Source organism: Ambystoma mexicanum, chromosome 4q (assembly GCF_040938575.1).
Source record: "Ambystoma mexicanum isolate Mex_15411 chromosome 4q, UKY_AmexF1_1, whole genome shotgun sequence".
NCBI classification, from domain to species: Eukaryota; Metazoa; Chordata; class Amphibia; order Caudata; family Ambystomatidae; genus Ambystoma; species Ambystoma mexicanum.
Window position 1 is genome coordinate 695,713,527 of NC_090928.1, and position 288,358 is coordinate 696,001,884.

Genomic DNA, 288,358 nt, shown 5'->3' on the forward strand with positions numbered 1-288,358 from the left:
GATTTTAACGCCTGCTTTTAGCAGGCGTTAAAATCCATGGCGCTAACCTGCCATGGTGCTAATTACGCCGCCGTAATTTACGGCGGCGTAATTAGCGTCTTCCCCACTCCCATTATGCCCTATGGGGCAAAAATGGGAATGGGGAAGGGAAAATGGGAAATGGGGATTTACCGCCCCACTCACCTTGGAATGGGGCGGTAAATCCGCCATCCACCATGGTGTAAACGGAGTTTACAACATGGTGGTAAAGTTGGTGCACTTAGCACCAAGGTTGTAATGAGGCCCAATGTCTAGGACTCTTATTTTGCAGGCAGACAGGGCAAGACTTGACGTATGTCAAAATGTCATTTTGCATTAAAGGCCACCAAAAATATCGGGAGGCCAATTTACGGGTATTGACATTACCTCTATGTCCTGCAGATTTAGAGTCGTGGCACATATTTAGAACTTCCTTCTGTAAGGATTTAGTGGGTACAAAAACCTGTTTACCACGGAAATAACACCCTTCCTTTTTGGACAAGAGGCTCAACTCTTTCCTAGTTAACCTCTTCAAAATGGAGGGCACAGAGCTTTGTTCCAGACGTTTGAGAAAATCTGTAGATTTGTAATTCCTTTTGATGTTCAGAACACAACGGGGAAAAATTGGTTCTGGTTTGACCGATAATTGATGAGTGATCTCTTTACGCGATAAGGCATCAGCTTGTAAATTACATCTCCCAGGTATGAATGAAAATATGATCCTGAAAGGGGAGAAAGAATGAGCCCATCTAGCCTGTCGGCTGTTGCATGTCTGAACATATTGAAGGATTCTTAAGTTTTGATGGTCAGTACGGACCTCCACTGGAAACTGAGCTCCCAATAGCAAGTGTCTCCACTCCTCAAAAGCCCTCTTGATCGCCAATAGCTCTTTCTCAGGAACGGTGTAGTTTAATTCTGCCGGAGAGAGAGTCTTGGATAAATATGCGATGGGGCGTTCCAAACCTTGATCATCCTCTTGAAGGAGAACAGCACCCAAGGCATATTGGGAGGCATCTGTTTCGAGAATGAAACGGCGAGATTGATCTGGAGTCATGAGAATGGGCGCTGAAGTGAACCTCTTCTTCAAAGTATTGAAAGCTTTTTGCGTCTCCTCATTCCAGACATATGGAACTCCTTTTTTTAAAAGGTTGGTTAAAGGCTGAGTAAGAGCCGAGTAGTTGGGGATAAACCGACGATAAAAATTAGAGAATCCAACAAAATGTTGAATTTCTTTGATTGATCGAGGGTTAGCCCAGTTCTGAACCGCCATAACCTTATCTGGATCCATTGCGATACCTTGTGCCGAAAGAATATAACCCAGATAGGTCACCTGGGGCTGATGAAAGAAACATTTCTCCAGATTGCAAAATAAATGATTGTTCTGGAGTCTATGTAATACCTCTCGACCTGGGATTGATGTTCAGAAATGTCCTTTGAAAAGATCAGAATATCATCTAGATAAACAATAACAGAATGTAATAGTAAATTCGAAAATAGATGATCCATGAATCGCTGGAAAATGGCCGGGGCATTGGACAACCCAAATGGCATGACTTGGTATTGAAAATGGCCAAAAGGTGTGTGGAAGGCCGTTTTCCATTCATCTCCCTTTCTGATCCTGATAAGGTGGTAAGCACCCTTTAAGTCCAGCTTTGTATAAATGAGGGCTCCCTTGACGGCCTCTAAAATATCTGGAATCAAAGGCATCGGGTATCGGTCTGGAATGGTGATCTTGTTCAACCCTCTGAAGTCTATGCAGGGTCGAAGTTCCGAAGAATTCTTCTTGGGCATGAAGAATAGTGAGGCTGCCGCTGGAGATGTAGATTCGGTAATAAGTCCATTCCTTAGATTGAGATCTAGGTATTCCCTTAGGGCAACCTTCTCAGATGAAGAGAGGATGTACATCCTTCCGAAGGGCAACGGCTGGTCTGGAATAAGATCGATAACACAATCATCTCTGCGATGAGGGGGAAGCAGTGAGTATTCCGAGGAGGAAAAAACCTCAGAAAACTCACGGTACTCAGAAGGAAGGCCGATGACAGACCCAACAATAGTGACTTGTCTGTTCTCCTCTTTTCTTGGATGAAAAACCCTGCTAGTTTTCCCCAAACAATTATTGAGGCAAAACTCTGATCCCAGGAAGAGTGAACCTGCCGCCCAATTTATGTAGGGATTATGCATTCGTAGCCAAGGTAGTCCTAAAATTACAGGGTAATGAGCAGTTCGTATAACATCCAAGGTAATGACTTCCTCGTGTGTAAGAATTGACATGATTAATGGACAGGTTTGATTAATAATTGGCCCTGATGTTAAAGGGCTACCATCTACACTCTCAACAGGGATGGCTTCACCTTTAGAAAACAAAGGTAGATGATGTTGTTTAGCCCAAATTTCATCAATGAAATTTCTGGCGGCGCCACTGTCCACTAGTGCCGGAATCTCGGTCATCTTCTGATTATCAGATGTGAGGGTGATATGTAATACAAACATTAGAGTGTGAGAATGCTGGTTTCCTTGTGAGGCCGGCATATTTAGAGAGGAACCTAAAGACACTTTAGAATCCCGGAACGCGGTTCCTCCTACGACTGGGAGCTGGCGTTTCCCGATCGTCTCGGGGGAGTGATGGGGCACTCCTGGACAGTGTGAGTATTTGAGCCACAATACATGCACAATCCCTGAGTCCTTCTGCGTGATCTCTCCACAGGGGATAAAGGCCCTCGACTAGCTGATCCTAACTGCATAGGTTCCTCATTTGAGTTACCTCTGTGTGTTACAGGAGTAGTGGAATATGTACGAGTAGTGAGTTTCCCTTTGCGCCTTTCACTGCTCCTTTCTTTTATCCTATAGTCAACTTGCATGACTAAAGCGATGAATTCTGTCAATGACGTGGGACGTGGGACCCTAGATACTTCATCTTTAAGATCCTCAGACAGGCCTCTCCGGAATAGAGTAACCTGTGCATCATCTGACCAAGTAGATTCACTGGCAATCTGTTTGAATCTAGTAATATAGGTCAGGATGTCTTGATTGCCATGTCTAAAGTCTAGTAGTTGTTCCTGGGCCGCTATCCGAATCTCCTGTCTACCGAACATTGATCTAATGCTATTGCAGAAGACAGAATGGGAATCTAATATAGCATTATTGGTTGTGACCAAGGGAGTAGCCCAAGCTAGGGCAGGTCCCACCATCTGTGAAATCATATACCCTACTTTGTCACGATCATTGTGGAAGAAGGCTGCCTTAAAGGCAAATTGTACTGCGCAAGCATCAAGGAATTCCTTTATCTTATGTAGATTGCCATTGTACTGACCCCCTGGTAAGGGACCAGGAGGAACTTCTGAGCAATGTGGAACCCTGCTAGCTGCTGCCTGTTGGGAAGCCAACTGGGAAGTTTGTTGCTGAGACTGATGCTGAGCCTGTCGAAGATTAGCATTTTCTTGTTTCAGACTTTGCACCTCTGAAGTCAGAGATTGTACCGCAGCTATGAGCTGCTGAATCTGTTGATCCATCACAAAAGTCGTCCTTCACAAATGCCGAAGATAAGAGAATTCTCTAGGTCAACCGGGCGTTGCTTACTGTTATAACTTTATACTAACAAAGCACTTGAAGCAAATTATCTCTCGGCAAATGAGAATGACACCTACCTCCTTGATGGTCAGCTCTCTTTGAAATAGAAGCAGGAGGGAATTACCTGAAAACCCCTCTCAAACCCAGCCAAAGGCTAGATTGAAGTTTAGTCTCCAGGGGAAACCCCGAAGGGAAAAAACCCTGTGAGGTGCTGCTGGGGAGCGTAGATTCCTGCAGCGGCTGGTGGAGGGTCACACTGGTTGGGCTGTGAACCGGAATCTTGTCAGGGAGGATTCTGATAGAAACAGAATAGAATTTCAGATAAGTAAAGATACCGAATCTCTAATAGTAGAGTGGTAGGGATAAGAAAGGCAGCTTACCCTGACAAGCCTATTCCCTGCTAAGCTTTTCTTTTTCAATCGGATGTGAAAAGTTGGCAATGTGCCTAGATGATGTTAAAGAGGTTAGGATATGTCAAAAAGTAAAGACACAAAGATGCAAAGAATGGTGTAGGAATTGGAGTCTTACCAACAGGTGATAGCCCAAGGGAGGAATTGTAATGAGCAGGATGGAGGGTTTGAGCTCGAGGGGACTGAAGACTGAATAGGAGGTCTGAAGTTGAAATCAGAGAGAACATTCGGGAACACAGGGAGGTGACTTCCTGTTGATCCGCTGGGCTCGGAAGGAAATCGAGATCTGATGCGCAGCGTGACTCTGAATAGAGAAGCAACGCGTAGTGCTGAAGTTCCTGTTGCCGGAAATACCATTCTGGAAGTTGGGGGCGGAGCTAATCCCGCGGTCCGGGGAGCGGGAACAACTAGAGCGCGGCTTACAGTCTCTGGATCCTCCACATTGAGAGTCCCGATTCCGGGTTGAACCGTGGGTGTCACGGGTATCGATTCCTGGAAGTGTGCAGCAGTGCGATTCCACAGGACAGTTGTAACACCAGGGTGCGTTTAGCATACACTTCTTTTCAATGTGTCCCTGTGGGGATTTGCATTTCTTTGCCTCTGTATTGATTACAGCAGTGCTACAATATCATTTGGTATGTTTTTTTGCTACTTTCAGGTTATATTATGTTTATTATAAACTACACATGAGGTGAGTTGAATACAGGTGTTTCCCTCTGCTGGCCATTTATTAGCAAATGTTTATCAAGTATGCATTTTTCAATTGTATTTTGTGCTGTACATACTTAGTGTGTAATGTAGAACTTTGAAACTCAAATTCGGCACGTTTCTAATAAACTGAAAAATAAAACTTTAATTTTTTTATGGTGTTATTTTTGGACGGGTGAGTGGGTTTACGTTATGCTGCTAATATAAACGGGCTCAGCCACATTCTAGTCTAACAAACAGCTCTTTTCTTTTTCTTCTAACAGTTGTGGGAATTCAAATGGGTTAATCTAGGTGGTCAGGGAACTGAGGCCATGGATCAACTCTTCCAATGGATGCATTAAGGGAGGTAAAACACTCTAGTACCAGCTTGTATTCAGCGCGCTGACTTGCAGTATTCATTTTCAGTCGGTCTTACATGGCTGTGAAGCAGAATACCTACGACCTGGATATCCTAGAACGTTGTCTGGAATACACAGATATGTAGCCCTTGCAATGGAAAACCATGCCGGGCTGTACCTTGACAGTTCATAATTCTTTTTGATTTCAACAGTTGGTGTCAAACCAAATCAGCTAAAACATCAACATCTCGTGCTGCTTCAAAGTCATTTAAAGTCAAGTTGTCACCACTACGTACTTTTTAAATAGGCCAGGCAGTGACTGCGTTTGCGATACTTTACTGTGGACTGCAAAGGTAAAGACCTCATTTACACTAGTAAAAGACTATTTGGACGCCCAGCAACTTGGCAGGTGCTTCTAACCACATATGCCAGTCAACTGAATTGAAACCGCACCTAACCGAACTTTTAAAAACATCATGTTTAGTTGGTTATCTCGGCCGTATACATACAGGTGTTGCCTTTTTTGCTTGCTTCTTCTACCCTTCTCCCCTCTCACTCCTACTTCTGTAGGAGTCTGTCCTGATAAATTCTGGTTTCACCATCACCGTCTTGTGGCCAATGCTGGATTTGAATTTTATGGACTTCATTCATTCACGGTGCCTCACCCTTTCTGAACTCTCATGCTGGACTTCCTTTGCATCTTGTACTCATGGTGGCCTTAAATCATGCTGTTCTCATCTTCATCTTGTATCCTGGCTTGCAACATTATGTGTTACTACTGACTTCTGCAATTGTATTCACTCTCCCCTCTTGCTTCTCCACTCTTTTGACTGCTAACTCTCTGTTCTCTCCTCCTTTCCCTTCTCCCTTTTCCTATCAGAATTTTCCCAGGCCCTAGTATGATAGCAACCTCGTCTGTCTCGTTTTTCCTCCCCACGCCCCCTCCAGCACTATCTGAAATGTCGTCAGGGCTAGTATGATAGTCGCTTGTTTTGTTCCTCCCCTACCTTTCTGCACCCCTCTCCCTCACCTTTTGTTTTCTCCGGCTCTACCAGAAATGTTGTCAGGCCTAGTACGGTAGCCGCCTGTCTGTTTCCATTTCCTTCCAACTCTTCCCCTACCTTCCTTATCTATGTCTTAGCTTTTGCACTATCTGAAATGTCGTCAGGCCGAGTACGATAGTTCTTACTGTTCATGGCCTGTAAGAATGTCATTATATTTTCCCTTGCTCCCTCCCTTGCCTTGAAGCGCTTTGAACGCACATTGTGTATAGGCGCTATATAAATAAACGTTCATATTGTATCATTGGCTACTGTTAAATATTCACACAGGCATCCACCAATCACAACCAAGACCTTTGCATCTAACACTGTCATTTCTGTACAACACTCCATATGTACCATTAAACATTCATAGTGCAAGTCTCATGTGATTCGAAAGCACCTCCAGTAGAAAGTGCTGTGAAACTATCCAAGATTTCTGCATCCAGATTCCTCCACATTGGCACCCATCACCACAAAGTACAGGTATGAATATTTTTTGGGCAGTATTTTGCAACTCTGTTATAAGTGCCTATGAGCAGGGTATCTGCCACTGAACCTCCATAACATACTCAAAAAGCATACTGTCATTTCTCCCAACACCTACCATCAAATGCCACTTCCAATGGTATGTGCTTTGAAACTTTTCATTTACCCATATCAGCCATTGTAATATCCAGTCACTCTGTTTTTTACTTCCATGAATTGTTCAATTTTTCTTCCGCACTAATGCATCTCCTTTAAAATTCTGAAAATTGTCGCAGAAAATGAGCACTGAATGTATCCTACCAACATAAACCAAGTACATACACTTCACAGAATGTAACATTTCTTAGAAAGGCAAAAAAATATATGTGTGCATTGACAACAGTGCCAATCGTAAATGTGGATACATAAATCCAACAAGTGAAATGATTGCCGTACTCATGTAGGAAGCATATATGTGAAGAAAATTTAATGGAATTTCACACACGAAACCATTTTCATTTCCAAGCTGTACACCTTTCCCAAACCTTTTCCCACCCTTCTACAACTAGGACTAATCAATTTGCAAAGTAAGAACTCTTACACCAATGCACACACTTGCTGAACGGCATGTAATACAGTACACTAACAAATGAACCACGTACCCCTTTACCAACAATGCTGATGCTCCCAAACCCCCATTCATATACAAAGCCATCCAATTACACACACACACACTAAGTCTTGCTACCAACACATCACCCTACCCTTTCATGTAATGTATTCTCTAAATGCAGTCAGTATGCCATTAACAAACATATTGCCTTACTGTCTTCTTTGACAGTTGCAGTAACCACCTCTGTCCTGAAAGCCAGTGCCGTGTCAAGAATGCAACCCAGAGGAAGCCTACTCTCGACAGCCAAGAAAGTAAGTGCAATGTTATCGTGTAGGTGCACCTCTTACTAAGACAGTGCTGTGTTCTTGTATATTAAGGTACACAATTGCATCAACCCACTGGTATTTGCTTCATGCTTACTCATTGCACCTCAGCAGGTGCTCAATTTGCGGCATCATGTCACCGGCATTATATTAACTCCCAAATAGCAATATAGCATTCCCACCATACACTAACACACCATTACACAATCACACACCTCTATCTGTATTCCTACCTCATACTCATCCATTCGTGCACATATGCACACATACACATCACAAAATATGCAGACATACACTTTCCTTTTTTCTCCAACAGCTGATACAGAATGCCTAGCAAACAGGAACTCCATAGAATACAAAACAGAAATAGACCAGCTCTACCTAAAAGCATAGAAAGTAGCCATCCACCCCTAGCAGATTTTCTACAGAAAGTTGAAAGAGAGCAGCTATTACAGCCACTAAGGAAAAACGAAAGCACCTACCAGTAAGGAGAATGTAATGCCTCTGTCAAAATGTAGAAATGAAAACAAAGGTAGTGAAAGGTACCGAAAAGACTGCAACTGTCACTACTGGTAATAGAGTATGTAAAGAATGCTAATGTCACCACAAGGAAGCATTCCAAAAAAGTACTTTTACAAAACTGTTCCACCACAGAGTACTTCAGAACCTTATAAGTAGAGGGGAAAAATCATGCTCTACACTTAAACCTTATAGCAGAAAAGTAATCCTAGAAGCTGTTGAAGACAGTGCAATGCTCTTGAAATGAAAATTCTTTCTATTAAATTTAATGTGAATGAAACCACTAACAAAATTAATCTGTAAACTACCACCACTACTTTGAAACAAACGCAATATCAGCATATATACCTTTGGCAACATCAGTACAGGTGAGTGGAGGGACACCACCAGCACAGAGGCATACTTCAATGAGGAATCATACAAACAAGAGCAAAGAAACCAAATTGCCATTCATGGCACTGTACGATGGTATGAAAAGGTAGACAATAGCATAATGGACGAAGAAACACTGCTTTCAGAAATATCCCCAGCAAACTTAGATTCCACTGTCCATGGTAGCGAACCAATGTGGCACATCTACAAATGGCCTTGCACATCAATTTGTAACGGTCTCTACAACTCTATCAAGTCATTGCAGCAGTACCTCAAGCACCACGTGAATGGCAACGACAAAGGAAAAAGTAAAATACTACAAACTATTAACTCCTGTCCAGTGGGCAAATGCACTGGAGTACGAGGACGTTTATTAGCCTCCATTTCTGGACTTGCTTGCAAAAGCACCTTCCATCATGTCAAAATGTTAGCAACACACCATTAAAGTGTAAGAAATCTTGTTTACAAAGTGTAGTAAGCAAAAAGTACTCAGACACAAAACTGCCTGGTCCATTCAAATTTCCCAATACAAGTGGTGTACATTACTATGCAAATGTAACAAGCAATGGTGTATTGCAAATGGCAGCAATTGTTGAAAACATCTATTGAAACGGCTCAGCACAGTTGTGTATAGAAATAATAGGCCTGCACAGAAATACTGCACACAATCCTGGAAACAATTGCAGTGTCTCAGGAATAAGGCAGGAATTGGACTACTGTGCTTGAATGGTAAATGCATGTTAAATGACAAGGAGATCCACAGGAAGTTGTAATATACTTTCTACAAGTATTGGGAAGCAAAAACATACCCATGAATAACATACATGCATGCTCTGCAATCATGTCATTCAGGAAGAAGTCCTAGCGAACGCTTTCTCTATGTATCAATACCTAACTGTGATTCCATTCCATTTCAGCAAGTGGTACAAAATGCAAACCATAGCATATTGTGTAGGCTTTGCAATTCCGATAATCGTTCCACCTTACATATACGTAATATGAATGCTTTCAACGTACAATGAAGATGGAAAAAAAAGTAACTACAAGCTTACTACCTTCACACATGGAGAGGTATCACTTGGCAACAAAACTTTCACACCAATCGCCGTAATCTACCACACAGGTGACACAACCATGTCAGGTCACTATACTGAATACATTAGAAAGCACCTACAATCTTCGAAGAAGTTGTAAAGGAATTTGTTTCCTTTCATGAAGGAGAGGCCCAAGAATCTCCTTCCCCAAAGGCACTAAAGTGTGTAAAATGGCCCTGCCGCCCACGTATGCGCAGCCATTGAACACACAGTATGCCAACATACACCGTTGATTTGTAAGACACTGCACATATAAATAGTAGATATGGGCCATAAATGTACATTTATATATTGTGTCAGCTGTACATTCATTGTACCAGGTATAAGGTACCAGCATGTCTCCATGTACGTAAAAGTAAGCTCTACATAATTGGAGTACTTAGCATCGGAAATGCACGATGAAAGGGTAACACGTTGCCGCCTCATTTTGTTTTTGTAGCCGCATGGTGGGCAGAAATCTGTCAACAGGGGAAACGCTCATTGCAAAATAAGCTTCAGTGGTATGCATGAATTGCTCCAAATGTAGAAGTTGTATGCAATTTAAAAAGAAAATAAAAGTCAACTTTGTGTAATAGCAGCACACATTTTCCGTAAAGGTAGTCTGCAAGTGTTTATTACGCCGTACAGTGCGATTTCCTGGAGAAACAGTGTAACCATGGAATTTGCAGAAATTATGTAAGTACAACTGTACATAACATGTGAGTAGGGATTAAAATGTAGTAGGATGCAGTTCTGTATGCATAACTATTAATGTACTGTGCCGTACACTTTGTCCGTTTGCAATGTAGTGGGTTTTTTAAGAGTATTCGTTTAAGAGTAGTTGTGCACGCTGCATTACAGTACCATTTCTGCAGCATTCAGTCTAAATGAGCACTGTGATTGGTGTTTGTTTTGTTCACATGGTTCTCCAGGCCATTCAAACCTATGTATGGAGTGCAACAGTGAAAATGAATGCAAATCCTGCACTTAAACAGTACACTGTATGTCCAAGTGTGTGCTAAAAGGTTTGCGGTATGGTCCTTACAATGACCTTTCAAACACAGTTTTACGTGCCTTCATTGTATTAAAAATAATAACGGTCCGAGGCGCATTTAGCACTCGGCTGGCACAAAGACGTGGACAGCTAATATTTTACTGTTCAATGGTTTGGAAAAACACCTCCTGCATTGTCCTGCAGTCAGAGTGGTCCTGTAGGAGAATTATTTTGTTTTGTATGTTTGTTTGGGCACATACAAAGAGAATGTGCCATAGGTCTGACGACACTCGCTGCCAGTGACATCTGTCGTGAAAAGCAAACACATGAAAGAAGGGACTGTTGGAAATATTTGAAAGATGAAGGGCATGTGTGTAGCCGTGGAAGGAGAGTGCCACCTACAAAAAAAGAGAGCAAGCCTGTGGGTGAACATCCAACAGTACTCATTAGCACACAGTACCTCACCCTAAGGTGCATTAATTGGCCATCTAGTGCCCTGTGTGACATCCTTCCCTCAGAGCTGCAATTTGGACCATTAAAATACATTATTTTTAATCTGTGAATATTGGCCAGTAGAATCATAAATTCAAACCTATCAGAATCTTGACTAATGTTAACAGCTAATAATTCAAGAATTACTACACACGTGTGTTAGTCCAAAAAATACATATGAATTGCATCAATGCATACAAATAATAGGCGCATACAGGGAAACTCTAATAAGGCAGAAAGAAACACCATGACCTGAAAATGACAATAACCCTCATTACGACCCTGGCGGAAAGGGGTTTACGCCAGCGTAAACTTCGCCGACCCTTTCCGCCTGAGTACGAGGTCCCTTAGCGCCATGGTGAGTTTAACGCCTGCTTTTTGCAGGCGTTAAAATCCATGGCGCTAAGGGACCTTGATGTTAATTACGCCACTGTAATTTACGGTGGCGTAATTAACGCCTTCCCCACTCCCATTATGCCCTATGGGGCAAGAATGGGAATGGGGAAGGGCAAAATGGGGATTGGGGACTTACCGCCCCGCCAAGGTCAGAATGGGGCGGTAAGTCCGCCAACCACCATGGCGGAATTGCACCCTTAGCGCCATGGACCATGGTGCTAATTGCACCATGGTCCTCCGCCAAGGTCTTAATGAGGGCCAATGGGCCTCATTACACGGAAGGCGGTAATCCAGGGTGCTATTAGCACCCTGGACCATGCCAGTAAATTACCGGCACCGCCTTGGCGGAAAGGGGATTTACCGCCCCATTCCAAGGTTGGAGGGGCGGTAAATCCCCCTTCCGCCATTGCCCTTCCCCATTCCCATTTCTGCCCCATAGGGCTCTATGGGTATGGGGAAGGCGCTAATTACGGCACCGCAATTTTGCGGTGCCGTAATTAGCTCTTTGGTCCCTTAGCGGGTTGGTTTTTAACGCCTGCAAGAAGCAGGCGTTAATTCCTCCAACCCGCAAAGGGACCTCGTAGTACGGCGGTAAGGGTTAACGGTCACCGTTGACATTAACGGTGACCGTTAACCCTTACCGCCGTCCGTGTAATGAGGCCCAATATGTTTAGAGTTCATCATTATGTATAAAAATGAATTGTCTGTTTGGGGCCTCCTTATTGTCCCATGTATGTGCAGTATGATCTCAGGCCAAACCCTAAGGAAAGTACCTTAAGAGCATGCAACAAGGTTAATGTCTAGATATACAGCACCTTTAACATTTTTAAATTCTCACTGTCACTGAACAAAAACAACCGGCTCGGTTATGTGATGTCATCAGTGATACCATTTGTGATGTTATCTTTGATGTCCTGGGTGTTAGTCTTAGCAGTTCATGGCCGTGGCACGAGTTATGGTACATAGCTTACCATAACTGGCGAATTTCATGGGTGTTTTGATTTTAAGTGTAACCATAATGTCCCTTTTTAACCATATCGTCCCTACCTTACCTACAACAAAGTTTTTTTGCTGAATTAAATAGGTTTCTATTAGTGTATATTAAACACAACATCCCTTTAACAAAGTTGTATCACTGAATTTCAGTGGTTTTGTAATTACAAATATTTCATAATGTCAGAGCAGCGTATCAAAGTTATTAATAATTCCTATTTGAACATATATGAAAGTAATACGAACATCATTTACATAAAAAATCATTCCACTCACCATGCAGCAGGTTAAAAGTCTGCAGACTAAGAGGCTGATTCATGGAACAATTGTGTGCCGAAATCGGTGGCGCAAGAGTGAAAAATCCAGCATACGCGTGCGATTCGCACCCAAGCGATTCATGGAAGTCTGTGCGCGTGTTTTCCCAGGGAGCTCCACTGAAATAACATGTTGCACACACGGGTCCACACGTCATTGCGACATCCAAAACGCTGTGCGCAAGACGCACAGCGAAAGTGCACAACGTGTAGCGCACACACCAAAAAGGGGGCGGAACACTCGGAATGGGGAACATCGTGTGAAAATGAGGGCGTAACTGGGGAAATACTGCTGGGAAATACACAGAACACCCACATGCTCGCGAACAACACGTATTCATGGAATCGAATAGGGTAAACCCCCGTATGCCAAAAGACACACACAGGTGTAAACACGTCCGCCACATGAAGGCAAGAGGGAGCGTCCCTGCGCAGTATAAAAGTGCATGCAAACAACAAACACTATATACAGTTACGATGAATGTCCCATTTCTTGCAGCACTGATCGTGGAACACTGCAGGAGGAGGAGAATAGCCAGGTCCCGCATTTTTTTGCCCAGGACCAGCCTTTTTGGGATGCTTGATGACCAGGTCTATGGCAGGTATAGTTTTCCATCTTGTATCATCCTAGACCTGGTCACTGAGTTGGACTGAGTGGGAGGATGACCTCACATCACCCACCTTGTGCTCCCAAGCACTGAGACCCTTGGAAAAGGGGCTCAATGTCCTGCATTTTTTGGCCACTGGGTCATTTCAGCAGACAACTGCCATAGTTGGGGGTGTTGGCGGTGTCTCACAGCCCACGCAGTCACGCTGCCTACACCAGGTGTTGGCAATCATGACTGCACGCCCCTCAGTCCATAGGCACATATACATGCCCAGAACACCCGCAGAAAGGCAGGCCATGGTCCAGGACTTTTACAGGGTGGCACACTCCCCAAAGTACTTGGTGCCATAGATTGCACCCATGTGGCCCTACCTCCACCTAGGGCCACTGAGAACATCTACCGCAACCGCAAGCACTGGCATTCCATCAACGTACAGGTTGTATGCAATGCCAATTGAATCATCACAAACTATCCTAGGTCTACCCATGACAGTTTCATATACAGAATGTCCGCCCTGAGCGGGGACCTGGATCCTGGGAAGCATGGTGACACATGGCTCATTGGTGAGTACAAATGTCTGTGCACATGCATGCATGTCACACACAGACAAATACACAAACCCTCCTCACCTCCCCAGGGGACAGTGCCTACCCTCTGAGCAACCACATGATGACGCCAATACGGAACCCCACCACACCACCCCATGTAAGATACAAAGCAGCCAATATTGCAACCAGGGGCATAGTGGAGCGCACATTCGGAGTGCTAAAGTCACTCTTCCGCTCCCTTGACCGCTCTGGCGGGCAGCTACTATATGCACCCTCATTAGTGTGCAGGATCATTGTGGCAGCATGTGTCCTGCACAATGTTGCAACACGGCGGGGAGTACCAGTGGACCTGGTGGTGCCCCCACATCCCCAACCACAGGCACAGGCACTGCTCATGCGAGGGGAAAGGGCACGTGGTGAGGCAGCCCGGACCCAGCTTGTGGCCACATTTTTCACCTAAACTCCCACCCCTGCGGAGTGCACACAGGCCTGGCACATACCAGGTGACAATCGATGATGACAAAGAGACAGTCAACTGTCTTAACCTTACCACCGTGAGAATATTTCCACAAAAGTGCCACATTGTGTGCATCCCTAGCTACTTAAACATAACTAATCATGGGAGACCAAAAGGAACACATGCAAGGTGCATATCACACCACCCCCCTGCAAAACAGGCCATGACAATCACTGGTATGTCACCCAAACCCTCCCAACCCCCATCACTTTCGTCGGCCATACCATGACATGGCATGCGACAGTAAAAGAGCAAACCAAAAGCACAACACATGACCAATTAGATACGAAGTGACACGTGATAAATGGAAAGAGGCCTGAGACAATCACACCTGACATGGAATCACAAATGACTGACCGACAAGCTCCCACACATACAAAGTCATACACAAATGCATGCCACCAGCGGTACCATCAACAAAAGACAGAATGCCTGTTGGCATGCACATTGACCAACCCAAATCCGCAAATCCCAAAACCGTGTGCTGTGTGTGTCTCCTGCAACACACCGCTCAGCACACAGCATAGTGAGCAGCCATTGTGTTGGGGATACACCTTGAGCATCATATAAAAAGGACAAGCAACAAAAATAACCCAGTGACGCATGTACACCATCCCCAAATGGTAAGTGATCATGCGCTGCAGGGACACAGCATGCCAGAAAAGGCAATCTGTGTGCACGTGTGGGCATGGAAGGCTGGTTGTATGTATGGTGGTGCATTGTGTAACTGTGTGTGTCAGTAGAGACATGCACTCAATACATATGTGTGAAATGAAGTGACCCTCAGTGTCCATACACATCACATGTGAACATTGCCCATGTGGACACCCCAGTATCTCAACCCACGCCACTCCCCTGACACCTGAAAAGTAAACCCAGCACAGGAACAGCTATTGGCTAGCAGAACACATCATGTACATGGTACCCCACAATGACAATGTCAGAGAGTGCCCAATCACTGTAGCCCAAGTGTACTGTCCGACAACAAAAGCCCCTCCCGCATTTCCTCATCACCATAACCTTCAGAAGAACTGTGTCTGGGGTCCGTCGGCTTCTTCCTTATAGTCTACCTGGCGTCAGGATCCCCTTCCCCTTGGTTTCCTTGTTCTTCATTTAATGCAAATAGGGTCCAGCACCCTCAGAGGCCACCTTGATTGGTAAAAATACCAAATCGCAGAGAACTCCAAGGAGCCAAACCCCCAAACCAGGGAAAAAGCCTCTAGGCACCAAAAAACCCTGGAAGAGTCACCAGTAGATGACTTGAAGTCACAGAATATGGCCAAACACATGTCCAAGCTGAATGATAGAATAACTGCCAAGGTAGCACAGTTGAACAATGGTTCAACAGGATGGGTAGCAATTTGAGTACACAATAATCAATGAGGATTCCACAACTGATGGATAGAGCTGGAACTTGAGTAGAAAATAACCAAGGAGGCTTGCACAACTGGATGGTTGAGCTGAAACCCAATCAATCCTTGATAACGTGAACGAAGAAAGACAGAGACAGCACAAGTCTGGAAAACCACAGGGAATGCGAGATAGCCGGAAACAGCAGGCAGCAAGTTAAGAGCCACAACAGTTGAATAGCATTGGTAAAAGGACAAAGTCAACATAAAGGTATGGATGTAATAGATGAAAGACAGGAGGAGCGACAGAGAGATGCTGTGGAACAGAAGTGTACTGAGGCAAACTGAGGCAGTGTAAGAGTACGTGGAAATAACTGCCCGAGAGATAGGCGGACAGATCTGCAACAAGGACAGTAGCAGGAAGGAAAACAGGGACTAAAGGCACCAGACAAGTAAAAGAGCTGTAGTCCAGTAGGAAAACTGCACCGTGAGGCAGCAGCGAAGTCCAAGAGGGAAGACAGATAGAACGTGCCATCCAAATGGAATGGAGCGGAGTAGTAGTATAGGCAGACATCTCAGGTGAGGAATGGACCGTGCGTTGTGCCTCTTGGTTCACATTCCTAATGCATCCTTCTTTGCCACAATCCCCAGGGGCTGAACTCAACATGTACCAACTTGACATTGACACCACCCGGCCCCCTCCCACCATCATTGTGACTTTGACAGCTAAAGGGTGCAGGCTACCGTCTACAGCATGAAGTGCATCAAGCACGTATACAGGCAAGAAATGAAAATACATCACAATCAACTTCAATAAAAAGACAGTTCAAAAATGTACTCCCCAAAATTGATTGCAGACATGCCGTGGAGAAAACATCCATAATCCCCAATAGGGGTGTAAACACAAGTAGTACAGCAGCAGACAGGCCACAAATATAACGAAAGCCCAATGCCCTTGTGAAAATTGTTGTCACACCGAATCATCCTTGCAAGCCCATGGAAAGGGGAAGCAGGAGTGGCATATGTGTCTGGACCCCAAGCCACAAACACATACACGAGACAAGCTTGAATAGGCCCAGCTGGAACCGACAGTGGATGCTTTCAAAAGCCACAAAGCACCACACCGTCACAATAATGCACAATAGACAAACAATATTATACTAATAAAATAAAAACTGGCACCCAGGAGGGGGGAGGTACAGGGTGCACCGCAACACCCACATGCGATGATGTTGAGATAAAAAAAAACTCCATGGGCAACGCCTGCACGTCCCGACCTGTGTGGGAGATAAGTCATCGTTCTGCTCACCCTCTGTTAGGAAAGATTTCATAATTGTATGTAATTTTCCCTCCATGTGTCAACCCGCAAACTTTTTGCTTTTGTTTAGACACTATTGACTGACTTTGCCAGAGAAGCACAGCCTTCAGATGCACTCCTCTGGGCTTTTGCTCACTTTTTATGGGGAAACTGACATGCCCTTACTTTCCTGGGAGACTTTGGGGGTCATTACGAGTATGGCGGTAGGGGGTTAATGGCACCGGTAACCCCCTACCGTCGCATTCCGAGGTCCTTTAGCAGGTCCCACCAGGTCCAGCTGGTTTTACCAGCTGCCCTAAGCGGGACCCGTTAAGGGACCAGGGAGCTAATAACGGGCCCGCTATTTGCAGGCACGTCATTAGATCATTCCCCATTCCCATTGAGCCCTATGGGGGCTCGAATGGGAATGGGGAATGGTTTTCGGAATGGGGACTTACCGGCTCCGCAAAGGTCGGAATGTCCCAGTAAGTCCCCATTCCGACACCACGGACCCGGACCTGGGTAAGGACCACCATGGTCTGTGATTGGTCCACGTATGGAGTGTGTGTTTGTGAGCAGATCTCCCATTGGGTCCTCTCTGTTTTGGCACGAAGGGAACTTTGGATAAGAGTAGCCTGGAAACAACACTACCATGCCGATCTCCTGAGTTCTCACTGAACAAAGGATAGGATCCAAGTATCCTGCAACTACAAAGGTGAGTCAAGGAACCGCTGGTGATCCGCTGGAAGGTTTGGAACCCTGAGCCCGCCCCGCTGTTGACCCGTGGGACCCCTCTGCATCTGGTCATCCTAGAAGGTCTGCGAAGTTGCTTCAACCAATTGGAATAGTGGGACCAACTATTCTTGGCACCTTCACCAAAACCTGCAAGTTATCTTTCTCAGAAGTGTCCGTGGGCCAACCAGTGGGCTGACCAGTTTACGGAGGACCTTTGCTCTGTCTCTGCTGTCATTTTGAAGAGGCCCTTGAAACTTGGTATACTGCTAGCTCTTGTCCACGGCACCCTCACACCGAATTTCATACACTTAGCATTCCCAGATCTGAAATGAGATGAGTGCGCCGAGGCTGGATAAACGCAGTTACCGTGTTGCCCTGATGTGGCAACCTCCTTTGCAAGTTCACTGCATTTGTGACCTTCTTGCCCCTGAAGCCTGCTGCAGTGAAACTGGGGCGATTCATCCACCCAGAGCGGAGAAATCACCACTGTCCCATTTGGGAATCCTCGCTGGATCTCAGGAACTAAAAGGTGCTGAGACGTTCTTTTTGCCACATTCAAATCTGCAACCGAATTGGACTAACCTGCCGAAGTTTGGGTCTCCTTGCATCAGGGACCGGTGAGTAATCAATACCGCAACCGGTAGCCCCTAGCGCAAGAGCCCATTTTTACACACGAGTGGCCCCTCAGACGCCTCTCCTGTCCACTGCTATTGTGAAATAGCGACTCCATCCCAAACTCTCAAGCTGCCTCTGCCTTCAAGTGGAGGTCCTTCTTGAATAGTGGGAACTTATTCTTCATTGCCTTATCCACCTTCCCGAGCTGCTTGAGACCCCTGAAGAGACCCTGTTTTGCCCATTGGAACAACCGTGTGCGTTTGCACTGCATGTACTATTGAGCACAAGGCTCCTCTCTTCTTAGGGCTTGGACTGCCTCTTAGTTAGGTGAATACCTGATGTTGAACTGGGTCTAAAGATTAACGGCACTGCCTGTTTACGTCCCCTCTAGGCTGTCAACATATTTCGTGCAGTCACCCTTTTAGAACCCCCTGGTCTTGTATATATATTGTATTGAGTGTGATGTATTGGTTTACTTAGTATTGCTGTGATTCTTTGCTATGGTCTATGTTACAAAGGCCTTGTAATAAATGTGTCTATATTTTTAATGTAACACCTGTCTGGAGTAATTTGTAAGTGTCCTTGCTCTGTGTGCTCATTGAGGTCCTTCAGTCACTCTCATCCCTCCTGAGACTTAAAATTGACCGCCTGCCATATAGCCTGCCAATAGCTACCCTGATTGGTCTGGCTTGTCCAGAGGTTACCCTGTTCCAAGAAACTAGGTTGGCCTTCTGAACCTCTGCCCCTCCTGATCAGAATTCAGAAATCCTTCTTAACACTCTCTGGATGGAAATCAGAAGGTGGAGGTGGCACAGTACCCTGACCATGCCTATGCGCAGCTTGCCCCTCGACGGCGATGGCATGTAGGTCAGCATGCAGCTACTCACATGATACGCGCGCTTCCTCTTGCAATGTAGCACGTGTAACACAGAGTTTTGCCTGCATGGCCGCGCATGACATATGGAGCACCTCCCGGCATGCACGTAGCTCAGCCAAGATGGTATTCTCAAGCTGCTCCAACCTCTCCTCTGACTGCTGCCTCTGGGACATGTTGAGCACACCCAGAGTAGATCTGAGGGATTGATGGTCATCCCTCAGGGCCTCCAAGTGTGCCTCTGCGTGAGCAGCAAGTGCTTGATGCAGAGACACCATTTCAGCCCGGCGTGCCCTGTCTGAGGCCGCCATGCCAAGCCTGAGTGAGCGGGCCGTGGACTGTGCTGCCCGCTGATGGAGCTGCACCTGCCTAGCAGGGGCGAGTACGGATTGGGCCACACGTTCCATGCTTGGAGCGATCTCGTCAATAGCTGCCCCTGTTGTTCTGAATGGGCATACATGGATTGCTCCCACTCAGTATACCCCGGTGGTGCATGGCCACCACATTGCCAGACATGACACCAGCGGGGCCCAAGGAGCTATGGTCCTCGCTGGATTGGCACCGCCCGTGGCTGCAGGACTACATCCCTCCGTTGACATGACGCCCCAGGTACATCAGCAACTGGTGTGGAGTGTGACTGTGCCTCCCGATCCACCACAGGTGAAGGTTCCAACACTGTCTGGCCCCTCAGTGCAGGTGTCGCGGACAGAAGATCGTCCACATCAGGATCACTCACCGTCAACGAATGGACATGACGCGCATCCAACTCAACATTGTGCTCATAGTCATCCTCAGAGCTAGATTGATTGTCAGCCCTGGACACGATGGTCTGGAGCACAAGTGGGTTCTCATGATCTACCACCCCATGACCCCCACTTGTGCCGGGTTGCTGATGTAATAGCAACCCCGTGTCTGGAATGACATCACCATCCTCTGGCTCCATTGCGTCATCATCTGTAATGTAAAAAAACAAACATGAGTACAAATGTCAGAAGCACATAACCCACACACACATACACATCACATCGAGAGCCAAAACATGAAGCAGACATGTCACACACAACTGAAATTCCGGCATGTATCCAGTGGCATTGATATGCAAACACATCCCAAAAGCTGAAATGGATGTGAGTGAATAGCGCAGCCTACACATGTACTGAATGTAGTATATCACCTCCATCACACACCACCTCTGTCAGGCACATATCACAGGCAGAAATGACAGATTGCAACAAAGAGATGGCACATACCATAAGCATGTCTGAACAGCCAAATGGCCACATCTGCAAGTAAATCCAAACACACCATGACACACGTAATATGCATGTACACACGCATCACTAAATAATCATCACCAATATAGCTCCATCCATCTGCAGCTCAGCCGTGCCGGGCATCATGGGCCATGTACACATAGTGAATGTCCCAAGCAAAGCGAGGGCCTGCAACCAGGCATGACGGACCATAACGCCCAGTACGGTCCGAGCTGCCGGTCCATGAAGCCTATAGAACACTCCTCATGGCCAAATTGGGCACATTGTGCATTGATTGGGCCCTAAAACATTATTCAGTGTGTCAAATCATCACAGCCAGGCCCCACCAGATTAGCTAAGTGGGCCTGGGCGTCCAAATACTGCACGAAAGTGCACCTTCAGGATTGTGCCAGTTGAACATAACGGGCGCAATGCTGAAATCTCAGCAGCATTAACATTAATCAACTACATATTAGTCATTCAACAAAAAAGCTGCAGAGAACATATGTGTAAATGAACACTTTCACACACACATAAGTGAGTAGCTGCAATGTTGCACTACACAACGTTGAAGCTGCTTGCATATCTACATGTGAAAGTGTTCAAAAACACTGTGTTCATATACACCCATATCGTGATTATGAACACCATCCTATACAACAAAGGAAGCAGCTACAACGCTGCTTGCTTTGATGTATATGAAAGTGTACACATTCACACGTGTAGGCAGCTCCACAGTCATTATAACCCGATTGGCAGGCTATAATGAATCTGCAGCCTATACCAGTTAGTATAGGGCGCAGATTGGCCAATCAACTTTGCTAAACACCCGCTAGCATGTTCCAATACTGAGTACATGTGTCACAGGAAGCACCTGTGCCCATGCCTTTCATGACAGTGAAGGGATGACAATCTGACCATACATTCCAGGTCACTTTCACATTACAGCAGTGAGTAGGCATGTAGAACGGTGTAACATGGCTCAGAAGTGGGTTGGTGCAGTGCAGAACATGTGTACGTTACCGACTATCTACATCAACAAGTACATTATGTCAATCAATAAACATAAAGGGAATGTAAGGACAAGTTCAGGCATCACGAGCAATGTGCATGCAATGGCAACCCTCCCACCTTAGTGAAAATGCAGGGAGGCATTGCATGGCAGTGAAAGGTTAACCAGAGAACTGTGTCTTGGCAGACAGTGTTGAGTAGCGTCAAATGCATCATCTGAGTCAACTGACAACACAGCAGATGAGAATGGGACAGTAAGCAGGACACATGATGAACCCTCTGGAGTACACCCATTTGTGCAGAAGGCACTACACAAGTTGAACAGAGTCAGGGGGCCTGAAACAGGGGGAGGGCTGTGCCACACACAGACTATGGGCCTCATTACACGTTGTGCGGTAAAAATCGCAAATTACCGGCATGGCGCTATTAACATGTCCGCCCTTGCAAGAGGGCGCTAATAGCGTACCATTACGAGTACGCAGACACGAGCATAGCGCCATGCCGGTAATGACCCTACCGCCATGCCGCTAAAGTCCCCAAAAAGTCCCTTACCGGCTTCGACGAAAGTGCAAATAGCACCTCCGCTCTCATGCTACATGCAAATAGCGGTCACCGCTATTAGCGGTCACCGTTAAATTGCGGAACCGGAAATAGCGTCATCGCACAGCAACGGGAAGGAGCATGGCGGCCATCTTTAAAAACATAATCCATTGCCATCCTCTGCCCCCTGGACCTGTTTTGAGTTGCTTGCAATTGGAAATCCACGGGGACACCCTCGACATGCCTAAGGCTGTTAAAAAAACCATGGACCAGCAGCACAAGGAAATGTTTACCACAGAGGAGATAATAATGCTCACACAGACCCTTGCTGCTAATGCCGCTGTGGACTTTGCGAGCGACATGCGTCAGGAGACCCTAGCACGAAAGAAGGCAATCTGGGCAGAGATTGCCTTGAAAGTGAGTGCTGTGGTCACCACACCCGCAATGTGCGTGAGTGCAGAAAGCGGTGGGATGATCTCCACCTCCGGGTCAGAAGCATCCTGTCTGCAAACCACAACATTGCCACAGCAGGTGGATCTGATTCGCCCATTAAATTAAAGGAGTGGGAGGAGACCTGCGCCAACCTCATTAGAGTGAAATCAAAAGAGGGTGTCAGGACAATGGAGCATGGCGTGGCAACCACTTCAGATGGAGGTGAGTGTACACATGAAAGTATGCACTGTGAATCTTCAGGTCCCCCCAAATGTGAGCCCAGAATCACCTCAAGGATGCCCAAACATCCACACATGCATACAACCCTTCCCATGTCAGTGTCAAACCCAAACACACACACACATGCACACATCACCAGAGACAAGTGCCACACACAACCATGCATGGATGAGCCACTGAACTGACACATCACCTGCATCCTTACCAATGAAGTCCAAATGCCCACAGGCAACCCTCCCACCTTAGTGAAAATTCAGGGAGGCATTGAATGGCAGTGAAAGGTTGACCAGAGAACTGTGTCTTGGCAGACAGTGTTGAGTAGCGTCAAATGCATCATCTGAGTCAACTGACAACACAGCAGATGAGAATGGGACAGTAATCAGGACACATGATGAACCCTCTGGAGTACACCCATTTGTGCAGAAGGCACTACACAAGTTGAACAGAGTCAGGGGGCCTGAAACAGGGGGAGGGCTGTGCCACACACAGACTATGGGCCTCATTACACGTTGTGCGGTAAAAATCGCAAATTACAGGGATGGCACTATTAACGTGTCCGCCCTTGCAAGAGGGCGCTAATAGCGTACCATTACGAGTACGCGGACACGAGCATAGCGCCATGCCGGTAATGACCCTACCGCCATGCTGCTAAAGTCCCCAAAAAGTCCCTTACCGGCTTCGACGAAAGTGCAAATAGCACCTCCGCCCTCATGCTACATGCAAATAGTGGTCACCGCTATTAGCGGTCACCGTTAAATTGCGGAACCGGAAATAGCGTCATCGCACAGCAACGGGAAGGAGCACGGCGGCCATCTTTAAAAACATAATCCATTGCCATCCTCTGCCCCCTGGACCTGTTTTGAGTTGCTTGCAATTGGAAATCCACAGGGACACCCTCGACATGCCTAAGGCTGTTAAAAAAAACCATGGACCAGCAGCGCAAGGAAAAGTTTACCACAGAGGAGCTAATAATGCTCACACAGACCCTTGCTGCTAATGCCGCTGTGGACTTTGCGAGCGACATGCGTCGGGAGACCCTCATACGAATGAAGGCAATCTGGGCAGAGATTGCCTTGAAAGTGAGTGCTGTGGGCACCACCACCCGCAATGTGCGTGAGTGCAGAAAGCGGTAGGATGATCTCCACCTCCGGGTCAGAAGCATCCTGTCTGCAAACCACAACATTGCCACAGCAGGTGGATCTGATTTGCCCATTAAATTAAAGGAGTGGGAAGAGACCTGCACCAACCTCATTGGAGTGGAATCAATAGGGGGTGTCAGGACAATGAAGCATGGCGTGGCAACCACTTCAGATGGAGGTGAGTGTACACATGAAAGTATGCACTGTGAATCTTCAGGTCCCCCCAAATGTGAGCCCAGAATCACCTCATGGATGCCCAAACATCCACACATGCATACAACCCTGCCCATGTCAGTGTCAAACCCAAACACACACACATGCACACATCACCAGAGACAAGTGCCACACACAACGATGCATGGATGAGCCACTGAACTGACACATCACCTGCATCCTTACCAATGAAGTCCAAATGCCCATAAGTGCATTATTAACGTATACTGCATTAAGTACATAGAACCATAACCAATACCATCCCCCTCTTTGTCCCCGACAGGCTCACATACAGACACATACAGACAGTGAGGATACTGGCACTGCATCTCAGGTAAAAAAATCGAGTAAAAAATCAAGGGCACAGGACACAGAGGACACCCCCACGACATCAAGGGGCAAAGGTAGAAGAGCCCACCTGCAGAGTGGTAAACATCCGTGGATCGCCACTGCCAAGATGCAACTGTCCACACCACCAACAACTGCCCCACCTCCTGAGGTGAACGCACCACCACAGATCCCAGCCACGGAGGGCCCACCCTCAGCTGCAACTAGTTCCACAGGAGAGGTGGCAGCCACTGCACCACTCTCAGATGTGGAGTATACAACAGATTTCCACATGGAGATGCACACCACAACCCCCCTGGAACCCCTGAGCCATCACCACAGCAGACACCTGGGTCCAGTGTCCCTGGCGAGGACAACATTGGAGGTTTCAGTAGCCCACCGGTGGCTTCACCTTTTGTCCTGGTTGCATCAGAAGGTGCAGCAGCCACACCACCAGAACGCAACAGTGCCCTCGACCTGGCCAACATCAGCCAGCGTCAAGAGGACATAACTGTGCTGGTTGGGCAGCATGTGGAGGAGGCTGCCCATCTCAGAGCGGAGATTACCGAGACAGCCAGGCACTCCAGGGAAGCAATGGAGGCCTGTACAAACAGGCTGTGTGGGGAGATTGTGCAACTTAGGGAGGTCCTCACATGGATAGCGGATGCAATGGACCGCCAGTTCCCACCACCACCACCACCAGGACAGTCAGCCACTTCCTCATCCGCCAGTTCGAGGCAGACAAGCCCCCTCCGCCGCTCCTCACGCACCACCAGGCGCACGTCTAGCCAGCCTCCTAATGATGGTGGTGGCAATGACAAATAGGGAATGCATGGTCAAGCTCCCACGTATATAGCTGGACGACAACATTGTGCCACATAAGGAACTGTTTTGGGGGGTGGGGGGAAGGGTGTTTTTGGGCTGTTGTGGGGGGTCGGGGGAAGGGTGTTTTTGGGCTGTTGTGGGGGGTGGGGGAAGGGTGTTTTGGGGCTGTTGTGGGGGTGGGGGGAAGGGTGTTTTTGGGCTGTTGTGGGGGGTGGGGGGAAGGGTGTTTTTGGGCTGTTGTGGGGGGAGGGGGGAAGGGTGGTGGGATGTTTGGGGACATGCACTCTTACATCTTTACATTTCTTAATACACTGGTGTTTGATCCATACACAGGCTTGGACTTATGTATGTGTACTTTATTGGCGACAGGGTCCATTGTGCGCTTCCAAACAGACACCAGTGCATTACTACCCATATCCATTCCTAGTAAAAGAAAAAATGTAACTCAGAATATTTGGTTGATCAGATGCTGTCTCACAGCACGTCCCTCCTGGCCATCCAATCTTGCATGACCTGCATCCCCGTCAACTCCGTCCTCATCACCTTCATCATCTTCATCAGGTGCTTCCATTTCTACGTCAGGGGGCAGTGGCACATTTCGCCTGATACACATATTGTGGAACATGACACATGTCATGGTGATCTTGGCCACCGTCTCATGGCCATACAGGAGAGCGCCACCAGACCTGCTAATGCACCTAAACCGTGTTTTCAAAAGGCCAAAAGTCTGCTCGATCACGACGCGGTTATGGGTATGTGCATGATTGTAGTCCTGTTCTGTGGGTTCCGTACAGGGGTAAGAAGACACCTCTTCAGGGGATAGCCGGCATCACCTGTATGGGGGGACGAATGGGGTCTGGTTACTGTTCACCTCAAGAGCGGCCTGTTCATATCACACAAATTGACTTTGCATTGTGATTGAAGTCCACAATTAACAGCATGCATGCAGACGATCTGTGTGACTGAATGTGCAAAGTTGAGCTCGACCCTGCAAGTGAACATGCCCCATTGATGCCTCCTAAAGTAATTGACATGTTCTGGGTGAGGCCCGATCTTACGTGTCCCTGGGCCCAGGCAGAATTGGTACCACACTGCTAGTGTACTGCCATTCAAACAATTATGTTGCCATGCTGAGAGGCATCACTTCAGTGGTGCTATAGGTGTGTGGTACAATGCTATGGGTAGGGGTGATCCCTTTGCATGCACTCAAGGGCACATAGCATTATTGTGGTTGTGCAGCGCTGATTCTGTATGACTGTCTCGACAGCATGTAGGAGACTTGTGTATTTTGTGGTGTTGAATGTTGTGCAAAGTGTATGTGGACGGATGTTTGATGTTTGTAGACCTAGATGTTTCGCTATGTTGTGTAACTTATACTTGCATGTCGGTTCATCTCAGGTAGATTGCGGCCTTCCCAGATGGACATTGGCGTACATGGGTATGTGCATTTGTCCTACAGATGACAAGCTACACCCAGTTGGAGTATGTATCTCCCCCCCAATCACACCCAGTTGGAGTATGTATCTGCCCCCCCAATCACAACCAGTGGGAGTATGTATCTCCCCCCCAATCACACCCAGTTGGAGTATGTATCCCCCCAATCACACCCAGTTGGAGTATGTATCTCCCCCCACCCAATCACACTGCCATGTGCTTGCCCTGCTACTCACCAAGTAGCCACGAACGTTGTCCGGCTTGTCGCTCCATGTAGCGTGGGATGGTTGAGTTCCGCAGGACCATGGAATCATGGGTTGATCTGGAAAAATCGGGCACAACAATGTGTGATTATCTTGTTTGCGTCACATACCATTTGGACATTGATGGAGTGGAATTGCTTCCTGTTTCGGTAGACAACTTCATTGTGATGTGGGACCACCAATTCCACATGGGTACAGTCGATGGCCCCAATGCAACTTGGGATGCCTGCCAGTGAATAGAAGCCAACTTTGGTGTTTGCAATCTACTGGGCAGTCCGTTGCATGAATATGTGTTCAGGTGCATGCCTCAGGAGGGCATCGAGTACCTGGTTCAGCGTGCGTGAGAATACTGGTTGTGAGATTCCATGCATGTGCCCCACTGTATGCTGGTAGGTGCCTGTGGCCAGGAAGTGGAGCACGGTCACCACCTTTAGTAGAGGGGGGATGGCAGTTCTGATGTCTATGAGGCTCACAATGTCATCATGTATCATGTCCATGATGCTGGTGATGGTATCCCGGTCCAGATGGTACAGGGTGTGTATCTGCTCAGGGGTTAGGTTAAATGGACTGGCTCTGATCCTGGGGATTGGTGGCTGCCTCTGTGGTATGACTAGGTGCCGTGGTGGTGCTTGCTGTGCCTGTCTTGCCCTCCTCCTCCTCCTCCTCCTGCGTCTTCTCTGTGCTGCCTGTTGTTGTTGCTGCTGCACTGCAATCATGTCCTCAAGCCCATGTAATTCTGCTAGTATTGGGACCATCTTGGTGTGGGAAGGGGTGTGTGAAGGGGTGTGGTGTGCTCCTTTTGTGCTGCCAGTGTCCATTGCCTCCACCTGTGCTGATTGTGTCCACCTGTGGCAGGTGGGAACACTACTCCGTTCTCTTAACGGGTGGTTCGCGATGCCGGCATTAGCGCCATGGCGGTAAGGGATTTGGGGGGCATTACCATGCTGCTATTGGCATGTCCGCTTGGCTTGTGATGGTGTGCTATTAGCGGCAGGGCGTTATTTACGGGATGGAGGGTTGCGCGCATGCGGACTGGCCGCCATTAGTGGCACCGTACTTAGCGGTGCTGCTAATAGCGGTGAGCCGGGTCGTAATTGGCATGGGGATTTAACATTACCGGTATTCCATTACCGGTAACGTTAAATCCCTACCGCCTACCGTGTAATGAGGCCCTATGTCACCCTAAACATGTGCGTGATGCAGGACTGAGCCAGAGTGAGTATGGAATGGATAATCAAATGCCATCAAATGCATGTCATCCTGGACACGTACTATAATGATCATCCTGCCAAGGACACATAGGGGCATGCATGCAATGCACATGGAGCATGAATGGGCACACATGTTCATGCGGAGCATCTGCCATTTGCACAGTCCGAGTGAGACACCCTGCATCAAGGACAAGACAAAGGATGTACCACACAGTATGTGTCTTGTCTGGCAGGTTGGCAGGGGGAAGTGTGCGTGTACACAGGAGCGTTTGAACAGGCAATTGCAGTAGTCCAACATGTTACCCACCAGTGCCATGGTGAAATTGGAGTACAGGGGGGTGGAGGGGCAAGGGAGCATGCCTACATGGAGTACCCGCATGCAGGCAGAACACACATGCACGTCAGTCATGCAATGACATAGTCCAAGTGCTGAGTGTAAAGACACCCCAGGCTACATGCAGAAGGGCCGGGCAGCCGGTGACTAGCATGTGAGTAGGGTGCAAGTGTGGTGATGAGGACAGTCCCCGTCTGCTCTACATGTCTGAAGTGGCGCACCCCTGCCTCTTCTCCCTCTGCAGCCACCCTGGGCACCCTGGACTCCCCCTTCTCCCTGGTCACCCCGGCCATGTCCCTGACCACGCCTACTATGTGGAGGACGTCCAGCTGAGGCGCCACTCACCTTTCGTGGCCTCCCAACCATGGCACAGATGTAGTAGTGCCAATGGGAGGTGTACATGACAATTGTCCTGGGTAATTGGGGTGAAGGGGATGGGGTACTAGATGTAAACAGCACCCCTGTGTGCCTGCAAGGCAGTATGTTACCCCAGTGAGAAAATGACGGGTCACGCAACGCTCAGGCACCCCAAAACTGCAGTAAATCCATGCACGCAACCCCGGTAGCCCACATGTGTGGAATTAACCTCCTGCAGTACCCGGTGGCACCCAGGGACACAAAAAACGCATAGGCGTGGGACACACAGGCTTCTATGACCTTAAAAACGGGTAAGCAATACACAAGGGGACCCGCAGTGGGAAAAATAGCATGCACGACTCACCGTCTGAATAGAATGGTAATCAAAAACACGTGTAGGCAAGACCTCTGCTAAAAAAAGAGAAACGTCCTCGATCCGCTGTGAAGTGATGCCATGTGAAACAACAAGAAGTAGCAACACGCGCGTCTGGTCTCCACAAAACGCACATACAGCGAACTGCTGGGCCCCGCTCACCTTTAACATGTGCTGAGGGAAAAGCCTGCAAGAGTCATGTCACTGTTGTGCTTACGCGCTAAGGGCCTTTCCTTGAATTACATGCTGACATACTGTTTTTCCATGTGCTGTAAGGATATTTAGCAAACAGCACAGAGTACAGCGCTACTGCACAAGTAGCAACATTTTTTTTGCAGCACCACCACCACAAGGGTGCGGTGCATTGCTATATGGGTTAGCAGATTAACAAGGAAAGACAGACTATTCAGTAAAAAACGATTTTAACATATAAGATGCAAATCTATTTTTACAGTTAAAAGCACACGTGTTCATTTAAAAATGCACACTATTTTTTCACCTGAAATGCCTATATTGCTAGAGACACATTTGAAAATTAACAGCTAACCTATTAACCATTAACCTGACTAATAAAACCTTATTTTAATATAACCCACTAATAAAATGTGTTCTCTACTGCAGAATTAGGCATACTCTGAAAACCATTTAAATGAGTGTGCAGATTTTTCTATTCTCTTCTCTGCCTGATTCTCCGTGTTGTTGTGCACAGTAACTGCAGGAAGGAGGAAGTCAGATTTGCAACAATTGCAAATGTATAAGCGAAGCTATTGTTGAAGAGTAGGAGGATGAGAGATGATGGATTTCATTGGGACACGTCATAAAGAGGGCTGAGAGGAAAGTTTTAGTGGGCAGTATCAGGGAAAAAGACAGGCAGACATGTTTCTGCACTACTGGGGAGAAGACCTGGCTGTGGGGTCCTGACTGAATGCAAATTCCGGTGTCCTGCTGCAGTCGAGACTGGGGACAGCTGAAAGAAAAACCTTTCCACTGGCTGAGGCATTCCTATCTGAAAAAGCTGAGAATTCCAGGCAATGACCCCGGCTTGAGAAGGCAAGCGTTCCTTTTTGCTGGAGTTAATCCAAGAGAGCCACATTCACAAAGAGAACAACTGAAGAACACTCAGATAAGGTAATTACCTAAGCGTGGGAGCCGGGTGTGTGCACGAAATTATGCAGTCAGTGTAGGATTCCTGTGCGTGTCTTAATCAAATACCAATGTTGCAATTTGAGTTTTGTTCTCCGCCACGCTCTTTGCAGTGTGACATAGAAAATGCTTTTACTGTACCATTTTATTTATTTCTGTAAAGAATGAGATCATGTTTAAATACAACTTTTATAATACAGAAAAATATTTGAAAACAGACGGATGGTGTACTTACTGTTTATCATTACAGTGCTGTTGATGTGGGGAGATTTTTAAACAGTGCAATGGTCATTTTAAGACAGATGTGTGCATGTCAGAATCAGTATGAATAATTGTGAGTGACTGTAGTATAACTTGTTGGAGGTACATGAGCCAACGGGAAGAGAGACTCTCTGAACATAGCTCCCTACCGTATATAAGGTAGTGGAAATTACCACAAGACTACCACATATAGCTCTCTGTCGTAAATAAGTCAGTGAGTTTGCCCATGGTGGCGCACCAACACTATCACTGGAAAATGTGGTATCCCTAGAATGCTGGTCTGAGGTCTCTCTAGTGATCACACGAAAAATCTAAGCGAAGATAAGGGATTCTGGACATTGGGGCCACAAATAAAACAAGGGAATTATGCTCACCAAAATACCACCAACCACGTATACCAAATAAGCAGGTCTGGGTGCTGAAATAATGCATGTCCATTGTATTATTGTTGCACATGGCCAAATCTGAATACAAAGAGTGATTATTGCTAAGTTATTTTTCGGCGGTAATAAAATACCGTCAGGCCCCAAATCTCCACAAAATACCCTACATATTTATGGTGCGTTGCAGGCCGGGAAAGTGATCACAGAGTACCTACTGGGCGTGGCAAGTGTGTCTCACACTGCCATTTGCACATTAAAGGGAACCCATTTTATAATAGCAGTGTGCCACTAAAAACGAATTTCAGAATGTCACAAAGGGAAACCACATTCTCAGATCTAGTGCAATATTTAGAGGCAAAGTTATTTGCACATGGGAATTGGTCTTCGAATAGCACGTTAGACTGGAGTAACCGCATTCAGGGTGAGGTGCAGAAAGAAAAACTAGACAATATTTTTGCAGAAGGCAGCATAATTCAGGTCTGCCTTACAAGATTATTGAATGCAGCCGATAAAAGTGCAGAGAAAGACTGTTTAATACGGCTATGCGGCAAAATATGGTTTATTTTAAACAAGTCCCTGCGAATGCAAGAGAATGATACTCAGCTAATTAACAGGTTAAAGACTGAATTAGATGGGGCAAGTAAAAATCAGGAAATGTTGAGAGCAGAATTGGATGTATGCCAAAAAGACATGCAATTAAAATGCAGAGACTTTGATACTCAGTTATCCAAAAGCAAGAAACAATTTGAAGATAGTGAGCAAGAATTGACACACTTAAAAGCCTTAGTGGATCACATTAGGCAGGATAAAGATGAGGTTGTTTCAGAAATGCAGATTTTACAAAAAGAACATTGCGAAAAAGAAGGTGATCTCTAGAGTGTAGAACAAGAAATGATTAAAATGATTCAAGAAAGAGACAAGAGAAATAAAGAGTTCAATGAATGCCAAATGCAAATGTGCGATATGCAGGAGGCGATTAATAAAATGAGTGATGAAAATAATTATTTGCATGATGAAGCCAACAGACTCCTTAAAAAGTGTAAGGACTTAGAACAGCAAATGTGCATTCCCAGGTCCCAAGAGAGGCGGCAGGGTACCACATTCAATGGAGTGGAGGTGAATTCTAGCTCTGCCCAAAGAGCTAGTGCCCCAGTGACTGGGCCGGTGACTGAACTTGGTTGCAGCGCCCTTGGGGGATTTGATACTCCCATTGGGGGCAGCCACCAATCTCATACACCTGAAAACAGGATTGAATCACAAAATAGTGCAGTTCCATGCATTGCAACAAGTAGCCCCATAAAAATAATGAAATCCATTAAAGCCCTGATCAAACCATTTAAAAAGGGAGGTGAATGCTGCATTGAGGATCACTTAGAAGCGGTGCATGACATTTTTAAAGCACTCCAGATACCTAAGGAACAGTACAGACAATATTTTCATTTAACTTTAGATGCCCCGACGGCCAGCATCATAAGGGGATTAAATGAACAGCAAAATATGACATGGCTGGTGTTTGAAAAAGAAATTAGGCGTCATTTTTCTCCTTTTCAGTCATTGCAGGAGGCAAAGAAAGTCGCGTACACTATTACTGCTGGACCTAATACATCACCTCGCCAATTTTTACAAGACTTAAAAAGAGCATTCTCTCGCTTTGATGTATCTTTTGACTCAAATTCCAATGAGTTTAAAACCGCATACTTCTATGGGCTACAGAAAGACATCATATCCCAATTGGTCCGTGAATTTGACCGTGACAAGTCCCTTGAATGGATTGTACATCAAAGCACCAAGCTATATGAGGTACTCTATTGTCAGGGTAGAGAAAGTGATAAAATGAAAGATACTAGGCCTAAATCTAAAGAACCCTCAGCCACAGTAATGGAAATCAGGTCAGCCAAAATGTCCCTTGAGTCTGCTCAAAGCCAAGGTAAAAATAATGTGACACCTGAACAAAGGGGTAATCAACAAAGATCGCCATTTCCTGTACCAATGTTCCAATCACATGATCCTAGTAATAGAGAGAGCTACATCAGCCCTAGATATTTAGGAGATAGACCCCGGGTAAGATACCGGTCTGATATGGCAGGTATGAACAATAACCAGAGACAAAATCAAGATCAAAGAAACGATGGTCCCTACCAGTCATTGGGGACACAGAGTAGGTTTGATCCCAACACCATGATATATGGTAATCAGGATAGGCCCCGATATGTGGATCAATTTACTGATAATGGAAATCAACATAGGGGCCAGTACCCACAATCTGAGAGACAGGACATGAGGCAAAACGTGAACTACAGTCCACGCCAGTACAATGATTCCCCACCAGGGGACTATAATCAAAGGATGGGTGCAACCCGCTCCCCTCCACAAATGAATCAAGAGTTCAGAAACCATCCCAACCGGTATCAATCACCTGAGAGGTATCAGAATAGATCCAATCAGGGGGAAAACAACCAATATCGACCTAGGCCACAGAAAGAGGACCCTAGAGAGATGGAAAGGTTCCAGTGCCTTGAGGCCCAAGTGAAAATGTTAGTTGAGCAAATAGGAAAGCTCTATACAGCGCAAAAACAACCTTCCAAAGAGGGGGCTGATGGCCATAGCAATGACCGGGGGGCTTCCGAAAAGTGACTAAGTACTCATGATAACTGCAGTGCCAAAATGACAGATTGCTCTGATATAATTTTGCATGACAACTCTGAGGTGACTAATGGATTAAAAATGAAAGTACCAGTAAATGAAATTGTGATAGAAAGTGTAAATACTTCTAAAAAAGAGGTACGGTTTAACTTAGAGCTAAATAAAACAGTAAAGATTTGCACAAATGAAAAAGAAACATTAGGAATTCCAAAAGAACAAAGGGACAGATTTAAGAAAAATGACTCATGCATGGGGAATACCAGTGAACAGGGAGTAAGTGGGGATGCCATAGCTCCTTCCATGGGCAAGCAAAACAATGACCAAACACAGACAGAAAAAGGAAATACTCACAAGGAGGGTACAAGTCTATCACCTGAAAAATTCTTTGAGCCACATATTTTTGAAGAGGCTGAAAGGGCTGGTATTACACTAAATGATCACAAATGCACAGAATTAAAAAATGACAAATTGCTGAATGATGTTGTTACACATGTTCAGTTGGAAGGTTGTAATGTGGTCTCTGATGTTACCCAGATGGATGGGCGAACGGTGGCCACACTCCAAAAAACCTCTGAACATGGAGAAATGAATAAAATATCTCGCACAGAAATGGGTAAAAAGGAGGGAAAAATGTCTTTTCATTTACCAATGTGCTTAGCCAAAAGTGAAAAAGACCTGAGAAAGGTGAGCCCTGAAATCAGTAAGAATTCACATTTCTTATGTGTATTAGAGGAAGTTGAGGACAGATATTATGCACCCATCACTGTAGAAGAAAAATGCCACACCTTCGCTATGATTGACACTGGCGCACAGGCCACAATTATGTCCAAGGAGCTGGTAAAGAGTATCAATGAAGGGAGGCCTCCACAGAGTCAGATCACAGTGAAGGCAAATCAAGGCCCAGTGCATAACTTTAATGGGGAGGAGGTGCCCATCATAGGTGTAACTGAGGTTGACATAAAAATAGGAAAGCACAGAATGAAACAAGAGGTATTGATCACATCTATTTGTGAAATTCCATTTCTGATGGGGACAGATTGCCTGAAAAGATTGTCTCCTCTCATAGATGGGGTGAATGGAGTGCTGTGGTCCTTAACCAAAAAACCATTGAGGCCTAAGAAACTAAAATCACAAAACAGCAATATAAAAGAATGTCACACCGTTGCCAAAACAAATGATGCTGTGGAGGTATATCTCCAGAATAGCTGCATACCTAGTGTCACTGTTATATTAATGTGTCAAGACAAAGATCAGAGCGACAATGAAAAACTACCTGTACAAATCTACTTGGACCCAAGGAAAGATTGGCAGACTGCTATAGATGAGCACACATTACGTTTTTACTTAAAAGAGAATACATGCAAACAGAATATTGTTCCTAAAACAGATTCAGAGAAACACATTACCACTCTGGCAGAGATACACATAGAAGATGAGCAACCATGGGTTCACGTTGGTATAAATGATTATCTTAAAACAATAAAAGCCACTTTAGCGCTTGAACATGAAAGGAGTTTCATTAATGAGAAATTGTTGCAAAAAATTATGGAGAGGGAAGAAATCCCGAAATTTAGGATTAAAAATCAATATGTTTCTGGGTTGGACAGTCCAGACTTTGAAAACCGAATTACAGGCAGATGCATGCTTAAAATTAGCATTGGGCAGAAAACAATTTACCATAATGTATGGATAGTGAGTGGAGCACAAAATGAATTTTACATGGGCAATGACATCATGCACAGAATGTGTATGGTGTTAGATTTCCTTAATCAAAAAATATGGTCACGCCTAGGTGGGCCGGCACCTGAATTTGAAGACAAAAGAAGGTCTTATCATTATGCACAACTGGTTCCTTATGCCATCGAATTACAAATAAGGAAAGATACTATTATTCCTGCATTTACAAAACAGTTTGCAATAACACTGAAATGCAAAAATGGGCAGCAGATGAAAGGCTCTGATGCATTTGTATGCCTGAATGAATCCATAAAACAGCAAGGCCTGGATTATGAATACATTCCATTGGTAGACATTGGTGAGGGATCTGTAAAAATCATGGTAAATAATAAAGGTTGTCAGGATATTCATTTAGAGGAAAACTCCCCATTAGGAATGGCCATACAAAAATCACATTATACGGCAGATTTAAATAACATGGTGATTGGGAATATTCCTGAAAAATATGTAGATGCCAAGGGCGAGTTGCCAGAACACCTGGACTCTCAGCCCAAAGGAATATTTAAAATTCATTCTGTGTATCCTTATGATTCAAATGAGACAGTGTGCTGCCATCAAGAGAATTGCATAATATTTAATTTAAATGAAAATGAAACAGGAAATCAGCCCATTGAAGTGGAAGCTGATATGCCAAAATATTTGAAAGTGGCAGCTCTACAAAAAGACACAGCCACACAGTTAGAGGAAAGCGCTGAGATTCCTTTACCAGAAGAGTTTCCAGAATTTTCCAGAATGGTAGAAGAGCAGATCTCCTTAGCGGATGCATGCGACAGCGATGAGGATCGACGCAATCTGAGGGAAATATTTATGGAGTTTAAGGATGTATTTGCAAAAGATGCTTATGATTGTGGTTTAACTGATTTACATGTGGCCACACTACCAGAAGGTTGTAGCAGAAATCCAGTGTTTGTACGCCAGTATAGACTACCGCTGGCATGTTTAGAATCATTGGCAGAGATTATTAAAAATTTGGAATCACGGGGAATAATTAGGCCCATTCATAGCACATCCAATACGCCTATTTTAGGTGTGTTAAAGCCAAATGGTCAATGGCGGCTGTGTGCAGACTTAAGAGAGTTAAATAAAAGAGTACCAGTATCTAGATGGCCACTACCATTCATTGATCAGGGCCTAGCTCAGATACATGGTTCAAATGTATTTACCACGTTAGATCTCACATCTGGATATTGGTGTGTGCCATTGGCAGAGGAGATACAACACCTATTTTCCTTTACATTTGACAGGACTCAATATGCCTGGCTTAGAGCTCCGTTCGGGTACATCAATAGTGGGAGTGAATTTGGCATATTTTTGAGAAAGGCCATGCCAGATGCAGCGGAAAGAGGAACAATAGTTTATGTGGATGATGTCTTGATAAAAAATGAAAACCTTAAAAGCCATTTTGATGAAATAAGACATGTGCTTGGCCAATTGCAGAAAGCAGGCGCCAAAGTATCTTTGCAAAAAGCACAATGGTGCAAGAAAAAAGTGAACTTTCTAGGGCATGAAGTGACTGAACATGGGCTAAATCCACAAAGGAAGAAAATAGAGGCCATACAAAGATTAAAAGATCCTAAAAATGTGAAAGGAGTAAAAAGTTTATTAGGGATGACAGGCTATAACAGAAAGTTCATTGAGAATTATGCAGAAATCACTCAACCATTGACTAAACTGCTTAAACTAAATACTCCCTGGAGATGGGAAAGAGAGCAGTCTGATGCAGTGGCTAGATTGAAGGAATGTCTTGTAAAGGCACCATGTTTAGCATACCCCATAAAGGACAGGGATTTCTTTATAGAAATAGGCTTTTCTGAACATTGTATGTCAGCAGTGTTATCACAAAAACACGATTTGAATCACAAAACCATTGCATATGCAAGTAAGGCATTTTCCCAAGTTGAAATGAAATTTAATGAATGCGAAAAGGCCCTATTAACCACTGTGTGGGCGCTACAACATTTCCGCCCCATTGTTCAGGGAGAAAAGGTGATTATTGAAACAAATCATCAACCTTTGCAATTTTTAGAGAGTAAAAGAATTAGATCAGGCAATCTAGCGCAATCCAGAATCACTTCATGGACGCTGGCATTACAAGGTTTTCCCGTAGAAGTAAGATATGGACAAAATAAAAAGAGCCCAATTGCTCAAGGGTTAGCTGACTTACATGACTGTGCAGCTGAACAAATAACAAATTAAATGGATGTGGAAGCTAGTTTACAGGGATTTGAACAATCACCACACAAAGCTTTTGATGAAAAAACATGCAAGGATTTGCCAACTGTATATGTGGATGGTTGTGCTTTTCACATTGAAAATGACAGTAATAAACAATTAGTGGCAGGAATAGGAAATGTCTGGTTGAAATGTGAAGGCGTTCCTAGTATAGGGATGAGGATTGGAGATAGGAGCAGTCAGGTGGCGGAATTGGCAGCCATCTATAAAGCAATTGCTACTGCAGTTGATAAGAAGTTCAGTGAAATTGTCCTGGTGACTGATTCTGACTATGCACGGAATAGCTTTGTGGAGTATTTGCCTGGTTGGAAAGCAAGAGGCATGGTTACATACAACAAAAAGCCACTTAAACATGGAAAAATGATACAAGCCATAGACAAATTGGTGTCAGAAAATAATTTAACAATATACTGGAGAAAAATTCGTGGGCATTTAAAAACACCAGGAGAGGATAAGGAGGGAAATGATAAGGCAGACCATCTGGCTAAGATTGGGGCTGTGATGGGAGAATTGCTACCTATTGATTATTTAATGGGTGAAATACAAATTGATGCAGTCACACGTTCTAAAGCACCAAAGGAGGTAGATCAACCGGTGGTGCAGTGGAGTCATGACACGCCAGACCAAGATTTGATTGAGGCACAAAAGAATGATCAAATTTTGGGAATCTATTATAATCATTTGATAGATCCTGAACAAAATCCTTTAACAGAAAATGATTGTATGGGAAAAGAAGAGTTGAGGGTGTTATTAAAGAACAAAACACGAATTAGATTACAGGATGGGCTCATGATTAGAGAGTCCATAACAGGGCAAATACAGTGGGTAGTACCCCTTTCATTCAGAGGACTAATGCTACACCATGCACATGATGCCATAACTGCAGGCCATAGGGGTTCACAAAAGACATTAGAAATACTAAAAGATTATGCTTACTGGCCACATATGTCCCAAGATGTGGAATTATATACTAGAGGATGTCTAGTATGCGCCCAATTTAAACCTGCTTCACCAATGCATAGAGCACCATTGATGAAAAGAGGCCTAACTCTCCCATGGTCAGATTTGCAAATAGACTATGTAGGTCCTTTAAAAAGGTCGAGCAGGGGACACCGCTATATTTTGAGTGTGGTATGTTTGATGTCAAAGTGGATTGAGTGCATTCCCGCACCAGATTGTAGTGCGCAAACAGCAGCCACATTGCTGGTGAACCATGTGTTCTCAAGGTTTGGGTTGCCACAAAGAATTGAGTCAGACAGAGGAAGTCATTTCACAAGTACTCTAATGAGTAAGGTATGGCAAATACTAGGTGTGAAAAGGAAACTACATATCGCATATCGGGCGGCGTCTTCAGGTACAGTTGAAAGAAGCAATAGGTCTGTTGTGGATATTTTAAAGAAATTTGTGGCAGAAGCAGGTTCCAGCTGGGATTTGCGTTTACCATTGGTTTTGATGGCAATCAGGTCGACTCCTGCCAAAGCAACAGGTGTTAGCCCCCATGAGGTCTTAACAGGTAGGAAAATGGTGTTACCACAACACCTACTATACAGAACACATGAGCAAACTCTAGTGAGTGCATCCACAGTTCATGAATATATTGATGAACTGAGGAGGCATTTGCAACATGCATTTGCTTTTGTGCAGAGAAATCTGGAAAGAGCTGCTGAAAGTGCTAAGTCATATTATGACAAAAAGACATCGGTAAAGGAATACAATGTAGGGGATCAGGTGTACAAGTTTCATTTTGGAAAAAGTAAACAGAAAAATTCTAAATTTCTGGCAGCCTGGCAGGGGCCATTTCGAATTATGGATAAAGTCTCTCCTGTAGTGTATAAAATTTTGAAAAATGAAGGTGAAACAGCAATAGAGCAGTTTGTCCATGTAAATCAAATCAAACCATGCCATCCCAGACATGAGATCAGGCAGCTTGAGCATGTGGAAACGGATAGAGTCCCTTGAGAAAATAAATGGGTGTAATCAGGAGGCAGTGACAAAGAAGTTAAAAAAAAGTTGATTGTTATGATGGCACATAAACACTGTAATATATGTAAAAATATATAATATAAATAAATAAATAAATAAATAAATAAATAAATAAATAAATGCACATATAACGGAAGCTCGTGGTTGGTGTGCAGAGAGAAAGTGTATTAAATATTGAATGCTGTTTTATATATGCTTGTTTTCTTTTAACTTGTGTTTAGTTTCAGAAGAAAGAAAAAAAAAAACGAAGTGTTTTTACCAAGCATGTTTTATTTTTGGCAAAAGGATGAAGTTAGTATTGTGCTATGTACTTAATCTGTTTATTTTCTATTTTGATTTAGACAATTAACATTATTTGGTCGGAGGTTCCGGGATCAGAGGCCACGGGAGACGATGGAGTCCTGGAGTCCCCTGGATGAAGACCAAAAGATGCCTGCCTCCAGGTGGAGGTGAAGACAAAATAACCGGAATGCCAAAAGAGATGACTACTGTGGATTCAAGATTGCCAAGATGAAAGAGTACTCGAATGAACCGAATAACATCGCTGGTCGAGACATACCAAAAGAGACAAAGCAAAAGTTCCGGCATATGAAGTTCCACGTATTTATTATTTTAATTATTTATTTTAACTTGTTATATTACTTATTTGTTTTAGTTAGTTGTTTTATTTCATTGTTTTTAATTGACTTGGAAAATTTAAACTTAAAGTAATGCCACTTCCACTGAGAAGGCAAATGTGGAACATTTTATGAACTGATGGACTCAGATGAAATGTTGATTGCAAATTTTCATTGATGCACATGAATATTCATTTTGTTGGATTGCTATATTGTAAAAAAAAATAGAACAAGTTGTTTTTAGGAATTGGCTTGGATTATAGCCAAGTTCTAAAAACAAAAGGAGGGTATATGTAAGGATATTTAGCAAACAGCACAGAGTACAGCGCTACTGCACAAGTAGCAACATTTTTTTTGCAGCACCACCACCACAAGGGTGCGGTGCATTGCTATTTGGGTTAGCAGATTAACAAGGAAAGACAGACTATTCAGTAAAAAACGATTTTAACATATAAGATGCAAATCTATTTTTACAGTTAAAAGCACACGTGTTCATTTAAAAATGCACACTATTTTTCACCTGAAATGCCTATATTGCTAGAGACACATTTGAAAATTAACAGCTAACCTATTAACCATTAACCTGACTAATAAAACCTTATTTTAATATAACCCACTAATAAAATGTGTTCTCTACTGCAGAATTAGGCATACTCTGAAAACCATTTAAATGAGTGTGCAGATTTTTCTATTCTCTTCTCTGCCTGATTCTCCGTGTTGTTGTGCACAGTAACTGCAGGAAGGAGGAAGTCAGATTTGCAACAATTGCAAATGTATAAGCGAAGCTATTGTTGAAGAGTAGGAGGATGAGAGATGATGGATTTCATTGGGACACGTCATAAAGAGGGCTGAGAGGAAAGTTTTAGTGGGCAGTATCAGGGAAAAAGACAGGCAGACATGTTTCTGCACTACTGGGGAGAAGACCTGGCTGTGGGGTCCTGACTGAATGCAAATTCCGGTGTCCTGCTGCAGTCGAGACTGGGGACAGCTGAAAGAAAAACCTTTCCACTGGCTGAGGCATTCCTATCTGAAAAAGCTGAGAATTCCAGGCAATGACCCCGGCTTGAGAAGGCAAGCGTTCCTTTTTGCTGGAGTTAATCCAAGAGAGCCACATTCACAAAGAGAACAACTGAAGAACACTCAGATAAGGTAATTACCTAAGCGTGGGAGCCGGGTGTGTGCACGAAATTATGCAGTCAGTGTAGGATTCCTGTGCGTGTCTTAATCAAATACCAATGTTGCAATTTGAGTTTTGTTCTCCGCCACGCTCTTTGCAGTGTGACATAGAAAATGCTTTTACTGTACCATTTTATTTATTTCTGTAAAGAATGAGATCATGTTTAAATACAACTTTTATAATACAGAAAAATATTTGAAAACAGACGGATGGTGTACTTACTGTTTATCATTACAGTGCTGTTGATGTGGGGAGATTTTTAAACAGTGCAATGGTCATTTTAAGACAGATGTGTGCATGTCAGAATCAGTATGAATAATTGTGAGTGACTGTAGTATAACTTGTTGGAGGTACATGAGCCAACGGGAAGAGAGACTCTCTGAACATAGCTCCCTACCGTATATAAGGTAGTGGAAATTACCACAAGACTACCACATATAGCTCTCTGTCGTAAATAAGTCAGTGAGTTTGCCCATGGTGGCGCACCAACACTATCACTGGAAAATGTGGTATCCCTAGAATGCAGGTCTGAGGTCTCTCTAGTGATCACACGAAAAATCTAAGCGAAGATAAGGGATTCTGGACATTGGGGCCACAAATAAAACAAGGGAATTATGCTCACCAAAATACCACCAACCACGTATACCAAATAAGCAGGTCTGGGTGCTGAAATAATGCATGTCCATTGTATTATTGTTGCACATGGCCAAATCTGAATACAAAGAGTGATTATTGCTAAGTTATTTTTCGGCGGTAATAAAATACCGTCAGGCCCCAAATCTCCACAAAATACCCTACAGTGCCAAATCACACTGCATCAAGCTGGCCATGCGACAACACACGGAAGACCACGCTCCTGCCTAGAAGGCTATTTTCCTGCCCCCCAGAGCCTTGAGCCACCTCCCACGAGCCATATGCTGCTGCCTGCTGGCCATGTGCCCTGCTATTTGGTGCATGCACGTCAGCCATCTGCAGGGGTCCAGTTGCTGCAACCATCCCTGCTGGAACAGAAAACTCCCGACTGCAGTTCCATCGCTCCACAGCCCAGCACCAGGACCTAGTTGCCCACCCACACCTGCCTCGGGGGTTGCCATGTCGGGCCAAAATCCATCTAGGACAGTGGTGACCCCCCGGCAGAGAGGCAGAGGGCTGCCAGCTTCACTGCAGGAGAAGTTGGCATCCTAGTGGAGCAAGTCCTGGTGAATTATGATGCCCTCTTCGGAAAAACACGCGCCGGCAAGGATGGACGGAAGAGGATCTGGATAGACATCGTGGTTGCCATCAACACGGAAGGGGTGGCAACGCGCGACCTACCACACATCCAGAAGCGCTGGGAGGACTTCAGGTCCAGGACCCTCAGGAAGGCACAGAGCCTCTTGGACGCAGCGGATGCAGTAGGGTGCTGGGTCTGCCTTACCACCGACCCGATGAGGGTCCTGGAACACATTCACCCAGCACTTCACTTCCAGGTCCTCCAGAGGCAGACCCGTCCGGTGTCGAGCGGTAAGTGTCCATGCTTACTCATTGGATGTAGTGCATGTTGTGGTCTGCCAAGAGTGTGCAGTTTGGACATATGTCTGGAAAGGCCCATGTATGGATGTGTATGTGCAGGGACATGACCGTGCTGCATGTGAGTCCAGTCATGTGTGATGCACATCAATGGTGTATGTGTTCCAAACCATGATGCACAACTGCATGTGGAGACACACACATGTTAGCATTTCTGTGTATGTACTATGCCATGGTTGGGGTGTGACGCATGGATGATGGTTCCACCTTCATGTATGTGCACGGCGTACATGTGCATGTGTGTGTTTGACATGTGTGCGACTGTGATACGGCATGGATGCATGTGACACAGACATGTAGGAACCCGATTGGCAGATGTGACATAGTTGCCGATGATTGCACTGTGACAGGTGGTGGAGATGTATAGATGCATGTCTGTCTGGTGGCATGTGTGCATGTGTTCGGCACTCCCCATGTTGCTTGTGACATCATGCCAACCTTTGGATGTTCATGCTGTTGTGTGTGTATGGATGCTGTTGCCTGCTGCACGATTCCTGTTAATTTGTGCATGTGTGTGGGTTCCAATGATATGACTGTTGGGGAGTGTAATGCCATCTGTGAAGTTTGACACTGCCACTCATGTGCAACTGTCACGTGTGTATCAGACCATTGTACAGTGCCCTGATGCCTGTGTTCTGTCTCTCCTGGTCTGCAGCATTGACTGATGAAGAGGGCGTTGACGGTGCTGTGGAAAACAGCGACATTGATCCCACCCCCAGCAGGAGACGCAAGGCCCAGCTCCCCTTCCAGGTAGTGATCTCTTCCGGGAGTGAGGAGTCTGGTGCTGCATCCATGGCCGCAGCTGCCAAGGGAAGGTCCAAGAGGTGGAGTTTGGAGGTGGACTCCTTGGCAGCAGTAGGGGCAGCTGAGCCCCCACAGGGGCCTACGTAGGAAGATGGCACGGAGTCATCCATGTTGGTGGAGGGTTCGGTTGAGGAGGAGGACATGGAAGCCCCACGCATGGGGCCTGGAAGGGGGGATTCCACTGGTGCTAGTGGTGCAGTCCAGGGGTAGGGACAGGAGGCAGAACAGGCTGCTGCGGAGGTGCCTGTGTGTAATCCTGTCCCCATTTCTGTGACTCCATCATCCAGCACCAGTAGGGATGCCTCCGTCCAGACCCGTTTTCAGGGAGGGGATGCGCAAACAACAACTGGACTTCCTCTGGCCTTCCTCTCCCTGCGGATGTTGCAATCCGTGACCGGATTGAGCCTGTCCTAGCTGGGGTGTTGTTGCGCCAATGTGGAATTCGGGGTGACGTGCTGGGTTCTCGTCTGGCCAATGCACGTCATTTCGAATACCTCTTTGGCCATGTCAACCTACTAGGACAGGTCGTCGGCACTGGGTTCAACCGTGTGCTGGGCCTTCTTGCGACCCCCTCCTCAACTGAACCCCATATGCGCCAGTCGTCCTTTGTGCCATCTTCCCACGTAAGTATCACCTGGGCCAAGTCGGAGGTCCAGCAAAAGGAGGACGTGCAGGCATCAACAGGCAGGGCATGTGCACGGCAGCAGCAGGCTCAGGGTGGGAGCGATCATTGCTCGGGCCATCAACATGCCAGGGGCAGGCATCGGCCGGCGGGCAGGAGGACCCAGGATTGGGAGTGTCTTCTGTGTGGCAGTGTTTAGGCCCACGAATAGATGCGGAGCGGCGGCAAGCGGAGAGGGTACAGCTCACAATGGTCAGGGTGGAGAACTCCATGCACCGGGCGTTGAGGTGGGCTGAGTGCCTCAAGGCAACTCGCAGGGAGTTGGAAGAGGCCATGGCTGCATCCCTGCAAGACCTCGAGGCCAGGTAAGAGGCCCGCCTCCGGGACATTGAAGTGGAGTTCGATGATGGCCCAGGACATCAATGAGTGAGCCTTCGGACTAGCCTTCCGCCTTTGCGTACAGTTATTTAGGTTTAGGTTTCATTCGGTTTTTATTATGATTTGGAGTCCACAGACTTTGCTCCACTTTTTGTATATAGTTGTATTTTAGATAGGGTTTTAGGTACGTTAGCTTTTGTTTTGGGATTATGGACCCTTCAGACTTTCATTGTAAATAGTTCTGGACTTTCTTTTTTGTGTCATCTCATGGAGTAATGGTTTTTTATGCATTTTCATTTTTGGATTTATTTCTATGGACTTTGGCAATGGACCACTTTTCATGTCTTGGATTTTCATTTTTCCTTGGAGTTTACTTTCTTTTTCATATTGCATTAATTATTTCTTCATTTGCATGTGTGGTTTTCATTTTGTCATTTTGTTTTATTTTTAATACATTTCATTATTCTACATTATTGGTGTGGTCTACTATGATTTATTTTGCGCATGTCTCCATGAGCATTGGCTCAGTCATGTGTAACCACTGTGTGGCTCTGTAGGACATATGTTGATGGGCATGCTGGTTCTTTTCAGACTATCATGGAATGGATTATTTACTAGGGAGTGGGTGCAGTGGCTGGTTGGGTGTTAGCACTGGGGGGTGGGGGGGGGGTGGGATTTGGGTTGGCATTAGGGCCATGGGTCTGTATAGTTATCACATGGTATTTGCCCATCACCCCAGACCATGACCTGCAGGCAGCCCATCACCCCTGACTATGTCCCGCAGCTAGCCCATCACCCCTGACCATGACCCACAGGCAGCCCATCACCCCTGAGCATGCCCTGCAGGCAGCCCATCACCCCTGATCATGACCCACAGGCAGCCCATCACCCCTGGGCATGCCCCGAAGCAGCCCACCACCCCAGACCATGACCCACAGCCAGCCCATCACCCCTGACCATGACCCACAGGCAGCCCACACCACAGTGGGGACATTTTCCACACAATTTGCCTGGCGTAGGTGGAGTATGCGTATTGAAGGGAGTGCGCAAGTTCATTTCCACATGTTTTGGCTGCTGTGAGCGGGGTATGCGTATTGAAGGAGGTGCGTGAGTACATTTTCACGCATTTTGGCTGCCGCTAGTGGGGTACGTGTAGTTTTTCATGCGATTACAGTGTAGCGGCCCTGTGAGCTGAGCTGGTCCAGGGTTAGCACATCTCGTTGCGCCGTATTGGGGGTTTCGATGGCTTTTCCTTGCGCAAGGGGCATTCTTGGGGGCGTAACTGGCGCTGCGGGATGTTCGCTGCGCCACGGCTCCAAATGGCTTGAGAAATCCAGAATACTGTTTAGCGCACACGGCTGGCGCACACTGGCGCATGCTCCCTCTCTGCACTGCCCGCGTGCGCTACTTCTGCGCTAAATTCTATGAATTATCCCCTATATATTGCGTATGTGGCAGCAAACATTTCCTTTTCACCCAAAAAACATATAAACCGACATTACAAACAGTGAATACAACTCAAATATACATTTACACACACTTGTATGGCTCCAAATGTAAAGAATATTTTTTTACACATTCCTCAATATTACTGATTATAGATAATAGTAAACTTAACTGTACACCCTATGAAGCAATGCACGTCAACACCTTTTTGGAACTGAAGCACAATATTTATTCATTCTTTAATGTAATTTAGTTTGAAAAAAAATCAAGCTTTACACATAATACATTAATATACACTTCAATCAAAGGAAAAGAAAAACAAATAATAATAAAGAAGAAAAGAGATGAATGAGCTAATGATAATGTACCAAAATAATACTATACATAAAATCTTCAGCAGTTAAAAAGTTTCAGCTAATGATAAAATGAACCAAAAAAGCATGCAATAGAATCTTTTTCAAATCTTATGCCAGTTTAGACACTTAGAATAATAGTATTCATGAGTCCAAAACTTCCCACATCAGGTTCAGAAATTAATAGCAATTTGTGGTGTACCAATGATTAGCCCCGTGACAGAATCTGCTTTTCTTAGCATTTAATTCTCATGTTACTCAAATCAAAGGGCCCAACTTTGATTCCAGTTTTAGCCATATGGTATAAAGAGCAATGAACAGATGCATATTACAGGTGTTTGTGCAATATACCCAGAATGACATTTCACTGATGGTTTCAGGGTTATGCACATATTTGCCAAGATGTAATAAAATTATACTAGTCAATGTCTGGCATTCGGTTAATAAATGTTTGGCTGTCTCCAATGATTCAGGTGTGTTGCAGAGGAGACAAACTCGCTCTTGAACAGGAATATTTTCCCTGGTTCCCAGACTCATCCTAGTAGGTAGTTGTTCCAATCTAAATAGGATGATAAAATGTCTGAGTCTTTTGGCAGGACAGAGATTCAGATATGCTTGAGGCTTCGGTGAATAGTCTATATTTGATAAACTGGTAGCTCTTTAAGGTACTCAGGTGGGCAAAGTTCTCAAGCCAGTCCCAAAGGTCCACATGTTTTCCAAGTGCATTTTGGACTTCCTTCGAGTAGGCCACCCCTCTATGTGTCCAACCTATATCTGCTAGGTATTTTGTCATTGATTTAAATAGGGGTGAGGTAGTATGTTTTTGGCCACTTCCTGATATATCTCTGACATTAGTGGGTTAGTACAGCATCTAGTCATTTTAAGGAAGAACCCAGCCCTCTTTATTAGTACAATCACTTTTAGTGATGGAAGTCCCAGTTCTAATCTTATCAGGGCCATCGGCACACCTGGGGCCAACCCCAGTATCCGACGCCAACATTTTCCTTCCATCACCTGAAGCCAAGTTAAATCAAAAGAGAGGAGGGCCTCGAGGCCATAAGTGATCATAGGAATAAACACTTGAACATAGGTGACGTGTCCCCCAAAGTGTAAAGCCACCCTGCCTACTCGAAAATGTGGAAATCAGTGCAGTAACTTGCGCCGCTCTGATTTTCCATCCTTGTCTGCAATAGCGATAGTCACCGTTGGGCTCAGTCTCTACTCCTAGGTAAAGGTAGGAGGGTGCGTAAGGTATATTTATTTTACCCAACATCAAGTTCACTCGCGAGGCTCTTTTCCCAGTGAATCTCAGCACTTTAGTCTTATCTAAGTTGATAGTCAAACCATTAGAGCTAGCATATTCCCATAAAGCGGTAGCGGATCGTCGTAATCCGCTAATGGTGTTATCTAACAATACCAAATCATCGGCGTATGATAGCACTACACACGGTGCCATACAAATTTTGAGCGGGCAATTATCATCTTCTGCTAGTAGTGCTGGTATATCATAGATGTACAGGTTGTATTTGAGGGGTGTGATGACACATCTCTGTTTGACCCCCCTATTTTGAATCACCTTTTTAGTCATGTTGCCTTCTTGATTTAGTCTGAGTCGAACTGTGGTGTTCTGATGCAAGAGTCTCAGATAGTACAGAATTCCTACCGGGCAGCCCATAGCTTCTAGTTTTAACCACAATCTATCTCTTGGGATGGAGTCGAAGGCAGCCTTAAAATTGATGTATAGGGCATAAAGCGGAGGTTGCCCCCTACTAAGTGCCCTCATATGAAATATATCCATCACCTTGTGGTTGTGAGAAGTAGAGTAGTCCCACCGGAACCCACACTGAAATTTACTTAGAATGTTGGCATCATCTACCCATTTCTGTACTACACTTAACAACAGTGAAGCAAAATGTTTTCCTGTTATGTCCAGCATAGAGAGAAGCCTATAATTATTGGGATCAAATTGGTTGCCCTTTTTAAAAATTGGTATGAGAATTGCTGTTTGCCAAGAGTGGGGGATTCTTCCCTGTGCTAGGATCTTTTCAAATAGCACAGAGAATAAATTGGCCCGAAATTCAGGGCAATTCTTAATTACTACATATGGGCCTGGGGCTCTCGAGGACTTAAGGTCTTTTATTTTATTCAAAATTGCCTCAGAGGATACTTCAAAAGGAGGATAGATTGGGGCATTCTGCAGGGATGTATTAAAAGACTCATCGTCCCCTGAGCATTTTACCCAGTCCTCCCCACTGATAGGATTGGCTAGTTGACCTTTGCCATTATCCCTAGTCTCATTTAAGAGTGTCCAAATACTATGCAAGTTCTTAGAGCAGATAGTCTGCACTAGCTTTTGGTAGGCACTATTTCTATCTGCCTTTTTTATATTCTCAATACTGGCTCTATATCTATTTTTCGCTTTTCTTACTCTATTGCAGTATTGAGCTACTGGCAGGTTCATAGTCTTAATTCTACGGATGTCAGTTCTCAACCCTCTCTTAGCATCTCTAATTTCCTTATTGTAAGGAGGTATATTGCCCTCTGTTCTTACCATGTAACCCATTTTAACCGCAGCATGTTTGCCCGAAAATGCCAGAATCCATTCTTCAATAGCATTAATGGTCATGATGTTGAAATCCAGAAAGCTAGCAGGAAAAATGGGTTTGAGGGCTTCCGTAGCCAATCTAATATTCTTCTTTGACCAGATGATTCTAGACCCTGTGCAATTAGTGCTTATTCTGCTGATATTCATTGTCGCAATGGCAGTGCTCGGTAGGAGGAGAGAACATTGGAGTATCGCATGGTCACCCCAGTTGTTATGAATCACTTTCATATCAGCGACTTTCGACTGCATATTGGGACAAATAAATATATAATCTAGGGTACTGGAGGCTGTCCCATTTGTCCAAGTCTGTTTCCCCGGTCATATCACTGGGCGTACGGCCGTTAATCATCTCTAATTCCCACTAAATCTGAAGCACAATATACAAGAAGAACATTAACTCTCTGAACCTAGTAAATAAATATGTCCTTCCTTTTATTGTGCATGTTTTCCATAGGAACTAAAAACAAGTTTAATCATGTTTTAATAACTAAAATTACTCATTCCATATGAAAGACACACTTGACTGGCTTGAGGAGTACTTTCCTAAAGATGCCGTGATGGATGAAGAATGTATTAATGGTAAATACACACAAATAGGTTAAAATGTACTCAAATAATGCATATTAATAATCAGTTATTAAATTAAATCTTTTTGTAAAAAAAAATGTTTCCACTAAATCGAAAAAGAAAACATTTAAAACAGAAATCACGAAGAACCAATTGTAAATAGCAACAATGGACAAACAGAAACTGTTGAAACTAAAATTAATAAATTATGCACTCAGATGTCTCAATTACAAAATCAAGTTGCTGTACTCTCAAATTATGTTACAAATCATTTGATTCCTAATATTGATTGTCATTGACCCAAATGTACTTGTGACTCTTTGCCTCAACAATTACCCCAATCATTGGCAGAACACTCTCATAATAAACATTTTGATGATATTTCTATGCCCAATTCCCCAGTCATGAAAATGTTCAACCCCTAAATTCCTCTATTTATGTTTCCTACTCATCTTCCCCATCCCTTTCTTGAAATAAACAATTAATGTAATCTGTATATATTAATCTCACAAATGATTTTGTTTGTAAATATACAATGTAAATAAAAAAATATAATGTTTCAATGTTTGTAAAAATGTTTTTTTAAACACCATTTTAATGTCTGTGGAATATAATGATGTCCGCGTGCACATATTTACATACCAGTGAGTGATGTGGTACAGATTTTTCAGTGTCTGCAAAAGTACCACCTAGTCCGTGGAGTGAACTATGTACTTTTTAATTTGTCCATGAACGGGATTGCCTGGGTGCGGAGGCCACACCATGCATGCACTATGTCATAGACCACGTGGTAGTTTGTGGAAATCGTGCATCCCCCGCATATGTCCTTGGACGTCATCATGTGATGCGACCGTTTGACTAATGACATGTCCAAGATCGGTGACCACTATCGATGTCCACGCTTCACGGATATCTTTAATTGTCTCAGAAGCCAGAAAAGACACCCATTGGTTGCCGATCAGAGAGCAGATCAACTTCAAGATCCTCTACATCATTCACAAGTGCCTCTCCGAAATGTCACCTACCTACCTTTCTCAGTGCATGGAAAAATACACCCTCTCTTGCCCACTAAGATCCTCACATGAGCACTTGCTCAAAGTACCCAGCTTCAATCGCCAATATGCAGGAGGCTCAAGCTTCCCTGTCGTCACCAGCAAGCTGCGGAACAATCTCCCCTTGTTCTTGAGAATGGAACCCTCCTATTTGTCCTTTAGGAGAAACTTGAAAGCCTGACTTTTCGCCTAAGATCCTCGGAGCCAAGTCATTTTAATACTGCTGAACACCCTGAACATACACTTCCTACTTTCCCTGTTTACCTTTACCTGTACACCCCTTCCCCTTTCCCTAATGTAACTTGCACCTAGATAGCTGAGAGTTCAGTGTGCTGCTACAAATGCAAAAATAATAAATAATTAAATACATTCAATTTTCAGACAAAATAGGGACTTTTCTTTTTGAAACTTTGCCCTTGCACACCTCCTAGAACGATTGGCAGTGCTTCTATAAACCTTTTTCAACTTTTTACGCAATTTTTCCTGTACCGGAAATCTGCGGTCTCATAACATCATCGTGGACATCCCCAGACATCGTCACGTTACCACAACGGTGTGGCATGATGAAGTGTCCGTGTTCGCAGAAATCTTAAAATTCAGTTTGCTGCCACTCTAAGGACTATCAACTGATAACCCTGCCCTTCCACAGCTCCCAGTACCATTCCCACTTCACTCCTAAACGTATTATAACTTTTCAAGGCCTTATTTGGGCAGCAAACTCTGCTGACAGGACGGTAGTCCACAGACAATTCCTCCAAGGGGATCAATCAATTTCTGTTAGTCATTCTCAATCTGGTATACCAGCAGAGAGGAGCTTCTTTATTTGAGAGATGAGAAAAAAAGCACTTTAGAGGCAAAATGGCATCTGCAATGGTCATCCCTCCTCCTCCTCAGGGGCCACCACCAACTGGAGGACCTGGACAGACGAACAGGGCACATGGAGCAGATGGTATGCAGGAGGAAGAGGACGAAGAAGATGTAGTGTAGGGAGTGCCTACTACGTTGGGTGGGCAGGAGTCGTGGGTGTGGAGGTTTTTCACCACCAGAGAAGGAGTACCAAAGGCTCAGGCTGCTGGAGTGTGCCGCAATGTGTGCAAAGTTGTGCTCAGTCACGGCCAAAAGGGGCAGTACTCCTTTGGTACTACCTCCATCCTTCCACCCAACCGCCCTGAGAAAGAAGATTCGCTACTCAGGAAGTAAGATTTCTTCGGTCACTACACCCTCCTTGTCCACTCCTGTCACCACTCAGGACACTGCAGTAGGACAGAGGGTTCCTCCTGCCTTCTCACAGGCAATACACAAGGCTGTTGACCCTTACCTTGTGCGGTCAACAGTACTTTGTATCCACTGTGACTCAAGTATATATGATCCTAAGGACAGACAGGGAAACTACCAGAAGAGGGGGTGTAGCACTTATTGTCAAAAACAACTGGGCATTAGAGATACACCCACCCACCTTTCCCTCTGCTCAGGTAAAAATATCCCTTTCCGCCAAAACCACATTGACCGTTCATATCCTTACCATCCACCTGGTCCATTATCCATACTAGAAGAAGAGATCACACTACTTCTTACAAAAAATGTCAAACCAGGGTCAAAAATCATCCTTGTAGGTGATTTCAAACTGGGCCTGAATGACCCATATGACATCAATGCCTTGGAACTAGCCAATACCACTACAGAACGTGGCTATCTGAAGCACATCACTAGCCCCACGCACAATAAAGGTAGAACGCACGATTGGATTGAGGACCTTAACTGCAACATCAAGGTCCTCTCTCACACACCATGTGCCTGGTCAGACCACCATGTGATTATCTTCACCATTCAGGACCTACCTACGTCAATCTCCAGCCACAGCTTGGCCCCACCTGCACTAACTAGAAATAAAAAGAATATTACAGTGGATAAAATGCTCCTGCTACTCAACCCCATCACTAGCCTGCAGAACTATAACAACCTAAGCCAGAAAAGCTGGTAGTGTTTTACAACCAAACCCGCTCTCTGGCCATAGATAAAATAGCCCCTCTAAAAAACACTTGGTACACCATAAGTCTAAAAAGGCTACATAGTACCAAGAGAGTGGCTGAAGGGACTTGGAAAAAAGAAAAATCTCGGCTCTCAACAAAGAGAAAGTCACATTGGCGTCAACCAACTACAGAAATGCTATCCACCAAACGAAAAGTGATACTTACAATCAGAAAATCAGTAATGAGAAATCTGGGAAGAACTTTTCTCTTTCCTCCGAGAATTGGAGACACCTGTGACACCTGATGAACAATGCATCAAAGACACCAAGGCGTGCTCTGACATCAAAAAAACACTGCTAGACAAAATCACGCTCCTCCAAACTAAAATTGACGCTAAAAAACATAGCCTCTCCGCTAAAGCTAAACTCTTCAACCATACTAAAGTCACTACGAACCTGTCCACTCCTTTTCAGTTCACCCCTATCTCAGTGCCTGAAGTTATTAAAATTATCAAACCCTCAAAATGTCAGGGAGATGCTTGCCCGCCCACCCTCATCAAAGAGGTGATAGCTGATATCGCAACCCTTCATCACAACCCTCCTAAATTCTTAATTTGAAACCTGCTCTGTCCCTACCAACCTCAAAGATGCATGGGCCCTCTCACTTTTAAAGAAACCATCACTAGACCCTAACACACCCTCCAATTATTGACCCATAACCAGGCTACCATTCCTACTTAAACTTTTGGACTGGGCAGCATACCTCCAAATTCAAAAACACCTTGAAAAGAACAACCTCTTTGGCCTTCATCAATCTGGCTTTAGACCAGGTCACGGCACAGAAACGGCTCTCATCGACCTCAAAACTCAAATGGATGAGATAGGGGACAAAAGAAACACAGCCCTACTCCTCCTGCTGAACCTTTCTGTGGCCTTTGACCTGGTCAACCATAAAGTCCCATGCAAGCACCTTATATCAGCTGCAGACTTCTCGGTTAAAGCCACTGCCTGGATTCAATCCTTTCTCTCAAACAGGACTATGCGAGTATTCTCAACCACAGCAACCGCAGACCCGGCCCCAGTACAATGTGGAGTGCCCCAGGGCTTGTGTGTCTCTCCCACTTTGTATAATATCTTTACGAAGCCACTATTCGACCACTTAAACAGTTTGGGTATCACCTACACTAACTATACAGAAGATACTCAAATACTCATCCCCCTTTCAGGCTCCTACACCACAGACTGCAATCTCCTGAACAAAATGTACCTAATCATTCATGGATGACCACTCAGAGCCTCTGTCTGAATGATGACAAAACAGAACTATTATTTATTGGCTCTCAAAACTGACTGAACAAACTGCCCAGCCAATTCCAATCATTAATCATTGACAACAATACCATCCAAGTTGCTAAAGTAGTTGCGTGAGATTTACCTGGACTCTAACCTTAGCCTAACCAAACAAATAAATGTCACAGCCTCCTCAGTGGCCTATAAAGCTAAACGTATAACCACTTGTAGACCATTCCTATCACCCAAAAGTTGTATCATCCTAGTCAGAGCACTTATCTTATCAACACTGGACTATTGTAACACACCAGTCCAGTCTTCGCAAAATTAAAAAACTCCAAGTACTTCAAAATAGTGCTCTAAGATCTGCCCTTAACATACCTAGAGCCAACCACGTCACTGTTTCCAGACAAAAAGTAAAGTGGGTTCCAGTGAAAAACAGAATCATGTACAAAACGCTATCCCTTACCCATAAGTGCCTAACCAACCTAAACCCTAAATACCTTAATTGCAACTTCCATAAAAAAACGATCTGACAGACCCACCAGGTCCGTCCAAATGAATCAACTCATCATACCAAGATATAAACTTGAATAATCAGGAGGAAAGAGCTTCCCGGTCCTAGCCGCAAAGCAGTGGAATGCGCTGCCTTCTAACCTCACAACAGAGACAGTATACTGGACTTAAAAAAAAAAAGAAATCTTGGCTAGTCTCTCAAGAATATTGTAGGCCCATAGAGTCAGATACCAGTTCTTATACTTCTGAGTACTGCTCTATGGGGGTCATTACGAGTTGGGCGGTAAGGGTTAACGGTCACCGGTAAGGAGACCGGTGCCGTTAAACCCTTACTGCCCTACTCCGAGGTCCCTTAGCGGGTCCCACCTGGAATGGCTGGTCTGACCAGCCGTTCTTTACGGGCCCCTTTAAGGGACCTTGAAGCTAATAACGGGCCCGCAATTTGCAGGTCTGTTATTAGCGCCTTCCCCATTCCCATTGAGCCCTATTGGGGCTCAAATGGGAATGGGGAATGGCATTTTGAATGGGGATTTACCGGGTCGGCGTAGGTCAGAATGTTCCGGTAAGTCCCCATTCCACCAGACCGGACCCGGGTTTGGAGGCAGCCATGGCGCTTATAGCACCATGGCTACCTCCAAACTGGTAATGACGCCCTATGTCTATCTTGTTAATTATTGATTAACGTATCTTCATGACTGCCAACCTGTATTGACAAATATGTATTTTGCCACTTTCTCTGCATGCACACTATAACTGTAACTTGAAATGGTTTATCGTACATATTGTAATGTAATTTACCTGTATTTTGACTGCAACCTGTTAAAACATGTGTTTTCAAGGGTTATAGGTTAAAGTTTCGACTCAAAAAGGTCGAATGACAAAAGGGTTGAGTCAATTCGACTGAAAAAAGGATCAAATTTATTTTTTTGCCCCCCTCCCAAAACCCCTGTTTTTGGTGTAAAAACACCTTTTTTTACTTATACTAAATAAAGTAAAAAAAATATACATTTAAAAAAAAATATGATCCTTTTGTTTTCGGTCAAATGCACTCTCACCTTTGGCATTCGATCCTTTTGATTTCGTAACTTTAACTGGACACCGTTTTCAAGTGTAACATGTAAACCTGCGCCAATATACCTTTGGGTGGGGAGCGCTATATAAATAAACAAACAAACAAACAATCATCTGCATGGGAGAGGGAAAGCGAAGCACGTTCAAGGCTGCTATGAAGGCACATAAAAAGAATTTCCCCCTACCTTAGATTTTTTGCAGCCCTGCATCTTCCTTTGTCTAGCTGTCCCTCCTTTATGGTGGTTGGTGCCCCTTGCCTCTCTTCCTTGATCCCTCCATCCCTCTATCTCTGCTTTGCTCTCTTTCCCTCTGCAAAAAAACCTGAACCGCCAAAAAAGGTTTTAGAATCAGAAAAAAAAAATCTTATAGACACCATCTACTTTTTATCTAAACTTAAAGTAGTACGACTCTATTAGAACATTTACATTTTGATTGGCATTACATATTATGCTAATGAACATTTTAGACAATTTGCATAGCAAAGAAAAGGTCATAGTAATACATTTCTCTCCCAGCCCCTTTTCTCTGCCATATAAAATGTTAACATAAAGTGTTATATGCATGGGAAGTGTGTAGCCATTATTTATGGCTTTCACTCTTCCCACTCATATTACACAACCATCAAAAAATGAGTCACCCCCTTTTCCACAGCCTTATCATCCGTGGACAGTAGAAGGGTGGCAGGGGAGGGTTTAAACTCAACATACTTTTTTTTCGTTCAACAATAGTGGCTCTTAAAAAACTTTTTGTTGTTGTTTTTTTTATTTTTTCAAGAGACTCTTTTTTGATTTTTTTGGTGTTATGTATTATACTAACAAATTCTATACTGTACTTATTTGTTTTTTATAACTATCTGAAAGAACAAAAACAGTATGGATGAAACCATTCAAATCTGTGAATTGAGACACCACCTGTGGAGTACCACAAGGATCCTCCCTATTACTCTCCTCTTCAACATCTACATGACTCCACTAATCAACTTCATCAAAAGGTGTAGCCTCACCTGCTACAACTACGCAGATGACACCCAAATCATCTACAAAATTGAAGATGTACAAGAGGAGAAAACAACGCTAATAGACTGTCTCAAAAGAACTCTACCAATGGATGAACACAAACAGCATCAAAGTCAACCCGGGCAAAACGGAAAACATAATTATATCCATAAACCAAGGGAGGAACCAATACATCCCATGGCCCACAGAACTAGGAACAGTGCCCATGCCATCCAAAAGTGTCAAAAGCCTTGGACTCCTAATGGACAACGAGCTAACCCTAGAACCACAAGTAAACGCAATAAACAAGAAATGCTGCTTCAACCTGCATACAATCAAAATGATTCTACCATTCCTCGCCTTCACGCACAAAACATTGGCTATAATATAATCTCCCTCATCATGTCCAGGATAGACTATGCCAACAGCCTATACCTTGGAATGCTGGATTGTCTACTAAAGAAACTGCAACATATACAGAACGCAGTGGCCAGAATTCTCCTCAAACTCTCATGAAGGGACCACATCACTACAGCGCTAAAAATGCTGCATTGGCCACCAGTATAAAAACGAATTACATTCAAAACTATGTGCATAACTTACAGAGTAATCCATAGCCAAAGAGCAGAATTGTTACAAAAGAAATTTACCATTTGCCAGTCGACCAGAACACTCAGATCCAGCAACAACATCCACCTGGAACCTAAACCATAAACAAGGAATAAACACTGTGGATCACCATTCTCTTGTCTAGACGCACACATTTGGAACTCCCTCCCGAGAGAAATACGAAAACATGAAGGACCACCTAAAATTCAGAAAACTCCTAAAAACCTGGCTCTTCAATTGAATTGGACGAAAACGAATAAGTAACACCCAAACAGCATAGAATTAACACACAAATTGTAAGACGGGGGACTAGCCCAGACAATGACAAAGTGCAGGGAAATAGAGAAAGATCCGAATGGGAGGGAGACCAAGGCGCACCCGTTCCCATAGAGGGGCATACTGGCAACTAAGGAGAGAGATAGGAACATCTTAAATTGAACTACAGACAGAGGACATTACAATTGAATGGGAAAGTCTGGCGGCTGAACAGATAAAACAAGGGGCCCAGGTAGCTCAAGGGCACAAAGCGGTATGTAGACATCCATCAGCCTAAACACCGGGCGTGGAGGAGGTATCACCACTAAATAGCGCTGCTAACAACCCACGACCCGGCACAGAATATTAGAGTGGAACCTCTAGCACACCACAAGGCATGACAATGATGGGGATATGTGCCACAGGTGACCAAATCTGAGGGGGTACGATAAAGTATCACCATTAACCAGCCCTACTAAAAAACACATCCCTTGGTTTACACATCTCAAACTAACTCTAAACAAAACACAACCATACCTCTACAGCACAACAAACCGCACACACTTCACTACATTACACCACAGCAACAAAACAAATCACACATAGCCTCGCACAACAGCACATGACAACTACCGACCAAACATTCAAAACCTAAGTTCAGCGAACAGTGTAAACTGAACTGACGCTGCCAACAGCACATCACAACTCTTTTGCACTTTTTTCCTGCTCAGTCCTACTAACTTACCTTACCCTCTTGCCTTTCAGATCCGCCAGAGCACCAGCAGACGATTAAGGTGGTGATAGTGCATGGTATAAATATCCTTTAACATAACATAACATTTTCAAAAACGGCTTCAAACTTTTTTTTCTGTTTTTAGTTTTTCTTTACACTACCTACTAACAGATGCTACACTATATATTTCATGTGTTCCCTTTTCATTTTTTTCACAAAAACTGTTTCAAAAGCATTCTGAACATTTGAAAGACAAATCTAATTTCCAACACCTGTTAAATAAACTCCATCTTTCCAAAAAATGTTCACACATCAAACTTTATGTTCTCATTGTGGAAATATGCCATTCCTACATCTCGTTAAAAAACACATACAGCTTTATTAACATTCCGCCTGGCTTTTTCAATTTGTGGAGAAAACAAGTTTGAACCTTTCTAGTTTTGCCTTTGAGTAATCCAAGAAAAAATAATCTTTGAAGCTGGAAACAGTTCCATTAGTCTTTTAAACGCATCCTTCATGGCAAACTGCAATGATTCTCCAGTCACATACTCCAAACTGTTGCCTCCACAATGTATTATAATAATGTCCCAACGTTTAAACCTAACAATATTCTTGCACAATGATAACAATGCCACCCAGTTTAATCCGCAAACTCCACACCAGGAGTCTTCCACTTCTTCTAATCCAAGATTAGCAGAGATGCCATGGTGCTCAGTCATAACCTTTAACCAGTGTAATCCTAAATCTCCCAAAATCCCTTGTGAAGGCATCATGAAACAGACACAGAAAACAGATTAAAGTTAAGTCTATAAACTTTAATTAACTAAAAAAGCAGGATGGAAAAAGGCCTAACTTGCCCGTTTCCAAGGTGGGATTTTCATACCTTAAGGAAACTAAGGATAGTCTGTGTCAGAAAGTCCAAATCAAATGTCTGTCAGGACCATACAATGACCCTGCCAATAGGCTTTTGTAAGGTCTATGGTAGAGAGATAAACAGCGTTACCCAATCGATCAATGAGATCATGAATACGGTGCATCGGCTATGCATCAAAGGCAGATACAAAATCTCCAACTCCCATCAGATTTGGCCACCAACATGATTGGGGAAGACCAGCGGCTAGAAGCTGGTTCAATAATGTTAGCCTCAAGCATCTGCTTGACTTCCTGGATGATGGACGTTTTCCTTGCCTCAGGTAGTCTATGAGGTTTTAGGTGTACTTCTTTGTTTTCAGGAGTGCAGATATGGTGTTAGATAACCTTGGCTCTCCCTGGTTCCTCTCTGAATACATCAGTAAACTGGAGGAATAGTTCATAAAATTATTGTTTCTGGTTATTACTAAGGTCAGAAGCTATAAGTACCTTTCTATCGGAGTCATCAGGCAATAAACAAGACAGAATCGTGGTAGTAGACTCTGTAGGGTGTTGCTTCCATTCCTTTAAAAGGTTAATAGGGTATACCTAGGTCTTTAGTCGACAATCAGGTTGGGAAATGTTTTAGTTACAGGGTCCTGCCTGTTCTATCACTTCATAAGGCTTGTGCCTCTTGCATATTAGTTTATTCTCAGAGGTTGGCAACAACATTAGTACCTTTTGGTCTACTGAAAAAGATCTTAAGGTGACCTTTCTACCATTTGAGGTTTTCTGCTGTTCTTGTGTCTTGGCCATATGGGTTTGAACTAAAGACCTGACTACCGTCATGTGTTCTTTAAGACGGTTTGCAGTTTGGCAGAGTGAAATTTGGGCTTTCTTCATTTCTTACCAGGTCTCTCTCAACATATCCAAGTTGTCTTGAGGTTCCGGTCCATAGAGAAATTTGAATGCAGAGAATCATGTAGAAGCCTAGGGTATGTTCCTAATAGCAAATAAAGCACAAGGTACCATCTAATCTCATATCCTGCCATCATGTTCGACTAATTTCCGCAACATGGTCTTCAAGATCTTATAAAACATTTCTACAAGGACATCTGTCTGTGGGTGATATACTGAAGTTCTCAAGGTGGCAATATGTAACAGTTGTTTCACTTCCGCCATGAGTTTTCTCATGAATGTGGAGCCCTGATCCGTTAAGATTTCTATGGGAAACCCTTCTCGTGAATAGAAGGGGAGTAGGTGTTTCTGGATATGGTGTTTGGTGTTAGCTCTAATGGTAAAGGCTTCTGGATATTGAGTGGCATAATATACTATTACAAGTATATACTTGTTCCTAACTTTGATGTTTCCAGGTGGTCTACAGTGTCTATGCCAATTCTAGAAAATGCAACTTCAATGATTGGGCATGGCTGGAAGGGTACTGGGGGTGGCATAGGGGTGCTGGTATTTCGGCAGATTCTATAGGACTGTACAAAGGTCTTAATGTCTGCATGAAGTCCCGACCAGTAAAATTTGTTAAAGATTTGAGCCTGAGTTTTTGTCTGCCCTAGGTGACCTCTCGTCAGATGGGAATTAGCTATTTCTAAAACAACTTGATTATGACTTTTAGGGATGACTAACTGAGTTTTTACTAGGCCCTATGAAGATGTGTCTCCCCAGTACAATAATCCATGGCTTAAAAAGTAAAGGGTCCACCGCTCTCACGGTCTTCCCATTCAGGTATAATTTGCAAGAAGGCTTCAGCCAACTGTGGGTCGTTCCTTTGGGCAAAGGCTAGTCTGGGAAGAGTTTCGGTTTCTTCTTCTCTGACCCTTCTGGGGTGGGGTGTCAGGTGTATCACCAGCCTCCCCGAAGGCTTGGGTGCCTCGATCTGTTACTTCTTTCCCAGCCTCTTCCTTTATCCTAAGGAACACTGCTCTCTCGAGTACCCCTTGTACAATTGTATTCCACAGATGAATCTGGAAGGGGTTTTTTCCATGATTCTTTGATGTTACCCGTGAGGTCTGAATCTATAACCCCTGCTAATACATCAATTCCAAACTGCCATGCTAACCCCGATTTTGGACCCAATCTGATATGGGTATTGGGGGTAGAATAAAAATCAGATCAGTAGATATGAATCTTCGTTCAAACCCAATAGAGCCTTCTCTGGCTACTGAGGGGTCTGATGCTTTGGGACGTAGCTTCTCAAACGTTAGGGTTCCCCAACTTGTATCCATTGAGCCACATCCCACTACTCACACCATTTGTGAAGGCATCACAAAGCAGACACAGACAATATATGACAGTTTGGTCAATAAAACTTTATTAACTAAAAAGGCATGTTAGAAAAAGGCTTAACTTGCCCTATGTTAAGGTGGGATTTCCCTACCTAAAGGAAACTAAGGATAGTCTGTGTGAGGAAGTCCAAATCAAATGGCTGTGTGTGCGCAAAACCTGTACTTGCCCTACACCTAAATGTATACAATGTGTAGGGATGTCAAGATCAAAATAAATAGTGCAAAAAAAAACTCTAAGCTTCTTCCAGCTATTGACTTGTAACCAAGTTTCCATTCCCCAGGGTCAGGAAAGTTCACAAGTCACAAGGGTTCCCTTCACCAAGAGTTAAGGTACCTCATCATGAGTTGAGCAGTAAGTGGGTGCTATTTCGGCTGAGTGGAAATAGCGTTACCACCGGGACCCGTGGTGCAAATAGTCCTGTATCACAAGTAGACGAGCACACACATCAGGTCCCGGTGGTAATGCTAATTGCGCCTGGCAGAAACCACGCCAGAAAGCGGTTTACTGCCGAAAAACCCAGCACAATTACTGCAACCGCTGCTGGCGCCGGCGGGAAAGGCATCACTGCCGAAATGGGAAGCACTGGGGTGGCCATTTTGGAAATCAAGATCCAGCAAAGATCAAAGCCCCTAGCAGCCAGCCACACTCGCCGAGTAGCAGAAATGTCTCAGGAGAGGGTCAGGGGCAAGGCAGCACAAGATTGGCTGCGAAAGCCAAAATCCACAGATGGTGAGCTTGTTGAGCTGGTGGATGAGGTTGTGGCCCATCCTGATGAGCTCTATGGTGCAAGGGTGCGCAAAACCTCCTCCCAGCGGTGCACCATAATCTGGCAGTCGGTGAACCGGAAGGCTTCTGCAATTGGCCGCATCCCCGGGATGGGGAAGACTGCAGGAAAAGATGGAATGACCTACGTGTCCGGGTCCGGGGACTGCTGTTCCAGTACAGGCAGGACACCATGACCAAAGAGGGAGGTCCAAAGCTGGAACTACCACTCACGCTGTGGGAGGAAAAGTGTAGCTCAGTGGTGCTCAACATGGAGGGAATCCAGTGTGTCGGAGATACAGAGGTGAGTGCCTTCAGCCAGGAGGCAGAAGCTGAGCCAATCCACCCCAATATGTGCATGCAAGAAAAGCAGCCTAACACAGTATCCCCAAGTGGGACGTTCCATGAGCCGGGAATTGCGACTGTGGGCAGAGTATGGTAGTCTCTGCAGGCACCTACCGCAGCACACATTTTCCTCTGCACCAAGGCCACTCCTGTGAGTCAGAGCAGTGACAAGGGCAGCCAAGGGACACATTCAAGCACCATGCACCACACACCCATTGTGGGAGCATATCAGTGACGCATAGGGACCTGATGGTGACAAGTACCACCCCCCCAATCTTCACGTGTGTTGGGAACGTTGAGGCATCGGGATCAGATGCATGCAAGCAAAGCAACAGCTAGCCCAGCAAGGTACCCTTGCCATACCCCCACAGCCAAATGCAAACCCCCTGCATGCCCAACCCCTTCTTGCACCTTCCCATCGTTGCCAGTCCAATAGCAAATGCAACCAGACTAGGCCCGTGCCTCAGTCTAACTGCCCGGCACCACACACATCACCATGTATTTACTGTTGTGCATACAATACACGTGGGAGAATGTGGACTAACACGTTACCCTATGTCCCCTACAGGCACACACGCTTTGCCAGGGATGTCAGAAGATGAGGATGCAACCAGCCCATCTACAAGTGCACCCTCCAATGCCACCACCACCCCGCAAAGGGGCTGACATCCGACCCATGGGCACAAGACCAACGCACCCCACCACGACAGGGGTACTCCTCCCCCCCAGCCTAGCCCAGGAGGAGCACACCAGTTGCCTCTGACAACACCTCTGCCAAATATGACACCATCAGAGAGTTGACAACACCACCAACCATGTCACTCGAGGAACAAGGGGATAGCACCAGTGACAGTGACCAAGCGACAGTGCCCCCAACACCAGGCCACAGTCTGTGCAGGCAAACCACCTCCACACCAGTGAGCCCACCACATGTCAGACAGTTCAGTCAGAGCCCCCAGGGTGCACCACGCCGCTGGCGCACCCACAACCCGAACTGGACATGGATACCCCCTCATATGGCTCCCCTGTTGGCAGCCCATCCAGGAAATGTACCCCCTTGCAATTGCAGCCAAACGCAACATTGAGCATGGCCATGCAGAGGCTGGATGAGATGGAGGCAAGGCACAGGCAGATGGAGGCCATCGCCAACGTACACTATGACCACATGCTGGCCATCCATGATGCAATCCATGGTGCCACAAGGAGGAGGGTAAGTGACAATGCCAGGGCACAGAGTGTTGTCACTGCATGCACAGCATAACTGACAGGGTTCGGCCAAAGAGTGCGAGAGATGTGCGAGCGTGTCTCAGCCCTTGCTGAGAAAATCTGGGAAAGCAATGCCCTCCAACGGCAACAGCTGCAGGGGACAGCATCAATTCCATCCACCTCAATCATGCCAAATGAGGAGTCACGCCAGAGCATACCTAGGCGGCAGTCCCTCTGCCATCTGCGCACTTAGTCATTGGATGATGGGAGTCAGGAGAAGAGGGCAAGGCCATCGTAGATGGCATGACTTATGTTGGCCTGACTGGCTGTGCAATGGACATGCCGGAGGGTGGTGGGAGGGGGTTTGTGTGCTGGGGTGTTGGTGGAGGGTGGGGGGAGTGGGGATTGTGTGCTGGGGTCTTGGTGAAGGGAGGGCGGAGGGGGGATAGTGTACTGGGGTGTTGCCAGTGTGTAGCAGAGGGGGGAATGTTGATCAATCAAGCTACATAAAAATCTGTTGAACTTGAATCATGCAAGGACATTTGTGTTTGTGTTCTTGTGCACTATATTCACACTGATGGTCGCGGACTGAGTCAGGTCATCGTACTAGAAGTAATTGTCTATTGGTGCATGCCAGGCCTGTCTCCCTTCCCTCACCTCATCCCTTTGAGTGTCTGCTCTGGCTCCTACCACATGCTCATCATATGCATCATCCTCTGGGTGTGGCCTGTCTGCGTCGGGGCGTGGGGTAGTGGCATATTCCTCATCAGGCAAATGTTATGCAGCATTGCACACACAAATATTATTTTCTGAACTTTGTCAGGGGCATATATCAGGGCTCCACCAGTGTGATCAAAGCACCAGAATCGTGCCTTGAGGAGTCCAAAGGTGCGCTCGATGCATATGCGGGTAAAGCTGTGGGCATGGTTGTAGGCAGCCTTGTACGGTATGCGTGGGTCATGCACAGGGGTCATCAGCCATGCCAGCTGTGGATATCCAGAGTCACCTGCATGGTGTGTAATACAGATATTTATTTATTTATTTGTTTATTTGCAATTCTTGTAACATCGTGCCACATGCCCATAAGCCTCAGGGCACATACATAAAATCCACTAGACAAGACATCACTTACAAAGATTCTTTGAACAGTGCGAAAGAGAGAAGCCAGGGTGGAATTTCAAAGATCAGAGTCGGAGGAATTCCTTAAGCAAACGGGAGCCCTAGCTGAGTTGCTGGTGAAAAAGGAATGTTTTTTGTTTACGCTTGAACATGGCTGGCATCTCAGAAGCTCTCGAAGAAAGAGGTAACAGGTACCAGGCAGTTGGTCCTTGGATATTGAAACTGCACCCACCGGCCTTCACCAGTTTAAATCTGGGTTGGACCAGCTTGATAATATGTTGAGATCTCAGAGAACGGGTAGAGGAGTAAGATCGAAGATGCGCCAGGGGTAAATTTACAATGCACTTGTGCGTCTGGGTGAGCACTTTATATATCGGATTCTATGTATGACTGGCAAACCAGTGTAAGCCCCGCCTAGCAGCGGTGATGTGGGTGCATCTAGTCAAGCCCATAACCGCCTGCACTGCCCCATTCTGCGTAACCTGTAGAGCAGACATGGTGGCTTGGGGACAGCCACTAAGAAGGCTGTTGCAATAATCGAGGCGGGTGTTAATAAGAATTGAGGTCAAGGTGGCTAAATTCTCTTGGCACCGAAAAGGTCAAATGTTGCACAAGAGTTTATTGACCAAGCCACAGCAAGATCTAATCTGGGCCACATGGTAAGTCATGGAAAGTTTGGCATCTAAGACTACGTCGAGGGTCTTAACCTTTTTAGCCACTGGGATCAGGGTTCCCAAAATAAGGAAGTTTTTAAACTCCACTGGGAGCGATTTAAATTTTTATCCAGAGGTGACAATCAAACGCTCGGTTTTGCTTGGATTCAGAGCGAGTGAGTTGGCAGCCATCCATAAATGAATAGCCTCATAAATGATGTTGAGGTTAGCTGCATCCACAAGATATATGCCCAAGAGTTTTACAATGACCCGAGTGTCATCCGCATAATTTCCGACTTGGTCACGCGGGCTGACAAGAAGTTGCAAAAACGGTATCATGTTCATGTTAAACAACGTTGGGGAGAAACATGACCTCAGAGGGACGCCACAGATAACAGGAGTTGGGTTGGAGATAACTTTGCCTACACATACCCTCGAATTGCTAGGACCTAAAAATCAGGAAATCCAATTGGCGGCTTTTGGGGAGCAACCCTCAACCAACTGGAGTCACTCCACTAGTAAAGTGTGATCAACAAGATCGATAACTAAGAATAAATCCAACAGCATCAACACAGATAATTGCCCATGATCAATGTTTTGTAACAGAATGGCCTTAAGGTCTAGCATAGCGTTATCAGTACTAAAACCCTTCCTGAAGCCCGACTGCAGGGGTGAGAGAATGTTAATGCCCTCAACGAAATTCTGGAATTGCAAATGCGCAACCTTATCCAGGATTTCTAAAAGAAATGGCACGTTGGTGATGGGATGGTAATTATCTGGTACAGATGGATCAAGAGACTCCTTTTTGAAAAGGGGGTCACCCAGGCCTCCTTGAGAAAGAGTGGCACATTACCCTCTGCAAAAGAAAAATGCATGAGCTTGGTAACCCAGGGGGAGAGAACATCCAGGCATTTTATAAAGGGACTGGATGGGCAAACATCACCCTGACATGAGGTCGGTTTCATACCCGAAATGGACTGCGCTATGAAGGATTCAGAACAAGGAGAAAAAGAAAAAGCTGTATACAAAGATGATGTAGAGTCTACTTCTTTAGCCACTACCTGCCCAGATGGCAATGAGGGGCAGGTGTCTCTTGCCCATTGGGTATTGATTTGGTGTAGGAGAACTTTATTGGCAAAAGAGTCCTGGACAGACTGACACAACTCCTTGTCTTTCACTGGTACTTGCACAGAAGGGGGTTTACTCTTGAAGTCACGCAGACTAGAAAAGAGTTCCTTTGAGCTCGATTTAGTGTTCAGAATCCTATTATTATAAGCATCAGATTTGGCCTTAGTAATGGCCTCCTTATATTGACGTACCAGGTTTCTATAACTGGTTAACGTTATGTTTGAAGGATCTTTATGCGAAAAGCGTTCCGCAGTGCGTTTTTTTTGCCTAATACAAATAATATTGTCATTAAACCATGATTTCTGTATGGCTATGCTTTTAATGTGACAAGATTGTAAAGGGGCCAGCTGGTTGGTAACATCAGAAAGTGATTGTGTAATATGTAACACCAAATCATCTGCATTATCATAGTTCTCTAAATTAGCTAACTTCTCTTGCAAAAGTGGAAAAAAATGATTGGGTGTTAGAGATTTCAAGTTACGCATACACACAACGGTGCTCGCGTTCGTATTGAGTCTAGCAGGAGGTGTTTGGAGAATAATGTGAAATAACAATAACGAATAGTCTGACCAAATACAAGGCAAAACAGACACCTTGGATAAGGCGATCTGGTGAGCCAGTATCCATTTGAGAATATTCTTTGCAGTATGAGTTGGGTAATCAACTAGTTGTACAAAGCAAATAGATTCTATGGCATCCATTAGTGACCTTGTAGAGGCATCAAGGGGGGGTATCAAACCAATGATTAAAGTCGCCCATCACTAAGACTGGTGACAGTGACTTGGTGAGATTGTTGAATAAGTGTATAAACTGCTCAAATAAGGGCAGAGCCCTGGTCAGTCTATAGATACCGATAATAGTTGGTGACATATTGTCCGTGATCTTAAGTTTGACCACCAGGCTTTCACAGTCGGTGGGCGACTCATGTGCCATTGTGTGGAACTGTAGAGAACTTTTCAAGAATAACACAACGCCTCCTCCTCTACCAGCCATATGGTCAGCACGGAGAAGAGAATAGCACGAAGGAGTGGCAAGGAGAGCTTCCGATGGGGTAGCTTGGTCGAACCAGGACTCTGTCAAGGCCATGATATCAAGACTAGTAAATGACTGAAGGTCTCCAATCTCGACATCATGCAGGTGCAAAGAGTGGGTACTAAAAGGTCCAGCATAAAGGTCAGAGATGCTCTTGCTGGAATCTGTGGGTGGCTGTCAGGCAATCGACGAGGGCACAGACGTCTTTGCCTTGCCACTGGTGCAAAGCTCCTGGTCCAAGGAGTTGGCTATGTCAGGTGATTTTAACGCTGTGAGTAACACTGGAAGGGAATATGCCACACAGGAAAGAGAGCTATCTGAGATTGCCGGAAACTCAGTTGTCTCAGGCTGGGGATTAATAGGCTCCACAAGGCATTGTGACCTGGAATTAGAGACAGCAGGAGTTTCGCCACAAGCCTCAGTTGTCTATTACGTTGAATAGACAAGATTAGGTCCATGGGGGACAGGGCTGTAGCAAAGGTTTTCATGAGAGCTGGATCAATGAAAAATACACCTAGCGTAGGTACGACGGATACCAGGAACGGACGCAAGGATCTGTAAGCACCTAACTGCACCAGCAACAAACCGGAACTAATTGGGCAGTCACACTGGCACAGGCACGCCTGGAGACGGACATTAAGTGGCTCGCGAAACTACGCGGCTGCTGGAAGATGTGATCCCTTGAGCGTGCAGCATTCTAGAACACTGATTGAAATCGCTCGGGGGACTGCAAGGGCAGCGATTGAAATCTAGCACACACAAATGAAGGGTAGTGCAGAGAACTAATATAAAGAATAAACAGCACTTTTAAAATACTTCGAATACAATCGGAGCATAGAAAGAACAATGATAAAGTACAGGCGTCACAAGGGAGTAAAACACGGTTAAAGCATCAAAAGACATCAGTCATTTTTCCCATGCATGGGTCTGCTGTATCAATGTCTGTGGGCATTGATAGGCGTGAGCATTCATGTGTGCATTCCGCCCATTCAATGTGTATGTGTAATGGGTGTGCAGCCTTAATGAATGATACCATGCATTACTTCTCCTGTACATACACCCTGTGTGATTGTGGCGGGTGGTCTGTGGCATGTATTAGATGACTGCACATGGGCAGATGGATGTGGCATGCTGTGTGATGCTGGATGGATCTGCGCTGTGCCACATTCAAGATGCATTGTGGTTCATGTAGTCTGATGTGGCATTGGGATGACAGTGGTGTGTGCCCGTCAGCATGTGTGTGTCCAGGTGTGTTCAACGTGTGTATGCTACCTTTGAAGCCATCCCTCATTGGTGCAGGTGCCGCCCAGGTGCTGGCAGTGCATTCTCTCAACATGCAATGCTTCCTTTCAGTTTTGCACCCCTTTTTTGTCTTGTGCTACCCTGTGCATATGTGGCAGGGTTTGTACTAACCCACTATCTAGGTCTGTTGTCCTCTGTGTCTCTCGATGTATCGTGGCAGTGTGCTGTTGCATAGGACTATGGAGTCGTGGGTGGAACCTGGGTATCGGGTGCAGCAGTGGGTAATGATGAGGTCAGGGACACAAGTCACCTTCAAGTTGAGGGAGTGGTAGTGCTTCCGGTTCCTGTATACGGCCTCATGGACCTGGGGCACCACCAAACAAACATTAATGCAGTTGATTGCTGCTATCACATTGAGCCACTGTTTGGTGCCATAAAACTGTGCCTTCGTGTTGTTGACCTGGGCCTGGGTTGTGGACAGTGCAATGTGTTGATTGACATGGCGCAGGAGGGCATCCAGCACCTGGTCCAGGACTGTGCTGAATGTTGACTGTGCAATGTCATGCATCATGGCCATGGAGTGCTGGAAGGTGCCGGTAACCAGGAACTGCAGGACTGCCACCAGCTTCAGCAGTGGGAGCACAGCTGTGTGGATACTGATCCTGCTCCTGATGTCATCCTGGATTGTAGTTCAGTGATGGTCTCCCTGTTCAGGCGGTACTAAGTAATCAACTGTGTGTCACTGAGGGCCCAGGGTGAGGGCCTGGCCTTGGGGTGGGTGTCCACCTTGCTGGTGCCCTTCTGCTCCTCCTCCTGTCCTCCTTTTCCTCCTCTTCCTCGTCCTCATCTTCCTTCTCATCCTCCCACCCTGTACTCACTGTGCCCTGACCTGGTTGGCCTGCATCTCGAGCTTCAAGAACAGCATGAGCAGCTGCCTGTTTCAGTTTACAGCATTGATTTGCTGCATGGTTTTGGAATCAATGTTTGGAGCCTGGGTGTGTTTTATATATCCCTCTGGTGAGCATTGTGTACACCTGTGGATTGATTCCTGGTGCCTGCGTTAATTTACCTTTAATTTCTTGGCTGTATTAGCACCTTTTTTCAGTGCTAATACCGCCATAATGTACATGGCTGTAATTGCGTTTTATGTTGTCGGCACTGTTGGCGCCGGTTGTTTTTGTGTCAGCTGTAATAGTGCAGGTTGTAATAGAGCAGGTTCCTTTTGGTTGCGTCGGCATTTGCGGCAACTTGTAATCTGGCAGATGGTATTGGTGGCACTAATATTGTTACCGCGGATTTAAGGGCTACCGCCCAATGCGTGATGAGACCCAAAGTCTTTCAGTTTTTTCAAAACAACACAATTCCTTGGGACACTTTCCCGCTCTTCTGATTTGGTTACCTTTCATTAATTCATATATATAGTTCAGTTCCTTGATTTCAGATCACACAAGAGTCAATTTCCAACATTCTTGACATCCTTGCCCCTATCATGAGGGTCTGACTGAAGCCTGGCAGAAAAGCCAATCTGGCTGCCCTTAAATGCCAGTGCAGAGCAGCAGAAGAGAAATGGATATCTTCAGGTGCACTGTCTGATAAACTGGCCTGCCTCCTTCTTCAAAGGCAATATAGACTCTGCATCCGCTCCAGGTAAAGAGTCTACATTCAAGCCTGCATCTCCGCGGCATCTAACAACTTGGCTGAACTTTTCAAAGTCTGCAAGGAACTGGCCAACCCTACTGTAGTCGCATCCTGTACTGCACCCACCCAGGCCCTTTGCTCGGCCCTGGCAGCATATGTCATGTGGTAGGGTCCCGTTGCTGGCGAAGTACCCTATAATACCCTATTTTTAGCCCACTATTCTAAGTTGGGTTTGGCATTGACACAATCTCAACAGGCCAGGCAGTCTGTGTTCAGTTGGTTGTGTTGTGTTCATGTCCCCATCATCCCACACGGTTGTAGCATTAAAGAACAATAATTGCTTGTATTATTGGTTTTGCCAATTTTCAGTGTCAATTGGTCGCCCTCACCTTTTGATCTTCCTTTTAATTCCTAGTGATTGCTGGCACCTTGAGTGTGAGACACTGTGCACATCCAGTGTTCTCTTTTGGGAAAGAATACAGGGATTCCGTGCCATTGGTTTAGTACACTCGAACTAATTGGCCTGCCATACATTCAGCGGGGAATAAACAACACCTCTGCGAATTAAGGTAAAATAGGACGTTAACTGTACCTATAAAATATGGGTATGCGACACATGGATTTGCTTTCGGCACAACCACTTGGACTATCACCACACTATCTGCCGTAATTTAGAAAACAATGCCCAGAGGGGATTTATACACACTTGTCATTATAGATATAACAACATTGTACCAAAAAGGAGATACAACTGTGGCTGTGTCCTGTGAACAATACATGAGAAGACCAAATCTGAGGCTTTTACACTTTGGATGAGAGAGATAAAAGTAGCTTCCTTGCTATCAAGATGTTGTGCCTTCCCTGTATCACATGATTGTCAAATTGTTTTTTTTTTAATTCACTTTTCTTGGACTTTTCCAACTTTCCTCTCACTGTTCTCCGTTTTCTTTGCACTTTCTAATTTTTTCTTAATCAGCCTTGTTTTGATTTCAATTAAAGGGTGTTACTGGTGTATTGTCCCTCGTTCGGAGAGGGGAGGGGGATGGGAGGACATCCCATGAGAGTCAATATCTTTTCCCTTCCAGAATTGTCAGGGAGAACTTCTTTTGCCTCGCCTGTTAAAAATATGGGTAAACGAACCTGAGATTGGGACATGCCCAGAGTACATCTGGGTTGTCCCTAGGACGAAGCAGCATGTCTAAATTTACAATAGCTAAGACAAACGTTAAAGAAAGAATGAAGGAAAATTTAGAGAAGGATTGTAAACCTTTTTTCTCTCTCTCTCTTTGTTTCTCTTCTCCCTTTTGCCCTTGGTCATCGGTAGAAGTGGCTTTCTGAAAAAAACGTACTCGGATCATCACTATTGAACACCTTGTGTAGCAAAAGAAACTGGCTCTTTGAAATTGAATGAAATTCGTCAATTCACATCAATTGGAATTCTGTTTTTAGCAATTGTTCTTTGTTTGTAAATGTATACGTCCTGATGAGGTGCACCAGACGGAAGCTATATAGACTGTTCTGGCAGCCCGAAACTCGAGTCGACAACACCACAGAGCCTACTCCTCCCAGAGTTGGCTTTAACTTGGATTTTCATAGACAAAATATGGGGATCAATATGGGTCCATGAATAATCATTTTGGAATACCTACCCAGTGTTCTTACATCTTTTGATGGAAACATATTGTCAAATAGACACTTTTGGAATCATTAAAATATCAAACCCATATGGATGGGATGTTCTGAGTCACAGAACAAAATTACCAGGATTGCGTTTTTTGCACAAGTATGAGTGGTTCTTTGTATGTATGGGGATGAAAGAGTATGGAAGTCAATGATATGTGAGATGTGAGCTATTTTTGTTGATGTGATAAAATGTGTGTTCTTGACAATTGATTTTTTATAGATGTGTTATTAATATATGCTCTTTCGTAAAAGTTTTCTACAATTAAAAAAAGATTAAATAAATCCAAAACAAATGAGTTCTGGCATGCTATCTTATGTCTAAAACACACACCCATCAAAAAGGGTTGTTGTCTTGGAGGGGATTATGCAGCGTCTTTACGCATAAATTTACATTGAATCAAATCAATTATAGGAGGTTGTGCAGTTTATCCGCGGATAACTGCATCTTTTGTTTGACCACCAAAACAAAGGACATCCTGTCCTCTCTCTCTTCTGCTCCCCCTTCTGCACCAACATATCTTGGATCCACCTCGGCCACCGCCACCCCTGCCCCTCTTCTCTCCTCCCTCTCCCCGTCACACCTGATGAGGTCTCTAGACAAATCCGGTCTACGAAAGCCTCTTCCAAACAGGTGGACCCATGCCCCTCCAAAACCATCAAGGCCAATACTGACACTCTCGTCCCAGCGTTGGCCGACATCTGCAACCTCTAGTTCACCACTCGAGTTTCCCCTCCCTCTCAAGCACTCTTTGTGCACCCTCTGCTCAGAAAACCCTCCGCCGACCCGTCTTTTCTGGCAAACTATTGCCCGATCTCCATCACCGCTTTCCTGGGAAATCTCCTGGAGAAGCTGGCTATCACTCAACTACCCACCACACTGAATCTGTTGATTGTCTCCATGACCATCAGCCTGGTTCAGAGTATCCAGAGGCATGGAAACTGCTCTTCTGAAAACCTGTGAAGACCTGCTCTGAAATCTTGACTCTAACTCTCCATCTGTCCACATTTTTCTCAACCTCTCTTCTGCTTTTGTTATGGTAAACCACAACATCCTGATCACCCATCAAAAAGATACCCGGGGCATCACAGATCAGGCCCTGGCGTGGCTCACCTCCTTTCTCTATGACTGGCCCTCGCAGGTGGAACTTGGGTCCTTTCTCTTCTCTATCAGTCCCTCTACTTGTGGTGTCCCAGAGGGATCTAACCTACCCCCCATGTTCTTCAATATCTAAATGGCCCCCCTGGCCCACAGGATCTCTACCTTTATCTCTAACTTCCAGTGATATGAAGAGGAAACACACAGCTCTCTTTCAGGCTACTCTCGGCCTCCTCCGCCTCCTCCCTCATCCCTTACTGTCTATTCGCAATTCAGTCTTGGTGTGCTGCTAACGATATCTGCCTGAATGCCAGTAAGACAGAGATCATACTCATTGAGACCCTTGCTTCTGCTTTCCCACGTTCACACTGGCTGGCCTCCCTTGACCCTGTGCCCTCACGTACCAATGAGGCAAAAAATCTAAGGATCATCTTCAACTCCACTCTCTCCTTCTCTTCTCACATCTCAGACATCTCCAAAAAGTCCTAACACCAAATGCACCTCCTCAGAGGTATTCTACCTTTCCTCACTTCCCCAAAGAGGCTCACCACCTGGAAAGCCCTGGTTCTCTCAAGGCTGGACTATTGCAACAGCCTCTTTCTCAGCCTTCCTACTTCTACTCTCCATGCTCTACAACTCATCCAGAACAGAACCGCAAGACTTATTCTTGGCCTCAAGCCCAGGGACCGCATCTATCTGGTGCTGAAATCCCTCCACTGGCTCCCCATGGCTGCAAGGATCAAGTTCAAGACCCTCTGCAAAATCAACAAGTATTTCTGGGGCTGGGGCCCGCACTATCTACAATGCTCTCTTTCTAAATACTCTCCCTTCACAGTCCTCTGCTCTTCCTCCTCCAACTCTCTTCGGGTGAGAAGCTTTCACAAACTGAGATTTGGGGGTAGATCTTTAAGGTCTGCAGGTGCCTCCTTCTGGCACAGCCTCCCTGCCTCTCTCTGTCTTAAGCCAAAGCACAGTAAGTTTCGGAAACTCCTCAAGACCTTCCTAATTTCTTCCTCTTTCTCTCTCCCTTTCCCCTGCTAACCTCTGTTCGTTTTCTCCCCCTCTCTTCCCTAACTATGTTCAGTTTTTGCTGACTGATTGCCTGGTTCCCCTCCAGAGCCTTACAGGTCCCAGGCTACCCCTCCAGTCTTTTGCACTTGCCTCCAGGCCACTGCACTATGTTCAGCATTACTGCACTTTCAGTTTATGCTCCATGAGCGGGGAAACCTCTCTGCTCTTCAATCAGGGCCCTGCTTGACTAAACTCGTTTGCTCCCCCCACTCCCCTTCCTCGTACCTACATCTGTGCGCATGCATGACCTAAATGTACTAGGACTAGTTTGTCATGATCCATCGATCGCACCCCTTTTGGTCCTCCTGGTCCTTGGTACGTCGGGGGTTACTCGCTGTAGTACACCCAACATGGCCGAACTCACAGAACGCGGTCTATCAACCTTTACGTCCATGCAGCACGTTCCATAAAGGAACCAGGCCCCCGCGGCTCCGTGCTTCTCAACGCTATCGTTAGCTGAGGCTAGATGTGCATCGCAGTTCATGCTCCTGGAATTGAGTTGCTACTCGAATTCCCGGACCCATTCCTTCTCCTTCTCCTTCCTCTCCCTTGTACCTGTATTCCATCCGTGATCCGCGCAGACCGCTCTCGTGTGCGGCCTTCCTCCCTGGTCTTCCTGGAGTTCTGTAGTCCCGGACGAAGAAGCTGAACGAATCCTGGAATCCGATGACAGCCGAGCGGGCTTATACAAGACCCGAACAGCACGGAAGAAAACCCCGGCGAAGGATCCCGCAAGGCAGCAAAAACAGGTGAGAAAAAAGGAAACCTGTGACAGATTGAGACGCCACCTGATTGAATTCGACACAGACATGGAAGCGGCCATCCAGGACCTTATGCGTGGCATGCAAGAGCTGATGACCGAAGTGCAAAATTTAAAGGCACAGAACGCTGCCTTAAAGCAATTGGTATTGTCCCGTGAATCTGCTACGAAAGAGAGTGTCATCCTGGGCGGCGTTGTTGATAAATATGATGGTTCCGTAAAGAGCCTTTGTGGATTCCTTGACTCATGTTTGGTCCATTTTACTTTCAAGCCTTATTATTTATCTACGCCCAGGGCTAAGCTGGGCTTTATTATTTCGCATCTTTCCGGCAATGCCTTGACCTGGGCCACCCCACTGGTTAACTCTGGGGATTCGCTCCTGGATGATTACGATGGCTTCATACAGGCCCTTAAGACAATGTTTGACCACCCAGAGCAGGTCTACAGTGACCAGGAACATCTACTCGACTTACAAGAAGGTTCCCAGGATATGCTCATGTACGTCACACGCTTCAAACAGTTGGCTAAAGAAGCGGATTGGTCCTCTGAAGCTTGTTTTACCCTATTTCGAAGGGGGCTAAACAAAGACATCAAGGATGAACTAGCCAGAGTGGCGCGCCCAAGTTCTTATCAGGCCCTGATGGATCTTGCTCTGCAGATTGACTTTCGCATTCAGGAGAGAAAGGCAGAGAAAAAGAAAAGCAAGATACCACTCCATTAGAGCCCCATTGGAATAACCTCGAGCCCTGAAGGTATTTCCACTTTCAGTAACGAGCCTGAACCTATGCAGCTAGGTGCATTCCATGGACCCATATCCTCCCAAGAAAGAATGCGTAGATCCATACCGGGTTGTATATGTATTGTGCATCAGACAAACATTTAGTAAGAGAGTGCCCAATAGCCCCTCCATGGCGCTCGGGAAACGCCAGCTCCCGATCCTAGATGGAGTACAGGTTCGGGAGAGAGATGTCTGCTCCACATCAATTCCATCCTTGAACTCTCCTGGACAAAATTCTTTGATGATCTTACAGGCCTTTTTATCGCCATCCAAGAAGGAAACGTATCCCATCCTGGCACTGGTGGACTGTGGAACTATGGGGATTTTCAGAGACCAAGAATGGGTTCTTAAACACCATATTCCTTACGAATCCCGGACTATTATGCAACCTGTAGAAGCAATTGATGGAAGGCCCCTTTCTTCAGGACCCATAACCCTTCATACCAAGGACGTTGAACTTGCCATAAGCCACCATCGAGAAAGGATAAAATTTGACATCATCAAGTCGGCCCATTACCCAATGGTATTGGGAATGCCCTGGCTTCAAAAACACAATCCGTACATCAATTGGACAGCGGGTTCCTTGTTCCTGGGATCAGAATTTTGTATGTCCCACTGCATAATGTCAGACCTCGCTCCGACACCATCAGAAGGACCTCCTACGAATCACCAAGGTACAATCTCAGTCTCAAACATTATCCGGATCCCAGAGATATACCAGGAATATTCTGATGTTTTCTCTTCTGCCATTGTCCAGGCGTTTCCTCCCCATAGACCAGAAGACTGTGCTATAGAAACGGACCCTTCCGCTGTGATTCCCTTTGGAAGGATGTTCATCTTGTCCGAACCTGAAAAGAAAGCCCTTTGAGAATATCTGGATACTAATCTTGCCAATGGCACCATACGACCTCTAAATCCCCAGCAGGGGCCTCACTGTTTTTTGTTCCCAAGAAAGATACCAAGCAACTCAGACCGTGTATGGATTATCGAGGTCTAAATCAATGCACCCTTAAGGATCGCTATCCGCTACCCTTGATCTCGGACATTCTGGAGGCAGTAAGGGGCGCAGTTGTTTTCACCAAGTTGGATCTCAGGGGTGCCTACCATCTGATTCGTATTAGGGCAGGAGACGAGTGGAAAACAGCCTTTAGAACACCCTTCGGTCATTATAAATACTTGGTCATGCCCTTTGGACTTGCTAATGCCCCGGCGGTATTCCAACGCTTCATGGATAGGGTGTTCTCAGGCATGCTGTTTCTTTTTGTGATTGTCTATTTGGACGACATCCTAATATTTTCGAAGGACATTTCCAAGCACGAAGAGCATGTAAAGGCAGTGTTACAACAACTACGCGAAAACAAACTTGTGGCAAAGCCTGAGAAATGCATCTTCCATGCTTCTACTATACACTACCTAGAATTTGTCCTTAGTCCAGAAGGCATCGGAATGGATCAATCCAAGATTAAGGCTATATTATCCTGGCCAAGTCCCACCTCTGTGAAACAAATCCAGTCTTTCCTGGGCTTGGCTAATTTCTACAGGAAATTCATACCTTCCTTTTCCGAGATAGTTCAACCAATCATTGCCCTGTTAAAGAAATACATTCCCTTCCTTTGGACCACAGCTCAAGAGGAAGCCTTCCAATGGTTGAAGACTGAGTTTACAAAAGCCCCCATCCTGGCTCAACCTGATGTCAACCAACCATTCATAGTAGAGACAGATGCCTCCAGCTATGCTATTGGAGCCCTTCTCAAACAGCTATTCGGGGACAGGATGGAGCACCCCATCGCTTACCTTTCACGGACATTAACTCCCAGTGAAACCCATTACTCAGTCTTGGAAAAGGAACTGCTAGCCATCCGGCAAGCCTTCACCGAGTGGAGTCATCTTTTCCTCGGAGCAAAACATCCTGTCCAGGTCCGCACGGACCATCGAAACCTACAAGTACTGCAGGCCTTGGAATGTAGGAATAGCCGTCAAGCTCGGTGGGCCTTCTTCGTTGCCCAATATCAGTTCCAAATTCACCACGTTCCCGAAACACAAAATCTAATAGCTGACGCCCTCTCTCGACGTCCAGACTACGAACCTCCGGGAGATCGGGCATATCCCAAGATGTTTCCTCACACAATATTTATAGCTCAAGCAAACAATCTCCTGGAAGACATTTGCATACAAACTCAGACTTTGGAACTCTGGAAGGGTCTTTCAAAAAGAAATCAATGGGATCTGAGAAACAAGGACGGATACTTGTTTAAAAATAATAACCTGGTCATTCCCACACAGAAACTAAAACAAAAGATTATAAACTTCTGCCATGATACCCTTCACTCCGATCATCTTGGCATTTCCAATACCCTCTGTCTAATACAAAGACAATTCTGGTGGCCCAGAATGAAGGCTGACGTTCAACTGTACGTTCAATCTTGTTCCGTCTGTAATCAAAACAAACATGACAACCAGAAACCAGCAGGACTCTTATTTCAGCCTACTCCACCAACAAGACCTTGGGAAGTCATCGCTACAGACTTTATTGTAGAATTACCGCCATCTAGAGGGTACACCACTATCATGGTCACTACTGACTTGTTCACTCATATGGCTCATTTTACCCCTCCGTATAAAGTACCATCCTCGTCAGAACTTGCTGGAATCTTCCTGGAACACATCTTCCGACTGCATGGACTTCCTTCCAAGGTCATATCGGACAGAGGACCACAGTATATCTCTCAATTTTGGAAGCACCTCTGCAGGATACTAGGAATCCAACGAGCCCTCTCCTCAGGATATCATCCCCAAACCAATGGAGTCACAGACCGAGTAAATCAAACCCTTGAACAATACCTTTGTTGTTTCTCTACTAAGGTCCAGGAGGATTGGTCGTTTCTAATACCAGTGGCAGAATTCGCCTACAACAATTCGGACCATTCGGCTGTTAAAACCAGCCCTTTTTTTTGCAGCCATGGATTCCACCCTGCGGTATTACCTTCAGTCCTTCCGCATCCTACTCCAGTTCCAACAGTCGACTCCTGGATCGAAAAACTCATCAATATACAGAGAGAAGCCAAGGAACATCTAGAAAGGGCACAGATCCAAACTAAGCACTATGCAGATTCGAGGAGAAGACCAGGGCCTCTTACACCATTGGGGATAAAGTATGGTTATCTTCGAAGCTACTGCCCCGACATCTCAGACCGAATAAGTTGGCGATATTATGGCCCTTTTCCTATAAAAGAAGTCATTAACCCTGTGGCCTTTGACTTAAACTACCAGACTCCTGGAACAAAATCCATCCAGTTTTTCACAAATCTCTATTGAAGCCTTACATCCAAACCACCCGGACTAACCTTAGACTCAGTCCTGTGATTGTCAATGACCAGTTACAATATGAGGTTTCTCGAATATGTGACTCCAGATATAGGAGAGGACCACTTCAATACCTGGTGGAATGGAAGGGCTATCCACCCAGTGAACGTACCTGGGAACCCGTCTCAAACCTGAACTCCCCCAGATTACTCAGAAGGTTCCAACTAATACATCCAGGCAAACCCGGTGGAACGAGTTTTAGAAGGGGGCATGCTGTCATGATCCATCGATCACGCCCCTTTTGGTCCTCCTGGTCCTTGGTACGTCGGGGGTTACTCGATGTAGTACACCCAACATGGCCGAACTCACAGAACGCGGTCTATCGACCTTTACGTCCATGCTGCACGTTCCATAAAGGAACCAGGCCCCCGCGGCTCTGCGCTTCTCAACACTATTGTTAGTTGAGGCTAGACGTGCTTCGCAGTTCATGCTCCTGGATCTGAGTTGCTACTCGAATTCCCCGACCCATTCCTTCTCCTTCTCCTTCCTCCCTCTTGTACCTGTATTCCATCCGTGATCCGCGCAGACCGCTCTCGTGTGGGGCCTTCCTTCCTGGTCTTCCTGGAGTTCTGTGGTCCCGGACGAAGAAGCTGAACGAATCCTGGAATCCGATGACGGCCGAGCGGGCTTATACAAGACCCGAACAGCACGGAAGAAAACCCCGGCGAAGGATCCCGCAAGGCAGCAAAAACAGGTGAGAAGAAAGGAAACCTGTGACAGATTGAGACGCCACCTGATTGAATTCGACACAGACATGGAAGCGGCCATCCAGGACCTTATGCGTGGCATGCAAGAGCTGACGACCGAAGTGCAAAATTTAAAGGCAGAGAACGCCGTCTTAAAGCAATTGGTATTGTCCCGTGAATCTGCTACGAAAGAGAGTGTCATTCTGGGCGGCGCTGTTGATAAATATGATGGTTCTGCAAAGAGCCTTTGTGGATTCCTTGACTCATGTTTGGTCCACTTTACTTTCAAGCCTTATTATTTATCAACGCCCAGGGCTAAACTGGGCTTTATTATTTCGCATCTTTCCGGCAATGCCTTGACCTGGGCCACCCCACTGGTTAACTCTGGGGATTTGCTCCTGGATGATTACGATGGCTTCATACAGGCCCTTAAGACAATGTTTGACCACCCAGAGCAGGTCTACAGTGCCCAGGAAAGTCTACTCGACTTACAAGAAGGTTCCCAGGATATGCTCATGTACATCACACGCTTCAAACAGTTTGCTAAAGAAGCGGATTGGTCCTCTGAAGCTTGTTTTACCCTATTTCGAAGGGGGCTAAACAAAGACATCAAGGATGAACTAGCCAGAGTGGCGCGCCCAAGTTCTTATCAGGCCCTGATGGATCTTGCTCTGCAGATTGACTTTCGCATTCAGGAGAGAAAGGCAGAGAAAAAGAAAAGCAAGATACCACTCCATTAGAGCCCCATTGGAATAACCTCGAGCCCTGCAGGTATTTCCACTTTGAGTAACGATCCTGAACCTATGCAGCTAGGTGCATTCCATGGACCCATATCCTCCCAAGAAAGAATGCGTAGATCCATACCGGGTTGTGTATGTATTGTGCATCAGACAAACAGTTAGTAAGAGAGTGCCCAATAGCCCCTCCACGGCGCTCGGGAAATGCCAGCTCCTGATCCTAGATGGAGCACAGGTTCGGGAGAGAGATGTCTGCTCCACATCAATTCCATCCTTGAACTCTCCTGGACAAAATTCTTTGATGATCTTACAGGCCTTTTTATCGCCATCCAAGAAGGAAACGTATCCCATCCTGGCACTGGTGGACTGTGGAGCTATGGGGATTTTCATAGACCAAGAATGGGTTCCTAAACACCATATTCCTTACGAATCCCGGACTATTATGCAACCTGTAGAAGCAACTGATGGAAGGCCCCTTTCTTCAGGACCCATAACCCTTCAGACCAAGGACGTCGAACTTGCCATAAACCACCATCGAGAAAGGATAAAATTTGACATCATCAAGTCGGCCCATTACCCAATGGTATTGGGAATGCCCTAGCTTCAAAAACACAATCCGTACATCAATTGGACAGCGGGTTCCTTGTTCCTGGGCTCAGAATTTTGTATGTCCCACTGCATAATGTCAGACCTCGCTCCGACACCATCAGAAGGACCTCCTACGAATCACCAAGGTACAATCTCAGTCTCAAACATTATCCGGATCCCAGAGATATACCAGGAATATTCTGATGTTTTCTCTTCTGCCATTGTCCAGGTGTTTCCTCCCCATAGACCAGAACACTGTGCTATAGAAACGGACCCTTCCGCTGTGATTCCCTTTGGAAGGATGTTCATCTTGTCCGAACCTGAAAAGAAAGCCCTTTGAGAATATCTGGATACTAATCTTGCCAATGGCACCATACGACCTCTAAATCCCCAGCAGGGGCCTGACTGTTTTTTGTTCCCAAGAAAGATACCAAGCAACTCAGACCGTGTATGGATTATCGAGGTCTAAATCAATGCACCCTTAAGGATCGCTAACCATTACCCTTGATCTCGGACATTCTGGAGGCAGCAAGGGGCGCAGTTGTTTTTACCAAGTTGGATCTCAGGGGTGCCTACCATCTGATTCGTATTAGGGCAGGAGACGAGTGGAAAACAGCCTTTAGAACACCCTTCGGTCATTATGAATACTTGGTCATGCCCTTTGGACTTGCTAATGCCCCGGCGGTATTCCAACGCTTCATGGATAGGGTGTTCTCAGACATGCTGTTTGTTTTTGTGATTGTCTATTTGGACGACATCCTAATATTTTCGAAGGACATTTCCAAGCACGAAGAGCATGTAAAGGCAGTGTTACAACGACTACGCGAAAACAAACTCGTGGCAAAGCCTGAGAAATGCATCTTCCATGCTTCTACTATACACTACCTAGGATTTGTCCTTAGTCCAGAAGGCATCGGAATGGATCAATCCAAGATTAAGGCTATATTATCCTGGCCAAGACCCACCTCTGTGAAACAAATCCAGTCTTTCCTGGGCTTGGCTAATTTCTACAGGAAATTCATACCTTCCTTTTCCGAGATAGTTCAACCAATCATTGGGCCTCATTACGACCCAGGCGGTAAGTTACCGCCTGGGCCGTGACTTTACCACCATGGCGTAAACTACGTTTACGCCATGGTGGTTGGCGGACTTACCGCCCCATTCCGACCTTGGCGGGGCGGTAAGTCCCCAATCCCCATTTACCCTTCCCCATTCCCATTTTTGCCCCATAGGGCATAATGGGAGTGGGGAAGGCGTTGATTACGCCACCGTAAATTACGGTGGCGTAATTAACTCCATGGTCCCTTAGCGCCATGGATTTTAACACCTGCTAAAAGCAGGTGTTAAAAGCGCCATGGCGCTAAGGGACCTCGTAATTGGCGGTAAGGGGTCGGCGCAGCTAACGCTGGCGTTATCCCCTTACCGCCAGGGTCGTAATGAGGCCCATTGCCCTGTTAAAGAAAGACATTCCCTTACTTTGGACCACAGCTCAAGAGGAAGCCTTCCAACGGTTGAAGACTGAGTTTACAAAAGCCCCCATCCTGGCTCAACCTGATGTCAACCAACCACTCATAGTGGAGACAGATGCCTCCAGCTATGCTATTGGAGCCGTTCTCAAACAGCTATTCGGGGACAGGATGGAGCATCCCATCGGCTACCTTTCACGGACATTAACTCCCAGTGAAACCCATTACTCAGTCTTGGAAAAGGAACTGCTAGCCATCCGGCAAGCCTTCACCGAGTGGCGTCATCTTTTCCTCGGAGCAAAACATCCTGTCCAGGTCCCCAGGGACCATCGGAACCTACAAGTACTGCAGGCCTTGGAATGTAGGAATAGCCGTCAAGCTCGGTGGGCCTTCTTCTTTGCCCAATATCAGTTCCAGATTCACCACGTTCCCGAAACACAAAATCTAATAGCTGACGCCCTCTCTCGACGTCCAGACTACGAACCTCCGGGAGATCGGGCATATCCCAAGATGTTTCCTCACACAATATTTATAGCTCAAGCAAGCAATCTCCTGGAAGACATTTGCATACAAACTCAGACTTTGGAACTCTGGAAGGGTCTTTCAAAAAGAAATCAATGGGATCTGAGAACCAAGGACAGATACTTGTTTAAAAATAACAACCTGGTCATTCCCACACAGAAACTAAAACAAAAGATTATAAACTTCTGCCATGATACCCTTCACTCCGGTCATCTTGGCATTTCCAATACCCTCCGTCTAATACAAAGACAATTCTGGTGGCCCAGAATGAAGGCTGACGTTCAACTGTACGTTCAATCTTGTTCCGTCTGTAATCAAAACAAACATGACAACCAGAAACCAGCAGGACTCTTATTACAGCCTACTCCACCAACAAGACCTTGGGAAGTCATCGCTACAGACTTTATTGTAGAATTACAGCCATCTAGAGGGTACACCACTATCATGGTCACTATTGACTTGTTCACTCATATGGCTCATTTTACACCTCTGTATAAAGTACCATCCTCGTCAGAACTTGCTGGAATCTTCCTGGAACACATCTTCCGACTGCATGGACTTCCTTCCAAGATCATATCGGACAGAGGACCACAGTATATCTCTCAATTTTGGAACCACCTCTGCAGGATACTAGGAATCCAACGAGCCCTCTCCTCAGGACATCCTCCCCAAACCAATGCAGTCACAGACCGAGTAAATCAAACCCTTGAACAATACCTTCGTTGTTTCTCTACTAAGTGTTAAAGATGGCGTCTCTAGGGCGCTGAGTACCTGAACTTCCGGTAGTTGATCGTGGTGAGGTCGCCAGGCTGTCCGACAGATGACAGCAGAAGATGTAACGCGAGAAACCAGTGCAGCCCTCTCCCTGATGTCAACAGGGCTAGGGGTGGACCAGCTCCCAACGCCACAAGCGTGCACCTCCCTGATTCTTGTGGCGCCGGGGCAGTCTGGAAGGCCGGTGCTTGCGGACAGTATGCCGGAACCCGCTTCTGAGAGGTCCCCGAAAATAGGCTGAAGATTTAAGGCTAATGTCCACAAAAGAAGTAGCAAGATTCCAGGAAACGGCTGGGGACCAATAGTTGAGCAGAGTAGGTAGTCCAAGGCAGTGACTGCAAGGCACAAGGAAGGCAGCAGGCAAGTTGGCTGGTCTGAGGAGAGTAGTCCCAGGCAGGAGCTGCAAGGCTCAGGGAAGGCAGCACGCAAGTTGGCTGATCAGGAAGGATTAGTCCATAGCAGTAAGGCTGGGCAACAGGAAGGCTGCAGCAGGCAAGGCAGAAGAGAAGCAAGGCTGGAAGGGAAGGAGAAGAGCTAGGCAGCCTAAGGGAACCCAGGGAAGGGAGGACCAAAACCAAGGAAACAGGAGGGAACAGGAGGAACAGGAATCCAACAAGGAGGAATTGGGCGCAGCGGAAGGCTGCAGGAGCGAAAAGCACGATCTGGAAACAAACCGCGTTGAGACGTGGTGAGTCTCAAGATTCCATCCCTTAAATAGGGCTGGCAGCACCAGGGAGGCTTGGAACGCAAGCCGTGCTGTCCCCGAGTGCTGCCGTGCCCAGAACGAGGCTTGGGAAGCAAGCTTGTGGCTTCCCAAGCGTCTCGTGGACTGCGCATGCGCGAAGAACAAAACGCGGCCTTCCGCGCATGCGCAAACCCCGAGACACAGAAACCCCGGAAGCGCCGAGTGCCGCAGAAGACCGCGGTGCCCCCAGCCGGTATCGGGGATAGCGGCGCCAGGATGGAGCGCGCCGGGACCCATAGGTGTGCCCCCTACGCCAGGTAAGTGGTGATGTGGTAACACTTTGCCCCCTCCCAGAAAGGCCAGGAGCCAGGGAAAACGGGGATAGAATTCACGGACCCGGCGGGGAGCATGCACATAACTACGGGGTTCCCAAGTACGATCACAGGCGGGGTAGCCTCTCCAGTCCACCAAGTACTGGAGAACCCCTCGCCTTATGCGTGAATCGCAAATCTCCTGTACCTCAAATTCAGGGGACCCCCGGACATCAACAGGTGCAGGACGGGGGAAAGACCGGCCAAAAGTGTCAACCACGTATGGCTTCAAAAGGGAGACATGGAAAACTGGATGCACCCGCCATGTCTGAGGCAACTGCAAACAAAATGCCACAGCAGACAGGCGCCTAGTAATCCTGAATGGGCCAAAATATCGGGGAGCCAATTTGGTGGGCAAATTACGTATGGGAAGATGCTTGGAGGACAACCAAACCAAATCCCCCACCTGGAAAGCGGGTTCCGGGGCCCTCCCCTTATCAGCCTGTTGCTTCATCTGTGCCTGTGCCTCTGCCAAGGTACTGCGAGCCAAGGAGTGTCGATCCTGGATGGAAGAGACGAGCTGATCAGCAGAGGGAACCGCGCTAGAAGGTACGGGACAAAAGGGCACCAGTCTAGGATGCAAACCAGACAAACAGAAAAACGGACTCATGCCAGTAGCAGAATGAACCGTGTTGTTGTAGGAGACTTCAGCAAAAATCAGATGCGACTTCCAGTTAGATTGAGTGGCATTGGCAAAACAGCGAAGGTACTGTTCCAGAGTCTGGTTAGTCCTTTCAGTCTGGCCGTTGGTGTGAGGATGATAACCAGAACTGAGTGCGCGATGAATGCCGAGATGGCTACACAATTGGCGCCAGAAAGACGACAAAAACTGAGACCCTCGGTCGGATATGATCTCTTCCGGTAATCCGTGTAGCCTATATATCTCCTGAAGAAATGCCAACGCCATCTGCGAAGCAGTGGGAATCTTAGAAAATGGAACAAAATGGGCCGCCTTGGAAAAACGGTCTACTACGACCAGGATACAGGTATATCCTTCTGATGGAGGGAGTTCCACGATGAAATCAACCGTAATGGTGTGCCATGGGTAAGGAGGAATCTCAGTGGGATGAAGCAATCCCAGGGGCCTCTTCCTAGGAGTCTTCACCTGAGCACACAGAGGACAGCTCTTGACATAACGGTCAACATCATCGGCCCAGCCAGGCCACCAGAACTGTCTAGATATCAATTCTTGAGTTGCTCTCACTCCACGATGGCCACCTACTTCGGAGTCGTGAAACCCATGAAATACAAGAGTCCGGAGTGCGGTTGTGGGGATATACAGTCTGTTCCAGAAGAAAAGCAGCCCATTATCTTCAGTAACCTGAGAATGTCTCAGGAGGCCTTCCCGAGCAGGATCAGAACATGTGTCCTGTAGAATCTTCTGAAGATGAGGCGAAAGTGTGAACAGAAAATGCCTTGGGGATATTAGTGGCTCATCCCTGTACTGACTTCTCGCGTCTGTATCCAAGGATCGAGACAAGGCATCGGCCTTTAAGTTCTGAGCACTGGGGATGTACGTAATATGGAAGTCATAGTGAGAGAAAAAGAAGGCCCATCGGGCTTGACGAGAGGTTCGGCACTGAAGAGACTTCAAATACTGTAGGTTTCGGTGATCAGTACGTACTTCCACAGAATGCCGGCCCCCAAGGAGATGATGCCTCCACTCTTCAAATGCAGCTTTTATGGCCAACAATTCCTTTTCGATCACTGCGTAATTCCGTTCGCTAGGAGTGAGCTTGCGAGAAAAATATGCCACTGGGTGTTCCAAATCAGTTTCAGATTCCTTCTGCAAGAGAACTGTACCAACAGCAAAATCGGAGGCGTCGGCCTCCACAATGTACGGCATTTCATCATTAGGATGACGCAAAATGGGAGCAGTGCTAAAGGCTTGTTTCAAGATGTTAAAAGCCTTTGTGGCCTGTGAACTCCAAAGAAAGGGCGCTTTACTGCTGGTTGATTGAGTTAAGGGAACCGTGAGTTGAGAAAAGTGGGGTATGAATTGCCAATAAAAGTTGGCAAATCCCAAGAATCGTTGAAGGGACTTCAGATCGGAAGGTTGAGTCCAGTCCTGAATGGCTTGTACCTTGGCTGGATCCATGAAGATTCCTGTGCCACTGATCACGTAACCCAGAAACTCCATTCTTTTCTGATGAAAAGAACATTTCTCAGCCTTAACGTACAGTTGGTTCTTGGACAAACGTCGAAGCACCTCTCGGACATGTTCCACATGTTGCTTCAGGGAGACAGAGAAAATGAGAATATCATCAAGGTACACCCAAACTGATATCCCGATCAAGTCGCCAAAGACGTTGTCCATGAAACGCTGAAAAACAGCCGGGGCATTACATAACCCGAATGGCATGACCCGGTACTCGTAATGCCCGAAATGGGTCTTAAAAGCCGTCTTCCATTCGTCTCCTTCTTTAATTCGAATTAAATGATAACCGCCCCGCAGATCCAACTTGGTGAAAACCTGGGCAGCTCGAAGGGATTCCATGATGCTCCGAATTAAAGGCAATGGATATCTATCCTTTCGTGTGATATCGTTTAACTGACGATAGTCGATACAGGGTCGTAGGGTTCCTTCCTTCTTTTTCACAAAAAATAGCGGGAAACCAGCTGGTGACTTTGAGGGAGCAATGTATCCCTTCCTGATGCAGTCTGACAGGTATTCTTGAAGGACCGTCTTCTCAGTAAGGGACAAGGCATATACCTTCCCATGAGGTATCATAAAACCAGGTACCAGTTCTATAGAACAGTCAAAGATTTGATGAGGAGGCAGTGGTATGTCTTCGGGTTCGGAAAACACGGTTTGAAATTCGGAGTATTCCTGTGGGACAGACAACAGGGAACAAAACCCAGGAGGACCAGTACCCCTCGTGAGGGGTATGGAGGAGATCTCCTTTCCTGACACGCCGGGCGAACAACAATCTTGGAGACAATGAGCAGAGGAGAAATCCAGAGTGCGAGCTCCCCAATCGATGGTTGGATTATGGTGAAGAAGCCAGGGCAAACCTAATACCACAGGATAGGAGGGTGATCTGATGACATCCAAGGCGATTCTCTCCCCATGTTCTCTAATCTGGATATGTAGGCACATGGTTTGTTGACGAATCGGGCCTGAAGATAAAGGGGTCCCATCGATCACCTCGACGGGCAGGACTCTTCTCCGGGCGAACAGGGGTATTCCATGACAGACTGCAAACGTCTCATCTATGTAATTTCCGGAGGCCCCACAATCCAATAAGCCTAGAACCTCTGCCTCCTTGTCTAACCATGACAGCTTGATCTTCACAACCAGTAGAACAGCCGGTTGCATGGGCTGGAACGAGGTATTGTAATTGGAAAGGACTAAGTATGAGTCTGGACCTGTCGTTGCCCTCCCTACTGACGACAGGCCTTCTAGTTTTCCGACTTCCTTTGTGGGCGTAGAGGACAGGTACCCAAGAAATGCCCAGCAGCCCCACAGTATAAACAAAGTCTTAAACTTCTTCTGCGTTTTCGTTCTGCTTCAGAGAGTGGACCCCTAACGGCTCCCAACTGCATGGATTCTGGACCGGGGTCCGAAGACCCGGAATTTCCGGCCTGAGCGTTGGGTGGTCTTGTGAACATCCGTTCAACTCGTCGTCTCTCACCCCTCCGTTCTGCCAATCTGTGGTCTATACGCAACACCTGTTCAATTAATTGCTGTAGGGTGTCTGGCTCTGGAATATGCAGTAATTCGTCCTTATACTCCTCTCTCAAACCTCTTCGAAACAAAGTCTTTTGGGTTATCTCAGGCCACTGGGAGTCGGTTGCCAATTGACGGAAATGACCAATGTAGGCTATTATATCCATAGAACCTTGTTTCAGATCCATCAATTGGTTCTGGGCTGTGGAGGCCAGATTTGGTGATTGAAAAACCTCCAAAAATGCTTTTTCAAAAGCTGCAAATTCATTGAGTATGGGACTATTGGCGGACACCAATGGGGCAGCCCACGCCAGGGCATTCCCCTTCAGATTACCCAGAATATATCCTATCTTGGCTTTGTCAGAATTGAAGTAGGAGGCTCTAAAGAGGAAATGTATTCTGCAGTGGTTGCAAAACTCTACCACACGTCTTGAATCTCCATCAAACTTGCTGGGCGTGGTCTGGGACATAGCTCCTTTTCCCTGAGGTGCTGCCCCAGCGGATTGTGACACCATTTGTCTTAGACCAAAGTTCTCTTGACGGAGTGCTGTCATTTCGGCCCGAAGAACTCGCATCTCCTCCCGGAGTTCTTGAGCCTCATCCATCTCGGAGTCGGAAGGTAGGCGTCTCAATCTGTTAAAGATGGCGTCTCTAGGGCGCTGAGTACCTGAACTTCCGGTAGTTGATCGTGGTGAGGTCGCCAGGCTGTCCGACAGATGACTGCAGAAGATGTAACGCGAGAAACCAGTGCAGCCCTCTCCCTGATGTCAACAGGGCTAGGGGTGGACCAGCTCCCAACGCCACAAGCATGCACCTCCCTGATTCTTGTGGCGCCGGGGCAGTCTGGAGGGCCGGTGCTTGCGGACAGTATGCCGGAACCCGCTTCTGAGAGGTCCCCAAAAATAGGCTGAAGATTTAAGGCTAATGTCCACAAAAGAAGTAGCAAGATTCCAGGAAACGGCTGGGGACCAATAGTTGAGCAGAGTAGGTAGTTCAAGGCAGTGACTGCAAGGCACAAGGAAGGCAGCAGGCAAGTTGGCTGGTCTGAGGAGAGTAGTCCGAGGCAGGAGCTGCAAGGCTCAGGGAAGGCAGCAAGCAAGTTGGCTGATCAGGAAGGATTAGTCCATAGCAGTAAGGCTGGGCAACAGGAAGGCTGCAGCAGGCAAGGCAGAAGAGAAGCAAGGCTGGAAGGGAAGGAGAAGAGCTAGGCAGCCTAAGGGAACCCAGGGAAGGGAGGACCAAAACCAAGGAAACAGGAGGGAACAGGAGGAACAGGAATCCAACAAGGAGGAATTGGGCGCAGGGGAAGGCTGAAGGAGCGAAAAGCATGATCTGGAAACAAACCACGTTGAGACGCGGTGAGTCTCAAGATTCCATCCCTTAAATAGAGCTGGCAGCACCCGGGAGGCTTGGAACGCAAGCCGTGCTGTCCCCGAGTGCTGCCGTGCCCAGAACGAGGCTTGGGAAGCAAGCTTGTGGCTTCCCAAGCGTCTCGTGGACTGCGCATGCGCGAAGAACAAAACGCGGCCTTCCGCGCATGCGCAAATCCCGAGACACAGAAACCCCGCAAGCGCCGAGTGCCGCAGAAGACCACGGTCCCCCCAGCCGGTATCGGGGATAGCAGCGCCAGGATGGGGCACGCCGGGACGCATAGGTGTGCCCCCTACGACAGGTAAGTGGTGATGTGGTAACACTAAGGTCCAGGAGGATTGGTCATTTATAATACCAGTGGCAGAATTCGCCTACAACAATTCGGACCATTCGGCTGTTAAAACCAGCCCTTTTTTTTGCAGCCATGGATTCCACCCTGCAGTATTACCTTCAGTCCTTCCGCATCCTACTCCAGTTCCAACAGTCGACTCCTGGATCGAAAAACTCATCAATATACAGAGAGAAGCCAAGGAACATCTAGAAAGGGCACAGATCCAAACTAAGCACTATGCAGATTCGAGGAGAAGACCAGGGCCTCTTACACCATTGGGGATAAAGTATGGTTATCTTCGAAGCTACTGCCCCGACATCTCAGACCGAATAAGTTGGCGATATTATGGCCCTTTTTCTATAAAAGAAGTCATTAACCCTGTGGCCTTTCGACTTAAACTACCAGACTCCAGGAAGAAAATCCATCCAGTTTTTCACAAATCTCTATTGAAGCCTTACATCCAAACCACCCGGACTAACCTTAGACCCAGTCCTGTGATTGTCAATGACCAGTTAGAATATGAGGTTTCTCGAATATGTGACTCCAGATATAGGCGAGGACAACTTCAATACCTGGTGGAATGGAAGGGCTATCCACCCAGTGAACGTACCTGGGAACCCGTCTCAAACCTGAACTCCCCCAGATTACTCAGAAGGTTCCAACTAATACATCCAGGCAAATCCGGTGGAACAAGTTTTAGAAGGGGGCACGCTGTCATGATCCATCGATCACGCCCCTTTTGGTCCTCCTGGTCCTTGGTACGTCGGGGGTTACTCGCTGTAGTACACCCAACATGGCCAAACTCACAGAACGCGGTCTATCGACCTTTACGTCCATGCAGCACGTTCCATAAAGGAACCAGGCCCCCGCGGCTCCGCGCTTCTCAACGCTATCGTTAGCTGAGGCTAGACGTGCGTCGCAGTTCATGCTCCTGGAACTGAGTTGCTACTCGAATTCCCGGACCCATTCCTTCTCCTTCTCCTTCCTCCCCCTTGTACCTGTATTCCATCCGTGATCCGCGCAGACCGCTCTCGTGTGCGGCCTTCCTTCCTGGTCTTCCTGGAGTTCTGTGGTCCCGGACGAAGAAGCTGAACGAATCCTGGAATCCGATGACGGCCGAGCGGGCTTATACAAGACCCGAACAGCACGCAAGAAAACCCAGGCGAAGGATCCCGCAAGGCAGCAAAAACAGGTGAGAAAAAAGGAAACCTGTGACAGATTGAGACGCCACCTGATTGAATTCGACACAGACATGGAAGCGGCCATCCAGGACCTTATGCGTGGCATGCAAGAGCTGACGACCGAAGTGCAAAATTTAAAGGCAGAGAACGCCGCCTTAAAGCAATTGGTATTGTCCAGTGAAAATGCTACGAAAGAGAGTGTCATCCTGGGCGGCGTTGTTGATAAATATGATGGTTCCGCAAAGAGCCTTTGTGGATTCCTTGACTCATGTTTGGTCCACTTTACTTTCAAGCCTTATTATTTATCTACGCCCAGGGCTAAGCTGGGCTTTATTATTTTGCATCTTTCCGGCAATGCCTTGACCTGGGCCACCCCACTGGTTAACTCTGGGGATTCGCTCCTGGATGATTACGATGGCTTCATACAGGCCCTTAAGACAATGTTTGACCACCCAGAGCAGGTCTACAGTGCCCAGGAACGTCTACTCGACTTACAAGAAGGTTCCCAGGATATGCTCATGTACGTCACACGCTTCAAACAGTTGGCTAAAGAAGCGGATTGGTCCTCTGAAGCTTGTTTTACCCTATTTCGAAGGGGGCTAAACAAAGACATCAAGGATGAACTAGCCAGAGTGGCGCGCCCAAGTTCTTATCAGGCCCTGATGGATCTTGCTCTGCAGATTGACTTTCGCATTCAGGAGAGAAAGGCAGAGAAAAAGAAAAGCAAGATACCACTCCATTAGAGCCCCATTGGAATAACCTCGAGCCCTGAAGGTATTTCCACTTTGAGTAACGAGCCTGAACCTATGCAGCTAGGTGCATTCCATGGACCCATATCCTCCCAAGAAAGAATGCGTAGATCCATAACGGGTTGTGTATGTATTGTGCATCCGACAAACATTTAGTAAGAGAGTGCCCAATAGCCCCTCCACGGCGCTCGGGAAACGCCAGCTCCCGATCCTAGATGGAGCACAGGTTCGGGAGAGAGATGTCTGCTCCGCATCAATTCCATCCTTGAACTCTCCTGGACAAAATTCTTTGATGATCTTACAGGCCTTTTTATCGCCATCCAAGAAGGAAACGTATCCCATCCTCGCACTGGTGGACTGTGGCGCTATGGGGATTTTCATAGACCAAGAATGGGTTCTTAAACACCATATTCCTTACGAATCCCGGACTATTATGCAACCTGTAGAAGCAATTGATGGAAGGCCCCTTTCTTCAGGACCCATAACCCTTCAGACCAAGGACGTCGAACTTGCCATAAACCACCATCGAGAAAGGATAAAATTTGACATCATCAAGTCGGCCCATTACCCAATGGTATTGGGAATGGCCTGGCTTCAAAAACACAATCCGTACATCAATTGGACAGCGGGTTCCTTGTTCCTGGGCTCAGAATTTTGTATGTCCCACTGCATAATGTCAGACCTCGCTCCGACACCATCAGAAGGACCTCCTACGAATCACCAAGGTACAATCTCAGTCTCAAACATTATCCGGATCCCAGAGATATACCAGGAATATTCTGATGTTTTCTCTTCTGCCATTGTCCAGGCGTTTCCTCCGCATAGACCAGAAGACTGTGCTATAGAAACGGACCCTTCCGCTATGATTCCCTTTGGAAGGATGTTCATCTTGTCCGAACCTGAAAAGAAAGCCCTTTGAGAATATCTGGATACTAATCTTGCCAATGGCACCATACAACCTCTAAATCCCCAGCAGGCGCCTCACTGTTTTTTGTTCCCAAGAAAGATACCAAGCAACTCAGACGTGTATGGATTATCGAGGTCTAAATCAATGCATCCTTAAGGATCGCTATCCGTTACCCTTGATCTCGGACATTCTGGAGGCAGTAAGGGGCGCAGTTGTTTTCACCAAGTTGGATCTCAGGGGTGCCTACCATCTGATTCGTATTAGGGCAGGAGACGAGTGGAAAACAGCCTTTAGAACACCCTTCGGTCATTATGAATACTTGGTCATGCCCTTTGGACTTGCTAATGCCCCGGCGGTATTCCAACGCTTCATGGATAGGGTGTTCTCAGACATGCTGTTTCTTTTTGTGATTGTCTATTTGGACGACATCCTAATATTTTCGAAGGACATTTCCAAGCACGAAGAGCATGTAAAGGCAGTGTTACAACGACTACGTGAAAACAAACTCGTGGCAAAGCCTGAGAAATGCATCTTCCATGCTTCTACTATACACTACCTAGGATTTGTCCTTAGTCCAGAAGGCATCGGAATGGATCAATCCAAGATTAAGGCTATATTATCCTGGCCAAGTCCCACCTCTGTGAAACAAATCCAGTCTTTCCTGGGCTTGGCTAATTTCTACAGGAAATTCATACCTTCCTTTTCCGAGATAGTTCAACCAATCATTGCCCTGTTAAAGAAAGACATTCACTTCCTTTGGACCACAGCTCAAGAGGAAGCCTTCCAACGGTTGAAGACTGAGTTTACAAAAGCCCCCATCCTGGCTCAACCTGATGTCAACCAACCATTCATAGTGGAGACAGATGCCTCCAGCTATGCTATTGGAGCCGTTCTCAAACAGCTATTCGGGGACAGGATGGAGCACCCCATCGCTTACCTTTCACAGACATTAACTCCCAGTGAAACCCATTACTCAGTCTTGGAAAAGGAACTGCTAGCCATCCGGCAAGCCTTCACCGAGTGGCGTCATCTTTTCCTCGGAGCAAAACATCCTGTCCAGGTCCGCACGGACCATCGAAACCTACAAGTACTGCAGGCCTTGGAATGAAGGAATAGCCGTCAAGCTCGGTGGGCCTTCTTCTTTGCCCAATATCAGTTCCAGATTCACCACGTTCCCGAAACACAAAATCTAATAGCTGACGCCCTCTCTCGACGTCCAGACTACGAACCTCCGGGAGATCGGGCATATCCCAAGATGTTTCCTCACACAATATTTATAGCTCAAGCAAACAATCTCCTGGAAGACATTTGCATACAAACTCAGACTTTGGAACTCTGGAAGGGTCTTTCAAAAAGAAATCAATGGGATCTGAGAACCAAGGACGGATACTTGTTTAAAAATAACAACCTGGTCATTCCCACACAGAAACTAAAACAAAAGATTATAAACTTCTGCCATGATACCCTTCACTCCGGTCATCTTGGCATTTCCAATACCCTCCGTATAATACAAAGACAATTCTGGTGGCCCAGAATGAAGGCTGACGTTCAACTGTACGTTCAATCTTGTTCCGTCTGTAATCAAAACAAACATGACAACCAGAAACCAGCAGGACTCTTATTACAGCCTACTCCACCAACAAGACCTTGGGAAGTCATCGCTACAGACTTTATTGTAGAATTACCACCATCTAGAGGGTACACCACTATCATGGTCACTATTGACTTGTTCACTCATATGGCTCATTTTACACCTCTGTATAAAGTACCATCCTCGTCAGAACTTGCTGGAATCTTCCTGGAACACATCTTCCGACTGCATGGACTTCCTTCCAAGATCATATCGGACAGAGGACCACAGTATATCTCTCAATTTTGGAAGCACCTCTGCAGGATACTAGGAATCCAGCAAGCCCTCTCCTCAGGATATCATCCCCAAACCAATGGAGTCACAGACCGAGTAAATCAAACCCTTGAACAATACCTTTGTTGTTTCTCTACTAAGGTCCAGGAGGATTGGTCGTTTCTAATACCAGTGGCAGAATTTGCCTACAACAATTCGGACCATTCGGCTATTAAAACCAGCCCTTTTTTTTGCAGCCATGGATTCAATCCTGCGGTATTACCTTCAGTCCTTCCGCATCCTACTCCAGTTCCAACAGTCGACTCCTGGATAGAAAAACTCATCAATATACAGAGAGAAGCTAAGGAACATCTAGAAAGGGCACAGATCCAAACTAAGCACTATGCAGATTCGAGGAGAAGACCAGGGCCTCTTACACCATTGGGGATAAAGTTTGGTTATCTTCGAAGCTACTGCCCCGACATCTCAGACCGAATAAGTTGGCGATATTATGGCCCTTTTCCTATAAAAGAAGTCATTAACCCTGTGGCCTTTCGACTTAAACTACCAGACTCCTGGAAGAAAATCCATCCAGTTTTTCACAAATCTCTATTGAAGCCTTACATCCAAACCACCCGGACTAACCTTAGACCCAGTCCTGTGATTGTCAATGACCATTTAGAATATGAGGTTTCTCGAATATGTGACTCCAGATATAGGCGAGGACAACTTCAATACCTGGTGGAATGGAAGGGCAATCCACCCAGTGAATGTACCTGGGAACCCGTCTCAAACCTGAACTCCCCCAGATTACACAGAAGGTTCCAACTAATACATCCCGGCAAACCCGGTGGAACGAGTTTTAGAAGGGGGCATGCTGTCATGATCCATCGATCACGCCCCTTTTGGTCCTCCTGGTCCTTGGCACGTCGGGGGTTACTCGCTGTAGTACACCCAACATGGCCGAACTCTCAGAACGCGGCCTATCAACCTTTACGTCCATGCAGCACGTTCCATAAAGGAACCAGGCCCCCGTGGCTCCGCACGTCTCAATGCTATCGTTAGCTGAGGCTAGACGTGCGTCGCAGTTCGTGCTCCTGGAACTGAGTTGCTACTCGAATTCCCAGACCCATTCCTTCTCCTTCTCCTTCCTCCCCCTTGTCCCTGTATTCCATCCGCGTTCCGCGCAGACCGCTCTCGTGTGCGGCCTTCCTTCCTGGTCTTCCTGGAGTTCCGTGGTCCCGGACGAAGAAGTTGAACGAATCCTGGAATCCGACGACAGCCGAGCGTGCTTATACAAGACCCGAACAGCACGGAAGAAAACCCCGGCGAAGGATCCCACAAGGCAGCAAAAACAGGTGAGAAAAAAGGAAACCTGTGACATAGTTAGTTTGTCTGTCCTGTCCCCCCCCACCCTTTTTTGTCCCTCCTCCCTAGCCTGGTCGCAACTGTAACACTTCATGCACTTGCACTAGGAGAAACGCCGTCAGGCCTAGTATGCTCGTTTTTTTGTTAGATTATTTGGAAACTTCAAGGCCTGAGAATGATCACTGTATTCCTTGTTCCGCTTTGAAGAACTCCATCTGTGTATAAGTGCTTTATAAATAAACAATTACAATTACAGTCAGTAGGTGGTTAGTGTAAGTTAGCAGAAGGTAGTTGCTGGAAAAGATCAGGTGTTGGTCGAGATCCTCTGGTGGAAGTAGGAAGGTGAGAGGAAGTGCTGGGATAACTGACAAGATCAGAAAAGAGGAAGGCATGCTTAGGCCAAGGCAGTTGTTAGGGTTGAAAACCTGTTGAGGAGAAGACATACCCAAAATAGGAGGAGGAGTAAGCACGTGGAATGGTGTTGAAGAGGATCAGTTTCAGATGAGGACTAGAGAGCGAGTAAAGAGGTAGAAAATGAGGACCCTAAGAGGGGAGCGTATAAAGTCCTCTTAAATGCACCTGTGGAAACTGGGTCAGGCCTGCCCAGGGTACTCTGTCTTACTTGAAGAGAAGCTCCAGTTGTACTTCAGCTCATAGCAGAGATACAGCAACTTTCAACATCCACTGAACCTACAAGGAAGACCAGAGTTAGCATATAACCTCATCAGCAAGAGACAAGTTGAGGAATCTTGGAGAATGAGATAGATGGGCACGGTATCCCAAGACCAGGTGAACTTTTTAAAGAACACTTGAACTACTGTTGGAAAAGAGACTTCCTTTATTTGCTTTTGAGTTTGACCCATGAGACAGAATATTTTTGTGTTAATTAAAATCTTTTTTCACCTGAGGTTGTGTTTGGTCTATGTGTGGAACCCATTCGGCTATAGTGAAATGTACAAACGAAAACTGTCTCCCTAGAAAGGACCTAAGCATGCTGTATTCCAACCTCTAGAAGCTTGAATTTCCTTTCTTTATTGAAGAAGACCTGTCAATATAGTAAGGTATCAACGTTTTGTGTTTATTCTTTGTGCTATCTTTAGATAACTTGAAAGCTTCTAAAGCTCCAAAGAAATCATGATTTTAAGCAGCACCCAAGACAGCAACTAGCCTGTGTGGTGGAATGAAGTAGTGAAAAAAATATTGCCCGATTTTCTTTAAAAAAATATACGCTTTCTGAGTAATTGAACCTAAAGGTAGTTTAGTCTTTATTCACGTTGTATTTTAATTCAAGTAGTTCTTGGGTGAGACACATATCCTGTGTGTTGTGGCTGTGCTTGGTTAGTTTCTTAGTAATAAAGACAAAAATGAATTATGCTGGCACGTAAAGGTGCATGCATCAGTGACATCAGGGTATAAGTATGTAAGATAAAATTCTTCCATTTATCTTTGAGTTGATGTCCTCCCCTCTTCATGACTGGTCGGTCTTTGTTAAAGCATTTACTGTTGAATTTTACATGGTTTATTTCTTCAACCTTCAGGGGTCCAGGATGTCCAATGTATTCGTAATGTCCATGCGGAATATGAAAAATGCTTTATTGAGCTAATTTAATTCATGGGAAGAGAGGTGTGTGGTATTGAAAGTGGTTTTGAAGTACTCTATGTTTATAGTTTTTAGGGGTCGCCAGTCTGCCATGTCTAAAGGGAAATTCCTTTTACGTTTCTGTCCCTGCGTTGGGATAGTGAGGTTGCTGGAGACTGGAGGATTTGGTAAATTGGGCATCAGTGGTTTGTTCATCTCTAAGGGTATCACCTAACGAAAGCTTGAGAACGGTATGGTTGTTCAAATTGGTCAAGAGGTCGTAAACTGGTTTGTTAGCTTCATGTTCTAATGAATCTAATCAAAGATTGTGGTGGTTAGATAGGAGCTGACTCTATTTGTAGAGTGTTAACTTGGTTAGTCCATTCTTTGAGAAATGGGGCTTGATCATAGAGGTGCATAGGTGATTTGCACACGGACAGTACAAATTCTAAAAGACATTTAAAATCCACCTCCGGTTCTTGTATGATATTATGTATTTTGCTTACATTTTTGTTGCTGATTTATCATTTATGAACGCATGGGATTGGTCTTCAGTTTGCTTCTATGTATTTTCATGAGATATGGGACGGTCTGGTGGTAGGAGTTAAGGTAATTGGGAAGGCACTGTATAGTGGATTCCTTCACTGTCATAGTCAGCATCTTTTTTGATGTAGTCACAACGCTTTGCACAATATTAGTGTTGGAATTGTGATGTGCCTCGTTAATGGGGCAGATTGTTCCAACCATTCTTAGAGATGCAGGCCGGGGTAAATGGAATTCTTGAATAGTGAACATTGCCATATGTAGAGGTGCCACTTCCAGAAGGCACAATGGTACTACTGAGAAACTGAGGTATGAATGTACTGCTAATCTCTTAACCGGGTATGGAAAGTGTGTTACTGTTGGTTAGTTCAGTAGGTTTCAGATGCCTAGACTGAGAGTGGACAGTGATGGGCGGGAGAACAGAAAGCAGCAGATGTACAATAAGGACCATATTCTCAAAGCTTTTTTTGGCGCAATTGAAGAGATGTCTTAGCACATCTTCTCCATTGCACCAAAAAAAGGAGCAGCCCACTATACAACGAGCATCTGAATGAGTGCATCTGCCCTCATTCAGATACCCTTTACCCCCTCTTTGAACATTAGTGCAAATAAGGCGGCATTTTTTCACATTTAAAAGTGCATAAAAAATTCACTAACGGGTTGCACTTGTAAAGAAATAGCAGCAATAAGGGTCATCATCCTGCACCTGTTGGGAACAGATGCAGCGGGAGGTGCAAATCATGACAGGATCACCCTTGTCTCACTCCACAAAATAAATCAGCTCGTTTCTTTTGGATACCATTTACTCAGACCATGCTTTAACCGGTTGTATGCAGCAGATGAACTAAGATGCATGAACTGGGCCCACAACAGATACTATTCAACAGACTTCTCATAGCTAAATTTAGCACAAATAGGGATTGATTATTAGCAAATACCATCATAGTTCTAAATTAATAATATATGAAGGTAATTATATATTCTTCTGCTAGGAACTCCCAATTAAACCTGGATGAACTTCCAACCATTAATCTGAAACACTTGAATGCTGGGTGCTTTGTCAGAGAAGAACCTCGCAAGACATTTTGGAAATCTTTGCCTGATGTTCATAGGCAGACACATGTGCTCCCATTCAGCCCCAAGCAGCTTTTAGATCAGGGATGCAGGAGACAGTCGTTGGAGGCAGGCTTATGATGTATAGGTATGCTTTGTGATATTTAGAGTATTCGCAAGAAGAAGCGGAGGGAGTGGTAATGAGTAAATGGGATCCAGTCAGAGAGTGAGGTTTATTGGTCTTTTTAGTTATGCCCATAAGGTAGCGCTTCAGCGTCCCCCTTATGCCCAAACCTTTCATTTGAGTACAGCTTGGAGAGAGATGGCATGTTTGGAAGGGCACGCAGCTTGTAAGTGTTGCTTGTTTATTCAACCACTCAATGACAGGCCATGCACATACTAATTCCTATGACCATTTCAGCCAAGTACCTGTCCCTCGCTTCCCAAAACACGTCCCACTGGGATCTCTTTGAGCTATCTTTATCAAAGTGTCATCAAGCATTGGCCTGCCTGTATTGTTTCTAAATTGTCTGCTGAGAGTTAATGGCTTACTTTCAGCTGTAAAACGTGCTACTGGAATAATACAAATGTTTTAATCAAGTGTGCCTGCAGCCCCTTGATTTGTATCTGTTCTGTGCACTGAAGTCCTATTAAAACAAGCACTGATAAAGCCAACAGTTTCATCTAACTTCGTCATACAATTCCCTCCTGACATGGGTCAGTACGAGAACTGTAAAATAATGTGATTTCATTGACTTTTAAATAAGGTAGACTCCCTACAGGCAGATCCAGAGATGTTTTTGGGCTACAAGAACATATTTTGATTTGGGAATGCTCATGAGTAGTGTTAAACCGGTGGTGTCCATCTCACCCCTGCCAACTACGTCACCCTGGCCAGAGCTCTAATAGTGTCACGACTTGACTACTGTAATGTATTACTACTAGGCACCTCCAAATCTAATCTAAAAAAAACTACAACTCATACAAAATAAAGCCCTAAGAGCAGCCGTTGGTTTAAGGAAATCCGACCACATTTCTAAGACTAGAAGAGAGCATTACTGGCTACCAATTGCAGACAGAATCATCTTCAAAACCCTGTGCATTTCCTACAAATACCAACAGGGCTCAGCTCCCACATACCTTAATACAGTTCTGCACAAAAGAAAATTGTATTAAGAACACTCAGATCACACAACCAGCAACTACTGGAAATCCCTCGCTTCAAGAACACCAAAGCAGGCGGCAGTAGCTTCAAATCCTTAGCCCCCAAACATTGGAACTCCCTTCCCAATAGCATTAAAGAAGTGAGTTCCCTTTCAGGCTTCAAAAAATCACTCAAAACATGGCTTTTCAAATAATATGAAGTCCAATAACCCTGAGTGACTCTAAATATAACTATAACCTTCTCTCGTGCATAATTTGTAAACTATGCTTATTGTGTTCGCCTTATTATATGAAAGAATATCTAGAATGTATCAGCTCAAACCCACTGTGTAACCATGTGTTAATTATGTAAGCAAATGTGAATAATGTTTTATGTAATCTCGCCGTGATACCCGAGGGTCTGGGCATGTAACAAATGTAATAAATAAAATTATAAAAAATAAAGATAAGGGACTGGACCTGAATCCCCTGCATCCTAAAAAGCACACCTTGGCAACACTATTGGTTCTAGCTTGAAGGACCCATAGTGGGTGGTGAGGTGCGGGTGGACCTCAGTGCCACGGCATGCTGGGAATGCTGCTGGTACAGGTTGGAGAGATCTGTCAAAAACTGATAACTGATCAGCCCTGCTTAGCACCGCCTGGCCCTTTCATTGACATATCCTTGTGACCGTCACTACTTGACTTGGTGACCTGGGAGGACTTGCGACACTTTTCCCTTGACACTCAGGGTCTTGCCTCCCCTTGATACCTAATGGGAGTGTCCCAGTGTTCACTGCCCCCACCCCATGCCCTCAAGATGGCGAAAGGTGGAGGAGGATCAATAAAGCAGAGGAATATGTAGGTGTTCACAATGCCAAACTAGCAGGCCCTGGCCCAAGCAGGTAGCTGTGGAAGGCGGAGAGGCCTGCATCCACGTGAACAGGACTCCCCAGACCTCTGCCAAATACTGGCAAGCATGAAGTCCGGTTTCACCTCAATAAACCAGACTTTATTACATATAAAATGAGTACTCTGAATGCCAAGATGGAACACAAGAGTTTGAGGTTGACAGAAGCTGAATACTGAATAGGTACGGCAGAAGATTAGACACTCAGGCTCAAATCTCAGATGGCATTGACAACCAAGGAGCTAAAACGAGCCTTACAAAAACATGATGACCTAGAATCGCCATCAAGGTGCAACGATATCTGAATCATTGGCCATCCAGAAAACCTTGGCCAGTGCCCCATGGAGGAGGCTGTGAAGCCCTGTTCAAGGAAATATTTGGGACTCAAATCTTCTCTTCCTCTTTTGTGGTTGAAGGGGCCCTTAGAACACCCACAATAAAGCCTGGACCTGGCGTCCCCAGGCCAGTTATCACTCAACTGCTCAATTATAGAGACATTGACAAATTCCTGAGTCTAGCAAGAGAGAAAGGGTCACTGTGCTTTGATTTAAACACTATTCATATCCAGCCAGATTTGTATACAGCAGTACAGATGAAACAGAGATCATTTGTTAGAGTAAAAAGACTGCTCAGGGATTGAGCTTTATCATATGCAATGCTCTTCCCAGCCATATTGAGGATCCAACATGGGGGTAAGAACTTTTTCTTCACTTTGCTGGAAGAAGCTGCAGTTTTTATAGAGGCCAACATTCCTCTCCACCGGGGACCCTCTAGGGATGCATCAGGTGTGTAAGAGGATTCAATTCAACACTACAGCTAAGTCAACGCCTAGTCTATAATACTGAATGAAAACCCTTATTGATATATCTTTATGTCCAGTTCATGCGTTCTGGATGACTACCCCTATATAACACCCCTCTCTCAGAATCCCCCTGACCCCACTGAGCCAAGAAGTAGTTCTGTTTTGCAAGTTAAAAGGTTTATTTGAGAAGTAAAGCAATATATATCTATCACACTTTTTAATAATTAATAATTGAATATCACACTTAATCTGATATGATAAAGATTAACAACGGAGAATCTGGCACTAGCACACTTCTTTATAATCAATGATGAGTGGTTATAGGATGGATAAGATAACAAAAATACTTTTATGGTTTCCAATGGATGCAATGTGGAATGAAATGCAGTACAGAAAATAACTTGATAGGATTTCAGCAAAAGACAATGTAATCACTTTCTTGGACAATTCACTCCCCCCCTTTATGCAATGCAAGGAAATGGAAGGAAGGCACACAGTTCTCAGAAATGCAATTAAATGTGATTCAGTTCACCCCAGCAAGCTTAGACTACAGAAGTTGGAAACACAGGCCCAAAATGCTTTTATATGTGCTGGCAATGAAGTGAAAAATATGCTAAAATGCTTTTAATTCCCTCTAGAGGTTCAGGTTGAGGATTAGTTGGTTTAAATTAGTTGCAGGCTTACTTTAGCAATGTCCTAGGAATGATTAGCAGGTTAAACGAATTTCTGCAACGGAAGCAAAAACAAACTGCTGTTTTCACACGTGGAGAAATGTGCAAATCGCAGTAAAATTCGCGGGTGCGTCTTTCGCGATTACAGCAAAACTATAGGGGGTAGGAATGCGGTTCTAGGTCCTTAGGAAAGCCACGATTCTAAGCTTTCTGAGGAAAGTTACTGCAAGTCTCTAGCACAAACGGTCAGGGAGATATGAGCGATTAAATAAGGGTCGTTTTTCAGATTTGAAATTTTAAAGTTCAAAAAGACAAGTGCAGCTTGCAACTAGAAAATGACAAGTGACAGCTTTACAAATGACAGGTGACAGTTAGGAGACAGTTCTACTTAGATTAAAATAGGACTGAATTATATTATTTTAACTAAGAGATTGGTTCTGCACAGTCTGCTAGGTACTCACAATATATTTTTTAAAATATGCCTCGCCACGGATCTGGTCAGGTTCTGGACTGGACTCCGGTCTGGTCTGGGTCTCTTCACAGTGATCTGGGTCAGCTCTGCTCTGCTGGCCTGGTCTGGGTTTCTGGTACTGGATATTGATAGATTTGAAGTCTGGATTTTTCTGCACAGCTTTCTCTAGAGATTGATGGAGGTAAAGTATGGATTTTCCAGCAGAGCGTCCCGCAGCAAATGGATTTGAAGGTCCCTATCTGTCCTGTCTGTCTGCTTTTATGTGTTTTGAAATGGGGGTGTGTGCAGCATCACTAGACCCTACCCCTCTCCACTTATCATTGGCCAAGCTTTCATTTCTCCCCTGATTGGGGGAGCTAAATTGTGTCAGAGTGATGTCATTTTACAGCCTGTAGAAAGTCCACTCCTCCTGTCAACTTGCACACAAATCTAGATTTGAACCAAATACATATTTGCAGAGGTACATATTGTTTTAAAATTACACGCACCCATCACATATCACAGGAGGTATACCCTGTCCAAATCTGCTCTTCCTGAGAGCTTGCATTCAGAAATGGCAATATTTTGCACTTTTTAACTGGTTTGCAATACCGGACATTACCCCAAATTTACACACATGTGCGCAAGGAGTATGGACATTAGTTGATGAAGTGTCAGATTTTTCACATGCACACATTTTGAGTAATATCCTCTTTTCCGCTAAAACCCCCCTGAACATACCACCGGGTCCTAACACGTCTTAAAATGTGGGCAGAAAAATCACAAGAATTATGGTGTCATTTAAATAATTTTCACAAGTCCGTACTATGAGTTATTCATCTTTTTAGAGTTATGTTCTGGCCCCAAAGGGGTGTGGTTTCCCCCCAGCACAAGGTTGAATTTCTGGTTTTTCCAGTTCTGCCAAGCCAGCTTGCTCTCACAGGCAGTGCCCCTCCCCTGTCCTTCCAGGAGGAAGCTCCATTTACGACTCCCGCCAATAAAACATTTGCCTGAGTCAGGACAGGGCTTTGTTCAGAGCTCCTGTATTCTGTGGGGGCTCCCCTTAATTCAATTATCAGAGAGATGGCATATCCTTAGTGTGGCCAGCAAAAGGCAGATAGGCCTGGGAACACAGCTGTGACTCAAGTTTCACTCCTGATGGGGGGTAGTTGCCAGGCAAAATTGGAATCTCTTTAAGCCAGTTTTTAGCTACATGTCATTTCTGTTCCCCAGTTTTCTGCATTCAAATAAAACTAAACATTTTTACATATGCAGCTAGAATGCTGATTCTAAGTTTAAAACTATGACATTTAAACAATTGAAACCTATGTGACACTCAAAAGTAGGTCACTCAGTCAATTTAAACATTTAGATTTTTATTGTCTTTCAGTCCAAATTTACTTAAACTGCTGAAATCCACAGCTCAGCCAGCCTTGTTATAAACCTTCAAGTCACTTCAGAATATAACTTTACATTGGATCCACCTCTCAGTAAGTCTTTCTTTGGCCTGCTTTGGGTTCATTTATTCAGTTTTATACAAAAAGTAAAATCTGGTGTTGTTTTAAAACGCCGGCTTTTGGATAGTGGTGAGTACTGGTACTGCACCCCTTTTTGGGATTTAAGAAAATGAATTCCCAACAGTTATGGGTTTGCTTTTGGCAATCAGCACTGCCACTCCCAATGGTTTCAGACTACTGTGTGGGTAGTCCAATGGTGGTTTTATGCAGTGTCCTTCTGTGCCCATAACATCGGCAAAAATGAGTGGCAGCCTATTCTTCATGCATTTCCCTGTGCATTTTCTGGGAAGCTCTGGCCATCATGATGTTTTCCATGTCAGTACTGCACAGTTTTGAGGTAGGGCTTGGATGCGTGGATAAAAACATCCCACAAGCCCCCCTCTTGCGATGGCCATTCTGTTTCACTGATGGAACTCGCAAGATCTGGGATGTTTCCTCATCTTCTTCCAATAGATGGCACAGTTCAGCATCTTTTTCTCCATCCGGTCGGATCGATCGGTTCTCCTCGCCGGTCCTGATGGGAATATTGGGCGGTACACTGGGCCCCCTTGCGTCATCCTCCCAGTCTCCGGATCGTACTCCTTGTCCCGTCTCCAGGTTTTCTTTCTCCTAGGACGACAAAGGAAGAGCGGCAATACCTATTCATAGACATTTTTCCACCACTGTTGAGATAGTGGGGCAGCATATGCATTTCATCATAACAAAACATTACATTCTTATTTTGAAAAAAAAAACAGTATAACTACGAGACAGTTTCATGCAAATCACAATATTTTAGAGACTAGATGTGGTATGTTTTATGGTTGGAACTGAATTAGTCTGAGACAGTACCCGCTAGGATTCCAGAGGATTCCTCCAGTTGTTGCAGAGTGTGCCTGGGATGGCAACATTTCAACTGGTTTATGTGGACCCACTTGTCTTCCCCCGCTGCCAAAGGACCTTTGGGGATATGGATTTTGTAGGCCACAGGGGAGATCTTGTCGATGATCTCAAAGGGTCCCTTCCATGTAGGCAAGAATTTCCGCTGTTTTCCTGGTTTCTTTGGAAGTTGTATAGATAGACCCGGTCCCCCACCTGATATTCCTTCCTGGAAGTCTTCAGGTCATAGTGGGTCTTCATGCTATCAGCCGATCTTTCTAGATTCCGCTGAGCGTAAGCAAAAGCATGTTGGAGGTGTTTCCTTAAATTCTCCACATACTCATGAGTAGTGGAGGCATTTATCAGTGTCTGCTCTTGGGTCCTGTAGAGCAAATGCTGAGGAAGCACCATCTTGCGCCCAGTCATCAACTCAAATGGTGACATTCTGGTTGCAGATGAAGGGGTAGATCTGATGGCCATTAGGACCAGAGGTAATCGGATATCCCAACTTGGCCCAGAATCTGCCACAAGCTTTTTTAAGATGCTCACAATTGTCCGGTTATATCTCTCTACTGCCCCAGAAGAAGCTGGCCTGTAAGCAATATGCAACTTCCTTTTGACCCCCAGTATCTCCCACATCTTTGTCATTACTTCACTGGTGAAGTGGCTACCCCTGTCTCACTCAATCCTTTGAGGTAGACCAAAACGGGAAAAGATGTGGTTAATCATCAGGGCAGCTGCGGTTTCTGCCTTGCAATTTGGGGCTGGGAGACATTCCACCCACTTGGTAAACAAGCATGTCACAGTCAACATGTACTTATTCCCCCTAGCAGAGCGAATCACGGGGCCTACAAAGTCGATTTGTAAATCTGACCATGGCAGTGTCATCCCCCGCTTTTGGAGAGGCGCACGGTGTGTGAGGGATGATGGCTGAAATTGTGCACACACAAGACACCCCTTCAAGTATTGGTCGAGGTCCTGCCCCATGTGTGGCCAGTATGCAACCTCTCTTAAGATTTCCAATGTTGTGTGAAACCCCCTATGACCGGCGGTGGCCGCATCATGGGCGTGACTTAACATCAAGCTTCGGAATGAGGTAGGAACCACCCACTGATCGTGGCCAGCTTTGGATTTCCTTACCAGCAAACCGTCTTGGATTCGGAACATTTTTGGACATTTCATCAACACTCTTAGGTCCTCTTTCCCAGTGTAATCGGTATCCGTCAGGGGAAAGTTCTCAGGGTCCTCAAGGTGTTGGTAAAACTTACCAATAACTGGATCCCCCTTCTGAGCTGTAATCAAATCAGCATCAGGGGTCTCCTTACTCCATTGTGCAATTGAAAGGTCGTTGTGAGCATTTGTCTGGGACCTAGTGATAGCAGTGACCTGGATTTCCCCCAACAGGGACTCAATCTCAATTAGATCCCCTTGGATGGCCCCGGTTTTGGCCAGCTGATCAGCTAAGTCATTTCCAGTTTGGTCTGGTCCCTCTACTTTGGAATGACCCTTGATCTTTTTCCAATAGATGGTCATCTCATTCGAGGTGACCAGATCATCAATGTTTTGGATCAACTTCCCATGTTTCAAGGGTTTGTTGTTAGCACATAACATGCCTCTGGTTTTCCAATTAACCAGGTGCTCCACGAACCCGTTCCGTACATAATCCGAATCTGTGATTATGACCAGTTCGCGGAGTTGATGCTGGACAGCAGTGAGGATGGCCTGATGCACAGCCATCAATTCTGCCACCTGACTACTTCGGGGACCAATTTTGTATCCAGCGGAGGGTTCTGGGGACTCATTCACCCATGCATTCCCTACGCCAGCCACCAGTTCTTTTTCCCCGTTGTTGTCAACATGGTAAGAGCATCCATCCACATAGACAGTGGGCATTCCCTCACACTTGTCCTCTTCAAAGACTTTGTGTGGGGAATTAAGGTATGCCTCCATGTTGTCCTTGATTTTTAGACTTTCGTCCTCGAGACAGTTTTCTCTGGCACAATCATGCAAGTCAGCCAGACCTTGCGCGAGGGGACTCTTCTTGTTTTGGCCATATATGACCTCCACAGGAAAGCCTTGCATTGACAGAATCCAGGAAGTAATTCGGGAATTACTCACATTTCCGGCCCGGATTCTGTCACTTTGGAGATATTGCAGAGGCTGGTGTGGAGTCTCCACTATGATGTGTTCCCCCTGGATAAACGGGCGGTAATTCTTCAATGCCCACACCGTTGCCAGGAGTGCCTTCTCACAATCGTTGAATTTTTCCTCCACAGAGGATAAAGTTTTGCTCGCATAGGAGATTACTTTATTGACCTTGTCATGCTTTTGGTATAATACTGCCGTCAAGCACGTATTAGAGAACCCTGTCTCCAGGAAGAACTCCTTGTTTCTGACAGGGTAAGCTAGGCAAGGCGCTTGTGAGAGGCTTCTTTTGAGTTGTTTTACCACCTCGGCTTGTTCTGGACCCCATTCCCACTTGACCCCCCCCCTTCAAGAGATGAATCAGGGGTCTGGTGATCTCTGCGTAGCCCTCAATGAACTTTCTGCTGTAATTAGTCAGTCCAAGGAGGCTCCTTAGTTCCCGCAGAGTTGTGGGGTCTTTCAATTTCTGAAGTGCTTCCACTTTCTTTTCCTGGGGACAGAGACCCTGAGGAGTAATCTCATGCCCCAAGAAATTAACACGGGTTCTACACCACTGTGCTTTCTGAAAGGAAAGTTTTGCTCCGGCGGCCCTCAACTGGGTCAGAACATAACTTATCTCCGCTATGTGTTCCTCCACAGATGAACTTTTGATGAGGACATCATCTACATAAGCCAGGTTACCCCTCGCACCCAGGTCGGGCATGGCCTTATGTAGGAAAATGTTGAACTTATTACCGGAGTTAAGGTATCCGAAGTGAGTCCGGGTCCATGTATACTGCTGGCCCCCAAAGGTAAAAGCCAGCTTGTATTGGTCCTCCCTGCTGACAGGCACGGTCCAGTATCCATTGGTCAGGTCTATTGCAGTGAATACCTGTGACCCCTGGATCTGGGCCAGCCCTTGGTCAATGTAGGGCAGAGGCCATCAGGAAGTATGGACCCGTTTGTTGAGCTCCCTAAGGTCAGCGCAGAGTCTCCACTGGCCGTTTGGCTTCAATATTCCCAGCACCGGATTATTGAAGGTGCTGTGGACTGGACGGATTATTCCCCGGGACTCAAGGTTCTTAATTATTTCAGTAAGGGACTCCATTGATGCGAGAGGCAAGCGATATTGCTTCACAAACACAGGAGTCATGCCAGGGTCCGTGGGGATTGTTGTTGTGTGGATGTCAGTGCGACCACAGCGTTATGAGTCTACCGCAAAGAGATCTTGGAAATCCAAGAAAACTTGTTTCAACTTTTGCTTTTGTTTCAGAGTCACACAGGCATCAGCTAGGTTGACTCTCTCTTCCACCATCTGCCTGAAGCCTGGAAAGACTTCTGGTTTGGCTATCTCCGCGGCCTCCTCCAGCTGGGTGGGGAAGTCCCTGGTCAGAGTGCTGATTTGGACCGGAGGCTTCAGGTGGGAAAGGCAGCCCTCATGGACCTGGAAAATCACCTCATCCCTCCGGAAGTCACAAGTCACATCTTCCTTACCATAAGGGCAAGAAGTGTACACCAGGAAGTTCCCCCCATGCCGGGTAAAAATCCTGTCTGGTGTTGTATTGTCATCACTGTCCCTGTCAACGCAGTCCTTGGGGATTGGCCCTAACAGTTCATTACCTAAATATATGGAAAAATGTCGGTCATCAACCGCCATTCCAATAATGGTGCCTGCGGCTAGAGTAATACTCTTTAAGTCGCTGTTATCCACCTCTATTGGAATGGTGTCATATTCTATGTTGACTAATGGAGTGGGGTTTACCCCCAACCCTTGCTGTTGGAGAGAAGCATTTAGATGTATATAAGCATCAGGGTTTTTCAAATGTTGTCCTCTTTTAACTTTCACTTCCAGGGAGAATTGTCGGGTCCTTTCTGGGATGGTGACTTCCTCTTTGATCTGAATCTCAACTGCATAAGGTAGCAATTGAGCTGACCTAAATGCTTTTTCTGGATCATCAAAGCCCATGGGATTATCCGCTAATCGGGACCAAGCTTTGAAGTTTATTAGGTCCAAACTAATGGCAAAGCGATTGAGAATGTCACTGCCTAAGTAAAAGGCGGCAGGGACGTCTCGCACGACCCAACAATTGTGGACTATGCTCTTGTTGCCAATGGAGATTTTGAGCATACACCTGCTTGGCAGGAGATGTTTGGAATTGGGTGCTTCCAGGTCCATTTCCCATTTGTCTATCAGTTTGAAGGTGGGAATGGCTGGATCTTTTGGGAGTTGGCGGAACATGGCTTCGCTGATGAAGCTCTTACCATTGTTCACGCACACTCGAGCGAGAACAGAGTCCTTCCCATCATTTAACTGAACAGGGATGAACAACTGCTCTCCAATTTGCTGAATATCAGCCAGGCTCTGAGCTGATTTCACATCTTTCTGGACTATAGGAGTGGGAGTTTCTGATTGTGGATTAGTATAGAATTTCAGGGTGTTTCCTTCCAGCGTGGAGTACCACTTTAGACTGGAAGGGAGGTTGATTTTCAGAAATAGAGAGGACCCCCCATCACCAGTCTGTTGTCCTACTGCTATTACCGTCACGTCTGGAATCTGGTTGTTCTGGAAGTGGAATTCTACTTGGTCAGATTTTTGTTCAACCATGTGGCATGTGCCGTTTAAACTAACATGGTTGACACTCTGTTTTAATTTTATTGGTCGGCTAGTCTGGGTCCAGAGGACCTTGTTTACGCAATCTATTAGGGGTGACAACCTTCTCAGGAGGTCATTCCCTAGTAAACAAGGGGTGCCCTCTGGGGTCACAACTATGACCGGGTGTTTCAACTTGTGTCGCCCAATTTTAATGTCCAAGTCTGCCGTCTCCTCGACGGGAATTTCCTTCCCGTCAAAGTTCTGGAGTTGTCCAGGAAGAGAGGTGAGAGGAATTTGGTAATTCTCTCCCCTTCCTGCATTCAGTTCGTCAAAGGCCCTTCTGGACAGAAGGGTAGCTTGAGATCCAGTGTCCACCAGTGCCAAAATTGTCCCCTGCCCCTGTACTTGTACCGGGGCATAGTATCTTCCCTCCTTCTCCTCAAGGGGGCACAGATAATGCACATTTTCGGACAACTGGTGGGCTAAGTTTCTGGTTTTGGACATCGCTAGCGAAGAGATTTGGGCAGAATTCGGTGGAGAGCCTTGGGAATCTGAAAGAAAAAGTTGGCAACTGGAGATCAGAGCCATTGTGGGTTCCCCTGGCTCCGGTTCCGGGCCGCCCCCCCCTTTTTGGAGGCAGTCACCAGGATGGGTTTGAACCAGGGGATTTTCTTGCTGTTGGTTCTGGGATGAGATGGTGGGCGGCGGTAGCTCAGTCTCCACATCTCCCCAGTCTGGATTTGCATCCCTAGGGACCCATTTTTCTTTGGGAGGAGTTCCCCCCTCTCTGAAGGAGAAGACCCTTTTCCCAGGATCCTCTGAGGATCCCTCTCCCTCAAATTGGAAGATCTGTACCTCCTCCTCAAACTGAGTCTGTTTGGGTCTTTTGTTTCTCCTAACCCCCCTCTGCTCCTTAGGAGGCAGACTTTCAGGGGCAAGAGATTTTGTTTCCGGTTCCTGGGTTTCCAGGGGCTGTTTACAAGTGAGGAAGGAAGCTTCCTCCATGGGAACCGGTGTGTTATCGGGGTGCTGCCCCCGTCATTGTTCTGGAGCACCAGGTCCAGAGTTGGGTGCGTTCTGCGCCGGCATGCCGATCTGAGGGTTCTGCTGAGCCCTCAGTATGTGACCCAGATCCCGCGCCATGTTTTGAACCTGGCGCTCTAACTGGGAAACCCGCTCAGGCTGATACGGGGCCCTGTTTTCTCCCCTGGGCTGAATCCGGGAAGGGTAGCTATCCCTTCTTTGGTAGTACCCCTGGTTGGGAAGATTTGGGTACCCCTCCACCCTTGGCCTCCCCTCTCCCGGATTAGGTTGTCTGGGCTCAGGGAATTGGGGAAAGAAGGATGGATGATTTTGGGGCTGAAAGTCGGGTGGATATCTGGAAAAAAAGTTCTGCCCAGGGTTTGGTAAATTTCTGCCCTCCTGTGGGAAGTTTGGAGGGAAGTTCCCTGGGTTCGGTGCTCGGTTGGATCCCCCCCCTTGGGCTGGGGGAGTCCACACATAACCCAGGATTGGTCGATTTCCCTTGTAACGGGGACTTACATAATCAGGAGAGCGAGGGACCCCATTTGTGGGGCTGCCTCCTTGGCTCCCTGTCTGTGACTGACCCGAGGACCTCCTGGGCCTAGCATTATTAGGTGCAGGTAGGTTTTTAGGCCCCCCCATCTCCAAATCTAAAACGGGGGTGACCTTTACCTCTGCCACCTTGGCAGCAGTAGGGGTGTTGTTGGCTTTGGGGTTTTTCTGGGCATTACTTTTGCTATCTACCGGTTTCTGCACCTCGTAGATCCGGGTAGCCTGTTGAATGACCCAGTCTAAAGATCTTTTCTCGTGAAAATCCCTCACGAGCTGGGTCATTATATATTTGGGCAAGGCATGGAAAAAAGTATTAACAAATTCTCTGCTGTCTGTGCGCACCCTTCTGGTGGTCTGCGCAAAGGCACGTTTCAGTTCTTGCACAAACTCTTGTGGGGCCTGATCCTCCCCACACTGCAAATTGTAGGCTGCCTTGCAAGCCTCTTGAGGATTTCTATGAGTAGAAAATGTTTCAAGATGGCCGCCTTATAGGTGGACCATCTTAAATGATTTTGGTCCTCCAGCCCCGCAAAGAAACTGGAGTATTCCGGGGAGAAGGTCCACTTTACATATTGAATACAGCTTTGGCTGTCCTTCAAATGGAAAGTCTCCATCATTTGCTCAAACAACTCTAAGTGCTCCCAAACAGAATACTTAGCGTTCTTATGGTAAGGCGTGATGACGCTCCTGATCGCCTTAATCTGCTTTAAGGGTCCTTAAGCAAGGCCCTTTTTGCCTTATTGGCCTTTTTGGTTCGGGTAACCCTTGTCCATTCATCTTCTGACTCAGAGGCACTGCTCCCAGAGGTTCCTGTCTGTTCTTCCAGGTTTTCCCGGATTCTGCGAGCCTGGGAATGGCTGGCAGAATGTGGGGACCTGGTCTCCTGTTTCCTGTGGTGCTCAGAGGAGTCCTCCGATCCCTCCTTGCTGCCAGGATTTGCTGGGTACCCCCCCCCACTGACCTAACTGGGCAGAGGTTTTCAGGATGCCCTTAAGGGGCCTACTCTCCTGGGGTTCCCCACTGAACTGTACTGTACTTGGGTGCCCATACCCGGATGCCCACCCCTCCATTCCTGAGTGGTACTGGCCTATGAGCCCCATACTTTTAGCTGGATAGTAATCTGCCATCCCTGTGGCACTGTGCTCATGTGCGCAAGGGGACATGGGGGTGGTAGAGTCCAGGGACTGGGAGAGATGAAGGACCCTGGTGTTAGGGCTCCTGAGGTTATGGTCGGGAGTCTCTCTTTCCCAGCGGACCTCATCTCTATCCGCCCCTGCTCCCTGTTGCAATGCAAGAGCCTGCATTTGTGCTTTCAGTTCCTCAGTCAAGGCCTTACTAGACTCTATCAGTCTCTCCTGCATCGCTACCTGTTGTTGGAGCCTATCATTGTGTTGACAGAGGGCCTCATTTTCCCTCTGTGCTTCCTGGTTGGTCCTGGAGAACTGGGCCAGTCTTTGCTGCAGGAGGTTTACCTCCTGAGTCCCATCCCTACTGGCCTGCTCCTTTCTTGCCAGAGCATCTTCCACCCTTCTGGTGTGCTCTACCAAGTTCTGGTTTTCTTTTTGGAGGTCACCCAGCCCCTGGAGGGCCAGGTGATTTTCTTCAATTTCCTTTTTTAAGTGGCAGACTTCCTGGCCTAAAGTGTCTCTTTCCTGACTGAGAGCCTGCATCTGTGCTGCCAGGTCGTCCCTCTGTCGTTGAAAGGCACCAGCTTTTTGGCGCTCCTCATCAAACTCTGCCTGGGTATCCGGGTCTTTCAGAATCAGTTTATTGCTCTCATCTTTCTCTCTATCTAGCTGGCTTTGCAGGGTGACTACCTGCTCCGCGCATGCCCTGTTGAAATTGATCTGTTGCTCCAACTTTTTCTGGTTCTGCAGTAAGGAGTCCAAACTGTCTTGGTGCTCCTTCTGCAGGGCCAGAAATCTGGTATCCTGGTCTGTCTTTTCCTGTTGTAGGATGCCCATATCCTCTTTTATTTTAATGATATATTGCCTACTATCATTTTCTGACTCCTGGCTCCTCTGCAGCCTCTGCTCAGAAGAGGCCAGATCAGATCGGGCCTTCTCTACTGCCATCTGTTGCCTATTTGCCAGATCTTGGCTTTCAGTGCATTTATCCTGCATGTCTCCCATATATAGGTACAGGTATGCTGCTATCCTGGCAATCTTATTGTGTTCATCTTTGGCTTTAGGAGCCATATATAGTTCACTCAGGGCCACATGTAATGGACCCTGATCTCTCCATAGGTCTGACCCTGTTTCAGTGACCTGTCGCGTGATGGCCCGCAACCAGGCATCCTGGCCCTGTTCAGTCCATTCACCTCTCACAAATAGTTTATGTAAGAGGTGCTCTCTGGCTATTTTCATGTCTACTAAGGTCGTCATTCTAGAGATTGGTCTCTGTCCTGACTTACAGAAATTAGTATTTTATTTTTGCAAAACAGACCTTTTTCTTAGAGCGTTCCTATGAGGAGTGCTTTACAGCGTAACACAGCGTGGTGATCCGACCGGATATGTGTATCTGGTCAGCTGGCACGCTGTATTAATCTGCACAAATGGTAGATCTAACCCAAACGATCCCGGACGAGCCCCCAATTTGTAAGAGGATTCAATTCAACACTACAGCTAAGTCAACGCCTAGTCTATAATACTGAATGAAAACCCTTATTGATATATCTTTATGTCCAGTTCATGCGTTCTGGATGACTACCCCTATATAACACCCCTCTCTCAGAATCCCCCTGACCCCACTGAGCCAAGAAGTAGTTCTGTTTTGCAAGTTAAAAGGTTTATTTGAGAAGTAAAGCAATATATATCTATCACACTTTTTAATAATTAATAATTGAATATCACACTTAATCTGATATGATAAAGATTAACAACGGAGAATCTGGCACTAGCACACTTCTTTATAATCAATGATGAGTGGTTATAGGATGGATAAGATAACAACAATACTTTTATGGTTTCCAATGGATGCAATGTGGAATGAAATGCAGTACAGAAAATAACTTGATAGGATTTCAGCAAAAGACAATGTAATCACTTTCTTGGACAATTCACTCCCCCCCTTTATGCAATGCAAGGAAATGGAAGGAAGGCACACAGTTCTCAGAAATGCAATTAAATGTGATTCAGTTCACCCCAGCAAGCTTAGACTACAGAAGTTGGAAACACAGGCCCAAAATGCTTTTATATGTGCTGGCAATGAAGTGAAAAATATGCTAAAATGCTTTTAATTCCCTCTAGAGGTTCAGGTTGAGGATTAGTTGGTTTAAATTAGTTGCAGGCTTACTTTAGCAATGTCCTAGGAATGATTAGCAGGTTAAACGAATTTCTGCAACGGAAGCAAAAGCAAACTGCTGTTTTCACACGTGGAGAAATTTGCAAATCGCGGTAAAATTCGCGGGTGCGTCTTTCGCGATTACGGCAAAACTATAGGGGGTAGGAATGCGGTTCTAGGTTCGTAGGAAAGCCACGATTCTAAGCTTTCTGAGGAAAGTTACTGCAGCGATTAAATAAAGGTCGTTTTTCAGATTTGAAATTTTAAAGTTCAAAAAGACAAGTGCAGCTTGCAACTAGAAAATGACAAGTGACAGCTTTACAAATGACAGGTGACAGTTAGGAGACAGTTCTACTTAGATTAAAATAGGATTGAATTATATTATTTTAACTAAGAGATTGGTTCTGCACAGTCTGCTAGGTACTCACAATATATTTTTTAAAATATGCCTTGCCACGGATCTGGTCAGGTTCTGGACTGGACTCCGGTCTGGTCTGGGTCTCTTCACAGTGATCTGGGTCAGCTCTGCTCTGCTGGCCTGGTCTGGGTTTCTGGTTCTGGATATTGATAGATTTGAAGTCTGGATCTTTCTGCACAGCTTTCTCTAGAGATTGATGGAGGTAAAGTATGGATTTTCCAGCAGAGCGTCCCGCAGCAAATGGATTTGAAGGTCCCTATCTGTCCTGTCTGTCTGCTTTTATGTGTTTTGAAATGGGGGTGTGTGCAGCATCACTAGACCCTACCCCTCTCCACTTATCATTGGCCAAGCTTTCATTTCTCCCCTGATTGGGGGAGCTAAATTGTGTCAGAGTGATGTCATTTTACAGCCTGCAGAAAGTCCACTCCTCCTGTCAACTTGCACACAAATCTAGATTTGAACCAAATACATATTTGCAGAGGTACATATTGTTTTAAAATTACACGCACCCATCACATATCACAGGAGGTATACCCTGTCCAAATCTGCTCTTCCTGAGAGCTTGCATTCAGAAATGGCAATATTTTGCACTTTTTTAACTGGTTTGCAATACCGGACATTACCCCAAATTTACACACATGTGCGCAAGGAGTATGGACATTAGTTGATGAAGTGTCAGATTTTTCACATGCACACATTTTGAGTAATATCCTTTTTTCCGCTAAAACCCCCCTGAACATACCACCGGGTCCTAACACGTCTTAAAATGTGGGCAGAAAAATCACAAGAATTATGGTGTCATTTAAATAATTTTCACAAGTCCGTACTATGAGTTATTCATCTTTTTAGAGTTATGTTCTGGCCCCAAAGGGGTGTGGTTTCCCCCCAGCACAAGGTTGAATTTCTGGTTTTTCCAGTTCTGCCAAGCCAGCTTGCTCTCACAGGCAGTGCCCCTCCCCTGTCCTTCCAGGAGGAAGCTCCATTTACGACTCCCGCCAATAAAACATTTGCCTGAGTCAGGACAGGGCTTTGTTCAGAGCTCCTGTATTCTGTGGGGGCTCCCCTTAATTCAATTATCAGAGAGATGGCATATCCTTAGTGTGGCCAGCAAAAGGCAGATAGGCCTGGGAACACAGCTGTGACTCAAGTTTCACGCCTGATGGGGGGGTAGTTGCCAGGCAAAATTGGAATCTCTTTAAGCCAGTTTTTAGCTACATGTCATTTCTGTTCCCCAGTTTTCTGCATTCAAATAAAACTAAACATTTTTACATATGCAGCTAGAATGCTGATTCTAAGTTTAAAACTATGACATTTAAACAATTGAAACCTATGTGACACTCAAAAGTAGGTCACTCAGTCAATTTAAACATTTAGATTTTTAGTGTCTTTCAGTCCAAATTTACTTAAACTGCTGAAATCCACAGCTCAGCCAGTCTTGTTATAAACCTTCAAGTCACTTCAGAATATAACTTTACATTGGATCCACCTCTCAGTAAGTCTTTCTTTGGCCTGCTTTGGGTTCATTTATTCAGTTTTATACAAAAAGTAAAATCTGGTGTTGTTTTAAAACGCCGGCTTTTGGATAGTGGTGAGTACTGGTACTGCACCCCTTTTTGGGATTTAAGAAAATGAATTCCCAACAGTTATGGGTTTGCTTTTGGCAATCAGCACTGCCACTCCCAATGGTTTCAGACTACTGTGTGGGTAGTCCAATGGTGGTTTTAGGCAGTGTCCTTCTGTGCCCATAACATCGGCAAAAATGAGTGGCAGCCTATTCTTCATGCATTTCCCTGTGCATTTTCTGGGAAGCTCTGGCCATCATGATGTTTTCCATGTCAGTACTGCACAGTTTTGAGGTAGGGCTTGGATGCGTGGATAAAAACATCCGACAAGCGGCCCACGAACTGCACGAAAAGATGCAGTAAATCAGAACACATCCTGTGTCTAAATGGAACATGTCACTGCTACACTGGTAGCTGACACTTGTGTCAGGATCATGAGCTCTGTGCTTGCATGCATACGGTACATTGAATTTAGTTTGTCTGAGGCACATAATGTGTATTTGAAAGGTAATCCTGGACATGGTGCTGGTAATATGTATTGGCAGAGGATACAGCGGTGGTGCCCCTATGCTAGGATGCCTGGTTGTTTGGGGTGTTCCCCATTGCCCTTCAGGGAGGGAGAACATCACCACAGTGGGGAGGGGGATGAGGGTGGAGATGGGTGGGGATTTTGAAAGGGTTATGTATTTTTCTAAAATCCTGGTTGACATATGACATAACATACATTGGCGCATTCAATGGGAAACTGGTTATTATAAAATGGGTTCATGAAATGTCTACTACAGTAACTAGATGAAATGCTGGTAATTAGTGTGTTAAGTTGGAATGTTAGGGGACTGGGTACCTGATCCAAGTCTAGGAAAATAATGGCTTTTAACACACATAAGGTAAATATACTTTTCGATCAAGAAACTCACGCCATGTCTGGAGTCAATAATTATTTCGCTGAAACCTGTGGGTCTAACACATTCTTCACAAGGTACTCATCCCAATCTAGAGGATTTCTCACTGTGATACAAAAATCGCTTACATTCATATTTTTGGGCAGTCATATAGATCAAGATGGTCAATATGTGATGACGGACTGTAAACTAGTGGGTATGGAAATATTACTGGTAAATACATATGGCCCCCAACATTGACAACCTGGAATTTTCCGTGAAGGTGGCTGAATTGCTGGAAACATACCCACTAATTCAATTAAATGGGGGGGATATGAACACTATACTGAATCTAGAGTTAGACAGGACGGGCAAAGCACCTAAACCAATGTCCAAAGCGGTGTGCAGTATTATACTTCAGATGGACAGGTTAGAAATCAGTGATGCATGGAGAACGCTACATCCACTGGTGTGCAAATACACATAATATTCTATGGTACAGGACATGGCATCTAGAATAGACCTGTTTGCACAGAGCTGCTCCCGCACACTTACTCTGATCACTGACCCATATGGCTACGGCTAGACATTGGAGACCAGCCTTGTTAGCGTACTACTTGGATATTCAAATTGGAGGCACTGCAGGACTTAGTGTTCAAAACTGACATCACTGATGCCATCAGTACATATTTTCAGCACAACGATAATGGTACAGTAACAAATAGCATAGTTTGGCAAGCCTTCAAAGTACATATAAGGGGAATGGTAATGTCCAAAGAATGTGGTGTCTTTAAGACCATTAGGAGGGACATTAAACAGGGCGAAGATAGGCTGAAGGACCTTGAACACAGCTATGCCACTAAACGGGACACAGAGTTTAGCAGACATATGCATACACCTAGATCAATACAGAGAGCACGCTGCAAAGGATGCAAAAGAATTTTCAAAACCTCTGGCTGCTAGGAAATATGGTGAAGGAGAATGACCGGGAAGAGGCCTGCCCAGATTAATACAGTGTGAAAGAGGTTCGCAAAATGTGGCCATGATCTATGATGACCAGGGCACAATCCATTACACTGACAGCGAAATATAGCTGTCAATCAAAAGTTCTACAAAATGCTGTACATGGCCGATTCAACCAAAGAAGCAACACACATCCATGCACTACTGGATGAGATTCCCATATCAAGACTTTCAGATAGTGCTAGAGACCAGATAAACACCCCATTCACTATTGAAGAAATCATGAGTGATGAATGACCTTGAAGTAAAGGACACCCAGGATCCAGGCATGATGCTCATAAGTATTTATTTCCAATAATGAAAGCTCTCCTGTCTCAGATGAATCTCTCTCTCTCTCTGTACAGGTAAGCAGCTATATATAAACAAAGAATTGGAATCATCATTACACGGTAGGCGGTAGGGATTTACTGGTACCGGTACCTGCCGCCTTACTACGAGGTCCCTTAGCGGGTTGGAGCTTTAACGCCTGCTTTTTGCAGGCGCTAAAAACCAACCCGCTAAGGGACCTCGGAGCTAATTACGGCACCGCAAAATTGCGGTGCCGTAATTAGCGCCTTCCCCATTCCCATAGAGCCCTATGGGGCAGAAATGGGAATGGGGAAGGGCAATGGCGGAAGGGGGATTTACCGCCCCTCCAACCTTGGGATGGGGCGGTAAATCCCCTTTCCGCCAAGGCGGTGCCGGTATTTTACCGGCATGAGCCATGGCGCTAATAGCGCCATGGCTCACCGCCTACCGTGTAATGAGGCCCTATGTAACCCTGGAAACTACACAACAAGTTTATTTTACATTTACCAATAAAGTTGGCAACAGGCTATGTAGAACATGTAGACCCATGGCAACATAAAAAGCATGTTTATGGATATTGTTCCAACTGTCTATCAACATGTTTATTTACCACAGTTGATGTGTTTTTTTTTATTTTTATTACAGTTGTGCAAAGCATGTTTGTTCATTACAGTTGGTTTCCACATGGTTTTATACATGCTTATACAATATATTGACACAATTTGCAATTCATTTTTAAATCTATAAACAGACTAGGTTTGACTATATAACAGACTTCCTGAGGCATACATTCTCAGGGCATGATGGGCTGACAGCTGAGTTTTACACCACTTTTGGGGTAATCCTGGTCTCTACCGTTTCAAGGTTTGGGAAGAGGCTCACTCAAATTCTATGCTTCTTGAGAGCATACGAGAGGCCACGATTACAATACTTTTGAAACCGGGGAAACTCAGAAACGGCTGTCACCAATAAATATTGATGCCAAAATGTATGCAAGAATTATTGCTATCCGGCTGCTACCCTTGCTGCCTCATATGGTACACATTGATCAAGCAGGATTTATACCAGATCGGTCCACCGCCCTGAACATACGCCGGCAGTTCAATGTAGTGCCTCTGTGTTTGATGGGAATATATATTTTTACTACACTGTCTAAATGTGGGTTGGGGAACAGCTGGTAAAATATGTTAGGTTACTGTACAAGAGCGCAGTGGCCAGGATGTTAGTAAATGCCAGGTTATTTTCACCTTTTGATCTGGAAAGGGAGATACAACAAGAGTGCCCGCTATCACCTATCTTATTCACCGTAGCAATAGAGCCTATGGCTGATTTCATGAGAGGGCGTTATGAACATCATGGGATACACATCCTGGGTTCCCTGGAGATCATCTCACTTTACTCGGATGATGTCATGCTATATATTAGAGATCCACAGAGGAACCTAGACCCCGTAATAAAGACATCACATATTTTGGAGAATTGTAAGGCTTCACAGTAAACCGCACCAAACATGATATTTTTCTACTTACCGATGCCACGATTGGACCACAAGGCACCACAAGGCATGTACCCCATGAAATGGACCCCAGATATTTAAATACCTGTGGTAACAATATCCAGAGGAAACGGTGCACTTCTTGCTAATAACTATCAGGCACATGAAGAATACTTATAAGCCAAATTGAACAAGTGGGCAAATGTACCACTTAAAAATGACCGTTCTATATACCTTTCCTAACATCCCCATTTGGCCGGGGAAGATAGTCGTCCCCGAAATACACAGCAAACTGTCACAATTTCTTTGGTATGCAGGCGATGCCCAGAAACAATGGGAGGATATGACACAGCCATATCACAAGCGGGGATTTGCAGGCCCACATTTCAAACTCTACTGGATTGCTGCCCAAGCACAGTATGCTTCATATTGGTTTAGACAAGAAAATACCCCACCTCATGTCAAGTTAGAGCGTGCAGCTGCAGGCAATGCTGACCTAAGGACCTTGTTCCTCAAAAGTAAATGTGAAGATGAATGCCCAAATGATCCACTGCAAACCACACTTCTAACGTGGCAAATCCTCTTTCTAAAAACTGGGGGGTCTCCTCCCTATTATAAATGGCTGCTGCTGTGGCAGTTCCCTAACCTCTTCACTACTTGGAATAAAACTCTCAGGAAACACTGGGAAAACCTGCGTTACCACACGCTGGGGGATTTTTTTCCAGGGAGCTTTTTCCTAATGATGCAAACGTGGTGAGAGGGTTATAGGAGTACCACTATGTGCATTTTACAATTTTATACACTAAGGGCAGCATTCAATAAAAGGTGGGAGGGGTGTCCGATTGAATGGGCCGAGAATGTGTTTCTGGCCCTTATATCTAATTCATATGGTTGTCATAGAATCTGAGCTTCTTGTACAAATTCATCTTGAATAAGTCCCTGGTCACAGGCATTAGGGTCATAGAACAATGGACCATCGAATTGGGCACGTACATACGTATGATATCTGGGGGAAAATGTGTTTGCTCACCAAATCTGTTTCAATGAACACAAGGTTTAAATGGATTCAGTTCAAGATCCTTAACAGGCTGAATTGCATGCTGTGAGGGGTCAGAAATGATAGGCGGACACAGAGTTGTAATGGTTGCAACATCAGACATTTAATTAAAATAAAAGAATATGGATAAAGGTCTTTCCATTCCTATCCTATAGAGACTTTTCCTGTCTAGGAAATCAAAACTAAAGATCAGTCTGTGTCTTGTCATCAAAATTTGGCAAACTGTCATTGTGTCCAAAATGTATCTGACCCTCACACTGAAAATGAAGAACAAAAGATACAAGTTAAGGGGCTGATTCATGGAAGTTGTGCGCCAAAAAACGGGGATTTGTGCGCCATTATGCCCGCAAATCCCTGTTTAACAAATGGGGATTTGCGGGCAGAATTGGCGCACAAATCCCCGCTTTTCGGCGCACAACTTCCATGAATCAGCCTGTAAATGTCTCTACTTTAGATTGTTTTTTTTTTATTTTTTATTTTTTATTGTAACAATTAGTTATTTACACAACTTTAATTACAAAAATAATTAACAGTTTCTTCATCATCTTCTCCAAATACGAAATCTATGTCGATTCATCATTAGATTAGGTTTTGATGTTCTACCAGAGTGGGATTCTTATTAACATGGATCCCCTTCTAAAATGTTATCAAGAAAGTCTACCAAAGCGCAAGTTAATCTGACATTGTTTCCAGCTATTAATGTGTACCACAGATTTTCATTTTGTTGAAATGTCGATGTTAAGTGCTGAAGAAAAAATGAACGCTGGGTGGACACATAGCTGTGTTCAGTGTGTTTAAGAGATTCTAGGGGTCATTACGAGGTTAGAGGTAAACATAGCGCTATTAGTGCCATGGCTGCCTACAAAACCTCACCGACTCCGCCCTGGTGAATGGAGCTATTACCGCCCCATTCCAAGGTTGGCGGGGTGGTAATTCCCCATTCACCAGGGCCTTTCCCCATTCCCATTTGAGCCCCCATAGGGCTCAAATTCACTGTTTTTTTTAGGCCAGATCTAGATTTTTTTGAGGTCAACTTTACTGGTATTACACTACCGGCAGGGAAATTCTTTGCTGCGCCTGTGAATATATCAAAGGATGTTTTTATCCCACTTACAGAAGTAGCCGGTGCAGCTGGTGCCAAACTAGAAGCCTCAGGCACGTGTGTTGGTTTGATTGCAACATTTCTGGCTTGTGTGGTATCCGATGTAACTTGAACTGTGCCAGAGGCCTGAGGCTTGTGTTGGTTCAGTTGCAGGCAAAATGTTCTTTGTGGTAACCCCACCATTTTTTTTTTATTTGGAAAAAGCAACGGAACTGCGGAGACACTCCTTGAGTCTTTTGTCAAATCCGGGACTCCTTGGAGTCCTACCTTTTCCGATGCTCCAATAGAGAATTCAGGTTGGGAAATCTTCAATGGAGATTGTACTGGTTCTGGCTCAGGTTGCGCGATTTTGGAAGGCACACTGGTTTTGCTGCCAGCCGCCTTTCCACTTTGTTGCCCATAAGTCAGTTCCCTATTCGACTGGATATTATGTCTCAACCATTTCATGCATTCTAACGTAGCAGCCACAAGAGTAGCGTTATCCGCATGGGTACTTGTCATTAGATCGCCAAGGCGATATTGCCATTGTGATGAAGTCTCCGACTCTCTCTCCAGTCTTTGTGTGAGGACACCATTCAGGTGCTTCATCGTGTCCACTTTTGTGACAAGATTGCTAATTTGGGCGCCTTGATCTTTAATGGACTCATTTAAACTTTCATACAGTTTCACGAAGGGAATAAGGGCTAAGGAGGTGGCTGCCAAAACATTATTGTGGATTTGAATACCCGCAGCCACTGAAGGTTTGTTTTGTTTAGTTGTTCCTATGCTGACTTTACAGGAACTGAAGGCAGCACTGTTTCATGCAATTGTTCATCCGGGGGCTCATCTTCTAATGCACCCTTATACGTGTGTTTTGGTCTCACAGCTCCAGAGACATATGCAGAATTGTCACTGAAAGAGGAAATGCTCTGATTTTCTAGGATGTGCTGAGATGAATTTAGTGATGCAGCCAACGGCATTGCGTTAAATCCAAACTTGGTTCGGCAAGGCGTTTCAACTGTAATGCGTCCACTCAATGCTGATTTTGACGATTTATCGCTAGGAGTGTCCCCGAAGCTTTGTATGAGCTTTCCTTTGATGGAGTGAAAATCTGCAGTTAGCCTCTCAGTCAAACGTGCCTCACGTTCTGCGAGTTCAAGAACTCCTGGGGAGTTACCAAATGGCATTTTCGTCTTTTTTTCCAATTGTGTCTGTTGTGGCTGGCACGGTACAATAGTTGTCGATTTAAGTGGCGTGCATGCCTCGTGTGCTCTTCCACTACTGCCCACATTTGTATTTAAAAGAGGGCGTAACCGATTGGACTTTTTGAGACTCTCTCTTCGGATTGTAAGACAAACGCTTGTTGTCACTGGAGTAACCTGTGGTTGCACTATTGTCTTGTGCCGTGCACCTAGTTGATGGATGGATGTAAACGCCACATTTGGCTGCAGACCTTTGTTCGCGAGTAGTCTGCATTCAGGCTCGCGAGACTTAGTTGGTTTGTTCGCGTCCTGCACGGTCCCATTTTGATTGATTGGGGGCACGAATATAAAATTAGTCTCATTCCAGGTGTTGGCAGACACTTGAATCTGCAATAGCTCTGTGTCTGTTACATCGAAAGGAGACTGAAATGAGGAGGTATTCACCTCAATCACATTTGTCTCCAGATTCGTCTCCGGGTCCATTGTCAGTGGAGCTGTTGAGAGGGTTAGAGTCAGTGGTTGTGTGTTTTTGGATTTTGTGCAATATACAGGCAATGCCATGGTATCTAAGGCATCAGAGCTTTCGTATGCTCGAACATTTTTGCTATAGGCAGCATAATTTGATATGGCTTCTAGTGGAATCGCCGAACATGATAAACATGGCAATAAGAATTTTGTTCACCGACAAGCGCCCAGTACAGGATTTATTCCAAATCGTGTGAACAGCTTTTTCTTTACAATGAAAGTTTTAGTCAGGGTGAATAAAGTTAACACATTATGTGTTGTCCTCGCTGGGAGCACTTTTTCAGAACGTATAGCCTGAGATAACAGGATTGACAAACCAGATCTTACCTTGGCATTTTCACTGCTCGCCACAACTGTGTCAGGGTCGAAGCTGATCAGCGGCGCTTGAGAGGGGGAGCCTAGCCGTTCGGACTCAAGCCTGATTTTCTGCTTCAGCCGCGTTTGCGGACTCATCATACAGTAGTTGCTGCTTCCACTCGGGTGGTCCCCCACTGATGCACTGCGGTTTGACGATGGACCGGGGGTCTAGCGTGGACTGGGGTAGACTGGGACTCTCCTTGGGACTCAGCGCGACGCTCCGCGCACACATGCACCTTTTTAGGGGAGTCACCCAGAGGGAGAGAGATCAGTTAAAGTAACAGTAACAGTAATCCAAAACCCAATGTGTAGAACTTCGCTGCAGCTCCTCACTCGCACAGGATCTGGGGTAGACTGGGACTCTCCTCGAGACTACTTTAGATTCAGAAAAAAGTATGCAACAACCAAATGAGTAAATCCAACAAAACAATCCTTGTATCCAGCAGATGATTCCCTTCCCCTCAACTATCTCAGGTAGAATATTGAGCGTGTTCTGTTTAAACAATGATTCTTTAAAAATAGTAGAAATTTCTCTTTCACATAACAGTTCCTTAAGGATGACAAAAAACAATGGTGTTTTAAAAACGCCAAAGGCATCTCTTCTACACAGCAACTTAAGTAATGGTGTGTTAACACATTCTTAAGGATGATGAAAAAATATATATTTTCCAAACATTGGGTTCTTAAGAGTAGTAGAAATGTTTCTTTTGTACAACACTCTCCTAAGTATGATGATAGAGTGTCTTTTCCCAACAATGGTGTTTCAAAGGATGGCAAACGTTTCTCTACTACAAAGCAACTTCTTAAAGGTGGTCTCCTGATATGCTCTCCTGCCAGGAACCTTTTCAAAGGCTCCCTGCCTGATCTATTTCTTTCACCATGTCTTCTTATAACATGTTCTTTATCTTTCTGTTCTCTTTCTGTTTAGTATAACACAGTTGTACTTCTTCACTGTTTATACTTTATTGGCTCCAGGTATTACTTGTTGCAACTTCCCCCATATTGACATTTCATACATGGAGACTTGTTCAGGTTTTGTTTGTTAACTTCGTTGTTAGTGTTCATTGGCTTGTGGCAAAACTTGTTCCAATCTTCCCCATATTGACAACTCATATATGAAAACATTTACGGATCTTGCCTTTTAACTTCTTTATTAGTGTTCAACTGCTTATCAAAACAAGTATTCAGTTGTTTGTATTCCTGTTGGTATGCCCCATGGCTGCCAATACTTCTGGGCAGACTACTGGTGCTTGCTGGCATTTCTGACCCATGGCATATGGCTGTGGTGTTGTCCGTGCTTCGGGAAAACATTTCCTGCTATGCAGACCCTTTTCCAGTTCTCCCATCGGCTTCTAATTCAACTGCCGATTGAACTGTTGCTCTTCAATGTGACTGCATCTCCGACAGCCTCTCGGCTGCTGTCGGCTACCCAGCAGTCCTCCTGCGGTACCCATTGTGCTTGTCCTAGTCTCTTGGCTTTCCAGTAAGAAGTGCTTGCCCCCTTCAGCACAGTCTTCTATTGGTTGTCTGCCTTTGGTTCTGCTTCTCACTTCGTCTGCTCTGCATCTCTCGTCTCCATCTTCACTTCTAACTTGAAAAGGCACACCATTTTAAAAACATCCCGCACAGCTGATTCCCATCACAACTAGTCTGCATGTTTTGCTTGGTGTTTCCTTTCAACCACATTAACTCCTTCATCTTGCTCATCCCAGTATTTGAGGTTTTATGTGAGGGGAGTCTGTAGGATTATTGTGCTTTATAATGCTGTATTGCTTGGAATTTTTGTTTAAATCAAAACCATAAGAAACAGGAGGTATTATACATGTGTCACGGACATATGAGGTGTGAATGGCATCCTGCCTAGGGTGTTTGGCAAGAAGGGGGTTTAAGATTTTACAACTGGAAGGATTTGTATAATGACAACATGCCATCAGGAATTTAGGAATTATAGGGTCTTCTTCACATGAAAGGTAAGAGTAGAGCATCTATCTTGATGGGGACACCACATCTCCCTGACAGCCATCTCCTCCTATGTGATACCCCCTCATAATACCACCCCAGGGTCAGGATCAAATAGCGGCTGCCATCTTCTGGCCACAAGAGAGGAGATCTTAGGCTGGCTATCAGTGTTGACTCCACAGGATTCATCACAATGCCCTAAACGGAAGAAAATATATGCCGATAAATATGGTCTATGTCCATGTTGCAGTAACGAAAATGGAGGGGATCACATGCTGTGGAATTGCCCCAGACTCTTATTGTTCAGAGATCAGATCAATGAAACTTTGTCTAAAATAATAGGTTGTCCATTGGATCCATGTCATGATCTCTGCTTCCAAAAGGCCAGGACTTACCCAACTCCCTTGGAAGCAGACTCATAACCCAGGTTCCGAGTGCCAGCCAGTCCCAATTGGGACCTTTTGGACCCTGTCCTGGCGCCAGTGGCGCCAGGCTCATAAATATGCCCAGTCCCAGCGCTGCAAGCGCCGGGCTCATAATGCTTGGGTGGACTTACCTGCAGCAGACCATGCTGCTTACTTACCTGCCAGTTGAACCCCTGATCCTCTTCTGTTTGGGACTACTTTTCCTGTTGGGTGGGGCAGGAGCCACTCCCTAGGTTCAGAACACTGGAACTCTTCTGGAAAGCAGGAACTCTTTTCTCACCTAGGCGTGGCTGTGGAAGGAGACACCTAAGCACTACAGGAGGCTATTTAAACCACACCCGATGGATGAATCTTGCTTTGCGTTATTCTGCATCCTCTGCAGCAGAACGCTCATCGTGTCTTCTGCATCTGATCCTGGGCCTAAAGGAAAAAGGCTTACCATCCTGAATCCAGTCTTCAGCAACATCTATAAAGACAAGAAAGAACAGGTTAGCACTACGGTCTTCAGTGACAGCGCATCTCTTACCTGGTCCATCGGCTGTCATCAACGCCTCGCGCAGCATTCCTGCATCTGAAAGACAAAGGCTTACCTACTCTTCACGCGCTCCGGAGGTCATCGCACTGCATTCCGGCATCTGAAAGACAAAAGCTTACCAACTCTTCGCATGCTCCGGAGGCCTTCGGCGCTGCATCCCGCATCTGTAAGACAAAAGAAGGTGCGTTTAAAGACATTGGGTAACGTTAAATACTCACGTGCCATTACTCCATCCACGCCGAACTCAGTGGGCATTCCGGCATCCTTCAGCAGCTCCGAACTGGTACCTGCAAAATAAAAGGACAGTTAGTGCGCATCGTGAAGCAAGCAACAAGCGCTTACTTACGCGCTTCCAGGCGCTTCTATTCCGCATACAGGTCCATCCTCAACTCACTTCAGCCAGTGAACCGCCATCGCCAGAACCCTGCAAAATAAGAGACAGCATTACAAAAGACTTTTAAAGACATTTGAAATATTCGGAACTCACCGTTCGTGAAGTAAACGACGGAGAGCAGTCCTATGAAGTCAAGAGGCCTGCGCTACCTATCCAGTGAAGAAACTGGTTACAGCACCCTGCCCCGAGACAGATGGAGAGCTCGGCGTTCACTTACCTAAGGTGAGAGCGTTAACCTTTGGGGTTCTACAGGAGAGCAGAAAAGGAATGAGATAGGGACACCCCAATAACCCCAGTTCATTAATCCCATATTTTCTATCTGCAGACATCTTACTCTTCGAGTCAGGCATACAGTGCACAGAGGTCCAGCCCAAAGAGCCAACCGGGTGCTACACATCACTTTTGAAGATACGGTAGTCGCCCAGTCAAGACCGGCGCCTTTGCGAGAATCAGGTGAGCGTTACAGAACGCAAAGCCTATCGCAAAACTCTCGCCCAGGCGCTATGGAAACCTCAGATACCGACCACCTAGCCCGGTTACTTGGGGAACTAAGGGCAGAAGTGCATGCAGCTCATCAGGAAACGAATGCTCTAAGAAGGGAACTAATTATTTCCAAGGAGCGAACAGACGATCGTGCTAGACAATTGCTACAGTCACAAGCCGGACAGACCCCGTTACCCGCATCAGGGGCAAATCTTCCTTCAACATCCCCTATGAATCCAGTGCAGATCAACCTACCTGGGAATGTACCTCTGGCTCCGCCCGAACGATTTTCTGGTGACCCAAAGAGGTTTGCAGTATTTATCAATCAGTGCCGGTTGCATTTTTTATGCCGGCCAGCAGCCTTTCCAACTGATCAAGCTAAAGTAGCTTTTGTGCTTTCGTACCTTAGTGGCAATGCGGCAGACTGGTCAATCCCTCTAGTTAATCAAGATGATCGGTTCTCCATGATTTTCAAGCCTTTCAGGTTAGTATGGAAAAACTGTTCGCAAGACATTCACAGGGGCAGGCCTTGGACAATGAGCTTCTTTCGTTGCGACAGGGTAATCAAGACCTTTTGGCTTATATTGCATCTTTCAACAGACTAATAGTGGAAACTCAATGGCCTGAGGACAAAAGGATTACGCTGTTTTATAGAGGTCTACGTGGAGAGCTCAAAGACGTTTTAGCCCAAGTAGTGAATCCCCCACAAGACTGTTCGGATTATATAGACTTAGTTGTTCAAATAGATCACAGACTTCAGAACAGGAAGGCCGATCGTTCCAGGTTTGATGCTCGAGTATTTTCCAAACCACCAACTCCTTCCAAAGGAGTAGACTCCGGGGAACCCATGCAAATAGGGGGCCTGAAAGGACCACTAACACAAAAGGAGCGGGAAAGGAGAAAACAGTTGCAATTATGCCTCTATTGCGGAAACTCAGGGCACTTTCTTTGAGACTGTCCGGTGAAACTAGCCAAGAAGGCGGTAGGAGCTGCAGTTACCAAGGTCACAAACTCTGAGCAGGGAAACGACCTCGCCCGACAAGAATAGAGGTCCTCTTGCCGAGCGTTAAAACCAGTTCCGTGACCTCGCATTTCGTGATACCTATGGTCCTCATTAGCCCTGATCATCCGGATCGATTACATGCGATTGAAGCTTACGTCGACAGCGGTGCCATCGGCAATTATGTGGATCAGGAAATGGTTTTGAGGATGAATCTAACTCTTTGTCCCAAGGCTGTAAAGGACGTAATTACTACGGTGGATGGTACGGAGATAGCCTCCGGACCAATAACGCATACCACTCAAGAAGTGACGCTAGTAAGTCAAGATGGACACCATGAGAAGATCGTGTTCGATGTGATCAAGGCCCCTCAGTTCCAGATTATTCTAGGGATACCTTGGTTAGAGAAACACAATCCTCGGATCGATTGGCGAGCAAGAACGGTTCAGTTCCCAGAATGTGTCTCTACTTGTCACCCTCCACCTGGCGTTGCTCTAGCAGCAATTTCTTTGGAGACTCCCCAGTTACCTCCCGAATACCTAGAATTCCAAGATGTTTTCCGGAAGGATCAGGCTAACTCTCTACCTCCTCATAGGTCCTATGACTGCCAGATAGACCTGATACCTGGATCTACTCCTCCGTGTAGCAGAATTTATGCCCTCACCGAGCCTGAGAACCTTCACCTCCGACAATACCTGGATCAATACCTAGCAAATGGGTTTATTCGTCCTTCTAAGTCCTCTGCTTCTTCAGCTTTGTTCTTCGTTCCAAAAAAAGAAGGGGACCTTAGAACTTGTATAGATTACCGCGCCCTGAACCAGATCACCGTTAAGAATAGATATCCGTTACCTTTAATCCCTGAACTCCTGGACCAAGTCAGAAGAGCATGCATATATACAAAGCTGGATCTTAGAGGAGCCTACCACTTGGTACGAGTAAAAGAGGGCGATGAATGGAAGACGGCCTTCCGCACCAAGTATGGGCTATTTGAATATCAGGTCATGCCCTTCGGACTTTGCAATGCCCCGGCCGCCTTTCAATATTTTATGAACGATGTCCTCAGAGAACTCATAGATGTATGTGTTGTCGTTTACATTGACGACATCCTCGTTTATTCTTCATCGGAATCTGAACATCGGAAACACGTGAAAATGGTCCTCGAGAGGTTGCGTCAACACAGACTTTTCGCTAAGTTGGAAAAATGTGTTTTCAACGTGACTGAAGTTGAATTCTTGGGATTCATATTATCACCTAGCGGAGTGCGTATGGATTCAAGGAAGGTCGATGCAATTCTCAAATGGCCATCACCATCCTCCGTAAAAGGGGTCCAAAGCATGTTAGGCTTTGCCAACTTTTACCGCAGGTTTATCCCCGAATTCTCTCGAATAGTCCAGCCCATCACCGCCTTGTTAAAGAAAAATAAACGTTTTGAATGGTCTACCGAGGCGGAACAAGCTTTCCAGAATTTGAAGACAAAATTTATCTCTGCACCAATTCTAAAACATCCTTGCCCCGAACTCCCCTACACCGTTGAAACTGATCCTTCGAGCCTTGCCATGGGGGCATTTCTATCACAGAAGGACCCAGTAACCAATCAGTTACATCCCGTGGCATTCTGGTCTCGCAAATTCTCGCCTCCTGAGATCAATTACACTATTACTGATAAGGAACTTCTGGCTATCAAGTCTGCCTTTAAGGCTTGGCGGCATTATCTTCTGGGGGCCCGACACACCGTTACTGTGATTACGGATCACCGAAACCTGCAATATTTGAAAACCGCAAAAGCCCAATCCTCTAGACAACTCCGTTGGGCACTATTCTTTGCCGAGTTTGACTTCATAATTACCTATCGACCTGGTACAAAAAACGGTAAAGCTGATGCCCTTTCTCGGATGGGAGTGGAGGAACACTTGACCAACCCTAAACCTGTACCTATCATTCCCGAACAAAGAATTCTGGGTGTAATAACCACACAATCCATAGAGGAAATTAAGGATAAAACCAGGCAACTTATAACTCCAACAGAAATACTGAATTGGCATCTGCAGGGAAAGGACTTTGCAGTAAAGGACAACTTATTGTATTTCCAAGAACGATTATACCTGCCCAGCACAGATTTACAGAAAAAGGTGATCTCTTGTTATCACGAGTCTCTAATGGAAGGACATCCCGGTATGGCCAAAACCTCAGAAAAGATCAAGCTCTACTTCTGGTGGCCGTCTTGGAAAAAAGATATCAGAGACTTTATAATGTCCTGTGGAGTATGCGCCCAAAACAAGAGTCAAAAGGAAAGACCAGCCGGCCTCTTACGCCCTATTGACATCCCACTTCGCCCTTGGCATACGCTTTCTATGGACTTCATCACCGACCTACCTCCATGCTCCGGATACAATACGATCCTGGTAATCGTGGACTTATTCTCCAAGATGGCGCATTTCATTCCACTCAAAGGCTTGCCAACAGCAACAACTCTGGCCCGAGAATTTCTCGAAAACATCGTCCGACTGCACGGTTTTCCTTCAGTGCTAATTTCGGATCGAGGTAGTCAATTTATTTCTCATTTTTGGCGAAGTTGTTGTCGGTCGGCTCAAATTGATGTGAGATTATCGACCAGTTACCACCCTCAAACCGACGGACAAACCGAGAGGACCAATCAAACTCTGGAACAGTATTTACGCTGCATGCTGCAACAAACTGAAAAAACTTGGAAAGATATCCTTTGGATAGCCGAATATGCCTACAACAACTCTGTCCACTCAGGAACTGGGAAAACCCCGTTTTTTCTTTTATACGGCTGTCACCCTCGAACCTCAGAGTTGGATCCACCCCAAGATCTTGGAACACCAGCAGTAGACTACCTGCACTCTACTATCACCCAAGCTTTTAAGGAAGCCGTTTCTCACCTTCAAAGGGCTAAAGAACAATACAAGAAAGGAGCAGATCAACATCGGAAGGAAGCCCCCCAATATCAAGTAGGAGATCAAGTCTGGTTATCCACCAAATATCTACCTCTAAAAGGACCACGCACATTCAACCCAAGATACCTTGGTCCCTATTCCATCACTACCATAGTAAACCCAGTAGCGAAGATACATCCGGTCTTCCACGTCTCTCTTTTAAAACCCGTGCAACCTCAAACCCGACTAACTAAATCCCCAAAACCTATCCTAGTTGATGGAGAACTCGAGTTTGAAGTCAAAAGCATCCTGGACTCCAAGATCTCCAAATCTAAGCTATTTTACCTAATTGACTGGAAAGGCTACGGCCCTCAAGAAAGATCCTGGGAACCTGCAGAATATGTCCACGCTCCTTGTCTAATCAAAAGATTTCATCAAACATTTCCTAACAAGGCAAAACCCCCGGGGAAGCCAGGTTTGGGAGGGGCCTTGAGGGGGGGTACTGTCATGATCTCTGCTTCCAAAAGGCCAGGACTTACCCAACTCCCTTGGAAGCAGACTCATAACCCAGGTTCCGAGTGCCAGCCAGTCCCAATTGGGACCTTTGGGACCCTGTCCTGGCGCCAGTGGCGCCAGGCTCATAAATATGCCCAGTCCCAGCGCTGCAAGCGCCGGGCTCATAATGCTTGGGTGGACTTACCTGCAGCAGACCATGCTGCCTACTTACCTGCCAGTTGAACCCCTGATCCTCTTCTGTTTGGGACTACTTTTCCTGTTGGGTGGGGCAGGAGCCACTCCCTAGGTTCAGAAAACTGGAACTCTTCTGGAAAGCAGGAACTCTTTTCTCACCTAGGCGTGGCTGTGGAAGGAGACACCTAAGCACTACAGGAGGCTACTTAACCCACACCCGATGGATGAATCTTGCTTTGCGTTATTCTGCATCCTCTGCAGCAGAACGCTCATCGTGTCTTCTTCATCTGATCCTGGGCCTAAAGGAAAAAGGCTTACCATCCTGAATCCAGTCTTCAGCAACATCTATAAAGACAAGAAAGAACAGGTTAGCACTACGGTCTTCAGTGACAGCGCATCTCTTACCTGGTCCATCGGCTGTCATCAACGCCTCGCGCAGCATTCCTGCATCTGAAAGACAAAGGCTTACCTACTCTTCACGCGCTCCGGAGGTCATCGCACTGCATTCCGGCATCTGAAAGACAAAAGCTTACCAACTCTTCGCACGCTCCGGAGGCCTTCGGCGCTGCATCCCGCATCTGTAAGACAAAAGAAGGTGTGTTTAAAGACATTGGGTAACGTTAAATACTCACGTGCCATTACTCCATCCACGCCGAACTCAGTGGGCATTCCGGCATCCTTCAGCAGCTCCAAACTGGTACCTGCAAAATAAAAGGACAGTTAGTGCGCATCGTGAAGCAAGCAACAAGCGCTTACTTACGCGCTTCCAGGCGCTTCTATTCCGCATACGGGTCCATCCTCAACTCACTTCAGCCAGTGAACCGCCATCGCCGGAACCCTGCAAAATAAGAGACAGCATTACAAAAGACTTTTAAAGACATTTGAAATATTCGGAACTCACCGTTCGTGAAGTAAACGACGGACAGTAGTCCTCTGAAGTCAAGAGGCCTGCGCTACCTATCCAGTGAAGAAACTGGTTACAACACCCTGCCCCGAGGCAGATGGAGAGCTCGGCGTTCACTTACCTAAGGTGAGAGCCTTAACCTTTGGGGTTCTACAGGAGAGGAGAAAAGGAAAGAGATAGGGACACCCCAATAACCCCAGTTCATTAATCCCATATTTTCTATCTGCAGACATCTTACTCTTCGAGTCAGGCATACAGTGCACAGAGGTCCAGCCCAAAGAGCCAACCGGGTGCTACACATCACTTTTGAAGATACGGTAGTCGCCCAGTCAAGACCGGCGCCTCTGCGAGAATCAGGTGAGCGTTACAATCCATTGACCATGAGTTCCATCTTTGGGATTTTGAAGAATATTCCTGATGAACGCAAGAGAGACTTTCTCAACATGGCCAACATTGCCAAACAGTATTTTGAGGAAATGGAAAGACCAATCAACACCACGGAAAGATGGAACGATATGGTGTGGGCTAATGATTGTGAAGAGTTCTTTATAACAACTTTTTTAAAATTTATTTGCATTTGTAAAGCGCCCAAGCCCGAGGGCATCAGGGCACTGTTTCAATCTGGTTACACTTATCTTATCAAACATAGAACAGGGGTGTGACAAACTGACAAATAAGAGACTAAGAAGCCTACAGACATATCAATGGACAAAGTCAAAGTAGGAGTTCTAGTGCAGCACTTCCATTATTGTTCTGATATGGTGTGGTTGCCTGGGGGGGGGGCCACCTAAGCAAAAAGCCAAGTCTTTAGGGACTTACGGAAGGGCGTGGTAGGAGGTTTCCGCTCTTAGGTCGGGAGGGAGGTTGTTCCACTAGGTTGCAGCTACTATGGGGAAGCTAGTCCCTCCTCCTCTTACTCTTTTTACCTTTGGTAGGGCTAGAAGGTGGGCGTGGTGGCTCTTCCCGGTGTGGTGGATTTGGATTTCTCAATAGTCTGGGCTAGGTATTGGGGGGCTGAGTTGTAGAGGTATGTGTGCGTGATGGAGAGGGTTTTGAAGATGATCCTTTCCCGAATGGAGAGCCAATGGACTTTTTTCCTGGTGGCTGAGATATGGCCTCGTTTTGAAATGTTCAGGGTCGCTTGCAAGGCATTGTTTTGTATTACCTGTAGTTTGACAATGTTCTGTATGGAGGTTCTTGCAAAGAGGAGAGTACAATTTCCCAGTATGGCTTCAATGATTGCTCGGGCGATGGTTAGACAACTGGTCGGTGAGAGGAAGTGTCTAGCCACAATGATACATTTTGTTGTGTATACGGAGGAAGAGGAGATCACCTTTACTTATTTTGTAATTGAAAGTCTGGCATCCAGGTGGACACCCAGTGTTACGGGTATTTGGATTCCATCTATTGTAAAGGAGGAGTATTCAGCCCTGGGTTTCTTGAGCATAGCTGGGGATCCAACTAGTAAAATCTCAATTATATCATCATTCAGGCATAAATGGTTCGAGGCCATCCAGGTCTGGATGGTGGAGTAGATTTTGTTGATGGTAAGGGAGTATTTGTGGAAGGAGCCAGTCAGTGGGAGGAGGGTTTGTGTGTCATCGGTGCAGTTGGTATAGGAGATGCCAAGTGTATCAAGGCGGTCGAAAAGGGGCTTGGTGAAGATATCGTTGTTATGTTTCACCCACAATTACCTGCAGGTTCCAGGGGGGTGGGTGCTTGCCCTCGCTGCTTGCCCTCATCCTGTTGGCGGCTGTACTCATGATGGTGTGGGTGAACCCATACCTATTCATCGTTAATCGGCAGGCTGCAAGGGGTTCCATGGTGTTACGCTCACCTGGCTCCCACAGAGGCTTCGATCTGAACTGGACAGCTGCTGTCTCCACTGTGACGCGTAGGGCCGAGATGACAGACTGGACTGGCCCACCTAACTTCGTTTGCTTGGCCCGTAGGAATATTCTTCTGCAAATGGAGAAAGGGAATTAACCACCCGTGCAGTTGAGCGTAAATCCCCCCACCCCACTGTTCTCCCCACAGATCACCTTTGATGTCCCCTCTTATAGACTCACCTGATGGTTTGAAAAGATGAGCTCTCCATCCTGCATTGAGCACAGGGGCGCGTTGATACCCAGTTGCTTCACTGGCTCGAAGGAATTGGTGAGTTTCAGAACAATATTGACTCCGAAATCCCCGGCAAGACGCCGTAAGTCTGAAGTTCGTAAGAGTTCAAATGCCTTCACTCTTATCCAATTCCTTGCAGGTTGCAACCTGACCCTAGTGAAGAGTTCCTCGTGGCAACCGGTAATATTCTGAAAGGGATTTGTATTTTCCAACACACTTCGATAAAATAATGTCAATATGTATCCTGCTGCTTTCTCCCTTATTCAGGCGCTGAGAGAAAGTATGAAGTCTCGGGGAATAATACTGCCGTCGGTAAAATCAGGTAAGTCTATTGTGGTGAGGAGGGTTCCCCTTGTTAGTCCCTTTGTTTCACCTGGCTGTCCTTTTGTTTCCCCTTAGGGGCCGGGGTCCGGCGAAGATGCAGTGGAAGCTGTGCCGACCCGTGAAGAGGAATAGTACCCCCGGTGGTAAAATCAGGTAAGTCTATGGGGGGTAACTAATATTCCTTTGTGTATTCCCTTGGCTCAGCTTGCTGTTCTTGTCTTCTCCTTAGGTGCCGGAGTGCGGCGGGAACATGCAGGAGGATGCGGTGGAATGTGAAGATGCTGCGAAGGCCGGTGAGTTTAGCGCAGCGCTGCAGCAGGCGAGGCGACGCGCATAAATAACTTCTTTCTTCCAGCTCGAAGGCGCTATGGATCGGGAATTCAGGTAAGGATCAAAGGCATTGCTCTTGTTCTAACCTTTTCTCCTTCTTTCTCCCTTTTTCTAGGAGCTCCAAACTAGAGGCAGGCGTGGTAGAAGGCTGGATGCAGACTTGCAGGTACGGTGAACGTTACGCTGCTGGATGCAGAATAACGCGAAGCGTGTGCTGCTCTTCGGGCGTGGTTTAAATAGCCTCCAAAGTAGTCCCAGGTAAGTATTCCTCCCCAGCCCTGCCCGAGTAAAAAATAGTCCCTAAGTAAAGTAGTCCCTTCCAAACCTCCTTTGGCTTGGAGCTCTTGCAGCATGGTCTGCATCAGATAAGTTTGTAGCATGGTCTGCATCAGGTACATTTTAATCTATGAGCCTGGACTGACTCTCCATATGAGCCTGGCGCCATAGGCACCAGGACTGGACCCAAATAGCCCCTAGCAGGGGTTGTTGGGCTTGCTTGGGATAACTTGATGCCTGCTTCCGGGGTTGCTGGACTTGGTCTGGGTCCCCGGGGGTAGGCATCATGACACATGGTCATCACAGGCACTTCCGGGTTCCGTAAGGCTGAGCGCCTATGTCAGGCTGCTGCCTCGTGGCAACGGCTCCCATGATTGGCCATGGTGGTGTGTGGTTACTAGGGCAACAATCAATGCCGGAATTGCTTGCAATCCACATAAAAGACAGCAGAACCTCCATTCTTTGTCTCTTATCGCTCCTGGTAGCCTTGGTTGCCAGTCCCTCATTCCTGGCCTTCTTGCTACTCTTGTTTTTCTTTGACCTTCCTTGGGTTCTCTCTCTCTTTGTTTACCCATCCTCTTGCTCCTATTGTGGTTGCCTTCTTGGCCTAATCCACCTGGCCAACTCTAGGTGTGGGTCCCTATGAGTAATGATTGCTGCAGTTCTACCGCCTCCCAGTTCAGTGGACATCATTGCCTTTGCATCATGTTAATACCGGGAGGAGAGCTCATGGGGTAGGGGAGCTGGTCCCCAACCTGGCTCAAGTACCCATTTCCTTGGGCTGGACAGGGGCTGGAACTCCTACCCACACAACCACAAGGACACCCTGGATGCCACGCAAGCTGGTGCCCCAAAGAAGACAAATTGGACAACGCGTGACAGCCACCAGACTTCTGGTAAGTCTTGCCCCAGTGATAAGGCACTTAACTATTGTATAGTGAGGGAGAGACACACGTGCCTTGGGGTATGCAGCAGGTTATGGGGATGGGTGGGGTGCTGGCAGTGTCTGAGAAGATTCCCATGGACCTATTTTCCAGAAGGAGGCTATCCACAAGGTGGATTTGTGGGAGAAGTTGGCTGGAGCTGTGAGGTGGTGGCATAATGTGTTGTGGTCTACCAGGTCAAATGGGGCAGAAAGGTCCAGTAGGAGGAGGATAGAAGGCTTGCCCTCTTCTTTAAATGCATCAAGTTGGATTTTTAAGCCTAAAAGAGCTGACTCTGTGCTGTGACCCAGGCGAAAGCCAGATTGACGGATTCATAAGGTGTGATTAGTTTCTAGATAGGACTGTATTTGGATGTACGCTGCCCTGACAAGAATCTTTAAAAAGAATGGTACTGTGGTGATAGGTCTGTAATTGTTTGATGCAAGTGAATCCAGGGAAGGTTTTTTGAGCAGTGGGAATGCCCATGATTCTTTGAGACTGCCTGGCACTCAGTTGGATGGGAAGGAGGCATTGATAAATCTTGCTATAAAAGGGGATTTTGTTTCAGCGCACTTCTTTGATTATGGTAGCTGGGCATATATCCCCTTTGAATCTGGAGGGTTTTCGATTTTTGAGAAATTTCCCTGCTTCTCCTTAAGATATTTCTCTGACATTGAAGGCTGGGGTGGCATGAGTTATCATTGAGTTTTCCGTCAAATTGGTCGGGTTTACTGCTGCTTGTTACCATTCCATTTTCTACTGCAGGGAGATTATTTTTGCTCGTATAACATTCTGAATGCTAATACACAAAGTCGCGTCCTTGGTGATGGTGCTTGGTAACAGGGATGGGGTCTGATGATTTTAAATAACGCATGCAATTTGGAGTTGGACTTGGCAATCCTTGAGTTGTAGACAGCTGCGTTTTGTTTGTATTCCTTAGCTAAGATTGTGAAGGTGGTTTTGCTGAGGTGTGTGGGGTCTTTCTTCCAGTTGTTTCCTGTCTGTCCTTTTTTGGAATGCAGGGCCATAAGGTCTGGGGTAAACCATGAATTAATGTGATTTGTTGGTTTGGCCTTTCTAGAGAGGAGTGTGTGATGCTGGAAATGCATCCTTGTTCTTTACTGGTTTTTTTCATGTGTTCTATTGTGTTTTCCGCACAGGAGTTCATGTGGAACTCCTGGAGGTGCAGCTCTCTCTTTTGGTTTGGTGTACAGACCCATGGGATACCCTTACGGCACACATGGGTGGGGTACAACCCTGTGCCCCTAGTGTATGTTTTTGGGCACCTGTGTGTGGCCCACAGAGCAGGGTACGGGCTGGTGGCAGCTCTGTGCTGAATTGACAGGTGCCCTGAACGTCCTCCATGTTGGGATGGCCAGGCCCTATCATTGGAATCAGTTCATTCCTGATGGAAACAAGATGGCCCCCCGTGGCCTCTTGCCTTCCATCGCCTGTTACCTTGGTTTTCGCAAAGTCCCAGGAAGCCCTGACTCTGTCCCTTCCCCCTGACTGGCTGTTGGGTGGAAGTTCCATATATGGTAGTGTGGAGAAGTGCCGACCAGACTGGCTGGAGCCTTCCCAACTACCGTAGGTTGTGGGTACGCCTGTGGGTGGGACCTGGATGAATGGAGTGTGTGACAAATACACATTCTGTGTTGTGGATGTCTAGTATCTGGTGTTTGACACAATGACTGAGACAGCCCTGCCCGAAACCGGCATGAATGCAGTGTGTAGTGTTGAATGGTGTGGTACTTGTCCAAATCCACATTCTGTGTTGTGAGTGTCTGGTTGGAGAAGAATGGCCTGAATGTGCTGTGTGCCTCATTGTCTGACTGACTGCCTGAATGCCCTTCTGAGTGATTGGTTGCCTGGAAGAGAAGTATTGCTGTTGCCCTACTTCGTCCATCTGAAAGCTGCTGTGTCTCCAAGAAGTGATCCAGAGAGGACCTGGTTAGGCGCCCACTTTCCGAGCTACGAGGGACCATCGTACACCGATAACCTTCGCTGAAGCGCCCTGGAAGTCAGTCTACGAAAGACTGTCAGCATGAGACGGGGACTGCCGACGAGAAACGAAAAGAAGCACCGGACGTCGACCAGGGTTTACAGGTTTGCTATGACCGCTGGAGGCCCATCGAAGTTAGTTGCCCAGAAGCGGGGACTGCTTGACGCTGTGCCGTCGACGACTGGAGCTGCAATGCTCCTTTGATTAAGACATTTAATTCTCAGACGCACTCGTCCGCACAGCCGACTGCCTTATCTCGCCGGAGAAGGCTAGGCCGTCGACGCGCCGAGGACCATTCATGGGTGGGTTTCCCGCCACCCAAAGACCATAGAGACGCCAGATGACTTGATGACCTTGCTGGGCCCCAGTTCTTCACAAACTCTTTGCGGTCCTGAACTATCGAGATCGAGGTGCCCCGCACGCCTCATCCTTGCAGGACGTCTTTGACTGGTCGTCGATGAGCACCATCAGGACCGAAGCTGCTGCCTCGTCGCCAAGTTCTCCTTCTTCGAGGCCCATCAACGATCCATTGCTCCTGCTTTAAAGGGAGTCACTCAAGAAGGATCCATTGACGCCTCCTCGAGGAACTCTGCTATTCCAGGTACATTGGGGTGGTAGAACCACTTTAGAAGGAAATAAGACTCATTGAACAATATATGGACTGGGTTTATAGTATATCTTTATTTTACAGGTTGCCCAGGTGGGGGGATCTCCACACAGAACTGTGTTTAGTGGTAGGGGACAGTATTCTGCCAATTGATCTAACCAACTGCTTTGCTCCTATGTCTATTGTTGGTTACCTTTGTTAATCGATTTGTGTGACATTTCACCAGAGTACAGTTGATGCACTTCAATGAAATCTGTATAATTGTGGTACCACTTAGAACTGTATATATTTGCCATTATAGATTAACTGAGGAGAAAGTGAGTTATTGTGATATTGTATATAACCTTGAACCTTAATTATATAAAGACTATGTTTTAACTAATACAGTGTGCGGACATTCCATTGTGGGTGCTTGGGGACTAGACTGTGCTTAAGAACTAGCCTGCATCACCTCCTGAGAAGTTAGGCCTTGATTGCTCGACCTGCGCTACCCTATAGAGAATCTTGACTGAGGTCCTCTGTGCCTCTCCTCTGCCATATAGAGAGCAGGAGTACAGACACTCCTCTCCAGTCTTTACACTGATGGCAGCGGTGGGATGCTTATGGTTTTAAGAATCAGTGTATAACCGTGCCACTTAGAAAATATCTGAACTTTGTTAAATTGAGGTTAAGTTGTGTGCTAGATAACTACATTACAAGCAATGGAATCTATTGCAAATGGTAAGTTGACTCGGATGAGCTTAGAGGCTCTCCAGGGTGCTTGTGAAGCCAAAGAGTTAGACTTTGTGGATAAGTCTAGGGATGCGCTGATAGTTGCCCTGGTGGTCTACCAGATTGATTGTGAAGCTCTTGAAGGGGAGGGTGTAATCATTGAGACGCCTGCCCCTGGGATTTCCATTGAATCTGTTTCTGGGAATGCCACCATTCCTGCTGCCTCTGTTCCGACCTCCAGCACTGTTTCTTCAGGGAATTCCTTGGAACTTGAGTTATTAAGGATGAAATTGGCCTTTGATTACTGCAAGTTGGAAATAGAAGCTGAGTTTAAGAAAGAGGAGTTGGCACAGGAAGTGGAGCTCAAGAATAGGGATCTTGAACTCAAAGATAAGGACCTTGAACTTAAGACCAAGGACACAGAGTGTCCGTAAAAATTCAGCTAGAGAAGGCTAGAGTGGAGACTTCAGCAAAACCAGCTGAGCGTGTCAGGTCCACAGCCAGCAAGTCTATGTAAGATTTGGTGGGTGTGTATGCGGAGGGTTCTGATATCCTCCAATGGATTGAAGCGTTTGAAATGGCTTGTGCAATTCATGATGTTGATTAGAGAGATTGGCTTAAGTGTTTGTTCAGCAGAGTGCCTCAGACTGGGTATGACTGTATTCTGAAAGAAACAAAAGAGCAATCCAATGTGGATAGCCACGTCCCCTGCACACTTTCCAGATGGCCAAGATAGGCCTATTGATAATTTTTTGTGTACATTTTTCTTGAAATACAGTATCAGTAACTTTCAATCACTTCTGTAGGAAATTTCCATAAATTATTCAATTGAAGCTTTCTATTTCATAAAAAACAATTTTTGCTTTTTATTTGTCTTCTGGTGAGCCCAACGCGTTTCGAGTATAAAACACTCTTCATCAGGGGCAGCATTTTTTCAACAAATTAAAGTCTACCAAAAAAGATACATATAAACATCAATTAATGTGAACTTTTAGCAGATATTTCACAATTTTGGAGAACATCATATCCATTTTTCAGATTAATTTTTTACAAATTAATTTTTTACAGATCAATTTTTTACAAGGCAGTCGGCCTAATGTACAGATCAACATCCAATTTTTCAGTCCTCATTAGTTATTCATCACCCATAGAGCGGGAAAATATAGGAATTCGTCAAAAAATCAACAATTAAGATTGACATGTAGATGTCCTAAGTCAAATGTAGGCATGTAGTTTCCTTCTTAATTTCAAATGTGGGGTAATGTCCCTTATGTATGCATAGTTGTGGTACACTGGGAGGGTGAGAGTGATTTCCTTATAAAATTCAAGTGTAGGGAATTATCTAGAAAGAATATCCCCTATACATGCAAAGTGATGGGAAACAGAATAGGAAAGGTGGGTCAATTATTGCATAGTTTGTTAAAGAAAAAGTTGGGAGTGTAGAAAAATAGGCAGCATTCTTACCCAAGAACATGTATTTTGCTCATGGAGTAATCGAAAATTAGCAGAGAAGATCCAGGTATCCAGTGGACACGTGTAGTGTGGAAGTCTTGTTTCAATCCTTTATGAGTATAATCATCTACAGGGGATAATGGTATAACCTAGCGGTTATTCTATTGCAAAGCAAGATAAGAAGTGAAAAATGTAGGTCAAGCACCTAACTAAGGAAGAAACTTACAGGTGCAGTATCCAACTGGGTCAAGAAGATGTCCGGATGCGTTCGGGAGCCGCAGCAGAGTGAAGACATCACTCGGCGGCCATGTTTAAATACTGTGAATGGCTGTGACATCATCGCGCGCATTCGCGGGCCACGTCACGAAGGATGGTGACATCACCCGCGCACACGCGAGAGGACGTAAACAAACCAAAAGTATGCATGTTATGAGAACGGATGATATTAAGCCTTAGAGGAGTGAGTTGAAGAATATTTGTGAAGTAAAAGATGTGGGAGCCCCCTAGCTATGACTTGATGATATTGATCACATCCTGTGAGGTATGTTGTAAAAGAAAGAATTTGGCACATTACGAACAATTAGAACAACGTTGGTTTCAAACAAAGTCACTAACCCCATAGAACTTGTGGGTGTACAATCTAGTGTTGATCAGTATGTCAACATTTTTGTCTTGCAAAAAAAATACTGCAAGTAATAAGTAGGAGATAATGAAGACAGTTTCTTGTTAATCAATCAGGGAAATGTCATTACATTTCAACTTAAATGTATGCACAGATTGCGAGATACCAACAGACTAGACATCATGGGTATACAAACGGGTGCTTGCAGGCCCTATTCATGTTAAAAATATGGAGGGGCACAGAAACGGAATTGCTAAACTTTTGGAACTTCCTTAACAGCTGTAACCCAAAAATCGGATTTACCATCGAAATTGGCAAACCTCATGTTAATTTTCTAGATGTCACTGTGGAAATCACAGGCTCCTCTGTGAAAACCAAAATATACAGAAAACCCACGGATGTGAACAGTTGTCTTCACCACACAAGCCATCATCCCAAACATCTGAAGGATAATTTATCTTACAGCCAGTTACTAAGATTAAAGAGAATTACGTCGGAAACAGACACGCTGCATAATGAATACAGCACAATGAAGCAAAGATTCTTGTATCGAGGTTTTCCATCGGAAGTTGTTGACAGCGCCATAGCACGCACAGAAACTCAAACCAGAAATACACTATTGGAAGGAAATCCAAAAAGAAAAGACAAAGGGCTAATTCACACACTAAGATACTCGTGTCAAAGCTTCCAGATCAAACGGATAATACACAAAAATTGGGACCTAATCAAATCCGACAGTACACTATCTGAATTTTTCCCGGACCCACCAATGATGGCCTATAAAAGAGGAAGAAACCTGAGAGACCGTTTGATAAAAGCAGAGAAACCCAAGCAGACAGCCCAGATGACCCTCAGCAAACAAAAAACAGGTACCTTCCCCTGCTTACACTGTCAACATTGTAACAACGTGATCAAAGGCGACAATATCAGACACCCACATAACGGCAAGAAGATCATGCTAAGAAATTTTGCTACATGTGACATGAAAAATGTAATCTATGCAATTCGCTGCCCATGTGGTATGTACTATGTGGGCAAAACTAACAGGAAGGTTAAAGACAGGTGGACAGAGCACAAATCCTGTGTGAGGACAAACAATTGCAAATCCCCTGTGTACAGACACTTTCGGGACACTTTCGGGACAAAAAACACAATGTGTCACAGATGAGATTCGTGGTACTAGAAGTCCTACGACCCCTAAGTAGAGGGGGGGACCTTCCAAAACTTCTGGCCCAAAGAGAACTTTTTTGGATAAACAAGCTTGATTCCATGACCCCACTTGGAATCAATGAAGACTACTGTTTAGGGCCATTTCTATAAATTAGTCCTGGAAATCTTTGTACCCAATCACCTCATACCATGATAGGAGTTCAGTGACCAAAATCAAGATTTGCCTGACACTCCCTAAAACCATATACATCTGTAGCACTCATCTCTTTAAACAGCAAATTATCTGTGTCAAAGAATCACCTATACCTGTGTTCGACATATAATTGTACTGTTCATCTATGTTATTTTTTTTCAAATCAACATGTGTGAATAAACAACAATTGAAGCCCCACTTAGGATCAACATTGTGAAATATGTGCCACTTTCCCATAACAAGAGGTAATACTACTTTTTAACATGAATCGGGCCTGCAAGCACCCGTTTGTATACCCATGATGTCTAGTCTGTTGGTATCTCGCAATTTGTGCATACAATCGGTTTGTTTACTTTTGTAAGTTGAAATGTAATGACATTTCCCTGATTGATTAACAAGAAACTGTCTTCATTATCTCCTACTTATTACTTGCATTATTCTTTTTACAAGACAAAATGTTGACATACTGATCAACACTAGATTGTCACCCACAAGTTCTATGGGGTTAGTGACTTTGTTTGAAACCAACGTTGTTCTAATTGTTCGTAATTTGCCAAATTCTTTCTTTTACAACATACCTCACAGTATGTGATCAATATCATCAAGTCATAGCTAGGGGACTCCCACATCTTTTACTTCACAAATATTCTTCAACTCACTCCTCTAAGGCTTAATATCATCCGTTCTCATAACACGCATACTTTTGGTTTGTTTACATCCTCTCGCGCGTTCGCGGGTGACGTCACGATCCTTCGTGACGTGGCCCACGCATGCGCGCGATGACGTCACAGCCATTCACAGTATTTAAACATGGCCGCCGAGTGATGTCTTCACTCTGCTGCGGCTCCCGAACGCATCCAGACATCTTCTTGACCCAGTTGGATACTGCACCAGTAAATTTCTTCCTTAGTTAGGCGCTTGACCTACTTTTTTCACTTCTTATCTTGCTTTGCAATAGAATAACCGCTAGGTTATACCATTATCCCCTGTAGATGATTATACTCATAAAGGATTGAAACAAGACTTCCACACTACACGTGTCCACTGGATACCTGGATCTTCTCCGCTAATTTTCGATTACTCCATGAGCAAAATACATGTTCTTGGATAAGAATGCTGCCTATTTTTCTATACCCCCAACTTTTTCTTTAACAAACTATGCAATAATTGACCCACCTTTCCTATTCTGTTTCCCATCACTTTGCATGTATAGGCGATATTCTTTCTAGATAATTCCCTACACTTGAATTTTATAAGGAAATCACTCTCACCCTCCCAGTGTACCAAAACTATGCATACATAAGGGACATTACTCCACATTTGAAATTAAGAAGGAAACTACATGCCTACATTTGACTTAGGACATCTACATGTCAATCTTAATTGTTGATTTTTTGACGAATTCCTATATTTTCCCGCTCTATGGGTGATGGATAACTATTGAGGACTGAAATATTGGATGTTGATCTGTACATTAGGCCGACTGCCTTGTAAAAAATTGATCTGTAAAAAATTAATTTGTAAAAAATGAATCTGAAAAATGGATATGATGTTCTCCAAAATTGTGAAATATCTGCTTCAAGTTCACATTAATTGATGTTTATGTGTATCTTTTTTTGTAGACTTTAATTTGTTGAAAAAATGCCGCCCCTGATGAAGAGTGTTTTATACTCGAAACGCGTTGGGCTCACCAGAAGACAAATAAAAAGCAAAAATTGTTTTTTATAAAATAGAAAGCTTCAATTGAATCATTTATGGACATTTCCTACAGAAGTGATTGAAAGTTACCGATACTGTATTTCAAGAACAATTTACACAAAAAATTATCAATAGGCCTATCTTGGCCGTCTAGAAAGTATGCAGGGGACGTGGCTATCCACATTGGATTGCTCTTTTGTTTCTTGTATATATCCAGCCTAGGTACCAAGGCTGTGTCTTTCTCCCCCGCACCTCGAACTATTTATCAAAGATTACCATTCTGTCTAGCTTTAACTAAACTACATTTACTTTGGTGTGCAAGTGTACTTACCTGTGTTGGTTATGACTGTATTCTCAAGCAGAGTGTGGAAGAAAGGGGTCAGTATGAGTGAATGAAGTCTGTTCCGATTGCCATGTTTGGCAAGACACCTACCCAATACCTTAAAAGGTTCATGGATTTTAAGAAAAGAGAGAATGTGTCTTGGGTTGACTGCGTGAGTGCTGCACATATGAACATGATGGGGTGGATTGATGGATACATGCTGAAAACCTTTGTTGAATTGTCCCACCTTTTGTTTTTTGAACATTTTTCTGAAGCCTCTTCACCAGAGCTGCGTCAGTATGTTGCTGACCAGAACATGTTGGATCCCTTTAAGCTGGCCAGGCTATCTGACAAGTGGGTCTCCCACCGGGTGTCCCCTAAGGACTCCAGTGATAGGGACAAGGACAAAGAAAAGGGAACCTCTCAGAAAGCTGAGGAGTCCCAAAAGCAATCACAGTCGGGTAAACCAAAACCTTCCTCTACTAAGACCTAAAAATCTAGTGGGGATAAGTCCTCTGTGGGTGGGAATACGAGTAGTGGTCCACCAGCTGCAAAGCAGGCTCCCGGTGGTTCCAGTACTGTGCCCTGCATTCCTGGCACTTGTTGGGACTGCAGTGCTGTGGATCACATGATGGGTGACCCCAAGTATAAAAGTAAGGCACTTGGGGTCCAGGCTGTCAACCTGAGCTACCCTTATCCCATGACTGAGCTGGAGACCACTGTCCTCCCCTCCTCTACAGGGATCACATTTGGTGCTCCCGTAGAGATTTCCCTAGTGTCCCTTCGGGCATGGGACCAGTACGGAGAAGTACTAAACGACAATCCCACAGAACACCCGTAGGTTTTTGAGAAGTGTCCTCTTGTATTGCCAGCCTTCTACTGCTTTGAGAGACACTGGGGCAAGCATGACGGTGGTGGACACGACCCTGCTCAAGCCAGAGTACTATGTACTATGTAGGTTCCCGGATGGGAGTAGAAGTGGAGTCCCACTGCAGGACCTGCCCAACTTGTCAGTTGTCTGGCAAGACTGGAGGCAGTGTCATTGCCCCACTGCAGCCATTGCCAGTGGTTGGCACACCATTTGAGAGGGTGGGCATCAACATTGTCGGTCCCCTTGACCCTTCCACTTCAGGTGGACATTGTTCATCCTGGTCTTGGTTGATCATGCCACCAGGTACCCTTAGGCTATACCCCTTTAGATTGTTACTGCCAAGGTGGTTGCCAGTGCTCTCCTGGGCATTTTCACCCGTGTTGGATTCCCTAAGGAATCCAACACGGGTGAAAAAAAGGTCTCTGACAGAGGATCCAACTTCATGTCTAGTTATATGAAAACCATGTGGAAAGAGTGTGGGGTAACCTACAAGTTCTCAACCTCGTACCATCCCCAGACCAATGGTCTGGTCGAGAGATTTGATAAAACTGTCAAGTGCATGCTAGCGCTTTGGAAGAGCCCCTAAGGAGGAAATGGGATCTCCCACTGCCATGCCTGCTGTTCGCTTACAGAGATGTACCTCAAGAGTGTGTTGGTTTCAGCCCCTTTGAGTTACTCTTTGGACATGCCGTGAGGGGGTCCCTTCCCTTGATCAGAGAAGGTTTGGAAGCCACCCCTCCAGGTCCAGGCAAGCAAGTGGGGCACTATGTGTTAGCCCTCAGATGGAGTATGACATAGATGATGGGTCAGGCGACAGCGAATCTCACGGCCAGCTAGGAATTGAATAAGTACTGGCATGACCTTAAAGCCTTGCAAGTGGATTGGACTCCAGCCCAGGAGATCCTTGTGATCGAGCTTTGGCAGACAAATGGAATGGACCCTTCGGGATAATCTCCAAGATGGACGAAGTCAATTATCTGGTTGACATGGGAGTCTCGGGCTTAGCCCCTCAAGTATTCCATGTCAACAGGCTCAAGCCGTTCCATAGACGAACGGAGGTCTCATGTCTCTTGCTAGCTTCAGAGCAAGAAGAGGATGAGAGTGAGCTCCTTCCTGATTTGCAAATAACAAGGGGGGGTCCTGGGAGACTCTCTGATTAGGGGAATCCAGACGTGGACCCCTTGCTCACTATTCTTAGAGAGGCACAGCTCCTACTGATGAGGACCAACCAGACCAAAACACTTGTCTGGGGTTGCTGTTGATACTCTTGTTCAGAGGAGAATTGCCTAGCATTTCAGTACTGGACTGTGCTGGACTGCCAGAGGGCAGGACAAAGACTGATATGTATGAGATATTTCTTCTCTGTGAAAGATAGTGAGCTAAAGACTCTAGGTAAGTCTCTCGCAACCAGGACTAATGTAAGGCAGAGAGACTCCCAGGACCCCCTTGTTAATTTGCATATTTAAGTAACTTTGGGTATCATCCTAAGTTACTAGGGGAATCCAGTCGTGGACCCATTGCTCACTATTCTTAGGCACAGCTCGTCCCTACTGATAAGGTACAACCAGACTGAAACATGTGTCTGGGGTTGCTGTTGGTACTCTTGTTCAGAGGAGAATTGCCTAGCATTTCAGTGCTGGACTGCCCGAGGGCAGGACAAAGACTGATATGTTTGGGATATTTCTTCTCTGTGGAAGATAGTGAGCTAAAGACTCTGGGTAAATTTCTCCCAACCAGGACTAATGTCTGGCAGAGAGACTCCCAGGACACCCCCTGTTAATTTTCATATTTAAGTTACTAGGGGAATCCAGACATGGACCCCTTGCTTAATATTCTTAGAGAGGCACAGCTCCACCCTACTGATGAGGTCCAACCAGACGGAAACACGTGTCTAGGGTTGCTGTTGGTACTCTTGTTCAGAGGAGAATTGCCTAGAATTTCGGTGCTGGACTGCCCAAGGGCAGGACAAAGACTGATATGTTTGGGATATTTCTTCTCTGTGAAAGATAGTGAGCTAAAGACCTAGCAGAGAGACACCCAGGACACCCCTTGTTAATTTGCATATTTAATTAACTTTGTGTCTCACCCTAAGTTATTAGGGGACTCCAGACTTGGACCCCTTGCTCACTATTCTTAGAGAGGCACAGCTCCACCCTACTGATGAGGTCCAACCAGACTGAAACATGTGTCTGGGGTTGCTGTTGGTACTCTTGTTCAGAGGAGAATTGCCTAGCATTTCGGTGCTGGACTGCCCGAGGGCAGGACAAAGACTGATATGTTTGGGATATTTCTTCTCTGTGAAAGATAGTGAGCTAAAGACTCCGGGTAAGACTCTCATAATGAGGGATTAATGTTTGGCAGAGGGACTCCCAGGACCCCCCTTGTTATTTTGCATATTCAAGTAACTTTGGGTCTCACCCTAAGTTACTAGGGGAATCCAGACGTGGACACCTTGCTCACTATTCTTATAGAGGCACAGCTCCACCCTACTGATGAGCTCCAACCAGATAGAAACACATGTCTGGGGTTGCTGTTGGTACTCTTGTTCAGAAGAGAATTGCCTAGCATTTTGGTGCTCCCAGGACACACCTTGTTAATTTGCATATTTAAGTAAATTTGGGTCTCACCCTAAGTTACTAGGGGAATTCAAACGTGGACCCCTTGCTCACTATTCTTAGATTGACACAGCTCCACCCTACTAATGAGGTCCAACCAGACCGAGACACGTGTCTGGGGTTACTGTTGGTACTCTTGTTCAGAGGAGAATTGCATAGCATTTCGGTACTGGACTGTGCTGTGCTGGACTGCCAGAGGGCAGGACAAAGACTGATATGTTTGGGATATTTCTTCTCTGTGAAAGATAGTGAGCTAAAGACTCTAGGTAAGTCTCTCGCAACCAGGACTAATGTCTGGCAGAGAGACTCCCAGGACCCCCCTTGTTAATTTGCATATTTAAGTAACTTTGGGGCGCACCCTAAGTTACTACGGGAATCCAGATGTGGACCCCTTGCTCACTATTCTTAGAGAGGCACAGCTCCACCCTACTGATGAGGTCCAACCAGACCGATACACGTGTCTGGGTTTGCTGTTGGTACTCTTGCTCAGAGTAGAATTGCCTAGCATTTCGGTGCTGGACTGCCCGAGGGCAGGACAAAGACTGGTATGTTTGGGATATTTCTTCTCTGTGAAAGATAGTGAGCTAAAGACTCTTGGTAAGTCTCTCGCAAAGAGGACTAATGTCTGGCAGAGAGACTCCCAGGACCCCCCTTCTTAATTTACATATTTAAGTAACTTTGGGTCTCAGCCTAAATTACTATGGGAATCCAGACCTGGACCCCTTGCTCACTATTCTGAGAGAGGCACAGCTCCACCCTACTGATGAGGTCCAAGCAGACAGAAAACCGTTTCTGGGGTTTCTGTTGGTACTCTTGTTTAGAGGAGAATTGTCTAGCATTTCGGTGCTGGACTGCCCGAGGGCATGACAAAGACTGATATGTTTGGGATATTTCTTCTCTGTGAAAGATAGTGAGCGAAAGACTCTGGGTAAGTATCTTGCAACCAGGACTAATGTCTGGCAGAGACACTCCCAGGACACCCCTTGTTAGTTTGCATATTTAAGTAACTTTGGGTCTCACCCTAAGTTACTAGGGGAATCCAGACGTGGACCCTTGCTCACTATTCTTAGAGAGGCACAGCTCCACCCTACTGATGAGGTCCAACCAGACTGAAACACGTGTCTGGGGTTGCTGTTAGTACTCTTGTTCAGAGGACAATTGCCTAGCATTCCAGTGCTGGACCGCCCGAGGTCAGGACAAAGACTGATATGTTTGGGATATTTCTTCTCTCTGAAAGATAGTGAGCTAAAGACTCTGGGTAAGTCTCTCGTAACCAGGACTAATGTTTGGCAGAGAGACTCCCAGGACCCCCTCTTGTTAATTTGCATATTTAAGTAAATTTGGGTCTCACCCTAAGTTACTAGGGTAATCCAGATGTGGAACCCTTGCTCACTATTCTTAGAGAGGCACAGCTCCACCCTACTGATGAGGTCCAACCAGACCGAGACACGTGTCTGGGGTTTCTGTTGGTACTCTTGTTCAGAGGAGAATTGCCTAGCATTTCAGTACTGGACTGTGCTGTGCTGGACTGCCAGAGGGCAGGACAAAGACTGATATGTTTGGGATATTTCTTCTCTGTGAAAGATAGTGAGCTAAAGACTCTGCGTAAGTCTCTCGTAACCAGGACTAATGTCTGGCAGAGAGACACCCAGGACACCCCTTGTTAACTTGCATATTTAAGTAAATTTGGGTCTCACCCTAAGTTACTAGGGGAATCCAGACGTGGAACCCTTGCTCACTATTCTTAGAGAGGCACAGCTCCACCCAACCAGACCGAGACACGTGTCTGGGGTTTCTGTTGGTACTCTTGTTCAGAGGAGAATTGCCTAGCATTTCAGTACTGGACTGTGCTGTGCTGGACTGCCAGGGGGCAGGACAAAGACTGATATGTTTGTGATATTTCTTCTCTGTGAAAGATAGTGAGCTAAAGACTGTAGGTAAGTCTCTCACAACCAGGACTAATGTCTGGCAGAGAGACTCCCAGGATCCCCCTTGTTAATTTGCATATTTAAGTAAATGTTGGTCTCACCCTAAGTTACTAGGAAAATCCAGACGTGGAAACCTTGCTCACTATTCTTAGAGAGGCACAGCTCCACCCTACTGATGAGGTCCAACCAGACCGAAACACATGTCTGGGGTTGCTGTTGGTACTCTTGTTTAGAGGAGAATTGCCTAGCATTTCGGTGCTGGACTGCCCGAGGGCAGGACAAAGACTGATATGTTTGGGATATTTCTTCTCTGTGAAAGATAGTGAGCTAAAGATTCTGGGTAAGTCTCTCGCAACCAGGACTAATGTCTGGCAGAGAGACACCCTGGACACCCCTTGTTAACTTGCATATTTAAGTAACTTTGGGTCTCACCCTAAGTTATTAGGGGAATCCAGACGTGGACCCCTTGCTCACTATTCTTAGAGAGGCACAGCTCCACCCTACTGATGAGGTCCAACCACACTGAAACACGTGTCTGGGGTTGCTGTTGGTACTCTTGTTCAGAGGAGAATTGCCTAGCATTTCAGTGCTGGACTGCCCGAGGGCAGGACAAAGACTGATATGTTTGGGATATTTCTTCCCTGTGAAAGATAGTGAGCTAAAGACTCTGGGTAAGTCTCTCGCAACCAAGACTAATGTTTGGCAGAAAGACTCCCAGGACCCCCCTTGTTAATTTGCATATTTAAGTAACTTTGGGTCTCACCCTAAGGTACTAGGGGAATCCAGACGTGGACACCTTGCTCAGTATTCTTAGAGAGGCACAGCTCCACCTTACTGATAAGCTCCAACCAGATAGAAAAACTTGTCTGGGGATGCTGTTGGTACTCTTGTTCAGAGAAGAATTGCCTAGCATTTTGATGCTGGACTGCCCAAGGGCAGGACAAAGACTGATATGTTTGGGATATTTCTTCTCTGTGAAAGATAGTGAGCGAAAGACTCTGGGTAAGTCTCTCGCAACCAGGACTAATGTCTGGCAGAGAAACTCCCAGGACACCCCTTGTTAATTTGCATATTTAAGTAAATTTGGGTCTCACCCTAAGTTACTAGGGGAATCCAGATGTGGACCCCTTGTTCACTATTCTTAGAGAGGCACAGCTCCACCCAACTGATGAGGTCCAACCAGACCAAAACATGTGTCTGGGGTTGCTGTTGGTACTCTTGTTCAGAGGAGAATTGCCTAGCATTTCAGTGCTGGACTGCCCGAGGGCAGGACAAAGACTGGTATGTTTGGGATATTTATTCTCTGTGAAAAATAGTGAGCTAAAGTCTCTGTGTAAGTCTCTCGCAACCAGGACTAATGTCTGGCAGAGAGACTCCCAGGACCCCCCTTGTTAATTTGCCTCCCTGATTTGCTACATAGGAACCCTCAGGATGGCTCAGTGGAGGGAGTGCATCTCTCTCCCGATCTGACGACAGAGTTGCAGAGGGCCTGCAAGGCTTTTCTCCGGCAGTATGCCTCGCTGTCATCACTGACACCAGGCCTTACACTGTGGCGTAGGCATGAAATTAACACTGGTGACAGTGTGCCTGTCAAAAGTAGGTACTACCACATGTCAGATACCGTTAAGAACCACATCCAGGCTGAGGTCGCCAAGATGTTGGATCTGGGTGTTATTGAACCCTCGACCAGTCCCTGGTCCAGTCCCGTGGTCCTTGTCCCCAAGGCAAGTTCCCAGGCAGGTACCAGGGACTGGAGTTTCTGTGTGCCCTGGGCTGATGAGCTTGTGGACACTATAGATGCTGTCAAATTTGTGAGCACCTTTGACCTTACCTCAGGCTATCGGCAAATAGCTCTGACGGACCATGCCAAGGAAAAGACAGCGTTTTCAACACCTTAGGGACTCTACCAGTTTAGGGCCATGCCTTTTGGGTAGAAGAATGCCCCTGCCACCTTCCAGAGATTGGTCAATCATGCGCTCAGTGGGGTGTCCGGTCATTTGGTCGAAAATAAATGGTCGAATGACCATTTGATCGAATCAAAATGGTTGAAAAAAAAGGTCAAATTTATTTATTTATATATATTTTTTTAGTTTTGGTTGCTTAAAAAATAGTTTTTAATAAAGAAAAAGAGGGGTTGGGGGGAACCCCCCCTAAAAAATAAAAAACCTTTTTTTCGACCATTTTACTTCGATCAAATGGTCATTCGACCATTTGGTTTTCGACCAAATGTCTGGTAACCGCTCAGTGGGCTGGAGGCCTTCTGTGTGACCTACTTAGACGACATTGCTGTCTACAGGTCCACCTGGGAAGATCATTTGACCCATCTGGCTAGGGTGTTGCAGGCCTTGAAAAGGGCTAACCTTACTATCAAGGCCACCAAGTGCCAGACAACTCAGGGGAAAGTCACGTATCTTGGTCATGAGATAGGAGGGAGCCAACCCCAACCGCTCCCCAGTAATGTACAGGATTTACATGACTGGGAGACTCCCACTACTCAAACCCAGGTGAGAGCCTTTTTTTCGTTGGGTATTATCGCAATTTCATAGCGGACTATGGAACCATAGCTGCACCTCTGATAGCTCTGACTCCACCCAAACAACCCAGGAAGGTTGATTGGACTGAAGACTGTCAGAGGGCCTTCGATGGCTTGAAAGAAAGTCTATGTAGGGCACCTGTGTTGTGTGCACCTGACTACAGCAGACCCTTTATAGTCCAGACGGATGCCTGCGACACCGGAATTGGAGCTGTCGTGTCCCAGTTAGATGACAAAGGGAGGGAACATCCGATCATATTCATCAGTAGAGAACTCAAGGGTAGCGACCTTAGGTGGGCTACTGTTGAAAAGGAATGTTTTAGTATTGTTTGGAGCCTTAGGCGTTTTAGGGCCTACCTTACGGGGTCTCCCTTCAAGGTACAAACAGATCATAAGCCCCTGAAGTGGCTTATGCAGATGAAGGGTGAGAACCCGAAACTGCTCAGGTGGTCCGTTAGCCTGCAAGGGCTAGACTTCACCATAGAGCATAGACCAGGGAAGAGTCACGATAATGCAGATGGCTGTTCCAGAAGGTATGTTGACTGTCTTGATGGGGGTGTCTATCTCGTGGGAGATTAGGAACCCGAACCTCAGTCTGGGGGGGGGGGTGACTGTGATGCTGAAAATGCATCAGAGGGACAGGGCCTCTTTATCCTTGTCCTTTATTGTTTTCCGTGCAGGAGTTCATGTGTGACTTCTGGTGGTGCAAGTCTCTCTTTTGGTTTGGTGTACAGACCCATGGGATAACCTTATGGCACCCATGGATGGGGGTACAACCCTGTGCCTCTAGTGTATGTTTTTGGCCACCTGTGTGTGGCCCACAGAGCAGGGTACGGGCTGGTGGCATCTCTCTGCTGAATTAACAGGTGTCGAACATCCTCCATGTTGGCATGCCCAGGCCCTGTCATTGGAATCAGTTGATTCCTGATGGAAAAAAGATGGCCCCCATGCTCTCTTGCCTTCCATCGCCTGTTACCTTGGTGTTCCCGAAGTCCCGGGAAGCCCTGCCTCTGTCCCTTCCCCTGACTGGCTGTTGGGTGGAAGTTCCATATATGGTCGTGTGGGGAAGTGCTGACCAGACTGGCTGGAGCCTTCCCAATGACCATATGTTGTGGGTATGACTGTGGGTGGGACCTGTGTGAATGGAGTGTGTGACGAATACGCTTTCTGTGTTGTGGATGTCTAGTATCTGGTGTTTGACACAATGACTGAGACAGCCCTGCCTGAAACTGGCATCAATGCAGTGTGTAGTGTTAAATGGCTTGGCACTTGTCCGAATCCACATTCTGTGTTGTGAGTGTCTGGTTGGAGAAGAATGGCCTGAATGCACTGTGTGTCTGATTGGCTGACTGACTGCCTGAATGCCCTTCTGAGTGATTGGTTGCCTGAGTGCGACCCAGCAGAATGAATGGGGGATCAACAGTATATCTGGGGGCTTCTCCCTGCTAGAATTCGTTCAGACATTGAAACTGAAGCTTAACCTTGAAGCCCTGCTGGAAGAGAAGTATTGCTGTTGCTCTACTTAGTCGATCTGAAAGCTGCTGTGTCTCCAACAAATGATCCAGAGAGGACCTGGTTAGGCATCCTCTTCCTGAGCAACGTGGGACCATTGTGCACTGCTAACCTTTGCCAAAGCACCCTGGAAGTCAGCCCACGAAAGACTGTCAGCCAGAGATGGGGACCGCCAACCAGAAATGAAGAGAAGCACCGGACAGCCATCCACCGTCATCGACCAGGGTTCGCAGGTTTGCTTTAACCACTGGAGGCGCGTCAAAGTTAGTTGTCAGGAAGCGGGGACTGCTTAACGCTGTGCCATCGATGACTGGAAGTGACTGGACGACTGGATGCACCTTATCCCACCCGAGAAGGCCAGACTGTCGAGGAGCATCTACGGGTGGGTTTCCCGCCACCCAAAGACCGTAGAGACGCAGGAGAACTCAACGCCCTTGCTGGGCTCCAGTTCTTCACAAACTCTTTGCGGTCCAGAACTATCAACATCAAGGTGCCCGGCACGCCTCATCCTAGCAGGACGTCTTTGACTTATCGTCGATGAGCACCGTCAGAACCGAAGCTGCTGCCTTCTTCGAGGCCCATTGACGACCCGTGTCTCCTGCTTTAAAGGGAGTCACTCAAGAAGGAACCATCAATGCCTCCTCGAGGAACTCCGCTATTCCAGGTAAATTGGGGTGTTAGAAACAGATTAGAAGGAAATAAGACTCATTGAACAATATATGGACTGGGCTTGTAGTATATCTTTATTTTACAGGTTGCCCAGGTGGGGGGATCTCCACACAGAACTGTGTCTAGTGGTAGGTGCCAGTATTCTGTCAATTGTTCTAACCAACTGCTTTCCTCCTATGTCCATTGTTGGTTACCATTATTCATTGATTTGTGTGACATTTGAGCAGAGTACAGTTGATGCATTTTAATGAAATCTGATAATAATTGTGGTACCACTTAGAACTGTATATATTTGCCATTATAGATAAACTGAGCACAAAGTGAGTTATTGTGATATTGTATATAACCTTTAACCTTAATTATATAAATACTGTGTTTTAACTAATACAGTGTGCGCACATTCCTTTGTGGGTGCTTGGGGACTACACTGTACTTAAGAACCAGCCCGCATCACCTCCTGAGAAGCTAGGCCTTGATTGCTTGACCTGCGCTACCCTATAGAGAATCTTGGCTGGGGTCCTCTGTGCCTCTCCTCTGCCATATAGAGAGCAGGAGTACAGACACCCCCTCCAGTCTTTACAGAGTGGTGCTACCAGGTTCACTGCTTTGGTTAGAGTGCTTGAGTAGAGCTCCGCTAGGATCGTTGGGTCAGATGATCCAAGGTTTTCCCTGTCCAGAAGTGAGAGAAGTGGGGTTATGGAATTTTTTAGAAATGTTCCTGGAACTGCAGGTGAGTGTGGGTGGTAGACTTGGGTTTTCTGACGGTTTTCGTTTCTGCAAGGGGAAGTGAAGCATAGCATGTGATGGTCCGACCATGGGCAAGGGTCATTTGACGGGATGGTGATCTAACTGTTCAGAACCACTACCCAGTCCAAGGATCTTCCTTTGATGTGGGTTGGATCTGTGACCGGTGTATAAAGTCTAGGTCTGTGAGGGCAGTTTCTGTTATGTCCATTGGGTCGAGAAGGCCTAGATTGAGATCCCCCAGAAGTATAACTCTGGAGGATTGTTTGATGTTGTCAGTGACCAAGTGGGTGATCACTTCCTCGAAAGTCGTGGGGGTGCCCGGGTGACTCTAAATGATGTGAAGAGTCCGCTGGGAGGACGTGAGTTTAGCAGACAGGACTTTGCAGCTGGCATCCATTGAGCTGTTGATGGATCTGATTTGTAAGGATCCTCTATAAATGAGGGTGGCGCCTCCCCCTTTGGCTTCAGTTCTGTCATGCCTAAGTATGGTGATACCCTTAAGGAGGGCTAGGGACAGTGCTAAACCTGAAGCTTGATGGAGACAGGTTTCTGGATTTGCCAACATGTCTAATTGATTGGTGGTGATTAGGTCATTTATATCTAATGCATGTGCAGGCAGGGAACTGACATTAATGAGGTATCCACGGAGAAGGAGAGGGTTAAGATCATTTGAGGAGGGAATGCTCCTGTCTGATGTAATCAAGGAGGAGGAAGTCCTCCACCTTCTATGAATCATGTTGCTCCGAAGGAGAGCCTTCATGCTAAATGATAAGGTGCAACTATCAAGGATCTTTGCTGGCTTGGTCAGATAGTGATTCTCATGAGGGGTGGACAATGACTGCAGGTGTTGCTTTTGATTTGTGGTTGGCGTCCTAGGGGCTGTATACTGAAGTTGAGTTTCCTGTGACTACATGCTGCCCAGTGAGAGCTTGGTGCTGGCTAGAGCTTGTGGGGGAATGGTATGGGGTTTATCTCTAAGATGGTGGTACCTCGTAGTGGTGGGGGCAGGACGGTAGAGAAGGCTAGCTCTCATTGGTCTCGTACCCAGTCTACTATTCATGAACGTTGTTGCTAGGGTGGTGTGCATACGTTTCTTTTGTGAGTTGTTCGCAGGTAGTGTGAGAGGAGCTGCACATGTGAGTGCATGGAAAGGTGTGTGTGTATAGATGGTGCATTGTAGAGTCACTGGTTCTTAGGTTTGGGATGGGCTGTTCTGGGGATTTAGGTTTACCTTTCTTTAGTTTGTTGATGGAACTTATCGGGACGGGGTCTGTTGATTGTGCACACAAACTACGACTTTTCACATTACGGTCTTGATATAATGCATGTTGCGGATGCCTGAGAACCTTGCTAGGCAGGGTAGCCAATACGGTTGTCTCAAACTTGGTATAGGTGAGTGACTGGAGTCTATGATCATTAACTTTCAGATGAACGCCACTTACCGACATAGGTATGGGGTCCGCAAGCACCGGCGACCTGATAGTTTTCACTGCAGGTGAGTTATTGTCATGCACGGATTCATTTCGGGAAAGTCTTGCCGGGCCTTAACTTGATTACGTTTGTGAGGGTTTGTGGGTTTTACAAAGGTGGTTCCATGGTGGAGGAAAGGTGTTGGGCATGGGTTGGGGAGTGGCAGGGCAAAGGGCCAGCAGTAAAGTGCAGTACTCAGGCTTACCTTTCTGGTGATAAGCAACAACGGGTAGGGCTTGGCTTCGGTCATTTCTTGGCAACTGCGGCGAGCAGCAGAGAGCTGCAGAGAGTTCTTGTGGCCTTACAGTACAACATTCCAGGGCGCCCAGCTCCACCATCCGGCTTGGAAGAGTCAATCCTTTTGCAGTATGTAGGAGCCAATCAGCAGGCTGCAGGTTCAATCATATGCAAGGCATCTGAGGTCTTCTGGGGCTCCAGTGGTCTGGGAGGCAACTGAAGATGCAACAGAGCTCCAGAGAGTTCTTGTGGCCTTATAGTACAGCCTTCGAGGGCACCCAGCTCCGCCATCCGGCTTGGAAGAGTCAATCCTTTTGCCGTATGTATAAGCCAATCAGCAGGTTGCAGGTTCAATCATATGCAAGGCATCTGAGGTCTTCTGGGGCTCCAGTGGTCTGGGAGGCAATTGAAGATGCAATAGAGCTCCAGAGAGTTCTTGTGGCCATATAGTACAGCCTTCAAGGAGGGCTGGCTCTGCCATCCGGCTCGGAAGAGCCAATTCTTTTGCCGCGCTTAGGAGCAAATCAGCAGGTGCATCTGGTTTCAATGCAGCCAAAACGAAATTAGGTATGCTGGCGAAATTAGGTATTACCTGTGTCGTAGACCCAAAGATATTTCGATGGAATTTCGGAACTTACTGGCCCAAATTCAGGCTACACAATGATCATTAGACGAATATTGTAAAAATAAGATGTATGCAGTATTTGAATTGTCATACGAAATGTTTTGCAGGGGACACCCTTGTTAATATTTGCGCAAGGCAATGGTTGCAAAAGTGACAACAGGCACTTATATATATTGTTTGTAACCAATCCTATTTGCCAACAATAAACAAAGTTTTAAAAAAAGAACATCTTTGATGCTACACAAATCACACACCCACATGACAGAGGGACAAACTCTGTAACCCTGCCACCCCTTACGCCAAGCTGATACACATGAGGGGGTGACAACCATCATTCAAAATAACAGGATACTTTAGCCACACTAACTAATCCACACTAGAGTTACCACAACACCACAACTCGCTGTCGGACAGTCACCCTACAGACAGCAAGCACATCATTCATGCAATGGTAACCAACTGGTAAAAATGAATCCTAAACCCATACAACTCATATGCAGTGGAGCCACCATAATCCAACGAGAGGTACTGTACAAGCAGCACGACCTCAAGTGACCCAGCCACCAGGCACACTCCCTCAGCTACAGTAGATGTTCATGGTGTCTAACTCCCACTAATATGCACACAAGAGAGTGGTACACACGTAGTGCATAGCCCTAAACCATACCAATGCATTCATGTGTTCATTAATATGGCAAGCAACCAGGGGAGTTGCTAGGTCTGGAAAAGACCCGGGGCTAAGATGATGTCGGAACTGTTGGGACTGGGGGCTAGCTAGTCTTTTGGCTGTAGCTCCTGCGATTCTATCCAGGGCTACAACCAACGCCCCTGCAAGCAACAACCTTTACTATAGAATACTAAAACTGCCCCCTCCCTGGTCCATGGTTTGCTAGGCCGCAAGGGCCCAGGTACGCAGAAACCAGTAGCCAGTTCCTCACACCAAGTACACAAAATGAACATACCATTCAGTCCCCACCAACCCATTAAGAAACAAGTAGGTAATTCATGACAAAGGGAACTGTAGCTCCATTTCTGTGAGATGACAAAGTCCATAGTCCAACCAAACATTTTCCAGGTAATTGTGCTCTGTAGGAGCAACGCATATTCCTCACAGAATAACTATCATCTTCATATTCAGCCAAATACATAATAGCACCTTATCCCTGAACATAGGTCGCATCAAGTATATGCAATTCACACCACTACTCACGTTCAGACCTCACATCACAGCTAACAATCTTCAATTAAAATATAAAGATTTCTGCAACAAAACAAAATCGTGAACGAAATAGAGCAGTGCTTCCAGACATTCTGTGCTAGTTGCATTATAAACTTTCTGCCAAAACAGTATATTCCAAAGAGCGGCAGATACTGGTCACAAAGTAAAAGCATAACCTGTAATTCCAGGCTATGCTGGCACCCACAGACGTTCCTCCAAAATAGGGATCCATTACCTTCCCCAAAGTATATCACAATCTGCGCTGGGGCTCATAAGAGGCATCAGACGGCTTTCCTTCGAGAGTCACCCGAGCAACCAATGCAACGTGGTTGCAACACTGAAGAAATAAAACTGCTGCAAACTACAACCTTTGGTATTAACCATACCCGGCCTGCAACAGAGGTCCTGTTTGGTCCAATGAGTATCCCGGACTGGAGACAGAACAAAAGAACCAAAACATCACATGCAATGTTACCTTGTAGGATTCCTTTTTCCATGCATAAGGTAAACAGAATTCATGGTGCACACTGGCGTTCCCGGAAGCGCATGCACTGTAGTAACAGCGCACCTCTGAAATCGTCCCACATCATCATTGATGCCGCAATCTTCATGGCGTGAAGATCTCTTCTGCTCCCAATGTTGGGCCACAGCCTAGATAAGGCATGGCCTAACAGAGAGGGCATTGGCCAATAACGGAGCCCACCTAATAGATCAGCGGGCACCTGAGGCATCAGCACACTGAAAGTAGGATCAAGGAACGTCACAGTTAAGGTGACATCATCTTCTTTCTCTTGCAGCACAGAAAACAGGCCCATAACAAGCAGCTTGATAGACCTTCTAGCAGTAAAGGTACAGCAGGTAGCCAAGGTTTGTAACAGCAGAGTGCCTGAGCAGGCAATCCTTAATATTATAGATGGCAACTTGAGGCAGGCATCCGCAGGCATCGTAGTAGGTAAAATGTGCACTCTCACGAGACAGTAATGTCAGATTTTCAGTCAGGCACCAGAAGCATTGATGACAGCAACATGAAAATATGTGTTGGGGCAGTGGTCTCTGGCCCCCAGCGTGTGAGGATGCCCCATCTGGCAGGGTGGGCTTGTAGTTCCAGTGTTGGAACGCTGCGCGTGGTGGTACAGACCATGCTGACACAGGTCTCAGCTTCAACTGCTGAGCGGAAGCCCACTCGGCACCTTTATTGGCGCGGGTCACATGATTGAGCATGTGACCCTAAAGGTGGGATTCAGCGAGCCCTGTGGTTCGTTGCTGACATCACAACATCATACTCATGTTCAAGGCAACTGGCAAACCATGACCAAGTAGAGAGAGAGATGGTTCTTATTTTCTTGTTAGGGGTGTGGATACCACTGGCTGACCCCCAGCACAGTACAGATAGGAAGCAGATCCCGTCCTTGTTGCCAATGTTATGGTATGTCCTTAATGAGATGCCCAAGATCTGCGCACATAAAAGGAAATCTTACTTGTTGGTTAACACAGACAGGATAGATACGCCCCAAAGTGAAGAGGACACAAAACTGAGGTATGATAGGGAAGGCACCCACCAACACACCCTCTTACTCAGACAGCCTTTCTCCAACTGTCATACACAGAACACTCTGCAGTGAGCACACACACACACCACATTCTGCAGTCATATATAGAACACTCAGGAGTCAGCAAACACACCACATTCTGCTGTCATATATAGAACACTCAGGAGTCAGCAAACACACCACATTCTGCTGTCATATATAGAACACTCAGGAGTCAGCAAACACACCACATTCTACAGTCATATATAGAACACTCAGGAGTCAGCAAACACACCACATTCTGCTGTCATATATAGAACACTCAGGAGTCAGCAAACACACCACATTCTGTTGTCATATATAGAACACTCAGGAGTCAGCAAACACACCACATTCTGCTGTCATATATAGAACACTCAGGAGTCAGCAAACACACCACATTCTACAGTCATATATAGAACACTCAGGAGTCAGTATACACACCACATTCTGCTGTCATATATAGATCACTCAGGAGTCAGCAAACACACCACATTCTGCTGTCATATATAGAACACTCAGGAGTCAGCAAACACACCACATTCTACAGTCATATATAGAACACTCAGGAGTCAGCAAACACACCACATTCTGCTGTCATATATAGAACACTCAGGAGTCAGCAAACACACCACATTCTGCTGTCATATATAGAACACTCAGGAGTCAGCAAACACACCACATTCTGCTGTCATATATAGAACACTCAGGAGTCAGCAAACACACCACATTCTACAGTCATATATAGAACACTCAGGAGTCAGCAAACACACCACATTTTGCAGTCATATAAAGAACACTCAGGAGTCAGCAAACACACCACATTCTACAGTCATATATAGAACACTCAGGAGTCAGCAAACACACCACATTCTGCAGTCATATATAGAACACTCAGGAGTCAGCAAACACACCACATTCTACAGTCAGAGCTCTCATGTCCTCACCATGCATGCAGAAAAGACAAGGCAGGAAGAAAGCAAAGCACAACAATGAGACATGCCATTGGGTGACACTTGAAAAGAGGAGCAAAAGGGGGTGCGGAACCACGCAGTAAGCTTGTGAGAGAGTTCAACTCAATGGGTTTTCCTGGGAGGGAACAACAGATATTCATGGGGGCAACATGAGACACACCCGTCAACGTCCATATATTGAGGTGAGTGGATGAGACGCGTTCCATTGGGTGACATCTGGAAGGAGGACTAGGAAGACCTGGCAAACCTTGAGAGAAGATTGGGCTGGGTATAGATCAGGGGCCACACATTTATCTTGGAAGAAAGATAATGCAGAGCAACACAGGTTTGAATCCCTGTCCTGTGCATAGAGACTGTTCTCCAGTATAAAGTGTGTTATAAAAGATTAATTAGTTAATTAAATTAATTTAATTAAGAGTCACACTCACTTGATTTTGATGATAGGAAGCTGCAGATAATCAGGAAGGGAGGTGACACACCAGTGAGTGTCTGTCTCATCTAGTGAGTGAACGAGACATGTGCCGTTAGGTGGCACCTGGAAGGAGGAGCTGGAGGATTTGTGAAACCCTGAGTGAAGCTTGTGACAGAGTTATGCTGGCCTGATTTCACTAGGGGGAAGCAGCAGTCATAGAATGGTGTAGCATATGACACACCAGACAGGTACTGCATGTTAAACTGAATGCTATCATGTGACCTGTGGGCGGAGCCAGGAAAACCATGAAGATAGCTTGTGAGAGAGTCACCCCCACCTGTTTTGCATATATGGCGCAGCAGGCATTGAGAGAGGGGGGTAACACACTAATCAGTGTCTATCTGTGGAAGTCGGTAGATAAGACCTCCTGCTATTGGCTGACACCAGGGAGGTTGGGCAGACAAACCGCCAGAGGGAAAGTGTATTTTTCTGTGATTTTGTGTTGTAGGGAAACATAAAGGTCTGTGAAACTATTTTGTTTTGTAAGTTTTATAAAGGCACAAGAAAGTAGAGGTGCGAGAGAAAAAGCAACTCCTTTTCCTTTTTATAATAGAAACTAACAAAAAGATCTAGCACACACTGAAAACACTGAAACTGAAAGACATACACAAAAGGTAAGAGAACAATGCATTCAAAAACACACTAAACGGCAAGATACTGAACAAAGGACCAAGCGCAAACAGAAAACGCACATTCAAACTCCACGAATGATTTCTCAAAACTCTCCAACAGCACAAACTATACCTCAAGTACGAACTGGCCCTGTGTAACACCAACCCTCCCGTCCTTACAAAATCCACAAAGGCATAGGAAGTGATAAGGATTCCGAGTTTTGCATGTATTACCTATTTGTCATAATGAATATGTTAAGAGGAAGCACATACACTAAAGAAAGTAGAAACACTGGTTGTAGTGTACACTATGTCCAACAGGCTTTGTTCAGGGTCCTGTGTGCATTGTTCAGCCACGTGGGCATCTATATAGTATCCAGTGACATACTACTTCGGCAATCCCCAATTCAATGATCACGTAGAGAATGCAGAACACATGGAGAGCATAGTCCAGACAGAGAAGATCATTGCCTTTCAGCATCTTTGTTGATAAAGGCCCTTTTCAGTGCACTTTTGTGTAACCCTGGCTTAGGATCAGTACTTTGTCAGTGGAAGTGAGCTCAGATCCTATAGATGCCTTGGAGTTTCAATGGGACTGTTGTGGATGTGGTGGTGATGATCGGGGACACTCATTGGTGAACTCTCAGTTTCCTTGTGGTGTGAGTACACAGTGGCAACAAGCAGGGATGGAAGAGGGAGAAAGGGGAAATAGATGCCAGGCAGTAGATGATTTCTGTCTTGCAGAAGTTTATGATGAGGGAATAGAGGGCCGCCCAGTGGTGGATGACAATGTGGAAGTCAAGAAGAATGTTTTCATGATGAGAGGTGAAACAGAAAAAGAAATCTAGGTGGCATCATGGTGGTGGCACACGAAACCACAAGAGGAGATAGTAGCTCTAAGGGACATGGTGTAAAGAGAGAAAACAACAGCCCAGGGTGTCGTTTTAGGGGAAGCTCATAGATAGAGTTGTGTGGGTAGGGAAGTTGCATCAGCACCAATAAATAGTGAAGGAATAGTCCAATAGATAGGAGGCAAACCATGCTAGGGTTAACCCTGGATTGCCCAATGATGCTAGCATGCAAAGCAGGGCAGGGTAGTAGAGCACGTTGAAAGCTGCGGAGAGGCTTAGAAGGAAGATAATAGATGAGAGGTGGTAATGATGGACCAATTTTATAAAGTTAGAGATGTGGGCAAGTAGTCTTGGTGAAGTGGAACTTGAAAAAGCAGGTTTGAAGTAGGCTGAAGAGAGTGTTTACAGAGGGTGATTCTGTTCAACACAAGGCATTCATGGATTTTAGAGATGAAAGAAAGGAAAGAGACATGGCGATAGATGGTCAGGGAGGTAGGGTCACCTCTGCATGTTTTAGGAGATATAAAGCTACTGCCTGTTTAAAGCATGGAAGGAAGGAATCATAGCAGAAGGAGTGAATGAAGAGCCTGACCAGTACATTGTACGTAAGGCTGGAAGAATTGACAAACTGGAAGCAGAAAGGGACAGAGGGATCACAGAAGGGTTGCCTGCCTGGGTACAGAAAAACATTTTGCGGGGAAATGCGTTAGTTTGTTGGACTCGGAGAGGGGGTGCTGATTGGAAGGAAGATATGGGTTGCAAAGAAGTGTTATGAGTGTTTCTCTCATGGTGTACATGTTCAAGGAGAATTAGGAGAGAGGGCTGTTGGGCATCAGTGAGGACTGTGTTCAGAAAGAGCAGGTCAGGGAAAGGAGGGGTTTGAACATTCTTACATGTGTTGTAAGTGTGCTCTAGCACCTTGAAGCGTCTCCTGTGTTAGATGGAATTACCAATAAAGATCTAAGACCAAATAACCGGACAGACTCAATGAAGACGGCAAAGTACTGCTTTATTCTATTTTTTTTTTAAAGGGTACACAGACAGACATCGGGATGATGCTTGCACACACACAAACTGGATTATACAGAGGTCTTATACCCCATTATACGCCATCTATGATGTCCTCCTGAGTGGCAAACTGTAAAACCTATGGGCAGGGGGGTTTGGTTTGGGGAACATGTCCACTTATAGAATGTAAATGGGTTAGTACTTCATTGGCTGTCTCTTATCTAATATACACCTCGAACTACCTCTAAATACGTATGATACTGATTAAAGCAGACAAAATAGCAACAGAATGGTCTATGCAACATTGTATTGCAGGTTCCCTCATAGACCCCCCCCCCATGGACCCAATGATTGGTTGGCATTCCCACCCAACCTTGGACTTTCGGCTTGGCTAGCAGCATGTAAGTGAAACGAAACCCAGGTGCTTGAATCACGTCAGAATACTCCCCACTTTTCCTATTAGTCCATCATCTCTTATCAGTCTGACCATAAACCAAAGTTTCCAGTCAGTAGTTGACCTTGAGTTTCTCTGTGTTCTGGGACCCTCAAGGGAGTATGAGCACATCACTATCTTCAAACGTAGCTTACTGAATGGCCCTTGTTTTTTACTTGTGCATCACGAGTGAAGAGACCGCAAATTTGTCTATTTCATCCTCCCATTTACTGCTATTTAATTCAGTTATGCTCCTTTGGTCTCTAGAGACTTGTCACTACATCTTGTATGAGCCTTATTCACTGTTACTTGTCCAATACTTGGCTCTTGCAAATGTTTTCGTCTTCTTTAATCTAAGAGAAATATGTCTCACGTTCATGGCTTATCCGTCGGCCTCCCTTTGTGCTTTGCAGCTAGTCCTTGAAATATCCTTGATTCCAGGCCAACATAGACTCCTCTTTGGTCGCACACAAAGCTATTTTCCAGCGCCTCCTGACTCTGCAGCCTGGTCTGTTTCTGAGGTAGCTTGAATGAATCTCTGCATGAGCCATCATCCATTTTTCTATCATGGTCGTCCTTGCCACGTTATATTTTCCTCTATTGCAAGTTTCTGTATATCTCATCTACCATGAGTTAATTCGTATTTACACTTATTGGCCACCAGTGTTACTTGATCTTCTTTTACATACAAGTTTAATTTATCATTTTGTACGTGTTTCTCTTTATGCGTCACTTACATTGTTACTGTTAAGTATTTTCATATTGTTTCAGTATGTCCTCGTATATCTTCTTCATGACACCACCCTACCCTTGTCAAATTTCACTCGGCACTCCATAATGGCCAATGGTGCATACTGACATCCGTCCATACGATATCCTTCCACACTTTCAGTGCAAGGGTACATTTGGTATGGCTGTCTGAGTGCATATCATCTCTCATACACTCCACGTGGTATAGGAACAACACATGTGATCCTATACAGAGCTCTTCTCCTGATGTTCTAGTATGATGGCACTGAGGGGGCAGGAGTTAGGGTATATGCATCTATCTGCTCCTCTACATTAGTGTGGGTTGAGGGAGGAAAGGAGTATGTGGACAGTAGCAGATATGGCTCACTCAAGAGCTGAGGAAAGGACAACAAAAAGAGACTTGGGTGCGAGCCTTGTGCCATATACAAGATGCAGACACAACTGGGTCTTCTCAAAGTGAATTTCTGGTTGAGGAAAAGGAGTGGTTGGGGGTGCAATAGGTTAAAGGCTTCCCAAAGTGGGGTTGGGAGTTCTTCAAAAGGGTGAGTGAGATGTCTGTGAGGTGGATTTGCTGAGCATCTATGCTGAAGAGTTCCCAGATAGGATTTTAGTAAACCAGATGAAAATATGCATTTTCTGAGCAAGGGCTGTGATTGAGGAAGAGGGATAGGTACTGGATTTCTTGTACTGAATGATACAGTCAGAGGGGTAGGAATCGACAGAGTAGGACATGCAGGTTAGTGAATTGCACTGGAGGGTACGATTGAGTGACTTTGAGTGGGTATGTTTAAGGAGAGAGGGTGGATTGGGGATTGTACGGGTAGAAGATAGTTAGGCCAGAAGGTCCTCTAGTTGGTGGATATTGGTATTCAGGTTGATGTCACTGGGAACTGTGGGGGTAGTGGGTTGTGTACTTCATCAAGTTCTTCTGACGAAGCAGCTTGTTTGACTGGGAAAAAGGTCAATAGATGAGAATGATGTTCAGTTTCAAGACATTAGTATAGAGAGGGGATTGTGTTCAAAGGATGAGGGTTGAGTTCATATCAGCGGACAGAGGCTGTGGTGATGGAATCCGCAAAGGGCTGGCCAACCCCTCTGTTGCTGCTGGTGATGGTCAGGCTATAGTAAAGGTACTTAGTTCAGTGTGGTGGCAGAAACTGACTGATGGGCATTTAGATGTTTCATTGATAGAGGTTGACGTGGACTGTGATGAAGGACTTGTTGTCACATATTGATCTGGCATAGCAAATGTAAACAGAGATGGTATGTGAAAGAGGATAAGCCTTCAGGAGGTTTGAGGTTTATCACACAGTGAGCCTTGTTGGTGTGATTAAGTTATGTGGATGAACTTATCTGAGTGTTGCGGGTGTAAGTGGTGGATAAGATAAAGAAAGTGGAATAATGGGGAATGATGAGGTGTGGTGGAGGGTGGGTTTAGTCATGGCAAACCTCTACCCTTGAGAAGGAGAGGCAGGAGGAGTAGAACTAGAGTAGTTGCAGGGGGGATCATAGTAAAAAGGAGTGCATGCCAAGTGCAGGTCTTAACTGGATGGCATTCTTTTACATTTATGTTGGAAAATATAGCCTTCTCTTTCCTGAAGCTTCTTTTGCCCCTCTATAATGCTCCAGAGGGAAACAAGCATTTTGACAAAATAATATTACTGTTGAAACCCTTTGTTCTTTGTACTGTTTGTTTTCTGGTTTGATTCAACGTCATGTATTGCTTGTTGTAATTGTGTGTTCCTCATGTAAAGCGCTTTGGCTTAAAGCGCTATATAAATCTAACTAAATACAAATAAATACAAATACACACCCTCGAGGAAGTAACAGTTGAGCCCTGGATACTTCCAATTCTGGAAAACTCATGAGCAGGAAAGGAATTCCATTTTGGGAAAATGAGCAGCAGAGAATTGAGTGAGTTTATCATATCTTTCACTAGACGTGTTAGAGGTGAGACTGAAGAGAGCAATAACGCATCTACACTGTGAAGAAGAAGCAGTCTGCTCTCTGTCTCCTCAGTGTCTCATTACCAGATTGTGTTGTGTGGGTGGAAGGGTCAGGTGAAGAAGATGGGGTGGTAAATGCAGCTGTTGCTGGACTGCTGAAAACACAACCATGCTCGTACACTACACTAGCCCATTGCAGAAAGTCTCCATGCCCACGTCTGCCTAATATGCCCATTAGCCAATATCAGGCTGTCCAAGCAGATGTGAGGGTCAGCCAGAAAGCAAGTCCTAAGACTACAGGGCAGTGTAGCCTGTCGGGAGCATATGTGGCTCTTTGAAATGCAAATGCACTGCAGGTAGCGTGTTCAATAGCACTCACAGTAATGTATTTGTTTCTTCAAACCTGCTTTTTTAAAGGACATCAATTTTGAGGGTCAGACCTTTCTTTCCATTATCAAATTGATAGTATGACCTTCCAAAGAATTCAATGTAATACGTTTCACTGTATTTTTAAGATTTGGTCAGCATTTTAACATCATTAGACCCACACATAACTTTGACAGGTTGAGTGTAATGCATTCACCATCAAGATGCTTATATTGGATGTATAGATGGACTCAGTTAGCTAAACGATTTCTACATTATTTAGAGACACATTTATTACATCTCAAAATAATGTATAAATCTTTTTTCTAACTGAGTCCACCAGGAACACACTTTGTTGTTTTGTATGTCTCTCCCAGTTCCAGTGTGAGTAGGGAACACTTGCCCTAGTGTATACTATATAAGATTCATAACTTGCACTGTATGTACATATATTGGCAAAGACAGCAGGGTTTGTCCTCTGCAGTTCAGCATTGCTTTGAAAGTTAGCACAAAATATAACAAATAAATTGTGCATATTTGTTAAGTTTCCAAGAAATGCTATATTATGCTTGCAGCTGTGAATTCACCCAAATACAAAGAATTTCAACTTTTAGATAGTGTGGGGCCAAAATAAACTCTATGTATTAATGCACTACTTTTAAAGTTGCATACATGTACGTGCATTACTACCACTTGAGAGGAAATGCTGCAAAAAGCCAATTGCAGGGTCAGTACTCAGAGTTAGCTATTGCAGCATTGTCTAAAATCATATCTATCAGGTTGTTCATACTTATCAAATATCTTCAGAGTAAATGTGCTGCAGGTGCAGCACACATTCACCTATTCTAAGAGTATGTGGCTAAAACCCTTTAACTCTGTGTTGCTGAACTTGCATGAGGCCTTACACTACCTGCAGTGCATTTGCATTTCAAAGGGCCACATATGCTCCAGGCAGGCTACACTGCCCTGTAGTCTTAGGACTTGCTTTCTGGCTGACCCTCACATCTGCTTGGACAGCCTGATATTGGCTAATGGGCATATTAGGCAGACGTGGGCATGGAGACTTTCTGCAATGGGAGAGTGTAGTGTACGAGCATGGTTGGGTTTTAAGCAGTCCAGCAACAGCTGTGTTTACCACCCCATCTTCTTCACCTGACCCTTCCACCCACACAACTAAATCTGGTAATGAGACAGTGAAGAGACAGAGTGCAGAAAGCAGGAACGTTTTCACAGTGCAAACTCTGTCCCTGCCCCACTCCACAGCCAGCACGCAGTCACTGGTCAGAGCTGCTGCGTGGGTCAGGGGGCTATATGAAAGAAGAGCTCTCCACGTGCATGGGAGCTAGCAGGCTGCATGGATCTAGAGCCCATGCTGTACCTGTTCTTTGCATGTGAAACGTGCACTGTCAGTGACTATGCTCTGCAAGCTGTCTTTTGAGTGAGTTTGCCCTGACTTTGACCATGCTGAACCCGAACTGATTTAGGAGGAAAACCTGCACTGGCCTTGCACATACTGCACCTGTACAAGTGTGTGAAGGAACATTGCACTGATCCTGTTTGTTCCATAAATGTACCAGTTTTAGTGAAATGTGCACCACAGACACTTGAAATCAGTTGCTCTGACAATGCTGTACTTGTGCATATTTGTGAGGGAAACATTATCTGCCAGTACTTGTTTACATGGGACTTGCACTGAATCTGCCCATGTTGTACCTGTGCATGAGTGAAGCTTGCACTGACCCTGCACATACTGTATCTGCTTATAATCGAAGTTTTCCTGGCCCAACCAATTATGTCCATGTACTTATTGTTACGAAAGCTTGTAATAGACATGTCCATGCTGTACTTATGCCACATGTAAGTGACACATGTACTTGTTTGTGAGGGATGCTTTCACTGAATTTGTTTGTGAAGCAACTGCCACTTGACCATTTGTGAGAGAAATGTGCTCTTGTTGTATAAATGTTGTATATGTTTGAGATGCAATATTGCACTAGCCCTGCCCATGCTTAGTGTAAGGTACTTTTTTCAAATTCCCAGCAACCCAAACAGTATCTATCTATTTATATATTCAGTGACAAAACTTTGCAAGAGGGAAGTTATGGTTAAGTTACACTAATAAAAACCTATGAAATTCAGTGAAAAAACGTTGTTAAAGGGACTTTATGGTTACAAGTAAAACCAAAAACCCCCAGAAATGTGCCAGTTATGGCAATCCAAGCAACCATAACTTGCGCCGCCACTGTGCTCTGCTAACACTAACATCCAGGACATCAAAGATGATATCACAAATGAAATTGATGACATCACTAACGAAATTACATATTACATCAATTGTGAAAAAAAGTTCATACAAGGGGTTGTGTTTAAAATGTTCAAAGTTTTTTCACTGAATTCATAGGTTTTTATTAGGCTAACTTAACCATAACATCCCTTTAACAAAGTTTTTTTCACTGAATTTCATGGGTTTTTACCAGTGCAGTCTAATTTGCTACAATTTCCTAATATTATACTTAACCCCAATATAGCATCAATTTAGGACAATCTAGAAAGTTTCACCTTAAATCTGTGCCATTCCCCATCTTCTAACATTTGTAACACTTTCTGTAACTTTTTGCACTGTTTTTTTGTCTGCAGACGTTTTCGAACGTGTGACGTCATCACAGACTTTTCAGACAGTGTCACGTGACCATGTCCGCAAGTGGTGTGATAATGTGTTTGTGAACGAGTCTGCCCTTCGTAAATGGGTCCGTTCTTCATGAACAGTTTAAAATTGCATTTTCAACTGATCTAGGAAGTTTCAAGCTGGACATTTACCCTAGCACAACTCCTAGACCTATTCCTACTGATTTGCCATCTGCAATACAGGAGAGAACACATGCTTGGATGAACATTAGCACAACTGCTGTGCATATGCTGTGCCCACTGGTCCTTCCCATGTGGTTCCTGATGGATTTTGAGGAAAGCTTGCAATAGCCTCGTGTATGATGTACCTCTCGTAGGGAAATGTATGCTGGTCCTCTTCGTATAGTAACTGTCAGTGTTTTATTTGTGAGGAATGCTGTTGGCAACCTTGTATTTTCGGATGTTTACCAGATGGAAATAGGAAGTACGATTCTGGGGGCACAACAGGGTCAAAGCCTTGGTTAGCAACCCCCCCGCCCCCCATGTGATTTAAAGAGCCACTGATCTGAGCTATAGAGGTTTTGCACTCAAAAGCATTAATGACATTATTGACCCGGCTTGATAGAGTGGACATACTCTGGGAAGTTGGCCCTTCTGTAATACCATTTGTTTGAACTACCTTTCCTATTTCGGGAACCATATCTTTGGGACAATTGCCTGTCCCCAGTTCTTTTAAGGCGATGTTGAGGGTGTGAGGGTGGTGACCTGGAGGGATAATGATATGCACTCTCTTTCCAGGTTCTAGACTGTGAGCTGCCTCTCCAATCTCTATTGGGTCCAATGGGGTGAACCTGTTGTGAGTGGGCACCATTATGACTTCCACCCCCTCCTGATCTGGGTACCAGATTTTCCTTTATTTGTTTTGGATTCCCCAGATACTGGCGCATTATTGCATTCAACTGGAATAAAGTATTGATTACTTTCACTTTGAGAAGGGGATTTAGGGATCTCGTATCCCGGGAGAATAGAGCCCACATTTGCCAGATCAAGGAGAGATACTTTGTCAGTGCTGAGAGCTAGTTTTGCCTTCTTGTACATATCAGCCTGTGTGACTGGCTGCTTAGAGCATGCCTGGATGTTGGTCTTCATCTTAAGGGGTATATTGATAATAGGTTCAAAATCCTTACTTGATACAGCCACACAATTAGTTGCAGAATGATCAATGCCTTTCAACTTATTTCTTTTAGTTTGAACAGGAATTGTTGCCTGTTGTAAGGCATCAAGATCACAAAGTAAAGCTGTGATCTCACTAATCATGGCATTAGCTTGATCAATGGGGTCAATTAGTATGTCTTCCCTTCTTCCTTGTTGGGGGCTACGGGAAGGTTAATCGCTTTGTGTTTAGAGGTAGTTATAAGTGAGTGTAGGACTAAAAACTCTAAAACAGGCTGCTGAGACCAAAAAATACTAAGACAAAATATACCTTAAAACCACTCTAAGCATACAATACAGTGATACTTCAGTAATAAAGTACAAAAGAGATACAAATTGTGAGGAAAATATATCTAAAAGACCCTCAAGGATCTGGTTCCCCTGAAAGCAAGTGATATAGACTGCCCCAAGATAATTGTTGGAGTCATTTAAAAATCAGAGGAGTCAATAGAAATCGCACTAGGTGCCTGGTAGAGGACATAAAATGTATCCCAACAATGTCAAACCTGAACCACTGGGCGAGGCACGTTCGACCCCTTAAGGGACAATCAGAGACCGCCCCCCCCTCTCGCCCAGGGTATACTACCGGCATCAGCAGGGCACCTCCAGAATCTCTCCCAAAAGATACACCCAAAATCAACTAAAGTCTCACCAGTCCAGGCGAGCCACACTCAACTGCTAAAGGGGCAGACAGAGTGTTTCTCTCCTTCCTCGCTTGCAACTAGATGTATTGGGTATGATGAATTGGCAATAAGGGTCAATGCGAGATAATCCAAGTCACACTGATGGGCGGTGGGAGATATACCAGGAATAATAGGTGAGAATGCACTCACTCCTTTTACTCCTTTCCACACCCATGTTCAAAGAGTTATCAGCAAAGCCCCATTCACAAGCATAGCATTTCCTCATCAAAGTGCAAAGTGCGAGGTACAAGATTTGAAAGTTTCACAAATCTGAATGTAGCTTGCTGGAAGTGATAGCTGCTTGTCAGCTGAGCACATTAACTTATTTAATAATTTGACAAAAATATTCCAAATAAGAGCAATGTTCACGCCACACTGGGGGGCAGGCAATGACCCGTGTTAGTCTTGCTCTTACTCGTGTGCTGCTGGAGACTTGATGTTTTCCTTCTCGCACTTTGCATGATCGGTTTGCTGGTAATCAGAGAGTCGGGCAATCAACTGCTGGTTGTATCTTAGAAGGTCTGCCCACACTGCCACAAACAGCGGGCTTAGGCACTGGGCTTCCAATGTCAACAAGAAGCTTGCAAGCACTACTTTTGCCTAAGTGCCTTTCTGTAGGGGAGCTGTGTGCAGCTGAAGTGGGAGCAAAGGGACGCAGCAGTGATTACAGCAGCTCCCCTCTTAATGGCTCTCGAACTCTTGGGCAGGCACAGAAGTCTATCTTAATGGGCGTTATCTTATGTTTTCCTGCTGCAGCCTGTCATATGGCATATCACCTCCACTGCTTTTATCCAGCGTGTGATGCTTAAAGTGTTATGGCATCCTCTTTTGGTTCTCTACCTGTAGTCTATGGAGCCTGTAGCCGGCTGCGTGTGCTCCCTGACTATGCTCATGATATACCTGGTCGGGCCAACTATTGCTGCGTATCACAATGTAATCCAAGTATGCCCCACAAAAGACTGCATATGGTCTCAGTATTTTGTCCACAAGGCAGTGGAAGGTGGCAGGTGTGCCATTAAGATCAAAAGATAAAACCTTAAACTGAGACTGGCCTTCAGGTGTTGAAAAGGCTGTTTTCTCTCAGTCTGAGGGATTCATTGGGACCTGCTAATAGCCTTTAGTTAATTCTATAGAGGATATATAATTCACTGAGCCATGTTTGTCAGTTAGATCATCAAACCAGGGCATCAGGTATTTTATCAAATACAGATATGCAGTTAAGCTTTCTGAAATAAATGAAAAAAACACCATGATTGATCTGGTTTCACAACCAACACAATGGGAGAGGACCAGGGACTTTCAGATGGTTCAATAATGTCTGCTTTAAGTATTTCTTCAACTTCCTTTTCAATTATTTTCTTTTGGGCTTCATGGATTTCATAAGTTTTCAAATTATCCATTTTTCCAGATAGTGTTCTGATACAATGGAAACCATTAGAAACCCTACCAGATTGGTCTGCAAACACCTCATGGAATTGAGTCAATGAATCCCCGATGTCTGCCTGTTGGGAAGAGGACAGGCCGCAGGAAACTAGTGTATTTTTACTCTGGGGCTCTAGTAGGCGAGTCGCCATAGTAACACTGGCGTCTTCCCTCTCATCTACTCTCCATTCCTTGGGTAGATTAATGTGATTTAATTGGGTCTTCTGTTTCCTGTCTGGTTGAGATATCAGATTGTTCTAGGGGCCCTTCTGTGCTGATATTCTATAGGGTCCAAACCATTTGGAAACCATTTTATTCTCAGAAGTGGGTAAGAGAACAAGGACTGGTTGTCCTAATGAGAATGTGCGGGGAATGGCATTTTTATCATAACTAGCCAGTTGATGTGCTTGGGCCTGTCCCAGATGTTTCTGGACAATTTCTCTCACTTTTGTCACATAAGACCATAGTTTCTGGGCAGTTTGAGAAATTGGTAGGATGGCCTCTTCTCTTTCCTTCCAAGTCTCCCTCAACGTATCTAAGACGTCGCATGGTTCCCTCCCATATACGAGTTCAAAGGGGGAATATGCCAGAGAGGTTTGAGAGGTCTTCCTGGTGGCAAATGAGGCCCAGGGGAGCATCAAATGCCAGTTTTTTCCATCAGCCTCCACCAATGTATGTTGTATCTCCTTTAGAGTCTAGTTGAAATGCTCAACTAAACCATTGGTTTGGGGATGATACACTGAGGATTTTAGTGTTTTAATGTTGAGCATTTCTTTCACCACATGCATTAAGTTGGACATAAAGGTGGAACCCTGGTCCGTGAGGATCTCTGTTGAAAAGCCTACTGTGAGAAGAAAGGTAGTACATGCTTTAATATCTGTTATGTGGTATTATTCCACAATGGAAAAGCTTCTGGATAACATGTGGCATAGTCCACTATCACTAGGATTAAACGATTCCCCAATTTGGATGTTCCTAGTGTTCCACCAGACATCAATGATGGTCAGGGTTTGGAGGGGAATGGTGAGACCTCGGGTAGTGAATTTCCTTTAACAGATTTCACATGTCAATTCAAAGTTCTTAACATCTGCAAATACCCCGGGCCAACAGCATTTTGGTGTTATCTGACTTTCAGTGAGTCTTTCTGACTCCTTGATGGGCTGCAGTCAAATGGGAGTGGGATAGTTCTAATGCTCTTTCTATGGCTTCGTGGGACCACTAATTGGGCATGAGGAACTCCCTCTGAGGTGTGTTGTCACGATATAATAACCCTTTCTTTAAAAAAAAGAAGAGACTGGCCTGGTTTTGTCCTCCTTCCATAACTACTTTGACAAAAGGCTTCCATAAGGGTCAATTCCCTTGGGCGAAGGCCAGATCAGGCATGAGATCAACCTCTTCCGCCTCTTGGGAGGATTCTCCTTTCTGGGAAGAACTGCTTTGCTAAACCTCTGTGTGCCTTTGTCTGTTTCATCTTGGGTTATTATGTCTCGGGGGTATTGCGAACAATGTTTTTCCAGTATCCCTTGTGCTATATTTTCTTTCATGGTATAGGGATTACTCTTGTGATAATGTAGGAGGACTTCAACATCACCCTTATAATTGGGATCAATAATACCTGCCATTACATCTAACCCATGAAACCAAGCTAACCCAGACTTTGATGGCAGTTTTATGTATGTTCCTTTTGGAGGGGCCAGGGTTAGACCAGTGGAATTAAACATCTTTTATCAGACAGTGATACTCAGTAGTACTTTGGAGGTCAAAGCCGATGGACTCTGATGTAGCCACAGTAGGGGCCTTGGCCTTGGGACTTACCTTGGTGAATTGCACAAGTGCCCAACTTTTATCAGTTGGTACCAATCCCTCTCTGACACCATATATGGCAGGTCAGAAAAAGGATGCAGACCCTGATAAGACATTTCTCTATCTTCTTTCACCAAAGGGATAAAACACCTTTCTTTCGCCTATACTATAAGGCATCCCTACATAACATAACTAACTAAGGTGCTCATCAGTTGTCAGTAAATGTCTTAGCAGAATCTGTCCACCATCCAAACTAACCTCGAACGGCCCTACCACTAAGATAAGTCAGGACCAGAGAATAACCCCTGTCTACTGTGGTGTTTGCTTCACACAAACGTTATTCAATACTTGATTTTCAGATAGTCTCTGGTGACTCGTTTGATCAGTTCTTGTAACTCTTTCACTACTTCCTCTTGGTTTTGCTTCTTCCCTCTTTGATAAATGTTTGTTATTATTTTATTTCCTTCCTCATGATTCTCTCTACAGGGAGAGGTTTGTCCTTAACTTTAACTGATATGACAAAGAGTATTGCAAAAATGATTATCATCTACTTCTTTAGGTTTCAGTATTCGGATCTCCTTATCTATACTGGGCAGAGGATGATTGGTCTGAACAGACTCTTGTACTTGACTGGGACAAGTAGGATTGGTCCCACAATGAGTCTCACTCACTCCTCTGAGTTTCAATATTATAGACTCTTGGACTTCACTGAGACAAGCATGATTTATCCCACTATGATTCTTGTTCACTCTTCCGGGCTGTAATATTACAGTCTCTTGTATTTCACTGAAAAGAGTATGATAGGTCCTATAACCTTTTTCCATTTCCCTCCCGTTGCTCCCGTTTTCCCTGTTACCTGCTGTTTGTAGAGATAACATGACCAGGGCTTTTATTCACTCAGGGTCAGTTCTCTCTTGTTGTCCAGGATGGTCGTGCAGTATCTTCAATAACGTTAGGATCTGTGTCCTCTGCTGTGGTGTGGTGTCAGTGTTGTATAGAGGACTCCCAGTTCATCACAATTTCATTGTGGTTACACCACCACTTTCCGTCTCTCTCTCTCAGCGCTTCAGGACGCTGCATGTCCGACTTTCTTGAGTCACAGCAATCTTCATAAGGAATATTTAATGAGGTATTCTTGAGATGTATTTTTGGGTGTTCCTCACAGGAATGGGAGTCCTTGTCCCCAAAGAGGGAGTCTCTCCCACTGACGTTCCACTTGCCTTGACCCCTAGGGAGGGTGTTGCAGAGAGGACTCCCCTCCATATCCTAACATGGGGGGCTACACCTTGTGCAGAAGGGACGAATTCCCACGACTCATCACATCATGCAGTACCTATTTGGTGTGTGACGATAGTTTGAAGTGTTGCTGACCATTATGTATCCGGCCAGTGTGTGATGGAAGCTTTTACTGCTGTTGAGAGAGGTGAGAGAGAGCTTTTGTCGAGTGTCAGCTTCTGACTCCATAAACCCTTTTGCTCTTACAGCCTATTAAGAGACCCTTTGTACATTTTTTTCAGAACGCCATGCTATACATTTTGATTCACGCGCTGTCCATGATCTGCTGCACTTTTAGGTAAGATCCTCACAGTGCCTAACACTAAAAGGTTGATTTGTTTGCATCTGCAAACAGCTTTTTCAATTCACACGCTCTTCTTTTTCACAGAGAACATTGTGAAGAAAATGTAATTTAAAGGTTAGTGAGGCAGATTAACATTTATACTCGAGTACACACATAGTAAACTTTTTATATACTGGAGTAGTTGTTTACTGGTTTACCATCATTCTTAATTTTCTCTCTTTTTTCTTATTTTGATTTTGGGATGTTCACCTTCCGCTTTGCAACTTACGAATTGATTGGACATGACCATTGGTAATGTATATAATCATGGGTATCCACATGTATGTCCATGTAAATCACAACGTATGCAAATGGCAATATCTATAAATGTCCACTTTTGTGAATCACACTCTGGTGTGATACGAATTTGTTAAACGGTCGGAAATGCACAATCATGATGACATATTACGCCCATGATTATGATTTGTTTGCTTTGATATGAACACTTATGGTACTGTGACTGATGTTTATAGTTTGATATGAAAAAGATATTATCACTGGCCCTGAGGAAGGATATTATTGTCCGAAATGCCTAAGCCAACAATGTGATACATTGGTCGCATAAAGCAACAATGCATAGAATTTAGATGACTACACTTTACAAATTTGCAAATTTGTGAAATCAATCTTTTGAACAAAATACCAGTATTTGAGTACTAGAATTACTGACTGATACCACTTCATCGTTGTTAACATGGTGTGCAGCCCACATCGCAGGCCTCACGGCCAAGGTCTCTTTTCTTGGATTACATAGTGCCATATCACGGAGGCACTCTTTATAGTGGGTATCCACCACAAGTTTGATGAACAGTGACATACAACTGAAATTCATTGACATTTACATACCGAGGTAGTGCAACACTCACCCCCAATCAAGCTTTCACTGCTGTTCCCTATGCAGTTCCTGTTCTTTGTGTGAGGGCTGCTTGCACTGATACCCACATGGCACCTTTCCTATATGTGAGGGAAGTTTCAGACCTCTGCTGCATGTGTTGTCTTTTCTGTGTGTGAGTAAAGCTTGTACTGTTTCTGACCGTACTGTACCTGTTTAGTGAGTTAAATAAGCCATGTGGCACACATTCATGAAACACACTTTACACAGCAAACAGAGTGGTCCCAAGAGAACCTTTTTAGGGCAGTTTGTGAGAAATGGGAAATGTTTAAGAATATTGGGACAGTAAAATGGGTTCAAACTACCAGCTGCACAGTGCACTAATTACTCTATTGAAAATACCCGCTGGAGGCAGAGCTTTCACCACATCTTCCCTCCATCACGTGGTGGCCTAACTGGGTGGCAGAGCCACTGTCACATTTTCATATATGGCTCTAATGGCAGTCTTTTTGTGGTCATCTGCCGGTTTAAAGAATCTTCACCAAGTGGATTCCCTGAAAAGACAGATGGTGTATGGTATTAGCCTACTTGTTCGAAAAACATTTGACCTTTTACTTTTGACCACATTTTTTTAAATCGTTTTCTTGGTCGAAATTCAGTCAAATTGAATTAAATATATAAATGGGGTGGGGTAAGGGAATAGGGGTGTTGCAGGGGGGTCTCCGCCCGCATTATGACCAAAACACGACCAAAAGAAATTCAGTTAAATGTGAAAAGGTCAAATATTTTCTGCCAAGTAGACCCAAACCGGTGCTTTTGGTAATGTACCACCTGCTTCATTATGGCAGGGGCTGTTTCTGAGTTGCCAAAGGAATTCCCTCCACTCGCCTGTGAATGTGGTAGCAAAGCTACTGACAGCCACTAACACCCTCTCACTCTTAGTGACTAGAGCAGTGGTTTCTGACACTCTTTACTGGAGGCTTAATAGCTGCAGATGTTGGGCAGGGCTACGTCAAGCAATCGCAGTGGTAGTTCTGCCTCCAAATCGGGGGTGTTTGCAGAGAGTCAGTGGAGTTGGTGGAAGGAAGTGATAGCTTCTTTCCAACAACATATATATAGATGCCTACTGTATGTAAATAAAGTGTCTCACAATAGCCAAGAAAGCTGACTCAGAGAGGCACACAAGGGTGTGTGCGTGGGTGGGAGGAATTGTGGAAAGAGGATGTCTGAGGGCCTTTATTTTCAATTCTACTGATATCATAGATTTTTCATGATTCTGCATGTTTGTATAGCTAATTATTCCTGATCAGGTCATAGTTTCTAATCCAGCCTACGCTGTATAGTGTGTGTCTGTGTAAAAGAGTGATTTCATTTGACCTTGTTATGAAAAGGTCTACATCATTATTTAAAAAACTGAGGTTCAGGAATGTGATGGGTAAGACACACATGTGAGGTGTTTGGGATGAGGAGATTGTACAGGTAGGTCACATGGGGTTGGTAGTGGGGGCGGCAAAATTTCCTTTCGCCTACGGTGGCAACAATCCTTGCATGGCCCTGTTCTCTGTCCAAAATGGCACTTTCAATGTAATAATAAGGCCAAAGCGTAAGGCAGCATCGCGGGGCTAAGCAACAGCAGCAACTAACTGCTCCACCTGGCGGTGTGGGCCTGTGCGTTTGGGCTACATCTCTAGAGTACATTAGGCTGTACAGATAACTCACTTAGGGTGCTCATTTGGCAGAGGGATGTGGCCCTATGGAGGAAGGCACTTTATGTGACCACCTCCACTTTAAGTAAGAAAGCAGACTCCCCAAGGCAAAATGGTGGATCCTGGTGGCTCTGGGAGCTGACTGATTTATCCCACGTGCTTGCTCCTGTGCATCTGTGGTCTGTTCCTCTTCACTTCAGTGCTTTAATAATGCCTGCTATGGGTCTCAAATGCCAGAGACAGACTACAAATCCCAAAAAGCAAAGAGAAAACTAGTGAAGTACTGGTTATGGCAATCAGAAATGCTATGGGGTAATCTTCAATTGTACAAACAAACAGTTTTTCTTTAATTCCTTTTCACTGCTGTGGTTTTTTTTATTAGTGTACTGTTCGTCCCTTAATAAGGGTAACGAAAAATCATTCTACGGGGGCTTGGCAACAAAAATCACACTCGAAAACTTGATAAAAGCATGTCGGTAACGTTTGAGTGCTGCTCGCATCAACGTTGCCCGTGACGTCAACTTCTAGGGACAAAAAATGCTTCGGAGTTCATGAGAATGTTTCTTCTGGGACTGACAAATACGCCAATGTCCCGCATAGTCTCGGTGTCCTTCACACGTGATAAAAAAAAAAAAAAACATCTTGGCTACTGCTAGACCACACAGATGCTGAGTGACTGAGAAGCCGAGCCGCTAGCATGCAAGCACTTCCTGTGCACTGAAGGATACATTTCATGAAATGTCTGTGATCACCCGAAGAGCAGGAAAGACATAAATTACTGTATCTCACAGAGAAAGGACCCCAGGGAGCAGAGGAATGCACATTATGATGGAAAGTGTCTGATTCTCTGCTGGGCCTAGAAGAAGGGCAATCTCCCGAGATTGTGGCACCTCCTCGTTTACACACAGACTTTACAACTGCGTACAAGATTTAAAGGGTCGGACAGCTTCCTCCGTGCTGCGCACTAAGCCTGGCCTTTAAGGTTTTGCCAAAGTTATTAAAACATCTGCACATGAGACTGTTCTGCAATAACATCAACGTCAGTGGGCACTCTTTGAGCAGCAAGATGCAAAGCTAATATTTCCGAAGGCGCATTTAGTTTGTATATGTGAATAGGCCCATTGCATTGTGTTTCCCAGATATTGTCAGTACACAAATGCGGAGTTAGCCAGTAAGTAGACTACTCATAGACGTTTACTAGTGAACATACACGAATGATTATTCTGCGACACATTCACGATCACAATCAGGGCTCAAGTCGAGGGTACACGCGGGGGGGACAGAGTCCCCCCACTTTAATTTTTAGGACTTGACCCCTGATCACAATGCTTTATAACGAAATTATAATCGCAGTACATCAAACATTATTTTTCGTAAAATGTGTAAGCATAGTAACATCTGTGCACAGTTTTTGCATTGGGGTACGTGGTGGCTTTGTAGGGAGTGAACTGCACAGTCCATGAAACGATGCATTTTTTTTTTACTTGATTAAAAAAAACACATGTGCAGGCGATGGTCTACGTTATGATTGGGTTACACTTCAGGGTAAGCTGACAAAACACCACACTGTGTGTTGGAGTATTTCATTTTGCACTTTTGTGAAACCACCTTTGAAGGCAAAACGCGAGAGCAAAACTGTCAGCGTGGCTTTTGATAAACTCAATCTTTCTGTTTACATTAGACATGAAAGTTCACTCTGCATTAGGTTCTGGGTGCGAGTGTGTCTTTCATCAGTAAGGGGGCGCTAAGTAAACTGCTCGGTGTCAATGGGAATTTGATTAAACAAACCTATTCGGAAAATTGTTTTCTATGTCCCTGGAGATTGCACAGTTCCAGCATTTCGCCGTCTAAATGTGTGCACTGTGGACACACGTGGGCCTGTGGAACGCATTACACACGGTTTGCAGCAGCCTTGAAAAATAAAATGTTAATACAGCCACCATTTTAATGCATGATGAAAGGCCTCTCAGTTTCCTTGTATTCATTATATAATCTGGGTTGTTTGGCTAAACAATACATTTATTCCCAGACTTATATGTGCCCATACTTATTTCTCTTGCACTAAGTCAGCCGCTAGAGATTGGACTCACACACAACATTATCTAAATAAGAAATATATTCACTTTGCAGTTTTGAACTTGGAATGAGTCACATTACATCATTAAGCACGCGATTACATTTTCAAAGTCTGCCGCATGTCCTATTGTTACCCTTATGACATGTGCACCAACCTTTGCTAAAATGGACACTTCCTTCGATTTGACAGTCTGCTTTCCCAGGATAGTTTCAAAGTCCCAAAATACTGTAGGTTCCTTCCTTACTGCTGAATTATCTAAATATTTGGAGCCTGTGGTGGCCAAGATGTAAACCCTCCCAAGATAAGCTATCGCGGGATTGCCAAATGTCCCTTGCGTGCGTGACATACGTCTCACTTCACATGGCACTTCAAAGCTCCACCACTGGTTCCTTCCGAGTCACTCTGCAGCCATTAACTTGTGTACCTTAGAGCACGCTGTGTCCCCATCTCCCACGGTGACTGCTGAGAGCTGATAGTAACAGGCTGACCACAGTCCAAAAATGGCGGCTATCTGGCACCATATCGTTTTTATGGCAGGGAGTTAAGCACTAGTGCACGGTGGAAAAGGGGGGGGGGTGAGGAGGAGGGCTGAGCTTTCAGCTCCTTTAGGGAAATGAGAACTCGGTTTTCCGGTGATTTGCACTTCTGTTTTCACTATTAGAGTGAAGGAAATACATTACAGTCCCACTATTTTCGATGTCTGTGAAGACACCTCTCATCATTCACTGTGTTATAGGCTTACAGCCATAAGTACTGTATACGCTTTAGGTTCAACACATTGTGTATATCAATTACAGAAGGATATGTAGGGGCTGGGTAGGAATTATACGTGTGGCTATTATTTGTACAGTTTAGTAGATACCAGGAAATGTTAACGCGTGGTTAGTGCTTGTCATACAATGCACGCTTTCTCACATATGAAGTAGGCAGATAGTCCTTGGTCAATGAGTTATACCAGTACTAGGCCTTCCTGGCCTTGAATACTTTGTTGCCCGATCCACGGTAAGTGTGCCCTAGTCACATCTCTAGGTGGGTCTTCAGCCCTTTCCCCCAGTCCTACCCACTCATCAGCCCAACGTGAATACAGCGCTCCGCTCCCCATTGGGAAGCCAAGCCCAACCACCGTCCTTACTCCACCAGCCGTAAGCCCAGCCCCTAGCTGCCCGCAGGACACTGGATTGGTGCCTGTCAGGGGTCAGGTGGCCCGGGAAGAACAACACTAACCTGTTGCGAGGGAATCCCTCCTTTCTGGCTGTTCCAAGGCCATGAACACTTTCCTGCCGGATCCCTGATAAGAGTGCTCTAGGCACATCTCTATGCGGGCTTTCAGCCCTTTCCCTCAGTCCTCCCCACTCCTCAGCACATGAGTATTGTGGTCCGCTCCTAGTTGGGAAGCCAAGCCCAACCTCCATCCCGCCTCCACCAGCCTTTAGTCCACCACCTAGCTGCCCACTGAACACCAGATTGGTGCCTGCCACGGTCAGATGACCCTGGAAGAACAATACTTTTCTGGCTGTTCCAGGGCCATGAACACTTTGCTGCCGGATCCCTGCAGGATCCCTGCTAAGAGTGCTGGTGGCAAATCTCTACATGGAGGAAAAGGAGCTGGGTCTTAAGTGTCAGCGCTCTACCCTGTTGGTTTTCAAGTAATTCATTCAAATATGGATAAAATTCCAATTGGATGTAGTTAGTTAGCAACACAATATCCGCTTTCCCCGGTAGGTCGCTATTTACGGGCACCAGGAAAAAAATGACTCAGGCAGCAATCGTGCCGGTATTTACTGGCACGGCTACCGCAGGACTCATAATGAGGCCCATTGTCCCTTGCTTTGCTCTCAACTTTTCTTGTACATAATTGTCTTCCCTTTGGGATGTTGCCTTATTCACCCTTGCTAATGATGCTATCTTGCCTTGGAATTGTCCTCTGGTTAGGCAAAGTGTAAGGTGCGTTAGGCAGTGTGCCTTTTTTACTGGTAGTTCTATAGCTATGAATACTTTAGATGCTCCCATAGCATATGGAATAAGGAAACATATGCGACAACTTTCATCTGACGTTCCTCTCCCCAGTTTCTTCATGTGTTTATACCACATGTTATTAAAAAAATGGGCCGAATTATCGAGATATGAATGTATATCTTCATTATATTCCCCAGCATCCCCTTTAAGTCAAACAATTTGTTTGGAAATATTAGGAAAAATATCACTTTCATTTCGGATAAGAATAGATGTCTCAATGTCAAAGAATTAAAATTTGTTATAAAACAATATATCACGAAATGTAAAAAGCATAAGAAAATAAAGACAATACATCAGGCAAAATGTAGCTATGAGAAGTGTTGCCAAAGTATTCAGATGCCACATTATCTCTTTTGGATTAGCTGGTCTTCTTGTTAGCAATGTGTGTCTTATATAATGACAAATTCCCATTTTTAATTCAATTATTCACTTTCAATCACTTTTCAAAATGTGCACTTTGTTATAACAGGAACTGAATTATGATTACAATAATAACTCCACAAATGATAGGGCTGTTTATAGGATTCCCCAAAAATACAACTATGTCCAAGTCTCGTAGCAGTAGAGCTGGATTTGTTGGTAGTATGTATACAATAACAGCATGCAGAAATGTGTGCAACGTTTCAGTCTGCACAGTACTTTGTGCAGACTGAAACGTTGCACACATTTCTGCATGCTGTTATTGTATACATACTACCAACAAATCCAGCTCTAGTGTCTTATTTTCAATTTTCTGTTTTTAGTTCAACTGAAAAAAGTTCTGGAACTGCAACAAGTCCATTTGTTTCCTATTAAACTTAGGAAGTATCAATTTGTTCCAGAAAGTTTTTAATCTACTCGTTCTTTAGTTTTATCCTTGGTAGCCAATCTGGTATGCATACATGGAACTTCTTCTCCTACTTCACTGTCAGTGGTTTCCACAGGGGTCAGGGTGTCTCCTTTGTAGAGCTTTACGTCGTTCAAATGCAGCCACACTCTTCTCCCTTGAAGATTCACAGCAGTAGGAGCTACCTCCTCTATTAGGTATGGTCCCTCAAAACATGTATTTTTCCAAGTTTGAACAAAACTCTTTACTAGTACTTGGTCCCCTGGGTATAATCTAGGCTGCTTAAGTAAATCAATACATTTAGTTGTTTGGCTGTCTTCATCTATCTTCTTATACCCTTCCCTCCATTTTTGATCTGTTGAGAAATAAAAGAAACACTAGCGGTCATATTTGTTAAATAACCATGCATCTCATCCCCTAATGTTTTTGCTAGGCTATGGGCATCAGTTTCTATTCAAGTGGGAACAGCAAGTGGTACTCGCAGACATCATCAACTGTGGGTGATAGACGTAGGAAAATGTGTGTTTTATGCCTAATAGAAGAACTATTTGTGTAAACGATCCATTTACAAAATGTGCCCCGTTATCCGAAAACAGGACTTGACACACACTGCATCTAGGAAACACCTCACGCATGAGAAACTAGTCAGTGCATGTGGCATCGGGGTGCATGTACTGCCTCAATCCGTCTGGAAAAGGGATTTACTACCACTAGCATGTACCTATAAACATTGCATACTTGTACATATCCATATAATCTATATGTAGATACTGAAATGGACCATTGTGTCTAGGGATTGCTCCTTGCACTGTTCGCAGGGTGTGCCCTGCTGTACATTTCTGGCACACAATGCAATTTGCAATAAACTGTGCAACATGTTCTACCAAATTTGGTGTGAACCAGTCTTCCGCGATCATTGTAGTAAGACTCTCTCTGGTGACGTGCGTGGGGTAGTGAAGCTGCTCCAGCGCCACCTTCAATAATGCTAGCGGCATAACTGGCTTTCCAGTGCTGTCTTGTATCCATAAAGCCTTGGTTGGGGATAAAGAACACTCTTTCTCTTCCATAAATCCTGCTCTTCATGTGGAGCTCGACCTTTCAGCTCAATTAACTGTACAATGGATAACATATTAAAACATTCCTGCATTAGCATGCATCGTTCTGACCACTGCTTAACATTGCCCCGAGCCTTCCTCCCTCCTCCCCGCCTACCATCCCGCGCACTCCCGATCCGATTGGTCGAGATGAAAAGTTTCCCCTCCATTACCAGCTCTCCCAGGGCAGCCCTCTGCCCGGCAGCCCATCGGCTAAGGACCTGAGGCAAAGGACGGCCCCTACAGAGACGGCTGCAGGTCATATCTGCAGGTATCCGCAGGAGAAGCAAGAAGCCAACAATAAGTAAGTGTGGAAAGGGTGGGGACAGAAGCATCTACTTCACGCCATACAACGCTACCACTCTACCCCTAGAAACTACATTGTCCATCTCTGGTGTAGCCTACACTTAGAAACTGCCCCAAATACCTTTTGTGGTATAATTGCATTTAGAAAATCTATCTAATAGCATATCTATGGTGTAGTCTACTTTTAGAAAGTGTCCCTAATAGCTGTGATATAATTGCATTTAGAAAATATGTCTAATAGCATATCTGTGGTGTAGTCTACTTTTAGAAAGTCTGCCTAATAGCATTCTGTGGTTTAGTTTACTTTTAGAAAGTCCGCCTAATAGCAGGTCTGTGGTATAATTGCATTTAGAAAATCTATCTAATAGCATATCTGTGGTGTAGTCTACTTTTAGAAAGTGTCCCTAATAGCATTCTGTGGTATAATTGCATTTAGAAAGTCTGCCTAATAGCATATCTGTGGCATAGTTGCATTTAGAAAATCTGTCTAATAGCATATCTGTGGTGTAGTCTACTTTTAGAAAGTCCGACTAATAGCATATCTGAGGTGTATCCTGCACTTAGAAAGTGTCCCTAACACTGTTTGTGGTTGCATTTATCTGAGGTGTAGCCTGCACTTAGAAAATGTCACTAATACCTTTTGTGGTATAATTGCATTTAGAAACGCTGCCTAAATAGCATACCTGTGCCATAATTGCATCTAGAAAGTCCACCTAATAGCATATCCGTGGTGTGGTTGCATTTAAAACTGTCCCTGATAGCATATCTATGGTATAATTGCATTTAGAATGTGTGCCTAATAGCAAATCTATAGTATAATTGCATTCAGAAGTCCACCTAATAACATACCTGTGGCATAATTGCATTCAGAAAGTCTCTCTAATAGCATACCTGTGGCATAATTGCATCTAGAAAATCTATCTAATTACATATCTGTGGTATAATTGCAATTAGAAAATCTGTCTATTAGCATATCTGTAGTGTAGCCTACACTTAGAAAGTCTCCCTAAAACCTTTTTGTAGTATAATTGCATTTAGAGAGCCTGTTTAATAGCATATCTGTGGTATAATTGCATTTAGCAAGGCTATCTAATAGCATACCGGTGGCATAATTGCATTTAGAAAGTCCGCCCAATAGCATATCTCTGGGTAGCCTATACTTAGAAAGTGTCCCTAATACCTTTTGTGGTATAACTATATTAGAAAGTCTGTCTATAGCATAGCTGTCTTATGATTGCATTTAGAAAGTCCCATTAGCATGACTGTGGTGTAGTATCCATTGAGAAGTGAAACACCTCACGCATGAGAAACTAGTCAGTGCATGTGGCATCGGGGTGCATGTACTGCCTCAATCCGTCTGGAAAAGGGATTTACTACCACTAGCATGTACCTATAAACATTGCATACTTGTACATATCCATATAATCTATATGTAGATACTGAAATGGACCATTGTGTCTAGGGATTGCTCCTTGCACTGTTCGCAGGGTGTGCCCTGCTGTACATTTCTGGCACACAATGCAATTTGCAATAAACTGTGCAACATGTTCTACCAAATTTGGTGTGAACCAGTCTTCCGCGATCATTGTAGTAAGACTCTCTCTGGTGACGTGCGTGGGGTAGTGAAGCTGCTCCAGCGCCACCTTCAATAATGCTAGCGGCATAACTGGCTTTCCAGTGCTGTCTTGTATCCATAAAGCCTTGGTTGGGGATAAAGAACACTCTTTCTCTTCCATAAATCCTGCTCTTCATGTGGAGCTCGACCTTTCAGCTCAATTAACTGTACAATGGATAACATATTAAAACATTCCTGCATTAGCATGCATCGTTCTGACCACTGCTTAACATTGCCCCGAGCCTTCCTCCCTCCTCCCCGCCTACCATCCCGCGCACTCCCGATCCGATTGGTCGAGATGAAAAGTTTCCCCTCCATTACCAGCTCTCCCAGGGCAGCCCTCTGCCCGGCAGCCCATCGGCTAAGGACCTGAGGCAAAGGACGGCCCCTACAGAGACGGCTGCAGGTCATATCTGCAGGTATCCGCAGGAGAAGCAAGAAGCCAACAATAAGTAAGTGTGGAAAGGGTGGGGACAGAAGCATCTACTTCACGCCATACAACGCTACCACTCTACCCCTAGAAACTACATTGTCCATCTCTGGTGTAGCCTACACTTAGAAACTGCCCCAAATACCTTTTGTGGTATAATTGCATTTAGAAAATCTATCTAATAGCATATCTATGGTGTAGTCTACTTTTAGAAAGTGTCCCTAATAGCTGTGATATAATTGCATTTAGAAAATATGTCTAATAGCATATCTGTGGTGTAGTCTACTTTTAGAAAGTCTGCCTAATAGCATTCTGTGGTTTAGTTTACTTTTAGAAAGTCCGCCTAATAGCAGGTCTGTGGTATAATTGCATTTAGAAAATCTATCTAATAGCATATCTGTGGTGTAGTCTACTTTTAGAAAGTGTCCCTAATAGCATTCTGTGGTATAATTGCATTTAGAAAGTCTGCCTAATAGCATATCTGTGGCATAGTTGCATTTAGAAAATCTGTCTAATAGCATATCTGTGGTGTAGTCTACTTTTAGAAAGTCCGACTAATAGCATATCTGAGGTGTATCCTGCACTTAGAAAGTGTCCCTAACACTGTTTGTGGTTGCATTTATCTGAGGTGTAGCCTGCACTTAGAAAATGTCACTAATACCTTTTGTGGTATAATTGCATTTAGAAACGCTGCCTAAATAGCATACCTGTGCCATAATTGCATCTAGAAAGTCCACCTAATAGCATATCCGTGGTGTGGTTGCATTTAAAACTGTCCCTGATAGCATATCTATGGTATAATTGCATTTAGAATGTGTGCCTAATAGCAAATCTATAGTATAATTGCATTCAGAAGTCCACCTAATAACATACCTGTGGCATAATTGCATTCAGAAAGTCTCTCTAATAGCATACCTGTGGCATAATTGCATCTAGAAAATCTATCTAATTACATATCTGTGGTATAATTGCAATTAGAAAATCTGTCTATTAGCATATCTGTAGTGTAGCCTACACTTAGAAAGTCTCCCTAAAACCTTTTTGTAGTATAATTGCATTTAGAGAGCCTGTTTAATAGCATATCTGTGGTATAATTGCATTTAGCAAGGCTATCTAATAGCATACCGGTGGCATAATTGCATTTAGAAAGTCCGCCCAATAGCATATCTCTGGGTAGCCTATACTTAGAAAGTGTCCCTAATACCTTTTGTGGTATAACTATATTAGAAAGTCTGTCTATAGCATAGCTGTCTTATGATTGCATTTAGAAAGTCCCATTAGCATGACTGTGGTGTAGTATCCATTGAGAAGTGTCCGTAATAGCACATCTATGGTCTTGTCACTTTTAGAAAATATACCTAAAAGCATATCAAAGGTTTTTTTGCATGCAGGAAGTCTGCCCAATAGCATATCCGTAGTCTAGTTGCATGCAGAAAGCCTACTAATAACATAGCAGTGGTCTAGTTACTCAGAGTAAATCTGCTTAAGAACATATCCGTGGTCTAGTGCCACATAAAAAGTCTGCCCAATAGGATATCCACGGTGCAATTGTATTTAATAAGTCGGCCTATTAGCCTATCTGTGGTCAGGTTGCATTCTGAAAATCAAAATAGAAACTGATACAGTTGTACGTAGAAGAAGTGAATAATCCCACCCTGTGATATAGTTGTACTTAGAAACTGTGAATAATATAACCCTGTGACATAGTTGAACTTAGAAACTGTGAATAATCTCACCATGTGGAATAGTTGAAGTAACCCTGTGATATAGTTGAAGTTAGAAACTGAGAACAGTCTCACCCTGTAGTATAGGTGAATTGATTAACTGTGAATAATCCGACCCTGTGTTATAGTCGAATTCAGAAACCGTTAATAATCACACCCTATAGTATAGTTGAATCTAAAACTGTGACTAATCTCACCCTATGGTATAGCTGAAACTAGAAAGGTGAATATATCGCCCTATGGTATAGTTGAGCATAGATTATGTGGACAATATCACCCTGTGGTTTAGTCAAACTTAGAACAAAGTACAAATTATCGCTGTGGTACAGCAGAAATACAGCTAATCACAGAGATTGTGTACAACTAACATCCGGTGGTATAATTGTAGTGGGAAGGTGTGAACGAAACCATCCAACGGCACCTATAACACAGCTCAAACTAACCAAAAGCATGAGTCCTCCCAACCCACCAAAGTCTGCCAAAGTCTGCCGAAAATGACCCCCTCGCACCCACCTCCCTTCCCGCCCGTCCTACCTCCCATGCGCCCCTTCACCAACCCATCCTGCCCTCCACCATATCCCTTTCCCATACCCTATCCAAACATCAAGCCAGAGGAGCATGATGGCGAGCTAACCATCCTAAGGCCATGATTTCCTCCAACCCCCTCCTCCCACCCGCCGACTACTATCATACCCGCTCCCCCCATCCCCCTGACCAATGGCCAGCCTAACCTCCCAAGCCCTCCCATTCCCGCTACCATCCACCCCCCTCTCCCCTCGTCAACCCCCACCATCACCCCCCCGAGGCCACTCCTTCCCCTCCCTAAAAACTGCTCACCTCGCCCTCGCAAGAACAGTAGCTGCTTACCTTTCCCTCTCCTAACCCCCTACCCTTTCTCACACTCCAACCACAACAAAAACACTGAAGAGGAAACATACTTGGTTTCCCTCAATCTCTCAGTACTCATCGCCGCCCCTGTTTTGACCCACCTCCTCATCCTCCCAATCTCGACCATCACCACCCTCCCCCCGCCTCACCCTACCTGAAACCCCTCTCCATTCAATTCTCACCAACCACAACTGAAGCTCCTAACCCCTCACACCCCACCCTTATATCCTCTGACCCAAATCCAGTCAACCCGTCACACCAGTCCAACCCCCCAAAACCACCGCCCACCCAAACTCAACCGCCCACCTACTCTTCCCATCGACCACCATCCACCCCCCTCTAGCTCCCCATTTTCCATCCCCTCCCACTCCACCCCCCTCCTCTGCAACTCCCTCATCACCCTCCTGTACCGAAGTAAATTGCATCCTTTTTAATGCCCGATCTGTAGCAAAAAACAGGCACAGCATCTTTGACCTCAGACAAACCGGACTTGGTCTTTATCACAGAAACCTGGTTCTCTGACGACTACGTCCCGATCGCCAACAAAGCCTTCCCCCCAGACTACTCCCTAATCCCACTGAACCGACTCTCTAGAGGAGGAGGAATAGCAATCGCCTACAAGTCTCACTTCTATGCCTCAATCATCAACAACCAACCATCCATTCCTTCTTGCGAATCACTCCTCGTAAAACTCTCCCTCTTCCCTTCATTCTCCCACAGCTTCCTAATAATCTACAGACCCCCTGGCTACAATAGACAATTGTCAAACAACCTCTGTGACTCTATTGCCACCGTCCAACTAAACCATCCCAACCTCACCCTTCTAGGAGATTTCAACATATGGCTTGACATTCCCACCAACCCTATGACACTCTCTCTGGTTGACGGCCTAGATGTGATTAACCTCCAACCCCACATAAATGGCCTGACTCACTATAAAGGACACACCTTTGATGCCATCTTCAGCTCCCACAACCTTATCCATCTAAACCCCTCCACCCCTATCATCTGGTCCGATCACTTCATTGTTTCTTTCACCATTCGCTCATCCAACCCGCTCCCCTTACCAGAACCTGAACCTCCGAATCTATGCAAATGTTGGAAGAAACTAATAATCCTTCCCGACCTAGCCAACTCACTCCTTCAGTCTCCTCCCCCTACCTGCCTTCTCAATCAACAACTAACCTCCGACGCCTTTGACTCATTGGCTTAACACCTCACTAATGTGACTCACACCCTCTTGCAAACCACCATCCCTAGATGGTTCACACCTGAACTGAAGACCAGTAAACAACTATATAAATCCCTAGAAAGCAAATGGCGGAAAGACAAAACCCCCCTGAGCAGATCGACTTTGGCCCGGCTCCTTCAGCAGTACAAGGCTGAAATCTGGAAAGCAAAAAAATCCCATTACAATGCCCGAATCCTAAACTGTAAACATCCCAGCAAAGAACTCCACAAAATCATCTCCGAATTCACCAAACCATCATGCATCACCACCCTCCCGACCCCCTCACAATCCCTGTGCGACTCACTTTCTCTCCACTTTTACACCACTGCTCTCGAAAGAACAAATGCACCAACCAACAAACTAGCTCTCTTACACCCACCAGGCAATCCACCCTCTATACCAGCCAACCCACCACCTGCAACCACTACCCAACCAACATTTGACTCATTCAGTCCAATATCACCGGACCAATTTCTCAAACAGCTCTCTGCCCGCAAACCATCCGGCTCTCCGCTGGACCCTTGCCCAGCCACAACCCTCAAAGAAATGTTTGCATCTACCTGCGCAGGAGAACATGCAAGAACCATCATAAATGACTCCCTTTCCTCTGGGATTTTTCCTGACGCATTCAAAATGGTTCATGTCAAACCTTTTATAAAAAAAGCTTCCTTTGACCCTCTCGAGCCCAAAAACTACCGCCCCATCTCAAACACCATATTCCTTGCCAAACTCATTGAGCGAACCGCCTACTCCCAACTAAATACCTTTGTCGAAGCCAACAATCTCCTAGACCCCGCTCAATCAGGTTTCAGAGCCTGACATGGAACCAAAACCACCCTAACCTCAATCTGGGATAACCTTAAAAACATGGCAGATTCTGTGGGATGCGCCGCATTAATTCTTCTTAACCTATCTGCCGCCTTCGACACAATCAACCACTCAATCCTCCGTGTCTGCCTCCAATTCGTGGAACCGCTCTAAAATGTATAGCATCCTTCCTCAATAATCGGAACCAAATAACTCTACTATCCACTTATTCCTCCCAAGCCAGACCAGTCGACACTGGAGTTCCCCAAGCAGCATGCCTGTCAGCCCTCCTGTTTAACCTGTCTAACCTCTACATGGCCACCCTCCCACGAATAATTCGGTCGCACATCCCGTGCTACAACTATGCCGATGACACTCAACAAATTCTAAAACTCCTGGACTCAAAACCCCACTGCCGACCTCACCTCGCTTCCTGTCTCCTTGACATAGATCTCTGGATGACCACAAACCACCTCTTACTAAACCCCTCCAAAACCAAAATCATGATATGTGGCAACACCAAACTTCTTCCACACCCACTACCCTAGACTCAGACCCAACCCTCTCGTGCCAAGTCAACCACGTCTCAAAGTCCTGCCACTACCACCTTATAACTCTTAGGCACATCTTTCCATACCTCTCCTTTCCCAACAGACTCTCCGTGGTCCAATCAATTGTTATATCAAGACTGGACTATACTAACCCCCTCTACCTCAGAGTGCAGGCATACCAATTGACTAAACTACAAAGAGCACAAAACGCTGCTGCCAAACTGCTACCAGTGCTTGGGCCAAGAGACCACATCTCCCCAGCCCTCAAAACTCTGCACTGGCTTCCGGTTGCCCGAAGGGTGACCTTCAAAACCTTATGCATTTCTCACTGAACACTGCATAAAACCGGACCTCAATATCTTTAAGACAAACTAAAACCCTATCACCCTGCACGTACTCTAAGATCAAGCTCAGCCGGCCTCCTAGTCATACCAAAAATAAACTCAGTCAGCCTAAATGGATCCTCTTTCTCAGCCTTGGCCCCCACTCTGTGGAACGCACTCCCACCCACATCCGACTCACTGAGGACCTCATGTCTTTCCGCAAATTACTGAAAACATTGCTCTTCCCCTAAAACCGACCCCCCCTAACTCAAACTGGATAACAGCAACTCAATGACATTAGCCCAAAAATGCTAGATCATAAAAACAATCCAGCATCATGATCTGAACAAGAAATCGAAAACTAATAACCTCTAAGTTGAACTAAAATGGACAAACAAAATAGAATGAGTAAAAACGACCAAAGCAGTGAAGTGGATAAAAAGAATAAGCTGTGTGAGAGCAGTAAAGTGGTTGAAATTAATGAAATTGATGAAATAAATGTAATTGGACAAGAGGATCAAAGTGGACAAGAGGAATAAAAGGGATAACAGCAATTCAACTAGCCCAAACTACTAGAACATAAATAACAATAACATAAAAAACAATCCAACATCAAGAGCCAAGCGAGAAATCGAAACTAATAACCCCTAATGTAAACTAAAAAGGACAAACAAAATAGAATGAGTAAAGTGTATCAAAGCGGTGAGGTGGATAAAAAGAATACATTGTCGGGGGGGGAAATTCTGCCGGGGTCGGCCGGGCCGTCCGCAGACCTCCGGGCAGGGAGGCCCCAACTCCTCCCGTATATCCCAGATGAGATAGAGTATGAGACGCACACAAGGAGCAAGGCGACTCTGCTGTTTATTTATACAAAACGGCAGGGATGGGTCAAGGAGCGTACGCGTCCGTCCTGACACACACCTAATCGTGGGGCTCGCAGGCCCTTTTTACTGCATTATGACGCGCTACTTGCGTCACTTCAGAAAGTTAACAAAAAACCTATCGCCACTCTTAATTGGTTGCTCGAGTGGTAGGGTTAGTATAGTACACATATAGAGAATGATATTAGTGGACAAGGTGTAGTCAGGTGGTATATCTGGGTTGTCCCTATAATTGGATACATAAGAATTGTTACATGAAGGCTCCTGAGGATTGGCTAATGTTACTGACGTCTGAGATAAGAGCCCCATGTTCTGATTGGTGCATCCGTGAGCTCCCCAGCCTGGGACCACCGTTGTTCCCAGCTCTCGGTGTACCTGTGTTTGCAACAATGTTTCAATATGGGTACGTGCAGACAATGTGAGGATTTATTCATAGGTGGAAGGCTGATCGCTCCCGCTGACCGCTCCCACTGTAGCAGGTGTCCATTGAGCCTTTCAAGTGTCTCAGCCTGTGTCTCGTAGTGAGGGACCCAGACGCCTTTTCTCTCCTGGGTTTTGGCATCTCGTCAGATTCGGCTTGGTCACGTGAGGCGGGACCGTGTTTGAGGCAGAATTCTGCACAATTAATATTGCTTTTCCACTGTGTGTCTGGTTTAATTTGTAGATATGACTTTAACGTTGGTACGCGGAGTACGAGGTTGCAACATCGTGCCTTTGATGATTTGTTCTTGGATGTGGGCTTGTAACATTGCGACCTTGGCTGGTTGCTCCATCGGGTTCTTTCTGCAGGATCAGCAACCTGACTCTTGCTTTGTTAATGTCCACGGGAGCTCTTGTTTGAGGCCTACTCGGGCCTGGTGCTTAAGTAGTCTGTTTGGTGCATAGGTGCTTTAGATTATAGTAGCATACATTTCCATGACCAGTATCGTGTTTCCATTATACCTCTCATGGTGGTAACGGGTTTCAAGGGAAGCGTGAGCAAGCGTTATAGATGAGTTCATGATGCATCTTGCGTTTCTGCATTCTGAAAGCCTATGTAAAAATAATAAAGATGCACGTCCGTGAATATGCCTGTCGCCTACGTCAGAGCACTGAGTATGTTCTTCGTGTAAATTGGTGTGGAAATGTTAAGTGTGTATACTTGTACAGATGTGCTTCCCGTTGTCTAGGTCGTCATGGCATCTCTAACGACGTGTGGTTTTTAGTCTAGCTGATCCGAGCCGCAGGTGTCGGCATGGCCAGTGCGGGCTGCTGGGCAGGCAGGTGGACACATCCGTATGTTCCTGTACCAGGGTACCTGGTCGTCTGGTAAATGGACAAACTCTTCCCGCGGCGGGTGTCTGGGCCGTGACCCTCTAGGCCAAGCACGAGAGGTGAAGGACGGGAGCCTGGTCTTCCATTCTCCCACTTCAGTCCCCCCTCTGGTCGACTTTTCGACCACAAACATATCCTTCTCGTTATCTCCTCTTACCCTCCATATCTTAGTTATCCCTCCGAGATGTCCATAATGGTTTACATGATCTTCAAATGACCAATACATGTATTCACATGTTCCTCCAGGAGTACAGTATACCCATCTTCCTATGTAGCTCCTGGGGTTCCTTGGGTTCTCAATCTTCACTGATGGTGGGTCTAGATGATTGGTGATGATTTGGGTGCGCAACTTCTCCCTTTCTTGTATTATCACACCTGTATGCTGGCCGTCATCTGCTGGCATTAAGGGGTGCATTCCCACCATTTCCAGCAACTCGTCAGTCGTGCGTGCTTTCCGGGCCTTCCAAAATCTAATTATGATCAGGGTAGCTCCAGCCAAAATAGCACATCCCACTATTATTTTCAGTCCATCTGACAGCCAAGATGGCATCCATGACCATAATAGTGAAAACCAGCTCTTATCCTTGTTTACACCGTTACTTTCGTCCATCATTTTGGAGTGCATCCGGGCCAATTGTGAAACTGCTTCTGTCAGTGGGCCTCATTAGGACCCTGGCGGAGAGGGTTTTACGCCAGCGTAGTGCATGGCGTACCTCTCCGCCATACTACGAGTTCCCGTAGCGCCATGGCGGCCTTTTCCGCCTGGTTTTACCAGGCGGAGAAAACCATGGCGCTACGGGACCTCGTTGTTAATTACGCCACCGTATTTTACGGTGGCGTAATTAACTCCTTCCCCACTCCCATTATACCCTATGGGGCAAAAATGGGAATGGGGAAGGGCAGAATGGGGATTGGGGATTTACCGCCCCGCCAAGGTCGGAATGGGGCGGTAAATCCGCCAACCCCCATGGCGCTATCGGCGGCTTTCCGCCATGCTTCGCGGTGCATTTAGCACCGCGAAATCCGCCTTGGTCCTAATGAGGCCCAGTGTACCATTGTCAGCATCGTTGGCAGGTATGAACGTGCAGCAAGATTGTCCTATTTTTGCACAGACTCCTCCTTCCATTGCTGTGAGAAGGTCCAATACATATCTGTTCTGGAGTGCTACCATCCTTACAGCTCGCAGCTCCTCTTTAATTGCGTTGAACCCATTTACTGTTGAATTGATGGTCATCATTAGTTCCCACCTTGTTATTTGGAGCCATTTTGCGTTTGCGTATGCCTGCAGTCCCGGATGTATTATTGAGGAGAAGAACATTGCTGCTCTGCTGAATAGTCTATGTTCTGGCGGTATTGATGTTAGTTCCGTTTCCGACCTTCCCCACAGGTAATTTCCTGTCAATGGCTCTCCTTGTCTTTTTCTCCTGTTTAGGACAGTATCATTGCTGTTGGTCCTGTTTCCTTGCTCCTTCTGAAGTGGTGCAGATCTCTTTCTTCTCTTATCCCCTTCATCCATTTTAGGAAATTTCGCCACATCGACATGCTTCTTAGGTACCACTAGTGATGGTACATTGACGTGTACCATTGTGCACACACCATTCCACAGGGGAGGCAGTGTATGATATGCCTTTTCCCCACAGGCCCAATAATGGTCCATTATTACTGCTGTTCCCGCTCCCCCCTCAGGCAACTCCATCACGCTTGCACAATTGGTGTTATATCCTACGTCCACCTCTCCTTTATGCTGGTAGCATACTTTAGGCGCAGTCAATGGTAGTATAGTTATCGGGTCTTCATCTTCTTCTACCCACGTGAGCATTGGTACATACTTGATCCACGTCGTCCAACATCGATGATTGTGTGTCTCGATAGTTGAGATAGTTTCTTTTGTTACCATGTTGCTGCCAATCACTCCTATCTCCCAGCTGTTGCCCAGGAACACCTTTCCTGTTATCGTCAGTAGCGGCCTCTCCCAGCATCCTTGTTTACCCGGAACTTCAGTTGGGTACCAATCACATGGTAGGTACTGCAGTGTTACCTTCTTTGTTTCTCCTTTTGCAGGGCCACTTGTTATGTACCTGAATGCTTCAGCATGTAAACTGGTCTTGTGATAACTCAGATAGGTCTTGAGGAAGTTGTTTTCATATGGGTATGAGTCTCGTGTTTTCCATGTCATGTGCACTACTGTTCCTTGAAATCTTCCTTTCGTTTGGAACAGGGCCAAATATATTATGCACTGTGCTGTTTTTTCATCTATTTCTGTGGCAACAAATGTTCGTGAAGCGCTCATGGCGTATGGTATTAATGAGCAAACGTAACAGCTATCCTCAGTTGTCTGCTTACCAATGCGGGTCATGTGTTGGTACCATATGTTGTTTGTGACGTGTGCTGAATCTTGTACATAATTATCAATACCTTTATTGTCTGAGTACGTGCTGCGTTTAACTCTATTTTGCTTGGGTGCAAAATTACGATTACCACCTGACGTAACACCTGTTGCAGCAGGGGACGGGGGTATATTAAGTTTGGGTGCAGCAATAAAATCAATAGCATAGCTGTACTGCCAGACAGAGGCAGCCAAGAACCCGGTGATCATAAAAATCCCTATTATTTTTATTACATATGCTAATTTCACCGGCATTTTGCTCTTACCTTGCTGCGGTCCTGGCAGCTTATTCTTGCGACGTTACAGTTGCCCGCCTAAAAATTCTCAAAAGTGCTCGTTATTAAATGTTAGTTTTGTTTCCTTTAAGCTCTCCCTATCAAGTGGTCATTCAGTGCCCAGGCGAAGAGCTGCTCCCACGCTACTCTAAGTGATGGGTCTCTTAGGACCGGCAAGTATGGGCGGAGGTGGGGCATGTAATATTCTATGGCCAGGAGGAAGGCTGTGTAGTACACACGTACCCTTCTCCTTTTTAGGTATGTTGGCCTCTTTATTTCGTATACAAATTGGTGTGACAATTCTTCTGGGTAGTTATCGTCTGGCAGCACCATCTACGCCTGTACACTGAACTTGTTAATTAGCTTTTCTTAACAATACAATATTACGCAGTTCCTGTATGTGCGAGAGAAAAAGAGAACATTCACGTGTTTACATGTGTATTGGTGCAAGCAATGTCCTTTAGTTTTAGTTACAACTGTACTTAGGAGTCAATGGGGGGGGTTTGCGCTCAGATGGCGGAAGTATTTTTACTCTTTGAGCGCGTGACCATGGGGTGGGCAGTATGGGGATCACCCCTTTCTTCGTCAGTTATCGTCTCCGAGGGAACAATTGGGTCGTTGTCTGTGGTGGAACTTTCTTCCGCTGTCGGCGATGTTGTTGCTGTTCGTCCAACGGACCTGTCGTTGGCGCTGGGGCGGGTCTGCAGTTTGTAGATCTTTACGTCATGTAGGTGGTTCCAGGCACGCTTATCCTTTAGTTTTACTGCTCTTGTTGATACGTCCTCTACCAGATGGGGGCCAGTGAACCTCTTCTCGTGCCACCTTCTATTGAAATTGCGAAGTAGTACGTGGTCACCTTTGGCAAGTTTGCACGAGTTCTCCTTTCCCAATTCCGTACTTTCGTCTTTTTCTTGATTGCTGGTAGACCCGCCCCGTGTGCGCTCGAGCTGTTGAGACACAAACACGACACTAGTAATCAAAGAAGACACATATTGATACATTTCATCTCCTAACACATTCGCTGAACTTTCGTTATCGGTGAATGCCCTTGACGTTGGTGTTAGGGGAAGGCGCATTTGACGTCCAGTAACCACTTCGTGAGGGGTGAGGTGGTGGTCGGACCCTGGCCTGTTTCTAAGTTCAAACAATGCTAACGGAAGGCAATACAACCAACTTTTCTTTGTTGTTTGTTGTATTTTAGCAATTGCCTCCTTCAACAGGCCATTCAGGCGTTCACATACACCATTAGCCTGTGGGTGGTATGCACATGCAAATTTGTGTTTAATGTTCAGCAGGGATGTAATATGCTGGAACATTTCATTTGCGAAATGGGGCCGTTGTCTGATCTTAACACCTCGCACACTCCCCACCTGGGGAAGACCTCCCTTACTATGAATTTGGCTGCTCTAAACGCATCAGGGTGTGAACAGGGCCCTGCTTCAATCCACCTAGAAAATGGACATACTACTACAATCATATACCTATTGCCTTGACAGATGTTGATCATATCAACATAGTCAATGTGAAGGTGCCGAAAAGGTCCTTCTGGCCGGGGTATTGTACCTCTTATCACTTTTAGAGTATGACCGGCCGTAAACTGTTGACATGTGAGGCAATTGCTGATAAAATTTGACACATGGGAGGTTAACTCGGGACAAAACCAATCTTCTCTAATTCGTGCTGCAATTATTTCCTTGCCTGTATGGGCAGGGTGATGTAATTGGCTCAAGGCGGTATTTAACAGTGCCAACGGTATTACAACTTTCCCAGTGCCACCCTGGCGCCATAGTGCGTCGGTTGGTGACATTGTGCATCCTCTTTTCACCCATACTTCTTTTTCGGCCATTGGTGCAGCCGCTTGTAGCTCCATAATCTGTGTTGCTGGGAGATGGGTGTACCCTTCTCTTATTAACATTTCCCTCGCTATTCCCCTCCCTCTCCCTCTCTGTGAGTCTGTGGGGTTCCATATCTCACCAAAATGTGCAGCATATTTCGCATGTGCGTCTGCTGCTGCATTTCCTTTTGAAACGTAGTCTTCTCCATTGGTGTGTGCGGTGCATTTTACTAGGGCTAGTTCTTGGGGGTCGTTTATTACTTCAATTAGTTCAGCCAACAAGAGGGCATGTTGTACTGGAGTGCCATCAGCTCTCCTAAACCCTCTCCTTCTCCATTTTGATAGCCCTGAGTGGACAGTGGATGTAACATATGCACTGTCGGAATATATGGTTACTCTTTTATTAAAACTTTCCTTTAATGCCAATATTAGTGCAACGAGTTCCGCCGCTTGAGCAGAGTAGTGCTGTGGTAATTGTACACACTTCATAGCCACACACACCGGCGCCTCCATCATTTTTACTACTGCTGCCCCAGTCCTTCGTATCCCATCTCCTTGATCAATAGTTGATGACCCATCAATAAACAAAAGCTCACCTCCCTCTAGTGCGTTTTCTTCAACTTTCCTAGTACATGAGTATATTTCAGTTACTTGGGTGCAGTCGTGGGCGTAATCTCCCTCTTCAATTACTTCTGCTAGGAACCTTGCAGGGTTAACCGTGCTACATCTAACAATTGCCAGTTCAGCTTTAGACAAAATAATCTCATAACCTGATGCCCTCTGTGTCGTTAACGTGGACTTAGGTTTATTCAATATCGCAAATAGTGCATGTTCCACAAATAGTGTAGTTGGACACCCCATAGTTATTGCTGATGCTTTTTCTACTGCAAAAGCAGCTGCAGCAAGACCTTGTTCACAAGAGAAGTGGCCTAACATTATAGGGTCTAAGTGACCGCTGTAAAATGCTACTGGTTTATAGCCCATGCTAGTTTTTTGGGCCAATACTGCTTTCATCACTGCTGAGTCGCAATGTGAAAATATAAAGAAGCGCCGCTCATAGTCTGGGGATGCAAGTACTGGAGCAGTTGATATCGCGTCTTTTAATTCGTCAAATGCCTCCCTCATTTCCATAGTCCATCCCAACTTTTTCTCCCCTTTATTTGCTTCCTTCAAACCCTCAAGCAGGGGTCCTATGTATGAGCTGTAATCAAATACCCATGCTCTACAGTAGTTGCACAGCCCCAGAAATTGCTGCAGTTCTCTCACAGTCTGTGGCACGGGAGTGCTTGAGATGGCCTGTGCTCTTTGTGGTGCAATCCTTCTTCCATGTTGGGATATCAGTTGACCAATGTAAAGTACCTGTTCCTGACAGTATTGTATCTTTTCCATGTCTACCTTGTACCCCTTTTCTGCCAGTATCGTCAACATTTTTAAGGAGTCCTCTCTACATTTACTTTCGTTTGTACTGCAAATTATTATGTCATCCACATACTGTAACACTGTGCTTTCCACCTCAACGTTACCCAAATCCATCTGTATTACTCTATTGAAAATTGAGGGTGATTCACAATACCCCTGTGGTAATCTGGTATGTTTCCACTTTGTATTTCGGTAAGTGAAGCTTGTCAAATCTTGTGAGTCTGGGTGTAATGGTATTGAGAAGAAAGCATTTTTAAGGTCAATCACTGTAAATCGTGATGCTTCTGCTGGAATGCCACACAATATTGTGGCCGGGTTTGCTGTTACTGGATACTCTGCTTCTACTATGTTGTTCAAGGGTCTGAGGTCCTGTATGAAGCGCCAAGACCCCCCTTTAGCCTTGCGCACCGGGTACACAGCTGTGTTACATGGTGATTCTGAGGGGACCAATATGCCATTGTTTATAAGGGCCGTTATGGTTTCAAATATGCCCTCATCTGCCTCTTTTGACAATGGGTACTATTTAACTCTTGGTAGTATCGCACCTTTTTTCAATTTTATCCTTACACCCCCTATGCTTTTTATGCATCCCACGTCATAAGGGCTAATAGTCCATAATGATTTGGGCACCTTTGACATATCCTCCTTAAAAAATGGGACTGGGGTGCCTGCGGGTGCCTCAAGTGCCATTGCAATTTTCTGTGCTACTTGTTTGTGAGCCACTCTTAGCCATATTTCTACACTCATCATGAACACCATTTCATTTTCTTCCTTTTCTTCTGAGAACAGCTCTTCATCTGACACCTGGGTCAGCCTACATCCTTCTGCTAGTGCTATCACCGCCCTCCATGCTCTCCCTTCTTTATCTTGGGCGTGCACAGCAACATAATCAGCTGTTGCAATAATGCTCTCAATGTCCACTACAAACACCTTCCCTTCTAGTTCATTACCTGGTGTTTCTGGTCGGAATAGATAGGCTGCTGGTCTCCTCCATATTTTCCCTTCTATCCCTGGCATCCATGCAAATGCCATGTCAGTGCCATATTGGAATATCTCGCCATCTACTGGCTCCGCCCTAATCGCTGTCTGTCCACAGTATGCTTGCAAAATCTGTCGTGCTGCGAGCATGTTAATCCCTGGAGTAGAGCAAATTATGCCATCCTCTGTAAAGGAGATCGTCATGTTCAACCTGTTCATTATGTCCCTCCCCAGTATATTTACTGGTGAGGCACTATAATACAAGAGTGGAACTGACAGATCATAATCTCCAATAGATAAGGGAACATTATCAGTAAATGGAACCAACCCTTTTGCCCCAGAAAATCCTTGGGTGTTCATGGCTTCGCCTGACATCTTAAATTTACCTTCCCTTATGCAAGACCGGGTTGCCCCGGTGTCAACAAGAAATGATAATTTTTTGTCACCTATCGTTACCTCTATGCGTGGTTCCTCCGCACTATTAGGTGTTACTGACAGGATGGGACACACCAAGGCCGTCTGTGGGCTGGCCTATTGGGGGTACAATGATTGGCCATTCCCTGTGTAAGGGTTGTGTCCCAACACCGTCACCCCACCCAATTGTGTTCGTTCATTTTGGGGTGGTGGTTGTATTAACGCTACTTGTTGTTGTGGCGGTGGCAGGTACTGTGTTATTTGTTGTTGTGGCAGTGAATAGGTTTGTGGCTGTTGTGTTGTTTGTTGTTGTGGGTCACTCCCCTTTTGTGACGTCTGCTGTTGTTGTATGCCCTGCTGTTCTTGTAATGTCCTGGGTTGTGCTTGTTCATTCCATGCTGGTGTTCCTGGCCTGACCCTACATGTACGTGACATGTGTCCCAATAGTCCGCAGCTCCAACACACGGGTGGTTCCCTGTTTTGCCATGGGAAGCTCCCTGTGTTGTCCTGGTATACGGGTTGCCCTGTGGGGTAGTTATTTCTTAGTCCCCCAGCCTGTTGTTGGGTATTATATCCATATCCTCTCCCCCTCATAAACCCTCCTCTCCCTCGGTTATAACTATAATACCCAGTTCCTTGCATTGGGTACCCTCCTCCCATGTTTGGTGCGTGTAATTGCAGAGGCGGCACTTGCTGTATTACACCTTGTGGAGGCGTTATTTGTGCGGGATCTTGTGCAGCCACTACTTGCGTTGGGCTTTGGGCCATTGGTGTGGGCGTAGTTATTAGTGCCCCTTCCATTGTGTATTTAGTAAGTTTTTTCTGTACTAATTTGGCCTCTTCTGTTTTCCTATCCTCTTCCTTTTGTTTCATTTTTCCTTGCCATGTTCTGCAGTGATGTACTATAGTCAGTTGTATTTCTGGCCATGGTTTTGCTTCCATCCCCACTACTTTCTTTAGTTGTTTTTGAACTCCTTCTGGGAGCCCTTGTACTAGTATATGATAAAATATGGCTGGTGTTTTGTCCCATTGTTCTCTAGTTTCCATGCGCCACTTCTCTTGAACATCCTGGATATAATCAACAGGATCCTCATTTTCACCCATCTTACGGGAAGTAATGGCTCCTATGTCTGATGTGTCTGGGTACTGCACTCTCAGTGCCTGCCATAGCGCATGTCTGCAGTTTGCAAATGGTGCCCCATCATGCGATGTGTTCGTTATTGTTACCCCATGGAATCCCGCTCTTTTCCAAATGTCATCCGCTCTATCCCCTAATATTGATATTAACAGGCCCTTCACATCTCCTACTGCTAGTTTCTGTCCTGCGGTGTGTTTTTCCATTTCATATATCCACTTACCCGCACCTCCACTTAGTGATGGGAGCCTACATTTTATATTTTCCTTATCCGTATGTTTCCAAGGTACATACTGTGGTCTAACCCCTCCTCTCTCCAGCAGTGGCATTAAATTCTGTCTTGTGTCACCCTTTACGCTCCATAATGTTGAGTCTTCACACCCCTCCTCTTCCCCCATTTCTTTTACTACTCCAAATTCTTCCTTACTACCTCTGCTCCTACCTCCCTCTTCTTCCTTTCCCCTTTTTTCATCATTTCCTGTGTTCAATATGGGTATGTTTATTTGTCTGTCTTGCCTGCGACTAGGGAGGTCCCTAAGCCGACATGCATACGGTGTAAGTTCATTCATGAAGGGCGCGAGCTTTATTCTGTGCAGAGAGCGCGCGGTAGTTGAACATGTAGGGCGTGACGTGGGAGGGTGCGATGGTGATGTGGGTGGCGTGGTTTCATTGGTTTGTGTTTCCCCTATTCTTTTCACTTCCTCCTTACTTCTCTCCAGCTCCTCCCATCTTCTACTCATCCAGGGCGAATCTATGTTTGTTCTAGTAAGGTATAGTTTATCTAAGCTTTCCCTTTCACTCTTCCTTCCATCCTTCTCCACTCCTCCTTCCTCCTCACTACAAAAATCATTCATAAATGGCACCCCCCACTCTGCCTTTTTTCCTTTCATTGTTACTGTTTTTAAGTCTATTAGGTCTCTTTCTCCCTTTCCGTTGTTACCAACTGTTCCCCTTTGTGCTGATGTTGTTGCTACCTCTCTACTTTTATATACATCTCCCCATCTTTCACTCTCCCAACCCCTCTCTTCTCTTCCTCCTTCACTCCTCTCCTCCATTTCCCTACTATTTTCCTCCCTTTTCCTTTTCAACTCCTCCATTACTTCGTTGCTCATCTGTTCCAATATCCTTTCATCCTCTTTCTTCCTTTCCCATTTCACCCTTTCTCTTTCTACTATACTCTCTATTACCTTCCCCTCTTCATATTTCTTAGTTGCCTCTGATATTATCCTCCTCCTCCATATTTCCATTTCTTTTTCCTTTTCTTCTTCTTCCTTCTTCTTCTCTCTCAGCACTACTCTTGATACCCTATCTGCTGCTCCTTTTACCCTTTCAGCTTCTCTCTTTTGTTCCTCACTTCGTTCCCTTAATTTTTCCAATTCGTCCTTACCTTCTTTCCTTTTCCTCACTCTCTCTCTTTCCTCCCGCTCAAGTTGTTTGATCAGTTCATTCTGCTCATCCCTTAGTTCTGCTAATCTTTCCTCCAAAATCTCTTCCTTCTGCCGTAGTAGCTCCTCTCCCCTCATTTCACTCTCTCTGGCACTATCCTCGTTTGTTCTCCTTACCGCCTCCCTTTCTTCTCCAGTTAGTGAGCCTCGTAATTTCAACAATATCTGTGCAGCTATCCACTCATCGTTTCCTATCTCTACAGTCTGCTCTTCTCTAATCCTCCTGTCCCCCATTGGTATCTTCCCATGAGCCACATATGGTGGAGGGCTGTATGCCGGGTTTGAGTATCCTTCGAGTATCCTTCAGCCGCCCTTAACTGTCCTGCTATTTCTCCTAATTCTCTTAAAGGGTACAACCCTCCTCCCTCTGTTTTCACTCCCGGTGTTATGGGTATCCCATTGCTCGGTTCCTTTTTTATGTCGTCTGATTTATCAATCTTTTCTCCTCCCTGTCTTTCGTTCCCCGTATTCTTTGTGCTTTCGCACTCCTTTTCCCCACCCGTTCCTTCTTTCTTAATCTCCTTTTCTTCCGGTGTTTCCCCCATAGTGAACATTCCATTTGGTCCTGGTCGAGACCCCTGGAACATCCTCCACATGGTTTGCCAACTTCTTCCCCTTGTATGTATTGTGCAGATGGTTCAGTAGTGAATGTTGGGCATATGGATCGAAACTACCATTAGGCGGCCATGGTGTTAACATTTTGTTATCTGTCCCCTGGGTCCACTCTATGCTGTACTTAATTAACTTCTCCCTATGTGGTGGCAGTGTGGTGCATATGTGCTGTAGTGGGGTAGTGAGGGTGTTCCCCCACCCTCCCGACCCTCTCCCGTATGACATAAATTCACTCCCCTTGTTACCCTTCCCCTTACTAGCAGTTTACGATATACAACCTTGTATTGCTTACCTCGCCCCGCAAATGTGGGGACTTTCGACAATCCTTTTGACAAATTATGCAATAATAATAAATATGATGTTATATTATATTCCTTCCCCTACGGCCCCCTGCGGCCGAAGCGCACGCAGCCCCCTGCGGCTGCGTACCCCTTACGATGATCTTATACAGTCGTCCTGTTTCTCCGTTCTCCTCCCCCGTTTACACTTGCCATGGCCGGCGTTCTCCGTGCGCAGCCACGCCCCTTTCCCCTTGTTTTCGATCCACTGGTTTATAGTTTATCTCCGTACCAGCTCCTTTATCATGCTTCTCTTCCCCACCACTCTCAAACCCAAAATTCCTTGTGCTCGCGATATCCTATTAAATCCCTACTGGTGACGTCACCGATTTCTTCGAGCTACTGGTATATTCTTGTTATGTTTTTTAAGTTCAAAATACACTTGCAATCTACCCCGCTAACCCTACAGCTGTCTTCCTGTCTCTCCTGGAACAAGGTAATCTCATCAATAATATAACCGGACTGCGCACGCTGCGTCGCCTCGCGTGTGATACGCCCCTTAACAGGAGGGCTTAACCAGCCAATTATCTTCCGTTTTGGGCAACTATGTAACTAGCTACCGCCCACAGGGAAACGTCATCTACCTATCGAGTTTCTTGCTCGAACAATAGGGAACCTCATCTACTCATTGATCAATAAATGTCAAGTCGTAGGAAACCACACACCCACCCTCACACTTAGTCGCAATTTAGACCATCAGGGTCTTACGAGCGGCTGCACGTGATGTTTTCGTGCCCCGCCCCCCTCTTTCGCGTAACGTTAGCTGACTGTTACGAGCGGCTGCACGTGATGTTTTTCGTGCCCCGCCCCCCTCTTTCGCGTAACGTTAGCCGATTGTTCTCGTACTCGTTTTCCTATCATTCATTCTATTAGCAACACTCAATTAAACCTTCGCCGCACATCTCTACAATACCTCCCCGCTCCCTTATTTACTTCCTCCCCCTCCCTCACAATTTCGCATTGCTTGTTGTGCGTGTCATGCTCACCAAGTTCTCTCGATGCAGGGCCGCCCGACTGCGTGCACCCTCCAAGCAGCTCGCCACCTCCCCTCGTCTGGACCACGTCTGGACACTCGCCGACCGCGGGCGGGATACTTCTCAACCGGCTCCCGAGGGCCAATATCCGGATTGCGCTGTCCGGTCTTCTCGCGGCTCCGTGATGGTCCTGTAGTCCTCAGAAGGGGGCAACGGCAGTGGGGGCCGTGCCGCCAGGCCTCCTCGCAACGGGAGAGCCTGGAAAAACTAAAAATAAAAGTTGATCTTAAACAGATCTCAGCAGTGCCTCCAACTTGTCGGGGGGGGAAATTCTGCCGGGGTCGGCCGGGCCGTCCGCAGACCTCCGGGCAGGGAGGCCCCAACTCCTCCCGTATATCCCAGATGAGATAGAGTATGAGACGCACACAAGGAGCAAGGCGACTCTGCTGTTTATTTATACAAAACGGCAGGGATGGGTCAAGGAGCGTACGCGTCCGTCCTGACACACACCTAATCGTGGGGCTCGCAGGCCCTTTTTACTGCATTATGACGCGCTACTTGCGTCACTTCAGAAAGTTAACAAAAAACCTATCGCCACTCTTAATTGGTTGCTCGAGTGGTAGGGTTAGTATAGTACACATATAGAGAATGATATTAGTGGACAAGGTGTAGTCAGGTGGTATATCTGGGTTGTCCCTATAATTGGATACATAAGAATTGTTACATGAAGGCTCCTGAGGATTGGCTAATGTTACTGACGTCTGAGATAAGAGCCCCATGTTCTGATTGGTGCATCCGTGAGCTCCCCAGCCTGGGACCACCGTTGTTCCCAGCTCTCGGTGTACCTGTGTTTGCAACAATGTTTCAATATGGGTACGTGCAGACAATGTGAGGATTTATTCATAGGTGGAAGGCTGATCGCTCCCGCTGACCGCTCCCACTGTAGCAGGTGTCCATTGAGCCTTTCAAGTGTCTCGGCCTGTGTCTCGTAGTGAGGGACCCAGACGCCTTTTCTCTCCTGGGTTTTGGCATCTCGTCAGATTCGGCTTGGTCACGTGAGGCGGGACCGTGTTTGAGGCAGAATTCTGCACAATTAATATTGCTTTTCCACTGTGTGTCTGGTTTAATTTGTAGATATGACTTTAACGTTGGTACGCGGAGTACGAGGTTGCAACATCGTGCCTTTGATGATTTGTTCTTGGATGTGGGCTTGTAACATTGCGACCTTGGCTGGTTGCTCCATCGGGTTCTTTCTGCAGGATCAGCAACGTGACTCTTGCTTTGTTAATGTCCACGGGAGCTCTTGTTTGAGGCCTACTCGGGCCTGGTGCTTAAGTAGTCTGTTTGGTGCATAGGTGCTTTAGATTATAGTAGCATACATTTCCATGACCAGTATCGTGTTTCCATTATACCTCTCATGGTGGTAACGGGTTTCAAGGGAAGCGTGAGCAAGCGTTATAGATGAGTTCATGATGCATCTTGCGTTTCTGCATTCTGAAAGCCTATGTAAAAATAATAAAGATGCACGTCCGTGAATATGCCTGTCGCCTACGTCAGAGCACTGAGTATGTTCTTCGTGTAAATTGGTGTGGAAATGTTAAGTGTGTATACTTGTACAGATGTGCTTCCCGTTGTCTAGGTCGTCATGGCATCTCTAACGACGTGTGGTTTTTAGTCTAGCTGATCCGAGCCGCAGGTGTCGGCATGGCCAGTGCGGGCTGCTGGGCAGGCAGGTGGACACATCCGTATGTTCCTGTACCAGGGTACCTGGTCGTCTGGTAAATGGACAAACTCTTCCCGCGGCGGGTGTCTGGGCCGTGACCCTCTAGGCCAAGCACGAGAGGTGAAGGACGGGAGCCTGGTCTTCCATTCTCCCACTTCAACATTGTATGAATGCAGTAAAGAGGATGAAATTATTGAAATGGTTGAAATAGTTGTAATGGAAGAGAAGAACAAAATGAAGGAGAAGAATAAAACAGAGACGATGGAAAGATGAATACATGATACGGATGAGTGCACAGAGTACACACAACTGGTAGAGTGCATTAAACAGATAGATGGCACGGAATGTAAGAGCACCTGGTATAATTGGAACTAATAGAATAGATGATTCAAGTACATGAGACGAGTGTAGTGCATGGGACAGATGGAGAACATGGGACAGATCGAGTGCGTGCAACAAGTGACATGAGTTGAACCGATAATGCATGTAGAATGGATGAAGCAAGTGAAGAAGAAGGAGTCGTTGGGGCAATTAAAGTCAGTGGAGCGGATGAATGTCCGTAAAGAGAATGAAGTGTGTAGAGTGGATGAGAGCGTAGAGCGGATGAGAGCATAGAGCGGATGAGAAGTGTACAGCGGATGAGAGTGCAGAATGAATGAGCATGGAGTGGATGAGAGCGTGGAGCAGATGCGAGCGCAGGGTGGATGTAGGGTGTAATGCGGATGTAGGGTGTGAGGGGATGATAGCGTGGAGCGGATGTAGGGTGTTGAGCAGACGTAGGGATGAGAGCATAGAGCGGATGAGAGCATAGAGCGGATGAGAGTGCAGAACCCACCACCTGCAACCACTACCCAACCAACATTTGACTCATTCAGTCCAATATCACCGGACCAATTTCTCAAACTGCTCTCTGCCCGCAAACCATCCGGCTCTCCGCTGGACCCTTGCCCAGCCACAACCCTCAAAGAAATGTTTGCATCTACCTGCGCAGGAGAACATGCAAGAACCATCATAAATGACTCCCTTTCCTCTGGGATTTTTCCAGACGCATTCAAAATGGTTCATGTCAAACCTTTTATAAAAAAAGCTTCCTTTGACCCTCTCGAGCCCAAAAACTACCGCCCCATCTCAAACACCATATTCCTTGCCAAACTCATTGAGCGAACCGCCTACTCCCAACTAAATACCTTTGTCGAAGCCAACAATCTCCTAGACCCCGCTCAATCAGGTTTCAGAGCCCGACATGGAACCAAAACCACCCTAACCTCAATCTGGGATAACCTTAAAAACATGGCAGATTCTGTGGGATGCGCCGCATTAATTCTTCTTGACCTATCTGCCGCCTTCGACACAATCAACCACTCAATCCTCCGTGACTGCCTCCAATTCGTGGAACCGCTCTCAAATGTATAGCATCCTTCCTCAGTAATCGGAACCAAATAACTCTACTATCCACTTATTCCTCCCAAGCCCGACCAGTCGACACTGGAGTTCCACAAGCAGCATGCCTATCAGCCCTCCTGTTTAACCTGTTTAACCTCTACATGGCCACCCTCCCACGAATAATTCGTTTGCACATCCCGTGCTACAACTATGCCGATGACACTCAACAAATTCTAAAACTCCTGAACTCAAAACCCCACTGCCGACCTGACCTCGCTTCCTGCCTCCTTGACATAGATCTCTGGATGACCACAAACCACCTCTTACTAAACCCCTCCAAAACCGAAATCATGATATGTGGCAACACCAAACTTCTTCCACACCCACTACCCTAGACTCAGACCCACCCCTCTCGTGCCAAGTCAACAACGTCTCAAAGTCCTGCCACTACCACCTTATAACTCTTAGGCACATCTTTCCATACCTCTCCTTTCCCAACAGACTCTCCGTGGTCCAATCAATTGTTATATCAAGACTGGACTATACTAACCCCCTCTACCTCAGAGTGCAGGCATACCAATTGACTAAACTACAAAGAGCACAAAACGCTGCTGCCAAACTGCTACTAGTGCTTGGGCCAAGAGACCACATCTCCCCAGCCCTCAAAACTCTGCACTGGCTTCCGGTTGCCCGAAGGGTGACCTTCAAAACCTTATGCATTTCTCACTGAACACTGCATAAAACCAGACCTCAATATCTTTAAGACAAACTAAAACCCTATCACGCTGCACGTACTCTAAGATCAAGCTCAGCCGGCCTCCTAGTCATACCAAAAATAAACTCAGTCAGCCTAAATGGATCCTCTTTCTCAGCCTTGGCCCCCACTCTGTGGAACGCACTCCCAAACCTCATCCGACTCACTGAGGACCTCATGTCTTTCCGCAAATTACTGAAAACATTGCTCTTCCCCTAAAACCGACCCCCCCTAACTCAAACTGGATAACAGCAACTCAATGACATTAGCCCAAAAATGCTAGATCATAAAAACAATCCAGCATCAGGATCTGAACAAGAAATCGAAAACTAATAACCTCTAAGTTGAACTAAAATGGACAAACAAAATAAAATGAGTAAAAACGACCAAAGCAGTGAAGTGGATAAAAAGAATAAGCTGTGTGAGAGCAGTAAAGTGGTTGAAATTAATGAAATTGATGAAATAAATGTAATTGGACAAGAGGATCAAAGTGGACAAGAGGAATAAAAGGGATAACAGCAATTCAACTAGCCCAAACTACTAGAACATAAATAACAATAACATAAAAAACAATCCAACATCAAGAGCCAAGCGAGAAATCGAAACTAATAACCCCTAATGTAAACTAAAAAGGACAAACAAAATAGAATGAGTAAAGTGTATCAAAGCGGTGAGGTGGATAAAAAGAATACATTGTATGAATGCAGTAAAGAGGATGAAATTATTGAAATGGTTGAAATAGTTGTAATGGAAGAGAAGAACAAAATGAAGGAGAAGAATAAAACAGAGACGATGGAAAGATGAATACATGATACGGATGAGTGCACAGAGTACACACATCTGGTAGAGTGCATCAACCAGATAGATGGCACGGAATGTAAGAGCACCTGGTATAATTGGAACTAATAGAATAGATGATTCAAGTACATGAGACGAGTGTAGTGCATGGGACAGATGGAGAACATGGGACAGATCGAGTGCGTGCGACAAGTGACATGAGTTGAACCGATAATGCATGTAGAATGGATGAAGCAAGTGAAGAAGATGGAGTCGTTGGGGCAATTAAAGTCAGTGGAGCGGATGAATGTCCGTAAAGAGAGTGAAGTGTGTAGAGTGGATGAGAGCGTAGAGCGGATGAGAGCATAGAGCGGATGAGAAGTGTACAGCGGATGAGAGTGCAGAATGAATGAGCATGGAGTGGATGAGAGCGTGGAGCAGATGCGAGCGCAGGGTGGATGTAGGGTGTAATGCGGATGTAGGGTGTGAGGGGATGATAGCGTGGAGCAGATGTAGGGTGTTGAGCAGACGTAGGGATGAGAGCATAGAGCGGATGAGAGCATAGAGCGGATGAGAGTGCAGAACCCACCACCTGCAACCACTACCCAACCAACATTTGACTCATTCAGTCCAATATCACCGGACCAATTTCTCAAACTGCTCTCTGCCCGCAAACCATCCGGCTCTCCGCTGGACCCTTGCCCAGCCACAACCCTCAAAGAAATGTTTGCATCTACCTGCGCAGGAGAACATGCAAGAACCATCATAAATGACTCCCTTTCCTCTGGGATTTTTCCCGACGCATTCAAAATGGTTCATGTCAAACCTTTTATAAAAAAAGCTTCCTTTGACCCTCTCGAGCCCAAAAACTACCGCCCCATCTCAAACACCATATTCCTTGCCAAACTCATTGAGCGAACCGCCTTCTCCAAACTAAATACCTTTGTCGAAGCCAACAATCTCCTAGACCCCGCTCAATCAGGTTTCAGAGCCCGACATGGAACCAAAACCACCCTAACCTCAATCTGGGATAACCTTAAAAACATGGCAGATTCTGTGGGATGCGCCGCATTAATTCTTCCTGACCTATCTGCCGCCTTCGACACAATCAACCACTCAATCCTCCGTGACTGCCTCCAATTCGTTGTCACCGCTTTCAAATCTATAGTATCCTTCCTCAATAATCGGAACCAAATAACTCTACTTTCCACTTATTCCTCCCAAGCCCGACCAGTCGACACTGGAGTTCCACAAGCAGCATGCCTATCAGCCCTCCTGTTTAACCTGTTTAACCTCTACATGGCCACCCTCCCACGAATAATTCGATCGCACATCCCGTGCTACAACTATGCCGATGACACTCAACAAATTCTAAAACTCCTGAACTCAAAACCCCACTGCCGACCTGACCTCGCTTCCTGCCTCCTTGACATAGATCTCTAGATGACCACAAACCACCTCTTACTAAACCCCTCCAAAACCGAAATCATGATATGTGCCAACACCAAACTTCTTCCACACCCACTACCCTAGACTCAGACCCAACCCTCTCGTGCCAAGTGAACAACGTCTCAAAGTCCTGCCACTACCACCTTATAACTCTTAGGCACATCTTTACATACCTCTCCTTTCCCAACAGACTCTCCGGCGTCCAATCAATTGTTATATCAAGACTGGACTATACTAACCCCCTCTACCTCAGAGTGCAGGCATACCAATTGACTAAACTACAAAGAGCACAAAACGCTGCTGCCAAACTGCTACTAGTGCTTGGCCCAAGAGACCACATCTCCCCAGCCCTCAAAACTCTGCACTGGCTTCCGGTTGCCCGAAGGGTGACCTTCAAAACCTTATGCATTTCTCACTGAACACTGCATAAATCCGGACCTCAATATCTTTAAGACAAACTAAAACCCTATCACCCTGCACGTACTCTAAGATCAAGCTCAGCCGGCCTCCTAGTCATACCAAAAATAAACTCAGTCAGCCTAAATGGATCCTCTTTCTCAGCCTTGGCCCCCCCTCTGTGGAACGCACTCCCAACCCACATCCGACTCACTGAGGACCTCATGTCTTTCCGCAAATTACTGAAAACATTGCTCTTCCCCTAAAACCGACCCCCCCTAACTCAAACTGGATAACAGCAACTCAATGACATTAGCCCAAAAATGCTAGATCATAAAAACAATCCAGCATCATGATCTGAACAAGAAATCGAAAACTAATAACCTCTAAGTTGAACTAAAATGGACAAACAAAATAGAATGAGTAAAAACGACGAAAGCAGTGAAGTGGATAAAAAGAATAAGCTGTGTGAGAGCAGTAAAGTGGTTGAAATTAATGAAAGTGATGAAATAAATGTAATTGGACAAGAGGATCAAAGTGGACAAGAGGAATAAAAGGGATAAGAGCAATTCAACTAGCCCAAACTACTAGAACATAAATAACAATAACATAAAAAACAATCCAACATCAAGAGCCAAGCGAGAAATCGAAACTAATAACCCCTAATGTAAACTAAAAAGGACAAACAAAATAGAATGAGTAAAGTGTATCAAAGCGGTGAGGTGGATAAAAAGAATACATTGTATGAATGCAGTAAAGAGGATGAAATTATTGAAATGGTTGAAATAGTTGTAATGGAAGAGAAGAACAAAATGAAGGAAAAGAATAAAACAGAGACGATGGAAAGATGAATACATGATACGGATGAGTGCACAGAGTACACACAACTTATAGAGTGCATCAAACAGATAGATGGCACGGAATGTAAGAGCACCTGGTATAATTGGAACTAATAGAATAGATGATTCAAGTACATGAGACGAGTGTAGTGCATGGGACAGATGGAGAACATGGGACAGATCGAGTGCGTGCGACAAGTGACATGAGTTGAACCGATAATGCATGTAGAATGGATGAAACAAGTGAAGAAGAAGGAGTCGTTGGGGCAATTAAAGTCAGTGGAGCGGATGAATGTCCGTAAAGAGAATGAAGTGTGTTGAGTGGATGAGAGCGTAGAGCGGATGAGAGCATAGAGCGGATGAGAAGTGTACAGCGGATGAGAGAGCAGAATGAATGAGCATGGAGTGGATGAGAGCGTGGAGCAGATGCGAGCGCAGGGTGGATGTAGGGTGTAATGCGGATGTAGGGTGTGAGGGGATGATAGCGTGGAGCGGATGTAGGGTGTTGAGCAGATGTAGGGATGAGAGCATAGAGCGGATGAGAGCATAGAGCGGATGAGAGTGCAGAACCCACCACCTGCAACCACTACCCAACCAACATTTGACTCATTCAGTCCAATATCACCGGACCAATTTCTCAAACTGCTCTCTGCCCGCAAACCATCCGGCTCTCCGCTGGACCCTTGCCCAGCCACAACCCTCAAAGAAATGTTTGCATCTACCTGCGCAGGAGAACATGCAAGAACCATCATAAATGACTCCCTTTCCTCTGGGATTTTTCCCGACGCATTCAAAAGGGTTCATGTCAAACCTTTTATAAAAAAAGCTTCCTTTGACCCTCTCGAGCCCAAAAACTACCGCCCCATCTCAAACACCATATTCCTTGTCAAACTCATTGAGCGAACCGCCTACTCCCAACTAAATACCTTTGTCGAAGCCAACAATCTCCTAGACCCCGCTCAATCAGGTTTCAGAGCCCGACATGGAACCAAAACCACCCTAACCTCAATCTGGGATAACCTTAAAAACATGGCAGATTCTGTGGGATGCGCCGCATTAATTCTTCCTGACCTATCTGCCGCCTTCGACACAATCAACCATTCAATCCTCCGTGACTGCCTCCAATTCGTTGTCACCGCTTTCAAATCTATAGTATCCTTCCTCAATAATCAGAACCAAATAACTCTACTTTCCACTTATTCCTCCCAAGCCCGACCAGTCAACACTGGAGTTCCACAAGCAGCATGCCTATCAGCCCTCCTGTTTAACCTGTTTAACCTCTACATGGCCACCCTCCCACGAATAATTCGATCGCGCATCCCGTGCTACAACTATGCCGATGACACTCAACAAATTCTAAAACTCCTGAACTCAAAACCCCACTGCCGACCTGATCTCGCTTCCTGCCTCCTTGACATAGATCTCTGGATGACCACAAACCACCTCTTACTAAACCCCTCCAAAACCGAAATCATGATATGTGGCAACACCAAACTTCTTCCACACCCACTACCCTAGACTCAGACCCAACCCTCTCGTGCCAAGTCAACAACGTCTCAAAGTCCTGCCACTACCACCTTATAACTCTTAGGCACATCTTTCCATACCTCTCCTTTCCCAACAGACTCTCCGCAGTCCAATCAATTGTTATATCAAGACTGGACTATACTAACCCCCTCTACCTCAGAGTGCAGGCATACCAATTGACTAAACTACAAAGAGCACAAAACGCTGCTGCCAAACTGCTACTAGTGCTTGGCCCAAGAGACCACATCTCCCCAGCCCTCAAAACTCTGCACTGGCTTCCGGCTGCCCGAAGGGTGACCTTCAAAACCTTATGCATTTCTCACTGAACACTGCATAAAACCGGACCTCAATATCTTTAAGACAAACTAAAACCCTATCACCCTGCACGTACTCTAAGATCAAGCTCAGCCGGCCTCCTAGTCATACCAAAAATAAACTCAGTCAGCCTAAATGGATCCTCTTTCTCAGCCTTGGCCCCCACTCTGTGGAACGCACTCCCAACCCACATCCGACTCACTGAGGACCTCATGTCTTTCGGCAAATTACTGAAAACATTGCTCTTCCCCTAAAACCAACCCCCCCCTAACTCAAACTGGATAACAGCAACTCAATGACATTAGCCCAAAAATGCTAGATCATAAAAACAATCCAGCATCAGGATCTGAACAAGAAATCGAAAACTAATAACCTCTAAGTTGAACTAAAATGGACAAACAAAATAGAATGAGTAAAAACGACCAAAGCAGTGAAGTGGATAAAAAGAATAAGCTGTGTGAGAGCAGTAAAGTGGTTGAAATTAATGAAATTGATTAAATAAATGTAATTGGACAAGAGGATGAAAGTGGACAAGAGGAATAAAAGGGATAACAGCAATTCAACTATCCCAAACTACTAGAACATAAATAACAATAACATAAAAAACAATCCAACATCAAGAGCCAAGCGAGAAATCGAAACTAATAACCCCTAATGTAAACTAAAAAGGACAAACAAGCAAGTGAAGAAGAAGGAGTCGTTGGGGCAATTAAAGTCAGTGGAGCGGATGAATGTCCGTAAAGAGAATGAAGTGTGTAGAGTGGATGAGAGCGTAGAGCGGATGAGAGCATAGAGCGGATGAGAAGTGTACAGCGGATGAGAGTGCAGAATGAATGAGCATGGAGTGGATGAGAGCGTTGAGCAGATGCGAGCGCAGGGTGGATGTAGGGTGTAATGCGGAAGTAGGGTGTGAGGGGATGATAGCGTGGAGCGGATGTAGGGTGTTGAGCAGACGTAGGGATGAGAGCATAGAGCGGATGAGAGCGTAGAGCGGATGAGAGTGCAGAACGAATGAGGGCGTGGAGTGAGAGCGTGGAGCAGATGAGAGAATAGGGCAGATGTAGGGTGTAATGCGGATGTAGGGTGTGGAAGGGATGATAGCGTGGAGCGGATGTAGGGTGTTGAGCAGACGTAGGGTGTTGAGCGGACTGAGTGCATGCGGATGTTTGAGCGGGTGTAGAGTGTGGAGCGGGTGTAGAGTGTGGAGCGGGTACAGAGTATGGGACAAAGTATGGGGATGGAACGGGTGAAGCATGTGATTGGAACGGCTGTACAGGATGGAACGGCTGAACTGGATGGAACGGCTGAACTGGATGGCATGGGTGAAATATGTGGATGAATCAAGGGAAATGGTTGGATGGAAGAGTTGAAGTATGTGGACGGAACCAGTAAAGTATGTGGATGGAACGGACAATGTAGGTGGCTGAAATGGGTCAAGTATGTGAGTGGAAGGGACGAAGTGGGTGGAATGGGTGGAGTGGGTGGAATGGGAGAACTGGGTGGAACGTGTGAAGTATGTTGATGGATCGGGCAAAATGGATGGATGGAACCAGGGGATGTGGGTGGATGGAACAGGTGAAGTATGTGGAAGAAACGGATGAAGTATACGTAGGGAACAGGTGAAGTATGTAGATGGATGGAACGGATGAGGTAGATAGAAGGAACAGGTGAAATTTGTGGATGAACCGGGGAAATGGATGGATGGAACGGATGAAGTATGTAGACGGAATGGGTGAAGTTTGTTGATGGAATGGGTGAAGTTTGTGGATGGAACCGGCAAAGTATGTGGATGGAACGGACAACGTATGGAGCTGAAACAGGTGAAGTATGTGAGTGGAATGGATGAACTAGGTGGAACAGGTGGAGTAGATGGAACGGCAGGAGTGGGTGGAACGGTTGAAGTATGTTGATGAATCGGGCAAAATAGATGGATGCAACAGGGAATGTGGGTGAATGGAACCGGGGGATGTGGGTGAATGGAACAGGTGTCATGAAGCCTGCCCCCGGAAGACCAGACCATGCCCAGCAGCCCCGGAAGCAGGCATCATGCCACTTGGAGCATGCCCAAAAGCCCCAGTTAGGGGCTGTTTGGGTGCAGTCCTGGCGCCTATGGCGCCAGGCTCATAAAGATAAAGTCAGTCCTGGCGCCATGGGCGCCAGGCTCATTATTGATAACTTATCTGAAGCAGACCATGCTGCATACTCACCTGAGGCAGACCATGCTGCATGAAGACTCAAGCCAAATGAGGCTCAGGAGGGACTATTTTACTGAAGGGACTATTTTGTTACTTGGGTGGGGCTGTGGAAGAATACTTACCTGGATCTTCTTCCAAGGCTATTTAAACCACGCCCAGACATCCACACGAGCTTCGCGTTATTCTGCTTGCTGCAGCGTAACGCTCACCGTGTTTTCAGCAGCTCCAGTCTTCAGCCACGCCCGCTTCAGTCCTGGGACTCCTGAAACAAGAAGAAAAGAAGGATAAAGGTTAGAACAGGAGTTTTAACTTTAATCCTTACCTGAATCCTGATCCATTACACCACGGAACTGAAAGACAGAAGTCTTTGAAGCATCGCTTCGCATTCCTATGGCGCCGCGCTGAACTCACCTGCTTGGCGGTACTTCAGCATTCCATCACGCTCTCTCCATCTCGCGGCCGCCCTCCGACACCTAAGGAGACAAAGACAGCAAGGTGAGCAAAGGAACTCTCTAAGGCTATACAAGCTACCCCCAAGGACTTACCTGATTTACCACGGGAGGTACTCACCTCATCTCGGGTCGGCGCAGTCAACTCTGCTTCATCGCCGTACCCCAGCCCCTAAGGGGAGAAAGCAAAGACAATACCAGTTACCCCCCACAAAACTTACCTGATTTACCACGGGGGTCTCACCTCATCTCGGGTCAGCACAGTCAACTCTGCTTCATCGCCGTACCCCGGCCCCTAAGGGGAAAACCACAATAGACTTACCTGAATCTTACCAAGTGCCATTTGGAAATCTTCGAGTGGATTAATGGGCAACCTGCAAGGAATCGGACAGAGTGAAGATCAGACATTTGAACTCTTATGAACAATTGGACTTTAGAGTCAATACTGGAACTCACCAATTCCTCTACGCCAGTGAAGTAACTGGTCATCAACGTGCCCCTGCGGTCGATGCAGGATGGAGAGCTCATCCCTCCAAACCATCAGGTGAGACTAAGGAGGGGACATCAAGAGTGATCTGTGGGAAGACAACGGGAGTGGGGAAGGTGGGTTGACACTCAATTCCACGGGTGGTTAATTCCTCTTCTCCTTTGCAGAAGAATATTCTTGCGAGCCAGACAAACTAGGCTGAGCGGGCCAGTCCAGTCAGTCATCTCGGTGCTACACGTTACGCTGGTGGAAACAACAGTGGCCCAGTTCCGGTCGACGCCCCCGTGGGAACCAGGTGAGCGTTACAACAGGTGAAGTATGTGGAAGAAACGGGTGAAGTATGCAGAGGGAACGGGTGAAGTATGTAGATGGATGGAACGGATGAGGTATGTAGAAGGAACAGGTGAAATTTGTGGATGAACCGGGGAAAGGGATGGATGGAACAGATGAAGTATGTGGACAGAACGGGTGAAGTATGTGGACGGAACGGACAACGTATGGGGCTAAAATGGGTGAAGTATGTGAGTGGAACGGATGAACTGGGTGGAACGGGTGGAGTGGGTGGAACGGGTGAAGTGGGTAGAACAGGTGAAGTATGTTGATCGATCAGGCGAAATGGATGGATGGAATCCGGGGGATGTGGGTGAATGGAACAGGTGAAGTATGTGGAAGAAAAGGGTGAAGTATGCGGAGAGAACAGGTGAAGTATGTAGATGGATGGACTGATGAGGTAGGTAGAAGGAACAGGTGAAATTTGTAGATGAACCGGGAAATGGATGGATGGAACGGGTGAAGTATGTGGACAGAATGGGTGAAGTATGTGGACGGAACCGGAAAAGTGTGTGGATGGAACGGACAAAGTGTGGGACTGAAACAGGTGAAGTATGTGAGTGGGATGGATGGACTGAGTGGAACGGTTGGAGTGGGTGGAACGGGTGGAGTGGGTGGAACAGGTGGAGTTGTTGGAACGGGGGAGTGGGTGGGACGGACGAAGTGGGTGAAACAAAAGAAATGTGTGGGCGAAACGGGTGAATTGGGTAGAACGGATGAAGTGGGTGGAGGAATGGATGAAATATGTGGATGGAACGGGTGAAGTGGGCGAAGCAGGCGAAATGGGTAAAACAGGCGATGTGGGTAGAACCGGTGAAGTGGGTGGAACCAGTGAAGTGAGTGGAACCAGTGAAGTGGGTGGAACGGGTGGAAAGGGTGGAGTGGGTGTTACGGACGAAATGGGTGAAACGAAAGGAGTGTGTCGATGAAACGGGTGAAGTGGGTAGAGCGGTTGAACGGATGAAGTATGTAGATTGAACGGTTGAAGTGGGTGAAACGGGTGAAGTGGGTTGGATGGTTAGAATGCATAGAAGGGTTGGAATACATAGAATGGTTGGAGTGCATGGAACTGTCTCGAGTGCATGAAACGGTCGGAATGCATAGAACGGTCGGGGTGCATAGAATGGTTGTGGTGCATGGAACGGTTGGAGTGCATGGAACTATTGGAGTGTGCTAGATCTCAAGCACCTAAGGTAAGCCACCACTGAACTAGAACACAGCGATACTATGACACCACACGGTATTGCTGTTCTCAGACCATCACTTGCTGCATACTCCCCATCATCCTAACTAAACACAGCTGGTTACACACCCTCCAGCCTAGGCGTTCTCCACAGGCCTAACGCAGCCAGAATCGGTCTGGATAACAACCTGCCAGAACGAACACATACTCTTGATCTCCCAACCACCACACCTACCACTAAGAAGCAGCTATCACACGAATGCCACACCTAATGCACACATAGCCGGTGCTCACACGCACCTTATAACTCTCTCTCTCTCTCTCTCTCTCTCTCCCTCTCTCTCTCTCACTCTCTCTCTTCCTTTCTCTCTCTTTCGAGGGCGTTCAACCTACCTGGTACATAAGGCGCTATATAAATGCTAAGTAACATAACATAACATGTCCCAATACAATGGTCAGGCAAGGTAGGAAATTACTGATCATTACACACACCTGACTTCCATCACTCCTCCCCACATGATAAAAGGCAGAGGATAAAAGCACACTCTGAGCAAGGCAAAGCACAAGAGGAAGCAGCAGTTCCAAGATGGCAGTTTAATATGAGGAGGAAGACAGCGAGAACAGAGAGGGTTGCAAGGAGGGAAGTGCCCTTAACCTTTTCAGACCGTTACTTTCGTGAGCCTTTCGAAAACAAGAAAACTAAGACCTGGATTTAAAGCTGAAGAAACCAGCATTGTGTTTCGGATGTACCTGGGACTCTCCAATGTAGATAACTAAGGCGGGGAAGAGCATTTGCTGCTGTGGTACTGTACAATAAAGCAGTGTCAGTAAAGTCAGCACCGCCGGTGAGTCGGGAGAATGATACCAGACCGGCCTGTGTTAGAACTAAGGTTGCAAGCGGCAACCATGTATGGAGAAATCGAAAGAGAACAGTGTGTGAATTGTATGTGACGAGCAACGTGAACATAATTGAATAACAGAGGAGTGACTGAACCTTTGAAGCCTTGAAAGATACCATAAACACTGTGGTCCAGTGCAACATGGGTGCTCATTCGTAGGTCTCTGTTAGGTATCGTACTGGTTGGCAAATGTGAAAAGTTATGGTGAGATTGAAGTGGTCCTCCAACGGGTCACGCTAAACCCTGTGCACATTCGAAAGTCTTCGATAGTAAATACAAACTGAAATTGGTCCAAGCCCAGCTGGGGGAGACTAACTGTGTAAGAGGAAGGATCTGAACGCGGGTGAGGGGGATCCGGGTTGGACCATGAGTCACCTGAGAAAGAACATTCTCTGAACATTGTAAAGGGGGATCTGAGCCTGGAAGAGGTGGATCCAGGGTGAAGAGTGCATTATCTGAATTGAATACTTCTAAGAGGAAATAACCTTTTGTTTGTTTTTGTGCCTCAGGCCCTCTGAATCAAGAGACTTTGATAAGTAAAGAGACTTGGGCACAGAGGACCTTGATGCTGGTAACTGAACTGTGTTCTCATGCCGAAGAAGCCAAAGAGTGTGCTATGCTTGAGTGAACTGCCTTACGCTGTGCTGAAAACACGGGGAAGGGAGGCCAATGGCCTCAATATCCTGACATATCATTCTGAACAATTTGTTCTTTTCATAACATTATTCTCTACACTATTTGTATTTAGAGATAAGGATTGTAGGTCCTTTTATTTTGACAAGACACCACTAGGACTGTGTTATTATTATTTGATGGTCGTAACTTGCTCCCATCTGTATATTTAGGATAAGATAGGTATATATCATGCCCTTTTTTAAGTTCAATTAACACCCTTCAACTGTGGTCACTTGTGTCTGCCTTACTGTTGATGCCATGACTGCCTTACATAGCCAATGGGAGCTTTAGAACTTTAATGAGCTTGCCCATTAAGGACGCATGTTGCACTGGAGTGCCATCTGCATGGAGAAAACCCCTCCTTTTCCAACGTGACAGCCCTGCTTGTACAGTTCTCGTCACATAGGTGGAGTTAGAATACACCATCACTTCTTCATCTTCCATTCTCTGAAGGTGATGAGCACCACTAATTCTGCAGCCTGCCCTGAACAATATCGAGGTAATCTCACACTCGTCACAATTTAGAATTGACCGCTCATTTTTAACTTCACTACTGACGTCCCAGTATGCCTTTCACCAGTCATTTGGTCAATTTTTAAAGAACCATCACTAAAGAGAATTTCCCCTCCTGCAAGAGCATTTTCTCTAATATGGGGAATGTCATCATACAATTGAGTATATGCTGTACAGCCATGTACATATTCCTCCTTTTCTACTGGTTCTGCTATAAATGTCACTGGATTCACTATCCTACATCTAATCATTTTGATTGCTTGATTTGAAAAATCACTTTGTATCCAGATGCTGTTTGTGTAGTCAATGTACTTTCAGGTTTCTCCAAAATGGCAGATAGGGAATGCTCAACAAATAATGTTGTTGAGCATCCCATTGTAATACTGGTAGCTTTTTCAATCGCAAAAGCAGCAGCAGGTAACGCTTCTTTGCAAGGAAAATATCCTATAATTTCTGGGTCTTTAATCCCACTTTAATAGGCTAATGGTTTGTGTCCACGTCCCAATATCGGCTTCTATGTAAGTACTGCTGTCATCACTTCTCCATTTGAATGTGAGAATAAGTTAAATACTTCATTATAGTCTGGACTTCCCAACACAGGGGCTGTGCAAAGTGCCCTTTTCAACTCTTAGAATCCTTCCATCATGTGATCTGTCCATAATATGTTATTTTTGCCTATCTGTGCTTCCATCAGTCCTTTTAAAAGTGGTTGAATATATGTACAGTGATCAAAAACCCAGGCCCTACAATAATTGCATTTCTCTTACTGTCTCAGGTTTTCAAGTTTTCATGATTGCTTCTGCTCTTTCGGGTGTCACATTTCTCCCATCTTGAGGGATGAGCTGTCCTATGTGCAGGATCTTTTCCTGACAATATTGTAGTTTGTCTTTGTCTACTTTGTATTCTTTTTTCTGCTAGTATTGTCATTAGTTGAACTAAAGCTTCCCTGCATCCTTCCCCTGTCTCACTAGACACTAATATATCATCTACACACTGTATTTGTTTGTTTGTTTGTCTTATTATTTATAATGTGCAGATGTACCCAAGGGTATCAGGGCGAAGCATTTACAAGAATATGCGAAGCTTAGTTACAGATACAAATAGTACAAGTAGACAATGGGGACATATACAGGCAAATGGGGAAAGCAGACAATATATACAGTGTATACAGGAGTACAAGTGGACACACGTAGTTACAATGTGTGCTGATGGCATGAAGGGATAGCCTTGAGACTTAGCTATCCCGGTGGTCCTTGGATTTCAACCATGAGACTACCTTGGAACGGAAATTCAGGTATGGCATATCTACTCTGAGGTTTGGCGGCAAGGAATTCCATAGTTTGGCTGCTTTTACTGAGAAGCTGTTGCCTCCTATGGTGGCAAGTTTGAAGTTTGGGACAGAGAGGCAGTTTTTGTATGCCGGTCTGAGGGGTCTCGAAGAAGCTTGTGTATGGAATCTGTTAATCAGGTAGATCGGCACGGCATTGTTAAGAGATTCGTAGGTAAGTGATGCCGTTTTTAGTAGGATTTTATCTCTGGTAGAGAGCCAGTTGTTCTGTTGGCTAAAACCTAAGATGTGCTTGCTTCTAGAGATGCGTAGGGCTGCTCTCAGGGCGTTATTCTGGAGAGTTTGTAGTTTGCTGGTGGTGGCCTTAGAAGTTCCCAGGTAAAGGGTGTTACAATAATCAAGGCGGGATAATATAAGGGCTCTAGTAAGTGTAAGGCAACTAATGTCTGACAGAAAAGGTTTGGCTGTGCGGATTAATTTGCACGTGTATGCAGATGATGATGCCCAGGATCTCAGTTGTCTTTTGAAGGAGAAGTTAGAATCCAAATAGAATCCCAGTGTTTTGACCTCCTGTCCAACTTTGATGTTGTTCCCATCTATCATGAAGCAGTTGTAGGCTGGGCTGAGTTTCTTTAAACTGGATGTGGTACCCAGGATGATGATCTCCGTTTTCTCATCATTCAGGCATAGTCTGTGAGTGGCCATCCATGCCTGAGTGATGATATACACCCTATTTAGCAAGGCCAAATCCTTTCCATAATCTCCAGAATGCGGAAGGAGGATCTGGGTATCATCTGCATAATTAGTGTAGGTGATACCGAGATGATCCAAATCATCAAAAAGGGGCTTGGTAAATATGTTGTACAGTGTAGGGGAGACACAGGAGCCCTGTGGGACACCACAGGTGATGGGTATGGGGTATGCAGGAGCAGTAGGCGAGAAGACCCTCATAGTTCTTCCGTTGAGGAATGAGGTAATCCAGGTAATGGGTTCTGGAGAAAAATGAGCTGCTGTGTGGAGGTATGAGCATAAGACGGAATGGTCGACCAAATCAAAGGCTTCCCGATAAGTCAAGGAGGAGGAGTAGGGCAGCTTGTCCCTAAGTGTATCAATCTGGGCTTTCAGGTCAATGAGTGCAGTTTCAGTCCCGTGTTGAGGACGGAACCCTGATTGTCTGGATCCTAAGAGGTGGTGTTCTTCCAGGTGCTTCTGTATTTGTACATAAGCAACCTTGTCTAGGATTTTTAGTAGGAAGGGAACAGTTGTTATGGGTCGGTAATATTTAGGTATGGCTGGGTCGAGAGTTGGTTTTTTTGTGAAGGAAGTACCCAGGACTGTTTTAGGTTGGTGGGGATGGAGCCGATGGTGAAGGAGGCATTGATCAGTTTAGTGATGAAAGGGAAGAGGTCACGAGCGGCGTCTTTAATGATCTGTGCTGGGCATAGATCTCCCTGGCAGTTGGATGGTTTCAAGGACAGGATCATTTTTTCTACATCAAGAGTATTGACTTTAGAGAATTTGAAACGGATGGGATCTTTGGCTGTGAACTTGTCCAGGGTTCTGGAGGGGGGAGTGTCTTTTAATGTAGCCTTTTTGATAGAGATTTTGCTTTGAAGGGTCACAATCTTATTTGCCAAGGCATTTTGAATGTCTGAGCACCAGTTTTTATCTTTGGTGCAGGTATCAGGGGGTAGTATGGGGGTTTCTACTTCTTTAAGTATGGAGAAGAGTTCTTTCATATTAGATTTAGCTTGGGATATGTGAGAGTCAAAGGAGGTTCGTTTGGCCAGGTAGATTTCTTTTTTGTACAGTGCAGCTAGTTTGGAGAGTTTAAGTTTGTTTGCGGCAGAAAGGGATTTTTTCCAGGTGGCCTCACAGTTTCTTTTTTGCTGCCTAAAGTTTTTGAGGAATGGTTTGTACCATTTGTTAAGTTGCATTTTTGGTTTGCTAGGTCTGAGTTTAAGTGGGGCAATGAGGTCCAACGAGGTAGTCATGACCTTGTTATATTCATCAACCAGGATCTCTGGTTCCAGGTTATCAGGGAGTGAGTTGAGTGTGAGGAGTAGATTCGGTATGAGTCTTTCTAGTGTAATGTTCTTCTTGTTTCTGGTGAGAGTAGGAGGGGCCGTAGTGATGGGCGAGGGTGGGGGTCTGTCAGTAGACAACAAGAACGATACCAGGTAGTGGTCGGTCCAGACTAGTGGTGAAATATTTGTGATATTTGCTCGGCAATTATGGTCGGCCAACCAGTCAAGTATTCTACCTTTCGAGTGAGTGGGTGCCGTACTTCTTTGCGCAAAGCCTAGTTCAGTGAGGGTGTTAACTATGGTGCTGGCTGTTTGATCTGCCGGGTCATTGTAGCCCAAGTTAAAGTCTCCCAGGGTGAGAACTTGGGACGAGCTTTTGAGATTGCTGGATAGAATGGCGTTGAGGTCTTCATCAAAAGTGCCAATGGGGCCTGGCGGACGGTAGATCAAGTGGCTATTGAGGGTTTGGGTATTAGTGAGTGGGACTTTGACTGATAGTGTTTCTCATGAGAGGACATTAGTGGAAATTGCTAGTCTCATGGACAGACTACATTTGTGTATGATGGTGACACCCCCTCCTCTGGAATTGGGGCGATCTTGCCTCAGGCTAGAGTAGTTATCTGGGACTGCTAGCATGAGCATGGGTCCTGTTGCAGGGTGTAGCCAAGTCTTGTAATAGCAAGAAAGTCAAGATTTTCTTTAAGGATCAGGTCGGCAATTTCTGTGGCATGAGCTACTAACGATCTTGCGTTAATCAGGGCTCCCTTGATCTTAGGGCTATCTGTGTTTTTAGTAGTTGTCCTATGTCGTTTGTCCTGTGTTGATTTGAGAGTGCCCTGACTGGGGAGGTTGTGAGGGAGGTTGGGGGTGAGGTTGTAGGGTGGATTCGGAATTTTTGTGGAAGAACTAGATCGAGGTGGCTGCTCTTTGGAATTTTATGAAGTAGGCAGTGAGCGAGCGAGAGGCTCATGTATTTTGGCAAGTCTAGCTCTAAGTCCCACGTTTCTGTCTGTGGTAGTGCGAGGGAGACTGGTGGGTAGCAACTGAAGGTTGCTTATGTCTGAGTATGGTGCCTGGTTGTTAAACAAGGTTAGAGGGGGCATATTAGGTGAATGTGGAGCCATCTTAATCTGAATTATAATGTTTAGGAGGATGAGGACACAGCTAGACAGGTTATTAGTGGGTGGATACATACTATGTAGTGTTAAAGATAATGGGATGCTGGGGAATAGGCTTAGTTGACGCCTTAGTTGGAACAGTATGCATTTATATTATGAACCTGGGTTAGAGGTTCCACAATACGACTAAAGTGCTCTAGATTGCAATTGGTTTGGAGTTAAATAGTTTGACTGAACGCGCTAAGCAACACCTGCAAGTTGGCTATTGCAAGTGGCTGGGGGACACTAAGAGCAAGTGGGTTTAGGTGACACTAGAAGTTAAGGGCACTACGTGACCTCTGAGTTTAGGGTGGGTGATTTGTGGTGTCACCTAAATGAAATATAGCAGTGTGGCTAGGCAGCAGTGTTTAACACCTGGCTGAGATGAATAGAACACTGTCTAGGTTCGAAGTATGACAATGATACTAAGATACATAAAGCACCATCTAAGTTCAAATAAGGTAGGGGGGCTAAAGTACATAGAATGCCATCTAGCTTCGAATATGGCTGTGAAATAAGGCGATGAGGATAAAAATACATGGCACATCCTCTAAATGCGAATAGGCAATGACGCTAAGAATGCATGGAACATCATCTAAATGCGAATAAGGCAAAGAGGCTAAAAATGCATGGAGCGCCAACTTAATACAGATACGCAATGAGGGAAGGAATGAATAGTGCAGCTAGTGCAGCAGGCTGTCCTGACATTTCTTAAGCAGCCATTAACCCCGTTGCTGGTAATGGCGAACTGCATTGGGAACGACGGATCCGAATTGCACTTTAAATTATTATTGCACTTTAAAGTTGTATGTTACCTAGGTCCATCTGAAGGACTCTATTAAAAATTGATGGGGACTCACAGTAAACCTGAGGCAGTCTCCTATGTTTTAGGTGCTGATTTCTATATGAAAATGAAGTAAAATCCTGTGAGACTTCATGAAGGGGAATTGAAAAGAAGGCATTCTTAAATCTATGACTGTGAAATATTTGGCTTTAGTTGGGATGTTACATAATATTGTAGTAGGGTTTGAAACCAAAGGAAACTCTGCTTCACCAATATTATTTAAGGGGCGGAGATCCTGAATAAATCTCCATGACCCCCCAGTTGATTTCTTCACGGGGTACACAGCCATGTTACATGGGGTCTCTGATGGCATCAACTTTCCCCGCTTTATTAAAGCAGAAACAGTCTCATACATGCCTGCATCTTTTTCCCTGGACATGGGGTTCTGTTTTGCATGTGGCAAAATTGCTCCTGTTTTAAGCTTAATTGTAACTGATACTGTTCCACTCAATTGACCCACGTCATATGGGCTACTGGTCCATAAGATGCTTGGCAGCTTTTCTAAATCTCCCTGAAAAAATGAAGGTTTGTTTTTTGCCAATGCCATTCTCTGTGGTATTTCTCTATTCTCAGTGTTCATCCAATAAGTGAGATTTATGAAAAAAATGAATTCATTGTTTGAATATTCATCTCTTAGCAAGTCTGCGTCTGTCAAATCTATCAATCTGCATTCTGCCACAAACTCTATGAGAATGGCGTGTCCCACCTCATCATCCATAGGTATTTCTGGTCTTAACAAAAAATCTTCAGGTATTCTCAGTTTTTTACCTGTCAACCCAGGAAGCCATGTCAACAAAGTAGTTACTCCATGCAAAATTATTTTTGGATCTAAAGGCACCCCCTGTAATGCCTTTTGGCCTGTACAAGCTAGTATAAACTCTCTCACATTTAGATAATGTATCCATGGAGTTAAACACACTATCCCTTTGTCAGTTAAAGGTATCATCATGTTTAATTTTGTGTTCAAGTCACGCACCAATATGTTAACTGGTATCTGCCGAGAATATAATAGTGGCATTGACACATCATGCTCACCTATAGAAAGTGGTAATTTTTCAGTAAATGGAACCAAACTTGTGGCCTCAGAGAATCCCTGAGCATTCATGGCAATCCCAGACATTGTGTATTTTCCCCCTCGAACACAGGAACAAGTTGCTCCTGTATCCACTAGGAATGAAAATGTCTTGCCTCCTATCATTACCCTGAGTCTTGGTTCCTATTGTGGGTCTTTTGTCACAGATAGTACTGAACACAAGTCGCTCTGTGGCCTTTCTTATTGTGGATATGCATTCATCCCTGTACCTGTAAAAGGATTCCCTGCCACTAAAGTCATACTCCCTATCCTGGGTGTGGATACTTGTGGGGCTCCTGTATTCATCTTGCATTGTGACACTGTCGCTTGTTGTACCAGTGCGTACTGTGGTTTCTGTATCTGTACTTGTTGTGCCTTCATGGGTGCGTGCTGTGGTTGCCCTTGTGGTGACTGTGTTTGCTGTGGGATCTGCTGTGTTTGTGTTTGTGGCGTGCCTGTATGATATTGTGTTTGATCTTGTGCATACCATTCCTGTGGTTCTGCATTGTAGTGCAGAGAATATCCCATTCCCCTCTTTGAGCTTGCCAGTTTTGTTGCATGCCTCCTCCTCAACTTCTACACATTTGGACTATATGTTCTGTCTCCCACAATTCCAACATTGCTGTGTTATTCCCCCATTAAATCCTTCTCCCCCTTGAGAGTTTTGAAATCCACCTCGTCCTCTAGGTCCATTCCCTGTACCTCCTGTCCAAATGTTGTACCCAATCTGATCCATAGGGTGCACTATGTAGCTTTGCTGTGCTGACTGTACTCCTTGTGTGGCCATGCCTTCTCCGCTCATCAAAACTGTTCCTTCTATAGCGAATTTCAACAAATCTGTCTGGACTAAATTTGCTTCCTCCTGCTTTCCTTTCTCAGCTTTCTTCTTATTTTATTTCTTGCAACAATCACCAATGATGCACAATAGTCAACTGTATCTCTGGCCATGGCTTAGCTTCCATCCCTACCTGTTTCTTCATGTGCCGTTGCACTGGCTTGCAGTCCCTGACATAAAATATGATAAAATAATGCCACTGTTTTATCCCACGGTTCTCTTGTCTCGAGACACCAACGTTCCTGAATCTCTTGAATAAAAGCAACTGGATCTTCATCCTCTCCCATTCTCCTTGTCATAATCACACCCATATCTGATGTGTCAGGATACTGTACTCTAAGCGCCCTCCATATATCTGCCCTACAATTATTAAAAGGTGCTCTGTCATGTTCTGTGCTGTTACACTTGCATATCCTGCTAGTTTCCAAATGTCGTCAGCTCTCTCCCCTAGAATAGCTGCCAATATCCCAATTATGTATAGTGGTGGAGTGAGTGCACACCCAAATAGAGGAGATGTTTGAAAATATTATTTTGAAAACCACAAGGAGCAGTGTCGATACTTTTATGAGGTGCAGAGGAGGAAAAGTGGGTTTTGGCACAAAAACCCTATAGCAAATAAGAGCAAGGGAAGAGGACCCAAGGTTGGAGTCCTCCCGTCCCCTGCACACTCTTGGACTACGCAACAAGGGAGTAGATTCTTAAGGATATAGTTAGCAATATTCGTTTTTAAGCACTCTTTAGAGAATTGATTCGACAAAATTTATAACATCAAACAGAGGAACAATGGTTTTTGTATTTTAGGTGTTCAGGGATGAAGTGAGCACCTATTTATTTATACATAAAAATGTAGTGAAGACAGGAGAAATTGCATAACAACATTATAATGTCAACATAATCAAAAGTTGATGGAAATTCCACTCTCAATGGCTTGACGCGTTTCGGGGTGATACCTCTTCTTCAGAAGCCTCTGTGGATCTACTGTCTAGTCAAAATCCATTTAGGGAAAACATCAACAGAAGGTATAATTGTAAGTTCGTCAACCAAATAAACAACAAGCAGCATTACTTCATTCAAATTACGTATCTACATGTAGTGTGTTAAACAGTGCAAACATTCAATTTAGTTTGACCAGAGTAACTATCTGGCCATGTTTTTTAAAATTCAAACCACTGTCTAGTATAATCCGGTGCACCTCTAATGGGAATCCAACCAAATAGAATATCAATAGTAATCTAAAAATGGAAGCTATAATGGAGTGTAGTTTGTATTTACCATGCTTAACAGTAAACCTACACTGGTTGAATATGCCCTTAAAATCGAATATGTTTCATTTGTTGAATTGAATTTTAGAAGCCTCCATTATAGCTTCCATTTTTAGATTACTATTGATATTCTATTTGGTTGGATTCCCATTAGAGGTGCACGGGATTATACTAGACAGTGTTTTGAATTTTAAAAAACATGGCCAGATAGTTACTCTGGTCAAACTACATTTTTATGTATAAATAAATAGGTGCTCACTTCATCCCTGAACACCTAAAATACAAAAACCATTGTTCCTCTGTTTGATGTTATAAATTTTGTCGAATCAATTCTCTAAAGAGTGCTTAAAAATGAATATTGCTAACTATATCCTTAAGAATCTACGCCCTTGTTGCGTAGTCCAAGAGAGTGCAGGGGACGGGAGGACTCCAACCTTGGGTCCTCTTCCCTTGCTCTTATTTGCTATAGGGTTTTGTGCCAAAACCCTCTTTTCCTCCTCTGCACCTCATAAAAGTATCGACACCGCTCCTTGTGGTTTTCAAAATAATATTTTCAAACATCTCCTCTATTTGGGTGTGCACTCACTCCACCACTATACCTTGTTTGTTCATTGGATTCATCCCAGTGTGGCACAACCAGTGGTAGCACTCGTTTCCCTAAACATCTAACTAATATGTCATTTTCACGCATTAATGAACTGACTGACAAACACGCTACAACCCTCGCTTTTGACACGGAGGAAGCGAAACGCATTCTGTCTCTGATCAAGACCACAGAGAAAAACCTATAGTCTACGACAAATCCGGAGAGATTAATTTCACAGTTGGAAAAACTTATTAGACGTGAAATATCACAAAAACTTCACGCTACAACATTAGTTGAGTACTATACATCCCAGAGGATCCCTAGAGGTCTTAGGGTATATTTGAGACCGACCCTGTGCAGCGAGAGTAAAACATTTATTGCCAAATGGGACCAGATCCTAAACAAGTGCTCTCTTGATCTTATTCTATTAACTATTGAAGAACTTTCGAAGTCATTGACTACTTTAGATACAGACATTGAGGCTCTAAAAACGCAACTATCGGAATTTAAAACAGCGGAAGAACTTACAGGTCTTCTGGAGGACATTAACGAAAAACTAAATAACTATAAGGTGGACATTGAACAAAGAAAGCTAAGAAAGTTCAAAAGAGACACCTTCGACTACTTGAACGACATCATCTACTCCTGGCAAGAGTTTTACCACCACCGGAACAAGAACAGAAATAGACCACCACAACCGATTTTTTCCCTAAATGCATTTTGACTAGACAGTAGATCCACAGAGGGTTCTGAAGAAGAGGTATCACCTCAAAACGCGTCAAGCCATTGAGAGTGGAATTTCCATCAACTTTTGATTATTTTGACATTATAATGTTGTTATGCAATTTCTCCTGTCTTCACTACATTTTTATGTATAAATAAATAGGTGCTCACTTCATCCCTGAACATCTAAAATACAAAAACCATTGTTCCTCTGTTTGATGTTATAAATTTTGTCGAATCAATTCTCTAAAGAGTGCTTAAAAACGAATATTGCTAACTATATCCTTAAGAATCTATGCCCTTGTTGCGTAGTCCAAGAGTGTGCAGGGGACGGGAGGACTCCAACCTTGGGTCCTCTTCCCTTGCTAATATCCCTATTATGTCACAGACTGCTAGCATCATTCTTGTTGTAATTCTTTCTAACCATGAATCAATTTTACCACACCTGTATTCAAACTAGGTAATTTACATTTCAAATTCTCTTTGTCCATTTGTGGCCATGGAATATATTGTGATTGTCCTCCCCTTTTCTCCAATAACGGAGATTTTGTAAATCCTGGTCCAAAATCATATCCCCTTACACTTTGCATCTTGCATGTGGGTCTAGTTTTGCCCCTTCGTCTTCTTCTTGGCATTGTCCTTAACCTGCTTACATAAGCTGGGGACATATCATTCTGTAATAACCTTATAAAAATAAAGTACTAGAAAGCAGATTATCTTTTGGCAATTGTGAATGACACCTACCTTCTCTTCAGTCAGCCCTCTCGGGATAGAAGCTAGAGGGAATTACCTGAAAACCCCTCTTAAACCCAGCGAAAAGGCTAGGCTGAAGTGGAATCTCCAGGGGAAACCCCAAAGGGAAAAAACCCTGTGATGTGCTGCTGGAGAGCGTGTATTCCTGCAACGACGGCTGAAGGATCACGTCTTTTGGAATGTAGTCTACAGTCATATCAGGTAGGATTCTGGGTGAGAAGAGTAGAGGTAAAGGTAAGTCTGGGTCCAGATTTCTAATCCAGAAGAAGGGAAGTTAAAGAGAAGGAAACTTACCATGACAGACCTATTCCTTTTTAGGCTTCTGTATTTCTTATCTGATGGGGAATGCAGACCTGTAGCCTATTGCCAAATATAACAGATTAGGGAACGTTTTAAGAAACAGTTCAGAAATTGTGGGAATTGGAATGAATCTTACCCAAAGGAAATAGCCCCAGGGAGATATGGGTAAGCACAGAAGGAGAGGCTAACACAAGTTGAAACCGAAGGCAGAAAGTTGCGTCCTAATGGGCGTTAATACAAAAACAAGATTAGAAGAAAGAGAGACCTCCACGAGAAAGCCGGACTCAATGCTAGAAGGTGAGGAATCACTACCGGTAAACGTAGCTGTGAAAACAGGAAGGTATTGTCTACTCGATCTGGATGGCAAGGATTGTAATGGAGATTTCTACAAGTTCAGAACAAAGGAAAAAGTAAGTGAATGTGAGAGTTTGAATCAGTATTCAATGATAGTTGAATTGAGATAAGTAGAAAAGAGCGATCTCACGATGCGCAGCGCGACTCTAAGGAGAGAAGCAACGCGTAGGACCGAAGCTCCAGCTGCTGGATATTCCTTCCCGGAAGTCGGGGGCAGGGCTACCCGCGCAGTCCGGTGAACACGAACAACTGGTGTGCTGCTCGCAGTCCCGGGTACCTCCATGTTGGAAGTCCCGATTACGAGTTGAACAGCGGGAAGTGAAACCTGGCGATGAGAAGCAGCGGGATCCAAGTGGACAGCTGTAACAGTATGCCCCCTCTTAAAGTCACTACCCCCTGGTTTACCAGGGTGATTCTTGTGAAATTGATTAGTCGTGGAGCATGGATACTGGATTTAGATTCCCAACTACGATCAGAAGGGGTGTAGCCCTTTCAATCCACTAATACTGTAGTTTTCCACTGAGAATACGTGAATCACACAAGTCTGAGACTTCATACTCTGCACTGGTATCAAGCATAACCGGAGGGGGACGAGAAGACACCACCGGATGGAAATTACTTCTAATGTCAGGTTTCAGCAGAGAGACATGGAAGACCGGATGTATCTGTGCCCAGGTCTTGGGAAGTTTCAGCTTAAAGGCTGCAGCTCCTATTGCCGAAATCACCCGAAAAGGGCCCATACATTTCGGTGAGAATTTGGAAGGTCTAGGATGTCTAGGCAAAAATCGGGAAGATAACCAAACCAGATCTCCCGGTTGTATTACCGGAGCTTTAGATCAGAGGCGATCAGCCATCTTCTTTGTTCTTTCTTGAGCAGTCTTAAGTGCCAGAGAGGCTGCGTGTTGACCCTGGTGTATCTTCTCCAGAAGAACCTTCACGTCCGGAAATTTGTCATCATTAACCCTCTTGTCAGGGAATGAGGCAGGGTGAAATCCATAGGAACAAAAGGAGGGAGAGGTTTTAATCGCTGAATGGTGTGCATTATTGTAAGCGTATTCAGCCATTGGTAACAAACCCAACCAGTTGTCTTGTGCTGCTGATATATAACTCCAAAGGTATCCTTCTAGGGTCTGATTTAGTCTATCGGTCTGACCGTTGGTTTGTGGGTGAAAACCGGAACTCAAAGCCCAGGTGATACCCAAAATTTGACAGACCTGCTTCCAGTATTTGGACGTGTATTGAGAACCTCTATCCGAAATTATAGTCTCTGGTAGGCCATGAAGACAGAAGATACGAGAAATGAAGGTTCGAGCCATTTGAGCCGCCGAGGGAAGACCGGTGAATGGGAGAAAATGAGCAAGTTTGGTGAATGAATCAACAACAACTATAATAGTTGAACATCCTTCGGAGATAGGGAGATCCACAATGAAGTCTGTTGAAATGATTTGTCAAGGCCGTGTAGGTATTCGCATCTTTACCAGAGTTCCAAAGGGTGAATGTCTAGGGCTCTTATTTTGCAGACATACCGGGCAAGACCTGACGTATGTGAAAATGTCATTCCGCATTAATGGCCACCAAAAGTATCGGGAGATTCATTTGCGGGTATTCACATTACCTCTATGTCCTGCGGATTTTGAGTTGTGGCACATAGTTAGAACCTCCTTTTGTAAGGATTTAGTGGGTACATAGACCTGTTTCCCATGAAAATAGCAACCGTCCTTTTTAGACAGAACATTCAACTCCTTCCTGGTCAGCCTCTTTAGGACAGAGGGCACAGAACTTAATTCCAAGCGTTTGAAAAAATCTGTAGATTTATATTTCTTTTCAACGCTCAGGATACCGTGGGGAAAAATAGGTTCTGGTTTGACTGGACATTGAAAAGAGATCTCCTTTCGTGACAAGGCATCCGCTTGCAAATTGTTTCTTCCGGGAATGAAAGAGAACAGGATCCTGAAAGGAGAGAAAAAATGAGCCCATCTGGCCTGACGGCTGTTGCAGGTCTGGGCATATTGGAGAATCCTTAAGTTTTGATGGTCGGTACGGACCTCTACAGGAAACTGTGCTCCCAGCAACAAATGTCTCCACTCCTCGAAAGCCCTTTTTATCGCCAATAGCTCCTTCTCGAAAACGGTATAATTCAATTCTGCTGGAGCGAGGGTTTTGGACAAATATGCAATGGGCCATTCAAGCCCTTGATCATCTTCTTGTAGGAGAACCGCACCCAAGGCATACTGAGAGGCATCCATTTCGAGAATTAAATGGCGTGATTGATCAGGCGTCATGAGTATGGGAGATGATGTGAACCTCTTTTTTAAGGTATCGAAAGCTTTTTGAGTTTCCTCATTCCAGACATATGGAACTCCTTTTTTCAAAAGGTTGGTTAAAGGCTGAGTAAGGGCTGAGAAATGAGGGATAAACCGACGATAGAAATTGGTGAATCCAACGAAACGTTGAATCTCTTTGATAGATCGAGTGTTAGCCCAATTCTGGACTGCCTTAACCTTGTCTGGATCCATTGCGATACCTTGTGCCGAAAGGATATAACCCAGATAGGTCACCTGGGACTGATGAAAGAAGCATTTCTCTAAATTGCAGAATAAGTGATTGCACTGGAGTCTGTATAATACCTCTCGGACATGGGTTTGATGTTCAGAGGAATCCTTAGAAAAGATCAGGATATCATCCAGGTAGACGATGACAGTGTGTAATAGTAGATCGGAAAATAGGTGGTCCATAAATCGCTGGAAGACGGCCGGGGCATTGGACAATCCAAAAGGCATTACTTGGTATTGAAAATGGCCAAAAGGTGTCCGGAAAGCCGTCTTCCATTTGTCTCCCTTTCTAATCCTGATCAGATGATAAGCGCCCTTTAAATCCAGCTTTGTATAAATGCGGGCTCCTTTGACAGCCTCTAAGATATCAGGAATTAAAGGCATCGGATATCGGTCTGGAATAGTGATCTTGTTCAATCCCCTGAAATCTATACATGGTCTGAGTTCAGAAGTATTCTTCTTGGGCACAAAGAATAGAGACGCTGCCGCTGGAGATGTGGATTCGGTAATGAGTCCGTTTCGTAAAATGAGGTCGAGGTAATCCCTAAGAGCAACCTTCTCGGAAGCGGAAAGTATGTACATCCTTCCGAAGGGTAAAGGCTGGTCTGGGATCAGATCAATTACACAATCATCTCTGTGATAAGGGAGAAGTAAAGAGTAATCGGAGGATGAGAAGACCTCAGAAAATTCTTGGTACTCAGGAGGAAGACCGATTACAGAACCGATAATTGTGACTTGTCTATTATCCTCTAGTCGTGGATGACATATCGTGCTAGTTCTTCCCAGACAGTTATGGAGGCAAAACTCAGAACCCAAAAAGAGTGAACCTGCTGCCCAATTAATATAGGGATTCTGTCTCCGTAACCAAGGCAGTCCTAGGATAACAGGGTAATGAGCAGTTCGTATCACATCCATGGTAATGACTTCCTCGTGTGTAGAGATAGACATAGCTAACGGACTGGTTTGGTTGACAATTGGCCTGGAGGTAAGAGGACTACCATCTACACTCTCCACCGGGATAGCCTCACCTTTTGAAACTAAAGGTAACTGATGTTGTCTAGCCCAAATTTCATCAACAAAGTTTCCGGCTGCACCACTGTCTATAAGTGCCGGAATCTCGGTCATCTTCTGGGTACCAAATGAGAAAGTGATATGTAAAACCAACATTAGAGAATGGTAAAGCTGGCTTCCTTGTGCAGCTGGCATGTTCAAAGAGGAACCTAAAGACACATTAGGATCCCAGACCGCGTTTCCTCCTACGACCGGGAGTTGGCGTTTCCCGACCGCCTTGGGGGAGTGATAGGACACTCCTGGACAGTGTGGGTATTCGAGCCACAATACATACACAATCCCTGTGTTCTTCTACGGGATCTCTCTTCTGGAGATAAAGGCCCTCGGGTGGCTGACCCCAACTGCATAGGTTCTTCATTAGAGCTTCCTCTTTGTGTAGAAGGGGCAGAGGAAAATGAACGAGTAGTGAGCTTTCCTTTCGCCGTTCGCTGCTCCGTTCCTTTATCCTATAGTCAATCTGCATGACTAAAGCGATAAATTCTGTCAATAACATGGGGCGTGGCACCCTAGACACCTCATCCATTAGATCATCAGATAACCCTCTCTGAAAAAGAGTAACCTGGGCATCATCTGACCAGGTAGATTCGCTGGCAATCTGTTTGAATCTAGTGATGTAGGTCAAGATGTCCTGATTACCTTGTCTGAGATCTAGTAGTTGTTCTTGAGCTGCTATTCGAATCTCCTGTCTGCCAAACATAGATCTGATGCTATTACAGAAGGCAGTATGCAAGTCTAGTATGGCGTTAATGGTTGTGACCAAAGGAGTTGCCCAAGCTAAAGCAGGTCCCACCATCTGTGAAATCATATAACCTACTCTGTCCCGATCGGTATGAAAGAAGGCTGCTTTAAAGGCGAATTGGACTGCGCAGGCATCTAGAAATTCTTTTATTTTATGAGGATTGCCATCGAATTGACCCCCTGGAAGGGGACCAGGGGGAACTTCTGAGCAATGAGGAACCCTGCTTGCTGTTGCCTGTTGGGAAGCCAACTGCGCAGTCTGTTGCTGAGACTGCTGTTGAGCCTGCCGAAGATTAGCATTCTCTTGTTTCAGATTTTGCACCTCTGAAGTCAAAGATTGCACAGCAGCTATAAGTTGCTGGATCTGTTGATCCATCACAGAGGTGGTCTTTCACAAATGCCAGAGATAAAGATGATTCTCAAGGTCAGCTGGGCGTTGCTTACTATAATAACCTTATAAAAATAAAGTACTACAAAGCAGATTATCTTTTGGCAATTGTGAATGACACCTACCTTCTCTTCAGTCAGCCCTCTCGGGATAGAAGCTAGAGGGAATTACCTGAAAACCCAGCCAAAAGGCTAGGCTGAAGTGGAATCTCCAGGGGAAACCCCAAAGGGAAAAAACCCTGTGATGTGCTGCTGGAGAGCGTGGATTCCTGCAACGACGGCTGAAGGATCACGCCTTTTGGAATGTAGTCTGTAGTCTTATCAGGTAGGATTCTGGGTGAGAAGAGTAACACAGCAACATCACAGGAACTAGAGGTGTTGTCGAGCAGCAACAGCATAGGGTTACAGAGGAGAGCACTGTGACAGCATGAGGAGCCGTGTTGTCCATCAACACGTTATCTGCTCATCTCCTGTTTCCTTCGGTGGAGATCTTGCGATGCTCCCCAGGCCTCATAACCACCCTTCTCTATCTTTTTTCTATATAGATCTAAAATACTTTTCCTTATGCCTTCTGCCTTATGCTCATCATCCCATGTCTGTATTCTTTGTATCCTTTGCAGCTCCCTGTGGGGCTGTTATGATCCTCTCTCTTCTTCCCATCACTTTCATGCTTCAATGGGTATCATTCTTCTATTAACAATATGATCTATTTCATCATCTTTTTGTATCCTTCTGCTTCTCATTTCTTCTTCCCTTCTTCTCATCTCTATTTTCTCTTCTTCCTCTTGCCTTCTTTACAACCTATGTTCTTTCAGTCTTTGGGCTTTTATTTCTTCATGTTTCTTCTCTTTTTCATGCTCTTCATACCTTCTCTGTTCCTCCTTTCATTTCCTATCTCTTTCTTTCCTTCCCTTGTATGCCCTTCTCGTTCCTTTTACTTCTTTTCTCTTTCTTCTCTCTCTTTTAGATTATCAATGCTGTTTCTGTCTAATGTAAGTAGTATCTATCCTCCCATCCGCTCGTTTTGTACTACTGTCATTCCACTGGCTTTGTCGTTCTTTATTGTCTTCTGACTTCCTCTTCTATTTCTATCTACCTGTCCCGACTTACGTTGCACTCTTTATGTTCGTCCTGTGTAGTCATATATTTACATCCTTTATTCTTACTTTCTTCCATGCTGTTTTCACTATTATAAGCAGGGTGTGCGTATGTTGGATTAACATTCCCCACCGTGCCTTTTAATTCCTTTAGAGGATAGATTCCCTGTTTGTCTTCCATTGTGCTTTCAATTTTAGGAGGAGAAAGAGGAGCTGAGGGTGTTACGTCCTCCTCTTTATGCTGATTGAGAATCCACTCCTTCTCAGGCGAGTCTTCTCTCTCACTCTGATACATCTTCCATAGTTCTAAAACAGCTAACCTTTTCTGTATCTTCTTCCCCCATATGTAGCATGCAAGTATGTTGTCATGTGTCGCATTATTGTTTTTGATAATGCGCCTTCTTGAGGCCATGGCATGAATGTTTTATTAGTCGTGCCTTTGACCCACTCAGCGTGGTGCTTTCTAATTCTAGATGTGTATCTTGCTAAAGTCTTGCATAGATGTAAAAGGGGAGTATCCCCCATAATGACAAGTTATTTTTAACTGTCAATACTTACTGAGTTTTTTCATTTACTATTTATTTAATCACACTTCATCAATCACTTTAGGCTAGCACCATCAATGTCTGCTCATTTCCAAAAAACGATTTCTCCAAACAATTTCCAAGCCTATACAACACTATCCATTTGATCTCATTTATAATTTTTATCAATTCCTACTATCCTGTTATTATTTTTGATAGTTTAAGAATCTTATTTAATTCTAGTTTTCCTCAAATACTACCCTTCTAGGTTTGATTGGCGGCAATCGCTTGCTTTTCTAGGGTCTAATAACTTTGTCAAATTTTATTGCTATCATTTTTATAGTTTTTTAAAACTTTCAATCTATTTTATCACCTCTAATACAAAATGCGTCATATGTATTTTTACACTGATATATTATTCAAAACCCCAAACACGCATGCACACTTTTTCTACGATTTTCTTGTCTTCTTCTCCTGATAGACATATCTCATCTCTATTTTCCTCCATTTTAGAGTGTGTCGTGCACCCTTCTTTGGCTGTAGCCACACACAGGAATACCTTAAATAATACTCTGTTCTGGAGTTTGGTGCAGTCCCTTCTCCTTCCTTGAGGACAGGTATCGAGATATTCTCCTTTTCCCTAATAAATCCTGTTGCGTTCCCCCTCTAAAGATATAGACATGCAATACAGCCCCTCCCCTTTATTTGTCACTTTTCAATGCTTCTATTTGCATCCGTTATTCAGTTCGAGCCATTCAGTATTAACTCTTCCCCAATCAACTGCTTTGCCTTCAATCCACAGTGTGCCTGCGGGGACAGGACAGGAATTTCTTCAAAGGGGAACCTGCGAAGCATCTTGGGTCACATGTGTTGCATTACCACTCTCCACAGGAAACTCTGTGGCGTTTCCCGGCTAATGGTGGAAGATGTCAAACATCCAACGGTCTGGATCTGACCCATCCACACCGCTACTAAAATATGCAGTTGCACCTTTGAGCATTCTTAGGCGCACAATGGGATTAACATAATAAATGATCTCCAACCCAAGAAAAGGACAGATTATCAGTTGAATAAAGTAGGGAAACCTGGAGAACATCAAATCGTAGTCACACACTCTGAATCATATTTCAATTACACAAAGGCTTTGTACCTCAATGTGTATCAGCTATGACATCTTTCTACAGGGCAAATAATAAAACTATTGGGTGGAGGGATTGGTTAAGGGAACATATGTACCTATGTATCGTTTAGGTGTTAGTGACATACTTAGCTGCCCCTTATATGGCAAGCATACTTTGAACCTTCCTCTAACTATGTATAATACAGATTGTAGCAGCATAACCTCAGTGGTTTGGCCCAAGCAACAATGTATGGTAACCATTACATAAGCCCTTTTATTTATTGGCATTCTCTCCCAACCTCGGACATTCAGGTTGTTAGCAGCATGTAAGCAAAACGAAACCCAGGTGCAGAGAACAACATCAGACTACTGCCCACTTGCCCAACTAGGATACCATCTCGCTTCATCCAAGGCTTCTTCTTTGCAGTTGACATTGCTGAATGCTATCTTCCCTGGAACTTTAAGGGTAGATAAGGTCCATTGTTATCTTTGTCTGGGACTGATGAATAGGCCTTGTTTTCTGGTCTTGCACCACGTGTGAAGAGACCATGATTTTCTCTATCTCGCTTTTCTATTTAGTGCTATTTTATTAAATTATCCTGGGTTCCATGACTCTCTTCGGCCTCGGGAGACTTGGTTGCTCCATCTCACATATGCTTTCTGCATCTTTTATTGTTCAATACTTGGCATAAACACATGTTTGCTCATTTACTTAATAAGAGAAATATGTCCTGTGTATATTGCTTATCCTCATTGACTCCCTTTGTACTCTGCAATTGCTTCTTGCTGTGGCATACTTGATCATTGTCCAAAAGATATTCTTTGTTCATCCATGAATTTACTTCGAATGCCTGTCAGGTCTGCAGCCCTGGTTTCTCTCCTACAAGCTTTCTGCTTCCTTTTTTTCAGATCTGACATCCATCTTTTCAACATGGCTGCTTTACCAGTGCTAAATCTTCTTCTGCAGTAAGCTTCTATGTGACTCATCTACCTTGCGTTTATGCATATACACATTTATTACACATCTGGTCACTTATCTTCTGTGTATATATGGTTTCTTTTCTCTTGTATATTGGCTTACTCTTGTTTCTTTAGTTACATCTTCATTCTTTAAGTATCCTTATATCGTTTCAGTGCGTCATTGTGTCTTCTCCTTATGACATCCCTTTGTATCTATCAGATTTTCCTTACAGCTCTTCGATGTTCAGTGGTGTCGGCAAATCTCCTGCTGCCACTTCAGTTAGGGCGTACATTTGGTACAGTTATCTGAGTGCATAACGTCTCTCATACACCCGATGCAGTATTGGGATGATACCTGGTGTCATGCACAGTGTCTTCTTGTCCCTCATCCAATATGTCGGAGGTGAGGGGCAGGTTCTATCAATGATGTACATGTCTGCTCCTCTACAGTGGATTTGGTTCTTGGGTGATGGTACTTGAAGGTAAGCACCTCCGTGTTTTTATCCTCTTTCCATGTCTGTGCATGGGGCTGCCCAAGTGGGGTCCCCACGTTTGTCCCTGCTTTCCCAGCCACACCACTTTCTGACAGAGTGTACAGGTGTCCACATTTGGTTGCTGTTTATTCACAGTGAAGCTCTGTCAAACCTTTGACTTTTGTAGTGATCTAGAAGCACAGGGGATGACTTCATGTGGAGTGCTGAAGCTTGTGATGCTAGTGGAGTTTTGGATGTCACGTAATTATATGGTTTGCTTTCTGATCTGGAATGGGAGGTCTTTTTCACAAAGATGCTGTAGGTGGGAGTTGAGCTTCAATTAATGCTACGGCCTCTGTATCTGTGGTGCTATCATTCTTCTCTTCCATCTCTGTATCACCACTTTCCAACAGAAATGATTGTTCCAGCCCGGAACCTGATGGAGCATCATCTTTGTTTAGATCATCATCCACCTCATAATCATTACGGTCTGACCCAGTGGTTGTTGGCAGAGATAGAGTCCTGGGATTATTACTCACATCCTGCTGTTTAAGTACTCCATCTGTCGATATTCCCTTCTATCGTCAGATAAGATCTGCACAACTCCTCATTCTGCCCCTAAGATGCTAGGTGGAACCAAAAATGCGACCTACATCGTTGGTGGTGGATGCTCATTGTCATTGAGCGATACCTGAGCATTTTCTTGTACTTGCACATTTATCCCTGAGTGACTGTTAAAGGATGGGTGAAAGGTGAGTTGGATGAGGTCCCCAATTGACTATGTGTAATTCTGGCCTCCCAAGTGCACACAGCAAATGCTCTTGCAGGAATGAAAAGACCAGGGCCAGCACATCTCCCCATATTTTTCACTTGTTTTTGGTGTTGATATGGTGTTCCAAATGTGTCCAACTCTGTGTCACCCACCTATCCTACATGCTACCCTCATAGTTTCCACTTCCCCCTCCCAGATATCATCCTATGGCACATGTCTTGTCGGCTCACTTCAAGAGACATACACTGTCTGGTGTGTCACATGCTTCCCAGTGAATCTCTGTTGGTCCCTTCCATCAACATCTAGCAAGTGTAACTGTCCCACAATTCCCTCAGGCCTTTCCTATCTCTTCCTGCTACTCCTCCTCCCTGATAGTGCCCAATTACATGTGTCTCATCCAATCACATCTAAAGACGCACATTGATTGATGTGTCACTAGCACAATTAGGTGATTGTGACTGTCCTGCAAGCTGCCTGCAGGCATTTCCAGCTCCTCACATTCCTCCTCCCAGGTGACCTTGAATGGCATAATTCTCGTCCACTTTCTTCAAGAAACAGGTGTGTCATGTGCTGCCCTCTCAATCCCTGCTACTGCCTCAAGCAGAATTAGGTGAGTGTTACTCTCCCACAAGCTGCCCTCATGGTTTCCCATCTCCTCTGCCTACTCCCAGGTGTCACCCAATGTGTCTCATCCACTCACATCAAGAGTTGGGCACTGACTGATGTGTCACCCATCTCCCTAAATCTCTTCTGTTCCCTCCCATATAAATCAGATAATTGTGACTGACCCACAAGCAGCCTGCAGGGTTTACCAGGTCCTCCAGCTCCTCTTCCCAGCTGCCACTTAGTGGCACATGTCTCATCCAACGACTTCAAGAGCTGTATACTGGCTGTCGTGACATGCACTGCTGCTGTGACTCAGTGATGCTCACTCCCAGCAGAATCAGGTGAGTGTGATTCCCTCGCAACCTTCTCTCTGGCCTTCCCTGACCCTCCCCCTACTCTTTCTCCTCCTTGATGTCACCAGATGGCATGATTTTCGTCCACTCACTTCAAAAGACAGGCACTGAAAGGTGTCTCACACACTGCCATCCGAATCTCTTCTCTGCCTCCAAGCAAAATGAGGCAAATGTGATTCTTGCACAAGAAAACCTCATTGATTCTTTGTTCCTCCTCCTTTCGTTGCAGGTGTCACCTGATAGCACACATGTTTCATCCACTCACTTCAAGAGATGGACACTGACTGATTTGTCACCAGCCTCCCTGAATCTCTACAACTTCCTCTCAGCAAAATCAGGTAATTGTGATTCTTCCAGAAGCTGCTCTCAGGGTTCACCAGCATCTCCAGTGGCTCCTCCCAGGTACCACCTGATGGCACATTTCTCATCCACTCACTTCAATAGACAGACACTGCCCATCCAAAACAAGTGAGTGTGACTATCCCAATCTTGCCTCATGATTTTCTAACTTCTCCTGCTCCTTCTCCCTGTTATCACCCAATGGCATGTGTCTCATCCACTTGCTTCAAGAGGGTTTCACTGATTGGTGTATCATGCACCCCTCCAAATCTATTCAGATGGCCAATCTGCTGTTCGCCCACTCCAATTCAGTGAGTATCACACAGAGTTCCATAAGCAAAACCATCCCTAAATTTCACTGGTCCCAGTCCTTCACTAACTCTCCCTATGCTCCATCCTACAACCACTCTTAATATTGCTAATCTTGAACCTGATACATTGAGCATGCCCACCTTGGGGAAGGGTTTGTCCCTGAGGTCTCTTTCACCTGTGCTCTAAACTTTAATCATGTTTCTATGGGGAGGGCCAGGTACTACCTAATGTTGTCAGGTGTTTTTAACTGTGCTGCGGGGAATTTTAATTTCCTTCTTGAATGCTACCCTATTCAACACACTGGGCTTTACCTTTGCATGTGCATGAGACAGAAAACGCATTGCTTGTCTCTTAGCACAAACGTGCTTTCCATCTTTAGGGGACATACCCCTGTATGGCAGTGCATGATCCAAAAGGCAAGACCAGTACTTCAGAAGGACAATATCAGGGGGATAGATAGATGCAAAGCTAGTGAGGAACTTAATGCTGGAAGATGAACTTCACACTGCCTTGAAACAGCTCCTGGAAATTGTTTTGCAGAGCACAATCTCCAATTGTGTCATATTTTGTTATATTATGTTATGTTATTAGGATTTTTACTGCTCACAACTGCCATTTCCATGCTCTCCAAGCACTCTGGCAAACAGAAGCGAGTGGGTGGGTTTGGCTAGTTGGCAGGAGAGGGAAAGGTAAGAATCCAATGCTTTGTGTTAGGGTTGCAGATCAGATGTATCCTGTGTTCACATGCTGGCACATTTTCTAAGTGTGTGGTGTTTGGAAGTTGTTCAAGGCTGTGTCCAAAGATGTAGGCTCAATCCTCTAGTGTGGGTGTGCGCTAGCTAGGGCCTCAGCATGTCAGTTCTAATTAAAGGTGTACATTTGTGATGATCTAAGGCTTAGGAGATGGTCTCTTTTTTAAAGCTGTATCCGAGTAACCCATTTCCATTTGTGTGTTGTGAGTAAGGTGGAAAGAAATTCAGGGTTAGTCAAAAGCTGGGGAGTGTTCTTGGTGTTTCCAAGTTATCGCTCTTGCTGTCAGTTTCGTTATGGTGAAACGTGCTTGGCTTTAGTGCTTGATATATGAATATGTCATGTGTTAAGGTTAAGGTATTCCGGGAGACAGAGAATATGCTACTTTAGGATTTGTTAGGTATTTTGATGTGATGTTTCCACATAGTTTCCTGATTGCCATACGATGCATTTAAGCAGATGGTCAGGAGCCGAAATGGCATTCCCTTAGGTTGTGCCTGCGTGTGAAAGCTGAACTACTGAGAAATGCAGTTTCTGCTACTTGATGATCGCAGGGTATACTTTTGTTCTGTTAAGCGTTACAGAGCCAGGTTTGTAGGCTTTCCCTGAATTTCAGGGAGCCGGAGCCCTTTAGGGTGTGGATTTTGCTTTGTTTCACATTCCAGTTTGGCCACAATAGTGGAAAAGGCAGAGCCTAGACCTCTTTCTCTGCAAAATCATCTGTTTTATAGTATCCCCTGTCTTGATTTTAGGTCACTGGTTGGTTGGTAAACTGAGACTTTGTTTTTGAGATGTTCTGCTTCTTGACCTTCAAGGGCTCTGTGAGTGATGCAGAAGGCCTTGATCTAGATGCATCTTTGATTGGTTGCCATTGGAATGCTCCAAGAGCTAGGTTTATCTGTTCCCTTATGTTGAGTCTGAGTTTGGATCCATTGACATTGTTCTGTGATGTAGTCTGGCATACGTAGGTAAATGCTGTTTTTTTAATCCACTATTGAAAGCTAATACCCAGCACTTTGTGTGCAAAGGAGAGGTAGGGCATAATCCGTTGAATAGAGAGGAGATGGTAGAACCACTTTTTGACTGTTGTGTTGACTTGGGGTCCAGTGTGCAGCCATTGTCCATTCATATGCCAGGTACTTGATCACTTTAGATGGTTTAGAACAGTCACCCATTTCCAAATGCCATGGTAGAGGGGTTTCAGGTGAGATTATCACTATCCCCATTTTGTGGGTTGAGTGTTAGGTAGTTTGTCGCCATCAATTCACTTATTTGGATGGGGCAGTTGCTGAGGGTGGTGTTGAAGTTTCTATGAGGTCATCCTCGTAGTTGTAACATGTGAGTCCATAAGATTGTATGATCTTCATCAAAATGGTAATATACATTTTGAAGAGGACCAGCAAGAAGTTTGATGCCTGGGGAACAGCACAGGCAATGGGTCGTGGGTTTGAGTTGAGTTGTGCAGATCCTGTTATGTGACATGGATCAGAGTTACTTCTACCAAAATTACCAAGGTTAACTGATGAAGAGGAATTCAGTGGAATATGGAGTAAAACTCCTATCCCTCATCTGCACAATACTGGAAGTCTCCCAGTCTCCCAGTGCACCCCAATGCCTATGGGCGGCAGGCACATTACAAACACATAAATAATAATAATAAAATAATAAAGTGCACTATTCTCACCAACACATACCTTACAGAGTTGACTTCAGAAGACGCACCAGACACAACCATGAGGACTGTGATATGGCAGACATGAGTCTCATATGATGGTGATGGGTGCCATTGCCAAACTCTCTCTTTCTATGTCTAATCTGCCTCTCACACCCTCTCCAGACTTCACACAGCACAGGGGATGTGTGATGTTCTCCATAATTCCTTCAGACTATTCCCAAAATGTCAGGGGATACAGGGGAGCACACAGCCATCCTCAGCGCCATCTGGGATGTTATGGTCAGTGTGGTTCAGCAAGTGGGCTCGAGGACTACTCAACCCAGACATGACACCACCTCTAAGACTGGAAAGCATTACAATTGCATACATTCAGCAAAACAGAGCCTCTACAAGAGAGAGGCCATCGTGCTGGCTAACATCTTCTCGTCTCTTCTAATGATCATTTCAATCGTTTTATTCTTCATATCTATGCAAGAAAGAAAAAAACATCATGGCCCTAAGAGACATTTCTACATTTTACATAATGATATGATATGATATGATATGATATGGCATTGATAACACTCCTAATACTCTTCCTTATATTACAACACAAACAATTTTGATAGATAGAAATGTTTTATTCGAATTTCTATCACCAACAAGCATTTCACAATGGTTAACAAATGTATGGGCCTCATTATGAGTCTAGCGGTAACCGTGGTGGTAAAACTGCCTGGTTACCGCCGGACTTGTATTACCATTCCGCCTCCGTGACTCCCGGAATTCACAGGGCATTACAGCCCCGGTGTCCCGGGAGTCACGGAGGTGGAATGGTGTAAATCCCCATTCCCATTGAGTAGCATAGGACTCAATGGGAATGGGGAAGTGGAAACACTGGCACCATCTTGTGATGGTGATGGTGCTGGTGTTTCCACGTCCGCCTGCAGGCGGGAGGTGTTCAACCCGCCAGGTCAGACCTGGCGGGAAGATCACCTTCCGCCTGCAGGGGTCGGGATCGGGCGGTCTGGAATTAACAGTGGCGGCGGGTTTACTGGCACTATTAATTCCAGACCGCCCGACCCGTAATGAGGCCCGATGTCTAGAGGGGGGGGGAGTTATAACGGGATCCCAGCACTTTTGAAAATCCAGATAGACATGAATGGGAAAGAACGTTGTTTGTGGCTACAGCCCAAACCATTGGATGGAGTTGCACTAAACTTGTGCGAGGAGCGGCAGCCTGGATCGGAAAGTGTGCCTTTGCGCATTTGATGTTAATCTGTCCATTAATGTCTCTTAAAATGCCCCAAAAAGTAGGAGCCAAGCATAACATTTGTGGACATCGTACGTGGCTGCTGACTGGTCAACTGAGAAACATGAGGTGTGTGTCAAAACTTTTGAAACTGTTGCCATGATAGATTTGCGAATTGCAACTTTATTCCGTGAACATTGCGTTAAAACATTCAAAAATACAACATTGGGCCTCATTATGAGTCCGGCGGTAGCCATGCTGGTAAATACCGGAGTCATGAATTTACCGGCACCCGGCAGTGGGGACTTACCGGGGCATTACAGCTCCGGCGGACCCCATAAATAATCATTGCCGGGTGGCGGTAATTATTACTCTCCATTCCCATTTGAGTCCCATTGGACTCAATGGGAATGGGGAGGCCGGATGCACCGCCACCATTCATGAATGGTGCCGGTGCATCCGTCGAGGTCTGCTTGCGGGTGCCGGTCCACCCACCAGGTCAGACCTGGCAGTCTGAAAGACACCTCTGAGCAGAACTCGTAGTATGCCGTTTCCGGTAACAATGGTGCCAGTAGCTTACTGGCACCATTGTTACCAGACCGGCACAGGTGGGGGACTCCTGGTTGTGGTGGCAGTGGATAGTAACGCAACCCTTCCCAAATATATAAGAAATCCCTTTTTTTTTCTTTCTTATTTGTAACTAATTAAATTTAGAAGATACCTCAAGACGGTTGGGGCATAAAATAGGTTAGGCATAGGGTGATGTTTTTAAGTTTTTAGTGGTGTACAATATACAATGATTTGCGTTAAGAGATTGATTGAAACATATGTCTTTGTTTTTCTCTGTTTTTTTCTCCTCCTTCCTCTTTGCAACTTATTTTGTCAACTGAAGGGCTGGAGTATGAAAGACACAAGAACCAACACTGTTGAACATCCGAGAAATTAACTTTATTACACACCAACTTGTAGTTATTTATAAGAATGTACTTTTTATATTTGTATGTCCTGATGAGGTGCACTAGTTGGAAATAGTTCTACCGACTAGTTGCTCCATCCAGGAGTGGGACTCTACTTGAGTTATATAGACGTATTGTGGCAATTGTATATATTTAAAGAAATGTGTTAATATATACCACCCTTAGAATGCACACTGATGAACTTTATGAGACGACAAACATTGTCTAGCATCTAGAGGTCATTTGGGATAGACTGGTTGTTCTGAATTCAGAACGCACAATAGAGATTGCGTTTATTTGCACATGTATGAAATATATTAGTTTGAATGGGGATGAAAGGGTATGAGATTAATGTTTTGAGATATAAGGTCACTGGTTGGTGTGGTGCTTTTTTACCATTTAGATTCTAATGTTTGTTCAACCAACAATTGTCATTTTTGTACACATTTTCTACAGTGATGTTGGCTAAGATTACAAAAACAAGAAAATAAATAAATATATTCATAATGTCTGTCTAGAAATGACTGCTTATAAGTAGTTTTTCTTAGGGAGGGGATTGTTTGGTTTTTATTGCTTGTTATACATTACAAATGCTTAGAGGGTTGGTACTTGTCCATTGACAATTTTACCCTTTGTATTGGGCTGTGAGCTCTGGCAAAAATTGACCGTGTTTGTCTATGGGAAAATGAATGGGAAGTAGGGCGCAACTTTGGAAAAAAAATCTTTTTGTCTTCTCAATAAATTGTTTATTTTCCAACTAATCTTTACAAAACTTTGCAGTCTGGGAGGAGATGATGGGCAGGGGTCACGAGTCCCTAATCACTTCGGACATTTCGGCCAAATCTGTTACTTGAATCAAAAATTATTAACAATAGAATTTTAGGAAGTTCCTATGGGAGTCCGACTCACCTTAACTATAGGATGGCTATCGCCACCCTATAATATGTATATATATATATATATATATATATATATTTATATATTTGCATTATTTGTATTATATCTCATCGTTATCCATATATATATTCAAGGAAAAAACAACAGTTGCTGGGACATTAAGGTGGCAACTTAGCGCACAAATCATTGTGGTCATAGGCTGCGCAACAAGGGGCATGAAGTTAAGGTTGCTTTAGCTGAATTTCATGAGTTTTGTTGTGCTAAATTCTCACCTTAACGTCCCTACAGCTAACGTTTTTCCCTGAAGTTCAAAGGTTTTGTTACAATGGGCCTCATTCCGAGGTTCGCGTTAAATTACTGACTTTACCGGCATGGCGGAAATACCGTATCCGCGTTGGTAGCAGGGCGTAATTAGCACCATATTCCGACCTCGCGGGCACGAGCTTTCCGCCATGCCGGTAAACCCCCTAGCGCCATACCGGTAAAGGGCGCGTCAAACCCCTTACCGACAACAACCGAGACGTAACTAACACCATCGCCCTCCACCTAGTGCGCAAATAGCGGTGTCCGTAATTAGCGATGACCGTAAATTACGGGCACCGGTAAAAACCGCAAACGGAAATTACGTCATCGAACAGAAACGGGAAGCATCATGGCGGCCATCTTTAAAATCACAATCCATTGCAATCCTCTCCATACAGGACTTGTGGGCATATTGTGATAGGCAAAATAGACTCCAGAGACCAGCATTATGCCAAAAGCATTAAAAAAGGGTGCTGCGCGCATCAGGAAGGAGAAATTCTCCCAGGATGAGCTCCAGATACTCGTTGATACTCTGCATGAACATGCTGAGATTGTTTTCAGCAGCGACATGCGCAGGCCCACCATCCTCAGGAAGAAGGAGATATGGGAGCTGGTCTCGCAGAGGGTGAGCGCTGTCGGAAACACCCCCCGCAGCACGACACATTGCCGCAAACGCTGGGATGACCTCCATCTGAGGGTGCGGGCCATCCTCTCAGCAAACCGCAATCTGGCCCTAGAGAAAGGAGGAGGCCCAGCCTCAGCCATAAAAATGATGCCCTGGGAGGAAACATGTGCAGAGATGATGGGCACAGAAGCCATCGAAGGCGTTGGCGATATGGATTGCGGTGATCCTTCATCAGCTGACACAGGTGAGTGCCATGAGTGTAAACAGTACATGCATCCCTAATGCAAGTCATCGCCAAGGGCTGGTCAAGCAGTCACATCATGTTTGGGTAAACCCCCCCCCCCTCCAATGATGCCGTAACAACTGGGACCCAGGATGATGTCAGGTGCAAGGCTGACACCCATATTGGGCATGCCACACAAAAAGCTGGTCAATGTCAGTCACCACAGTACTCCGCCAACATGAGTGACCCTGCCGACAGTATGCTTTTCCCATCCAAGCAAAGATCACAGTCCCACTCAGCACCCAAATGTCATCAAAATGCTGCTATCCCATCGTAATACCATTGTCTGGAAGTAATTCTGACCCCCAGATCATTGCTCATGCTGTCTCTCTCTTGCCCCCCACAGGCACCGGTCATGAAAGTGAGGACCAGGAAGGCCCCCGGACAAGTACCTCCCGGGGCACAGGCAGGGGACAGCACACACCTGCAAGCAGGAAGAAGGCACATGCCACACCACCTGCCCCAGCAACCCCCATGGAGGGTACACAACCCCCATCCGCGGCCCTGGACATGCCTGCAGTTCTGCGGGACACATGCCCCACGCTGCACCATGAGGAATCGAGTGCGTCAGGGGAGAATGCTGCCATGTGCATCCTCGATGTGCCAGGCAGCACATCACCAAACACCATCGACAACGTGGAGGAGCCCAATGACTATGTACAGAGCCCAGACACTCCCTCGTACAGCCAGGTTGCCCATAGCGACCCTGGGTCGAGTGACGGTCCAGGGCTCACATTCGAAGGGGATACACCTGTCTGTCATGAGCCCACTTCCCCTGCAGGAAGTCCTGAAAGTCCTGCAGGCACAACAACACGGAGCCTGCCAACCACATTGCCCACATCGGCTGCAGAAACAGTGCGCTGCCAGCACCTCACGGGCATGATAGAGGAGTTTCTCCGGGACAACCGGGAATCAGGGTCGGTGCTACATAATGACCTTCAGGCCTTGGGCGAGATCATCAGTACCAGCACAAACCGCATCTGTGAGATGCTTGGCAGGATTGCTGATGCCCTGGAGGCAGCACCCCCCAGACCACAGCCCCAGCAGGAGGAGCCACCCTCCCAGAGCTCCTCCACGCAGACCAGCCCGGTCCGTAGGTCACTGCGCACGATGCGCCGGAATGGAAGGGATGCCCCAGGCTCTGGCAGTGCCCATTGACCGTACAGCCACACACATGTGGCCAATGCTGCACTGATGGGAACATTGTGGGGTTGTTGTGGGGGGAGGGTGAGGGGGTTGAGGGTGTGTGTGGGAGTTGGGGGGGAGTGGAAGGGGGTGAGGGTGTGTGTGGGAGCTGGGGAGGGTGAGGGGGTTGAGGGTGTGTGTGGGAGTTGGGGGGAGGGGGAGGGGGGTGAGGGTGTGTGTGGGAGTTGGGGGGGAGGGTGAGGGGGTTGAGGGTGAAGGATCTTTTGTACACGTTTAGACATCATCATACAATACACAGTTTGGTCTATCCTACAATACACAGTGGACATTCATTATTGTGCATGTGCCTTTTAATGTCTCACAGTGCATGTAGTACATGTATCCCCACACCCAGTGCCCAATGCCCTGTCATCCTCACCCCCTCAGCTGACTTGTGATTCAGAAATATTGCTCGATCAATGCTTGTCGCACGGAACGTCCCTCCCGTGCATCGGCACCATGTTGCTGTTCTGCCATTCCTTCCTCCACCTCCTCCTCCTCCTCATCTGGTGGTAGCAGTCCCACGTCAGGGGGCAGTGGCACGTTCCGACGGATGCACATGTTGTGCAGCATTACACATGCCATGGTGATCTTGGACACCTTCTCGTGGCTGTAGATGAGGGCCCCACCTGACCGGCTGAGGCAACGGAATCATGCCTTCAGAAGGCTGAAGGCCTGCTCTATGACCACCCGTGTACGGGTATGAGATCTATTATAGTCCTCCTCATGCCTGTTTTGGGGGTTGCGGACCGGGGTCATGAGCCACGGTTTCAAAGGGTAGCCAGCATCACCTGCATGAGAGTGGAATGAAGGTAAGTGTTAGTACATTCATGGTGGAGAACTGTGCTAGCCTTACATTGCAGCGGGTGATGACTGGCCATGCACACATGTCCCTGGATACAGTCAACCCATTACTGGTCCGGCCATGTGTGCTGGCCAATGGAATGATGGAGGGGGTAGCTTCTCCCTGATGGGTCATGGTGCGCACTCATGTCTTGTTGCATGTGCATCGTTTATGCATGCAGCAGTGTTGGACTGCATTAATTGATGACTTGCATGAGACCTGCTGTAAGGGTGTGTTGGTAGTAGTTGGTAGCATACCCTTCATTCAGCACTGATCCCTATCATGGTGATTGGCAGCTAGCCTATGGAGGTGCCGAACCAGTCACACGCTGTAGGATCCCTGTCAGACTAACCTCTATGCACTCCCATGGATGACTGTCCTTTGTGTTGAGATGCAGGAGTCAGCGACATGGTGCTATTGCACTGCATGGTGCACAATGGCCTTACGGTGTGTAAGGTCCACCGATGTGTGGTGCATGTGTCGTGGTCTTTTGGCCAGGGTAACTGTTTGTCAGGTACCATTAGGTGTTGGCTCGTATTCACTACTGTGTGGTTAGGTGGTAATGTGGCGTGCCACTTGTCATGGGGCACAGTGTTCTGTGAGGTGCACAACGTACAATAGCGTTGTCATTCCCTCCCGGGTGGAGTATGCATCCCCCCCTTTCCCTCCCGGGTGGAGTATGCATCCCCCCGCTTTCCCTCCCGGGTGGAGTATGCATCCCCCCCCTTTCCCTCCCGGGTGGAGTATGCATCCCCCCCCCTTTCCCTCCCGGGTGGAGTATGCATCCACCCCCCTTCCCTCCCGGGTGGAGTATGCATCCCCCCCACTTTCCCTCCCGGGTGGAGTATGCATCTCCCCCACCCCCTTTCGCAGTGGGGTATGCTGACAACCTACTCAGAGCCCCAATGCACTGCCATGGCCCATTATGGTTACTCACTAAGCAGCCAGGTACGTTGTCCGGCATGTCGGCCCATGTAGCGTGGTAGTGTTGAGTTCCGCAGGACCAAGGAGTCATGAGTTGATCCGGGGTACCGAGCATTGCATTGTGTGATGGCTTTACTGGCATTGCACACCATCTGGACGTTGATGGAGTGGTATTGCTTGCGGTTGCGATACGGCACCTCCATGGCATGAGGAACCACCAATTCTACGTGGGTGCAGTCGAGGGCACCTATGCAATTTGGCATGCCTGCAAGTGCATGGAAGGCAGCTTTGGTATCATATATCTCCTGTGGAGTCCAGGGGAGGCATATGTAGTCCCTTCTGTGCTTGAGGAGGGCATCCAGCACTTGGTTGAGTATCCAGGAAAATATTGGCTGTGAAATGCCATGCATGTGCCCCATTGTATGCTGGTAGGTGCCTGTGGCAAGGAAGTGGAGCACGGAACACTACCTTTAGTAGAGGGGGGGTGGCAGTGCTGATTTCTATGAGGCTCACTATGTCGGTATGTATCAGGGCCACTATGGTGGTTATGGTGTCCCAGTCAAGCCGGTACAGGGTGTGGATCTGTTCTGGTGTGAGGTTGAAGGGGGTGGCTCTGATGCGGGGTATTGGGGGCTGCCGGCGTGGTAATGGTGGCTGCACCGGTAGGGCATGCTGGCCCTGTCTCACCCTCCTTCTCCTCCTGTGTATCCTCTGTGGTGGTTGCTGTGGTTGCTGTTGTTGCTGTTGTCGTAGTTGCTGCCTTGCAAGCAGGGCCTCCAGCTCCAGGAATGCTGCTACAATTGGTATCATCTTGGTGTGGGTGGGGGTGTGGTGTGTGGGTGTGCTCCTTTTGTGCTGTGCCAGACTCTATTGCCTCCACCTGTGCTGATTGGGTGCACCTGTTCCTCTTCCAAACACTGATCAGGGTTGTTAACACCTTCCCCGCGATGCCGGTATTAACGCCATGGCGGTAAGGTACTTTGCGCCCTTGTGGAGGTCGTTATTTCCGTGTTCGCTTTGCTTAGAATCGGAGATGGTTTACGCCTTCCCGTTATTTCCGCGATGGTGTGTCGGGCGCGTGACACTGGTCCGCTATTTACACAATCGTAGTTTACGGTGGCGTAAATAACAGTGTGGCGGGTCAGAATGGCCCGTAACGGTAAAGGAAGTCGTTATTCCTTTACCGGCCTCGTTTTTCCCTTAACGCCGGACTCGGAATGACCACCAATGTATTGCTCACCTTAATGTTCCTGCAACTAAAGGTTCTCCTTGAATTTCAAAGGTTGTGTTATGCCATACATAATTGACATTAATAATACAAACAATTGGGCTAATGAAAACAATATATAATGTGTAGAAAGTAACATCGAAAAAGAAATTGTACAACCAAATTCCCCCAAATAAACCTGTTGTTAAAAACCTTTGTTTGCTTATGTATTTAACTTTTTAAAGTATGTACATTTATATGTACTGTTGATAAATAGAAAGGTATTAAAGTGTTACAGTAACTGTACAATGTTTATAAGACTACTGCCCATATATATATATATATATATATACATATATATATATATATATATATATATTATATGTTTTTATCGATAAGATGTTTTGTTATTCTAAATCAATTGTGTATTTTTATCTTAGTATGTACTTTGATGGCCTAACGGCCGAATAAAGTTATTTGATGTTGATATGTAGATATGTAGTTTAAAAAAAAAAGAGATAGGAATGGGAAGGGAAAAAGACTAGGATTCATACATATAAAAGGTTAAAAAAAGATTTGCATTATATATTTTGTGCATTTTTATCCTTTTTTCCCCCTTAAGGAATGGGGTAAGAAAATGGACACTCAAAAATAAACCTAGCATTGGCAATTGGCCATAATTTTAAAAGAGGCTTTCCCAAAGTGTCTAGGGTGACACCTCCCAACTTGATCGTACTGCAACAGGTTTTGCACATCACAGCAAAATTAGAAAGATCATGTGTAGGTAGGATGGACTGAGGTTGGGTGTTACTTTGTGGAAAATAGTTGGTAATTCAATTGGAAGTCTGTGGCACAGTTAACAAATACTGCTGTGCTGATCTTGCTCCATAAGCTTTGACCTTATGTTTCACATGAGCCTTCCTAATAGTATTCATCCACTTCATCCCAATGAACATGAACAAGATGTTAAATTAACATGGATGTTCCCAGGCTTTGCAATGGCTTGTGTGAAGGTCCTCTCTGCAAAACCTTACCACAGAAATGACACATGACCCCCTCAATCTCCTTTTTGATGCATTGGTCCTTTACGCGGAAATATTGCCAACTGTCAGCTACGTTTGTTTGTGCAAATTGCTTCTTCTGTATCGGTAAAGCTGATGCCACCCACACCACCTCATCATCACTGCTGGTCGTATTCATATTGAAATGCAGGACCATGCATTAAAATAAAAACAGTTAAAAAGCACAACACAAAAAGGTTGCGGCTAAATATAAAAAAAGTTAAAATATATAACAAGGTAGTAGGGAATGGGTTCTAGAAAATGAACGCTCCTGTGCTGAGCTCTGTGTAGTTGTAGTTCTTTTTCTGGTATATCTTTGCAAGGTCACAGGGAGGAAGGGGCAAACCCAATGCCCCTTGTGGAAATTTCATACAAAAAAGTCCTGGTTACCTTGCAGTAAATTATAATAAATTCGACCCTTGTAAATAAAAAGGATCTCACGCAGGTTGCTGTGTCTTCACATGTGGTTTTTATTGTCCCCGATGTGGACATATGGTAAAAGGAAACTGGTCAACTGACAGGTGTTTCAACCCCAACGGTTCTTTATCAAGGCAAAAGTAGTATAACTGAGGGATGATATCCCAGGTTGTTCTGGCTGCCGGTTGGCAATATTTCTTAACAATCTTGCAGAATCCCTAAGGCTGCGACAGATGAGCGACCCGCACCAAAATTGGCAACAGCCTTAGGGATTCTGCAAGATTGGTAAGAACTATTGCCAACTGACAGCCAGAACAACATGGGATAACATCCCTCAGATAAAATATATAACAAGCTAAAATAACAAAAACGGACAAATTCCAAAGCACAAGACAAAGGACAAAGGACAACATTATAGGAACAAGAAGGTCAAAAAGAAATGAACAAATCAAGGTAATTCCTTTAAAAGTTCCTTGAGGCTCACAATGAAGTTCACCCACCAAGAGACAAAAAACAATGACACAAAACATGAAAAAGGTGTTTCAGAGAGAGGTATAACCCCAGTCACATAATGTAGCCAACCGGAACATGTTTTCCGTATGCGCGGGTATGCCCAAGCGCAATGACGTGTTCACGCCTAAATGATAGACCAATCACATCCCCCGAATGAGGAGTCACGCCTGCACATGACAGTAGCCACGTCAATGGAAGGCCCAACCACTTTGAAAGTTACTTTGATGCAGCTACACTGCTTTGCACCTGTTTTTAACAGCCAGTCACATTATGGGCTGCGTAGCAGCATTAATGAACGAGGCAATGACAAGCTGGAATGTTTTGATGCAGCTACACCCATGCCGTTTGAGGAAACACACATGTGCGCAATTAGCCAATAGGATGTCGACCTCTTTCAATGCGGCTACTCATCTTTGTGCCTGATGCGCCAGCTGATCATATCACGTGCTGCGGCTCCGTGCCTACACTTGACTCCTATCCGCATCAACGAAACATCCAATCACACTTTGCGATGTATTGATGCAGCTGTGCCCATGCCGTATGAGGACATCCGCGCATACAGAGCTGTCCAATCAGCGCATGCCACAGTTTGTAGCCGTGAATAATCACCACAGCCAACAAAATTAAAGTTTATATAGATCCTTGCTATCAGTGCTTGTTAGCGAAAGGTTATCCAAGTAACTGCAAGAACTTTTGGCACTTAAACCTTTTAATTCTTCTTCCTTTTTACCCACTTTTCAACTAATCCACTTTTCCCGTGTATTGTGATTTGTTCAGTTTGTCTATTCTTTGTTGCTGTTTTTTCAACTTTTTCAGTTTTTGAGGCACTGTCTTTTTAGTATCGTCAATTTTATTGTTTTACATATTCCTCCACTTTGGACATTCCAACATGTCCAACCATGGTAGAAGCAGCAGTGATGATGATGTCACACTTGAGTCCCTAATACATTGCCACCGAGGAAGAAGGCAACTGGAATGAAGACCATCGCAGACCGTTGGTGATACTTCCAGGTGAAAGAACACTGTTACAAAAAAGGGGTGGAGCACATACTATGCATATTGTGCAAGAAACCTCTATGAGGGAGCCCTTCTAATGTTTGATCACAAAGCCTAGGAACATCAATAATGATAAACGATCCGTGCACTGGGATGATGTGGATGATGTTTATCAGAAATTGCATGAGCACCACAAAATAAAAATGCATGGGCCTCATGCATTATATGCTCGGAAATCAGAAACACCTGCAGCACCCGAATCCACCTGTGGGACATCACCAACACAGAATGGAGCCTCAACTTCTGCACCACTGTCAATTGCACTTGCTGACATTTTACCAACTCCCAATCTCTCAGTGATGAGAGTCTTCTGTGAAGGATGCCTCGCATGGGTAGCCACTATATGTGCCACATTTTATTTCCCACTTAAAGAAAAACAAATAAAAATACCCCAAAAATATGTTTCTTTTTATTTAATTCCCTTTGTTACATGTTTCATCCTTATGTGTTTTCTTCCCCTGGTCCACTCCCCTCTTTCCTTCCCCCAAAATGGCCCTTTTATCGCCACCCTTTAAGTTACAAAAATAGATAAAATTGAGCATAGACTGCAAACATTATTACAATATCTATTGTCATTTATTTTATGCAGTTTGAGTGCCTAAAATCTCCCGAAATGTTTGTTTGTAACCGCGGTTACAATTTTAACAGGGGAGCCATTCTGCCACGGATAGAACTACTCCAGTCGTTGCTCACCTTAGCCGTGGATGCATAATCCTGCGACTCATTGCATGATCCTGTAGCTGTGGCTAAAAATAATATTATAAACAAATATACAAATCTGTATCTTTACATATGCGCTTTGCACATATATATGTCATATTTATCAAATGTCCTACTCAATAACTTTATATGTGTTGTCCTCTTTCTTGAATATTACTAACTTTGAAACAGAATGAAATGTGTTTCATAATAAAATAAAAACAAGAGTATTAATGTTTTTTTCTTAATAATGCTACTAAGTGAATACTGAATGTATTCCTAGTACGCAACCAATTAAAGTTTGTATGCATTAATCATACAATAGAGGAAAAACTTCTCATTGGAGAGGAAAAACACCTCTATGCAGTTCTTTAAAGTATTTAACAATAAATATATATACATGTACAAATTAAACACTATTGCATTTTCTACAAGTATATCTATATAACATGTGAAATAAAATTGTAAACAATTTTATAAAATAACGTTGTATCAAAAACACCCTTAAGAAAATAACACCTTCAAAACGAGTATAGGAAAACAAATGCAGTCTGATTACCTCAACTATACTAACCACATGTATTTGCCCACTGACCCCTGACCATGCATTTGTGTGTTGCTGGCATTATGCAACATAAAACTGGCACCATGTATTTCCCACTGACCATTGACCATGCTTTTGTGTGTTGTTGCTGTTATGCAACATGTAACTGGCACCATGTATTTGTCCAATGTCTCTTAAAATGCTCCTACCACCACCCCCACGCTGGGGTCAGGCAAACTGTATGTCTTCGCCAGCACTCATGTAATATATGTTGTTTTGCTTCTCATAAGCACTTATGTGACCAAGTAAACCTTCTTAACAGTACCACGATGCCCGAGGGCAGTTGTGCAATTTATAAATGTAAATAAATAAATAATTTTTTTTTTTAACATTTAAGTAACTACGAACTTGGTTTTGCATCAGCAAATTCTAAAAAGAATTGGCCACAATCTCAATAGTTTGTGTGCCTACATAGGCATTTTACTACAATTAAAATATGTTAAAATACTGTTAGTTAATAATAAATGAAGACATATTTACATAATAATGTATACAACATTAATCAGGAAACCAAGACATATAACCCTACTATGTCTTCAGTTTTACAAATAAATAAATAAATGAAGACGTACCAAAAGGATAACATTATTTTGAGTATACATCTTTTTAAAGTATAGTCATACCAATATTTAAAATAATAGGAAGACAATACAACACATATGTTTTTATGTGCAAACATATTAACACTTAGCAAAAACTACACTAATAACCTTACAAATGTCCTTTCCATACTTCTTGTAAAATCTGTGTGCGTCCTTTATTTGGCCACCTACACACATGAGAAGTTCCTAATCACTTTTCAAAATGTACCCACCATACTTAAAACATTTTAAACTAGGAACTGTTATTAACACTTCGATTGTCATGGAATGCTTTAGATAGAAGATCTGAAAATGTGCACTTTTCTGATCACGGATAGTAGCATATACAAATATGTCAGAAAAATCCTGAGTACTGTAATCTTTCTTACATTGTGGACACATGTGATTCCACTCATAACTAATTCCTACATACCTATCTATAATAACACTTTCCTTCACTAATAAATCGAAGACAGTCATTAAAAATGATTGACTATCTTCCTGTGCATATTGAGAAAATTGTTGATTTCTCCTTGTAACAGCTACTACATTTCGGATTGTAATTGCCGAATGTGTACTGTGTGGTTTTTCATCTACAGATATTTTAAGAAATTAAAGTTCCACATATAGCTTCTTCTGTGCTATGGAAGCTACCTCTTGCATCAATCCGGTCATTTGAAACAACATACACAAAGCTGCATTAGAAAAGCATTCAACTCCTGTTTCATTACTAAGGGCCTCATTACGACCCAGGCGGCATGGTCCATGCCGGTGTCCGACATGGCGGAATGGGGAATTACCACCCCATTCCAAGGTTAGTGGGGCGGTAATTCCCCATGCCGCCATGGCCCTTCCCCATTCCCATTTTTGCCCCATAGGGCTCAATGGGAATGGGGACGGCGCTAATAACGGTACCGCAAATTGCGGTACTGCTATTAGCACCAAAGTCCCTTTGCGGGTCCCTACTTTAACGGCTGGAAAAACCAGCCGTTAAGGTCGGGTCCCGCAAAGGGACCTCGTAATCAGGCGTTAAGTGTTTAACAGCGCCGACACCTTTTACGGTGCCGTTAAACCCTTAACGCCAGGATCGTAATGAGGCCCTAAATCTGCAATGAGAGCATGTTATAGTTGAACAACTCTCCAAGATTCTGTTGTTTTTTAGTCTTAAGAGCGATGATTTTATTTGAATGTATACCTTCACTGACTCCTTATTTTTCTTGGCTAAGAGCTTAGCAGGTACAGTTACAAGGTTCAGCTACAGAGCATACAGTACACATAACCTATTATATTCTTCAATGCAAGAAATGTCAGCTGTCACTTTTCTTTCAACAAAATTTATTAAAAATAAACCTTCTATATTTTTCACACGTGACATAGCTACATTTAACAGTTTTAGTAGATCTGATTGTATTTATTATGTTCTGTTTTTTAACAGTGTGAAAGGGTTGCAATGTAACCAAATGCACTTTAAATTAAATTTGAAAAAAGTTACATATGGCAGTTATTCTTTAAACACTGTATGACCAATGTCAATAAGTACTGCTTTTAAAGTCAACCATTGGAAATTATGATTAGTCATTGCATAAAATGGAAACTGTGCTCTTTTCACACAGTTATCCTTACAAAGCATGAAATGTGCAGAGGTCAGAGGAATCAATTGAGTTTCTGCTGCACAATCAAACCTTACTTCAACATGTTAAACATGTTCAATATGTATACAGTGAGGAAAAGTGTGAAATGGCATCACTCTTCCCATCGCTCCATTGACTAGACCAATTCTTACATTCAAGTTTTTCTTTAACATTACTCGTGCATTAATGCAGTTTTAAAACTGCTTCAAGACCTGCTGTTTTAGAAATTGAATTCTCTAGTTGACCTAATCGAACATTTGCTCTCTTATACAGCTCTAATGGCATAGTATGACCATCTATAACATCACACGATTTCATCTCCACAATATGTTGTTTCTCTGACAGTAACATTGTAAAGCTAAATTTGTTACACTCTGCAAGTGTGCACATCGAAGCAACACAAAGAATGTTTCTTTCCTTAAGAGTCAACATGACATCAGATGGACTGCAATTAGCATTAAGACTGCTTTTCCATTCTCCTCAAGAACATCTATACAAATCTCAATAAGCATTTCTGCATACTCTTAGTTTGCAGATTGCCTCATATTAATGGTGCCTGGAATGCAAAACAATTCCAAAGGTTAAAATGACCAATGTTTCCTATACTTTAATGACTATCCTTAGATTGTAGGATTTTGAAAACTAATTGAGGTAATTGTAACAAGTCTCCAAACAAGTCTTGGATTACCTCCAAACAAAACGTTGTAGACAGACTTCAAATCCTCTTGCATTCGCAAGTGAATGAAAGCTAGCATCAAGTTAAATAATAAATCTAAAAGTAACACATAACACATAAGTAACACGTAACGTTTTGTGTACATTAACAAAATCTAAATCCATGCAATAAAAAAAGTTCCAAATATATATTGTTTTAATATTAATAAGATGTAAGTCTACTTTACATACTTCCTAAATGTGGGGTGATTTCCATAATGATACCAGAACCAATTGAACAAGTACATAAACGTACTCATATTATAACTTTCAGATCGTTTCATTGGTATTTTTCAAAAAGCTATTATACATAAATAAAATCTATATGGAATTTTTCAAATTTTATGATTCTTTTTCTTTAAATGTGACTCTTTTTCAATGCTCCTTCTTGACATTGGAGGCAAGGGACACCTGCAAGGTGTGATGTGGTAGCAATCTCAAAGATTACATTTACATGTTCACAAATATTAATAATTTAGATTTTGCATAACTACATAAAAACCAAAACACAATTACAGCAAACCTTAATATATTTCAACTTAATAAATGATAACACATACTAATTTACAAAATGTAATAGTAGTTTAAACCATTTTGTAAAGAATTGCACAACTGTAAAAGATTCTTTGAAAAAACATTTTACAAACTAGTTAAAGTTAAACCAACAACAACAAAGTCTACAATCCCTAATTTACTAACTGCGTCTTTTATGTGTGTAAGTTAGGTGAAAAATAATTTAGTCGTATGTGCAGTGTAAGTTACACCAAGATTGCCAAATGTACCAAGTCAGATAAAAAAATCTATCGGATCTTACATCATGTCCAAATTCGGACGTGAGTCACACCTGATTCACTAAGAAACAGGACTTATGACTCAAAATAGCTGAAACAACTTTCGGTGGCAAAACACATGCCACTGCAAGTGAACGTGGTAAACAAAATCGAACCAAACTCGACAAACATTTCCACTTCCAACAAGAAATCATTCTCCCTGTACACCCACACTCTTCCGCCACACATCCCTGCCATCACCAGGCAAATCTACAAACTAACATGCATCATGCACAATATAATACTTCTCTCCCAAGATCTGCCTTTGCATAGTAAATACTGTGAGGAGACAGGAATGAGACGCAGACACAGAGAACTTATATTTTGGGATAAAGACTTTTTTATTAAATCAAGAAGGGTTGTGAAAATGTCTCACTAGCCCCAGTCTAAGAGGTATTTGCCTACCTCAACCAAAACTAATGTGTCTGTCATTTGTCAAAATGTCCAACATTATTTGTCCTGTGTCTGTAAATCTATCCTGGCCCCTCACAATCTTAAATTAAACCTAAGGTGCAAAGGGCATTGTCTCTGGATCTTGAAGGTGCACAAACATTCAAATCCAATACAAAATGTAAGTTCAACCAAAGAGTACTAAATGAAATGTTCAAAGTTTCAGGGGATGACTCCCTTCCCCAATTTCAACGTCACCAATATGAAAGTTCGCAAACAAAAGAATGACCATGTTCTTGGTAAGCCAAGAGGGTAATTATTTGTTCTTGGGGGGGCCACAATTCTCAGGGAATCATTCCTGTCCCCAAGCTCCTCTTGGCACACAAGGCAGTTCAGAATTCCAAGGGGATGAGTCTTACTCGGAGTTCTTTTTCAAGTTACAACTTAGGTTCAAGACTCAGACTTGTGGGTCACCTGATATACTCCCCTTCCTGGTTCATTTCCACTTTTTCCAACAACTCACAACCTCCAGGGCATGATTCTTCTTTGAGGCTTTCTTCTTTTAATGATGTAAGGTTTGCACTTGTTTGCGCCTGGACAGGTATTTTTATACATACTCTCTGTATTTAACCTGCAGTCCGACTCAAATATTTAGCTCTACCCAGAATACTCTCCTGCCAGACTGTGTATGCACTGTTGAAACCACTTAACTTGTAGTCTTTCTGATACACCTGGCTTTGCCTGGTATGCTTTCCTGCCAGGAATATGTGATTATTTCCCCTTTTGTCCATGAAACAATGTTTGCCCAAAATTGGCTTGTTAGATTTGGTTCAACAGAATTCTCTTTAATATTCACTGTTGATTTCACTTTGTTTTCCTCCAGTAAATATCGGTTCAGCAACCTGTTTGTGATACAATTCAAAATTGCTTCAGGTTCTTCATATAGTTCATCTGAGAGTCTTGTATCCTTTGCTCAATGCAGCATACACATTTAAGCAAACCAGTAACCCGTTAGTCTTCCCTGGGCTTACCGGATGCTGGAAATGCTTTTTGCATGTCTTTGTTCTAGTTTACTTCACTCTGCTGGCTTGGCGTGGCGTGCATCCCATTAGCTGCTGCGCTTTCTCTGTGCCTCTTCCAGCTGTGCACAGCTCCTGCTTTTTAACGCTAGGTGGTGGCGGCTTCTCTGTACTCCAGCTTCCTCAGGCCGTCTCGGGTCTTGCATGCTCGCAGCTTCCCGTGGCCTGCTCCTGCCCGGCATTCTGACTGGTTGCATGCATTGTGGTCAGTGTTCACTCCTGCAGCTCACACAACTCATCAGCTGTGTCGAATTTAAAGTACCCGGCCTGTCGGAGCAATCTCCAAAGATTAGAATGCAGTGTTGGTTTGCCAGTCCATGTCATCTTTATTGCACTGGCCCTCTTCCTCAACCCAGTTATTGTCATATTGGTTTTAGCATAAAACTGAAGAAGTTGATGCTGGACTCTATTGGGAGCAATCATCATTGCTCCCTGTCTCTTCCTAATCCTAGTTGTGGATATATTGTTCTCTATGTCATGTGGCAGAATATTGAAAGAGAAGTTGGCAAGGGGTTGAGGGAGAAAATTTGTATAGGCCATTCAAGCCTGGTGTCACGCTCACCTGGTCTCCACGGGCGTGTGCTTGTGTGCGAAGGATGATGTCTGCACTGGTGTTGTTCTGCTTAATGAGGGCCTGCTTGCGTCTTCCCTTCTGTCTTGCCTCAGGAGATGTTTGTCTGCAAGTTGAAACAAGATATTAGCCAACTGTGTGGAGCTGGTTTTGGTTTTCACCTCCTTCCGTGTTATCCTTCTCTTTCCCTGGCTCACCTTGTCTATTATATGGGTGAGCTCTCCGTCCTGCACACTCTCTGGCAGGGGCACGGTTACTCTGTAGTTCCAGAATCGAGTTACTTCACTGATCTGATGGAGGTTGCTGAAGTGGATGGACCGGAGTAAGCAGGTAAGTCTCTATTCCAATAACTCCTTGAAATAGCTGCCTTAAGTCCTTGCATGCAAGATATCTAATGTTCGTTTTTTTGTCTTTCAGGTGCGGCACAAAAGTGGTTTCGGATGATGGATGAGTCTCCTGACAATGATGTGCAGGATTCTTGCCAGTGAGTAGAGCGCTGTGCGAGATGCGCTAATAGTTCGCTTTATTTTAGCCTTCTTGTTGTGTGCAACTAACCTGCTTTGTCTTTTCTGTTCGGCAGGTGCAGCGCTTTTCCAGGAAAATGATGGAAGGTCCGACTGACAGTGTCGAGATGCGGCGCGATGCAGATTGATGGAGAACTGCTCGCTGGAGTTCCTGGAGGAGGCCGAGTCAGGTGCATCGCTACCCGAGAGGGTACCTTCTGTTCTGATCTTCTACAAATGCGGCGGCCCTTGGATAAGCGTAAAGGCGAGGTCCGGATGTTCTTCAGGTAAGGCCTTCAATGCGTGAATAACTCTTGTTCTTCTATTTTCACAGGTGCCGATGGATAGAAGACTCTGGACGGGCATGGCAGAAAGGAAACAAGAACTGACATGGTGAGCGTTATGCTGCAGGAGTGCAGATTAACGCAAAGCCTGTTCAGTTTGCATGGTGCGGTTTAAATAGCCTTGCAAGTAGTTCCAGGAAAATAGTCCCCTTTATCGTATCCTATCTCTCTGGTAAAGTAGTCCCAAGCCACACCCTGTACTGAATGGCTCAGCATCTCAGAGCCAAATAAATGGACCATGAATTTAACACTTACCATGAGCCTAGCTGGGGCCTGGGAAATCCCAAAGGAAGCCAGAATTTGGGCTGGGCTCGTGGGTTTCAGGGTTTTGGGGGCATGCACTATGACACCTGGGGAAAGAGAAGGAAGTGGGGATATATGTCTTCCTCCGGCGATGCTGTCTCATCTGCCAGATGATCACCTTCCCCCATGTGATCCTCCCTCATATAGCCACACCCGGGGTTTGGATCAGAAAGTGTCTGCCTCACCTTGGCCACATGAGGGAGGGCTACCTCAGAGAAAGGAGTGATGACAGTGTCGGATTCATCACCACTTACTCATACCCTAGTGGCATCACACTCGCCAAGACACACAACACCCCTGACACGCCCATCAAAACAAGGACACATCCCACAAAGATTGGACACCCCCACTGACACACCCACCAAAAATAGACATGCCCCCACCGACATGGCCACAAATCACAGGACACACCAGCAAAAATGCCCTTAACACGTGGCCTCTAGAGGTAGGAACGCAGCAGAAAACACGCCACTGACATGTGCAACTTACATGTCCGGCTTCCTGAAATGGACATTATGCAATCGAGAAGCGGAACATTCACAAAATGTGACATCTATGCATGGACTCCTCCAACTCCATCAACATGCCCAAAACAAGGTAAGACAGACAGAGCACTGACAAGATACACACATTGCACGATGACACACATACATTCTAGCACATACCAAGACACAAATACACAAAATGCACCCAACAACATGACAACACATGTGACCCCATCACTACCTGGTGGCCACACAATCAGCTAACAAGGTGCACACTAGGAAAAATATGTAACCTTGATCACGTAGTGGTCTCAACACCTGCACACACATTCAACCAACGCAGTACACATGGATGACACAACCAAACAGAAGGATGCATACATGCTAATCAGTATCAAATGTCTCCAGCTCCACTGCTGATAATCAATAAATACTATGACACTAGTGGCCCCAATCACTGCAGTGGTCATGTTGTCCAGCAAGATGGAAGCTGCAAAGGAGCAACAGGGCAGGATGAACTACACAGGTGAGTTGTACCACAGTTCATCCACAGGCACTAGACCTGCATGCTCCAGATGCTTGGGCATTGCACCACGCAGATCCAGTGGCACGCACACTGGCTCACACTCACTCATCAAATCAATTTACTCTACATTGAGCAACACACATGGGACAAAATCAAGGAAAGGTGGGTGGAAGAGAAGTGACAGATCAAACTCAAATACACTGAGTACAACACCAGAACCCTCGGAGGAGAACCACCAGGACCCAGGTTTTGACTGACATCCAGGAAAGAGAAGACCCTGAGCATGATCCCAGAGGAAGTGTTTACTGGCTTAAGAAGCACAGTGATAGGCACAGACATCCGTGGTAAGCACTTCACCTTTGCGCAAACACTCCCAATCACATCCCGGCCACCCATGCAACACATGAAACATGAATACAACTGGCTCAAAGGAAACACAACATGTACACACACAGGCCATGACTCATATGCATTGCAAGTATGCTACAGCACCAACGGCACATACAAATCTGGGTACAGATGTCCATAGAGCACCCATTCCCATTCCACACACAGGATGGCATCCTTCATGGAAGATGACACCACCACTGGCACATGAATCGCTGGACTCACACAAACCAGTCACATGGATGTCTCAGAAACACCCAAATGGAGCATTTCACCATGCAACATATACCACTTGTGCACTGCTAACAATCAACATATCCCATACCACCCCTACATGAAAACCCCAACACCACCACCAATCAAGCCATGCCATACACAACCCACGTCCCGACATGCTCAATAATCTTCCGATATCAAGCCACATGGACACAAGGGACATGACAGCCACATGCAACGCACCTTCCCCCACATGCATAGCCATGTAATGAGTCAAGAGGCTGCCATACCAACATACAGAAACACCTGACATATCGCCACTTTGCCATGCACCACTCATCACCAATGGCAGCACCAATACGTCCGCAGGGGTCAAACATACATGGAACATGACAGTGGGTTGATGGTGCAATGGGAAGATGCATGAGGGCCACATGCATGTAAAATATAGTGACATGTTACAACTGTAACGTCACCTATTTGCACACATCATTTCTATGTCACAACCTGACATGCGTCCTTTTCTATCCATTTCACACCCATGACTACAGAGTAAGGGGCCCCTAAGGAATGCTCTGATAGCAGTGAGGAGGAAGCACAACACCTGGATGTCTATAGCATGCACAGGGAGGAGGTCCAGGAGGGCTGTGGGGAACACACATCCCCACACAGGAGAACCATTGTGCCAAATCTCCTTTGGGACATGGGGGCATGGGCCTACGAATTGCCTGCTGCTGAGGAGGCAACACCAGAAGTGCTAGCCGAGGACTGCATGCCCCTCACATAGACAGAGCAATTTGCAGTGTACAGCAGCAGCGGGCACTCCACGCACCTAACATCCCTGCACCAATCAACCGCATAAACACACATGACTCACGCATATTGGCTGGGCAATGTCACTAGCAGGAGTGATGCAATCCTTTTCTCGTCTTCCTTTTTCTTCTGCTCCTTCGCCTCTTATTTGCAGAGTCTCAGAGGGTTCGGCCATTTCGTCTCTCTTGTTTAATATTTATATGCTCCCCCTTGCCAAGTTCATCCATTTGCATGGTGCCACTTCTACTCCTATGCCGATGACACCCGGTTTAATCTTTGGATCAATCGTGATCAGGAGCTTGCTGCTTCCAGCCTTAGGAATTGCCTAGCTGACATTGGAGGGTGGATGCAAAAAAACGGACTTAATGCAGAAAAAACTGAATTCATGGTCCTTGGTTGCACTTCTTTGATGCATTCACCTTGGTCCATGGACCACTGGTCCCAATCTCTAGGGCCTTTATCAACCCGTCAGTTCTGTTAAGAATTTGGGAGTCAGAATTACTGCGTCTCTCTCTGAGGAACCACACATTAGTGCTAGATGCAGAAGTGGCCATCTGAAACTTAGAATTCGTAGGAAGATTATTCCATTTGTCCCAGTAAATCTTCGTGGTATGGTGGTTTCATCTTCAATTTTTGGGACTTAAGATTACTGTAATGACACTCTGTTTGTTCAACCTAAAACCTACATACTTCGTTTGCAAGTGGTTCACAATTTGGCAGCCTGCCTCGCCGTGGGACCACCTAGGTGTGCTCACATTTCTCCTGTTCTTCAGAGTTTGCATTCGTTTCCAAAAGAAAGCAGAATCAAAGTTAATCTCCCTGCATGGCCCATTGGGTTTACCATGGACGTGGAGCATCCTATTTTTGCCAGAAAATCATTAAATATTGTCCCTCGAGAAATCTTCAATCTGCATTTGCTTCAGGTACCTCAGTTTTGTAATCGCGGTGGGCAACAGATTTTCTGTAGTCACTCCTGTACTCTGGAATTCTCTTCCGCTTTCACTTCATACGATTGATGACCACCTTCTTTTTAGGAAAGGCCTAAAAACTTATCTTTTCTGCTAATGGGCCATATGATTATGGTTTCTTTTGCTGTCTGCTCACTTTCTTGGATGATTTGGTCCCCCTAGTGCCAGGATAGCTTTGGGTCACAGCTGCGATATATAAATGTGATTACATTTCTTTTTCTTTTTTTTTTTTAAACTGTGTCACTCTTCACCTCTGGTGACGTTGACACATGCAAGGTTGGACAACATAAAACTGACAGTCACATTTCATATGTGACCCACTCACCAGTGTCAGGTCCATGACACGCGTGCATTAATAGAGATGCAGGTCCTGCCATATAGACTACGCTTACATCTCTCACATATAGCGGTGAAGCCAAACAAACATGTGACAGGCACACAACGCCACTGCCACAAGTTGTGCAGGCCATAGTCACAGACATTCAAGAGCTCAGGCCTAAGAAAACACTACAAAAACAGATATATTCATGTTGGATCGTGTCGGAAGCGGCCTCGGTTTGAGCCATTGGAGAACGGTGAACGGTGAATTGAGGTGCGGCTTGACACGCAGTGCCACGTACAGAGGTCCTTTCCTCTGATTCGTGAGGGACGAGAGACGAGAGACGCGAGTAAAGCAGAGTCGCAAACGGCAAACAGCGGCTTCTTGCACCGTGCCCTCCCCTGCCCGCTCTGCCTGCCTGCCTGCCTGCATGTGGAGTCTGCCTGGAGAGGATTTTCCCCTGTGTGCTCGTGTTGGAGGAACCGACTAAGAGGAGCTTGCAGCTTCTCTGGCAGAAGGCAATAGGGTAAGCCTGACACATGATGCTTGGCAACCGGCACCTCTGGGGGCACTGACCATTGGAGGAAAAGCGTGAGCAGGGAGAGGGAAAGGTTGCAAGCACCCTAGATGCGATATACTAGGTATATTGCATCATTAGCACTGAGTAGAGTAGGCTTCTCAAATAGCTAGTTCTTCGAGCTGGAGGTGGCCTCTTATAACGCAGTGTTTGTATGCGGCAGGGAGGTGCGGTGCGACCCGCCTGACCCGCTATACATAGTGCTCTCAGCTCTCGGCTCTTAAGCTGTGAGCCAGAAGGTGAGACAAGTGGAGATCCTTGAATGAGCTAAGGGGGGCAGTTTTACACCTTATTGGCATGTAGAATCTGACTGGGATGTACAGATTACATGTACTTCTCTAGTGTACTATAAATATTTCTAACCTTTAAGTTGACTGCTTAGCCCTGGCCTTACCTCTGCACAGCTCGGTGCCTTTTTACATATCACTGTCCCTGGTCTGAATCTGAGGAGAACTGGATTCAGTGGGTACATCCTGGAGACTGCTGGTAGTTTGCCTTTGATCCTGGGCGTCGGAACATAGGCACTGTGTGATTAAGCTCAGGGCTGTCTGGTGAGAGGAATGATTCGGGTGACCCCGGAAGACGGTGGGACACCAACCCCTTTTTCTCTGTGTGGCCTATCGGAATAATTATTCCTCCTCTCTGACTACAGCAACCACTATTACATCCTACACTGTAGCCCTACCTTATCCTGACAAGTGAACATTTGGTGGACAGTGAGCTGCACCACAGATATGCAGCGGGGAAAAAGGTCTTCCCATTCGATTTATAACTTGCGAAAAATCAAGTCTCAACCTATAAAGGAGTGCAAGGAGACCAACATGAAGGGTGATAAACCCAGGAAGAACGCAAAATACTCTAAACCAGTGATGCAAGGTGCCATCACTGAGTTTTTCCCTGTGAATCCTCCCCCTGAAATAAATTCCACTATCATTGAGGAAACTGCAGTCCCGGGTCTAAGTGGCTGCATTTCTTTAAATACTACCAACTTTGACGACATCGACAACAATTCCCTCTTAGATCTTTGTTTAAATATACAGAGAGGAATGTCGTCACAAACTCCCCAGATGGCAACTAGTGGCAGAATGCCCCTGAATGAAAACATCACGAGCACCCCCCCGGGCTTGCATAATTCTGGGGGAAGCAGTGGTCACTTGTCTGCTTCTCCTAATCTTGCAATGGCATCGATGGAGGATGTGCCCGACAAAGAGGCTGAGGATAACAACTGTCTGCATCCGAGCTCAACTGAGATAGCTGAGCTCCAATCATCGGTTGCTGCTCTTCAATTTGCGCTTAAGATCCTTTTGCAAATGTCAGGGCTTATTTTGACAAACACCAATACCCTCACTATGGCGTTAGATCTGAAGGATCTTCCTTGTGAAGAAGCGAAAGCTCATCTATCTGCCGCCTTGCATTTAGACGAGGGGATTGAAGATTAGGAAACCATGGTAGAGGTGGTAACTGAGCATTCTGAATCCATCAGGAGCATTGTAGCTGAGGATGTACCAACGAAGCGTGTAGACGACCATGAGTCAGTACAAAGTCCTTTGGCTCCCCCTTCACGGAAACAACGTAGATTGGCAAAGAAGGCACTTAAAAATAAGAAATCTATAATGAGTGCCCCACTACTGACTGTTGGACCACGGCCTGTCCCAGAAACACGCTTGAAAAAAGCCAGGAAAAGACTTGCGAGAGCGGCTGCACGGGCGTCAACGACCAAAGGTCTCCTTACAGACTGGCTTGTGCCGGAAGAGAAGTCCATCTGCCTGGACTCAGACGAAGCCTCTCTGGTAGACTCGGAGCAGGGCCTCGTATCTAGTTTGTCAGTATGCCCTGAGCAACCTCTCGGGTTAGTTGTGGAGGGAGAATCATCTGTGCCTGTATTGCCTGACCAGAAGAGCATAGCCAAGCACATTAACGATAACCGCATCTGCTTTATTAAGAATTTATACTCGAGTGGGAAAAACCCCTGGCTGGCTCGTTCCGAGTTATTAGTCAGACTCTATTACATCCCCCAACTCCGTGTCTTAAAATCGGATGATTTTTTGTTTGTTGAACCTCTAATGGGCCCCAACTCCCACGTCTCTGCATTACATTGTACTTTCCTGTCTACTGCGCGACTGATTAGGAAATATAAAGAGGAACTGAGGGCAGTTGACATCGATATTGATGTGGACCCGTATGAGAATGATCTCTGCTCTGAATCAGAGGACACTGTTACTCCTGCCCCTTTATCGAATGGTCTCAAGCCTGCGGCAGGGGAAAATCTTGTCCTGGTTGAAATACAACATGTTCTTAAGTCACTTCTGGAATCCCTCCCGCGAGCACTACAGAACCATTGATGTTTTTTATTACTCACTTGGAACTGTCGAGGCTTTGCCCATCTTATGAGGTCGGAGGGCTCTGTAGACCTATTGTCCAAACATAGCTGTATTTGTCTTGAAGAGACTTGGTCACTGGACCCTTTATTGCTAGATGGTTTTGTTATATATCAATCACCTGCTAAATGGGGCAATAAGGGTCGCCCATATGGGGGTTTACTCACAGGGGTGGTTAACACGCTGATATCACGTAAGATTCAGAGCAAAGCTGAGGACCATCTTATGGCGGTAGAGGTTGAGTACCATGATGAGAGTGGCTTATGTAAGTTTCTTCCTATTAATTTGTATAACCCTCCAGGAGCGGTAGTGAGAGAACTATTACAAGAGGCAATACAGGATCTACTGTCCTCTTGGTCGCTGAGGTCTGGTAATGTTGCGGTGGCTGTTATGGGGGATTTTAATTGCCACATGACAGGTGATGCACTCATATCTACTAATCCTAATCTCAGTGCAATATGACTAATGACCCATGGAAAAAGGGAGGTTGAAGGACTAGGCTGGCTCCAATTGTTTGATTCTTGGGACCTCACGATGATTAATGGCCGTACTCCCGGAGACCGGCCTGGGAAACATACTTGGTCAAATGGAGCATCATTTAGCACTCTGGACTACATATTTATGTGCCCTGAGATGCAGTCTAGATTTGTTGACATGAGTGTGACCGCTAATAACAAATGGAGCGATCATGCGTTGTTTCACTGTTCACTCTGCCTTCCTATCCCTCCCTCTTCCCTATTGAATACTGGTAGCATTAAAATCAATTGCACAGGATCAAGAATATCCTGGTCTGAGAAGAATATAAGAGCGGCCACTGATGCTCTCAAACCTGCCGCTGCAGATGGTTTCCCTGACTTCAATCTCATGACTGCAAATGACATAGAAGATTGGATCCTGGGATTCTCAGGGAAACACGCCACGGCTAAAATGGGGCATTTGTTAAGAACTGAGGGCATTAAATCTCCATATAATAAGGGAATTAGGGATGCCAAGAGAGGGCTGAGAGCGGAGATTCAGGGCCTTAAGATCTTGAGTCTACCGGGAGTCACCTACTGCGAGAAAGAAATGCTAAAAACAGATATAAAGTTAGCATTAAGAGCATAAAAAAAGCAGAGAGGAATAACAGATATCAAAGGCTAGTACAGACCATCTGCTCTAGGAATTCTCACAGTATTTGGTCACTCCTAAATGAGAATAGAGAGAAGGTCAAAGGCCCATTAACCAACCCTATTAGCGAGGAGGTATGGGTATAATTCTTACTAGGCCGTAATTCAGGGGAGATGGAGCCTTTAAGTATATCCCCGAATAAGGCCCCTATCCTTCCGCCCTTTGATGTTTCAGCGGTGGCCATCCTGAACAAAATAATTGCTCTTAAGTCTTATAGAGCCCCTGGCCCCAACGGGCTGGCTAATGCAGTAATCAAGAACCACCCTGTATTCTGGACCGACTTATTCTCCCTACTCTTTAAAAAGATCTTAGCACAGGGGACAATTCCCCTAACCTGGCAAACAGCAATCCTCATTCCTGTCGTTAAAAAGGGCAGTCGCACGGACCCGAATAACTATAGGCTTTTGTCTATGCTCGACATCACAGGAAAACTCTTTGCCTCATTGCTGCTAAGTGAAGTGCAGAAATGGGTAGAAGAGACTAACATACTCAGTAGATTTCAATGTGGCTTTCAGCTGGACTTCTCCACCTCACATAATCTACTGGTGATGGATATACTTCGTACACGGTTGCTCATCAAGGGGCAGCCCCCACTGTATGCCCTCTACACTGACTTCAAGGCTGCCTTAGACTCTATCCCCAGAGCGAGACTATGGGCTAAGCTTGAAACAATGGGATGCCCCTCAGGCCTCTTATACTATTTGAGACTCTTGCACCAGAACACCTCTGCTCGTCTTAGATTAAACCACAAAGGCAGCATGACCAAAAAGGTGATCCAAAATAGGGGGGTAAAACAGGGATGTGTTACAGCACCCCTTATTTACAACCTGTATGTGTATGACATTCCTGCAGTGTTAGCTGAGGTTGGCAATTGCCCTCTGAAAATTGGTGAGGCACCGTGCGCAGTCCTGGCGTATGCGGACGACTTGGACGTATTTGATAACACCATAGGTGGACTCAGGCGCTCTGCTTCCACCCTATGGGATTATGCTAGGATTAATGGCTTGACCATTAACCTAGATAAGACCAAGATTCTTAGATTCACCAGGAAGAGAGCATCCCGAGTGAACCTGATGGTGCATCAAAATCACATACTTTACGCCCCCTCCTACCGGTATCTTGGAGTGGAAATCAAGCCCCATGGTGATTACCTTCACTGCAGACAGGGACGTATAACCAGGGCTACACAAGTCACTGCATTAATATCCACATTCACTAATAAGCAGGGTGGCTTCGCTCTCTAGGGGACACGACACTTATATATCCAAGTGTTTGCCCCCATGATCATTTATGGCCTTGAGTCGCTTCTCTCATTCGATCTGGCGTGGCTTCAAGTGATGGAGGGCCAATTTTGGCGCCGGATACTGGGGCTGTCCCCGGGAGTTCCGATTGCCCTGATTAGACTTGAACTGGGCCTTCCATCACTGAAAGCTATGGTACTTAAAAGGAGGGCAGGGTTTTATCTTAAGATGATTGGCTGCTCTACCAATCCCCTATTGTCCGTGATCCACCAGGCAGTGATAGAAAAACACACCACTTCACCCCTACTAAAAGCCATGACCAAACTTTTCGTAGACATAGGCTGGACATATAGAGGGGTAACCATCACCAAGGAAGTCCTAAATGTACTTGGGAAAAAGGTGGACTTGTGGGATTGGCTCGAGAATTTCTCACATTTGAGCAGTCTAAAGACCTACCAATTTGTAAAATACAGATTATATACCTTTATGAAACCCCAAGCATATCTGTATCTCTAACCTACTAAAAGGCTCAGACGTTTTATCATATTGTTCAGACTGGAAGAACTGCCCAGTTTGAGCAACTTTGGGGGCCAGGACAAATATCCCTGCCAAAGACCGAGTCTGTCGCCTGTGTAAATCCCCAGAATGCCTGGAGACAGCCAAACATCTGTTAACTGAATGGCAAACATTAAATTATACAATCGTATTATACCTTGGCGAATTTGCATACAATCCTCTAACCATATGTGAAACATCATTTTGGCTTTATTGCACTAACACCTGCAATATGCACTTGTTTATTGCACTGTATAATGTCTGGCAATAGATTGAAGTAAGTTTGGGCTCCCTGATTTGAATTATTTGAGAACGGTGGTGTCAAGAACAGACATGTCATACTGTCTGGGAAGAGGTCTATTACCAATTTTATTTTCTACATGACTCTGATATAAGCAGCTGTTTGGAAAGATGTTTTTCTATTTCTTTGTGCTGCTAAGATTGTATAGAACTTTGGGAAAAGATAACAACATATAAATATTTTAATATGATTCTTTCCCTATCTGCTTACTTAAATATTTGTTTTAATTAATTTTGTTTTTCTTTTTATTCTCCCTGCATATCACATTTGTTGATGATTTGTTTTGCTTGATTTGATATTAATGTATGTAATTTGTATTATGTGTAAAGTTTGAATTTATTTTCAATCTATATCACATTAAAGAATTATTACTACAAAAATTGATGTCACTCAATGGAAATGTCATGATTTTGGTCATACCTTATGCTGCCTGTCTCACATGCCAGTAATGTACATGACATTCTCAGTCAAAGGCAACACACACAGCCACTACTAACAGTCATCCCCCTAAGTAGATGTGATGACAATCAGGGCAGGCATACACGCCAGTGGGCTACCACCACCGTATGCAAGCAACAACCTATCACACAAGTGACCATATATGTACACTGCATCGCATTCCTGACAGACAGGGTCAAACTGTACCTAGCTTGTGCATGGGTCACACAGCACATGGCACTGTCCTGTCTGTTCAATGCATGAAACACAAATCACTGATTCGAAATAGAAGCGGCTCAGACAGGTGGCAGACTAACATAACAATGCTGCATCGAGTGCTCTTGTGCATCTGCTTGTGCGCGTGTGTTGATGCCACTTTCCGTGGGTGGGAGAGTCTAAGCTCCCTCCATGAATGCCTCACGGGTGGAACATGTGAACATACTGAGGCTGATGCAGAATCCCTGCCACACCATGGTGTAATTTCTGCCTTAGATTGGTGCCATGGCATCACGGAGCATGCCTAGAAACCACAAGCCTCAACCTTGTCACATAAAAGGTGTCGGTGCCAGTACATGTGGTCGACAGCTGACATGGAAGGGAGCAGGAAAGGCAACGGAGGCAGAAATGACAGTGATCCATCAGGAGAGTCCCTCTGGCCTGTGCAGTAGGACCTCGAGGAGCAGGGACAGGCAGGCCTCTGTGGAGGATGCCAGCGCCTCATCTATAAGAGGCATCCGTGAGGAGGGTGCAACACTGGCTAGCAGGACACTGCCATGCTCACCAGCACCAGTTCACTCTGCCGGCCGTAACAACATTGAGAGCACTCCTACACACAACATCCCCCGACTTTGGACGAAGAAAGGGGGGAGCAGTGTTCCCTCCACCCACATGGGACCTGTAGGGAATCTCAGAGAGGAGGGCACCCCTGTCTCACCACCAGCCATGGCTGCTCCCACCAGGCAGTCAGCACATTCACCCTGACACCCCAGACACTGCAGGATGACTCTACACCTTCCGGGGATGATCCCTATTCTCCACCTCATGGGTTGCGAACCCCAAAATTCACCCAACTGGAGTTAGAGGTCTTGGGGGCAGAGGTGCTCAGTAAGTATTTGCACCTCACTGGTTCCAGCTGACCACAGTAACTGGCATGAAGACACAAAGTTGCGGGAGGCGGGGCCAGAGGATCCATCCTGGCCCATGCTGCGGACCCCCATCAGCCCACTGGAGCACTGGATTTGCCCAGAGGACTATGAGAGGGTTGTGTGCATCATCAGGCTCCTGCAGATGCCTGTTATGTGTACTCTGCCTTATTTGCCACTGCGGCATGTCGATGATGCTTGTGTCATGCCTTTACTTCCCCGATGTATATGCCGCATGCATGTCCCTTGCGCCTCCCAGTTCTGGATAGTTTTGGCTTGGTTACCACATGTGCTAATGTGTCTGGTATCTGTTGCCAGTGTAGACGTTATGTGTGCGCCACATATTTATGCTATACGTCCCTTGGTGTGTGCATTGTCTCATGTGTCTCTTTCTCTTCTCTTGCAGCCTCCATTACCAGTAACTCTATGGCCCAGGATTACAGAACTGAAGAGCAGGAAATACCCACTCTCTGGAATGGGGACTTATAGAACCCAATTATCAGAAAGAAATCCAGAGGACCTAATGGCCCAGGATGACAGCACTTTGGTAGATCTGCGACCCACCCACAGGACTCGCTCAAGGAGGGGAATGGTGGAGGTGGAGTTGTCAGAGGTGGAGGCACGGGTGAGGTATGAGGAGGCAAAGGAGCAGCAGCAGACAGGCTATGCATGGCCATGTAGCCCCCAAGGGACTACTGTGCTATGTCTACTGCTGCACAGCATGTCCCCAAACCACTCCTACATGTATTAGCCACCTGCTGCATGTGGCCAGCTCCCCGTCCTGGATTGTCTCACGCCCTTGATCCATTGTGAGACCTGCACCCCTACCGGAGCTTGGGCCAGCAAAGGTACGCTTGGAGTGCACTCCTCCTTCCGCCCTGCATGGGGCACGTTCATGCTCTGTTACATCTGAAGGAGAGAGACCATACTTCCCATTGCACTACCCGGACCATCTTTGCTGGCTGAAGCTTGGTTACCTATGGAGGCATTTGTGACCGCCCCAGTGACTGCTGCCACTGCACCTTCAAGGGACCAGCCGGATGTCACCATGGCTCAGGTCCCCACACCTGGAGGGGGCAGTGTGAACTTCCACCAACTGTTGCTCTGGGGCTTGCTTGAGGTGGCAAGGGAGGTGAGGGAAGCAGTGGAGAGACAGTTGAAGGCCAGAGGGCTTTGAGGGAGGAATTGGCAGGGCTGAGAGCCCAGTTGAGGGCAGATATAATTAGAAGCGCTAATTGCTGAGTAGTCTAATTTCTGTGTTGACTCATTGGTCAGACATATTATTTCTCCTTCTGTGCATTTGGAGCGGTACACTCATATTGCCTACATTGCCTACATAGTTCAACTTATACAATATAGCATTGAAAAAGGCGGCGACAGGTCGAAATGCGTGTCGGCTATAACAGCATAACAGCTATGACTGCATAATAATAAACACATCAAGAAAATGATCTTACAGAAAGACTCCCTTGTGTGAAGAAGTGTGAGCAGACTTGCTGACCGGACCGTGTGCCTGTGCCTCTCTGTATTGGATTGCTTTCCTCTGCTCTTGGCTTAGTTGTTTTACAGCTCTCGCCAGCAGGATTTAAAAACCCTTTCACAGCACGCAGCACGCACTTTTGTAGAAGTGTGAACAAGTGTGAGCAGACTTGAAGCATGGTGCTGGGGTGATTGGAGTCTACTCTCTTGAGTCGTCATATATTACTTGGCTGTTGCAATTGTTTATCCTGAAAACCACAAAACCCTTAGAAGTAAATGCAAATGTGATGTTAAAAGAACACGAAGTCCGCATATGACTGACACCACAGTATGACTCTCCTTTGTTCTAAAGAGGCCAAACCGAACAGCTCAAGATCACAGGCTATTTCCGTGCGGTGTTACAAACGGTGGTAACAATAATCAAAATCCATTGTTAATTCCATCATCCTGCAGCAACAAATCTTGTCTCACCAAATATTGACAACAACAACTCATTATTAAATGTATGCCTCAGTTTACAATGAAAGTCGTAGGGTCACCTGGCGTGCCTGCTATTACATCTACAGCAACCGTTTACAACAATATGATAGACACTAATCTGTCGGCCTCCACCATTTCGCAAAGATCGAATCTCTAGTTCTGAAGACTCTGAAGATTCCCCTACAGATTCGGATGGACCATTCAATACTAAGGCATCGCCTATCGCCTGCTTTTAACGAAGATGTCGTGCATAGTTTCAATGCTTTTGCGGCTACCGTGGATGCTATTTTTGGCTTGTTTTCCAATATGGCCAAAGAACAGCACAAACTCAATAATATATTGACTAAGGTAGTCGACATTATTTTAGAGAACTCTGGAAATATGAGTGCCTACAAAGTTACGTTAACAGAGACAGATGTGTTACATTGACATCGACCCCTCGCAATTTATTAACTGATGAATCGGCAATCATTGAATTAGTGGAAATTATTGAGGCTCAACAACCGCAGATTGCGTTGCGAACTGGACGTTCTGATGAGAAAGTTGTCACAAATGAAGAGACCCTAACTAGAGTTAATGTCACAATGTCACAACACCACTGGCAGAAATCGCCATTGTTTCTTGTGGGAAAACAACACTGGAACAGATTAAAAAAAAATATCTATACAGAGCAAATCAATTACGTCTATTGGGACCATGACAGGGAATCTTGAGCACAGGTTTGATTACAAGCAGCATTTTCTAAAAACAAGCTTTCAGCAAGTACTTGTACAACTATATATACATCTAAAGGGCTGCATCCATCTTATAACTGGAGGCCAGAGGTAAGTCCCGAGCATGCCATGGAGCCCTCTCCTCCAATTGACAGATGGTTACAGTCTCACTCGGATCACAGCAATATGCAGTCCAATATTACTGACTCTACCGCTGGGCATATGGCTGGAAATTGAGGAACAGGCTCCAATGGCAGAAAGTCGCTTCATGAATCGTAATTTTATATTCTGACTTTTACATAAGTTACCTGCCCTAACCTCAATCATTAACATAGGCATTGGGCCTCATTACAAGTTTGCCGGTGTGGGAATTACAGTACCGGAAAGCGTGCCGGTACCGTAGTTCCTGGACTGGCAAACTATGAGTTGTGCTCATGGGTGCCTTTCCTCCCGCCAGGTCTGACCTGGCAGGCAGAGCGGCACCAGCGAGCACAGCATGTCGGATGCACCGCCGGCGCATCCAACCTCCCCATTCCCATTGAGGCCTATGAGGCTCACCTGGGAATGGGTAAGAATTTTTTTCGGTGCCCAGGAATGAGCAAATACCAGATCTAGCAAGGCTGTAATGAGCCGGTAATTGCCCATTTCTGGGTGCTGGAAAAAAAAACAATACTGGCGGCAGCCGTGCCTGTATTACAGGCACGGCTACGACCAGCCTTGTAATGAGGCCCACTGACCATGCAGAATTACCTGACATTGGGCCTCATTACAACTGTGCCGGTCCAGTAACAACGGTGCCAGTAAGCCTACCGTCACCATTGTTACCGGACTGGCACAGTACGAGTCTGTGGGTGGGTGCCGTCCCGCCCGCAGAGTTTCACGGAAGCACAGGCACCGTTATTAACGGTGCCAATGCTTTTGTGGTCCCCATTCCCATTGAGTCCTATGGGACTCAAATAGGAATGGGGATTTACAACTTACCAGCTCTTTACTTCCTGGAACGCCGGGGTTGTAATCCCCTGGTGTTACCGGCAAGCCAGGTGCCGGTAAATATTGCAAGTCTGGCGGCAACCCGCCGGTAGCGCCAGCAGGGTTACTGCCGGACTTGTAATGAGACCCATCGACTCTCCACAAAACTGGACACTGGTGGAGTTTGTCTCTCCAATCATTGTGGAGCTAATTTGTGGCAATTGTACACCAGTGAGAGCTTTGGTCTTTAACTTGGTTGTTTTACGCAAACATACTAAAGCCACCCTAGAGAGAGAGATAGCTTGCTTCATTATCGAATTCAACAGCCTGTGAAAAAACATCTGCCCGGTGAGATAGACTGTTGGTCCCGGAATTAGTGGGAGTCCCTAGAGCCTGCATCTATAGGGTCTTTTAAATTCCTTTCTTGGACTACTAAGGGCTATCGCGCTTTCACATCCTCTCTGGAAGTTCTTGAATATAATCTGAGAGAAGACATTTTCAGGTTACAGGAGACTTGGCTCCAAAGGGATCTTATGATTGAGGGGTAGAATATTGTATGCCGGGCAGCCATTTCTGCCATTAGATGGGTCATCTCTGTTTTGGAGCAACAACAAGATTTGTAATCCAGGAATATGGTACAGACAAGCCTTCACCTTTTGTTTCGAGTGTTGTAATTGAATGCTTGCCATCTGCATTGGAACATTGTTTGCTTGTACATTTATATTTCCCTATGGGTGGTAATGAAAATCTATCTTGGCAAGCACATGTCGAGAAATGATTGTTGCAATGGTCAGTATAGTCAGTAGACAATCCCAGCAGAACCATAATAGTAGCAGGTGATTTTAATGTTTATTGCCATCCATCAAGTTTAATTCCTATTATGATGATAATGAGAACACGTGTTTAGCTTATCCAAATGGTTTAGTGGTTTATAAAGGGAAAGTCCATGAAATTGGCAGCAGCTGGGTTGAACTTTATGCTGAATTTGATTTGAAATTTTTAGAAATGACAAAGAGGCCATCTATACTTGGTCTAATGGTAGGCATTTTTCTATGCTGGATTATGTATTCATCGTGCGACCATGTGGGAAATTAAGCAGTCCTATATTGGTTTCTTATACTGGTTTGAGCAACCATGTTGTATTATCATGGACCATTAATCTAAACTACCCTGTAAGCAATTACAAAATCACAACTACAGTTTTAGTAAACTCCCAGGGAAATAGATTGATGTGGTCTGATCAAAAGGTTAAGAAATGTAACTCCTTGGTCATTCAGGGAGGTTGTTTTGACTCATTCATCTCGACCAAGTGTTGGGACATTAAAGCCTTGGTTGTGGAAGGCAGAGTGATATTAATACCTAGCAGGAAAGTTTTGCCAAATTTGTACACACGTCTGGGTCATTCAGACATTAATATCTCAAATAGGAAGAAGTTGTTGCATAAAGAGATTCGATTTTTACAGAAATCCAAAGATGTGACTAGCGAGAAATATGCTTGTATATCATTTCTTTGCATAACAAATAGGAGAACTGGCTCTGCAATTACATACATAGCCTTAATAAGGCAAATTGGAGATTCTTGTTTACTTTTCTTAAAACAAACAACTCAAAAGAAAAGTTGACACCAATACGGGAAATAATTGGTTGAGGAAGCACCAATTGCGATAAATCCTATTTCCAGTGAGTGTTGGGTGAGTTATATCGAGACACTTTATTTTTGCCTAAAGCATGATAATGATCCCATATGTATAGCAAGCCACACTCAAAATGATTTGTAAGGCTTTGAAGCAGAGGACATTTTACTAGTAATTAAGGAGATCAAGGGCTCTAGAGCTCTGGGGCCAGATGGGCTTGCAAATAGTGTTTTACAGGACAACCCTGAATTCTGAGTGCATGCCTTAGAAATACAGTTTGCCCATGCTCAATCAACTGGCAATATACCGTTGAGTTTGAATGAATATATCTTGGTGTCTGTCTATATAAAA